General features: G+C 43.1%; 1 protein-coding gene and 1 long non-coding RNA gene across 3 annotated transcripts; one reads left to right on the forward strand and one right to left on the reverse strand.

Moving 5' to 3' along the window:
* Positions 1–15379: 15379 nt before the first annotated feature.
* WDR27 (WD repeat domain 27) lies at positions 15380–225258 on the reverse strand. Of its 2 annotated transcripts, none has more exons than XM_084832154.1 (26): positions 224415–224765; positions 217304–217451; positions 215815–216013; positions 214670–214811; positions 213831–213955; positions 212202–212315; positions 211430–211481; positions 209848–209918; positions 207420–207531; positions 204943–205075; positions 201897–202000; positions 201388–201455; positions 199911–200044; positions 197548–197615; positions 191765–191843; positions 186967–187041; positions 186598–186704; positions 184857–184946; positions 181095–181216; positions 179180–179313; positions 176857–176954; positions 175851–175972; positions 149372–149469; positions 132723–132825; positions 115104–115202; positions 15380–15740 (listed from the first exon to the last, which is right to left on the reverse strand). In XM_084832154.1, the coding sequence occupies exons 3-26, from the start codon at positions 216004–216006 to the stop codon at positions 15657–15659; spliced, it is 2526 nt and encodes an 841-aa protein (XP_084688280.1). In that variant the 5' UTR covers positions 216007–216013; positions 217304–217451; positions 224415–224765; the 3' UTR covers positions 15380–15656. The 2 variants fall into 2 exon arrangements, with proteins under 2 accessions (XP_084688280.1, XP_084688287.1); XM_084832161.1 differs by lacking the exons at positions 15380–15740; positions 224415–224765 and adding exons at positions 65292–65934; positions 225118–225258.
* On the forward strand, positions 55744–164971 carry LOC146359759 (uncharacterized). Its single transcript, XR_014787379.1, has 4 exons — positions 55744–55831; positions 84352–84544; positions 163521–163596; positions 164574–164971. It is a non-coding gene; the product is annotated as an uncharacterized LOC146359759 (long non-coding RNA).
* Positions 225259–233818: the final 8560 nt, after the last annotated feature.

Genomic DNA, 233818 nt, shown 5'->3' on the forward strand with positions numbered 1-233818 from the left:
CAGTCACGAGGGCTAACCTAGAAACTCGCTCGTTTTACCCTGATGCATACAGAGCCTTTGGGGATTCTGTGTTCACCACCAGAAAGGGCCAGTGGTGGAGTGTTAAGTGAAACTTGGTGCAGCAGCTGTGAGGAGTTGGTCTGGCTGGCTGAAAGACCTCACACGGGGCAGATTAATGGCAGGTGCTTCCAAGTCCGAGGAAACTGTACATGCAGGAGCATATGAGTCAGGACAGGGGATTGGAGGAGAGGGGCAAGGAGATAAAAAGAAAGAGGGCAAAAGGTTGACCCAAGGCATTAGGGAGGGTGTGTGTAACTGTTGGTGGGGAAAGTTAGAAGATGGAATTGCCTTCATGTTCAAGTTGGTGCCTCAAAATGACCAACCACAAAAATAGGAGTTTACCCCATTTCCATCTGGGTCTAGAATTTTACACAATCTTGATTATCAACATTTGTGTTACAACATGCAAGAGGTAATTACAACTTAAGCATTGGCATGTGGTTATCTAATACCTCCACACAACTGTGTGTGTGTGTGTGTGTGTGTGTGTGTGTATTCTTATCCATATGTGCTTTCTCTGAGGGAAAATCGTAGAGTCTGAAATAAACTGAAGACACCGTCTTCTAGAGAACAGCTGAGTCTGAGGAGGAATGATAAGGAATCCTGAATAACGGAAATGAATGGATGAGAAACCAGCTACTTGAGAAGATTTTCTTTAACTTCTCTTTATACAGAGAAACCACTTCCTCTAGCTGTAGGTGGGGAAACCATTTGATTAATTTAGAGTCTGGCTGTAAGAGCACATTGATTCTGATTACTTCATGCTGTCGGGCAATAAAATAATAAAACAAGAAAATAAATCCCTAGTAAAATATATGTTACTGTATATAGCACAGTATGCAGCTCATTAAGTTTTGGTTAATGTATACAATGTCTTAGTCTGTTATGTAGAGAGATTTTGGAGTCTGACAGACTCCAAGGGCAAGGAAACCACCATAGAGAGAGAAGTGGGTATAAAAGTACATATTCACCAGTTATGTTGAGGATGGCTGAGAGGAGGGTGGAATCCAACAGGGTGCTTACGTCTCTGCCAATTCCTTTACGCCCCGCCAATTCTCATCCACAACCGGCACCCACCACTTACGGAACAAAGAATTAGCATTTCTAGGGCAACAAGCGAAAACACTTGTTTCTGGAATGGGGCAAGTCGGCGGATCTCGCATAAGGGAGCTCTGCCAGCCTGTCCCAATTGAGAAACTAGCGTTTCCACTCGGGGCTTTGTCTGGGAAGTGCTAAATCTCTGTTGCGCAAGCGGAGGGACCCACCACTTGCACAACAGAATCAGCAGGACATAAGAGAATCGGCAGAGGCATCAGGGCCCCATTAGATTCTGCCCTCCATTTCAGATAATTGGTCTCACAAATGGCCCTGACAGGCTCACCAGATGCCCCTTATTGTAAGGCAGAATCCTTTGTTTTAAAGGTCATTCCCTGATTCTAGGTTAGCATAATATAAAGTGTTGTCTTTATTTCAGGACACTGTTGATATAATCAAAAGGCCCAAGTATGTGGGAGCTTCCTGTTCTCTTCATGAAATGAAGTGCTCTGGGTCCAGTTAAAGATTTTCTCTTGAGCACATGGTACATTTCCCCTCCCCCAACAGCTCATACAATAAAACAGGGAATCCTCTGCACATGCAGAGCTTCACCAAGCACTGGTGTCGGGGTCGACATCCTTGGGCAGACGTCAAGGCCCAAATACCTTGAAAGGTCCCACCGCCACTCAGAGCCCCTTGTGTCTGCTCATCATCATCACTGCAGCTTGCTTGTTTGCTCACCCACCCACTCACTTGGGCAAGGAGTGGCTGCCATCACTTGCTCACCTGTCCTCTCTTTCCCAGACTTCATGCAATTGCCTATTCTTTCCTCAAACCCTGAGGCATTTCTTCTGTTCAGGATATGCTCTTTGGTTCACCTCTGCTTAACTTTAGGTTGAAATTGAACCATGTTTCATACAAAATAATGTGAAGTGGTTATGTCACAGACAGAATAACTAAAAGCTATTTTAGCAACATGACCCATGTCAAAACATGATGCAGTGCCACCTAGTCAATGCCAGGGTGTACATTTGAACAGAGCTTCCCGGTAACATAAGGTAACCAAAAACAAACTTTCCTTCATTACACACATACCAAATCATTCTAATTATGGAAGGCAGCTCCTAAGAGTCGTGTTTTAAAATTAAAATGCTTTCCTACGAATATAATTTCTTTGGCCATTTGGATTCTAAACTCTTACTGCTTAGCACCCGAATGAAGTCAGAGTCTTCATTGTATGGGAATGTCCTGGAAATGAACCCTTTTTGTTTCCCTGCACCCCCTCCCAGATGTGTGCATTGAGGTATAAAAGCAGAAGGGAAGGCAGAATCCTGGCAGAGAGTGGGGAGAAGGTGAAGCCAGGAAGAATATGGCCTGGAAGGCCAGTTTGAATCCCAGGAGTGGGAGGATGGGCTGCAGTTACTCAGGGCTGAGGGATAGGCTCCAAAGCACCTTATTCATTATTATTCCTTCATATGTTCCTGGGCTAACTATTTCAGGATTGAGCCCTAGCTCTAAGGGCTAAGCAAGATGGGAGAGACATGATCAGTCCTATGAGCATGATCAGTCCTATGAGCATCTGAAGTTCATATGACACACATACACACACATGTTCAAGGAATGCATGAGGGGGTTACAGGGCCATGTAGGCTGTACCCCACCACCACCATCCACATGTTCTGTGCTTGTGAGGAGGGGTTTGACCTGCATACCAATGTATGTATTTAGAGTTCCCCCATGTGAAGGGGGATTCTGACTGGGCCAGGAATCCCATCTAGGGTGGCCGCTTATGAATCACCAGAAAAGAGGACAAAGGGGAACAGCTATTTGCATATTCTAATGTATATGTACTGATGCCAATTTAGAAATACCTATTGTAATTTAAATAGAAATACAGTACATCTCATCATAGTGTGGAAGACTATGACCCGGTGACTTGTGCCTTGATCAGTCTGCTGTCCAGATGCTGTTGATGGGCAACATTAAAGTCCAGCTCTTCCTTCTGATGTTTTTTACTTTTATACTGGAGTTTGACTGGACAGCCCTTCAGATAGAGGACACTTTCAAAATAGAGGACAGTCTTCTGTAAAAGAGGACACATGGCCAACCTATGAATTCCATCTCACATGGAGGATCTTTCTCTATGCATATATGTGTGTAGAGCCTCTTCACACACTGGCTGAATGTCTGGCCGGTGGGGTGGGAGGGTGGTCATGGCTGCCGGGTGTGACCCAACTCCCCTCGTCAACATGGGAAGTGCTCCATCTAGCTCAGCATTGTCAACTCTGGCTGGCAATCTCTCTCCAAGGTCCGAGGCAGATGTCCTCCTCCCCGTGTTGCTTTTTTAACTGGAGATGCCAGGGAGTGAGCCTTGCGCCTTCTGGATGCAAAGCACCTGCTCTTCCACTGAGCTACGGTCCCCTTCCACAGCATTTTTAAAACTGAAAAGCAGCTGCAGGGGTTTGCCAATCTCATCATGTAGCAGCAGAGAGTGCTTCACCCTCTCCCCTTCAGCCTTTCTTCCAGTCAAAATCACCTCTTCCCAAATGGCCACAGAGGAGATAATATGACCCCTTCTCCCTGCCGTGAGTGAGTGGGGAAGCAGCTGAGGGACAGGGCTGGCTCTGTCATTAGGCAAAGTGAAGCAGCCACCCCGGGCAGCTGATTTGGAGCGCCATGAAAGGGGGCCTCATTTTCAGTTCTTGAGTGTATTCTTTTTGTATTATTACTGCCAAGGAGGGGAAGAGGTGCTTGCGGAATTTTGTGCCTCAGGTACCAAAATAACTCGCTTTGCCTTTGATACTATGGCCCTCAACATGAGGGGGAGGCAGAGGGCGCAATTTGCTCCTTCACCTCAGGCACCACAATTAGGGATGTACGAATCTCTTACCTGGCTCCGCGCAGGGGCATCTGTGGTGGGGGGGAGGCGCTCTGTCCCTCCCCTCGGAATCCTGCCTGGCCAGCTCCGCAGCCAAGCCGCGGAGCCGCCGGCCAACTCCGGCTGCCCACAGCCAGACATCCAGTCACTGGGCAGCCCTGCAGGGATGCAAATGGCAGCTGTCATAGCCGCCATCATTTGCGTACGCTTGGGTTTTTTTCCCCCTGCCGTGATAGGCTACATAAATAATTACAGCAGCGGGGAAAAAAACCCAGTGTATGTAAATGGTGGCGGCTATCGCCATTTGCGTACGCTGGGGTTTTTCCCCCTGCCGTGATAGGCTACATAAAGGTTTACGTAGCCTATCACAGCCTCAGCAGGGACGCAAATGGCATCCCTGTGTTAGCCGTGATAGGCTATGTAAGTATTTACGTAGCCTATCATGGCTAGGAAGAGGAGGAAGCGAATGGTGGCCGCAGGACGGCCGCCATTCACAAAGCAGCATGGACGGGAGCAGGTAAGTGCTCTGTTTCACACGCCTTTCGTGGGGTGGGGGGGCGGGGGCTTCGTTCCGCGATGGATTTCGGGGGGCCGCATGCACTGGCATTTGGCCTCACCGAGATCCATCGCGGAATTCTCTGACATCCCTAACAACAATACCTTGAACCAGCCTCGCTGGGTGATGATTTAGATCAGGTTAAGAACCTCTTCTCACTGCCACTGCTCTGTACAGCTCCCTCCCCCACAGCTGCATTTCATTTTTTGTAATGCCATTGGGAAACTGTTATCTCTTCATGTTTCCTCCAGCTTGGCCCTGACTAAGCTCACAAATAAAAAGTTTAGAAGGATTGCAAAGAAACCCCTTTCCTGTGTGTGTGTTTTTAATATATTTGTTTGACAAAGTGGAACCCTTGCCTGGACATGAGTGGGGTAGCAGAAAAGATGCAGACAAGCCTGACTCCCTCAACACATGACACCTTTCGCCTGTGGGCTTCATTGCCCGTAGCAGTATCATGAAGTGGTGCCAGCACAGTTCTTCTGAGGAGAAAGGCAGAAGTGGCTAACTTATATATAACCTCCAGTATTGGAGGTGGTATGCCTCTCCATGCCACTTCCTGGGGAACACGAGCGGGAGGGTGCTGTTGCCCTCATGTCCTGCTTGTGGGCTTCCCTTTGAGGCATCTGATTGGCCACTGTGGGAACAGAATGCTGACTTGATAGGCCTTTGGTCTGATCCAGAATGGCTCTTCTTATGTTCTTATTGTCCCATTTACTTCAGTGGGACTTAAGCATGACTAACTTTCTTCAAGTTAGTGCTGGTATATTTAATAGTAATTGCTTTCCTTGATGTGAACCAGTGAACTGTTTTTTCATGGGTGTTCTTGAGTTCCATGGACACATAACATTTTGCCAGTCCATGCAATTCCATCTCCCCCCCCCCCCCCCCGGCCATCCCGAAAGTGTCTCTAGCTGAGTTGACTAGGGAGAACTTAAAGATTATCTACTGTGAACTCTTCACGCAAGCATTTTTCATTCTACAAAAATAGCCTCCATGCACTTAAACTTTCCAACTTGTACATCTTTACTAATGCTTCTCTTAAAAATGATAAAACATACTAAGTTAAGGATGTTAGCCAACACAAGCATGAATAAAGAAAAGAAACTATTTAAGGAGATGAATGTTGCATAAATCAAAGAGGAAAAGGAAGTGCTTGGGAATTTTTCTAACTAAATTATTTACCAAAGTCTGAGGAGACATTTTCTTTCCTCGTTTCATCGCAGTTGATCTACACGCACACCAGGTCGATATTAAGGAAAGACTATTAAAAATGTATAACCTTTCATATCGTTAATGAATGGCTTTTAAAATCTTATTACAATGCATGGAGTTTTATCTTTGAATTCTTTCACAGGCCATCAAATCATCCCCAGGCCCCCCAAGGCCAGTTTTATAACATGTACAGGGATAAAAAATCAGACACAGCTGTAGAATCTTGTAGAAATACATTATTAGATCTTTTCAATAATCTGTCATAAGAGAACAAATAAGGGCAAGGTTTGATGTAGTGAGAACTGGGAAATATACTGAAACATGAAAAAAGAACATTAATGATCTGCAAGATAAAGAAGTAGGCAGAAGGACAAATTACCCTAGAAAATTACTTTTTTACAAAATATATCAACTAGTTAAAGGAAGGTTTTGTCCCCAAAAATAAGAACATAAGAAGTGCCGTGCTGGATCAGACCAAATCAGAGCTGGCCCAAGACATTTTGCTGCCTTAGGCCCATCCAGGTCGGTCAAGCTGCACCTCCCACTCAAGTTTTGCAACTGGTATTGAGAGCCATACTGCCTCTAATACTGGAGTATTAGTCATAACCATCATGACTAGTAGCCATTGATAGCGTTATCCTCCATGAATTTGCCTAATCCCCTTTTAAAGCTGCCCAGGTTGGCAGCCATCACTATAGAAAATTCCATAGTTTAACTATGTACTGTGCGAAGAAATATTTTTGTCTGTCCTACCATTCAGCTTCATTGCCTGGCCCTGGGTTCCTGTGTTATGAGAGAGGGAGATAAACATCGCCACTTTCTCCATGCTATGTATAATTGTATACACCTCTATCATGTCCCCCCTTGCCTGCATTTTTTTCTATACTAAAAACATTGTGACTTTTCCTCATATGGAAGTTGGTTCAGCCCCATGATCATGTTGGTTGCCCCCTTAGTGATGTTCAAGAAAACCTTACTAACCAGAAATACATTCTGAGTAGAAGGGGGGAAATGCTTTGGTTAACTATTTAATTGCACCCTTATTGGTAAAAACAATGAATTTTATTGAATCTGGTATCAATAAAAGCAAACAGAAGACTGAATGGCCAGGATCCATTTTAAAGAAAAGAAAAAGTCAAAAATCCCACTGAACATGCCCAAGCAGTTCGGCACGCTCAGTGGAATTTTTTTCTTTTTTCTTTTTTTGAACAGTGGACACACATACTCTGATCCATATCGCAGATTGCTTTGATGGTCCCCTGAATTTCAAAAACAGTTTGTCATCCTGGATGGCAGGTGGCTGCTGTTTTTGATAGAGATGCCCAAATGCCCTTGGGATGTGGAACTCGTTTTATGGTTCTTAGGATTCTGGGCAACATATCCAACCACGACCCAAACAACTGACCTTTGATAAGACTGAAAACTGTAAAGCAGCTGCTTGAGAACAACAAAGCTTCAGTGATCAGACCTCATAAATAGCAGAAATAAATAACCTGATACCACAGAATAGGAAATAAAGAATAAATCCAGAATGCTCCATCAAATGGCATGTATTTGAGAAATGGGGGGGGGGGGTAGAAAAAAATCAGTGTAATAAGAACAGTGGAGGCATCCCACAGATTAAAAGATCCTGTAAAATACAATCCCAGATGGGGAAACATTACTCATGCCCAGTAAAGATGGACATACATATGGTAAAACTACAGAATGCATCATGAGCTGGCTAATGGGAAAAATACAGCTTTGTTTTGTTTTGCTAACAAGCCAAGTTTGGGGTTGAAAAGATTTTCCTGATAGCTAATTTGCTGGGAAGTAGACATGTGTCAAAATTTGTGGAAAACATTATATTGGAGTGCTTTGTACATGTACAGAAAAGGAACTACGCAGGATCCCTGGAGCTGAGATGCCATTATACACTCAAGTTCCTTGCCTAGAAATGGCAAATTTGAGACTGGTCAGAAATTATCCACCATGATGGGATCCACCTTTTTCAGTAAAAGTAAAATACACCCATCTTAAGCCAACTTCACCCTCCTTTAAGGAAGCATTCACCACTGTCCTCATCCACTTGGGCAGGCCTTCCTTGGCTGTGTTGATCCTTGCCCAGGAAAGGCAAGGATCAAGCCAAAAGCGGTCGATGCACAGTTTGTGTTAGCCATTCTTAGAAGAAATAATTCAAACTGAAACTGGTGTAAGTAAGATTATGGGAATGGAGAATTAACCTTATGAGCAGAGTTTAAAAGAATTTGGCCATTTAGCTTAGAAAAGAATGACAAGAAGGTACATGACAGCACTCTACAATTATATCATGTGGCTTTTAACAAATAGAGGATAGAAATCAGAAGTAGGTATTTGAAGCAGTGAATTTCTGGAATATTCTCTTGAGGATGGCTGTGAATACAAAGAACCTCCCTGGGTTTGAGACAGAAATGGATAAATGTATGAAGGATATCTTGTGAATGTTATTTTGTACCTTTTTAATTTGGCTTTTCGTTATGGTTTTTAAGGTTTTTTAAAAAATGTTTTACTATGTTTTTATTTCTGATGTTTGTTTTCTGAATTTTTGTAAACTGTCTTGGTTGGTTCCAGTAAGGCAATATAGAAATGCAACAAATAAAATGAATACATTTTTCTGATTCCTCAGGCATGGGCTATTCAGGGATCCTGAAGGGTTATTTGTGATCTTGGAAGTTTACTTCCCTCACCCTCTGGAACATTAAGAAAGGCCATAACTAACTATAGATAGCATAGTGCTTGGGGCACAGTTAGTCTCATAGCTCCTTTAAAGACTTCCTCCTGGAAGATTCAATAGATTAGATTTTCTCATCTTCATCATCTAGAACAGGAGTGCAGAACCTCACACCTGAGGCCCAAATCTAGCCCCCACATGGGGTCCCAATCTGGCCCTCTGAGGTTCCCCAGGGGGCCATCCCTTTTACCTTCAGTCCCACCCATGACTGGAATGTGGCTCCTGAGAGTGTCTCCAAAATGGAATTTGGCCCTTGGACTGAAAGAGGTTCTGCACCCCTGCTGTAGAATCTCAATTACTTTTGGTGTCTTCTTCTTTGGCCTCTGGAGGAACTTCATTACTAACACATCTTATGCTCCAAGAATCTTCTATTAACCATTATAGAGGTGAAAATTAAAGACCTAGTAAGTGTAGTTGCAACTAAACTTTTAACAATAGCATCTAAGCGGCAGGTGCATGGGTGGGTAGGTGGGAGCTACTCTACATACTCCACAAGTTTCCATATTGTTCTTTGGACTGAGATATGAAGTGGAGATTGGATATTGCGTCGAATCAGGAACTCCTGTCTGTATCTTAACCTTAATCTTTTGGGGCCAGCAAAAGAAAGAACAGTACATTCTCTCCAAGGGTAGGAACTGAGTCCGCAGCACTAAAGGAAAATAATGCAGATGAGGAAAAACCACAATACGCTCATGGGGTATTTTCCATCCTGCGTGGCGACTATTCAGTATTTGTTCTACATAATATATGGTTACTAGAATTACCGTGTTTTACTGTAGACAAACTTCAAGTGGACTGAGTGGATGCTGGCCCAGTCATTTGAAATAATAACACAGAAGAGTACCGACCAAGGGCACGTGTGCCCCATCATATTGCAGTGAGTATTTAGCTGAATTCCCTCTGATGGGTATGGTTAAGCTAGCTTGTTTGCTAAGGTAATAGGATAGTTTTGGTTTGAGGGTGATGGTGACATTTGAAAAGAATCTGAGATGATAAATTGCTTCGAGGAAACTGTTGTACAGAGCCAGCGCCTAGAGAAAGCACATAATTGGTCTGAAATAGTTCTCAAGTCCAACACAGAATCTGCCATTATGCTAAGTAAGCTATAGCAGGAGGCCCCCGCCAAATTGGAACTCCCATTATGGTGAAGTTATCTGAGAGATACACAATGTGGAGAGAGTGCTGATTCTGCTTCCTGTATCAACCTGCTACCATATGCCAGACAGTTCAGGCTGTTCCTTCATAACATGACAGGGAACAGTAACCAAGTTGCCAGCTTTTCAGAGAAATATAAAGTCTATTTCTAGCCTGGCTAGCATGCAGAATAGGGCAAAGAATGTTGTATTTTGATCAGAAATATGTGCCACCAAATCTGAGTTCAGCTGTGGCCTTTTCTCAGCCTCAGATGCCTATCTATGAAATGGGCAGAATAATGAGCTACTTCACAGGGCTGTTGCGGGTATGAACATGATCCACATTGTGAAGAATACTACTTGCCAAATATTCTTTAACAGGGTGCTGGCAGAGGCGACAACAAGCCTTAAATATTGACCAAATGTATATTAGGAGTCCAGGTTCTTTATTAAACTCTTGTAGGAATAAGGGTTCAGATATATATGCTACTGAAATGCATGATGGGAAATAATGGACACAACCTTGTCTTCACCATCTTCTCATGAGGCTTTGTACATTGGCTCTCTTTAGGTGATACCCACAAGCATGCTTGAGCATGTTGTAATGAATGCTTTCCCATCTAATCAGCAGGTCAGGCTATGGTTTGAAGTATAACATTATCCTTCCTCCCTGCGCAGCTCATATGGGAAGCACATGGCACGCCACATGTACTGGCCCACAGATAATAGCCCTCCTGTTATTATACTAGTGACACATCTATATGAAATCTTTAGTAGCAAGAAAACGTTTGCCACAGACATGTGAGTTCAGTCGTCTTTTCTGAAACTGCAAATTCCATGACGCATTTGTAAGATGTTGGTTGAATTTCTTTAAGATAAGCTTATCAATTACATCTTTGAATGTACTACAAATGTACCATTTTTCCATTCAGTTTTGAAAGCCTTGATATTTCAAATTATCAACTAAAGCAATTTTTTCTTCATAAGTTTCACTTATTCAGTCAAATGTATATTTCACCAATATAGCGATATGCTGGCTGGGGAATGCTGGGAGTTGTAAGACTTTTTCTGTGTAAACATGCATAGGGTTGCACCCTAAGGCTCTGCACCAGGAGCTCAACCAATTCCCTCTCAAACAAAAATGATGGGTCTTCTTTAGGAATGGTGCGGGCACCTGATTCTGCCTGGGAATCTGGCGGGACGCCCCCTGCCTGCACCCCACAGCCCCGCTCACTGAGCCCTGCCCCTGCTTGGCCCCTGCCTGTGCTCGGTAAGCAGCCTGCGCTCACCCTGGCGGCTTCATCAAGCTCTGTGGTCACCATGTTTTGAAAAATAAAAAGGTAACTGCAAAATGCAAAGGGTGCACATTTGCAAAAATGTGCATTTTTTTTGCATATGCAAAAATGTGCATTTTCATTAATGCATCCATTCACTCATATGCAAATATGCGCAATTTTGTGATCACCTTTTTTTTCAAAAAATGGCAACCATGGAGCTCAACGAGGCCACTGGGGTCAGTGTGGGCTGCTCACCGAGTGCAGGAGGGGTTCAAGCATGGTCCGGGGACCGGCAAGTGGGGCAAGGGCTGGGCGGGCTCCTGGAGAACCCAGATGGGGGTGGGTTCACACATCCCTAGTCTTCTTTAAAGTGTGAGCTTAAAAAGCCATTGCCTCCAGAGCTCTGGCTTTAATAGGCATTTGTTATATCAGGGCATGTATACAGTATTACAACAGTACTACACCTGCTTAATCCCATTGAACTGTGTCCTACAACTGTAATCCAATCTCAAACTTGTAACAGTCTCCCTACCAAGCAACTCTGGGAATTGAAGTTAAGACATTTATGTATGTATGTATGTATGTATGTATGTATGTATTTCTATACCACCCAATAGCTGAAGCTCTCTGGGTGGTTCACAAAAATTAAAACCACAAAATGCAGCATGTTGTTGTTGTTGTTCAGTCGTTCAGTCGTGTCCGACTCTTCGTGACCCCATGGACCATAGCACGCCAGGCCTTCCTGTCCTGAGCTCTCTCCCGGAGTGTGCTCAAGTTCATATTCATTGCATCGGTGATGCTATCTAGCCATCTCATCCTCTGCTGTCCCCTTCTCCTTTTGCCTTCAGTCTTTCCCAGCATCAGGGTCTTTTCCAGAGAGTTTTCTGTTCGCATTAGGTGGCCAAAATATTGGAGCTTCAGCTTCACTATCTGTCCTTCCAATGAGCACTCAGGGTTGATTTCCTTTAGGATTGACTGATTTGATCTCCTTGCAGTCCAGGGGACTCGTAAGAGTCTTCTCCACCACCACAGTTCGAAAGCATCAATTCTTCAGCGCTCAGCCTTCCTTATAGTCCAGCTCTCACAGCCATACATTACTACTGGGAAAACCACAAAACCGCTTTGATTAGACGGACCTTTGTCGGCAAGGTGATGTCTCTGCTTCTTACTATGCTGTCTAGGTTTGCCATAGCTTTCCTCCCAAGGAGCAAGCGTCTTTAATTTCATGGCTACAGTCACCGTCTGAGGTGATCTTGGAGCCCAAGAAAGTAAAATCTGTCACTGCTTCCATTTCTTCCCCTTCTATATGCCAGGAAGTGATAGGGCCAGATGCCATGATCTTAGTTTTTTTAATGTTGAGTTTCAAACCAGCTTTTGCACTCTCCTCTTTCACCCTCAACAAGAGGCTCTTTAGATCCTCTTCGCTTTCTGCCATTAGGGTGGTATCGTCTGCATATCGGAGGTTGTTGATAATTCTCCCAGCAATCTTAATTCCGACCTCTGATTCATCCAGCCTGGCATTTCTCATGAAAATGCAGCATAAAACACTATAAAATACAAAATCTTAAAACCACAATATAACAGTACAACCAGAATAAAACCTAGCAACAATACAGAGATTTAAAGTACAGGTTTAAAACACCAAAGCTAGAAGACTAGGAAGCTAAAATGCTAAAATTCTGAGAATACAAAGGTCTTCACCTGGCGCCAGAAGGCGTACAACGTAGGTGCCAGGCGAACCTCTCTAGGGAGCTCATTCTACAGCCGGGGTGCCATAGCAGAAAAGGCCCTCTTCCTGGTAGCCACCCACCCCATTTCCTTTGGCAGGGGCTCACGGAGAAGGACAGCTGAGGATGATCTTAGGGTCCAGGCAGGCATATTTAGAACTATCCATTCTAATAGTCTTAAGCGTTAAGTATTAAGACATTAGAACTATCTGATAAAAGAATTCTCACTACTTTCACTGTACTATAATTTCCAGCATTCTTTGAGAGAAAAGACAGTTTTAAAACATGAATGGCTTTAAAGGGAGGATTAGACAAATTCATGGAGGACAAGGCTATCAGTGGCTACTAGCCATGATGTCTACATATTACCTTCACTATCAGAGACATTATGTCTCTGAATACCATTTGCTATGACCACTGTAGGAATAGAATACTACATAGCCCAGCCTTCCCCAAGCTGGGGCCTTCCAGATGGTCATGCTGGCTGGGAATTATGGGAGTTCTAGTCCATCACATCTGGAATGCACCATGTTGGGGAAGGATATAAACCTTTGGTCAGATTATTTATTTTATTTATTTAATTTATAAAATGTATTAGTCACCCGATAGCTTGGGGCTGTCAGGCTGTTCTTATACTCTTATGAAGACATGGCAAACTGATTGGAATCTGGTTTTGAAGTTGTTTGAATTTGTTTTACAGACATAGATACAGAGTAATAAAACCAATTATAGCCACACTGAGTGGGTGTTTACATGGTTCCAATAGCTAAGAAAATTCCTCTAAAGTTTTACATAGTATAAAATCCAGTGGTGCCTCTCTTCCAAAGTGGTGCCTTCTTCACTTCCCCTTCTATGTGTTTTGGTATACATGTGGGACAAAAATGAGTGGGAAAGACCTGTTATGTCCTAATTTTGTGAGGATTCAAGTAATCTAAATACTTGTACATCCCCTTGATCACTTTGGGAAGGAACCTAATAAGCAAATAAATGAAATATTAAATTATCCTAAGTTTGATGCTGCACATAATTTTCATTAATATGAGGGATATTATCTTTTGAATATTCTAAACATCAAGCATGCTATCTCTCGCAGAATATTTTCAAATTAGACAAAGTTTATCTTCTTAGAAGACACATTAAACTTCTGTTTTCACTTGAACTTTTTCTAAAGTTAAAAAAAGATAGCAATTTTCCAGCACAAAATGTTCTTTTGTTTTTTGTGCCTTCTTCTTTTTGTGGCTTCTAGCTGCTGGATTTCAATCTCACTTGGAAAGGTTTTCCAATTGTATGTTCAGTTTCAGTCTTATTGCCCTTCGACATGTTTACTTGGAAGTAAGTCTTGCTTTCACATGTGGCTTAGGAGCAGGCTGTCAACATCATCTTATTATAAAACAACTGCCTTCCTGAAGCAGAAAATGTAAAAAAAAGGAAGTGAACTGTGAAAATAATGTGGAGAGGAAGAGAAGTGTGATAATATATCATATAATTTATTTGTGCTTTCCTTGAGAGAGAAAAAATCCACATAGAACAAATACTCAATTTAAAAAGCCACTTCAAAGTCTAACATAAGGATTGGACCATAGTCCAAAAACCAAGATTCCACTATTAAAACAAGAAGAATGTATTACCAATTTTATAAAAGATGGAGGAATCATTTCATCAAATGAAGATGCAAGGACAATTGAGAAATGTTGTAGGGAATGTAAATATTCTGATAAAATATGAAGCACAATATAGCTAGACCAGCCTTCCCCAACCTGGGGCCCTCTGGATGTTTTGACTACAACTCTCATCACTCCTAACTGTTGGCATTCTAGCAGTGCGTTGATGGGTGCTGTGGTGCAAAACATCTGGAGGACACCAGGTTGGGAAAGGCTGACATCGACACCTGGCTTTTACTCCAGAGCGGGTGCGAGTCGAGGTCCCTCGTGATAGATGACACAGTAGCGACTTCGCAGCCATCTGTGGTTTTTGCCCAGAAAATGCGGAGTTCCAAGGAGTCATTTTGCTGCTATGTTTTTGATTTGCTACAGGTTTCCCTGCGCTTGTGAGCTGTCTGTCCCTTCCCCAAACCAACTTTGCATTTTGCGGTGGGCATGTTGTAGGCATACATAGTGCCTGTGTCACTCTGTGATGCCCCTTTACTTCCCCCAACCCTTCGCAGCTGCGTAGTTACAGAGGGACGTGTTCATCTATTTAATCAGAGTTTCACACATTTTTGCAGCTTTGTATCTTTGCAACAGTTGCGGGGGAAGGGATCTTGGGGGAAGACCAACATTGCTCTGGCCACCATTTCGGAGTGATGGGTAGGCACAAAGTGCTCTTGCTTGTGAGTGCGAACCATCATGAGACTCTCGGGCTGGGGAGCTGACAAACGGATGGTGTGGAAATGAAGGAGCACAAAACACCCACTTTTTACCTAAAAAGGGATGGAAAGACACAGCAGAGCCCCTCAGATACAAAACTGCCACTGAAGTCTCATGCCCCCACACTCACGGGACTGCACAGCTGCACATTTCAGTATAATAGCAAAAAAAGAGGGCATGGCAAGTCTTGTTAGGGAAGCGCGCAGTATGTTGCGAGTGTATCACAGGGCTTGCTGATTTGAAGCCGCATTGCTGCGCCATTGCGATGGGGTGGGGGGTTAAAGCGGTGCCATATAGATGGGGCCCTAGACAGTAGTAAAGTACCAGGACATCACCAACAGTGATGATACCATAAAAAACAGAGAAGTATGCTGGACCTTATTCTAACTTATATTTATTTAAATACAATATTTTGTGCTATGATGAAGGTAACTTCTTTTCACTACAAGAGCCGCAGTTTAGGTCCAAGACATTCAGGAAAGAATGAGGGTTTCTGGGGGAAAAAGTAAACAGATATTTTCTGAAACATCCTCTTGCCCTGCCAGAATCAGATAGTCACATCTAGCTGTGGTGATCCCAGATTCTCCAGAGATGAATAAAACACATTGTATGGTAGAGGCGGGGAAGTCTGTTAGCCAGCCTGGTAGTTTCAGTAATTGTCTATTGGTTGCTCCTGTTGCTCTTATCTGTTTCTCCCAGAAAACCGAGGTTTATATAGCTTGTTTCTTTGTATAGCAGAAGCCACTGCAAAAACAGAACACATCAAAGAAAAAAAAGAGAGTAAAATACATTGTAGTAAAAATACAGTTAAAATAATAATCAGTTAAAATAACAATAAAATGTAGCATTCTAAAAAAATAAAAGTTTGCTCATCGAAGCAGTTCAATTCATCACAAACTTTCCCCCTAAAAATTGCTACTCTAAGCAAAGCAGGCCATGTTTTCAGAAACATGAGGGGACCTCTCCCCCAATTTTAAATTTTTTTAAAAAATTAATCAAATTCCCAACAGATCTGCCTGGTGGCAGGTCCAAATCTCTAAACGAGACTGTTTTTAGTCCTCATAAATTAGGCAAACAAGTAAATAATGAGGGAGGTTTTCAGGCACATTGGCCCCACATGGACAGGTTCTTTCTTCATAAGGAATCTGATGATAACGACCTGTGATTATAGCAGAATTCATAGACTGAAATTGTAAGGCTGAAAGGGCTTTTCTCCATTTGGAATTTGTAATATTGCCTATGTAGCTGGGTAAGGAGTTTGAATGGGTAATTTGGCATACCAAGGAGCACATTTTGAGACAGGCTGAGAGACAATCAGCTTGAAAATCCTGTTTTAACATGTAAGATTTCAGATAACATGATGCTGCTTCAAAATTTAAAGAGCTCAAGATATCCAAAGAGAGTCCATATGTCTCAATAATTTGTAACATTTTCTGATTCCAAGGTAGAAACACTCTAGTATTAAAGTTCAACATCTCCCTTAAAGCAGACAATATTAAAGTAAACCCTATCCCGTTTCAATTTCAACCAGTATCTGAGGGCAAGAATATGTACTCTAACCTTCAATGTATGAAGGCCAGCTTCCAGTCAGAGAATAGAAGACTCAGTTGCCTTAGGGAGCTCAAAAATAGGTATTTATTCTGGGGTGTTTCAAGATTCACTTTCTGAATAGACCTCCCATACTTGAGCACCATAACAAATTTGTGCTATAACTTCAGCCTCATAGATTTTGAGAGCTGGGAGAATCTGTCTACTGCCTATACCTCAATAAAATCTTGATAGAGAATTCACTGTATGAATTCATAGAATCATAAAACAGTAGGGTTGGAAGGGGCCTACAAGGTCACTGCACTCAGTGCAGGAATCCAAGTCAGAGCATCCCTGACAGATGGCTGTCCAGCCTTGTCTTGAATGCCTCCAGTGTGGGAGAGCCCACTACCTCCTTAGGTAATTGATTCCATTGTCATATTGCTCTAACACTGAAGCTTCCTGTAACTTGATCCCATTATTCTGTGTCCTGCACTCTGGGATGATTGAGAAGAGATGCTGGCCTTCCTCTCTGTGACAACCTTTCAAGTACTCAAACAGCACTATTATCTCCCCTCAGTCTTCTCTTCTCAAGGCTAAAACATGCCCAGTTCTTTCAGTCTCTCCTCATAAGGCTTTGTTTCAAGTCCCCTGATCATCTTCACTGCCCTCCTCTGAACCCTCTCCAGTTTGTCTGCATCCTTCTTAAAGTGTGGTGCCCAGAACTGGACACGGTACTCAAGATGAGGCCTAAGCACTGCTGAATAGAGGGGAACTAGTACTTCACACAATTTGGAAGCTATACTTCTATTAATGCAGCCCAAAATAGCATTTGCCTTTTTTTGCAGCCATATCACATTGTTGGCTCATATTCAGCTTGTGATCTACACAATTCCAAGATCCTTCTCACTTGTAGTATTGTTGAGCCAAGTATCGCCCATCTTGTAACAGTGCATTTGGTTCCTTTTTCCTAGGTGCAGAACCTGGCATTTATCCCTTTTAAATGTCATTCTGTTGTTTTCTGCCCAGTGCTCCAGCCTCCAGTCTATCCAGATCACTTTGAATTTTCTTTCTGTCTTCCAGGGTATGAGCTATCCCACCCAATTTTGTGTCATCTGCGTTTCTTTGCGTTATCTAGATTATTTCAGTTTCCAGTTGAAGAAAACCATAAGCCTAAATATTCTTTAAAAGATAACCTGTTCTATAGGGTATTCGTCAATTTGCCACTTATATTTTTGAATCTATTGGTGAAAACCAATACTTTTGTCTTTTCATAGTTAATTTTCAACATTTCTTGCATAGCTTATTGATTGAAAGTTCAGAAAACCGAGAGGTGGATTTCTGGTCATGGATATCTAGCCTACCTTTCTATTAAAACATAATCCCCAAAGTGATTATACACACACACACACACACACACACACACGAACAATCACCAATAAAACAAACTAAAAATAATAAAAGACGTAAGAATCACAGCATAATTAACAATTTGATTGCACTTAAAAGCCTTATAACCAAAAGGAGGTGCAGAGCTGCTACTCTTTATGGTCCTTCCCAGCTGATTCCTGATCACACTGCTTCATCTCCTGGAAGCCATCAAAACCCAGAAGTGGCCAGAACCCAGGCAGATGAGCTTGGCCCACCATACCTGGGGACAGAGGTACTGGCGGTCAGGGAGGTGGGCTAAAGAGGACGGGATAGTCTGCTGCAACTCAGATTCCTCCTTGGTCCATCTGGAAGATTGTGAAGCATCCCAAGAGAGTGGATAAGGCCACGCAGGCTGCAATTCAATACCCAGTTTCCTGGGACAAAGTCCCGTTGAACTTAGTGGGACTTATTTTTGAGTAGACATGTATAGGTTGTCAATCATTGCTACCTGAAGTGTGTGCAACTCCATCCATACAAGCAGATCTGCTGACAAAACTGAGAAAAACCAAATAAAAGCAGCCGTTTTGATGCAGACTGCAACTGTTGTGTTGTAAAAAATAAGCCAGATAATTAATACACAATCTGTTTATATGTTTTATAGTAATGCCAGGAAGTCCCATAATTTCTTAGATAAACCCTCTTGTTAGATATGATGTATATAAATGCTTCATTCTGGATTAATCAGATGTAATGAACACTCATTTTCTTACATTTAACAAGAGAAAACAGTTAATGTATTAAACACATACACACCCTGAATTCTATATTCTATTCCATAGTGGGTTTCCAAAGCATTTTTGGTCATCAAAAGCCTCCAGATCTTCACTAGGGAAGGAAGCCTCTTCGGTCTGGTTTATTACAATACAAGGCAGCATGCAGGGCTACTAAACTATCCATGGCTACTATGTTACCTCCAGTATCAGAGACAGCATGCCCATGTACATGACTTGCTGGGGAGCTTGGGCGGGAGGGTGCTGTTGCATTCATGTCCTGCTTGTAGGTTTCCTGTGGGCAGCTGGTTAGCTACTGTGTGAACAGGATGCTGCTGGACTAGATGGACCTTGGTCTGATCCAGCACGGCTCTTCTTATGTAAGCTATTTCCTGGAAGGCACTGATGTAGAGGCACCATTTGTACCAACCAGTTGGGTGTGTGTGTGTGTGTGCACGCGCACACGCGCGCACTTCTTACATGATTTGTGTGATAATGGCAGCTCTGTTTTAATCTACCACGGCTGCATCAATTGCAATAGCAGCATATGCAGCCCCCCCATGGACGTGGAAGTTCATATGAACAGTGTTTCCATGTCAATGGTAACTATGCTGTGAGCTCAGTGGTAACACACCAAGACAACTAATCCAGGGATGGGTGAGGATTTTGATTCAATTCAGTTTTGATGAGAATTTACCAAAATTCACAAAGTTTTCCATCTTCAAGAGAAAGAGCAATTGAAATTGTAAAAAAATTGAAGGTGGGAGAAACCGAAACTGACATTCCTCCATCCAGACCCAGGACTTTGAGTGCTTTGCTCTTAAAAGACTGCATTTGCATCCCTGTGTTGGTTGGTGCTGAATGAGGGTTGCCACTTTTTTCTTTTTCTTTTTGACAGGCTCCTCAGCTTTAACAGGCATATGGCAAGCAGGTATATAATGGCCTCTCCAGCTGGGAATAGCTGTGCCTATTGAATTTGGCTGGTGCAGATGGGTGAGAATTTCATTTCAATTCGTTTTTGTTAAGAATTTACCAAAATTCGGAAAGTTTCGCATATTCAGAAAAGAAAGAACTTGAGATTTAAAAAATTCAAAGGCAAGAGAAAGCGAAACTGGCAGATTCACTCCTCCCTAACTTAATCCACAATTTTGAAAGGTTGGTTAAATTGTATCTTTTATTGAACCTATTCACTTCAAATGTAAATGAGCTCAAGGGCACAACAAGAGGATGGATGGTTCAGTAGTTGTTTGAATACGTGATGCAAATTATTTTCATGGGGATCGAATAGGCTCCCATGGACCAAGAGATGAGGGAAAGGTAGTAGAGCATTTTCCTTGTAGAAAAAAACATGGGTTTCCAAACACAGGGAGGTCGGTGTTGGATCCACAGCCAGTGCAACAAGAATTACTTGTCAATGCTGGAATTTCAAGGAGTCTGGTAGTTTATGTCCACTTGGAATATAACATCCTTGTTTATGCCAGGCTGAAAGAAAATGATTGCACTCATGTCCTCTCACTGAACACCTTGCAACCAGTAGTTTTTTACTACATAAATCATGGGAGAAAGTGTGTGTGTTTTGTTTCCTTTAGCACAGTCTTTGAACAGTTGCTCCATAGTTTCTGTGAACTGTTTTATACCTGATACTAACGTTTGTTTTCATGGACTCGCAGCCAGATTTTTGAGTCCAAAACATTAAGTAAAACAACTCAACAACAATACGAGCGAGTGACCACATGTTGCTGCTAAAACTCAGTAGGCACAAGGCATGGGGGTCTTTGTAAATCAGCCTTCTCCACTCTGGTGCCCTGCTTTTCTGCTATGTAACCTCTAGGTGGTGCTGTGCTAAGGTGGAATATTGCAAATACACAAGTATTACACAAGTAGGAAAATACCCCTTTTTTGAGCTTTCTGAAATAATACCCCATTGTCCTCACTCTAACCCCCACCCCCCACCCCTGGAAAATGCTGTTTAAAAACAGAAATGAAACTGGAGGATCACGTTGTCATCTAAAGAACCCATCAACAACCATGAGTAAAGAAACACCAGCTCAAAATAAATGCCTCCTGTAGAAAAGCTCCATGAGAAAAAACTGGCTCAGAATGTTAGGGCCGAAGTAGCATTAGCTGGGTTCTACAGTTTCCTGCCACAGTGTAATATGGTGGGGGAGTACCTGCTGTGGAACATCCTCTGTCTGCATCTTTTTAGAAAAAAATAATACTATCTACAATGCAAAGCATCGTCCTCGTATCTTTGAGATTATTGGCCCTGACACTGTGGCATGGCAGGGAACTTCAGCTGTGCCTTGCACCCAGTGGTTAGTTCTGGACAAATATGGCAATTGCTTCTCCACATTCCCATGCATGGAGCCTCTGTACTGTGCCCTCCTTGTGTACCTGGTCAGGTCCTAGATCATGCCCATAGTATTTTGAGAAAAGCCATGCAAGGATTTCTATTCATTTCTTTTTAAAAATCAGAATTGTTTAAATTTTTCTTATGACCAACAACACAGCAATAACAATAGCAACATGCCACGGGATGATCTGGTCATCTGCTCTGCCCTTGACCCACCCCAGATCTCAGTCCTGGACCCATCTAGATACCAGAGTATTTGAAATCAAAATTTGGCAGCCCTGCATCATCACACACAAAGGGTTCCGGGAACCAATCAGTGGATATGGAGTGCAATAGTAAAAATAAAACAAAATGGGGCTATTGCAGGGGCACTGCAAAACCTCCCGCCACCTCAGGGAGGAGGATACCCTGCTGCCGCCACCACTGTGAGGGAGGAGGAGGGCTAGCTGCCGCCGCCGCACAGTAGAACCAGAGGCGGGGAGCATTCATCGCTGCTGCACCCCAGTGCTGAGGGGGAGTGTGTGCCGCTCTGCTCCCCGTCGCCACCACTTTCTCCTCAATTCCTTGCTCTGAGGGGTCCTTTTTCAGAGTGAGATGTTGTGGGGAAGTGGCCCTGGAGATCACCTGTGGCACGGCAGCACAGCCCATCTCTGGGTCAACTTCTCACCAACACCTTGCTCTGAGGAAGGACCCTCAAAAGCAAGGCTGTCAGGCTGGGCGCTCTCTTGCGGTGGCCTTTGCTTCAGCCAAGGAGCAGCTGGCTCAGCTCTGCAGAGCAGCTGCTCAACGATGCCTTACTCAGACCGAGGCATCGGGCAGGCGAGTGGGCGGGTGGCAGCGGTGGGGGTGGCAGCTGCTACTGTTATGAGTGCAGCTGCTGCAGCTGCTCCAGGGAACACATTGGCTGCTCACTCGCTGCAGCATTGGCCACAGCAGGAGAGCGGCCAGTGGGGCTCTCCAGAGTGCCTGCCTGGCCTGTGCCTCACTTTGAGAGGGATAGTGTCAGGGGTGCCTCTGAGCATAGGCAGTGAGTAGCTCAGATTCCGAAGAGGAACGGCAAAACGTGGGGCAGGAACTTTCCCAGACTCTTCCAGTCAGGGAGAGACAGACTCCTCAGGCTTCAAAGGCCCAGCTGGACAGAGAGGGCCTCTCTTCACACACCCCTGAGAGAGATAGCGAACAGGGAGAGGTGGGGTGTGGAGAGCCTGAATTCTTAGACACCAGGCACAGACGCAGAGCCAAGAGAGAGATGGCAGGAGCGGAGCTTAGATAGTCTGCCCGATTGGCCTGGTGGGAACAGCTGCGCTTAGAGGCCTCATGAGAGAGAGGGAGATCGCCCCCACCCCTAAAGTTAGGAAAGCGTGCCCGCCTTTTCTCAAATGGTGGGCAACTTTCAACCTTCGTAGCTTCCCTCTGAACTCCCTGAAGGCATTTCCTTTATAGACTGTGAGTGACTGACAATTTGCATCTGTATGTCCCATTGAAGTAAAAGGATTAAAGAGCCGTGGAAAAAAGCCTCTTGTCTGTGTTTTGATTTGGGTTCTGAAGTTTACAGCAGGGGCAAAAGGGAAACTTGACAGATAGGGTGGCAGTGGCAGCAGCATCAGGGCTCTCCATGGCAGGTCCGCAGGATCCACCACCCTCCCCGACCAGCTACCTGAGGCAGGGGGCTCACCCCATATCATAGGAGTGCTGGCCCTGGGCTATTGGCTATTGTGCCCTAGTGCACACTTCACCCTGTGAGCTACATCAACTCTCCCTGATCTTGCAAAGTCATCAGTGCTGCACAAGGAGGTAATTATGGTGTCAGTCTGGCAGTTGCAGTCCATTCATGAGAAAGGTCAGGGGAAGCCACGCCCTGAACAACCTCTGGCAAAAAGGAATGGGGGGGGGGTTCTGCCAAAGACAAAACAAGCACATTTCCCCCTCCCCGCCCCATTTCCTTTTCTCTTCTATATATTGTTATTACTGGAACACCAGAATGTGTGGGTGTGATTGGGAATGGTTGGGATGTGGCCCCCAAATGCCACACTGAAACACCGTGTAATGACCGCATTCTTATTCTCCTTTCTAATACAGAACAAATGGAATGATCACTGGAAGCTGTCATTCAACAGCGAGGGGGAAAGGCGTCAATGCTCTCCCGCTCCCTCTCCCGCCAAGCATCTGAATTCATTGTTCAGTGGGAGAAAAGCTAAACACATTCTCGTATCATTATGATATACAGCTGGAGCTTGGCTTGGAATTCAGCAGCTGGAAGCCTGCACTTACTAAATGTTTTCTGGAGCTTGACTCTTGTAGCCAATGTAGACTGTTATAGATTTTTTTAAAAGGAGGAGGATGTAACCAAAGAAAGGGAAAACATTCAATTAATCACCTTACTATTTCAGAAAGAAGAGGAAATATTTTTTTAAAAAGTCATGTATGATGTCTGTCTACAATAAAGTACATGAACTGATGAAATGTTACGACAGCAGGCTATATCATGGAAATATTGCACTGCCCAGCAGCACTTGAGGGCTGGGGGGGGGGCAGAGAGCCTTGGTCCCCTTATCTTTTGCGATGCCCCCCTTAACTACTGCTTTTAGAATCATACAAGTAGGGCATGATTTAGCTAAAGTCAGGGAGTAGGCCTTGTGGATTTCATTAAGGCCCTCCAACATTCACCCATAATTTAAGCACTGTTGTCCACCTCCTTCTCCTCCATTTGTGTTCTCTCTGCTTGAAATGCCTAGTTTACTCTTACATTTGCCAACTAAGAGCATTTCTACATGAGGCTTTTATGGTACACTTGCAACTAGTCACTCATGGTTCTTTGCAGGCCCTTTACACAATGTCATCAACTGCCAGGGCCCCTCCTGGTCCTTCTGACCATTATCGTGGCTTAATTCTCTATGGAGAAAATGTGGTAAGAGACTTCAAAGTGCAATAACTTACCAGTGAAATTCTGGAGTTGTACTATATTGCAGCGCCATCTACTAACTGTATAATGAAACATATAGAACTTGCCCAGAAAGAAAGAAAAAATGGATGAAACTACATGAAAAGGAGCCAGTCTTAATCCTGCAAGGAATCCAGAAGCAGGAGTCCTGGTAAGACTGTGAGATTTTAGCCTGGTGTAGAAATGCTCTAAGTCCCAAGAAACCTTGATCAGCTGTTGCACTTTGGAAATTGAATAAGGGCCTTTAGATGTCACACTATCTCTTGCAGCTCTGTAAGCATTACACCTTTTAGCTGCCATTGGCTTAGCTACTCTGATGTCACAGCCAGTGAGATCATGGACAGCTTTACAAGCACTGATCATAGAGAGCTGTACAAGCACCAACAGCTGCCTACTTAGGCCAACAGCAACTCTACAATCATCTCTGTTTGCAATATGTTCCATTTGGTGCATAAGTGAAGGGCTTCGGTTAAAGCCACCTTAGTTACTGAAAATGGGAGTACAGGATAATTTTGCTAAACCAAATGGACTATGATTTTCAAAATGTAAGAATAATTGCATCTGGGATTAAATAGACAAACCTGCATGTGAACTCAGTTGCATACAGATCAGCTTCAGTAGCAAGCAAACATTTCTACCATGATGGTAGTACTGTGTGCATGGAAATGGCTGCTAACTGATATCTGTCTACAAAATACATGAGCCTTGCATAAAGTACAAAAGGTACACACCTGTAAAATGGGTAGAAGCACCATCTTGAAAGAGATAACCCCCTTTTCACATATTCACAAGAGGAAATGCCTCTTCTGATAGTGCCTGGTGACACACACACACACACACACCTGTGCATGAGTACATTTAGGGTACAATCCTATGAATGTTTAGACAGAAAAAAATCCTACAATTCCCAGCATGCCTCAGCCAGCATGGAATCTTGAGGAATGCTGGGAGTTGTAGGACTCTTTTTCTGTCTAAACATGCATAGGATTGTGCCCTTAGTTGATTATTTCACTGATTAATCAACTAAGATTTCTTTAATTGAGGGATGGTCCTACTGATTTCTTGACATGAACCTATGCTCTTCATTAACCTTTATCCTTGGGAAATCAATAAGAATGAATCAAATAAAACCCAAGAAGAATTGTTTATAGTATTCTATATGGCCCTTAATTGGAATTAAGATTGCCGGGAGAATTATCAACAACCTCAGATACGCAGATGATACCACCCTAATGGCAGAAGCAAAGAGGATCTAAAGAGCCTCTTGTTGAGGGTGAAAGAGGAGAGTGCAAAAGCTGGTTTGAAACTCAACATTAAAAAAACAAAGATCATGGCATCTGGCCCCATCACTTCCTGGCATACGGAAGGGGAAGAAATGGAAGCAGTGACAGATTTTATTTTCTTGGGCTCCAAGATCACTGCAGACGGTGACTGTAGCCATGAAATTAAAAGACGCTTGCTCCTTGGGAGGAAAGCTATGGCAAACCTAGACAGCATAGTAAGAAGCAGACATCACCTTGCTGACAAAGGTCCGTCTAATCAAAGCTATGGTTTTCCCAGTAGTAACGTATGGCTGTAAGAGCTGGACTATGAGGAAGGCTGAGTGCCAAGAATTAATGCTTTCGAACTGTGGTGCTGGAGAAGACTCTTACGAGTCCCCTGGACTGCAAGGAGGTCAAACCAGTCCATACCAAAGGAAATCAACCCTGAGTGCTCATTGGAATGACAGATACTGAAGCTGAAGCTCAAATATTTTGGCCACCTAATGCGAAGTGAAAAGTCACTGGAAAAGACCCTGATGCTGGGAAAGACTGAAGGCAAAAGGAGAAGGGGACAGCAGAGGATGAGATGGCTAGATAGCATCACTGATGCAATGAATATGGACTTGAGCACGCTCCGGGAGAGAGCGCAGGACAGGAAGGCCTGGCGTGCTATGGTCCATGGGGTCACGAAGAGTCGGACACGACTGAACGACTGAACAACAACATATGGCCCTTAACATTTCTGTAGGACTTTTCCACAAAGGCTCATGAAACATATCCCAGGGTATTTATGTCGAAAGAAGAGCCACATGGTGTCTTTCTCCATTCACCTAGGGTCACCATACTGCTGTTAGAGGAAGAAGTCTTACTCATGGCCTTGCAGTCTGTAGTATTTGGAAAGAGCTCTCCAGCCGTCCCTCCAATGGGATCCAAGCAGGCATGACAGAGCTCCTCAACACCGTGGGATCTTGGAAGGGAGATCCCTCTTGTTCTGAACTACTGCCTGGAAAGTCTGTTCCCCTCTGCTTTTTTTTTTATGAGATTGTTTATTGGAGTTCATTGCTCCTTCGTTGTTGAAAAGGCAAGGACATTCCCCCTGACAGTTTAAATTTTTTTCATAACCTGGAAAGTATTTTGCTGGCATGGGCACTCCTTTCCTAGAATGTGCAAAAGATGCTGCTATTCTTGTTGATTGATCTACAGTCCTAAAAATATTTTGTCAATGTGATGGCGCAAATTATCTGACAGCAGCACAGCTACAGCATCATATTCCTGAAGTGCTTGGTTCAAATCCACCCTGTTTTGCCCCCTGTACGTTGCTGTCCTTCTACGGTAGGTGGCGTGGCAGGCCTACAGGTATGCATCAATGTATGTACCTGGCTCTGCAGTGAGTGAAATGAAATGCCAGTTTTACGATGGTGAGTGCTCTCAGGTTCTATCCCTATCCTGTCTGTACCACACCAGGACTCTGACATATTATATGGTGCACTGTCAGCACGATGGCCCCAGTCCATTAAGTTGGGCTGGCCCTGTGACTCAGATCCGTTTGTAACACTTTTGCAATACAGGAGGTGACAGGGGAACATGGCATGGGCACCGCAGTTGTCATGCCCCATTCTAAACACTCTAAAATAAGTGTGCTTAGGATTACAGCCCCAGATGTTTTACTGCTTAAACAATAGTATCTTCTCGCCCTTTATCTACCCTCATTGTGCACATGAAGAATGGATATGGATTAATGAATCCTCATTAATTGATCTTGAGAATGTGCCATAGCTGGGTGAGTGCAGGGGACAGAGTGACTAGATGAATGAATTTTTGAAATAATTGTGATAATACTGAATATATTGTACACCGTGGGGCTGACTAACACATATTAATTATGCTTTAACTTGTTTTGTGTGTGTGTGGTAAATTGGTTTGCCTGCTGATATAGCAGGTGTTCACCTTATTATAAACTGAGGGTGGGTCATTAACTTAATTTGTTAACTGAATGCAGAGCCTGCTAATTAGTGCAAATATGTGAATGTGTATCTCTTACCAACTGTATTTAATCAGATAATTCATCAAATCATACAGACCATTTGATAGCCAAGAACTCGATATAACCTTGGGTCATGAGTGACTAACTATTGGCTTGTGCCAGATCTGAATCAAACAAATGATGAATGAAGAATTGGCATCCCATCCTTGGAGTCAAAGATTTCCTCCCAAAGATACTCATTACCCCTTCTCAGTTAATTATATTGCACTGTGTCCCATACGCCGCTCACAGTCGCAACATGTAATCAGCGGCAGGAGCAGTGCAGGAGATTACACATTTAGGGAGAATTTTTGAAAAGGTCATTCACTCCCAAATATGTCTGACATTTGTAAATCCTTGGATCTTAATTGGGTTACTCAGAACTTTGTACTCATAAAAAAGGATCATGTGCATAGGACTGAAAAGAGAAGGGAATATTTCTGGATCCATTTAAAAACACCCAACCATGTACACAAATGTCTTTGGCATGGCTCTGTTCAATGAGACATGTGTCTTTCATGTGTAACAGAAATACAGAATGGAGAAAAACATTTTGGAAAGTTGTACAGAGAAAAAAGACTCACGGAATCCACTAGATTGCTTCACACCTAACCAATAGCTACACAAGACCCCACTAAACATAGTTCAGTGTGAGCCTTTGACAAGCCACTAGCCAGTATTGTGCTTTGCTTCTCATGATTACACCCATGTTTATTTATATGTACTAGTGCTTCCGATACTTCCAAGTCTCTGTTCTTAGAATTGCAGCCCTATTCTTATTTTATTGAAAATATTTGTTGTTGTTGTTGTTGTTGCATTTATATCCCGCCTTTTTTCCTCTTGCAAGGAACCCAAGGCGGCTTACATTATCCTCCTCCTCTCCGTTGTATCCTCACAACAACAACCCTGTGAGGTAGGTTGGGCTGAGAGTCAGTGACTGGCCCAAAGTCACCCAGTGAGCTTCCATGGCCAAGTGGGGACTAGAACCCGGATCTCCCAGCTCCCAGTCCGTCACTCTCACCATTACACTACACTATACCTTGCCTCCCAACCAAAATGACTTCCCAGGTGCCTTACATCAAAAGTGAAAAACAATAACCTCAAATCAGAAATAGTGCAGCATATCTGTATATCAAGCGGCATGCAAAATCACCCCCCCAAATGTCAGAGATGCCTCTGCTCCTGATAACCAAGCTATACACCATCAGTGAACTCATTGTTCGAGTGCTGACACTTATGCAGCCAAAATGGAACCATCCAAGCACAAGACGGAGGTGTCAACAGGCCTGGAGGGGCCCTGAGGCTTGAAGAAGTATAAAGTGTAGACCTATTGGCAAAGTGAGGTGGGATACTAGGTTGGGGAAGGTCACCTTACAGAGTTCCACATCTGCCCCCCCCCCCCAAGATGGAAGTTGTTATCCAATTGGGCCAAATTCTAATGGGCTGTTTCAATTACAAGTCATATTAAAGTTAGCATGGGCAGACTTTAAACCTGACAGCTTTCTTGCTTACTCCATTCATTGAGTATGCCAGAAATCTCAGTAGATCAGCAGCAAAGCACACGCACACACCTCATATAAAATCATATACATATATTAAAGCCCTATAATTTCAGCACCTGACTTACCTTTGTAGTTTAATTATTACATTTATATCCTGCCTTTTTACCTCTTGCAAGGAGCCCAAGGCGGCATACATGGCCCTCCACCTCTCCATTTTATCCTCACAACAACCCTGTGAGGTAGCTTAGGCTGAGAGTTGGTGACTGGCCCACTCAGTGAGCTTCTTGGCTGAGTAGGGATTAGAACCCAGATCTCCCAAATCCCAATCCAACACTTTAACCACTATATCACACTGGCTCTCTGGTTTACTTTCACTATCAAAAATGGTCAACAGGCCATGCCTTATTCATCATTGTATCATAATTTGCTTTATTTGCATGTGTGACACTGTTTTATTGTATGTGCTGTAGATTGCCTTCCTGTTTATTTTATGTATATGCTCTTATTTTTGTTGTTTTCTACATTAGCGCTATGTTACATTTGCTTTTGGGAGGGAAATATGTGAAAAATAGTTTCCAGTTCTTTACAAATACACAATTAAAATATACAAAACAAGAAGTGATCTTTGATACTCCAACAGCCTAATCTCTTTAATAACCTTCTTTGCACGGCATGGTCTGGATCCTGATCCCCCCCCCCCCCGCCATTTATTTAAAAATACAAGATATGAAATGTCAGCACACACATTTCTCATATAGTCTAGTTTGGCCCTGAGTTCAGTGAGCTTTATGCCTAATTATACATAGGGCTGGCAGCCCAACCTATGTATACTTTCACCAACAAAAGCAAGCTGTAAAAAGGATTGTTACTCTGCCTATTGTTTTGCCTGCCATGAGCTGCAAGTTACTAAGAACACACAAATATGGATGTGAGACTGTGTAGATCAATAGCTAATACTCTTCCATTCTTTCTTCTTCTTTTTAAAGCGCTTGCAAGATTAAAGGTAAAGGTAAAGGTGTCCCCAACCAGTCATGTCCGACTCTAGGGTGCAGTGCTCATCCCCATTTCTAAGCCGAAGAGCCAGTGCTGTCCGAAGACGCTTCTGTGGTCATGTGGCTGGCATGACTGAACACTCAGGTGCACGGAACGCTGTTACCTTTCCCGCCGAGGTGGTACCTATTTATCTACTTGCAATTTCTTGCTTTCGAACTGCTAGGTTGGCAGGAGCTGGGACTGAAGACGGGAGCTCACTCCGTCACGCAGCACTCGGGTCTCGAACTGCTGACCTGCCGACCTTCCAGTCTGCAGTTCAGCGTCTTAACCACTAAGCCACCGCGGCCCCCTGCTTGCAAGATTAGATTAATCTAAATCAATTAAATAAAAATATTTAAGGTTGGATCCACTTTTAGTCATACTCTGAGTAGACACATTGAAATAAATGGACCTTTAGTTAGTCATGACTAACTGAAGCCCCATTGATTTGACTGGGTCTACTCCAAGTATGACTAAATCTGGCTCCAACCTTAAATATTTAATTCCGTTGGAATGAACTTCCATAGTTCAGGCAACTTCATCACTGTAGACACTGCTGCACATGGCACTCATAGCTGACAAAATCAGCATGTGGCTTAAATCATGACAGCAGTACAATAAAAAATGTTCCCTTTAAAGCAAACATGCATGTGCAACCAAGCAGCAATGTGGCGGGAGACATTTTCAGTGAAAGACAACTCAGAACGGAAAGAAAAATTCCTGAGACAAAAGGAAGCGTTTCATGTATGCATAACTGAGAAAGCCACTAAGTACTCCCAACTGTATGCTGGTATCAAAGTTACTAGCTGCATAAAGAGAAATACAAACATGGTTGGATGGAGGGGGTCAAATCTCAAAGACCCCGGCATCAACAACACGACTGGGGCTCACTTCCAAGTAACCAATGAAAATAGAGCAAATAAATAAGTTTGCTGGACACCATATATATGGGAGAGACAGATCCTTCACTGCAAGGCTCTGCCAGAATCTGTATCAAATCAAATGACGACGGTAAGCGAAAGCCATCTTTATCAAAGGCAGACCCGGCCGGGATGCTCCAATTTGCCAATGGAATCATTCCTATCAGACGGAGAAGATGCAGGGCTGATTCACACATGCATGTTCATCAGTTGTTTATTTGCCACCTGATGAATGGAACTGAATGGGCAATCTGATTCCATGAAAAAGCCTTGCCTTGCCTTGCCTCATTCATGGGATTTTACAGGGCGCCCAGGCAATGTTGTTTTCCGTTTGTAACCCTTCTTCCATCCCACCACTTCTTCTGTCTTTTTTCTTACCAAAGAAAATCCATTAAGGAGAAAACAATGGGCTGCCCGATGCCTTCTGGCCGATAGCACTAGGAGCCCTCTGTCTGGAAGCACCCACCATCAGGCCACAGTGACCTACGCCTTAACCACCTACCATTTAGATTACTGTAATGTGCTCCAGATGGGGCTGCCTTTGAAGAGTGTTGGAAACTCCAGCTGGTGCAAATTGCGACAGCCAGATTGCTTTCTGGTGTACACTTTGTAGATCATGTTACATGGATCTTACATCAATGGCACTGGCTTCCCATTTGTTTCTGGCCTCAATTCAAAGTGCTAGTTCTTGCCTACAAAGCCCTAAATGGTTTGGGATCAGGATATCCAAAAAAACTACTTCCTTCCAGCCGAACCTGCCCAAAATTTACAATCTTCTTTAGAGGCCTTGCTATCTGTTCCACCATCAAGTGGGGTTAGGTTGGTGGTGACACAGGTCAGGGCCTTTTCTGTGGCAGCACCCTGAGTCAGGAAGTCAGATTGGCCCCATCTTAAAAATTGTTTAGTTTATGTTGGCATTTGAAAGGTTTTAGGTAGTTTTATTTTGCTTTCTGGATGTTTTAAAGATGGTTTGTGCTGTTCTTAATTTCTGATTTGTTTTTGTGTGTGATTGTTTTAATATTTGTATATCACTCTTTGAGGTAGAAAGGTGATCCATAAATATCTGTGCTGTGGTACTTAATCTATAATGGCTTATTTGCACATGCAAGTCATCACTTGATCCAGTCAGTTGGAGCTGATTACACATGCATGGTCATCACTTAATGACTGCAGCATAAAGTGATGGCTTGCATGTGTGAATGAGCTTATCACAGACCTCTCTCTCTCACACACACACATACCCGATAGACCTACACATCACCTCAAATGAAACAATATTTTTTGATAGAGTTCATAGAATCATAGAATAGTAGGGTTGGAAGGGGCCTACAAGGCCATCGAGTCCAACCCCCTGCTCAATGCAGGAATCCAAGTCAGAGCATCCCTGACAAATGGCTGTCCAGCCTCGTCTTGAAGGCCTCCAGTGTGGGAGAGCCCACCACCTCCCCAGGTAATCGGTTCCACTGCCGTATTGCTCTTTCAGTCAGGAAGTTTTTCCTGATGTTCAGCCGGAATCTGGCTTCCTGTAACTTGAGCCCATTATTCCGTGTCCTGCACTCTGGGATGATCAAGAAGAGATCCTGCCCTTCTTCTCTGTGACAACCTTTCAAATACTTGAAGAGTGCTATCATATCTCCCCTCAGTCTTCTCTTCTCAAGGCTAAACATGCCCAGTTCTTTGAGTCTCTCTTCATAGGGCTTTGTTTCCAGTCCCCTGATCATCTTTGTTGCCCTCCTCTGAACCCTCTCCAGTTTGTCTGCATCCTTCTTCAAGTGTGGTGCCCAGAACTGGACACAGTACTCCAGATGAGGCCTAACCAGTGCTGAGTAGAGGGGAACTAGTACTTCCCGGGATTTGGAAGCGATGCTTCTATGAATGCAGCCCAAAAGAGCATTTGCCTTTTTTGCAGCCATATCACATTGTTGGCTCATATTCAGCTTGTGATCGTCAACAATTCCAAGATCCTTCTCGCTTGTAGTGTGGTTGAGCCACGTATCCCCCATCTTGTAACTGTGCATTTGGTTTCTTTTTCCTAGGTGCAGAACTTGGCATTTGTCCCTATTAAATGTCATTCTGTTGTTTTCTGCCCAGCGCTCCAGTCTATCCAGATCACTTTGAATTTTATTTCTGTCTTCCAGGGTATTAGCTATCCCTCCCAATTTTGTGTCATCTGCAAATTTGATCAGCATTCCCTGCACCTCCTCCTCCAAATCAGTAATAAAAATGTTGAAGAGCACTGGGCCCTGGACTGAGCCCTGCGGTACCCTACTCGTTACCTCTCCCCAGTTTGAGACGGTCCCATTGATAAGCACTCTTTGAGTCCGATTCTGTAGCCAACTGTGGATCCACAGTTGGCTACAGAATTAATGTGAGTTAATTCACATGTTGCAAATAATCATGTTTTCCATAATCAGTTTCATTTATTTCATTTGTATTGAATAATCATGCTTATTTTATTTATTTATGAAATTTAATAGCCTACTTTTCAGACCTATTTGGTACTCTCAGGGTGGTTTAAGTTCTGGAATAGAAAGGATTTCAAGGAATAACAAAAAGGAGGAATCACCATGACACCATAATTGAAGTAAATTATGCAATAAGAAAACTAATTTGACACTCAGTTCATATAAGAGTTTATTTCAAGCATTTTTTTTTCTCAATAAAGATTCCAACAGAGAAAAGCAGGGAAGTTCTAAATAACTTATGACGTTCTTGTCTTAGGGTTGGAGTGTCAATAGATCACAGTTGGTGTATGTGCAGTTGGGGAGCCATTGCCAGAGGGCCTCAAAAATCGTTTATAACCAGCTGATGTATTTGGGGGATTATGCATGATGTGGTGGAAGGCAAGCCAAATGCTGATGGCTACTTTCCCATATGGCATGTGATTTTGAATGCTTAGTTCTCATTGCTATGATGTATGTTTAGACTAGAGTTTGTTGTGATGGATCAACTGGGTAATGTTTGCATATGATACGTCACTGAATTTATATTCCAGGGTGAGTGACAGTGAAAGTCACTGTTCTGCTGAATATACTTCTTAAAATGGGTGGGAATCTTTTCTTCGTATGTTTTATTGCCAGTATGTTTTACTGAGCCAAGATCTTAAATCACATCTGCCTAAATAAGGGTTCCTGTGAGAGGTGTTTGTCAGCAAATTATTTTCTTATGGGGTATCTTTGCCTTTTACAAAAGCACATCCTTGACCAGTTCACTTCCAGATTCCTCTCTACATTGGAGGAAGTATTAACTGTTCCCTAGAAGTAGATTTACAGAAATCTTAATAATATGTTTATAAAGTGCTTTAGAATGTTCAAAGCTCTTCATATATATTTGCAATCCTTATAAAACCCGTAGTTCAGTATTATAATCCCTATTTTATGGATCAGAGGCTGAAGAATAATAGAGTGTTTAAAACTATATACAGGTCCGAATCCGAATCCCAGGTACAGCATTTCCCAAGCCCTGCCAGGCCCCTGCCAAAGGGCAGAAAAGAGGAAGAAGCAGCATTCACCACTCCTTCCTGCTTTTTAAAAAACAATTTCCCTCCCATTGAGAGGTTTTTTAAAAACCTTTTCCCCTACCATTATGTATCCAGATAATGCTCCGCCCATGCCATGCCTGCGATCCACCTACTGTTTACCTCTCCAAACATCAGAGCTCTGACATCAGAGAGGTAAGAGCTGCAGATCTTTCTATGGGGACAGAGAGGGTGGATCCAAGATGGGATCTTTCCTTCTGAGGTCGGAGCTCTTTCTCCCACCTCAGAGGGGGAGATCCAGTCTATCCCATGGCCCTTGGAACTCTGCCCCAGAGACCATAGGACTACAGCCTTAATGAGTTCGAAAAATTTGAACCGAACGTCCTTATTCATAGTTCAGTCTTCGCCACTATGCTATATTCAAGGGAGTACAAAGAAGAAGGCCTTTTCAGTAGTGGCCCCGTACCTCTGGAATCAGCTTCCATCAGGGATTTGTCAGGCCTTTTCTTTCCAGGTTCAGGAAGGCTCTGAAGACCCACTTCTTTCTGCTGGACTCCCATAATCTATGGGCAGGGCTGGCTTTTAGGGTGGGCGAGCTGGGCAGTTGCCCAGGGAACCGAGCTGAGGGGGGCACCAAGCAGAGCTCAATGGCTGTTTTTTTTAATGTACTGTCTGCAGTGAACTACGGTGGCAAAAAAAAGTGTCTGTAACCTTTCTTTTAAGGTTCTACTGGTTGTTTGGGTACTAACTACAAAATGATCTTCCTTCAATTATCTTTAAAGTATATTCCTTTTTCAATTGCCACTTTGATGTCATTTGCACTAGGTCAAAATCAGTGGAACGCAGCTTTACGTTCAGGCAACGTAACCGAGCACTGAGCACTTCAAATACTGTAAGCATTATAGGCACTATGTAAATAATAATAAAACAAAGCCGTAAGCTGTAAGAGATCAGCTGGCTACCATTTTTATTTATAACTTTTCTTTATTATTTTTAAAGATACAAATAATGGATGTTCTAAAATAAAGAATGCTTACCAAAAGGTAAGAACTGCTACAAAACAAAAAATATTATAAGTAAAATCTGTGATAGTTCTGCTGTATTGCATAGTGCACTGCCACTGCTCAGAATGTGGCTTTTCTAACTTTGGCTTGTGCAAACTGTAGCCCAGCGGCTGAGAGATCTAGGCTTTGAGCAATGTCATTCTTGATGGGCATCACACCTGCACCAGGCCCCATAAATCCTCTGGGTGGCTGGCATCGAAGGGGTGGGGGCATCAAAGGCACTCCTCGCCCAGGGCGCCATTTATCCTAGGGCCGGCCCTGTCTATGGGCTGCAGGTTTTATTGGTGTAATCTGTCTATATAGTGTTTTATAGTATTTTATTGTATATTTATTGCCTATTTGTATACTTTTATATATACACTCAGGGCCAGAAATATTGGAACAAGGATAACTGTTGTGGCAGTTGGCCTCCATACACCACCACATTGAAGTTGAACGGAAACACATCCAGATGGGAGTGAAGTCAGGACTTCCAGCTGTAATTCAAGGGGTTTGACAAAAGTGGGGCGCTAACCATTCAGGAAGTACAGCCAGTAGCATGCACCCCCCCATCGTTGGTGGCTCATCCGTAATGGAATGACTGACAAGCAGTTGCATGGCCAGGTGTGGCCTGTTTCCTGGGTACCTCATGACCAATCAAGCAGATAAAAGGCCTGGAGGCAGTTCTGAGTGTTACATTTGCGTTTGGTAGCTGTTCACTGGAACTCCCAACATGAGGCCCAAAGAGGTGTCCATGCAAGTGAAGGAGGCCATCATTAGGATGAGGAAACAACATAAACCCATCAGAGAGATAGCAAAGACAGTGGGAGTGGCCAATGCAACAGTTTGGAACATCCTGAAAAAGAAGGAATTAACTGGCAAGCTCAGCAACAGCAAAAGGCCTGGCAGACCACGGAAGACAACTAAAGTGGATGACCGCAGAATTCTGCTCAGGGTGAAAAGGAACCCTTTCACAACATCTAGCCAGGTCAAGAACGCTCTTGCAGAGGTAGGCATGTCATTGTCAACGTCTACAGTCAAGAGACGGCTTTATGAATGTAAATACAGAGGCTTCACAAGAAGGTGCAAACCACTGGTAATGCTCAAGAACAGACAGGCCAGATTAGCCTTTGCCAGTGAACACCCAAAAAGGCCTACCCAGTTCTGGATGAAGATTCTTTGGACTGATGAAACCAAGATTAACTTGTACCAGAATGATGGGAAGAGAAAAGTATGGAGAAGGAAAGGAACAGCTCATGATCCAAAGCATACCACATCATCTGTCAAACATGGTGGAGGCAGTGTTATGGCACGGGCATGTATGGCTGCCAATGGAACTGGGTCACTGGTGTTTATTGATGACCTGACTGCTGAGAAAAGCAGCAAGATGAATTCTGAAGTGTATAGGGCTATACTTTCTGCTCAGCCAAATGCTGCCAAACTGATAGGACGCCGCTTCATATTGCAGATGGATAATGACCCAAAACATACAGCAAAAGCTACCCAAGAGTTTCTCCAGGCAAAGAAGTGGGATGTTCTTCAATGGCCAAGTCAGTCACCTGATCTCAACCCAATACAGCATGCTGTTCACTTACTGAAGACAAGACTGAAGGCAAGAAGACCCACAAACAAGCAGCAGCTGAAGGCAGCTGCAGTAAAGGCCTGGCAAAGCATCTCAAGGGAGGAAACTCAGCATTTGGTCATGTCCATGGGTTCCAGACTTCAGGCAGTCATTGACTGAAAAGGATTTTCATCCAGGTATTAAAGGCGATCCTTAAGTTTGAAATGATGTTGGTTTGTTCCATTACTTATGAGCCACCAACGATGGGTGTGTGTGTATGCCACTGGCTGTACTTCCTGAATGGTTAGTGCCCCACTTTTGTCAAAGTCCTTGAATTACAGCTGAAAGTCCTGACTTCACTCCCATCTGGGTGTGTTTCCTTTCAACTTCGATGTGGTGGTGTACAGAGGCCAACTGCCAAAACAGTTATCCTTGTTCCAATGTTTCTGGCCCTGACTGTATTTTTTTTTATCCTGTATGTCACCTGGAGAAGGTTTTACCCTTAAAGGTGGCCTAAAAATAATTTTATAACTAAATAAAAAATAAATTCACTGTCCAAATAAAAGACCCTGGTTGTTGTTGTTTTTTAATGGCTATCGCAGAGTAGTTATCACCCACAAACTGTTGTATCATATGACTGATACACCAAGTACTGGGCAGGGGTTTCATATTGCCATATTTCCCTATGAACCTTGTGGTTATCACATGACAGCTTAACAGTGTTCAGCAGCTATTCTATAGGATTCATAGACGGTACCAAAAAGCCACCTAGTTCAAAGCCTTGCTATTAGTTCAGAGCATCCATGCACCAGCCCATATATATTAACCTACAGTCTGAGGGACAAATTAGACAAGATACCAATCACACAAATAGCAACTGCATGGTTTTGTTTCTTTTTAAGTAAATTGCAGGGGTACGTTCATGATCCAAATAGGGACTGTGCTCTCACATGCTCTCAAGAATAAGCAAAAGTAAATCTCCATTATGTTGGAGGGGGTGTGGAGCCATTGGTACATATCTTCATCACTGGTGGACTTGCCCATTCACTCAAATCTTTGGGGGCGAGACTGAAAATGAAATTAACAACATTACTAATAAATCAATTAGCCTTGACCCAGGTCTTGCCCTTCTTAATCTATGTAGTGAATTTAATATTGTTTGCAAAAAGATTGAATTTCACTTTTTTTGCTGGCTGCTAGACAAGTTTTTGCTAAAAACTGGAAATGTGATAGCTTCCTAATTTGAGTGTCTGGTATGGGAGAGTGTGGAATTTGGCATTACTGGAGAAACTGACTCAGCAAGATAGGTATTCAAAAGATCAATCAGACATCGACACATGTGAACGTACATGGTCATCATTCATTAATTTCTTTGATCGAGAAGGCGATGGATTTTGGTCTGCCCCAGTGACTCTCATATGGAGTGGTCTACTCAGCTCTATAAGATCTGGACAGTAAAACTCTTTATCTTCATATGGTTCCCCTGCCTTGAGATTTTTTCTTTTTGGAAATGGATTTTTATTTTCTCAGCATATTTGGTCTACGTATTTATACTCCATGTGTTCACTTATTCACTTAATCAGTTGTATATTTGTTGTTTTAAAGATTTGGATAAATGTGTAGCATTCATATATGTGAGTGTGTGCATGTATAATATTATATTTAATTTTTAAAAAATAAAAAAACCCAATCACACAGTTTCTAATTGCGTGATCAGCATCTCATCTAATTTGACCCAAAATCACTGTCTGCCATGAGCGGAGAGCAGTTGGTTTCAGTCACTGATAAGCCATAACAGAAATATATTATCACTTCAGTGCAGTAGCCATCAAGATAAACTTCCAAGCTAGGATGCAATATGTTAAATATTTACTCATTTGTCTCTCAGTTTTTCTGGAAAGCCTTGGGACAGGCAATTACACCTCAAAGAATGTGCAAAATGCTAACTACTTACAGAATAAAGGTCCTAATGAAATTTAAAATACAGTATGCTAATGTCAACCCTTACCAATGTTTCACTCTTTCATGGAGAACAGTCTCTTAGGGAGCAATCCTATGGCCGCTAGTCGGTGCTAGATGGCCATAGGATATGTGGTGTTCCGGGAACTGACCTTGGAGCCCGTGCTCCAAGGTTGGTTCCTGGAGAACTGACCTTCCCCTCATTCCGCACTGCCTCGTAGGCAGCGTGGAATGGCCCCACGCTCGGAAGAGGAGCGCGGAGCAGCCAAAACGGGGCGTTCCAGGGTGGAGAAGGCAGAAATGCTGGTACGACACATCCTACGTGTCATCCGGCGGCCTCCTCCCCCACTCCGCCTTCCCGTGGCCAGACAGCTGAAATCGGCTGTCTAGCTGCAAATGCAGGTCAGGAGAAGCATGGAGGGAACGATCCCCTCCGTGTTTCTCCAGCCCTGCATTGGATAGGCAGTCGCCTCCGAGTTCGGAGGTGGCCGCCTATCCCCATAGGATTGTGCCCTTACTACATTTAAAAATATTCAGAGTTCTTTGGATCTCCATTTACAGGGGGATGGGATTCAGTAGTCATGGAAACACCTCTGTAAATACCTTTCGACATTCCTTGATTGTGTTGAGCTGTCATACAAATTGAACTCATAAGGATACTCTCTTGGCTGATGTCTGAGATGCATATAGGACAGGGGAGAGGAAATGGTATGTTAAATATGTCAGCCCAGTATATTTAAGGCTTTAAATGTTAAGACCAGAAGCTTGCATTTTGCCTAGAAACCTAGAAGAAGCCAGATACTTGAAGTCCAATGTAATGTGCTCTTAGCAGCGCATCCCTATCATAAGACAAATTGGGACATGGGGACAGAGATCAGTTTTATTGACATTCTGCATCAGTAAAGCTTCTGAATAGTCAACAAAGGGAAGCCCTTGTACACGGTTTAATGTATAAAAAATATATGCTGTGGATGTTCTGTCTGGTAAGCAGAACCTGGAAGACTTTCTTGCTAATCTTTGACGTGTGTGGCTGCTGTGAAAAAGGCAGATTCCATGTTAGTCATAATTAGGAAAGGAATTGAAAATAAAACTGCCAGGATCATACTCCCCTTATACAAAACTATGGTGTGACCACACTTAGAATACTGTGTACAGTTCTGGTCACCACACCTAAAAAACGATATTGTAGAGCTGGAAAAAGTAGAGAAAAGGGCAACTAAAATGATCAAGGGGCTGGAACAACTCCCCTATGAGGAAAGGTTACAGCAGCTGGGATTGTTTAGCTTAGAAAAAAGAAAACTAAGGGGAGGGGTACAAAATTATGCATGGTATGGAGAGAGTGGATAGGGAGACATTTTTCTCTCTCTCCCATAATACTAGAACCTGGGGTCATCCCATGAAGCTGATTGGTGGGAGATTCAGGACAGATAAAAGGAAGTACTTCTTTGCACTGTACATAGTTAAACTATGGAATTCACTTCCACAAGAGATAGTGATGGCCACCAATTTGGATGGCTTTAAAACTGCATTGGACAAATTCCTAGAGAAGTCGATCAGTGTCTACTAGGCCTGATGGCTATATGTTACCTCCAGTATCAGACAGAGACAGTATGCCTATATACACCAGTTACTGTGGAACATGGACAAGAGGGTGTAGTTGCATGCATATCCTACTTGTGGGTTTCCCATGGGCAGCTGGTTGGCCACTGTGTGAACAGAATGCTGGACTAAATGGATCTTTGTCTGATACAGCATGGCACTTCTTATGTGGAGACTCTCTGTAGCTATTGCGTTGGGGAGGAAATGCACTCTTCACGTGCTTGAGGGCATTTTCATAAGCTCCTACTTCATATGTTCTATAGGAAGCTGCCTTATAGTAGGTCAGGCTATTTGTCCATCTAGCCCCACATGGTCTACTCTGACTGGCAGCAGCTCTCTGTGGTTTTGGGCAGATGTCTTTCTCATCACTTGCAATCTGATCCTTCTCACTGGAGATGCCAAGCACTGAACTCTGCGTTCACATGGTGCCTCTCCAAGAGACCATAGAGTAATGTCCTGGCACTGGAAACAGATGATGAGGCTGAGCTCTTGTTAATTCAGGCACAAATTAAGCTATACCTATAGAAAACAGATGTCAGATGTGTAGGCTCAAGGTTATGGAGGCAGAATGGTCAAATCTGATTTTCTATACTGGAAGACTTTGTGGCAACCTGGACGTTGTGGACGGGGAACATATAAACATCTAGGTTTAATAAAAGTCTAAATTTTGCTGTCAACACAGCTCACTTGCTCTCTTCTAGAGACCCCCTGGTTCAGAGTAGAAAGTTTGGTGGCTTGTAATGTTCACCTCAATAATCTTCTGGTTTGAACTGAATGTGTGATGGGGTCCAATTAAACTTGAATGGGCTTGGCATAAGCCATGCTATTTCCAGATTTTTGGGGAAATTATGAAAACGACTGCCAGCTGAAAGAATGGATAAGATCCCGCCCTGGCTTTTAACGGTGAGGAACCTAAGCCTACCAGTTGCATTCTTTCAAGTTAGTTCTGCATCGTCACTAGCAGTACCCAGAATATCAGCATGAATTGGACAGAACAGCCAGTCGTGATGTGGGAATGAATTTCTGCAGTGATGGTTTCTAATAGTGTTGTCACATGCTGCCCACTTCCCCAAACAGTGAGGTATTCCAGGGGTGTTGCTACAGAATTTACATTCATTTTGGATGAGAGATCGGACTCATTGACCCCAAAACAGCTTATGGTTGGTTGACCATGCCAACAACCCACGGTGCCTGCCCACCACAGCTTGAATATTGAAAATGGCTGCTGGCACACATCACAAGCCACCATGGCTTAAGTAAGCCACAGTGGGCTGCAATGGCCATGCAAACTGGCCCAGTGCCTTGCTGGCTAAGTTGCAATGCCATAATGCTGCTCTCCCTGCACCCCCCTGTTCTCAGCCCCTCCCTAGCTGGTAGGTGTCTCCTAGCAGGTAAATATCCCTCAACCAACATCAAGGCTCATTTTAGAAACGTCAAATGACACAAGCATGCAGGTAGCAAAGATGGTCACTTGGCAACTGGTATAGCATTCTTCAGTTACTGAATATGTAGAAGTAATCCTCATTTAGAAAGTACTCTTATTTGAGTGTTATTGTTCTTATAAACAGAATGGGAAAGACAAAGCAAATTGGGCTTTGTGAAGTTTGCCTTAGGGCAGGGATGTTGAACCTCAAGCCCATGAGCCAAAGCCAGCCTGCCTGGGGTTCCAATCCAGACTTCCAGGGTTCCTCAGATGGCCACACCCCCTTTCTCCCAGCCACCTATAATATGGTGGTTTCCTGGCTTTTACGTGGTTTTTCCCAATTCTGAAAGGCTGAAATGCCTCTCCTAAGACTTAGTTACTGGTAGTAAGAGCTTTAAGTTAAAATATGCTAGTATTTTTTGCCCCACCCTGTTTGCATTTAACCCTGCCACTTTTGCTTTTAGCTACGCCTACCACTGGAACGCAGCCCCCATGAGCATCTTAAGGAGCGCCTCCAGCAGCACCAGACAGGCCGCTTAACAACATCAGCCTTGGATGGCCTTCTCTCTGTCTCATCAGCCAAGACAGCTAGATTGGTGAGGACGAGGGAGAGGACCTTCTCTGTGGTGGCCCCCACTCTGTGGAACTCCCTCCCTAGGGAACTCCGCCATGCCCCCTCTTTAATGAACTTCCGTCATGCATTAAAAACGTGGGTGTTCAGGCAGGCATTTGGGGTGGGTTAGGGTATTTTTAGAAATATGATGTTTTTAATGTAGAATTTTATCGTTTTAACTGTTGTATTGTTGTACATCACCTAGAGTGGCTGGGTGACCAGCCAGATGGGCGATTAATAAATTTAATAAATATAAATAAATAAATGAGCATCTCCAAAACTAAATTCGGCCCTTGGTCTGAAAGAGGCTCAACACCGCTGCCTTTGGGCCTAACTCCATGTGATGTTAATTGTGTCACTTGCAATCACATTGTTGTTCTTTCTTTAATTACAGGTGCACAGATGGAGATTTCTACTGGGACCACGCCGTGTAGGGAGAGAAGGTTTAATGCTTCTTTCCTTTGCTGTGACCATGACAGCCTCCACCCCCACTGTAATTCTGCTTAGGCGGGGGAAGCCTCTGTTGAAACCAGCGACCCTTGTTTTTTTCTAAGCCCAACTGCAGCAAAAGGAGGGGGGGATTTTTGTCATGATTGGAGTGGGGAAGGGAAGGATTAAACCTCCTCTCCCCATGCACTGTGGCCTGATAAAAATTGCCACCCCCTGCAATTGCAAATAAAGAAAAAACAATGACATCATTGCAACACAATTAGCATTGTGTGTCGTTAGGTCCTTATTACTTGCTGGAAAAGATTTTACACAGGGCATCTCCCAATCCATTTCCATCCTGCAAATAATTGTACACATTCAGTACAATGAAATGGGTTCAATCTCAAAAAAGTTAAGTGCACCAAAGGCCCCTTTCATATACTACTGTAGTGGCACAGGAGATGATTTTCTGTGGCTTTGTCCCATGCCACTGCAGCAAGTAACCCTTGACAGTTGGAGCCACGTGGGATGGGGTCAGCTGCACCAGCTTGGCTCCCTTCACGTCGTTCCAACTTCCAAATGTTAAACCAGATGAAAGTGGTGTGGCCCAGCATTGCAGAGAAGCAGCTCCCATTCCCCTGTGGTGATGTCTGAGGGGGCCTCGTTCCACTGGAATGAATGGGAAGGGGTTTTACTGTATAATATGGAGCGTCAGTGCTGTGCCTGAGTTCCTTTGGATTGTGTCCAATATATTTATTAATCACATGTTGGTAAAGTCTGAGCATCAGTCCATTTGTTTTTACTGTCATTTATTATATTTGAAATATTGTCCATGTTGCAGCTAGATGGGTGTGTAATGCACGATAGCGGCATATGTGCAAATGGACAAAAATGTATAGAGCTTGCAGGTTTTCATCTGGTTTATTCCCTCTTGGCTCCTTCTCATTACAGATTTTTCACTCCACAGAGCTGCCTCCACCCAAAATGTATGTTCTCATGACACATCATTGGAATGCATATAATCTTCTGTCCTGTTCCTAATTACAGTGCTCAGAGCTCTACAAGGGCTGGAGACAGTTGATAGTTTTTAAGAGAGTGGAAAATGGTTAGAGAGGAGAGGCTTCACTTCCCTTGTTGTACAGAAAGGATTGAGAAAGAATTTTGTTTCTTACAAAAAAAAATGACAGCAATTTCCAGTGGATGAGGCCTTCACAACTGGTCACCCAAGCCAAAGTCATTCATGTACAACAGACCTCCTAGGACTGTAAATGGTGTGTGTGTGTGTGTGTGTGTGTGTGTGTGGTGTGTGAAGTATGGTACAGGCCACACTGCAAGAACCACTGATTGTGTTTGGTGTCGTGGATCTCAAATACAGGCCTGGCATATCTAAAGCATATCAGAACATGTTTGCACATTTTAGCCATGTAGTTGTTCCTTTTCTTGCAAATGAATTCACAGTATTGGGAGAGGGTTAAAAATATTGAGTATTAGTCATCAAATCCAATTCCTTAAATGAAACTCCTCTCAGGAAAAATGCTGTTTGTTAAGTGGATTCTTTAGTCTTTTCTTGTTGATTTATTATCTCTTTGAAACATACCAGCTGACAGCAAGGCTCACTGGTGGGTGGAAAGAATCCTCCATAAAGAGCTTCATTCACATTTACTGCTGTTGCAACTTGCAACCAGGTCCTAGAGACTTCTTCATTTCATTTTTGCAAGACAAAAATCACATATGGTAAATTCTTGCCTCTAGTTTCTCTTGCTAAGGCTCCCTTTTATCTTCAAAAAGGAACAATGTTCAAATAGGAACATTCATCCTCCAACCCAAGTTTAGCTCCACTAGTGTCTAGGTAATTTTGCTATTACGAACCCACACTGGTAACTTCTCTTGGAACTGAGAATTTTAACTCAGTTATTATGGGGCAGATTTGACCAGGGTGTACAGACAAGAGACAAATGGTTCCTTGAGTCACATATGGAGGTGTAACAAGCAAGGCACGGATGGAATGAGATGTCCCTGGGCACGGTAGAAGGGAAAATGCATACTGAAATGAATCCTTTCATGGAAAACGTTGGGACAGGGAAAATTTTTGATCTGAACAGTTTGACATAACTTTGCATGTTCTCATGGAAGCCAGCCTTCATCTGAACTAAAATGCCCCCCCCCCTTTAGTTGTGGCTGTTAGCTGTAGGAGGGGGTTTTTAGACTTCAGAATCAAAAAGGAAAAGCTCCATCAACATATTAGCACTATACCGTGCTTTCCCCTTTCTGCATGGCACTTCATAGTTGGTGTAACAATCATACCTCCATTGGAAATTCATCCAGTTAACTAACAGTCCACATATCAACATAGTTTATTAAGCATACAACACTGTTTTTAGTGGTGGTACCTCTTCTCTTTGGACAAATGGAAGTACATATCAGTCCCTTAGTATGTCACTGCAAATGGACCTTGAATTGTCTTCATTAGTACAGAGTTGCACAAAATCCTGTTCCACTTTCTGTGGGATTTTCTGAGACAATCAAGTACTGCTGGTACACAACCAGACTGGTCACCACTGCATGTAATGGTCTGGGCTTAGAATTTGAAAGTCACAGTCTTTACTAGATGGAGAAGATCCTATGATCTGAAAAATGGCATGTCTTTAGAATATAATGATATTTCCTCAAGTCTTTAGCAGACTATAGCGTTAACACTCCATAGGACCCTTTGTTTTAAAATATTGTTCCTATAGCCTCAACCATAGCTATTTGGGTTGAATTGTCATTCAAACTGATTTTCTTTCTATAATTCATTGATGGAGCTCAACCTGCATCTGAGAATTGGGAGAATCAGAATTCTATGGACATTTTGATCAGAGGTCAAAATGCCCATAGGAGTCTACTGAAACACTGAATTATACAGAAATTTATACATCAGCCACTAAGGGTCTTGGTAAGCATTGGCATTGTTCAGAGATTTGCAAAGGCCTTTTATTGCAAGGCAGCACGTGTTTTGGCAACTGCTTCCAGAAAGAACTTACAGGCTTAAATTAATGTAGACATGTGCAGAACAGTCTGATTCTTTTTTCTGTAGGTACACAGCTACTATTTATAAGGCACCAAAATTCTCAGACCAGGGCTTGCACCCTCAGACCAGGGTTTCTATCAAGAGCGGGGGAGGGAGCTAACATGGAATATCAAATACTGTGGAGATTCAGCTTAGCATTTACTTCAGTTCTTTCGCATCATGAAACTATCTCATGAACAGGGCTTTAACTAGATTTCTAAAGTAGCCAACTCTTACTTGGCTATAGCATTACTGTTGACCTTATACAAACTTTAAAGATCAACTCAACAACTGGAAATGTGCTGTGGTCTTCCCAGCTAACAGTGAAAACATTTTGTTTCCCACCATAAATTTATGAGATCAGGCTACCAGTATTCACTGGCAAGGAAGAAAAATTAACCAGGACTGGAATTCAAATAATGTTCAGAATATGGAGGTTCGGTGCCATTTCAAAATTGAAACAAGGCTAATTCTCCTGCCCTTTTCTGTTATTGTTATTAAGTGCCTTTGAAACAACTTGAAACAATTTACCCTTCATAAATTGCTGCACACAGGAATTAAGCATTTCATTCTTTTAAAAGTCTACAGCCTTTCTTCTCCTAATTCAATTGTTCTCAAAAACATTGTGCAAGAACAACTTGCCTCGTAATTAATTTGTTTCTTTTCTTAGATTTTCCCAGAAACTTCTCAGGCAAAACTCAAGTCTTTCCAAATGTTTTCTGATAAAGTTTGGAGAAACTAGGGCTTGGGGAGTTTGTCCCAGCCTTCCCTACTAACCCCCTGCCACCCCCCACCAAACAAGCTTATCCATGCAGTGGGGGGAGGTGGCAATGGGAAAGTCTGACTGGAGGTAGAAGTCATGTAGGCTTGGATGCTCCCAAGCATACTCAAGAGCATCATTTCCTGCTGGGGTGCATAGGATTTAGAGATTCCTGTGCCTCCTGTCACAGTTCAGTGAATCACAAGGCACTGGAAACTACTACACCAATAGAGGGAACTACACCATATCCAGGACTTTAGGATGAGACCTACAAGGCAATCCTGTCTCACTGTGTTCCCTACCACCACCCTTTGCAAGGGTAGGTTTGCTTGGGAAAGGGGTGGCAAACCTAATTTCAGGGAGGGCTGGTGGATGGCAAACCTAATACAAGCCAGGCCTGAACTTCAGGGGAGGTCTCGGTTAGCCTTGTATTGAACTGGGCAAGGTCAGTTTTCAACAATCTCGGTTCTAAAATTCTTATTATTATTATTACAGTTATTATTAGAAACAGCAACCTCTGTAATGTAGCACTGCTGACTTTAAAAAAAAACCCCAAAGGACATAAATATACCGTAATGGAGAAAATGCTTTATGGGCAGGGTATAAATGCAATAAATAAATAAAAATAAATAACATTCCCCTGAGGAAGGCCCCAAACAATATTGGGCCGAAACATATCAGGATTCTTAAAGACTAATCTATTTTTTCAGCATTTTGAGTCTAGTTTTCTCTTTTAGGATCTAATCCTTTATATAGCCCTTTGAGAAGCTGCAGCCCCTTGAAAGTGCTACATGCAACACAGCACAAACTATTTTTAGAGAACCTAATTATAAAAATGTGAGATGCCCAATGAGTAATATAAGTTTTTACCAGATCAAGCATTTGACTTACACACTGTCAAAAGGCATCCCATGCAGTATTCATCCATTCTGCCCATCACCCTATCTAAGTTGCTTGTCCTTATCTTCTCAAAGCAAGGAGAAGCAGCTTGTACAATTCAGGCTGCAATGCTCAGTGAGGAAAATGGCAACACAGCACTATGTGAGTATGTGGAATGGCTCTATAGATACCAGGAGGGAATGAACCTCAATGAATTTCAGAGAGGGAGTAAGAAAGCTGAGCAATATGCTAACCTATTAGTGACAAGCTATTACTGTCTATAAGGAATTTCTACATGGTGTCTGAAGAACTGTCTCATTAAACTTACATGGGCAAATATTGCGCTTGGCAGAATGTACCTCCAAACTGGAGTTGCTATGTGTTGGTCTCTTGTATCCTGATGATGATGTTTATTGTTCATAAATGTTGTGGTGAAATTTGTGTTACATTTTGACAGAAACTAGTAGAAGTTCCTCCTGAGCTGATGTTCCTTTGCTGTGGACTGTTTGCTCCTGAAACATATCTCAGAAATGTTACTCTGTTATTTGAAAGACACACACTTTTTTTCATCACAAAGGCTTTTTAAGCAGTCAGTACACAAAGCATAGAAACCCCATTCTTTCAACAGGTTTGTCATACCACTGCTGCCTCACTTGCACAGCAAAGCTAAAAGAAAAGAGCACATGATAAATCTAAGAGAGGTGCCATATGAATCTCTGCTTGACATCCTAGAATAGGGCACTGCAGAGGAAGAACTCTGAGCACACAGGCAAGAAATGGAAGTAGTATTGGTGAGTTCCAATAGGAACTACATCCAGCTGTCCCACTACATATGAGACAATGGTCCCTACACATTTGGGCTAGGGTAGAGATTTCTGAATATAAGGCTGGAACACAAGCACCTAAGAGACAGTGGGACCCAGAGGCCATGTAATGGAACAGGCCATGGACCAAACTAGACAAGGCAGTGGCAGACCTGAATCTTTTAATGTGACACTGCCCGAAACACATATAAATGTGTGTGGGGGGGTGTAGGGGTCTGGTTTAAGAGCAAAAGAGGTGCATGAGAAGAGGGTATTAAATCCTGCCACACACTCAACACTAGGGGCATACCTCCCTTCTATCTCTTCCCTGGTGTCACTTTTTTCTCAGCTGGGCTCCAATAACAAAAGTAAACCCAGATGGAAGAAAAGTTCCTGGGGAGAGGAGCTGCAAGAAAGCAAGTGGATGATGAAGGGAGGATTGAGCTCCTCTCACACATGTACCCCTTTTGCTCTTAGAACTGAACTGCCACTCCCCATGTTATATCTAATTGAGGCAGACCCACATGTAAAGAGAAAGACCCACATATAGTTTGGTCCTAAAGCTATATGATGATTTTCAAGCAGGATTTGACCAAGAAAGGGGACCTTAGCAAAAACAAAATTCCAGAGGTAGAAGCTGTTAGTCAGATATATGAAAATCATTCAGCTAGAACCATACCACCAGTGGCACTGAATAAATTTGGAAAAGGAAAGAAACATGAAACAAATTATTAGACCAACATGCAAATCATCTCAGGCTTTTCCCTGAAAACATTTCATTACAGTACCACAGTGATTACTGCAAGCCTGCCATATTTAAGAATAAAGCATTCCCAGGAGCCATAAAAATAAACTGCTGCCAGTGAATTACTAGTTATGCAATATATGCATAGAATCATGGAATAGTAGGGTTGGAAGGGGCCTACAAGACCATCGGGTCCAACCCCCTGCTCAATGCAGGAATCCAAGTCAAAGCATCCCTGACAGATGGCTGTCCAGCTTCATCTTGAATGCCTCCAGTGTGGGAGAGCCCACCACCTCCCTAAGTAATTGGTTCCATGGTTGTATTACTCTACTGTTGACTCATGATGGCTGAACACTTTCCCTTGAGTTTCCTATTTGTTTTTATAATCAAACAGATATACAAGATTAGACCATGCACATTACTTGTCTGTTACTCTGTGTCTTTGTCTACAAGGGTCTACCAATGTGATGGTTTGTCTGGTAAACTGGGACCCTGGGATTGTGATTAGAGTTCCTTAAGAATTATGGATTACTTTGATATTATAGCCCTCAAAGTGTTGTTGTTCAGTCGTTGAGTCGTGTTCGACTCTTCGTGACCCCATGGACCATGGCACGCCAAGCCTTCCTGTCCTCCACTCTCTCCCAGAGTGTGCTCAAGTTCATATTCAGTGCACTGGTGATGCTATCTAGCCATCTCATCCTCTGCCGTCCCCTTCTCCTTTTGCCTTCAGTCTTTCCCAGCATCAGGGTCTTTTCCAGTGAGTTTTCTCTTCGCATTAGGTGGCCAAAATATTTGAGCTTCAGCTTCAGGATCTGTCCTTCCAGTGAGCAGTCAGGGCTGATTTCCTTTAGGATTGACTGATTTCACCTCCTTGCAGTCCAGGGGACTCATAAGAGTCTTCTCCAGCACCACAGTTCGAAAGCATCAATTCTTCAGTGCTCAGCCTTCCTTATAGTCCAGCTCCCACAGCCATACGTTACTACTGGGAAAACCATAGCTTTGATTATATGGACCTTTGTTGGCAAGGTGATGTCATGTCTCTGCTTCTTACTATGCTGTCTAGGTTTGCCATAGCTTTCCTCCCAAGGAGCAAGCGTCTTTTAATTTCATGGCTACAGTCACCATCTGCAGTGATCTTGGAGCCCAAGAAAATAAAATCTGTCACTGCTTCCATTTCTTCCCCTTCTATATGCCAGGAAGTGATGGGGCCAGATGCCATGATCTTAGTTTTTTTAATGTTGAGTTTCAAACCAGCTTTTGCACTCTCCTCTTTCACCCTCAACAAGAGGCTCTTTAGATCCTCTGCTTTCTGCCATTAGGGTGGTATCGTCTGCATATCGGAGGTTGTTGATAATTCTCCCGGCAATCTTAATTCCAACCTGTGATTCATCCAACCCGGCGTTTCTCATGATGTACTCTGCATATAAGTTAAATAAGCAGGGCAACAATATGCAGCCTTGTCATACTCCTTTCCCAATTTTGAACCAATCGGTTGTTCCATGTCTGGTTCTTACTGTTGCTTCTTGACCCTCGTACAGGTAAGGTGGTCTGGTACTCCCATCTCATTGGTACTCCCCAAGAATTTGCCAGACTTTGTTGTGATCCACACAAACCAAGGCTTTAGCGTAATCAATGAAGCAGAAATAGACCTTTTTCTAGAATTCTCTTGCTTTCTCCATGATCCAGTGAATGTTGGCAATTTGATCTCTAGTTCCTCTGCCTCTTTGAAACCCAGCTTTTACTTCCATTAGTTCTTGGTTCACATACTGCTGAAGCCTAGCTTGTAGGATTTTGAGCATAACCTTGCTGGCATGTGAAATGAGCGCAATTGTACGGTAGTTTGAACACTCTTTGGCACTGCCCTTCTTTGGAATTGGAATGTAAACTGACCTTTTCCAGTCTTGTGGCCACTGTTGAGTGTTCCAAATTTGTTGGCATATTGACTGCAGCACTTTAACAGCATCATCTTTTAGGATTTTAAATAGCTCAGCTGGAAGACTGTCATCTCTGCTAGCTTTGTTGTTAGTAATGCTTCCTAAGGCCCACTTGACTTCACTCTCGAGGATGTCCGGCTCAAGTTCAGTGACAGCACTATCATGGCTATCAGGGACATTAAGATCTTTCCTGTATAGTTCTTCTGTGTATTCTTTCCACCTCTTCTCAATCTCATCTGCTTCTGTTAGATCCCTGCCTGCTTTGTCTTTTATCATGCCCGTCTTTGCACAAAATGTTCCCTTGAGATCTCCGATTTTCTTGAAAAGATCTCTAGTCTTTCCCATTCTACTGTTTTCCTCGATTTCTTTGCATTGTTCATTTAAGAAGACCTTCTTGTCTCTCCTTGCTATTCTCTGGAACTCTGCATTCAGTTGGGTATATCTTCCCCTTTCTCCCTTGCTTTTCGCTTCCCTTCTTTCCTCAGCTACTTGTAAAGCCTCATCAGACAGCCACTTTGCTTTCTTGCATTTCTTTTTCTTTGGGATGGATTTCATTGCTGCCTCCTGAACAATGTTACGGACCTCCGTCCATAGTTCCTCAGGCACTCTGTCTATCAGGTCTAATCCCTTAAATCTATTCCTCACCTCCACTGTATATTCATAAGGGATGTGGTTTAGGTCATACCTGAATGGTTTGGTGGTTTTCCCTATGTTCTTCAATTTAAGCCGAAATTTTGCAACAAGAAGCTCATGATCTGAGCCACAGTCTGCTCCAGGTCTTGTTTTTACTGACTGTATAGAGCTTCTCCATCTTTGGCTGCAAACGACATAATCAATCTGATTTCGATATTGACCATCTGGTGATGTCCACATGTAGAGTCGCCTCTTGTGCTGTTGGAAAAGAGTGTTTGCTGTGATCAGTGTGTTCTCTTGGCAAAACTCTATTAGCCTTTGTCCTTCATTTTGTACACCAAGGCCATGCTTGCCTGTTATCCCGGTGATTTCTTGACTTCCTACTTGAGCATTTCAATCCCCTATGATGAAAAGGACATCTTTTTTTGGTGTTAGTTCTAGAAGGTGTTGTAGGTCTTCATAGAACCGATCAACCTCAGCTTCTTCAGCCTCAGTGGTTGGGGCATAGACTTGAATTACTGTGATGTTGAATAGTTTGCCTTGGATTCGTATTGAGATTATTCTATCGTTTTTGAGATTATACCCCAGTACTGCTTTTCCCACCCTTTTATTGACTATGAGTGCTACTCCATTTCTTCTAAGGAATTCTTGCCCACAGTAGTAGATATAATGGTCACCTGAATTAAATTCACCCATCCTTGTCCATTTTAGTTTGCTGATTCCCAAGATGTCGATGTTCAGTCTTGCCATCTCATGTTTGACCACCTCCAGCTTACCTTGATTCATTGATCTTACATTCCAGGTTCCTAAACAATATTGTTCTTTACAGCATTGGATTTTCTGTTCCTCACCAGACACATCCACAGCTGAGTGTCCTTTCGGCTTTGGCCCAGCCGCTTCACTCTTTCTGGCACTACTTGGAAATACCCTCTGCTCTTCCCCAGTAGTATATTGGAAACCTTCCGACCTGAGGGGCTCATCTTCCGGCGTCTTCCGACCTGAGGGGCTCATCTTCCGCCGCCTTGTGATACGTTCCATGGGGTTTTCTTGGCAAGAATACTGGAGTGGGTTGCCATTTCCTTCTCCAGTGGACCACATTTTGTCAGAACTCTCTGCCATGACCTGTCCGTCTTGGGTGGTCCTGCACGGCATAGCTTATGGCTTCACCGAGTTACGCAAGCCCCTTCACCACAACAAGGCAGTGATCCATGAAGGGGAGCCCTCAAAGTATACTCTGTCAAAGGCACAGAGGAGTGATGATGGGAGAAGACCTTGTTAGGTCCCCTTGAACCCTAACTTTCTGAGTACAAAAGTAGTATTAAAAAAAAGAGCTGGGAGAAGAGACTGGGGGAGATGAAGTAAGGAAGTAGATTGAGCAATACAGAATGGAATCTTAGAATTCATTTTTAAAACCTTGGTTTTGGGGGAAACGGTTGTTTTGAAAGAACAAAGAAGGTAGCATGGAACTAAGTGATGATAGTAGAGTTTCAGTTTCTTGCTATAGGTGCTTGGCACAGAAATGCACAGCACAAAGATGTTTTGTATGCATATCTTGGGTAGAAGTCTCTATAAGTGCTAATGAATGTTGATTGGAACAGTACTTTTGGGCTGTTTTCCCTCACCAGGTCGGTGGATTGGTCAATTAATGAGGTATGTGTGCATTAGAGTCAAGGTACATCTATTTCCCCCACCCTGGGAAATGTAGTGAAATAACTTGTATAGACTTGGGGAGAGTTCAGATTGTCTAAAGGGGAAGATCCCAAGCAAGAAATTCACCTTTAAGTGAACTAAAAGGCCCCTTCTCAGTAGCATACAAAAACAACCTGTGCGCAATTTGAACATAAAACTGCATAAGCCTAGTATATCAGACCAATAATATGATTGGTAACTCTTGTTTCAACAAACTTTTGAAATACAACAAATTATCTGAAGCACAGAACCAGATGTTTCACTTTGATCTGTTTACATACACAGGGTCAGATTCATTAAATAGTATGATTGGTTCAGCATGAGCCACGATTACACAGCACCTCAAATCTTCTGCTGCTACTTGTTTTATATTATCAGTAGTATCCTTTTATAAGTCTGTTGAGAGAATCAACTACGCCTGCCCTATATCTGTTTTGCTCTGTTGAGCTACTTCAGACTCTATTGATTTGGCCTAGGACAGAGAAGGCTACCTAGAGTACAGATCCTAGAGTTAATATTGTATGAAAAGAATACATTACAAACCACTGTTACAGATTCATGGATGTAATAAAGTGTGGTAACCAAATCTTTTATTTGACTATTATGGTTCAAACATGAGTACATACTAGGAATGTGCAAATTTTGTCTTTTTATTTTGGCATAATATTGTGCTTTTCTGTCCATGATCTCAGATATCCACATACACTTTGGGGAGTGAGCCTGATATTGTTCAGGAATGAGTGTAACTTAAATGCACATTTGAAAACTGGGTCAAAATGCAGATCCTATCTAGCTACTTCTATCGCTGTCAATGGGATGTGTATTTGATACAAATTTGGATGTGCATTTTATATTCTTAACCCTTTCCCCCAACTAATTTGCACAAGGTTTGTCATCCATCCAGCCATTATTCTTATCTTCTGACTAGCTTACTTAGGTATCTGTGCATGCAGGTGTTCATACCTTTTCTTATAATTAAAAGTAAATCAGACAGAACTGAACATAAGGATGGTTTGAAATATTTGGGTGCAATCAAACTTCACTTTCTCCCTCTTTCCTCTCCTCTATACCCCCTGAAAATCTGCCCCAGAATGTCCCCCAACCCTCTGGGGCAGATTTTATTAGTGTGCATGGAACTGCAGGGGAGAGAAGGAATCACCCCGCCCTATCTTGATTCCACCGATGGAAGCAGTTCTGTCAACGGAACAACTTCACTGAATTTCACCCAATGTTTGCACCAACAGGATTATATTATCTGGGTAAGGAATCAATCCTTCTGGATTACAGCAGCATCACACGTGTGTGTGCATGTGTGTGTGTACAGGACATGTATATGTATATCCATCCATCTAATTTAGGGGTGAATAGACTGCTCTGGATAAGTAGAGTTTGAAGTGTGTCCAGAGTTCGGCAAGGACTGCAGAAACTATGTATTCTTCAATAGATCCAGGGGTGTGGGAGGGCAGTCTATATGTTTGGGAAGTGCCTCCTCCTGGTTGGCAGACATGGCTCCAGCAAGAAACGACACTAAGGGGAAGGGCTTCCCCCCAGCTCCAAGAACAGCCCTGTCTGGCTAGGAGGCAGCAGACTTCTGGCATGGATCATAGCTGAACCCTTGTGATAGCATCTGTTATACTAATGCAGCTTATTAATTTGCGGGAGACAGCCACCCTTTCAGGCAGGGGCTCGGGCCATGCTTGGTTATGCTCTGACCCCCAAAGCCTGAGGAAAAGCATGCCACTAAGGAGAGAACGTTCCTGAGGAGAGATGGCCTTCCACTGCTGACACAGCTTCCTCAGCTTCGCTTCTCTTCCAGAGCAGCAAAGCAACCAATGCCAAACCAAAAGAAGTTGGTAAGCACTAGTATTTGGGCTGCATGTTTCTGTCATCTCCCCACCATCTGATGTGGTCAGGTGAGGCGTTACTCGGCCACAGTGACTCACCACCCTGCACATCATGTGCTTATGCCCCTGGTGTTCCACAGCACCTCACAGCAGGTTGACACCAATTTGAGTATTGTGGAGGAGGCAAGCAATGGTGATGGCTCTCCTCAATCATAGCTTGGGAGCCAGTACTCCACCTCTGGTTCATCAGCTTGCAGCAGCCATAAAATGGCATCCAGCAGCAGCTACAGCCCATGGATGCCAAGAAAGCAGTGAAGGTTCTGTAAATAATATCCCAAAAGGCCTCCCTGGGGCCTCTCCTGGTTTTCCCCCACCCCTTTCCCCTCAGGAATGTTATGAGGAGAGGTTGCTCTGGCCTACCCTTTTCCCCCTCAGTGAAGCAGAGCAGGCATATGGGGAAAGGATGGCTGCTCTCTTTCCTCCCCTGAGTAGTAGCACCCCACCCTCCACTTGCAAGTGTGGAAAGAACCTAACGGTGGCACTGAGGCCTAGTAAGTGTAGTAAAACAGTGCTTTGGTGAGCTGAGGAGGGTTGAGGAGGGTTACTTGGAGGAGGGGCCCTGTGCCTCCTTGTGGAGAGGAAGGAAGAAGCAGCCCCTTGTGGTGGTCTTTAAGATGGCTGTTGCAGTTAACGGTAAGGAGAGACTTGGGGTCACAGTTGTGTTTACATCTAGAATAAGCAGCTGGTTTTCTTCCTAAGAAGCTGTTGAAAGGAAAGGAAGCTACAGAACACCTCTGAAACCCCACTGCAGCATCATATGGAGGGGCATGGCAGCTCTCTCTCCATATTCTCCTGAGAGAAAGCAGCTACCTCTTCTCTCCCTCTCAAGAAGCACAGGGATGAAGTGTAACAAAAGACAAAGGATTGCATGACAGCCCAGCAGTAAGAACAGAATGGAAAGGGAGCCCTCATGAGGCTCTGGATTGGAGTATGGTAGGAGCCAACTGGCAGCACTGAGGGCTGGCCTTTGAGACAGGCCAAAATGGAAAAGGATGGTGGCTCCCTGTCCCTCTCAGCTGCCCATCCCCCCACCCCCTCTCTCTGAGAGATCAGCACTAGTAACAGCTAAAGCACATGTTGGAAATGGACTTTCCTTACAAGGGACATTTGTTTACAATTCTGCCTTCCAACAAGGTTGAGCGGTATCTTCCTTTACTGGAGATAGGCCTTTTGTGCATTAATCTATTGGGAAAGAGTGACCCATTCAGAGAATTCCTGAATTTTAGACCAAACAGATCTGACAAAAGGAAAGTTGGCAGTCTCTGATAAACTTTCTGCCAATTTCTCCTCAGAGAATGGCATACTTTAAAAGCCAGGGGTTCCCTTCCTAGGGAAACAAGTTTGATAGGATTTGGAGTAAAATTAGTAAGACCATAGAACTAGAATTGTGGGAACTAGTCATCATTCCCAACCTTCTAGCAATCCCTACCATCTCCACCACTACACACCAAAACAACAACAAAACCTGGTTGAGAAACTGAGTTTTGGCTGAGTGGCAGATCCCCACTATACTCCCCAGTGGAAAGTCTAGCCTAGCACTGCATTTGTCAGGGGTGTTTCTGAGTGCAGGGTGTGGGACAGCAGTTCAGATTCTGAAGGAGAACCAGCAGACATGGGGGAGGTGTTTTCCCAGTCCAGATATGAGTAGGCCTGCTTCTCAGGTTACAAACTTAAGAGATGGCTGAGCTTGAGGGTCCCTCCTCACTCCCCCGCCACCGGTGAGAGGCAGCAAACAAGAGGTTGACCTAATAGATGCCAGGCGCAGGTGCAGAGCAAAGAGGGAGAACTTAGACGGTCTACCCGATTGGCCTTGCGTGAGAAGCTGCATTTAGAGGCCTCACAACTAGGGGTGCACGAAAGTCACTTACCTGGTCTTGCAGCTTTTCGCGGTGGGGGGGAGGCGCTTCACTGCTCTCCCTGCGAAGTTCAGGCCAGGGGGGGGGAGGCTTCCCGCCTCGCCCGGCCGAAATTCAGGCCGGGGAGGAGGCACCTCGCCTTGCCCGGCCGCGAAATAAAAAGTTAAAAAAAAAAACGCCCCCGTGATAGGCTACGTGACGATTAACGTAGCCTATCACGGCTAGATCTGCAAAGTCAGCCGTGATAGGCTACGTAAATCGTCACGTAGCCTATCACGGGTGACTTAAAAAAAAAAAAACACGTACGGCTAATGGCGGCCCCCATAGGGAGCCGCCATTCACGTTCCTTATTTGGTCGCTGTAGTCTACGTAAATCTTTACGTAGACTACGGCGAAAATAAGGGCAACGCAAATAGCGTTGCCCTTATTTTCGCCGTAGTCTACGTAATCTTTACATAGACTACAGCGACCAAATAAGGAACGTGAATGGCGGCTCCCTATGGGGGCCGCCATTAGCCGTACGTGTTTTTTTTTTTTTAAAGTCACCCGTGATAGGCTACGTGACGATTTACATAGCCTATCACGGCTGACTTTGCAAATCTAGCCGTGATAGGCTACGTTAATCGTCATGTAGCCTATCACGGGGGCTTTTTTTTTTTTTCTTTTATTGGAATGGCGGCGGCGGCAGCTGGTCAAAAGACCGGCTGCCGTTCCCACCCCCGACGAAGACCCAACGAACCGCCGGCTGGACCCGCCGCCGGGAGGGACATTCGGGAAAGGTAAGTCCCGTCCCGGGGGGGGTGCGGGGGGCGGGGGGGTGCGGAGAATTTCTCCCCGAAACTTCTTCGGGGGGCCGAACACGTTGGCGCTCGCCCCCCCGAAGTTTTGGGGAGAAATTCTCCACCATCCCTACTCACAACAAGAGAGGGACCTCCCCACCTTAAGTTAGGCTAGCGAGACCGCCTCCCTCTTCAAACGGCGGGCAACTCTTGTAAATTCCATTTGAATCCCCTGAAGGCATTCCTTTGTAGACAGAGAGTTCTCTGAGAATTTGCATCTGTATGACCCTGTGAAGTAATGGATTGAAAGCTGGAGACTGAAGCCTCTCGTCTGTGTATGTTTGGGCACTGAAGTGAAGTGGGGGCTAAGGGAATCTTGACAGCATTCCTACAGAAAGCATGTGTAATTTGGTGGAGGGTGTGTTGCATTTTTACTGGAGAGAACTGGGCACAGATCCCTACTTGACCATGGGGCATTCTGAGTGGTTTTGAGAACATTATTTTCTCCCAGCCTAATTAACCTGTAAATTGCAAAGGACACAAATTTGCTAAATAACATAATACTCAAAATAATTATATTTTGCTCATAACATGGACATTTCAGAAGATATATTTCCTAGGGCCATATCTTCCTTGTGAGGAAAAGACTCAGAAATACTAGAAAGCTGGATATTTCCCTTAAAGGCCTTAGAGGTTTTAGCCATATCACTAATATTTTCTAGATGTCTCTTATTTTATTGTCTTTTTGCTAGGGCTATGCTAAACAAAGTTAACATCCTTCTGGAAACTAAGGAGAGAAGGTGTTTTCCTGTGCAAGAAAACTAACCATACATACTACCCACATAGCACTATATTTCTCCTCATCTGTGATAACAAAATGAGGTGATTATGAAATTACTCAAATATTCAATGTGATGATTCCTGACCTCAGAATGAGAACTGCTGCTCAGCAGCTCATATGGGAGTAACTTCAGACCATAGCTGATTAGTGGAAAGAGAAAATGGCCTCCAAGGACTATGCCTTGCAGTTGCCAAATTACAAAGGCAGTTTTGCTGCATTTTCCTAGAACTAGATTTCTGTGCCTAACACTAGCAGATCTCTGCTGGACTTATTTATTTATTTATTTATTTATTTATTCATTTCATTTCTATACCGCCCAATAGCCGAAGCTCTCTGGGCGGTTCACAAAAACTAAAACCAAACAACACACAATAAAACAATTTAAAATATATAGAACATTAAAACCACAATATAACAATACAACCACAATAAAACCTAGCAGCAGTACAGGGGTTTAAAATACAGATTTAAAACAGCAAAGATAAAAATTTAGAAAGCTAAAATGCCTGGGAAAATAAAAAGGTCTTTACCTGGCGCCGAAAGGAGTACAATGTAGGCGCCAGGCGAACCTCACTAGGGAGCTCATTCCAGAGCCGGAGTGCCACAGCAGAAAAAGCCCTCCTCCTAGTAGCCACCCGCCTCACTTCCTTTGGCAGGGGCTCACGGAGAAGGGCCTCTGATGATGACCTTAAGGTCCGGGCAGGCACATATGGGAGGAGGCGATCCTTCAGGTAACCTCGCCCCAAGCCGTTAAGGGCTTTGAATGTTAACACCAGCACTTTGAATTGGGCCCGGAAATGGACTGGCAGCCAGTGCAGCTGGAAAAGTACTGGCGTAATATGAGCTCGCAGGCCAGTCCCTGTTAACAATCTTGCTGCCCTATTTTGGACCAGCTGAAGTTTCCGGACCGTTTTCAAAGGCAAGGAAATCCCTGCAGAACTTCAAGGAAATCCCTGCAGAACTTGGCCATGCCAGCTGAGTCCCAGAGGCATGCAATGGTTGCTTAATGGGGCCCCTAAGAATGGCAGTATTCAACCCCTTCAAGCATGAGATGGTTCATCACTGCATAAGAAATTAATGATGGCCAAATTTTCATTCTGGAGTGGTCAGCTCAATGAAGATGTCAACTCAGTGTGCAGCCACTATAAAACAAGGCAAACTCAATTTTAGGCATAATTAGAAAAGGAACTGAGAATAAAACTGCCAGCATCATACTGCCCCTATACAAATCTATGGTGCGACCACACTTGGAATACTGTGTACAGTTTTGGTCACCACATCCCAAAAAAGATATTGTGGAGCTGGAAAAGGTGCAGAAAAGGGCAACTAAAATGATTAACGGGCTGGAGCATCTCCCCTATGACAGAAGGTTACAACAGCTGGGATTGTTTGGCTTGGAGAAAAGGAGGGTAAGGGGAGACATGACAGAGGTCTACAAAATTATGCAAAATTATGCATGGTGTGAAGAATGTGGATAGGGAGATATTTTTCTCCCTCTCTCAAAATACTAGAACCCGGGGTCATCCCATGAAGCTGTTTGGTGGGAGATTCAGGACAGATAAAAGGAAGTACTTATTCACACAGCACATAGTTAAACTATGGAATTTGCAACCACAGGAAGTAGGGATGGCCACCAGTTTGGATGGCTTTAAAAGGGGGTTGGAAAAATTCCTGTAGGAAAAGGCTATCAATGGCTACTAGTCTTGATGGCTATGTGCTACCTCCAGTACCAGAGGCAGTGAGCCTATGTACACCAGTTGCTGGGGAACATAGTTGGGAGGGTGCTGTTGCATTCATGCCCTGTTCGTGGGTTCCTGGTCGACAGCTGGTTGGCCACTGTGTGAACAGAATGCTGGACTAGATGGACCCTTGGTCTAATCCAGCATGGCTCTTCTTATGTTCTTATGACAGTAGTGATGCCAGGATTCAGATCTCTCTAGCATCTGTTGATCCCTCAAAAGTAGTCTCCACAAAGGTTTCCAGAACAGAAGGTTCAATTTATTTCTTTTCATCCCCAAGCAGCTTTATCTAAACATGTAGTTTATGGGGATCCTTGTGCTCCAAGACCTGACTCTTTCCCTAAACAAAAAAATATCCTCCTTTGGGCTTGTTCAGGGAAAGAGAAGGGGATATTTGGGCCTATCTTGCCTGTGAGAGTACTCCTCCACTTTTCATATAGCTGAGAGATCTCTGATACTGGCACGATAAATGGTGGATTTACAACACAATTATATTGTAGATGGCAACTTCCAGCATTAGGACATCGCTCAGGTTTTTGGGCTTATGGTGAATTTATAATGCCAAGTCAACCACTACGCATGATGGTTTTCTGACAAGAGTGATTGATCTTGATTCCACATGCTTCTTTTTGGACGTTCGGCTTGAAATTTCAAAGCAAGCAAGCAAGCAAATTATTTCAATAGACTGGCTTATCACATATGCCTTCAATGAGTCAGAGTAGATTCTCAGGGTAGTATCCAATAGGGACCTGCCCCTTCCAGAAACTGGAGTTTTCGCTCATGTTGGGGCTTCCCCCTGGAAGCGCTATATTGTGGCCGTGTGTGGATCTGGACTGGAGCGGCTGGCTGCGCCCAAACAGTACCTATTGGATACTAACCTCCGTTCCCTTCTATTAAAATAGGTAGTGTTGAGCCTGAGCTGGCCAAAGACACACACACACACACTTCCCTTGGTGCATGCATGCATATATCCTACTTGCAAAGCCACCTGGTTCAGTGATTCCGCTTAGAATCCACAATATATATATCCATTCAGTGGTGACTGATGTTATGGGTAAAATGTGTATCCAAGAACTCAGTCAGTACTGAGTTAATAAATATTTAAACTATATATAAAAATACAAGACAATGTTCAACAGTATAAGTTGGGGTCCCCCAACAGGGCTCCTGAGAGCACAGGTGCACCCGTGAGGCCTTTAATGGTGCCCTCTAGGTGATTTATATGTATACATGGCATGTCTACAAATTTCCTGGTTGGTATATATTTTTAAATCTATGGACCTCTACTTGCAGTTTTGACACATCCCCTTGCTCTCTGATTGGCCAAAATAATAGGTTACGACATCCTTACTCCCATTTTGTGCCTGCTGGGTGGGTGCCTGTGTCAGAAGGGAAAGGTGTTACCCTTGAATGGAAACCAACAGTACGGGGATGGGACGGACTGGGTGGCGTCTTTTCCATTTGAGAGGGGAGTACAGGCAAAGAGAGGGCATTTCCCACCTACTTGTTTCATATCTGCATTTTTTGGTGTGAGGGGGATGGTGCTTGGTCTCCAACCCTTTATTTTTGTGTGTTAGGAGGTGTGGTGCTTGTCTTCTGTGCCCTTATGTTTGTTTGTTGGGGATGCCTGTGCTGTTTTTGTTCATTTTGCAAGCTAGATTTCTCGGCTTGCTGGCTGCTCCACCCGGCCTTGTTTGTTTGTTTGTTGTGTGGTGTGTGACAGCCGAGCCGAGGCCTTTTATGAGGGAGGGGGGAAGCCAGAGCCTTTCTCTGCTTGCTTGCCCACCTGACTCCTTTCTGTTGGTCACAGCTGCCAGGATTGGCACTTCATGACGTGGGGTGGTGACGTGGGGCGTTTCCCCACTCTCGTCCCTCAATTTTGTTTCTATTCACCCTAATTTTCCTGGCCCTCCTCTGCCCCTTCTTAAGTCTTTCCCAGTGGCAGAGAGGCATCCCTGCTTCAGCTCTATCCTTCCACCATCACTTTTTTGGAGACTCCTCAGCGGCACATTTCTGTGTGTGTGCGCACACGTGTGTACACGCGTGTGCACTTATGTAGTATGGAGTGTGTGTGCGACTGAAGTTGGTTATAGCCCATAAAAGCTTAGGCCAGTTAGTATTGACATGCTAGTAATTTTTTATGGTGCCACACAAGTCTCATTGTTGTTTTTAAAGTTGAGTTTCCCAGTAAGATTAAAAATGCCCACTCTCTTACTCTTCATTTCTACATGGGATCTCCCCCCAAACACCTTAAAATCCACAGATCTGCAATGTGATCTGCAATTTCAGGTTGGTTTCAGGGAGATCCCGTAAAAAAAAAAAAATCATGATGATCCATGCCTCTGATCCTTCTATGCATGCTATGGTTGTGCTGGCAAGTTTAGGTGTTTATATTTCTGTGGCAGGAATGTTTGGAAGTTTATATTTCTGTTATAATTATCTATTGATAATGTTTGGATGTCTGTGTTTGTTTTATTTGTTAGTAAATGATGTCATATTTGAACTATTTTGCAGTCTTGTTATCTTTCTGATCTGACCCCCTCCCCAGTGGCCATTTTGTAAGTAGCCATGCCCCCTCCATGGCAGCCATTTTGTGAGTAGCCATGCCTACATGGTGGCAATTGTGTCACAGGTGCCTATGGTACTTTGTCAGGATTTCAAATACTCTCACAGGCCAAAAAAGGTTGGGGACCCCTGGTATAAGTGCTCTAAAGGAAACATTAAGAGATACCACTGGACTCAGAATATCGTAGTTGAATTCAGACTTCCAAAAAGAACAAACAAGAGGCCACTGGCTCAAGCTTCCAGCTCTAATTGTCAGGTTCTCTCTTCTTTTTCTTTTTAATATGGGTGGGATTGCTCCATCCCGGAACCCCTGAGAATGGAAATTTGCAGTACGTTCAAATTTTCCTTTCTCCAGTGAGTACAGGGTGCGGCAGTCTATACTTCTGGGAAGTAGAAAAGCAGTTCAACCTTAGGGTGGATAACAGTCTCTCATATGTTAAATGAAACCTTTTGAGAACACAACGACCAAAGGCTGAATCAGAGGAGGCAAATGAATCAGTGGAATAGTGCCTAGTAAATGAATGAACAGGTCTTCAAATCACTGTCCTACATGGTAACTCAATCAAAAGGCAAGGTCTAGAAGCTGTGGAAACTGCAGAATTTCTCAAGGAATGAACTGTAATGCCTTTTAGCCAGAAATGACCCTGGGACTGATAAGTCAGACTAATGCAATCTTCTATCCAACTAGCTACTATGAAAGTGGAAACCCTATTTTTTTTTATTTATTGCATTTATATCCCGCCTTTTTCCTCTTGCAAAGGAACCCAAGGTGGCTTACATTATCCTCCTCCTCTCATTTTATCCTGTGAGGTAGGTTGGGCTGAGAGTCTGTGACTCGCCCAAAGTCACCCAGTGAGCTTCTATGACTGAGTGGGGACTAGAACCCGGAGCTCCCAGCTCCCAGGCCAACACTCTAGCCATTACACCAGCAGATATGAGCAGGATTCAGACTTTTTTGAACTCTGGAACCTGGCAAAAAGGAAAGCTGATGGATCTTCTAACATCCACATAATGCCATACTTTTGAAAGGGAATGATTTAGGCAGAAAGAAGGCAGGACAATCTTCTCAGATCTATAGAACAAGTTAAGCTTGGAATTAAATGTTGGGGATGTACAAAATGCATACAAATAGCTTTTTCCATATTGAGTACCATGATGGCAGCGAATCTTTTTCCTCCCTCTCTCATAATACTACAACCCAAGGTCATCCCCAAGAGCTGATTGGTGGGAGATTCAGAACAAATAAAAGGAAGTACTTTTTCACACAGCGCATAGTTAAACTATGGAATTCTTTACCAGAAGATGTAATGATGGCCACCAATTTGGGTGGCTTTAAAGGTGGTTAGTCAAACTCCTAGATAAGTCTGTCAATGGCTACTAGGCTTGATGGCTATGTTCTGGCTCCAGTACCAGAGGTTGCTGGGGAACATGGGCAGGAGGGTGCTGTTTTACTCATGTCCCGCTTGTGGTTTCCTGGTTGACAGCTGGTTGGTCACTGTGTGAACAGAATACTGGATTAGATGGACCCTTGATCTGATCCAGCATGGCTCTTCTTATGTTCTTAATCTGACAGCTAGAAATTTGAAGTATTTGCGCTGAGCTTGTCTTTATTTTTAAACTCAGTACTGACTGGACTAATTCAGTTCTTGTATTCACACTTTAACTGTCACAGCAGTCCCCAGTGAATGGATAATCTCTTTTGGCACCTGAGTGGGAACAGCTAAACCAGGAGGCTTTAGCAAGAAGATTGTATGCGTTTGCGTGCCAAGGGAGCTATGTGGATGCCTCTTGTGCTTCAGCACTTCTTTCCCACTCTGTGTGGAAGAGGGAGAAGCCAAGATCAGGCAACTGCACCAGGAGAAAAGGCCCTCTTCCTTGGGAATGCTCTTCTCTCTTCAGCAGCACTCTTTTCCTCAGGCTCAGGGGTCAGGACACAACCAAGCACAGCCCAAGTCCCTGCCTGAAAGCATGGATCTCTCCCACAAAATTAATAAGCTGCTGAAATCCAATTCAAAAGGTTTGCAATGGCTCGGGTATGAGCCATGCCAGAAACCTGCTGCCTGCTAGCCAGACAGGGCTGGTCTGGGAGCTGAGGGGATTTGTGGCATTCTTCCTGGAGGCCCTGTCTACTAATCAGGATAGTATAGATTACCTCACTCGAACCACTGCATAACATTCAGTAAATCTTGAAGGACTGTTTATACCATATCCACTGATATAAGAAATATGGTAATGCTTTGTTAGCACATCATAATAAAGGGAAATGCTCAGCATCTCAGACTTTTCCTAAAGTTGAATCAGTGAGCAAGACAATGACTAGAACATTGCTTTATTATTGAGGATTAGGTGTTAGTCAAAAATGTTACAAAGATGGCCTATAGCTTATTTGTGTGCCAATTCATTGGGTGCTCAAATATTTTATTTTTAAACGGTCTGGTTGTGGAGACAAGCATCTAAAATTACCCACAAAATATAGCAAAATTGTAAACAGACTGCTATATATAACCTTCTTAAATCTCACTTGATGTTTTCTAACAAATTACAAATGGCACTAGGGCTAGGCTAGGGTTACAGATAATGGGATCCAGTCCAACAAAAGGATAAACATCTACCTACTTAGCAGCACTTGTGAAGTTGCACTGCAAGTTAACTAGTATGTTATCGTGCCCTGCTACAGAAGAGACAGAAGGACTCTGTACCCTCATACTAAATGACTTCCTGCAAGCTAGTAGTAAGTCTTTAGACAAATCCCAATGAGTTTTATGGAGTTTATAGAACGTAGAACTAATCCGGAAGACTATATTTAACAGAAATATGCTGTAGCTTGCCCAGTTACCAATCTTCTCCTTTCTTTCACAAAGCTTTATTGTGAAAGTAGCATGGCCAATGGTGTCAAGGCTGATTGTCATCAGGGTAAGAATAACTGCAGCTTGCCATCCAAGGTGGCTGTGGTGAGCTGTAATTCAAAACAGAAAGACTATAGTTGGCATATAATTATTTGCATTGAATGCTACTTGATGAAAGGCATTACTAGCTTGCTGAATCTAATTAAAAAATTAAAAGGTGTCTTGAATTTATTTGTATTAAGTTAAATTTATTAATTCAAGTGTGTGTGTATTCAGATGGTTCCTTTGGAGTTAACCTCAATTATTAGTACCAAGACAAATGGCCACAGTGGATTAGAAAATGTAATTGGTACCATACTTTCGGTCTTCTGAGAAATGTGGTCTTCTGAGAAATAAAATAGATTTTGAATGGATGATATCTGGAAACTTCCCAAGGGGTTCTTGAGAACCTCTTTCTTGTCAAGCATACATAAGTATTATGGCTTTAGATATAAAACCTAGCACCTAGCAAGGAAAAGGGGAAAGGGATTTGGAAACAGCTATCTCAAATGAAATGGATGGCATTTCTGGGTCGGTTTGCACTATCACCCTACAGCAGATCATAGGTTATTTGATATTTGTTTAATGCTCAAACAACCCCTGCTGCCCGGGTTTGGATGACATGACAAACCATGGCAACCCCCATCAGGAGTTGAATATTCAAAATGGCCACTGCCATGTGCTGCAACCCACCAAGGCTTAAATAAGACATGGGTGCTGCAGTGATCGTGAAAACCTGGTCACTGAGTGGTGAGTTGCAAGCTTGAATGCCCTGTATAATAAATTCCCTACATGTACAAAACTAGAATGTCAAGGGAACTAGCCTAGCATTCTCTATGACGTTCTAGTTTTACATATGCAGGAAGTTTGTTATGTTGGCCCACATTTAAACATGCACCCCCCCCCAGAGATACACTGACAATCTGAAGTGGTATAGCCCAGCAGCAAATCACACAGGCCTGCTGATTGTGTAGCTTGCTAAAAGGACTAGTGATCCAATAGACTTGCTGCACAAGTACTAAGAAAACGAACACATCAGCTATAACATTAGAAGCCATGGCATTGCACAAGCATGGACATCACATTCATGAATCATAGGCAGTGGAACAAATATAAAAGAGCAAGCTATAAAATCCCTGAATTAAAAAGATAGCAGTTTAAAAAAATGGTCAAAATTGACTGAAACAAAGAGCACACACAAATAATTTGATGATATTTTAAGGCTACAATGATATACACATATACCTGGCAGTAAGTCTCATTCAGAACACTCAACAGTGGTGGCCACAAGACTGGAAAAGGTCAGTTTACATTCCAATTCCAAAGAAGGGCAATGCCAAAGAGCGTTCGAACTACTGTACAATTGTGCTCATTTCACATGCCAGCAAGGTAATCCTCGAAATCCTACAAGCTAGGCTTCAGCAGTATGTGAACCAAGAACTACCGGAAGTACAAGCTGGGTTTCAAAGAGGCAGAGGAACTAGAGATCAAATCGCCAACTTTCGCTGGATCATGGAGAAAGCAAGAGAATTCCAGAAAAACGTCCATTTCTGCTTCATTGACTACGCCAAAGCCTTTGATTGTGTGGATCACAACAAACTCCGGCAAATTCTGAAAGGGATGGGAGTACCAGACCACCTTACCTGTCTCCTGAGAAACCTGTACAAGGGTCAAGAAGCAACAGTAAGAACCGGACATGGAACAACCGATTGGTTCAAAATTGGGAAAGGAGTACGACAAGGCTGTATATTGTTGTCCTGCTTATTTAACTTATATACAGAGTACATCATGAGAAACGCTGGGTTGGATGAATCACAGATCGGAATTAAGATTGCCGGGAGAATTATCAACAACCTCATATACGCAGACGATACCACCCTAATGGCAGAAAGCGAAGAGGATCTCAAGAGCCTCTTGTTGAGGGTGAAAGTGGAGAGTGCAAAAACTGGTCTGAAACTCAACATTAAAAAAAACTAAGATCATGGCATCTGGCCCTGTCACTTCCTGGCATATAGAAGGGGAAGAAATGGAAGCTGTGACAGATTTTACTTTCTTGGGCTCCAAGATCACCGCAGACGGTGACTGTAGCCATGAAATTAAAAGACGCTTGCTCCTTGGGAGGAAAGCTATGGCAAACCTAGACAGCATAGTAAGAAGCAGAGACATCACCTTGCCAACAAAGGTTCGTATAATCAAAGCTATGGTTTTCCCAGTAGTAACATATGGCTGTGAGAGCTGGACTATAAGGAAGGCTGAGCGCCGAAGAATTGATGCTTTCGAATTGTGGTGCTGGAGAAGACTCTTATGAGTGCCCTGGACTGCAAGGAGGTGAAATCAGTCAATCCTAAAGGAAATCAACCCTGACTGCTCACTGGAAGGACAGATACAGAAACTGAAGCTGAAATATTTTGGCCACCTAATGCAAAGAGAAAACTCCCTGGAAAAGACCCTGATGCTGGGAATGATTGAAGGCAAAAGGATGAGATGGCTAGATAGCGTCACCGATGCAATGAATATGAACTTGAGCACACTCCAGGAGAGAGCGCAGGACAGGAAGGCCTGGCGTGCTATGGTCCATGGGGTCACGAAGAGTCAGACACGACTTAACGACTGAACAACAAAGTCTCATTCATCTCAACATGAGTTACTTCTGAGTAGACAGGTACAGGATTGCATTGTAAGCCACTTTCCTGAATGTACTTTATGAATCAACTGCTACTTCAAAAAAAAAAAAGAAAAAAAAGAGTCACACTCCAAACTTTTTTTTTTTTTTAACCCATCAGGCTAAAACAATTTTTGGATTGAATCCAATTATGTGACCTCTAATCATGGAAGTCTCTTGATCCAGCAGAGGCTTCTGTGAACAGAAGGAATGGAAGGCAACATTTGCTGATTCCCTCTTCCCTCTGCAGCCTCTTGTGCATCTGCTCCAGAAAGTTGGGGGAGCAGTGTGGAAGATGATAGAGGGAGCTGCAGGAGAAAGGGGAAATTTGCAAAAAATTGCTTCTCTCCTTCATTAATGGAAGCCATCCCTGAAGCAAAGAGCCTTTCGTGAAGGGAAGGACATAATTGGCTACAGCCTATTGTACTATAAGATTGGTGACTGAAGGCAGCTGTGGAGTTAATTTATGCTGCAAAATGCTTCACTTCACTTGTAAAATAAGTACATGGGGGGAAATCCCTTAGTTTGCATCCTTCTTCCAAATGGAGTTGTTTCCCAGCTATACATTTGTCAATGCATATGACAAGTCAGTGGGTGAGAATTTAGTCCCAGCTTGTGATAGATTTTAAAAGAATGAGACCAGTTTTCAAAATGCTCTAGTAAAACTAAATTATGGCACACCCACATGAAAACATAATACTTTTGCATCCATTTACACACAGCATCATCAACAACAAAAGTACTCTTCCATCTGCATATGTCACCCACTTCTTGTGGTACATAAAAGATCATAAACTGTGGCCAAAATACAAAGTTGTTTACTGATTTATTTATTTTTGCTAGCAGCTGCAGGCTTGTTGTAGAGGTTTCACAAGACAGCAGAAGTTTCCTTTCATAACTGGGATCAGATCTGACTGGGATCTTATTGTTCCGTTTAAAGTATGAACTGATTATGATACAATGTGGACACCATGTTATTTCTGTTCTTGATACTACATGTGAATGCAATTGTACTGTGAGATCTTTTTGTAAGCCATTTGAGAGCCTCTTGGAGCTATAAAGGGGGATATATAGCCTTCCAAATGAATGAATGGATAACTAAACAATTTGTATCTTGCCCTTTCCCTATGAAGCAATATAGATGGTCTCTTGCTTCCCTGTAATCTTCAGAACAACACTGTGAAGTAGGTTTTGTCAAGAAATCATGATTGTCCACAGTCATCCACAACACTTCATGGCTGAGCTGGGATTTGAATGCTGGTCCAATCCCGACACTATCACATCTTAATGAGGGCTGCACATCAGATTTGGACAAATTCCATACTGAATCAAGCTGATCTGGACAAATTTGGGATTTGTCAGAAGTGAAGCAAGGGTCCTCAAAATTAAACTTATCTAGGTTCTCCTTCACATGTAATTTGGAGATTCAGGGGCAAAGGGAGAGGCAGATGGGGGGTCTACAAATATTGCAACATTTCTCCCCAAGCTCTCTATAGAGCGAAAATGCCAGCGTGGAGGGAGAGCTGGGGCATGTAGTTTTGTGACTGACAGTTCTAGCTTGTAATCACAGGGAATGATTTTACCAGGGGCCTCCAAGCACATTGCTTTGTGCCTTGGGGGCGGGGTTTTGAAGTAATATATCAACTTGCTTCTATCTATTCTGTGCCCTTTCCCTCACTTCTGAGCAGGAACATTTAAGAGTTGTGGTTACCTTCAGGAAGTGTTTGGCTTGTGTTTCTTACCAGTTCCAATTGTATCTATTCCTCTACAATGTGTGCAAATAGCCCACAAAACTGGGGTGGGCGGTGGAGTGAATCCCATTTTAATTTCTTCCCCAAAAATCTGAATTTATCCTTCTGAAGGATAGTACAAACCCCCCTGAACCTATATTTCTGAATTTTTGCATGTTTCTTCTGTAGGGACACCTTTATGATCTATGTCACATATTCTGTGTCATTTCCATGCAAATCCAATCCATTTTTTGGGTAAAAAACCTCAAACTGTAATGGCTGCTTTTGCGCACGCACACACCCCTGCACCTTTCTTATGGATGTGCATACGAGCAAAGCGTGAGCTCAAAGCCCTTCAAATTCCACCTTGAGCTTATGTCCCTATCAGATTATGATGTTTGTTTTTATTTTTGCATGCATTCTTCTTCTGTTGATTAAAACGTGTTTGTGTGCATTTTTCAAAAGGAAGCATTTTTTCATGCACATTTTTCAAATATACCCATGCTGTTGTACACATTTTTGGTCCACAATTCACATTACAATCTCATTGCATTAGAGTCCATGTTTGGACCAGAAGATGTGAACTGGCAAGTCCCAATAAAAAATGAACTGAAACAAATTTCTTATACATTCCTAACCTATCTGTCTGAAATTTGAAAGACTTCATCCCTTCAGAAGAGTCAACTATGCCTGCAACTTTCATCCAATTCTGCTACAAAATAATAAAAAATTATCAGCAGTACACTTGTTTTTAAAAAATAAAAATTAAAGGCTACTTGCATTGAACCCTTTCACCTATTTGTCTGAAAATTGTCAGACTACATCCCTTCAGAAGGGACTACTATGCCTACAGATTTCACCCAATTATGTCAAAAAGCAAAAATGTTATAGCAATTTCTTGATTTCCCAATAATAATCAATGGAGATGGGGAGTATGAAGCTCTGGATTTCTCAAAGTGATGCTCTGATTTGGACCTAAATCAAACTGGGAGGCCTCCAAAGTAGTCCAAGACAAATTGGGGTTCTTTCTGAATCTGCAATGTGGGTTATGAAACAAATCTTGTGATTGGTGCATACCACTACACCAGATACATTAAAGTCCTGGAGAAAATGACATTGATATAACATGTACCACAAGAAAAAGATACTAAGAACTCAAGTCTTCAGATTTAAAGATCATTAGTCTCCATTGTCATGAACCATAAAAGACTGTTACTAGTATTATGTAGTCTTGACTGCTTCATTCAATTCATATTAGATATGCACATGCTTCTGCTTGTAGGGAATGGCATGTCATATCTTCAGAGCAGGCCAATTCTCAGTCTTTAAAAATAATGAAGACTTCTGAAGCCAGATGGCTATGATCTGAACTTGCATTGAGGCACTCAAAAACTGGAACATACTTGCAGATTTGACAGTTTGGGTGGGGGGAAACCACTTTTGCTGGAAAATAGTGTTTCAAAAATCCATGTCATAAATGGTAACAGAGCAAATGAGCCAGAAGGCTGAACTTCTATTTGGATAGGGCAAGATTTCAAGCACTATCTTGGAATAGATAGCGAACTTGGAATAGACAGAGGAATGAGAAATGTTCTTAAGGGAGTTCCTTATACTGAGCAATTTTAAATGGGGGGGTTCTGGTGGGCAATGAGAGAATGAGGCAAGACAGGAAAAGGTGGACAAGGTGGACAAGGGGCACTGCGGAAGGGGTGGCAGTACGGTCGCCAGGTCTTCAGTCTCTCAACTCCTGAAATTTAGGCCTGGGAATGCTGCATAAGATCATAAGAGGAGCCCAGCTTTCTGTTCCCACAGTGCAAGCAGATGCCTATGGGAAGCCTATAAGCAGGACAGGCATTATGAGGCGTATTGTGTCTGATACTGTATAGCTGTCATGACTAGTAGCTACCATCAGCCTTTTCTCCATTAATTTGATGAATCCCCCTTTAAAGCCATTCAAGCTGGTGGCCATCACTTTATCTTGTGGTAGCGAATTCCATGGTGGTTGGTTGCCAACATCTGAAAGACAAAAAATATGCTACTACTGGCCTGAAATAAGGGAGTGAGCCACTCCTGCTAGTGCTGCTGCTGTCAGCTTGAACCAAAATGTCAGGTGGGTGGGTGAATGAACACACTGCTGCTGCCACTGCCATGTGTGTTTGTTTTTTTCTTTGCTACCACTGCACGGCTCCAGCTTCTCTCCTTCCAGGTTAATTGGAGGGAAGAAAAGTGTGTTCCCCTTTTGCCTGCCTTCCCCTTCCTGTTCAAAGCCTCTGGCAGTGGGTGGCCCAGAGACTGAGCCACTAACTTGGAGGGCCAGCAAAACCTGAGGCATTGGGCCATTCCTGAACCAAGCTCTTAGTAATTATTAATGGGAGAAGATAAAAGTACAGTCTCAACTGCTGGTACATTCGAGGGCTAGATAGTACTTCTCATTTAGCAGCATCCATTGCTTGGAATGTTCCATGCATGAGCCTACAGTGGCTGGCATAATAGCCTTAACTGTTTATAGAATGCTTAACAAAGGGTCCTCCTTTTGACAACCATGGAAAAAATGGACATGTGAATATAAGATAGATAAGCAATACCTTAGTGGAGATTCAGATAATTAATATTTCCTTGGGAAAGTCTTTACCTTTAAGCTATTTGTCAGCCTTTACTTTGGGTATCTAATTAAATAATGCTTTGGATGACTGACTATAGATAACTCTATTTCTTTCATTAGTTTGTGGCTGCAGTACAGAGTTAAGAGTTCCATGGTGACTAATGAGTGGAGTTACCCACATGGCGCTTACTTATTATTTGACATTTCAACTTACTTAGCCTTTTACTGTGACTCTTTATATGAGAAGACTGAAATACGTGTGTGTGTGTGTGTGTGTGTGTACTTATACGCTGAGAACTTATGGAATAAGTTAATATGGAAATAACAGAAAATCAGTTATAAAGCTAGTATTATCAGGAAGCAGCATAATTAAAAAGTTACCAAATTAATTTTTGATGGAAGTAATTTGTATATATTTGCATGAGTCACAGATGCTACTAACCAGCTGTTTCTGATCCCTTGATATTTTTTCACTCCAGACATTACCAATGATCTCACTTAGGAATGAGAAAATTAGTTCAAGTACATTTCGAATTCATTTTCATTTCAAAATTCTGGTCAAAAATTATAAAACTTCTTATGTCTGTGACTGTTTTACAAATGCAGAAATATTGGCAATAACAATTAGCAAAAAAAAATAGTAAATAGAATTTTCAAAAGGTATTTATTGTCTCATAGGGCTAATGAAAAGCAGAATACAAGGGGTAATGGAAATATCCACAACTAAACAAAATAACAAGATAGAGGGGGATGGTGTTAAATGGACATTATGATGCAATCTACTTGTTTTAAGGTGTTCCTTTCATGCTACTTTAGGCAGACATGCCCTGGCAAACCCCAGGATTTGCTGGTGTTCCTCATGGCACTGTATTATGCAATATCTGCGAAGGCTAATGCTACTGGTCAGAGTAATTCGAGAAGCTCCTAGCCAGTAACTGCAAGTTCATTTTTCCAACTACTGAACACAGGCCTGTCCAGGAACTGCAAGCTTGTAACACTCTGTTCCTTCTGGAACTGAGCACAGTCCCAGGAGCTGCTGGGACTGCTCCAACTAGTCACATCAGCCTTAGCAGATGGTGCACAGCTGGGTTATTTCTGATCTTAGCTGCCTATACTTGGGGGGGGGGGTGCACGCACAAGATCCTATTAATGAAGTGGAGCTTGTGGATCACACTGGTAAAAGCTGCAGTTAGACCTGCAGTGGCCGGATGTGCTAGCAGGGTCAGCCCTGGTTAGTACTGTAGCATTCTATACCTGTCAATGATGGCAAAATCCTTACATGGGGTCTCTTACTTTTAGCTGAGGCCGGTGCAAAGTTGGACCAAGTTCACACCTCTGATGAGCCCCAAAATTCAAGATATAGCTCAAGAGAACTACTTTGTATCATGAAGATTGTTTGTCCTTCCCCTTATCTATGATAATTGCCATGTAAATTTTATTTATTTCCCTTAATATCCATATCACTAGTAGCCACAAAATAGGTCTTGTATCAGTATTCTATATTAGAAAGGGGAAACAAAAAAATATAAAGCAGATTAAACACACACACACGAACACATTGAGTCAGAAGCAGAAACTCTTCTAAAGACCAGTGGAGCAACACTAAAGTTACATGTTGATCTGCCTCTTTTAGTCTGCCTGTCTTGAAACATACGTAATATCTATTACCAAGATATCTAAGCAATTTTATGATAAATCAGCAGGAAGGGTAGCAGGCCTGACTCCAAGTTTTAGGGGGCCCTAGGCAGGCTGCCCTCAGTGGCCCACCCAGCACTTGCCACCACAGGGGTTCCCCAATGGCGAGGCTCCTGCAGCTGCTAGCTTTGCTCTTGCCCTCATGCTCATGAGTGAGTTTACCCTGCAGCGCTGTAATGGGCTGGGAGCTGAGCAGCTGCTTGCCTCTGTTTGGCCCATGATGGCCACCACACTTTATCTCCCACAATACCATGGGAGATCGAATAAGGCAGATGCCCAGTGTTAAATGGAACTAATCATCCATGGACACTGGCTCCTGTGCTTCTTTTGGAGCCTGTGGTCTCTTGTGGGGTTGCCTATGCTTATCAGGGACGGGTGACCTGCTTCCCCTGGCACACACACTGCTCCTAGCATTTGGCTGACTCTGGAGGTGAAAGGTCTTTTATTACTTTGGCCACCGTGTGTCTCATCCATCACAGAAACTCAAGCTTAGTGCAGAGGAGCCAGGTGGTACTCTTTCCAGTGCCAGGTGAAGATCTTTTCATTTTCCCAGGCATTTTTAGCATTTCAGCTTTTTCAGCTCTGCTGTCTTCAATCTGCTATTGTGTTTCAAATATCTGCACTGCTGCTAGGTTTTACTCTAGTTGTATTTTTATTCTGTAATTTTAATCTATTATATTTTATATTGTATTTTCTGTTGTATTTTTGTGGTTTTAATTTTGTGAACCGCCCAGAGAGCTTCGGCTATTGGGTAGTATAAAAACAAAACAAACAGATAAATAAATATTTAGTGTAAACTGCTTAGAGATCTTATTATATTAAGTGGTATATATTTTATATAAATAAATAATATCCCTCATATTTTGCCTTATTCTGCTTGTGGAACCAGGCTTTCCTGTGATCTCTGCCCCATTGCAGTCTCCCAGCGCCTCTCAAAAACTTGATCCTAAGAGTCAAGGGACCCACAGCAATGATGTAGGATATGGCATAGTGGTGTGCAGATGCAAGGGGAAATAAGCAGTAATCGCAGCTCCCAACTTGCTTGAGTGGAAACATATTTCTACTCACACTTGACACACTTGCTATAGATGTAAGCCGAACAGGGAACATTTCCTGGACAAGGATGAACAGAATGACCTTACCAAAGGCTTGCCAGATATTAGATTGCCATCAAAATGACTAGAACAGGAATCTGCATTACTGGAAACATAATATTCAACATGAATTCTATTTTTTCGTTTGGGTAAATTTGATGGTATATGTGCTTGAATTAGCCATGTTGCCTACAATTTGTATTTTAAAGAAATCTTCAGAATTTTTATTTAACCCAAACAATAAGTCAATGCTAATAAACACAGAATATTTATTAGTAATAAAAAGGATAAGATGTGTATTTATGTTTTATTTATATTTGTTAATTGTATAATTTCAAATGTGAACAATTATTTTTTTAAAAAAACTCTTCTTTCGCAGGGTTAGAGAATTAAGAATGTATTGCTTTTATTTTCTATCTGCTGAATGAGGACATGCCCATTATTACTCTACATGATTTTCATTATGGTATAGTGCCCTCTGCTGAAAATCCAAACAGATTAGATGTATAAATGAAATGTACACAGAGACACACTTGGAAAAGCCAAAGAGGGAATGGGTGGCAGATTGGGACGCAAAAGTTTCTTTTTAACTCACACTTCTGTCTCTCTTTCACCCTCTCCCCCCACTGCACAACCACTGAACAACAGAAATGTCTTTGTGCAGTTCTCTGCCCAAAGAAGAAGCCTGAGAGGGAGTTGGGTAGATGGGGAGAGATGTATTTTTTCTTTATTTTCCTTTATAAACCTTTTGGCATGTTTTGTCTCTTGCTTCTCTTTTTTGTGTTTCACATTTATTAGATTGTAATGCTGCAGGCACAGCTATGTCTCTTTTATGGTGCTTAGTATAGTGCTAGATATAATATAGAGGGCCCAAAAGTAGGTATAAAGTATAGTTTATTTGCATTTTATTACATTGTTTATTACTAGGGATGTACGAATCCCTTAACTTGTTCCGGTGGCGGCGTCCGCTGGAGGGGGAGAGGTGCTCCGTCCCTCCCCCCGGAATCCTTGATGGGGGGGGAGGCGATCCAGTCCTCCTCCCTGGAATCCTTGGCGGCCGGCTCTGCTCCGTGGCGCTCCGCGGAGCAGCTGGCCAGGCCAGGGCCATCCACAGCCGGATTTCCGGCCGCAGTGGCTGCTGGGTAAAAAAACAACGGTGTACGCAAATGGCGGCGGCTACAGACGCCACCATTTGCGTTCCTTATTTTTCGCCATCTTAGTCTATGTAAATATTTACGTAGACTATTACGGCGAAAATAAAGGGGAACGCAAATAGCGTAGTGGGCGCTATTTGCATCCCTTTTTGATCGTGATCCATGGCGGAATTCTCTGACATCCCTACCCTCAGGTAGTTAACACTAGCAGCAGCAGCATTGCCTTTTTTCTATTCATATTCATATTACTGCCACCTAATATACAGCTTGATGCATGTAAATTACTTCAGATATTTTACTCACTCTAATTTTTATCATCACAGATATTTACCTTTCTCTGGATTACACAATGGTTCTCCCATTCTGGCTTTATGTGGCACACTAAGTTTCAAAAGATGTAATGGAAACTATGAAAATGTGTAACTTCTACTAAGCTAGCCCTAAAATATATAATGGTTTCCCAGTCACATTTGTAATAGCCATTTGTAAGTCTATAACATATATTTAAAATTCACATGGCTGAAAGAGTGAGTATGGATTCAAATTAGTTTTTAAAAAAATGAGTTTAAAAGAACTCAAAGACATCTTGTCCTCCTTTGGTAAGACAGCATTGATTTCTCATGCTATTACTATGACATCATTCTCATCATGATATTGTCTCCTTAGTAATGAGAAAAACTGGGGTAAATTATTTTTAAGAATGGGGGAGATTACATAGATGATATATAACTTCAGACTTGCACAAATTCTGTCCCTTAATATCTTATGCCTGGATGGTATATAAAACTAAATCCCAGATAAATGGTGAACTCCTTGAGATCTGACTTTTATGAAATACTAAAATTGTTATGACTTGTTTGAACAGTAAAGATTATGATTATTAAGAGGGGTCCTGAAACAAGATCCCTGTGGGACCATATTGTTTATATTCCCCCATTGAGAGAATTGACCATTTATTCCTACTTTCTACTCTATTCTTTAACCATTTACTGATCCATAACAGGACCTCTCCTCTTATTTCATGACTGCTAGGTTTGCTCAGGAGTCTTTGGTGAGGGACTTTATCAAAGGTCTTTTGAAAGTCCAAGTAAAAAATGTCTACTGGATCGCCCTTTGTCCATATGTTTATTGACACTACTGAAGAATTCGAAAAGATTAGTGGGACAGGACTTACTTTGTGGAAACCATGTTCTTTTTCAACTTCTATATGCCTACTAATTGTATATTTTATAATGCTTTCAACCAATTTACCCAGAACCGGCATTAAGCTAACTGGCCTGTAATTTCCCAGACCCACCCTGGATTCCTTTTAAAAAATTGGCATTACATTGGCCATTCTTCAGTCCTCTGGTACGAAGCCTGATCTTAGAGACATCTTACATATTTTTGTTAGAAGATCTGCAATTTCATATTTGATTTCTTTAAGAACTCTAGGATAGATACCATCTGGGCCTGCTGATTAATTTTCAGTTTGTCAATAAAGGTTAAGAACTTTATCTTTTGTTAGTACTATTTGCCTCAGTTCCTTAGAAACCCTTCCTGAAGTGAAAACATCAGTTCAGGTATAGGTATCTGTCCTACACCTTCTGCAGTGAAGACAGATGAAAAGAATTCAATCAGCTTCTCCACAATCTCCTTATCATCCTTTATTACGCCTTTAACTCCATTGCTATCAAACGAAAATCCCTAGCTGGTTTCCTGTTTCTGATATATTTAAATAATTCTTTATTGTTGGCCTTGATGTTCTTAGTGATATGCTCTTCGAAATAGGTTTGGGGTTTTTTTACTCTCTTATTGTTGGCTTGCATCTCCTTTGTGCAAATTTGTGCTCCCAATTGTTCTCTTAATTTGAGCAAGAAGACATCCATTATCTAAATAAGCTTTCTTCTCTCCAATAGCTTCCTTGACACTGCTCATTAACCATGCTGGTGACTTCTTGGACTTGGTGCTACCTTTCCTAACCTGTGGTATATGTTCTAACTGAGCTTCTATTATTGCAGTTTTGAGTAACCACCAAGCATTTTGAAGGGATTTAACTAGGGATGGCGGAGAATTCCGCCACGGACTCCAGGGGGGCCAGGTTCTTAGAATCCGCCCCCCCTGGAGTCCATGGAAGAACGGACCACCCCACCCCACCACCCCGCGAAGTCCGACCCGGCTGGATCCTACCTGGCACCGCCGGGTCTGGGTGGGTCCATCCGTGGCCGGTCTTCGGACGCGAATGGTGTCCTGCCTAGCGGATGCCATTTGCATCCCTTCCCCTTCCTGTGATAGGCTACGTACATCTTTACGTAGCCTATCACGGTAAAGACCAGGGACGCAAATGGCGTGCGCTACACCATTTGCATCCCTTCCCCTTACCATGATAGGCTACATAAAGATTTTCATAGCCTATCACAGGAAGGGGAAGGGACGCAAATGGGGTCCGCTAGGCCGGACACCATTTGCGTCCGAAGACCGGCCACGGCCGGAAGTCCAGCTGCGGCCGACCCTGGCCGGCAGCTCCGCGGAGGTGCCGCAGAGCGGAGCCGGCTGGGGAGGATTCCGGGGGGGAGGACCGGATCGCCTCCTCACCACAGAACCCCCAGCGGACTCCAGGTAAGGGGGTTTCGTACACCCCTAGATTTAACCTTATTGGCACCGCTTTCAACTTCCTTTTTAGCAATACCTTCATTTTAGAAGTTTCCTTTTTTGAAGTCATATGTGACCATGTTGGACGTCCTTGGCAATTACCCACTTATGTATTAAATCTGATAGCACTGTGGTTTTGTTGTTGTTGTTCAGTCGTGTCCGACTCTTCGTGACCCCATGTACCATAGCACGCCAGGCCTTCCTGTCCTGCGCTCTCTCCCGGAGTGTGCTCAAGTCCATATTCATTGCATCAGTGATGCTATCTAGCCATCTCGTCCTCTGCCGTCCCCTTCTCCTTTTGCCTTCAGTCTTTCCCAGCATCAGGGTCTTTTCCAGAGAGTTTTCTCTTCGCATTAGGTGGCCAAAATATAATAAGGATGTACGAAAGTCACTTACCTTTTAGCGAAATTGATTCGAGGTGGGGGGGAGGTGCTCCGTCCCTCCCCTCGAAATTCTGGCTGGGGGGGAGGTGCTCCGTCCTTCCCCCCCACAAATTCTGGCCGGCCGGCTCCACTCCGCATAGGGATGGACGAAAGGGACTTACCTGGTCCCGCAGCTTGCTTTGCGGTGGGGGGGAGGCACTTCGGTTCTCCCCCCGAAGTTCAGGCGAGGGGGGGGAGGCGCCCTGCCTCGCCCGGCCAAAATTCAGGCCGGGGGGGAGGCGCCCCATCCCTCGCCGCCGAAATTCAGGCCGGGGAGGACTGCCCCGTCTACCCGGCCGCAAAAAAAAAAAGTAAAGTAAAAAAAAAACACCACACACCCGTGATAGGCTACGTAACGATTTACGTAGCCTATCACGGCTAGATTTCCAAAGTCAGCCGTAATAGACTACGTAAATCATCACGTAGCCTATCACGGGTGACTTTGGGGGAAAAAAATGCGCGTACGCAAATGGCGGTGCCCATCGGGCGCCGCCATTTGCGTTCCTTAGTTTGGCACGTCTATGTACGTAAAGATTTACGTAGACTACGGTGAAAATAAGGGAACGCTATTTGCGTTGCCCTTATTTTCACCGTAGTCTACGTAAATCTTAACGTAGACTAGACGTGCCAAACTAAGGAACGCAAATGGCAGCGCCCCATGGGCACCGCCATTTGCATACGCGCTTTTTTTTTCCAAAGTCACCCGTGATAGGCTACGTGACGATTTACGTAGCCTATTACGGCTGACTTTGGAAATCTAGCCGTGATAAGCTACGTAAATCGTTACGTAGCCTATCATGGGTGTGGTTTATTTTTTTTTTACTTTCCTTTTTTATTTTGCAATGGCGGCGGCGGCGGAAGCCGGTCAGAAGACCGGACGCCACCGCCACCCCCGTCGAAACGTCACCAAACCGCCGCCGGGACCTGCCGCCAAGAGGGACATTCGCACAAGGTAAGTCCCATCCCGGGGGGGGGGGGGGGCGGCGCAGAATTTCACCACCAAATTTGGGGGGCCGAATGCGTTGGCATTCGGCCTCCCGGAGATTCATGGAGAAATTCTCTGCCATCCCTAGCTCCGCAGGGATTCTGTGGATCCGCCAGCCGGCTCCACCAGCGGCCGGACATCCGGCCGCTGGCTAGCAGGGACGCAAATGGCGGCGGCTGTAGCCGCCGCCATTTGCGTCCCTGCAGTCAGCTGTGAAAGGCTACATAAATGTTTACGTAGCCTATAACGGCTAATTTAAAAGAAAAAAAAACACGCGTGTACACAAATGGCGGCGCCCACAGGCGCCGCCATTTGCGTTCCTTATTTTGGCACGTCTTAGTCTACCTAAACGTTTACGTAGACTAAGACGGCGAAAATAAGGGGAACGCAAATAGCGTAGACGCTACACTATTTGCGTTCCCCTTATTTTCGCCGTCTTAGTCTACGTAAACTTTTAGATAGACTAAGACGTGCCAAAATAAGGAACACAAATGGCGGCGCCTGTGGGTGCTGCCATTTGCGTACGCACATTTTTTTTTTATTTTAAATCAGCCGTGATAGGCTACGTAAACATTTATGTAGCCTATCATGGTGTTTTTTAAAAATCTAGCCATGATAGGCTACGTAAATCTTTACGTAGCCTATCACGTTTTTTTGTTTTGTTTTGTTTTTAACTGGAAATGGCGGCGGCAGCTGGTCGGAAGACCGGCCGCCACCGGAGCCACCGCCACCACCAGGAAGATCCGCCCAAGGTAAGACCCGTCACGGGGGGGGGGCGGGGGGGCAGACCGTTCCGCCACCGATTTTGGGGGGCCGAATGTGCTGGCATTCAGCCTCCCTGAGATTCGTGGCAAAATTCTCTGACATCCCTAAAAATATTTGAGCTTCAGATTCAGTATCTGTCCTTCCAATGAGCACTCAGAGTTAATTTCCTTTAGGATTGACTGATTTGACCTCCTTGCAGTCCAGGGGACTCGTAAGAGTCTTCTCCAGCACCACAGTTCGAAAGCATCAATTCTTCGGCGCTCAGCCTTCCTTATAGTCCAGCTCCCACAGCCATACGTTACTACTGGGAAAACCATAGCTTTGATTATATGGACCTTTGTCGGCAAGGTGATGTCTCTGCTTCTTACTATGTTGTTGAGGTTTGCCATAGCTTTCCTCCCAAGGAGCAAGCGTCTTTTAATTTCATGGCTACAGTCACCGTCTGCGGTGATCTTGGAGCCCAAGAAAATAAAATCTGTCACAGCTTCCATTTCTTCCCTTTCCATATGCCAGGAAGTGATGGGGCCAGAATCCATGATCTTCGTTTTTTTAATGTTGAGTTTCAAATCAGCTTTTGCACTCTCCTCTTTCACCCTCAACAAGAGGCTCTTTAGATCCTCTTTGTTTTCTGCCATTAGGGTGGTATCATCTGTGTATCTGAGGTTGTTGATAATTCTCCCGGCAATCTTCATTCTGACCTGTGATTCATCCAACCCGGCGTTTCACATGATGTACTCTGCATATAAGTTAAATAAGCAGGGCGACAATATGCAGCCTTGTCGTACTCCTTTCCCAATTTTGAACCAATCGGTTGTTCCATGTCTGGTTCTTACTGTTGCTTCTTGACCCTCGTACAGGTTTCTCAGGAGACAGGTAAGGTGGTCTGGTACCCCCATCTCTTTCAGAATTTGCCACAGTTTGTTGTGATCCACACAATCAAAGGCTTTAGCGTAGTCAATGAAGCAGAAATAGACATTTTTCTGGAATTCTCTTGCTTTCTCCATGATCCAGCGAATGTTGGCGATTTGATCTCTAGTTCCTCTGCCTCTTCGAAACCCAGCTTGTACTTCTGGTACTTCTCGGTTCGCATACTGCTGAAGCCTAGCTTGTAGGATTTTGAGCATCACCTTGCTGGCATGTGAAATGAGCGCAATGGTACAGTAGTTTGAACACTCTTTTGAGTTGTCCTTCTTTGGAACTGGAATGTAAACTGACCTTTTCCAGTCTTGTGGCCACTGTTGAGTGTTCCAAATTTGTTGGCATATTGAGTGCAGCATCTTAACAGCATCATCTTTTAGGATTTTAATTAGCTGAGCTGGAAGACTGTCATCTCCGCTAGCTTTGTTGTTACTAATGCTTCCTAAGGCCCACTTGACTTCACTCTCGAGGATGTCCGGCTCAAGTTCAGTGACTGCACTATCATGGCTATGAGGGACATTAAGATCTTTCCTGTATAGTTCTTCTGTGTATTCTTTCCACCTCTTCTTAATCTCATCTGCTTCTGTTAGGTCCCTACCTTCTTTGTCCTTTATCATGCCCATCTTGGCACAAAACGTTCCCTTGAGATCTCCGATTTTCTTGAAGAGATCTCTAGTCTTTCCCATTCTGTTGTTTTCTTCGATTTCTTTGCATTGTTCATTTAAGAAGGCCTTCTTGTCTCTCCTTGCTATTCTCTGGAACTCTGCATTCAGTTTGATATATCTTCCCCTTTCTCCCTTGCTTTTCGCTTCCCTTCTTTCCTCAGCTACTTGTAAAGCCTCCTCAGACAGCCACTTGGCTTTCTTGCACTTCTTTTTCTTTGGGATGGATTAAGTTGCTGCCTCCTGAACAATGTTACGGACCTCCGTCCATAGTTCCTCAGGCACTCTGTCTATCAGGTCTAATCCCTGAAATCTATTCCTCACCTCCACTGTATATTCATCAGGGATATGATTTAGGTCATACCTGAATGGTTTAGTGGTTTTCCCTACATTCTTCAATTTAAGCCGAAATTTTGCAACAAGAAGCTCATGATCTGAGCCACAGTCAGCTCCAGGTCTTGTTTTGACTGACTCTATAGAGCTTCTCCATCTTTGGCTGCAAAGGACATAATCAATCTGATGTCGATATTGACCATCTGGTGATGTCCATGTGTAGAGTCCCCTCTTGTGCTGTTGGAAAAGAGTGTTTGCTATGATCAGCATGTTCTCTTGGCAAAATTCTATTAGCCTTTGTCCTGCTTCATTGTGTACACCAAGGCCATGCTTGCCTGTTATCCTGGTGATTTCTTGACTTCCTACTTTAGCATTCCAATCCCCTATGATGAAGAGGACATCTTTTTGTGGTGTTAGTTCTAGAAGGTGTTGTAGGTCTTCACAGAACCGATCAACCTCAGCTTCTTCACCATCAGTGGTTGGGGCATAGACTTGAATTACTGTGATGTTGAATGGTTTGCCTTGGATTTTACTGAGATCATTCTATCATTTTTAAGATTGTACCCCAATACTGCTTTTCCCACCCTTTTGTTGACTATGAGTGCTACTCCATTTCTTCTAAGGGATTCTTGCCCACAGTAGTAGATATGATGGTCACCTGAATTAAATTCACCCATGCTTGTCCATTTGAGTTCACTGATTCCCAAGATGTTGATGTTCAGCCTTGCCATCTCATGTTTGACCACCTCCAGCTTACCTTGATTCATTGATCTTACATTCCAGGTTCCTAAACAATATTGTTCTTTACAGCATTGGATTTTCTTTTCACCACCAGATACATCCACAGCTGAGTATCCTTTCGGCTTTGGCCCAGCCACTTCACTCTTTCTGGCGCTACTTGGAAATTCCCTCTGCTCTTCTTCCCCAGTAGTATATTGGACACCTTCCAAACTGAAGGGCTCATCTTCCGGCGTCATCTCTTTTAGCCTTGTGATACGTTCCATGGGGTTTTCTTGGCAAGAATACTGGTGAGTAATTAGAGCACTGAACTTGGACCAATTCAATCATGGACCTAATAGATTTTCTTATAGACATATCAAACTTTCTCAGACTTAATTCCTCATTGGTAAAATGGGGATGCCATGATAAATGATACTGCAACTATCGTGTGGTTTGATATTTACTGTGAAAGAAGTACAGCGTCTAAATAATTTATTTATTTATTTATTTATTTATTTCATTTATATACCGCCCAATAGCCGAAGCTCTCTGGGCGGTTCACAAAAACTAAAACCAAACAACACACAATAAAACAATTTAAAATATATAGAACATTAAAACCACAATATAACAATACAACCACAATAAAACCTAGCAGCAGTACAGGAGTTTAAAATACAGATTTAAAACAGCAAAGATAAAAATTTAGAAAGCTAAAATGCCTGGGAAAATAAAAAGGTCTTCACCTGGCGCCGAAAGGAGTACAATGTAGGCGCCAGGCGAACCTCACTAGGGAGCTCATTCCAGAGCCGGAGTGCCACAACAGAAAAAGCCCTCCTCCTAGTAGCCACCCGCCTCAATTCCTTTGGCAGGGGCTCACGGAGAAGGGCCGCTGATGATGATCTTAAGGTCCGGGCAGGCACATATGGGAGGAGGCGATCCTTCAGGTAACCTGGCCCCAAGCCGTTAAGGGCTTTGAATGTTAACACCAGCACTTTGAATCGGGCCCGGAAATGGACTGGCAGCCAGTGCAGCTGGAAAAGTACTGGCGTAATATGAGCTCGCAGGCCAGTCCCTGTTAACAATCTTGCTGCCCTATTTTGGACCAGCTGAAGTTTCCGGACTGTTTTCAAAGGCAGCCCCACGTATAACACATTGCAGTAATCCAGATGAGAAGTTATCAGAGCATGGATAACTGTAGCTAGGCTATCTCTGTCCAGATAAGGGCGTAGTTGGTATACCAGCCTAAGCTGATAAAAAGTGCTCCGTGCCACTGAGTTCACCTGTGCCTCAAGTGACAGTTCTGGATCCAAGAGCACCCCCAAACTACGAACCTGATCCTTTAGGGGGAGTGCAACCCCCTCCAGAACAGGTTGAATATCACCTAGCCGGGCAGACGAACCACCCACTAACAGTACCTCCGTCTTGTCTGGATTGAGTTTCAGTTTATTGGCCCTCATCCAGTCCATTACCGTGCCCAGGCACTGGTTCAGAACAGCCACTGCCTCACCTGGTTTTGATGAGAAAGAGAGGTAGAGCTGGGTGTCATCCGCATATTGATGGCACCTCAGCCCACACCTCCGGATAACCTCCCCCAGCGGTTTCATGGGGATAAAATAGATCCCTGTGGAACCCCATGGCACAATTGCCATGGCACAGAGCAATAATCCCCCAGCACCACCTTCTGGAATCGGCCATCCAAGTAGGAGCGGAACCACTGTAGTGCAGTGCCTCCAACTCCCAACCCAGACAACCTATCCAGAAGGATACCATGGTCGATGGTATCGAAAGCTGCTGAGAGGTCCAGGAGAATCAACAGGGTCGCACTCCCCCTGTCCCTCTCCCGGCAGAGGTCATCCCACAGGGCGACCAAGGCAGTTTCCGTTCCAAAACCAGGCCTGAAGCCCGATTGAAATGGATCTAGATAATCCGTTTCATTCAACAGTGCCTGGAGCTGTCCTACAACCACCCGCTCAAGCACCTTGCCCAGGAAGGGGATGTTGGCCACTGGCCTATAATTATTAACATCCTCTGGGTCCAGGTTAGGCTTTTTCAGGAGTGGTCTAATTACTGCCTCTTTTAAAGCGGCAGGCACCACTCCCTCTCTCAAGGAGGAATTTACAACCTCCTGGACCCAGCCGGACAACCCCTCCTTGTTTGATTTAATAAGCCATGAAGGGCAAGGGTCAAGCACACAAGTGGTCGATCGGACTTGGCCAAGCACCTTGTCCGCATCCTCAGGCCTCAGTAACTGAAACTCATCCAATAAAACTGGACCAGACGGTGCTCTGAACGCCTCTACTAATGGAACTGCATTAATCGTGGTGTCCAATTCATGACGAATCTGAGCGACTTTATCCTCAAAGTGCCGCGCAAACTCGTCACAGCGTGCTACCGAGGGTTCCACCGTCTCTCTCCCTGGCCCAGAATGTAACAGGCCGCGAACCACTCGGAAAAGCTCCGCCGGGCGACACTGAGAAGATGCAATGCTGGTGGAAAAGAACTGCCTCTTTGCCACCCTCACCGCCACAGAGTAGGCTCGATAGTGGGCTCTTACCTGTGTTCGGTCAGACTCAGCACAAGTTTTCCTCCACCTGCGTTCTAGCCGTCTCCCCTCTTGCTTCATTGCCCTCAGCTCAGGTGTATACCAAGGAGCTGGCCGGGCTCTGCTCAGAGGGAGAGGGCGCTTGGGTGCGATCATGTCAACCGCCCGAGTCATCTCTGCATTCCACAGAGCGACCTGGGCTTCGACAGGAGCACCAGCCATACCAGCAGGAAAATCCCCCAGAGCCCTCTGGAATCCATCGGAATCCATTAATCTCCGGGGGCAGACCATTTTAATAGGTGATTTAATAATCATTGTTATAATATTTAAAACATGTTGAACTAAATACACCAAGCTGACATTTTGAAAATATTAGAGCTGCAAGATTTAATTGTTGCAATCCATCAAGTAACACTTTAACTGCAAATGACAATTTGCATCCTAGGACTCTAGAAAGACTCATCACTGTGCTGGACACAGAGATACACATGCTTCCTCTCAGCACCAAATTTAATGACACTGAATTTTAAATGACAGCCTTTCCTTTGAGCTTGTATTAAACACAGGCAAAGACACAAGCATGTCACAGTGCAACTACTCTGGCTTTCCCATGAAAAATAAAAGATGATAACTGAATCCTAACTTTCCACAACATTGATGGGTCATGTAGTTGCTTACTGTTTGGAAGCTAGTTTGGTTCTACTGGGTTATTGTAGTATTGAATATTCCATACTGGAAAATGTAATGACAATGGTGGTCTTTTCTTCTAATCATGAGTAGTAACTTCTTTAATTAAATTGCAACATTTCACACTGTTTTCTTTCCTGAACCTTCAAAAAGGCAGTCATTTAAGTTTCACTTTATGCAAATGTATTTAAATAACCTATCAGTTAAAAGCTGAACAATTAGGTTGCAATCCTATACTTACTTTTAATCAATTTTGAAAGCTTTAACCAATTGAGAATCCTAGAAAACTTCTATGCTGTATGACTGGCACCACCATGGGTAATAGTTTGATATAGATCATGCTGTTTCCACAGAGAAAGCCTGAACATTACTAGTCATCATTACTAGCTACTGTAAAGCATCTTTCACATATTGGGACACCAGGATGGAATTGAATCGTTAATTATTTTTCCTAGCCAGTTCTGGAAAACAGCCATGCCAGTACTCATATTGTAATTTCAACTGACTGGACTTTCAAGGTTATTTTCCTATATTTGGCAGCATCCCCATGACCCTTCCCCTTCCAAAACTTTGGGACAGTTCCATCTGAAAGAGATATTCTTGCTGAATAGAAAAATTTTATTATCAGACATCAAACCACTTCTCGGAACACTTTTGGAAATGCTACTGATATTTAGTGGTTGCCTTTCAGCATCATCTATTAAAAGTGAAACTTTCCTCAAAGTACGATGTCAGACATTTAGAGTTTGAAACTGCTAGCTGGTGAAAGCAAAAACTGAAAACTGCATATAGAGACAGAGGTAGATTGGTAGACTAAACCTCAACAATCTGCAGTAACATGCAAAAGAAAATGTACGCTTTTCTCAAGACTTACATAATCTTAAGAAAATGTTACCCTTTCTTGGAAAGCGTCTCTGCTAAACAGCAGAATGATGAGATGGTGGTTAGAGAAAAGGACCTGAGATTTTGACTTCTGAAGTCTGATTTGACCTGGATTCTCAAATGATGTTGAGTAAATTCACTGATTTATGCTCTTATTTGTGTATCTGTAAAATGTATCCTGAAAGGATGGGAACAAGCATAGTGTAAGTGTCATGCACATTGTTTGAAACAGATGTGTTAGGTTTTCAACCCCTAGCACGTGGGCCAGTATATAGATTAAAAACTAAAGACTGCTTCCTTCTCAAGAATCTAGCTCAGCTTTTTGCTTATGATATTATGGAACTAAAAAGAATATTAAAGATGGCATTTCCTTCTAACCATGAGTAGTAGATATTATATAATAAACTATTCTTCTTTCAACATGAAAAATTACATGTATATTGCAGTTTGAGTAATATGCAAATGCAGTTTGATTAATAATTTTAAAAGAAGATTGTTAATCTACTAAGGATGCAACCCTGGCTGGGGCATGCTGGTAGTTGTAGGACTTTTCCCATCTAAACATACATAGGATTCTGTCCTAAAGCCCTTTAAGCATTCTAAGGCTGCAATCCTGTACCCACTTACCTCCGAGTAAGCCCCATTGAAATTAATAGGACACTTCTGAGCAGATATGTGTAGGATGAAAAATAAATGAATGCTGTCAATGAAAGCAGTGTCATCTTCAGCAGTCAAACAACAAAAAAAGAATTTTGCTGTACTGCTAAGGTGATGAAATTGATACAGTCCCATGCTAAGCAAATAACTAAGAATTCATAGTCTCTTTAACATTGCTTAGGGCACATGTTTTCAGACCTCGACAACTTGAAGAACCTTGTGGTTTGGTTTTAGCTGGGGCAAATCTATATGGTGTTCTAAAGCTCAGCTCTGTAATTCATTTAAAAATATGTGTATATCCTATCTACAGTTAAGTTCCCTAGGGAACTCCGCCATGCCCCCTCTTTAATGAGCTTCCGCCGTGCATTGAAAACATGGTTGTTCAGGCAGGCATTTGGGGTGGGTTAGGGTATTTTAGAAAATGTTTTTATTGTAGAATGTTATTGTTTTAAACTGTTTTATTATATGCTTGTACATCGCCCAGAGTGGCTGGGTGACCAGCCAGATGGGCGATTAATAAATTTAATAAAAATAAATAAATAAATAAATAAAGGAATTTCCCTTCCCAGAAAGAGATCTGTCTGGTGATTAGCTTGTCCTATTTCTCATCAGAACCTCACATTCTGCTGGCACTGTGTCAAAGTACTGAGGTCAATAAGGCTGCATCATGCTTGCTAGAAACAAGGAATTCCCTTGAAAACAACTGAATTGGTGGAGGTTGGGATCAAAGCATGTTAGTAAACTGTTTCTGCTTTTTCAAGAAGCTCAATACAGACAAGATGGAGATGCTGATGGTAGGTGGTGCAACTTCCCTAGGTCACAGTGGTTTCCCTGTTCTGAATGCTATGCCATTACATTGTTTTAGAGTTTAACTGTTCTTTTGTTTAATTGTATTTTTGCTTATGGGATTTGTTACTCACATATGGGAGAAAATGGGTTAGAAATGGGATGTATAAATAAAGAAATAACTATGTAACATGTGTTTCTGCAGCTGATATTTGAAATGTCTAAGTTCACATAGATGTTATTGTTGCTCAAGGACATATCATATTCTTAGATATTTTCTGTCTGCCTCATTATCCCACATCATAAAAATCATATTATTACTGATCCATCTACCTTCCTTAAAGGAAAATATTTTGCAAATCATGGCAGAGCCAGCAGCCAAATCATTATCACATACAGTCCACAAAAATATTGGATTTATGAGGAATGGATGCTGTTCCAAGAAGAAAAAACAAACTTTGTTTAACATTACTGAGCTATAATTATCCCAAACTGCCTTTTGTACAATAGGCGCCTTTAGAGGCACAATTTAGTGCAACTGTCTACAGTATCCTTTTTTAGATGAGTTTTAGTGCATTTCTGTAATAGTTTTAAATTCTGTAAGCTGCTCAGTTCATAGCAAGAAGTGAGATTGAAATCTAATAGCTAAATAAATAATGGAAATATGTTTATAGAATGGTCTGATCAATGTCAGTGTCAGCATCCTTTGAAGAACTGTGCATTACTATCAAGAAGACACCAAAAAAAGCTACTGAAACTTACATAAGTCTTGGTAAGTGAATGTGGAAAAATGAAGTGTGCCTGCCAGATTATTAGCAGTTATTCAATGCAGTATAAACAACAGATTTTGAAGTTGTGTCATTTATGCACAGACATTTGCCTTCCCAGACCATGTCTTCATATATAAAATTAATCTAGATCCAAGAATTGCTGAGAGTTACAATTAAACAGAAATTTATTTATTTATAAACAAAATAAATAGAAGAAAAACCACTGGATATTTGCAATACACTAGCATGAATAACATAAGTTAGTGATCGGAGAAATTCATTATAGAGAAAATAGCACCAACACACATGCTGTTGAGAATGCATTGACAAAATGCGGAGTCACATTTATTTCTCTACTCCCACCAATGGAACTTTGCCATAAAGGATAAAAAGTATACTCCTAACGATAGTTGTAGTGATTGGTATGGATATATTTGTGCAGCTCACAATAGCAAGAGACAAACCATTCTACTTGTAAAAGCAAGAACCGGGCAACTGCAATCATGATTTTCTGGCACCCCCAAAGATCTCCACTCCTTGCCCCTTTCAAAAATTGATTTTTAATTTTAAAAAACCTTGAAGAATGTTAGGGCACCAGGTTCTCTTTCCTGTTCCTGAACTTGCTGCTGATCAGCTGTTCAGCAGGCAGGAAGAGGAGAGTGTTGTTCCTGGCCTCACCCAATCTTCCTCTGTCCACAGAGCCCTTTCCCGTTTGTTCTCTCTCCTCTCCCAGCCTCTAGCCTTGCTATTTCTCTCCGCACAACCCCTTTTCTTCACTATTTCTTTTCCTTCCCAGTTTCTAGTCTTCCTCTTTCTCTCACTTCCTAGCCCCTAGCCGTGCTCTTTCTCTCCCACTCACCCCTTTGTCATGCTGTTTCTCCCCACTCCCAGCTTCTAGTCTCACTATTTCCCGCTCACACACACCTCTTTACCTGTTTCTCCCTTTCCTAGCCTCTAGCTTCACTCTTTGTCTCAACTCTATCCCTTTGGCTTGCTATTTGCCCCTCCCTCCCCACCTCGAGCCTTGCTCTTTCCACCACCACCACCAACTCTTTTGACTAACCAGGCCCCCCATGGCAGCCATTATGTGACTAGACACATCCTCCATGGGAGCCATTTTGCAGCAACACCCACAGCGGTTTCTCAAATTCCCAAATGTACCCATGGGTCCATAAAAGGCTGGGAGCCCTGGCTTAGCTACTTAAACGGCAATTCAAGAGTATTGCAATCATTGCGGGTGAACCAAAAGTAATTAACTAGTTGTTGTTTTTTAAAGGGATGAGGAAGGTACTAATAAAAAGGAAAAATCACCCTAAAAAGTTTCAGTAGTATGTTGCTAGTCCACACTAGGAAGTCTGGTGCTGCAACTGCATTTTAAGACAAAAATAGCCCTAAATCAGATTTGGGCGGGAAATTAGGTTAATTTCATATACACAATATTCTTTATAATAACATACACAATCCAAATTAACAGTGCAATCCTGTACATTGAGCCCCACAGAGGTCAATGGGACTTACTCCCAGGTAAATGTAAATAGGATTGAAGCCTCAGAATTTAGGGATGTTGGAGAATTCCACCATGGACTCCAGTGAGGCCAGATTCTTTAGAATCCAGCCCCCCGGAGTCCGTGGCAGAATGGCCTCCCCCCCCCGAAATCCCCCCTGGAACGGACCTACCTGGCGGTGGATGCGGCGGTGGGGGCAGATGCGGTGGGGGCGGATGCGGCGGCAGTGGATGCGGCGGCAGTGGATACGGCGGCTCCAGCTCATCTTCCGGCCGCTGCCGGGCTGCTGTGGCCACCATTTGCGTGCCTGCATTAGGCTGTGATAGGCTACGTAAATACTTAGGTAGCCTATCACGGCAAAGAGCAGGGGCGCAAATGGCAGCCGCTATGCCATTTGCGCCCCTGCTCTTTGACATATTAGGCTATGTAAGTATTTACTTACTTACTACTTACGTAGCCTATCACGGCTTAATGCAGGGACTAGGGATGTTGGCGAATTCTGCCACGGATCTCAGTGAGGCTGAATGCCAGTGCATTCGGCCCCCCGAAATCCGTGGCGGAACGAAGTGCCCTGCCCCATCACCCCGCAAAAGGCATGCAAAACGGAGCACTTACCTGGTGCCGTTCGTGCTGCTTTGCGAATGGCAGCCGCGTCTGCTACAACCATTCACTTCTTCATTATTGGCGTGATAGGCTATGTAAATACTTATGTAGCCTATCACGGCTAACGCTGGGACACCATTTGCGTCCCTGCGGAGGCCGTGATAGGCTACGTAAGTATTTACGTAGCCTATCACGGCAAAAAAGGAACGCAAATGGCGGCCGCTACAGCGGCCGCCATTTGCGTTCCTGTTTTTTGCCGTGATAGGCTACGTAAATATTTACGTAGCCTATCACGGCAAAAGACAGGGCCGCAAATGGTGGCCGCTATGCCATTTCCACCCCTGTCTTTCGCTGTGATAGGCTACGTAAATATTTACGTAGCCGATCACAGCAAAAAAAAGCAAATGGTGGCCGCCGTAGCCGTTGCCATTTGCGTTCCCCTTTTTTGCCGTGATAGGCTACATAAATATATACGTAGCCTATCACGGCAAAAGACAGGGGCACAAATGGCAGCCGATATGGCACCTGCCATTGGCGTCCCTGCGCAGCCCAGTGGCCAGATGTCTGGCTGCGGGCGGCCCTGGCCGGCAGCTCTGCGGAGTTGCCGCGGAGCGGAGCCGGCCAGGAAAAATTTGGGGGGGAGGGACGGAGCGCCTCCCCACCACCGTGGATGTCCCTGGACGAAACCAGGTAAGTGTTTCGTACATCCCTAGCAAGGATGCAAATGGCGGCCGCAGCAGCCTGGCTATGGCCAGAAGTCCGGCCTCGGCCAGCCCTGGCCGGCAGTTCCGTGGCCTTGCTGCGGAGAGGAGCCAGCTGGGGAGGATTCTGGGGGGAGGGACAGATCGCCTCCCCTGCACCGCCGAAGCCCTGGACCGGAACGAGGTAAAGGATTTGTACATCCCTATCAGAATTTCATCCATTAGATCAGCAGCTTTGTAACCTTCTACTATCCACATCCAGATGGCTATGTAGTCCATATATCTCTCTTCCAGGCATCTAGCTAGCTTTAATATACAGAAATTTGTTTCTTCACAATTTAGTTTAGCTCTTCAGTGAGAATATATTCCATTGTCTACCTGGCATTTTGCATGACTACAGAAAAAGTGAGAGCCTAATCCTATAAGGATGGTTAGGAAAATATTGAGCAGAAAAGTATATAGAAGCAGGCATTGTTTAGGAAGCTTTTTATGAGATGTTGAAATTGTTTTCAAATTGGTTTTGATATCTAGAATAGTCAGCAAAATCCAAATACATTTATAGTTTTTCAGTGACATTTCTTTTTATATAGTTGTAGGGCTGTATATGCTAGAAAGTTTAGGCAACTATGTTTACAATCAGGGCCAAACTCTAAATGTGAAGGATCCACAGAAAAAGGCAGCTGTGTATGTCGCTCCCACCTTTGTAATGTGTCCTGATGTAACAACATTCCACATTTGTCTGTTCTGCTCCACACCATCATCTAAAGATGTGGAGAGTGGTATAAGATGAAGCTCCACCAAGGACAGATTTGGAGTGTTGCAAAGAAACTGAACTAGGGAAAATGTCCATGCTGCCTCTATTGGGCAATGCATTATGTTATAAGTGTCCTGCTCTACACTGAGTCCTCGCTCTTTGCAAGCAAATTCAGGGAGCTATGCAATAGAATTGTCAATTTGGCAAGCAAATGGTCAAGCACACGGGTTTCAGTCCAAGGAGGCTTAGGCTAAGGCAGGAGTGGTCAAAATCCAGGCAGAAATCAGAACACAGGCAGGCAGGCAGGCAGGCAGTGAGGATCAGGCAACAGCAGGAGTAGTCAAATTAAGAAGCAAGAGGTCCAACAGAGTAAATCAGTCAGGTACGTTACTCAGTACAGAAGCAGGATCGAGAAACAGTCCAAGGGTCAGTAGCACAGAGCATCCATCGCAAGGCATGGGAGGCAAGGTAGCAAATACTGGAGCTAGCATTTTATACTGGAACAGTCTTTAATATATACTGTTCCAGTATAAAATGCTGTACTGGAACAGTCTTTAATATCTCCAGCAAAGGAGATTGTTAGCTGTCGTGGTGCTGGAGCTTGAGCACGTCAATGACACCATGAGCTAAACCGTGAAGGGACACCCAAGATGGGAAGGTCATGGCAGAGAGGTCAGACTAAATATGATCCTTGGAGAAGGTAACGGCAACCCACGCCAGTATTCTTGCCGTGAAAACTAAATGAATCAGTACAACCAGAGAAATGTCAGTATACCATCAGAAGATGGGACTCCCAGGTCGGAAGATGGTCAAAATGCTACTGGGGAGGAACAGAGGATAAGTTCAACTAGCCCCAGATGTGATGATGCAGCTAGCTCAAAGCCGAAAGGGCAGCTAGAGGCCAGTGGTGCTGGTTGTGAATGACAAATCCGATGTTCTAAAGATCAACACACCATAGGAACCTGGAATGTAAGATCTATGAGCCAGGGCAAATTGGATGTGGTTACTGGGGAGATGTCAAGATTAAATATAGACATTTTGGGTGTCAGTGGACTGGAATGGGCCACTTCACATCAGATGACCACTAGATCTACTACTATGGAAGAGGACCACAGAAGAAATGGAGTAGCCTTCATAATTAATAATAAAGTGGCTAAAGCAGTGCTTGGATACAATCCAAAAAACGATAGAATGATCTCAATTCGAATTCAGGGTAAGCCATTTAACATCACAGTGATCCAAATATACACCCCAACCAAAGATGCTGAAGAAGCAGAAGTAGATCAGTTCTATGAGGATCTGCAGCATCTAGTGGATAATACGCCAAAAGGAGATGTTATTTTCATTACAGGAGACTGGAATGCTAAGGTGGGTAGTCAAACCACACCTGGAATTACAGGCAAGCACAGTCTGGGAGAACAAAATGAAGTGGGACATAGGCTGATAGAATTTTGCCAAGACAACTCACTGTGCATAACAAATACTCTCTTCCAACAACCTAAGGAACGACTTTATACATGGACTTCACCAGACGGTCAACACCGAAATCAGACTGACTATATCCTTTGTAGCCAAAGGTGGCGGACATCTATACAGTTGGTAAAAACAAGACCTGGAGCTGACTGTAGTTCAGATCACAAACTTCTTATTGCACAATTTAGAACCAGACTAAAGAGAATAGGGAAGACCCACACATCAGTTAGAAAGGAGCTCACTAATATTCCTAATGAATATGCAGTGGAGGTGAGGAATAGATTTAAGGGACTAGATTTAGTAGATAGGGTCCTGGAAGAACTACGGACAGAAGTTCACAACATTGTTCAGGAGGCGGCAACAAAAAACGTCCCAAAGAAAAAGAAAACCAAGAAGGCAAGATGGCTGTCGGCTGAGACACTGGAAGCAGCCCAAGAAAGAAGGAAAGCAAAAGGCAACAGTGATAGGGGGAGATATGCCCAATTAAATGCAAAATTCCAGAGGTTAGCCAGAAGAGATAAGGAATTATTTTTAAACAAGCAATGTGTGGAAGCAGAAGAAGATAATAGAATAGGAAGGACAAGAGACCTCTTCCAGAAAATTAGAAACATTGGAGGTAAATTCCAGGCAAAAATGGGTATGATCAAAAACAAAGATGGCAAGGACCTAACAGAAGCAGAAGAGAGCAAGAAAAGGTGGCAAGCATATATGGAAGATCTGTATAGGAAGGATAATAATATCGGAGATAGATTTGACGGTGTGGTCAGCGAGTTAGAGCCAGACATCCTGAAGAGTGAGGTTGAATGGGCCTTACAAAGCATTGCTAATAACAAGGCAGCAGGAGATGATGGTATCCCAGCTGAACTGTTTAAAATCTTGCAAGATGATGCTTGTCAAGGTGATGCGTGCCATATGCCAGTGAATTTGGAAAACACAAGAATGGCCAACAGATTGGAAAAAATCAACTTATATCCCCATACCAAAAAAGGGAAACACTAAAGAATGTTCAAACTATCGAACAGTGGCACTTATTTCACATGCCAGTAAGGTAATGCTCAAGATCTTGCAAGGTAGACTCCAGCAATTCATGGAACGAGAATTGCCAGATGTACAAGCTGGGTTTAGAAAAGGCAGAGGAACTAGAGACCAAATTGCCAATATCCGCTGGATAATGGAGAAAGCCAGGGAGTTTCAGAAAGATATCTATTTCAGTTTTATTGACTATTCTAAAGCCTTTGACTGTGTGGATCATAACAAATTGTGGCAAGTTCTTGGTGGTATGGGGATACCAAGTCATCTTGTCTGCCTCCTGAGGAATCTGTATAACGACCAAGTAGCAACGGTAAGAACAGACCACAGAACAATGGACTGGTTTAAGATTGGGAAAGGAGTATGGCAGGGTTGTATACTCTCATCCTACCTATTCAATCTGTACGCAGAACACATCATGCAACGTGCTGGGCTTGATGAAGCCAAGGCTGGAGTTAAAATCGCTGGAAGAAACATTAACAGTCTCAGATATGCAGATGATACCACTTTGATGGCTGAAAGTGAGGAGGAGCTGAGGAACCTTATGACAAAGGTGAAAGAAGAAAGTGCAAAAGCTGGGTTACAGTTAAACCTCAAAAAACCCAAGATTATGGCAACCAGCTTGATGGATAACTGGAAAATAGAAGGAGAAAACGTGGAGGCAGTGACAGACTTTGCATTTCTAGGCGCAAAGGTTACTGCAGATGCTGACTGCAGCCAGGAAATCAGAAGACGTTTACTTCTTGGGAGGACAGCAGTGACAAATCTTGATAAAATAGTTAAGTCCGCATAGTTAAAGCAACGGTATTCCCCGTAGTAATCTATGGCTCCGAGAGCTGGACCATAAGGAAGGCTGAGCGAAGGAAGATAGATGCTTTTGAACTGTGGTGTTGGAGGAAAATTCTGAGAGTGCCTTAGACTGCAAGAAGATCAAACCAGTCCATACTCCAGGAAATCAAGCCAGACTGCTCACTTGAGGGAATGATATTTAAGGCAAAACTGAAGTACTTTGGCCACATAATGAGAAGATAGGATACCCTGGAGAAGATGCTGATGCTAGGGAAAGTGGAAGGCAAAAGGAAGAGGGGCCGACCAAGAACAGGATGGATGGATGATATTCTGGAGGTGACGGACTCGACCTTGGGGGAACTGGGGATGGCGACGGCTGACAAGAAGCTCTGGCGTGGGCTGGTCCATGAAGTCACGAAGAGTCGGAAGCGACTGAACGAATAAACAACAAGTCTTTAATATTCACTGATGTACATGCTCTTTTTAATTATTTACCTGCTTCATGGAAATTAACAAATGGTCAGTGTAAATGGATTTTCTGTGCTCTTTTGACAGGTAAAAGCCTGATATTATAACACTGGAAGGATAAACACTCACCTCTAATGCAATGGATTGAGGATCTTACAACACTTACAAGTATTTGAACGGGTGGCCTATAGACACCACTTCAAATGGATATTTATTTGGATATTTGGTTAACTTTTGTTCTAGCCGATGTATAATTGCTAGAAAGTTATATGCATTTCATACAAATCCATGTATGTATATTTAAAAAAACAGGAATAAATAAATAAATATTTTCGGGTGCCCATGGACACCATGTTGGGAACCCATTTGCAGGCACCATTGGAGGTGCCTGTGATAAAGGAACAGTCACCATATTCTGAGCTGTGGAATTCTAAGGAATTTTTTGGATTCCAGGATTATCACCCCAGAGCTTTACCAACGCAAAAAGCTGTACTGAGACTCCTATTTTATAGGAGAAAACAGGGCTGACATGTCCCATAACAATATATGCTTTAAGAAATATCAACAACTTCTGAGGGATGATTTAAGACAGGTTAACGATATTTGAGAACACCCGAGGACCTGTAAGATCTGTTTGAGAGAAACATGTCTGCGCCGAGGAGAAGAAAGGAGGTGGCATCGACTCCCCCCCGCATCCTCTGTGTCAAAAGTGTTGAAAACAGAAGATATAGGGGAATTATTTACACTGATAAAGACTTTATCTTTGCAATTTATGGAGCAAGTCAAAAGGTTGGATTTAATCCAAAATTCCATCACTGCCCTGTAAGGAGCTGTAGATTTAATTAATGCATCACGGCAAAAAATGGAGACGAAAATTAACGAGCTGGAAGACCGAGTGGCAGGAAATGAAATTACGACACAAATTTGTTTTAAAAATACCTCTGATAGAATTTCTCAGCTGGAGGCCTTCATGAAAAGATCCAATGTATGTATTATTGGGTTTAAAAATTTGCCTAATGATGTAAAATTGCCTATTTTTGTGGATAAACTTTTGCATGAGATACTCCCTATCCCATCTGATTATTTACTTCATATTGAGCAGGCATTTCATGTGCCAAATGCTAAAGGGACTGATTACACGATCATAGCTCAATTTGCACAAGTCTCTACAAAGAATTATATCCTGCGTTTGGCAAGGGAGGCTGCAAGCCTTTTCTGGAAACAAGATAAAGTTATGTTATTTCCAGACTACATCAAAGAGGTGGCGAATAAAAGAAGGCAATTATCAAAGCAAAGAATATGGCAAAACAAATGAACTTACAATATTACTTAAAATATCCTGCTACACTTTGTATTGTGTCTGAAGGTCAGATGAAGAAGTTTCTAAATCATGAAATGGCGGAGGAATGGCTGAACGTAAAATTGCGTGAGAATTCTGTTACAACCTCATGAACTGGAATCTTTAAACAAGCTTTGTTAACTGTTTGTGTTTAGTCTACATGATCCAGGCTAATTCAGAAGATAAATGATTATATATATATTGGTTTACTCTCTCTCATCTTTTATTCTTTCTTGCTTTTCTTTATATTTTTTATTTCAAAATAGATAATATATTTAGTATAAAATATATTACTGATGGTTGAAGGTTTATATTAAGTTTTATTATATAATTCTCTCTCTCTCTCTCTCTCTCTCATTATTACTAATAATAATATAGGCTTTTGGGAATGAACTGTAGACCTGTTTCTTTGATATAAGATGGATGATATGATATAGAAATGTAAGGTTGTTTATTAAACTGTAAGATTGTTAAGGTTATAGATATAGTTTTTAAAATAGAATGGCATCGAAGGGGGTGTTGGAGTTTAAACTCAATTCTTTAAGGGAGAGGGGAGGGGGAGGGGAGGGGAGGGAATTTTCTTATTTCTTCTTCCCTTCCTCCTCCCTTTTCCCTTTTTCTTTTCTTTTTTTCTTCTCTCTTTGTTATTGTGGTGTCCTCATCAAAATATTGTACTGTTGGGAAATTGAAGTATTGATTAGGTTGTTGGTAATTTTGGTATTGTTTATTTCACTTATAAAGATAAAATAAATAAAAATATATTCCAAAAAAAAAGTTAAGAGAGACATGGGGACAGATATGACGAGGGACAGGTAAGAGAGACAAAATACTGTACAGGATAGTAAAATGCGAATATTTTCAGTCTTCTCAGTCATTGGTGTTTACAAGTTTAAATAAGCAACATTTGAAGTGGGCTCATGCTGATATGTAAATGAAGAAACATATTTGTAGTGCCAGCGTGAGTATAGTGTGGTGGCGCGCGGGGGTGGTGGTGGTATTTGACCTTTTCCTTTCATGCTACCTCCTGTTTCCCTTATCTCACTGCAACTCATGGGTTAAGGGAAGGTTATTTAACCCTCGAATTACCCAGGATGATTGGGTTTGATGACACAGAGCAATCACTGATCAGCCCAATAGGGGGTTGAACAATCAAAATGGCAGCTGCACACACCACAGCTCATCCTGGGTAATTAAGTTTGTGATGAAATTCTGCTGAAACAACACAATTACTATTTGGGACTTAAAGTGATGTTCCCTTTGCACTGGCTGTTCTTTGATGGAGCATCAATGATGTGCCTGAAGTTTATCTTAAAATATGGATGAGTATTATGGCTTTTGTCCATTGTCAATTAAAAGGTCTAGGTGAAACTTTTTAACAACAAAATGCAATCTTTGATGTATTTCCCCCTCATTTGCTATTATGTTAAGCTGACATAAAAGGTTAGAACATCTGACAGAAAAGAAAACACAACATTTCACTAGAATTATGAGCCCATTCTCTTCAATCAACATACCATCTATCTTGAGAGAAAAACATCCATCCAAATTGTTTTTGGAAAGACACCGCAGGGTTTGGCACCAATTCTTTCAAACTGAATGATTTCATTTTCATAAGATTTGCACAGAAAACTGCTTCCTGATGTTTGTTTTCAAGGTAGCATATTGCATACAAAACTTGTGTGTCTGTATGTGTGAGTATACTGCCTCATAAGATACACACCCATAACATATTGCTGAGGTGGGAATTTGCTTTAACCCCCCTCTATTTTCCTATCTGAGACACTATATCGTCATTTTGAACAGTTGTTCCACCTGAAAGTAAGTTCGCACTATGTGATGACTAGAAAAGCTAGTGAAGTTCTTCCAAGAATGGTTCAGATATGAATTTGGGGGGCTCAAAGAAGCCTGCCTCAAATGAGAGGCAAGCTTTGAAAGCCCCCAAGTTCTTCCCCAGCTCACATCAAAATCCAAACAAATTTCAAGCTCTCCTCCAACACTATCCCTTTCCTCAAAAGTCCTTCCTGCCAGTCCCAAACATCTCCCCTCCTTCTCCTTACTCACCTGTCAAGTGGATGTGATGGGAGCAGGAACAGTGGCATATAGAGAGGAGAAGAAGGAGGGGAGAAGTGTTGTAATAACATTGACATCAATTGCCCCACACAAACTGGGTAAATGCATACTTGAAGCAAAATTTCTACATACTCCAAATTAGAACACTTGATCATGGAACAGGCCAGAAGGGTAGTGACTTTGGACTCAGAAGCATCACTAGGGCTGGACCACCAAGCATATGTCCAGGACCCCACACACTGGAAGGCTGCTAAATGCAGTCACCACGCACCTTAGACTTTAATAATTCAAAAAACCACTTTCAGGCAAGATCCTGCCCCCACTGCTGGTGCGCACTGTCCTTCTCTCTCCACTCTTTTGCTTTCTCTTTCTCCTCCCAGTGCTTGCTTCTCCGCCGCCCTTACTAGACAGTGGCACGTGTCCCCCCCCCCCCAAATTCATTTATTTTAAGTTTAGAAGAGGTTAGGCTCACTGTAGAGGAAGATGCAGTCATATCCAACATCTTCATTTCTCCAGTGAAGCCTCTAGGTGGACCCTAGGGAAATCAAGATGCCTGGCATAGCTGCACCTTCCTCCACAGTGCACCCAACCTTTTCTAAAACATAAAGTCAGAGAAAGAAGTGCCACTTTCTGCTGGTAAGGGGAGGAGAGTGAGCACTGGGCAGGGAAGAAAAGAGAGACGAGAAAGAGCACACACGGGTGGGGGCAGGGAAGACAGAGAAAAAGAGTGCTGGGTGGGAGAAAAAGGGAACTGATGGAGTGGGGAGAGAAGGAGTGCCAGTGGAATGGGGGAATTTGGTGGAATTCTCAGGAGTTGTGGGTGAACCTCCCCCAGAAGGCATCAAGCTCACGGCCCCCTCAACCTCGACAGCGCTACTACCTGGACTTAATCTTAAGTGCTCAGGACCAGATGTAAGTGTTGGTGATCACACAATGCTATTGAAGTATTTTTAAAGTACAAAAAACAGCATTGAGGAATAATAAAGCAGAATGCAATCTCTGCATTCTCCTTCATTTGCAACACACACAGAAATTAGAGTATTCCAAAACTGTTTGTTAATAAAAGTGAGAGGGATACTATGAAATCTGCTGTGTTTCACTATAGTTAGTGCTAATGAATCAATACATTCACGATGTACCCAGATTTTCTCCGTACGAATATGGTTGAAAGACTCCAAATGGCACAAACTATTGATGTCATATTGCCCTTGGTTTTGTCTCAATTAAAATATGTCTGGTCAAGAAAGGTTGCAACCACATTGTCAAAGGGAAAGATTTTGTGTCAACAGTAATACTGTCATGTTAGTAGGCAGTTATTTCTGAAAGAAGCTTTATTCAATTAGTACACCGTTTACCCCTTAGATCGTATTTCCTCCAATAAAGTAGATGATTTAAATTATTCCATGACAGATGCTGTCTAGTCAAAATATAAATGTTTATTATACTTTAGTTATTGCTTCTAACTTCTTGGCAAGCTGAAAGCCTCTGAGTCAAAATGCCAAGTGTATAAAACCTAAATACTAAAGATAACATTGTTCATGGGCATCTGCAACCAAATGTCTTCTGTTGTTTTAACACAATGGACTGAAACATACATACATACATACATATATATATATACACACACACACACACACACACGTACTTGCATACATATGAGACAATTTGGGTTAATCTCTATGCCCCCAAATCAAATATGTTTGGGGTGATTTCTCTTATACTGAGAGGACTTCTCAAAGCATTTGACTTTTGCCATCTCCCCAGTTTTTTCTATCGTAAATATTGATACTTCCTTTAACTTCCATCCCTTTCCCTGCCACACTTGTGGTACCAGTCATAAGAACATAAGAAGAGCCATGTTGGATCAGACCAAGTGAATTCCATAGTTTAACTATGTGCTGTATGAAGAAGCAATTCCTTTTATCTGTCCTGAATCTCCCACCAATCAGCTTCATGGGATGATCCCAGATTCTAGTATTATGAAAGAGGGAGAAAAATGTCTCTTATGCTCCCTATGGATAGGGAGCATAATTATGCAAAAAGCATAATTTTGTACACCTATCATGTCTCCCCTTACTCACCTTTTCCCCCAGATGTTATAACCTTTCCCCAGTTGCTCCAGCCCCTTGATCATTTCAGTTACCTTTTCTGCACTTTTTCCAGCTCCACAATATCTTTTTTTAGGTGTGGTAACTAGAACTGTACACATCATTTTAAGTATGGTTGCATGATAGATTTGTATAAGGGCAATTTGATATTGGCAATTCCTTTCCTAATTATACCTAACATGGAGTTTGCCTTTTTCACAGCAGCTGCAAACTGGGTTGACACCTTCATTGAGCTGTCCACCACAACCCCAAAGTCTCTTTCTTCGTCAGTCACTGATAGCTCAGATCCCATCAGTTTATACTTGGATTTCCCCCCCCCATGACTTTACACACGTTTACATTGCACTGCTTTAGCCATTGTGATGCCCACTCTCCCAGGGGATATCTCCACAACAATGGAAGGAGAAGCGGATGGAGGATTACTTGGATTTTTCAAGGAATCAGCTTTGGTCCATGCAGGGCTCCACGAATAAGTGCACCATACCATTATAAGTCACTTCACAGGAACATACTTCCAGGTGGGGTAGTGGGATTGGAGTGAACATTATCAGATTGGCAGGGGCTGCTCAACCAATAAGAGAGGCTCCCCCCTCCCTGTCCAGGCTCTTCCCCCCACTTCCTCCTTCCCCCTGAAGTTCCCGTTGTGAAAGATCAAAGCAGCGCATTAATTACTTCCAAAAAGTAAACCAAACATCAAAGACATGCAGCCATTTTGGGGAAGTTACTGCAGTCTGCCTGTAACCCAACACTTGAAGTAACATGGCTACAACCAGCTCCCTCCCCCCCACAAACTCCCATTATGCAATGCTGTGAAGTACTGAAGTTGCACATTTTTGTTGTTCAGTCGTTCAGTCGTGTCCGACTCTTCGTGACCCCATGGACCATAACACGCCAGGCCTTCCTGTCCTGCGCTCTCTCCCAGAGCGTGCTCAAGTTCATATTCATTGCATCGGTGATGCTATCTAGCCATCTCATCCTCTGCCGTCCCCTTCTCCTTTTGCCTTCAGTCTTTCCCAGCATCAGGGTCTTTTCCAGACAGTTTTCTCTTTGCATTAGGTGGCCAAAATATTTGAGCTTCAGCTTCAGGATCTGTCCTTCCAATGAGCAGTCAGGGTTGATTTCCTTTAGGATGGACTGATTTGACCTCCTTGCAGTCCAGGGGACTCGTAAGAGTCTTCTCCAGCACCACAGTTCGAAAGCATCAATTCTTCGGCGCTCAGCCTTCCTTATAGTCCAGCTTTCACAGCCATACATTACTACTGGGAAAACCATAGCTTTGATTATACGAACCTTTGTCGGCAAGGTGATGTCTCTGCTTCTTACTATGCTGTCTAGGTTTGCCATAGCTTTCCTCCCAAGGAGCAAGCGTCTTTTAATTTCATGGCTACAGTCACCGTCTGCAGTGATCTTGGAGCCCAAGAAAGTAAAATCTGTCACAGCTTCCATTTCTTCCCCTTCTATATGCCAGGAAGTGATAGGGACAGATGCCATGATCTTCGTTTTTTTTAATGTTGAGTTTCAAACCAGCTTTTGCACTCTCCTCTTTCACCCTCAACAACCGGCTCTTTAGATCCTCTTTGCTTTCTGCCATTAGGGTGGTATCGTCTGCATATCGGAGGTTGTTGATAATTCTCCCGGCAATCTTAATTCCGACCTGTGATTCATCCAACCCAGCGTTTCTCATGATGTACTCTGTATATAAGTTAAATAAGCAGGGTGACAATATGCAGCCTTGTCGTACTCCTTTCCCAATTTTGAACCAATCTGTTGTTCCATGTCTGGCTCTTACTGTTGCTTCTTGACCCTCAAACAGGTTTCTCAGGAGACAGGTAAGGTGGTCTGGTACTCCCAAAACTTTAAGAATTTGCCACAGTTTCACACAATCAAAGGCTTTAGCATAGTCAATGAAGCAGAAATAGACGTTTTTCTGGAATTCTCTTGCTTTCTCCATGATGCAGCGAATGTTGGCGATTTGATCTCTAGTTCCTCTGCCTCTTTGAAACCAAGCTTGTACTTCCAGTAGTTCTCGGTTCACATACTGCTGAAGCCTAGCTTGTAGGATTTTGAGCATCACCTTGCTGGCATGTGAAATGAGTGCAATTGTGCAGTACTTTGAACACTCTTTGGCGTTGCCCTTCTTTGGAAATGGAATGTAAACTGACCTTTTCCAGTCTTGTGGCCACTGTTGAGTATTCCAAATTTGTTGGCATATTGAGTGCAGCACTTAAACAGCATCATCTTTTAGGATTTTAAATAGCTGAGCTGGAAGACTGTCATCTCTGCTAGCTTTGTTGTTACTAATGCTTCCTAAGGCCCACTTGACTTCACTCTCAAGAATGTCCTGCTCAAGTTCAGTGACCGCACTATCATGGTTATCAGGGACATTCAGATCTTTCCTGTCTAGTTCTTCTGTGTACTCTTTCCACCTCTTCTTAATCTCATCTGCTTCTGTTAGGTCCCTGCCTTCTTTGTCCTTTATCATGCCCGTCTTGGCACAAAACGTTCCCTTGAGATCTCCGATTTTCTTGAAGAGATCTCTAGTCTTTCCCATTCTGTTGTTTTCCTCGATTTCAAAAGGCCTTCTTGTCTCTCCTTGCTATTCTCTGGAACTCTGCATTCAGTTGGATATATCATCCCCTTTCTCCCTTGCTTTTCACTTCCCTTCTTTCCTCAGCTACTTGTAAAGCCTCATCAGACAGCCACTTGGCTTTCTTGCATTTCTTTTTCTTTGGGATGGATTCCGTTGCTGCCTCCTGAACAATGTTACGGACCTCCGTCCATAGTTCCTCAGGCACTCTGTCTAGCAGGTCTAATCCCTGAAATCTATTCCTCACCTCCACTGTATATTCATAAGGGATATGATTTAGGTCATACCTGAATGGTTTAGTGGTTTTCCCTACATTCTTCAATTTAAGCCGAAATTTTGCAACAAGAAGCTCATGATCTGAGCCACAGTCAGCTCCAGGTCTTGTTTTGACTGACTGTATGGAGCTTCTCCATCTTTGGCTGCAAAGGACATAATCAATCTGATGTCGGTATTGACCATCTGGTGATGTCCATGCGTAGAGTCGTCTCTTGTGCTGTTGGAAAAGAGTGTTTGCTATGATCAGCGTGTTCTCTTGGCAAAACTCTATTAGCCTTTGTCCTGCTTCATTTTGTACACCAAGGCCATGCTTGCCTGTTATCCCGGTGATTTCTTGACTTCCTACTTTAGCATTCCAATCCCCTATGATGAAGAGGACATCTTTTTTTGGTGTTAGTTCTAGAAGGTGTTGTAGGTCTTCATAGAACCTATCAACCTCAGCTTCTTCGGCCTCAGTGGTTGGGGCATAGACTTGAATTACTGTGATGTTGAATGGTTTGCCTTGGATTCGTACTGAGATCATTCTATCGTTTTTGAGATTGTACCCCAGTACTGCTTTTCCCACCCTTTTGTTGACTATGAGTGCTACTCCATTTCTTCTAAGGGATTCTTGCCCACAGTAGTAGATATGATGGTCACCTGAATTAAATTCGCCCATGCCTGTCCATTTGAGTTCACTGATTCCCAAGATGTCAATGTTCAGTCTTGCCATCTCATGTTTGACTACCTCCAGCTTACCTTGATTCATTGATCTTACATTCCAGGTTCCTAGACAATATTGTTCTTTACAGCATCGGATTTTCTGTTCACCACCAGACACATCCACAGCTGAGTGTCCTTTCGGCTTTGGCCCAGCCGCTTCACTCTTTCTGGCGCTATTTGGAAATACCCTCTGCTCTGCCCCAGTAGTATATTGGACACCTTCCGACCTGAGGGGCTAATCTTCTGGCGTCATCTCTTTTACCCTTGTGATACGTTCCATGGGGTTTTCTTGGCAAGAATACTGGAGTGGGTTGCCATTTCCTTCTCCAGTGGACCACATTTTGTCAGAACTCTCTGCCATGACCTGTCCGTCTTGGGTGGCACTGCACGGCATAGCTTATGGCTTCACTGAGTTACGCAAGCCCCTTCGCCACAACAAGGCAGTGATCCATGAAGTTGCACATTAATAACTTACAAAAAGCAATAAATCAAACATCAAAGACACGCAGCTTTGAGATAGCGCTTCATAGCCTTTAGGGGACTTCAGTCAGCCTTCCACCCTATCAACACTCCAACCAGCCACCCTAAATAATTTAGTATCATCAGCAAATGTGCCAGTTCACTGCTCACTCCTAATTCTAGATAATTTATGAATAAGTTGAAAAGCATTGGCCCAAATACAGTGGGACCCCGCTGTTTCCACCCCTCCACTGGGAGAATGTACCATTTATTCCTACTCTCTGCTTTCTGTTCTTTAACCATTTACTCATCCAGAAGAGGACCTCTACTCTTAATCCATGACTGCTAAGTTTGCTCAGGAGTCTGGTGAGGGACTTTGTCAAAAGCCTTTTGGAAGTCTTATCAGATCACCCCTGTCCACATATTTACTGACACTCTCAAAGGCTTCTAAAAGGTTAGTGAGACAGGACTTACCTTTGCAGAAGCCATGTCCTTCTGTATGCTTACTAATTTTATCTTTAATAATGCTTTCAACCAATTTACCCAGAACAGGCGCTAAGCTAACCAACCTGTAATTTCCCGGATTCCCCCCTGGATGCCTTTTTAAAAATTGGTGTTACGTTGGCCATGTTCCATTCCTCTGGTACAGGGGCTGATCTTAGAGACATGTTGCATATTTCTGTGAGAAGACCAGCAATTTATTTAAGAACTCTAGGATGGATACCATCTGGGCCTGGTGATTTATTAACTTTGTTTATCAATAACATTGAGAGCGTCATCTCCACCACTTGCCTCAGTTCCTCAGATTCCCTTCCTGAAAACATCAGTTCAGACACAGGTATCTGTCCTATATCTTCTGCAGTGACAGATGAAAAGAAGTCATTCAGCTTCTCGACACTCTCCTTGTCCTCTTTTAGTCCTCCTTTAACTCCATTGTCGTTCAATGAAAATTCCCTAGCTGGTTTCCTGATTCTGATATATTTAAAGAATTCTTTATTGTTGGCCTTAATGTTGTTAGCCATATGCTCCTCAAAATGCATTTCTTGCCTGCATATCCTTTGTACAAGGTTGTGCTCCCCTTTGTTTTCCCCATTTGGGCAAGGCTTCCATTTCTTGAAGGAAGCCCACTTTTCTCTAATAGCTTCCTTGACACCAGTCATTAACCATGCTGGTGACCTCTTGGAGTTGGACCTTCTTTTCCTAGCCTGTGGCATATATTCTAGCTGAGCTTCTATTATTGTGGTTTTGAGTAACCTTCAAGCATTTTGGAGGGATTTAACCCTCTTGACTCCCCCTTTCAACTTCCTTTTTACCCTCATTTTAGGGAAGTGAGCAACCTTGGCTTCAAGGGAACAAACTTGTTCCCTGAAAGCCTGGAGCATATTGCACCAAGCACAAACCCATAACTTCTGTCCAGCTGGCGGACAGTCATATATGTGGCACTCAGTGCAATATACTGGATAGCCCCACACCCCTGCTGGCTAGGAATGGAGATTTTCTATTTAGGGGGGAAGACAATAGTCAGTGTATGACTGCAGGGGACAAGAGAAAAAGGGTAGGTGATTTGGGAAGGGATGTGGTTCAGGCTGCCCTGGAGATGCAAGGGGTTGATGCTAGGTATCTGATTTAGAAAGGGTTGTGGTTTGCGAGGCCTGAGTCCTTTTTGTGTGTTTTTAAAAATTAAATGATAAGCTGAACTCTCAAATTTAGGATGAGTCTATCCCTGAGCTTTAGTTTATGAGCTGCTCTATAAGGGCTAAAATCTGAACCTACCCTGAAGCTAGCCTACACTATTTTTAAGCACTATTCCATTAGCTAGGCCTGCACAGTGGCTCTGTATTGCTTTTATGTACTGCCTTTATTTCCCCTTTCTTAGCTTAGTTTTAGCTTAAATATTTGGTTGAGGTTCTCTTCAACCACTCACGAATCTCTGTTAGAGCAAACCTGGAAGAACTGTAAGCTCCTGCTGGATTTTCCCGCTGGGATTTAGGTCCCAACTGTAAGTTTATAAAAGGTTACTCTTCTGGGATGTAGTGCCCTCTATAGTGCCCTTGTTTTTGTTTCAGCTGATAATTTATGAGTTTTCAATGATTACCTGAGGACATTTTACTAAATAAGTAAATAGCTCTTACCTTCTCCTCGCACAGGTGCTTAACTCACTTGTGTGCTGATGCTTCATTCCTGGGTAGGGATGTCAGAGAATTCCATGACGGATCTCGGTGAGGCTGAATGCCAGTGCATTCAGCCCCCCGAAATCCATCACAGAATGAAGTCCCTGCCTCCCCAACCCACATAAGGTGCGCGGGATGAAATCCCCGCCACCCCCACCCCATGAAAGGCGTGCGAAACGGAGCACTTACCTGCTCCCGTCCACGCTGCTTTGCAAATGGCGGCCATCCTGCATCCGCCATTCGCTTCCTCCCCTTCATAGCCGTGATAGGCTACGTAAATACTTACGTAGCCTATCATAGCTAACGCAGGGACGCCATTTGCGTCCCTGCGGAGGCCGTGATAGGCTACATAAGTATTTACGTAGCCTATCATGGCAGGGGGGAAAAAACCCAGCATACGCAAATGGCGGCAGCTACCGCCATTTGCGTATGCTGGGGTTTTCCCCCCTGCCGTCATAGGCTACGTAAATATTTATGTAGCCTATCACGGCTCAATACCGGGACGCAAATGGTGGCGGCTACGACTGCTGCCATTTGCATCCCTGCAGGGCTGCCCAGTGGCTGGATGTCCGGCTGCGGGCGGCCGGAGCTGGCTGGCGGCTCCGCAGCTTGGCCGCAGAGCGGAGCCAGCCAGGCAGGATTCTGGGGGGAGGGACGGAGCACCTCCCCCCCCACCACGGATTGCCCGGCGCGGAGCCAGGTAGGTGTTTCATACATCCTTATCCCTGGGGCTGAGACTTTGGGCCGATCTACACTTACAGGTTTTTTCACTCCCAAGGAGGTTTCACCGCCTGTCTTTCACACTACGCAGTACCCGCCTCAAATTGGAACCGGAATTTCCCGTTTCTGTGCTCCTGCTTTCAGTACCCAGATATCCCGGTATTTCCCCTTAATGTGCTCTGATTTTCCGCCTTCGCTACCGTATCTGGTCGTAGTTCCCTCTCCTGCCTGTCCATATATGGTGGTGTTTGTATTTCCCTCCCGTCCAAACGCAACTCTCGACGGCTCCATGTCATCTTCCGGCTACTGGTCGCATAGCTTCCTCAGCACTCAATGTTTCCTCAGCAACAAGCAAAGGGCTGGATGTGTGCGCACTTGTCTGATCTCGGAAGCTAAGCAGGGTCGGCCCTGGTCAGTAGTTGGATGGGTGACTGCCTGAGAATCAGGCTTCCTGCATTGAGCACAGGGTTGTCCTATCCCTTCAAATGAGGCTAGGTTTCACCCCCTTCTATCCCCCGCTTTGGCTTAAAAAAAAAAATTAAGGCGTTATCTTCGAAGAATTGTGGCTTCTCTGCAATTTTTTTTTCTAATTCAGGCATGATCTTTGAAGATTCGAAGATTCGAAGATGTGAAGCTTCACATCTTCAAATCTTCAAAGATCATGCCTGAATTAGAAAAAAAAAATCACAGAGAAGCCACGATTCTTCGAAGATAACGCCTTAATTAAAAAAAAAAAGCTGAAGCAGGAAATAGAAGCGGGTAAAACTTAGTCTCATTTGAAGGGATAGAGCAACCCCCTCCTCAATGCAGGAAGCCTGATTCCCAGGTGTTCACCCATCCAACTACTGACTGGACCAACGTGAAGCTTCGAATCTTCAAAGATGCCAGCAGCCCCCCCAAACGCAAGCGCTGGGTGCTGCTGCCACTGCCCCTCTTCCTCGCGCTGGTTGTCAAGGGCTGGTGTGGGGAAAAGAGCATTGGCAGACAACCCCCAGCCGCTCGCCCTGGCCTCCAGCAGGTGGGGTGGGAGAAGAGGATAGGTGCCTCTTTCTTCCCTCCACCCCCAACTGCTACAGCGGCGGTGGCAAGGGACAAGCTGGTGATTTTCCCCAAGGCCAGGAAAACATGCGGAAAACGACAAGCCTCTCCCGTGCCACTGCCATGAGGTGGGTGTGGAATCAGCAGAAACAGGAAGAGTTTCTGATCCTCCAATGAGAGCCGCCATCTTTAAGAGCAGGAAAACAGCATAGTGCTCAAGTGTGAACCGAGCTCGCGCGTTCGATGCAGCACCGCAACGGGGAAAATGCGTGAGTGTGGACAATCACATTTTAATGCGAGAGTGTTTAACCCGACAGGACACCGAATTCGTTGCGATGGCGGGCGCAATGTAGATTGGCCCTTTGTCACAGGGGCTCCTTGTGTTCAGAAGGCTGGCTCCCTTTCAAGCCTGCCTCCTTATATAGCTCTAGCTAGCTTGGCCCAACTACTGCTACAGCCAATCTGATTAGAGTGTCTCATTTGAAAAGGAAGGGAACCTGCGGCTGAACTACTGGTCTGCACTAGCTTCCACTGAGTGCAAACATATGCCAGTTGGGAATGTAGTCCTCCATTTTTACTGTACTGACTTCCTGAAAATAATCTAATCATAAACAAACCTTAATAGCGACTTTCAACCCATATTTAAAATGTACAGAATTTGAGGCTGCTATTAACAGACCACATGTAGGCCTCTGTCCTTAAAAGTTTTCTATTTTGCAAGTTCTACCGATGAATTATTGCAAACACAACATAATCTTGAGGAGCAAGTTGCCTGTCTTTTAAGAAAGAAATTTGTATTCTTTCACATAATGGAAAATATGCAGCAGACACAGGAGGGATAACCTAAGAGTGATTTAATGCCAATGCCAAATACAAGCCAAAGCTTGGTAAATGGTTTTTTAAAAAGCAAAGATTTTCCCTATCACTTCAAAGCACAGCTTACTTGTGGAAAATTATATGCACTGATGATTAAGTGAACAGGTGGCAGTGAACCAGTATCAGAGAAGAACAGTGTTTTCATATATGTCTTTCTTCATAATTGAGTTTTCCAGATGTTGTCACCAGGGAAAACAGAGTTTTCCTAGTAGCTAGTAAAAATTCAATAACGCATATTTTTAGACCCATCCCAAGCTACTTACAGCCAATTCTAAATAACTTCGGATGATTTCAGTGCTAAAAATTTCACTGTCTAGGAGACTTGTATGTAAATTTCTCTATTGGCCAGTGGGCAGGTACCTTCATGTAGCAGGTCATTAAAAATCAATATAAAACATCTTCTGGCTGCAGTATAAATCTAACTGAAAAAATGGATTTCCAAAGTCACACTGGCCAACCCCCCTCCCTCCTCTAATTGTTAAATTCAAATGGCTTTTTCTTTGTGACAAATATTTAAACTGCCTACGTAGTTATCTTCTAATCTGTCAGGATATAAATAAATAAACAAACAAACAAACTGATGGAGGTAATTGGGACTGCATATGGTCATTCTCACATGCGAACTTGCAACTATGCACAAGTACTCCACTGACAAAGAGTTATTGAGATCTTTTGCAGAGGTTTGGTGTGCACATGGGAGATTATGCACTGTACTTAGACAAAGTGGGGAAAAACTGGTGAAGGTTAAGCTTGAAACATATAGGTTTTAATGTAGTTTACAGACAGGAATGCACTGATTAGTATACCACCCCATAGCACTGGACCAGCCGACTGCTCCCTTATGATTTCTAACAACAGTGATAGAACAAGAGCAAACAGGGGTGGCAAGTTATGGTTTGCCAAATAAGGAGTGGGAGGGTGCAAGGGAAATGGTTAGGCAGTAATTGTAGGCCTAGGTGCCATCTTCAGTTTCAGTATGAAGGGGGTTGGCCATGAAAGGGATAAAACATATAGTTTTAAAGTGATATCAAGAGAAATAAAGACAAAAAAGTTAGAGTGGATATATTTACTTGTTTCAGAGGAAAATGAATAGAGGGCTTCACTTTCTCTGTTAGTCACAGTCACTTGGAAACTCACAGTGAGCAATAGCTATTCAGGCTCTGGATACCAATTCACCATGCACATGCAATGGCCTTTGTTTCCATTCAGACAAGGGCTGATATAGGTGATGATGGGGGACTCATGGCTAGCCACGTGTGGAATGCAGTTATAAAAACAGAACTTAGAATAGAGAGCTATAAAGCAATGCATCTCCTTGGTCCCTGTCTAAGATAAATAGCGAACACGGAGCAAGACAAGGGGATTGAGGAAAGGACGCAAAGGAGGGAAGCTAGCCAAGTGTTGGCACAGGGCCCCATGAAAATCCTAGCACAACACCCTCAGCTCTTAGCTTGGCTACAGGAAGGATAAACCACCGATCATGAAGTCAAACCTAAGCTGCCCTTAACAGTCATCTGTTGCTTACACTCACTGCCAAACCTGGGCTTCCTGGGTACCAGCTGATACACAAAGCATCTGTGGTCCCAATATCACAGTCATGTACGCCGTCTGGAGGTCTCTTGGATGGGCCAGGCAGTTATCTATGTTCCCAATGTGATTGGCAGCACCACTGGAATGGACATTGCCTGAATGCAGCAATGGGTGCTTCATGGGGTGTGAAGCTCAGTCTACGTATACAAGGTAGCACAAACAAAGAAGAAAAAACTCTGGGCCTGCAAACATAAGTTCAGCTCTAGATGAAGGGGAAATAGTACTATGAGGAATCACAGGGAATGGGCAGTGTGCTAGGTGAACTCCAGGAGGATCTTAAAAGTCAACAAAGCAGAGTCTGAGTGCATTGAGTTCCTTGGAAGATCTCCTCTAAGAATTATCCCAAATGGGGACTAGACTCAAGGGCATTTTATTTTAATCATTCATTCCACTTATGAAACACCCTACAGCTGAAGCTCCCAGGACAATATACATAATTATGAAACAAAATACAGTAAAATCAAGACATACAGTTAAATACAGTCAAAAATAAAAGGAGCAGCATAAACACAATTTATGAAGACTAAACTTTTTAAGGAAACAAACACAAAAAACCTTTTAAAAACCATGCTTTAAAATGCAACTGTGCCATAAAATAAACAGCAAGTTAAAAAGCCGGAGAGAATAAAAAGGTATGTGGCTGGCACTGAAAAACCAATAAAGGGAGGGCAGTCCACAATTGGAGGGGCTACCACTGAGAAGGCCCACTCATGAGTAGCACTCACTGCACCTCAGTATGCAAGGGTACTGTAATGATTGTCTCAGGGCACAGGTTGGAATATATGGGAACACCAGAACATTGTGAACTGGGTGATCCTATGGAAAGGGGGAGGGCAATTTTTGCCTATTCCTCCATCTATTCAAAGGAGGAAAGCGAGATTAGTAGAACATATACTACTAATACTAGTATTCACACTAGTATGCTAGTAAATCTATTAGCGTATACTAGTGAATTTTCCAATGCCACTGAATAAGATTTTGGATTTTTCAAAGCATGGTTTGTATGTGTGTGTGAGCACGCGCACACACTCCCCACCCCCCAAATCGCAAGCAGTATACATATGACTTCTAGCATTTCAACTTGTTCAGCCCTGATCAAGTAATTTAAATTTGGTTCAAGAGAGTTAATGTACATAACTAAGGCAAACATAATTGACCCTGATTAATATTAATAGAAAATGAGATGGCATAGGGGAAGGAAATGGGGAAACTACATTATCTAATTAATATTGCAAACCATCAGAAATCAGAGTTTATACATGAGAAACAAAGAGAACAATACCTGGGGAGATGAAGGGTTAAAAGCCACGTTAATTACAGATTCTGTGTGTCCTGTCAACTTATGGGAATAGGTGCTTGAATGCTTCTCATATATGTAAGCCTGAAAGACAATACATATTGAAAGATGTCAAAAGCACATGATGAAACTAGAACACTGGGGGGGGGGAACAATCCAGGTACTGAGATACTTTGGTTAAAGTGTTTATTAAAAAGCACAACCCTTTATTATATAAACGGGAAGAGCAATCCTATGCAAGGAGGAGGGGACAATCCACAGTGTAACTACTGCTGGTCCTAGCCCACAATATCCTATGGCCCCCGGGACACCCTTCTGGAGACCATAAGACTGCACCCTTAATAAGAAATCTTATTTAACTTAAGTCAGAATGGAAAAAAATAGACACTTTTTCATCACATTTTAGTTACAATATTTTTACAGAATATAAATATGACTCACTATAATGTTGGTAATATTTCAGCTCCAGAAAGAATGATCTGCTTTTTCATATTCGACATTTACAACTGATATTCAGAAAATATATTAACAATCAAATGGTACTCTCTTTTTTTTTACAGCTGCACATGCATGGTACTCAGCTCGCCCTCTCCTCCTAATTGTGGTGGGCAAATGGCAGCAGACCGTAATATTCTATAATCATGATCACAACACTTCTGAATAAGATAATTATGAGACAATGGTGTGACTGCTTTGTGGAAGAGGGGGTGGGAAAGCATAGAGGGCTTGGTTATTGTCATGAAAGACAAATATATTCAGGGAATTGGTCAGCAAGGAACCTGTGACAAATACATAAATGTTTCATTTATTATACCTCTGTCCCTTCCATTTCAAAGATGTCAAAATCCCTTCAAGAACAAAAAACCTAACATATCTAGTAATGTAGCCCAAATATAATAAAATGATAAACTTTTTTAAAACCCTAAAACCCTTATGATCTGATATGAGAAAAGTAGCCACAAATACATGCATTTCATCTACAGGTAAACTGATAGCGCTGAAGCACTGGTCTTATATATTCTTTCTGATATAGCATCATCATAATGGTGGACTTCCAAACACTCGTTCAGGCAGCCCTACATAAAGCATGTTACAAATGTAATTTATTTAGGCCACAAAGGCAAGGATGATGATGTTAGGTTCTTTTCAGATAGAATAAACTGCAGACCTCAATATGTGTAGTTGGTGGAAGGTATTGTTCATTATTGCTACTACCATTATTGCTGCACAATATTAGAAGAGGCCATTTATCATTATTATTTATGTAAAATATTTATTTATCTTTTAACAAGGCAGCTTATCTATTTGTGCCACTTTGAGAAACCTCTTCAAAGGCCTTCTGAGGCCCAGTGCATTGGGAAGAATACACCTGCATGGTGTTGTGCAAGCCACGCTCTGCCTTAGCTGCCTCCAGCAGATGTCCACTGGTAAGGATATGGGGCTCCTCTTCCTCTTGGTTGCCCTTCAGTGGTGGTAGCCATTTCCTTGCTTTCTGTCCCACCTCGCTAGCTTCCAGCTTCCCTTAATTAGTTTTATTAGATTTCTGTTCCCATTTAAACTTCTTTAGGGCACAATCCTATGTGTTGCGCCCTGGGTACTTCTAATCCCCCGAACTCAGAGGCTCACAAGTATCCTATGCAGAAAGGGGGGTGCCTCATACCTCACACTCTGCATTTAAGCTAGATGGGCAATTTTGCCTGTCTTGTGGCGGCTTCGAGAAGGGGGAAGGAAGGAGGCTGGGGCAGCCGCAGGATTTCTCATATGGCTGCTGCCCCGGTCTCCTCCTCTCCCCACTCCTAGGAACACCCCCTTTTCCCCATTTCAGCACTCTGTTTTCCAAGCATGGTATGGTTCTCTCCGCACTGGCTATGAAGGGGAAAGAGCAGTTTCCTGGCTCTGAGGTCAGAGACCTGTTTCTGACCTTGTAGACAGGAAACCGAACAATCCTATGTCCCCCCAGACACTGTCTAGGGGACATAAGATCGCTCCCTTAATGTTGTTCCAAAATTATTACTAATAAGACATTGTCAAATATTATTTTTTCTTACATAAAAGAAAAGAATAACAGTAACTGTGAAAAAACATCAGGTATGCAAATTTAGCTATAGATGTTACACATTTCCTGCAATGTAAAGTTATAAAGGGATGAAAGGAGCCATGAAGGTAATGGACATATAGTGAAAATGCACATGTGCATAAAAGTGTGATTCACTAGAGCCAAAATAAATTCTTCTTTTCTTATATAAACCTATTCCTAATAAAAATTACTGATTTGGGAGCGATTGATATTTCCTTTTCCTTTTTTCCCTCAGTTCAGCTAAACATAAAAGAAATTTACCTGTACTATTCACATCCACATTGCCTTCCTGTGTTCATAACCACACACCTACTTCTGTTTCTTTTTATTGGAAATGTAGAGATTGCTTTCAGCACATTCAAAGGGTGCTTTGCTAATGTAATTATATTAGAGCTACAAAAAAGAAGCAATGACAAATGTTCTTTCTATAGAACACTTGTTTTTAAAGAACAAGAAATGCACAATCTCTGTGGGATGGGGAGGAGAGCTATAATGTTACATGTGTTCAAGATGTCTCTGGTTATACTTCCTGTTTTAGTTTGACTTTCTATAAAAAGGACCGGAAGATAGAGGTGTACAAAGATATATATAGAACCACTGTGTGTGTGGATCTCTGAATACTGAAAGTAGGGATATACGAAACACCAACCTGGCTCCGCGCCGGGCAATCCACAGTGGGGGAGAGGTGCTCCGTCCCTCCCCCTGGAATCCTCGACGGGGGGGGAGGCGCTCCATCCCTCTCCCCGGAATCCTGCCCGGCCGGCTCTGCTCCGCGGCCAAGCCGCGGAGCTGCCAGCCAGCTCCGGCCGCCTGCAGCCGGACATCCAGCCACTGGGCAGCCCTGCAGGGACGCAAATGGCAGCTGTCGTAGCCACCGCCATTTGTGTCCCTGTATTGTGCCGTGATAGGCTATGTAAATATTTACAGAGCCTATCACGGCAGGGGGAAAAACCCCAGCATACGCAAATGGCGGTAGCCGCCACCATTTGCGTTGTTGTTGTTCAGTCGTGTCCGACTCTTCGTGACCCCATGGACCATAGCACGCCAGGCCTTCCTGTCCTGCGCTCTCTCCCGGAGTGTGCTCAAGTTCATATTCATTGCATCGGTGATGCTATCTAGCCATCTCATCCTCTGCCGTCCCCTTCTCCTTTTGCCTTCAGTCTTTCCCAGCATCAGGGTCTTTTCCAGAGAGTTTTCTCTTCGCATTAGGTGGCCAAAATATTGGAGCTTCAGCTTCAGTATCTGTCCTTCCAATGAGCAGTCAGGGTTCATTTCCTTTAGGATTGACTGATTTGACCTCCTTGCAGTCCAGGGGACTTGTAAGAGTCTTCTCCAGCACCACAGTTTGAAAGCATCAATTCTTCGGCGCTCAGCCTTCCTTATAGTCCAGCTCTCACAGCCATACATTACTACTGGGAAAACCATAGCTTTGATTAGATGGACCTTTGTCAGCAAGGTGATGTCTCTGCTTCTTACTATGCTGTCGACGTTTGCCATAGCTTTCCTCCCAAGGAGCAAGCATCTTTTAATTTCATGGCTACAGTCACTGTCTGCGGTGATCTTGGAGCCCAAGAAAATAAAATCTGTCACTGCTTCCATTTCTTCCCCTTCTATATGCCAAGAAGTGATGGGGCCAGATGCCATGATCTTCGTTTTTTTAATGTTGAGTTTCAAACCAGCTTTTGCACTCTCCTCTTTCACCCTCAACAACCGGCTCTTTAGATCCTCTTTGCTTTCTGCCATTAGGGTGGTATCGTCTGCATATCGGAGGTTGTTGATAATTCTCCCGGCAATCTTAATTCCAACCTGTGATCCATCCAACCTGGTGTTTCTCATGATATACTCTGCATATAAGTTAAATAAGCAGGGTGACAATATGCAGCCTTGTCGTACTCCTTTCCCAATTTTGAACCAATCCGTTGTTCCATGTCTGGCTCTTACTGTTGCTTCTTGACCCTCGTACAGGTTTCTCAGGAGACAGGTAAGGTGGTCTGGTACTCCCAAAACTTTAAGAATTTGCCACAGTTTGTTGTGATCCACACAATCAAAGGCTTTAGCGTAGTCAATGAAGCAGAAATAGACATTTTTCTGGAATTCTCTTGCTTTCTCCATGATCCAGCGAATGTTGGCGATTTGATCTCTAGTTCCTCTGCCTCTTCGAAACCCAGCTTGTGCTTTGGGTACTTCTCGGTTCACATACTGCTGAAGCCTAGCTTGTAGGATTTTGAGCATCACCTTGCTGGCATGTGAAATGAGCACAATTGTGCAGTACTTTGAACACTCTTTGGCGTTGCCCTTCTTTGGAATTGGAATGTAAACTGACCTTTTCCAGTCTTGCGGCCACTGTTGAGTGTTCCAAATTTGTTGGCATATTGAGTGGAGCACTTTAACAGCCTCATGTTTTAGGATTTTAAATAGCTCAGCTGGAATACTGTCATCTCCGCTAGCTTTGTTGTTACTAATGCTTCCTAAGGCCCACTTGACTTCACTCTCGAGGATGTCTGGCTCAAGTTCAGTGACCACACTATCATGGCTATCAGGGACATTAAGATATTTCCTGTATAGTTCTTCTGTGTATTCTTTCACCTCTTCTTAATCTCATCTGCTTCTGTTAGGTCCCTGCCTTCTTTGTCCTTTATCATGCCCGTCTTGGCACAAAACGTTCCCTTGAGATCTCCGATTTTCTTGAAGAGATCTCTAGTCTTTCCCATTCTGTTGTTTTCCTCAATTTCTTTGCATTGTTCATTTAAGAAGGCCTTCTTGTCTCTCCTTGCTATTCTCTGGAACTCTGCATTCAGTTGGATATATCATCCCCTTTCTCCCTTGCTTTTCACTTCCCTTCTTTCCTCAGCTACTTGTAAAGCCTCATCAGACAGCCACTTGGCTTTCTTGCATTTCTTTTTCTTTGGGATGGATTCCGTTGCTGCCTCCTGAACAATGATACGGACCTCCGTCCATAGTTCCTCAGGCACTCTGTCTAGCAGGTCTAATCCCTGAAATCTATTCCTCACCTCCACTGTATATTCATAAGGGATATGATTTAGGTCATACCTGAATGGTTTAGTGGTTTTCCCTACATTCTTCAATTTAAGCCGAAATTTTGCAACAAGAAGCTCATGATCTGAGCCACAGTCAGCTCCAGGTCTTGTTTTGACTGACTGTATAGAGCTTCTCCATCTTTGGCTGCAAAGGACATAATCAATCTGATTTCGATATTGACCATCTGGTGATGTCCATGTGTAGAGTTGTCTCTTGTGCTGTTGGAAAAGAGTGTTTGCTATGATCAGCGTGTTCTCTTGGCAAAACTCTATTAGCTTTTGTCCTGCTTCATTTTGTACACCAAGGCCATGCCTGCCTGTTATCCCGGTGATTTCTTGACTTCCTACTTTAGCATTCCAATCCCCTATGATGAAGAGGACATCTTTTTTTGGTGTTAGTTCTAGAAGGTGTTGTAGGTCTTCATAGAACCGATCAACCTCAGCTTCTTTGGCATCAGTGGTTGGGGCATAGACTTGAATTACTGTGATGTTGAATGGTTTGCCTTGGATTCGTACTGAGATCATTCTATCATTTTTAAGATTGTACCCCAGTACTGCTTTTCCCACCCTTTTGTTGACTATGAGTGCTACTCCATTTCTTCTAAGGGATTCTTGCCCACAGGAGTAGATATGATGGTCACCTGAATTAAATTCACCCATGCCTGTCCATTTGAGTTCGCTGATTCCCAAGATGTCGATGTTTAGTCTTGCCATCTCATGTTTGACCACCTCCAGCTTACCTTGATTCATTGATCTTACATTCCAGGTTCCTAAACAATATCGTTCTTTACAGCATCGGATTTTCTTTTCACCACCAGACACATCCACAGCTGAGTGTCCTTTCGGCTTTGGCCCAGCCGCTTCACTCTTTCTGGCGCTACTTGGAAATACCCTCTGCTCTGCCCCAGTAGTATATTGGACACCTTCCAACCTGAGGGGCTCATCTTCTGGCATCATCTCTTTTAGCCTTGTGATATGTTCCATGGGGTTTTCTTGGCAAGATTACTGGAGTGGGTTGCCATTTCCTTCTCCAGTGGACCACATTTTGTCAGAACTCTCTGCCATGACCTGTCCGTCTTGGGTGGCCCTGCATGGCATAGTTTATGGCTTCACTGAGTTACGCAAGCCCCTTCGCCACAACAAGGCAGTGATCCATGAAAGGGTCCATTTGCGTACATTGAGGTTTTTTCCCCCCTGCCATGATAGGCTACGTAAGTATTTATGTAGCCTATCACGGCTTGAAGAGGAGGAAGCGAATGGCGGCTGCAGGACGGCCGCCATTTGCAAAGCATTGAGGACGGGAGCAGGTAAGTGCCCCCTTTTGCACGCCTTTAGTGGGGTGGGGGCGGTGGGGACTTCGTCCCGTGCACCTTTCGTGGGGTGGGGGTGGGGGCTTCGTTCCGTGACGGATTTTGGGGGGCCGAATGCACTGGCATTCGGCCTCACCGAGATCCGTCGCGGAATTCTCTGACATCCCTAACTGAAAGTAGGCTTTTGCCTTGCAGTACCTTTCTGCACGTGCAGGGGAAAATGCAGGCTGCTTACCTGTAACTGTAGTTCTTCCAGTGGTCATCTGTGCATTCACACATATGGGATCTGTGCCTATGCGGAGCCTCGTTTGGGAACATTCTCTAACTGAGGAAAACATTTTTAGCGGGAACCCTCCCCCACTGTCCACTGCACATATCCCAGTGGGTTCCTGCCTGTTCCCTCAGTTCCTTGTTACCGACTGATGGCCTAATTACCGAAGAAAACTGCCTCACCTCGACATCGACAACAATAGTGACATCGACGCCAAAGTGGGGACGGTGGGTGGGTTGTGTGAATGCACAGATGACCACTCGAAGAACTACAGTTACAGGTAAACAACCTGCATTTCTTCTTCGTTGTCTCTGTGCATCATACATACGGGCAATTGATGCTGCAATCCTAAATACGATTTGAAACAAGTCCTGTGAGTTTCAGAGTAGAGTAAATCCAAGTAAGGAAACTTAATGCTGCAGTTCTAACATTTAAATACAAGGTGTCTTGGGACTGTTTAGTTAGGGGGGTTGGTCATGGAGGGAGCAATCCTACCAGGATAGGCAGCCGCCTCCAAACTCGGAGGTGACCGCCTATCCAATGCAGGGCAGGAGAAGCATGGAGGGGATCATCCCCTCCACACTTCAGCCACCCTGCATGCCATTTGCGGCTAGATAGCCAATTTTGGCTGTCTAGCTGCAGGAAGTCAGAGCGGGGGAAGTGGCGGCCAGACAACACATTAAGTGTGTCATACTGGCATTTCTCAGTTCCCTGCCCCGGCATGCCCCCAGGAATGCCCTATTTTTGCCACTCCACTCTCTTCTTCTGAGCATGGGGCCGTTCTGTGCTGCTTGAAGGGCAGCGTGGGAGGGGTTGAAGGTCGGTCCTCAGGGAATTGACCTATCCTATGGCCATCTAGCCACTGACTAGCGGCCATAGGATTGCGCCCTTAAGCGATTAAGGCTGCAATCCTATACCTGTTTACTTGAGAGTAAGGAGCTCAGAAGTAAGTGGGACTTCTGGGTAGGTATGTATGGGATTGCACCGTAAGGCTTTCTGAAAGTGCAACAGAAATTGGACATCTTGTGGGGTGGAAGAGCTTTTGTGATCTCCATAGCCCTTTGGTAAGCAAAAGTGGACTAGATCAAGCTTTTCCCAGGATGGAAATAACTGAAATAAAAGCTTCAGCTATTAAAATATAGGAACTCTGCCAGAAGAAATTCTACGTGCCATGTTTGTTTTGATGAACACACCAATTACTCCATTTACATAGGTCAAATGTAACTACAAAGACTACAAGTAAGATAGTAAGTAGGGAAGACAATGGAGAAAGGGAAGGATATGGGTATATGCATTTAAAGCTTTGCTCTATTTGGGACTGTAGATCATGCATTTAAACTTAAATATGTATGCAAACTTCAGAGTGCTCATAAAGAAAGCTTGTTGGTATGCTTTAGGAGCTAGGACAAATGAAGAAATAACGAACAAGAGACAAGGCAAGAGCTGCAAAGAAATATTGTTATTGTTTTAGATTTAACTAGTTTTATCTTGTTTAATAGTTTAATATGTTTTAGGTGTTTAAATTATTTTTTGTTTATACTATTTAAATTGATTTTATCTGTATGCTATCCTGAGATCTTAATGATATAGGGCGGGATAGAAATGTTTTAAATAAATAAATAAAATAAATTAACATGCAAACTTAGCAGAGGCGGGTAGGAGCGTTGTCACATGCTATTGGAAGATTAATGACAGGATTGCACAGCCAAAATTGCAATCCGCCCTCGCCCTGACATCCAGTGTGTAGTGTGAGATGAAAGTGGATGGCCTCAACCACGATGCAGCTCGGCATAAGTCCAGTATCAACACTCTCCTGTTGTAGGCTATCGAAGTGGACATGGTTCTAGTGGAGCATGCCTTAATGAGCTTCAATCTTGCAAGTTCATAGGCTAACTGTATAGCCTGTCCAATCCAAGGGGCGAGCCTCTGCGAAGAGACCTGACACCCCTTCTTAGACCCTCCATAGCAAATGAAAAGTCTTTGGGATTTATAGAACGATTCTGTCCTAGCCTTGTAGAAAGCCAGCGCATGACATACATCCAAAGTATAGAGTGTTGTTTCCAGCTGCAAAGACGATACTGGAAAAAAGGTGGGGAGAACGATGTCTCGATTTATATGGAAATCAGACACCACCTTAAGCAGGAAGGCTGGGTCGGGTCTTAACACCACCTTGTATCTATGAAAAATAAGGTATGGTGCGTCTATACAAAGGGCACATAATTCACTTGCCCTTCGAACAGTAGTTATGGCTATTAGGAATGCCACCTTCCAAGACAGAAATCGGAGATCTACCTTAGCCAGAGGCTCAAATGGCTTTGACATCAAGATCTTCAGAACAATGGACAAACTCTATTCCGGGACGAAAACCCAAGTTGGAGGAGCTAAATTTCTTAGACCTTGCAGAAATTGGTGTGCTGTTGGGTGTGCAAACACTGTAAAACCATTCATAGGAAGATGAAAGGCTGAGATCGTGGCTAAGTAGACCTTAATCAAGGTAAATCTTAATTCCTTTTAAAGAAGACTATGAAGAAAAGCAAGTACAGTCTGTATTGATGCAGAGTAGGGATCAATGCTCTGAGAAGCTGCAAAAAAGGAAAAAGCCTTCCACTTACTCTCATATGTCTGTCTAGTAGATGGTTTGAGTGTTGCATCCAGTACTGCTTGTACCTCCAAGGGGAGGCAGGCTAACTCGAATGAATTTTCCATGCCGTGAGGCAGAGGACATCAAGATCTGGATGGCAAACACAACTGTGATCCCTGATGAGAAGTGTCGGTATCAATGGTATGTATGTATGTATGTATATATGTATTTCACTTCTATACTGCCCAATAGCCGAAGCTGTCTGGTAGGAGCATATACCTCTTGTTGGCTAGATTGAGCAGGGGAGAAAACCATGGTTGCCTTGGCCACCAAGGAGTTATCAGAATACAGTCTGTGTTGTCCCTCTAAATCTTTTGCAGTACCTTGGAAATTAGAGGAAATGGAGGGAAAATGTAGAAGAGACCTTCTGACCAACAAATCTGAAAGGCATCCCCTAGCAATCCAGTGCCAAGACCTCCCCTGGAGCAAAACCTGTCACATACCATGTTGTGACTGGTAGCAAAGAGACCCATATGTAGTCTGCCCCATTTCTGGAATAGCATCCTGACAAGGGGAGGAGCCAGCTGCCACTTGTGTGACAATCGATAAGTCCTGCTTAGAGAATCCGCCAAATGATTGTCCTTCCCCAGGATGTGAGGGGCTGTCATACCCCTTTTGATTGCCCAGTCAAGAAGTCTGATAGTCATATTCACTAAGCCTGGGGAATGAGTTCTTTCTTGCTTGTTGAGGTACCACAACACCGTAGTGTCATCCATCAGTACTTGGACATGCCTGTGAGCAAGATGGGACTCTCAAGATTGGAGTGCTTTCCTCACTACCAAGAATTCTAGTGCGTTGATATGTAACACTCTGTTGCGTGGTTGCCAGAGACCTTGAATCTACAGTGCACCACAATGGGCTTCCCATCCCAGTTGAGATGTATTGGTCACCAAAGTTTGTGACGGCGGTATCGGTGTAAACAGGATCCCTGCTGTAAGACTGCATGGCTGCGTCCACTAAATTAAACTGATCACTACATGGACTGGCACTACCAAGCACACTCTGCAAGCGTTGGCATTGGGATCAAATGATTTCAGGAACCATTCTGCAGACACTTCATGTGGAGCCTTGCCCAGGCAACGACGTAAACTGCGGATGCCATTAGTCCCAATAACCATTGAATTTGAAAAACTATTGTCCTGTGGGAATGAGAAATTTTGTGAACTAACTCCATCAGTGGTCTGCGTCTGTCCAAAGGTAAGTAAGCTCTCACAGTAATTTAATCCAACACTGCACCTATGAAGGGAATCACTTGGATGGGTTCCAGGTTGGACTGTTCTTCATTTACTATTAGTCCTAATGACTGCAGCAGGCTTCTGATGAATAAAACTGCTTGAGTAAGAAGATGTTTGGATGACACCACTATTAACCAGTCATCCAGGTATGGATAGACTTCGATACCTTGAGTGCGAATGAAAGCACACACCACTGCCATGCATTTTGTGAAGACCCTCGGCACGGTTGCCAAATGAAAAGGGAGAACCATGAATTGGCACATCTGATCTCTGATCATGAAACAAAGATACTTCTTATTATCTTCCCTGATGGCAATGTGGAAGTAGGCATCTTTGAGGTCCACTGAAGCAAACCATACACCTTGGTGAAGAAGATGGATGACTGAAGCCAAAGTAGTCATTTGAAACTTTTGTGCCCTGATGAATTCACTGAAGCCCAAGATCCAGAATGGGGATGAAGTCCTCCATCCCTTTTTGGTACCATGAAGTAACAGGAGAAAAACCCATCTCTGGTCTGGTAAGGTATAATTCTTCTGATAGCTCCCTTCTCGAGCAGCGTAGATATCTCCATCTGGAGAGGCTCCGAGGATGGCATAACTTGAACGGTACCAAGAGGAGGCAGGACTTCGAACTCTATTTGGTATCCAATTTGGATGATGTTGAGGACCCATTTGTCTGCAGTTATGATCGTCCAATTCGGTAGAAAATGACACAGGCATGATCGAAACATGGGAGGCATGTGGTGTAGGGCTAAGTTAAAGCTGTTGTTTAGAGGAGTTGTCCTCCTTGGAGTGCTGCTGTCGAAAGCAGTTGGGAGGAAGTTGCTTTCTTTGAGGCTGCTGCTGATAAAACTTAGAAGTTCTATCTTGGTATTGATGAGGTTGATGGAATTGTTGCTGTGTGAACCATATCCTCTGCCTATAAGGGTGCTGTTGCAGTGTTCTTTGCCTTTTGAATGGCATCCATTAGTTAAAGAGGCCTTCACCATCAAAGGGAAGAGCTTTTATCTGTGAACGTGCCTCTGGTGTCAAGCCAGCGGACCGGAGCCAAGCATGCCTGCGAAGGGCTCCCGCCATTGCCTTTGCATCACAGTCAGCTTGGTGACAAGTTGGTGTTAATTTGTTGTCGTGACAATTTCTCTGCCTCAGTCTGAAAAGGACGTGCAAGTTCCCTGGTCTTCTGGAAGATAATCACACAAGAATCCCATCTTTTTCCACAAGAAAAGCTGATATCTTGACATTGTTGCTTGATAATTAGCCACACAGAGGCGAAGTGCGGATGAAGAATAAATCCATCTGGCCAGTAAGTCCAGCCTGCAACCTTACTTGTCTGCTGGTGAGGCATGAATCTTTTGTGATTTGCCGTGGGATGATTCCACTATAATCGACTCTGGATGTGGGTGTGTAAACAGAAAACTAGCATCCTTCTCTCCCACCTTATAAAGGGATTCTAATTGTTTTGATGTGGGGGCCATTGAAGAAGGGGCTTTCCAAGACTCTTTCAACAGTCTGTAGCAGTATAAGCAGGAATGGACACAGGAGCTGAAGCCTCCATGTAAACCACATCGAAGACCAGATCTTGTCATTTCTCTGTCGGTTGTTGGGTCTCAATTCCTAATGATTGTGCCATTCTCAGTATTTGTTCTGTAACATGATAAAGATCCTCGGAAGGCGAGACTCCTTCACACAGTCCTACAATCTTGTTTGGAGAGGAGACAGAAGGTTGTGCTGATGATACTGACGTTGAGCCTGAAAGATAGTCCTCAATGGATTGCAGGGATGAAGCTGCTCATTGATCCTGATCTTCTTCCTTCTCCCTAGATGTTGGGCTAGGGAGGGATGGGAGCAGGCAAGACTGAATCAATCCCACAGCATCAGAAGGTTGTGGCACCAACATTCTTTTTGTAGATTGTGCTTTTAATGAAATAGAGAGTGGTGGGACCAGCGGTGGCAGTAAGAAGGGATCTTTTTGTGGTGGTTTAGAAACAGTTGCTGAAGGTGCTGAACAGTACTGAGGAGAAGTTGCTCCTAAATACCTAGTACGATTGTGAAAAACATCATGATGATGATGCCAGTCCTCATATTGGTAATGCATCCTGGGCAGAGCAGACCAGTCACCATACCTGTCCTAGTCATGTATCGGTGAACGGGATCTGTAGCCCACATCTCTCTCATAATGGTCAAGTTAGGGAAGACATGATGTGTCAGAACGGAATGAATCCGGGGAGGTATCCCTATAAAAATGCTCCCTCGGTACCATGGGAAGGAACGGCTGAATTTGCGGTGGCAAGATGTGAGGCGCTATCAGTGGCGACACCTCTCTGATTTTGCCCTCCAAGTTCAATGCCGTATGTGGTTGCTCAGTTAATGATACCAAAGCAGCCCTCGGTACCAACACCGAAACTGCTGGCACTCTCGTATTGGAGAATCCAAAAGTGGTCGTGGCAGTGGGATCATAATCTGGTGTTGCTCCACGGTCTGAGAAGAAGAAAGGCCTGTATGATGATCTTTCTTTTTTCTTCTTTTTAGGAACCTCACTCATCGATTTAGGTGCTTTAGGTGCCTTAGCCTTTTTAGAAAGCTTTTTAGCTGTAGAAATAGTTAAGGATCTGCCTGGAGTGGGCGGATCAGTTCAACCCATGGTTAGAGTCGAAGACTTGGCCCGCTGCACAGAGGAAGACTGACTTGTCATAGCTTGAGGCTGAGAAACAGAAGTCATTGGGTGTGTTGAGTCAATGGCTTCTAAAGCCTTCTTCCAAAGGATTGCTTTTAAGCGGTCTGCCTGGTGACATTTAGTTTTTTTGGTGAAATTCATACAATGTCAGCAGGTCTCCACCACATGAGATTCCAGGCAAAACAGACAAAGAGAATGTCTGTCAGTGGGGGGGGGGGGTAGCTTGATGCCGCACTGAGTGCACTTTCAAAAAGAGGCCTTAGCAGTCATACGTCACCAAACGGCGATCAGCAATTGCAAAAAACAGATAGAAAAATAACTACTTTTTCCCCCCGAATAAGATAAAGGCAGAAAAAAAGACAAGAAGAGAAAGGGGAGAAGAAAGCTCCTAACTACCCTCAGCAAAAGTGGGAAAACCAGAAAGTCCCAATGAGCTGTACTTTCAGCAAGGCAGTCGAAAGAGAGCTGACGGAATGGGTGGGAACCTGCTGGGCTATGCGCAGTGGACGGTGGGGGAGGGTTCCCACCAAAAATGTTTTCCTCATCTAGAGAATGTTCCCAAACGAGGCTCTGCACAGGCGTAGAGCTCATATGTGTGATGCACAGAGACCACGAAGAACTGTGAATTTTTGACACACACACAAGAAATTGTGCTCTGGTTTCTACTGAAATTCCTTAAACGTTTCACTTGTGCATTAACATCTAGATAAATATTGCACTTTATAAGAAATTCAGTGGCAACCCATTCTGCTGAATCTGTGACACAACAAACATGGAATTTGGTTTAATAGCTCCATGGGCTTACAGACATAAAGCTGCATACAGAACACTCCGGAACTCTTCACCACGGTCAATATATCAGGAGTAGCCATGGGATTATATGCCTCCACCCCCACACCCCTCTGTGGCAACTATTCCCATCACCACCTTCAACAATGGCTAAGATTTAGTATCTCCTATCCTAAATACATGACAGTGACTGACCTGTGCCTTCAAGCACTTCTTGCTGCCAAACTCCTGCTAAGCTATATTAAGCTATAAGCTATAAGTATATGTGATTTCAGGTGGAAAAGTAGAGGGTGGGAAGAGCAGCTCATGGAAAAGGCTGCCAGGGAGAAAGTAGCAGGCAAAGAAAAGGTCTAGTACTCTCACGCTACCCACGCTCTTCCACTTGAAATCATCCCCAAGCCCCTATTTTATAGGTGTTTGGTTGTAATTAGTATTTGAAGGCATGGGTCTGCTATCACATATAGTTCTGCCCATCTAAAAAGGAGGGTTAATTTTCTTCCACAGAGCTAACAGAAGCAGACCTTCATATCCCAATTCTCAAAGTTTATGTCAAACAGTTGCACTCCATGCTGGGTTATTACCATCCCTTGGTGATTCTTCTTGGCATTTCCTAATCACAAAGTGTATTCTCCATGATGTTAAAGATCCCCATTACTCTAGGCAACAAATATGATATTAATAGCCTGTATGTCATAGATAACCTCTTCATCCGGACTCAGTGTAAGTTGGAGGTCATCCAAAATGTTATTAATTTATTGAAGCATTTGTAAATTATGTAAACAGCCACTACACCTTAACAGTTCCTAATGTTATTAAAAACAAATGAGAGAAAAGACTGGTAGGTACCATGTTAATTTGTTGGAATCAGGTCCACCGCATGTTAAAAAATCATGGAATAGTAGTTTGAACTAATGAGGACCTACGCCAAGCTATTTTTAGTGAGCAGTAGGTCCCTAACCTTTTTTTACAAGTAAGGAACCGGAGGATAGCCAACTGCAACTCTTGTTTACAATAACATAACACAGTGATCTGTTTCTGTACCAAGAAAAGGAATATGGTTTCAATTTTGTTTTTAAGCAATGCTGCCAACACATAGTCTTCCCTGTCAAACACTTGTGAATTGTGGAAGGCAGTTTAAGATTAATGTCACTAATTTTATTGTCTCTTTTGGCTTCTCATTCATTACACATTTCTTTAAAAGAAGAGGTGAAAGCACTATGCCTTATAAATGGAACTACAGATGTCTCAAATATTAATCATCATTACAGACTTATTGGGAAGAGGAAGCTTATATAACAGATTTGTTACTAGGTTCCAGTATTTAAAGTCAAGAATAATATCACTGATGGCCAGCAGAGTTGGTGGAGAGATCAGAGAGAGACCCTCTCCACAGCATCACATACACTTTTTCCATTTCCTGAGGGTAGCCATGTTAATCTATTGCAGCACAAGCAACAAAGAGTTTTGTGGCACTTTAAATACGAACAAATTTGGACTATAGTACACGAAAGCTTCTGCCAAATTAAATTTGTTACTTTTTAAGGTGCCACAAGACTCTCTGTTACTTTTCCTATTGTCCACAATAACATCCATGTTGGGTGAGCAGGGGGCTATCTCTTGTTATTCTGGATTGGCAAACAGTAGCAAAGCTCAGAGGGATAGATGCAAATTAGCAGCAAGCACAGGGACCTTCTCTTCTGGCAAGCTACTGAGGGTCACAGAGAGCAGGCTGGAACCCCTCATGTTCCAGTATAGCTCCACCCACCCAGGCAGCCCACTGGGTTCTCTTGGTCTGGCTTTAAGTGCTTTGCCTGGAGAATAGCCAGAGTCTGGTCTTGTCAATATAGCTCTCTAGGTACCTGAACTTCCATGATTTTCTGCCTATTCCTCAGTCTCTCTCTGTCAGTATGTTGTTTTTCCAGCCCTGCAAGATCTGCCAAACAATTTCCCTTCAATGCCTCATGCACATTCTACTTCTAGCTTTCCATATCTCAGCACACCGATACAACCTTTGTTTAGGACACAGAAGAGACAGATTTGCAAATCCCCTTGAGGTTAAACTACAATCCTAAAATGCCGTTCAAGGCTGGATGCCAATCACTGGTGCAGCCAGGGCTGGACCTTGGGGCCAAAGTCCAGGCCCCTGCAACATGGGGAGGGGTGATGGCACTCAAAGAGCAGCAGGTGATGGGAGAAACAGCATCAGCATCTGGGCATGGGTATGCTGGGGCCCACTTTCTCACTTTAAAAACATTTTATAGTTGGGGGCAGGCACAGGGCAATCAGGCATGTACAAGGTTCCAGATGCTCACTGTATTATTTTCTTTTAAAAAAGAAAACGGGGTGGGGAGGGATACGATAGCACTTTTCAATTACCTAAAGGGTTGTCACACAGAAGAGGGCTCAAACCTGTTCTCTATCATCCAAGACTGTAAGCCACGAAATAACGTGCTTAAGTTATGGGAAGCAGATTTTGTATGAAATCAGAAAAACTTCCTAATGGTCAGAGCAGTCAGACAATGGGACCTACTGCCTAGGAAGGTGGTGGGCTCTCCGTCCCTGGAGGTATTCAAGCAGACAGGCCAGCCATCTGTCAGGGATGCTTTAAACTGGATTCCTGCACTGAGCAGGGGGGTTGGACTCGATGGCCTAAATGATAACTTCCAATTCTATGATTCTAAAATATGTTATCCTTTTCTACAACAAAATGGTGCCTATTCTGAAGTCAATGTGTGCAGCATCAGCGCAGCAGAAACAACTCCTAAAATCATTATGGTGCTATGATTCAAATGAGTTTAAAATGTTAATTGCACATCCTCAAAGTATTTCTTTTTTATCAGGGTTGGCAAATAGTTTGTTTTGTTTTGCTCACGTATCAGGAATGTAGAAGTAGTAGTAAAGCATAGAGTGGTGGGGGGAGAAGAGAAATATTAATGGTGTGCTTCACAACTGAAGTAATATACATGGGCCATCCAAAGCACCCCCATCCTTGTAAAGCCATTAAGTCCAGAGTCTAAAATTACCTCACTGCACCACTGATGCCAATAATTGGCTGTTACCATAGAGTGGAAAGGAAAATTTGGCCAAATAAACTATCAACAATGCACATTCCTTTAAAAGTGAACTGTGTTCCCTCATATGCAAGTAGATAAGAGTAAAGTCCAATTCATGTTACTGTTGATGTGTGGTAGCTGTTAAGAAATCCCTCTGTGGTCAAGCTCCACATCAGCTCAGTAATATCTGGGAAGTCAGGGTCCACGGTGACCCTAATCACATTGTTAATTTCTATGCCAGTATCCATAGTTAACAGGGGGAGGAGTGCTGGTGTGAGAAATGACATGACCAGGGCAATCCCACATGATCTAACCTTCCATAGGTTGCCAAGCCAATGTGGAGCCAGGGTACAGAGGAGTGGTTTGAGGTTCTGTTTTCTGGCATCTACCACACCATTGCAATAATATGGGTTGGGTCTCTGTTTTTCGTTTAATTTATTGTCAGAAATGTGAATGACATAATACTGTTTGTATTTATAGTAGTGTATTTTGCAAGAAATAACCTACTATTACATACACATTTATCTTCAGATCCACAGGCAATGAATTGTCCACAAGGAGAAACAGCAATTCCACAAGGGTGACAGCGGCTACTATGGCCTTCAAAACGACGCTCACACCTTCAGAAAAAGATTAAATAAATATAAGTACTATATTTTTTAATGAACAAATTACTTCTAGGTTTAATAATTAATTTTGAGGAGTCTCACAATCACTTTGTATCCACCTTTTCCCATGAACCCAACCTAAATACAAAATAAATGATACACCACAGCATGCATACGTTGATTTCTAGTTGTTGAGAACATAGACAGTTCTGGTCAGGTGTGCATTTACACTGAAGATAATAGGTTAAATGCATATTAAATATCTTAAAGGAACAGTGACTGCTTCCAAACAGATACCTCCTAATGCTAATAATCACTGATCTTTTGCTGTAAGATACAAGTGGAATTACAACTGACGTTCCAATCTATTGGGAATATTACATTGTTTTCTGTATGTTGATCCTGCTATGTTCTCCCAATGGCATGACATAGCTGCTGTGGAAGGGGAAGACCAATTCAACTCAGCAACCATTTTAAGTTTAGAACACATTCACTATAACCTTTTCAATATGAGCCATTTTATCACCTGATGTTTTTTTAAATCAATCTTTTGATTATGGCTAAAGTGTTTCTTCAGCTATAATTTTAATTTTAAATGAAAGAATGTTATCATGCTATAACACCATAATGCTCTCTTTTTAATGATTACAAAAATATGGTCACCATCATTAACCACATTGCCAAAATATCAGTGAGCACAAAGGTTATAGTAAAGGTGAGATGAGCTGTGATAGATTCGCCTGTCCAATACAACACTGCCCACATTAAAACCTTGACTCTCTGCAGGATAGAAGGGTAGTGCCAAGGACATCTCTACCTGAGGAGATATCACTACTCTTTCATTCTTCCAAAAAAGAGTATGACTTTCTAGAGTATGAGAAGATATGGAAGAACTACTGTGAAAATACAAAATAAAACTAAATGCATGGTGGTGTTGTGTGAATGCCCTGTAAAAGTTAGTGAGCAAAACATAGGAATTCCACGCTAAAGTCTAGTGTGGAAGGACCCACTAATTCACAGACTACAACTAGTGCAGAAGAACTCTTTATTACAACCTCATGAGAAATATCTTAATGGACACAATTCTACATTTCTTCCTGTAAAACTGCAAGAGTTGTGAGATGTACATACAAATAATTTCTAGACTGCCTAACTTTCAAAAGACAGTTTACAAGTGTTCAGTGGAGCAAAAGGGACCCATCTCTCTTACAACCCTTTGCATGTATGTAATCTGAGCAAGTAAAACCATGGACTACCATGTCAATTTTCCATTTCCACCAAAACAGGAGCATTTTCCCTTATTCTAAATTGTATTCTTTCACTGAATATTCCTTCAGTATATTTTCCAGTGCTGTATTCAGTTTCTTATTCAATTGTGACTAATGGTTTGTTGAAATAGTGCCACCAACGAAATTAATTAAACACATATATTTACTTCAGCAAGGCTTTGACACAGTTCCACATGATATCCTCATCAGGTAAATTTGAGATACATTAATTAAACGGTGCTAGCATTGATGATGATGATTAATATACCTTCCTTCCTCCTAAGGGGGTTCAGGAAGGCATACAAAATAAAAATACATCATTGATAAATAATTAAAAACATCAACCATAGAACTAAAAGCAGCAAGGTCAAGGGCCAAGTTAAATCTCAAAAGCCCAGGTTAACAAGTATGTTTTTAGTTGTTCTCCAAAATTCAACAACTGGGGGCCACCTTCATTGCCTTACAGAGGGAGTTCCATAGTTGGGAGTGCTTTCCTTCTCTACACAACGGGTCAAGCCCACTGGTGGGATCATGAGCAGGGCCCCTCCAGTCAGTCTTAAAGCACAGACTGGTTGGTACTGGGGGAGATGCTCTTTTAAGTTGTGGCTATTCAGTCGTTCAGTCGTGTCCGACTCTTCATGACCCCATGGACCATAGCACACCAGGCCTTCCTGTCCTGTGCTCTCTCCCGGAGTGTGCTCAAGTCCATATTCATTGCATCGGTGATGCTATCTAGCCATCTCATCCTCTGCTGTCCCCTTCTCCTTTTGCCTTCAATCTTTCCCAGCATCAGGGTCTTTTCCAGTGACTTTTCTCTTCGCATTAGGTGGCCAAAATATTTGAGCTTCAGTTTCAGTATCTGTCCTTCCAATGAGCAGTCAGGGTTCATTTCCTTTAGGATTGACTGATTTGACCTCCTTGCAGTCCAGGGGACTCGTAAGAGTCTTCTCCAGCACCACAGTTTGAAAGCATCAATTCTTCAGTGCTCAGCCTTCCTTATAGTCCAGCTCTCACAGCCATACGTTGCTACTGGGAAAACCATAGCTTTGATTAGACGAACCTTTGTCAGCAAGGTGATGTCTCTGCTTCTTACTATGCTGTCTAGGTTTGCCAAAGCTTTCCTCCCAAGGAGCAAGCGTCTTTTAATTTCATGGCTACAGTCACCACCTGCGGTGATCTTGGAGCCCAAGAAAATAAAATCTGTCACAGCTTCCATTTCTTCCCCTTCTATATGCCAGGAAGTGATGGGGACAGATGCCATGATCTTTGTTTTTTTAATGTTGAGTTTCAAACCAGCTTTTGCACTCTCCTCTTTCACCCTCAACAACCGGCTCTTTAGATCCTCTTCGCTTTCTGCCATTAGGGTGGTATCATCTGCGTATCGGAGGTTGTTGATAATTCTCCCAGCAATCTTAATTCCGACCTGTGATTCATCCAACCCGGCGTTTCTCATGATGTACTCTGCATATAAGTTAAATAAGCAGGGTGACAATATGCAGCCTTGTCGTACTCCTTTCCCAATTTTGAACCAATCGGTTGTTCCATGTCCGGTTCTTACTGCTGCTTCTTGACCCCTGTACAGGTTTCTCAGGAGACAGGTAAGGTGGTCTGGTACTCCCATCCCTTTAAGAATTTGCCACAGTTTGTTGTGATCCACACAATCAAAGGCTTTAGCGTAGTCAATGAAGCAGAAATAGACCTTTTTCTGGAATTCTCTTGTTTTCTCCATGATCCAGTGAAAGTTGGCGATTTGATCTCTAGTTCCTCTGCCTCTTCAAAACCCAGTGTGCTTTGGGTACTTCTCGGTTCACATACTGCTGAAGGCTAGCTTGTAGGATTTTGAGCATCACCTTGCTGGCATGTGAAATGAGCGCAATTGTGCTGTAGTTTGAACACTCTTTGGCATTGCCCTTCTTTGGAATTGGAATGTAAACTGACCTTTTCCAGTCTTGTGGCCATTGTTGAGTGTTCCAAATTTGTTGGCATATTGAGTGCAGCACTTTAACAGCATCATCTTTTAGGATTTTAAATAGCTCAGCTGGAATACTGTCATCTCCGCTAGCTTTGTTATTACCAATGCTTCCTAAGGCCCACTTGACTTCACTCTCTGGGATGTCCAGCTCAGGTTCAGTGACCACATTATCATGGCTATCAGGGACATTAAGATCTTTCCTGTATAGTTCTTCTGTGCATTCTTTCCACCTTAATCTCATCTGCTTCTGTTAGGTCCCTGCCTTCTTTGTCCTTTATCATGCCCGTCTTGGCACAAAACGTTCCCTTGAGATCTCCGATTTTCTTGAAGAGATCTCTAGTCTTTCCCATTCTATTATTTTCCTCGATTTCTTTGCATTGTTCATCTAAGAAGGCCTTCTTGTCTGTCCTTGCTATTCTTCTGGAACTCTGCATTCAGTTGGGTATATCTTTCCATTTCTCCCTTGCTTTTTGCTTCCCTTCTTTCCTCAGCTACTTGTAAAGCCTCCTCAGACAGCCACTTGGCTTTCTTGCATTTCTTTTTCTTTGGGATGGATTCCGTTGCTGCCTCCTGAACAATGTTACGGACCTCTGTCCATAGTTCCTCAGGCACTCTGTCTATCCGGTCTAATCCCTTAAATCTATTCCTCACCTCCACTGTATATTCATAAGGGATATGATTTAGGTCATACCTGAATGGTTTGGTGGTTTTCCCTACATTCTTCAATTTAAGCCAAAATTTTGCAACAAGAAGCCATGATCTGAGCCACAGTCAGCTCCAGGTCTTGTTTTGACTGACTGTATAGAGCTTCTCCATCTTTGGCTGCAAAGGACATAATCAATCTGATGTCGATATTGACCATCTGGTGATGTCCATGTGTAGAGTCGTCTCTTGTGCTGTTGGAAAAGAGTGTTTGCTATGATCAGCGTGTTCTCTTGGCAAAACTCTATTAGCCTTTGTCCTGCTTCATTTTGTACACCAAGGCCATGCTTACCTGTTATCCTGGTGATTTCTTGACTTCCTACTTTAGCATTCCAATCCCCTATGATGAAATGGACATCTTTTTTTGGTGTTAGTTCTAGAAGGTGTTGTAGGTCTTCATAGAACCAATCAACCTCAGCTTCTTCGGCCCCAGTGGTTGGGTCATAGACTTGAGTTACTGTGATGTTGAATGGTTTGCCTTGGATTCGTACTGAGATCATTCTATTGTTTTTGAGATTGTACCCCAGTACTGCTTTTCCCACCCTTTTATTGACTATGAGTGCTACTCCATTTCTTCTAAGGGATTCTTGCCCACAGTAGTAGATATGATGGTCACCTGAATTAAATTCACCCATGCTTGTCCATTTGAGTTCGCTGATTCCCAAGATGTCGATGTTTAGTCTTGCCATCTCATGTTTGACCACCTCCAGCTTACCTTGATTCATTGATCTTACATTCCAGGTTCCTAAACAATATTGTTCTTTACATCATCGGACTTTTTTTTCACCACCAGACACATCCACTGCTGAGTGTCCTTTCGGCTTTGGCCCAGCCGCTTCACTCTTTCTGGCGCTACTTGGAAATACCCTCTGCTCTGCCCCAGTAGTATATAGGACACCTTCCAACCTGAGGGGCTCATCTTCCAACATCATTTCTTTTAGCCTTGTGATACGTTCCATGGGGTTTTCTTGGCAAGAATACTGGAGTGGGTTGCCATTTCCTTCTCCAGTGGACCACATTTTGTCAGAACTCTCTGCCATGACCTGTCCGTCTTGGGTGGCCCTGCACGGCATAGCTTATGGCTTCACTGAGTTATGCAAGCCCCTTCGCCACAACAAGGCAGTGATCCACGAAGGGGGATTTTAAGTACTCTTTTAAGTACTTGGGTCCTAAATCATTTAGGGATTTGTACACATGTATCAACACCTTGGATGGGTAAACAGTTGATTGGAAAACTGCCCTTAGTAACAAGCAATTATTAGATTATATTTAATCTGGAAGGGAATAATAAGTGGTTTTCCATTGGACATTGCTCTCAGTCCACTATTGTATAACATATCCATTAAATGCTCTGGATCAAGCAATCAAACATTCCTACTGCTAAACAGGAGGGATTCCATAAATAGGAGGAATTCCATAAATATCCAAGGAAGTGCCCCATCCTTCAGTTTGGTGTCTAATAAAGTAGATATTCAGAGCTGGGTGTCACACAATTACATTAGTACTGAATCATCTTCAGAGAAACAACAACAAAAAAAGCTTTTATTGTCCTAGCTGTGAACTTTATACTAAACATCCTCTTGTGCATCAAAATGCATATGGCTAGAATATGGAATGTAGGATTCAGCAGCTTTAACTGCTCAGAAAGAGAACAGTCAGCTAATACCTACTGCTTGATAAAGAATTGAGACACCAGCTTGCTATCTTGGAATAATTATGAACATATACTATTAAGCAGGGAGGAAATATAGCTGTTCCTTAAGGCATACAGAAGCCAGACCTTCTAGGGCTTTAAAAATTAAATCCTGCAACTCAAATTGTGTCTGGAAACTAGCTAGGAAACCAGTTAAGTTCTTTCACTATCAGGGTGCTATTTTCCTAATAACTAAACCAGAGTCAGTAATTGGGCCACCACATTCTGGGGAGCTGAAGCTTGGAAACTGTTTTTAAAGGCATCCTTGCATAGGATTAATTTTTACCCCCTTGAAAAAGAGATCAAAATGTTACATTGCAGTAAAGTCTAAGTGGTTAGCACTTGGAATTCTCATGTTTACTATGTTTTAGAGTGATGATGGTCCATGGTTTATGGTGGAAATATACCTGATCCACTCAATTAGCCCTTTTAGGAGCCAAGAAAACTTTCTTTTTGCCAGGCTTGTGGACCATATTTGCTGGTAAATTGTTTAAGTATTGGTTTTTTATTATCTGAAGTTTTATTTTTCAATTCTAAATTTAATGTTTTCTATTTTGCATTATTGTTGTAAGCTGCTTTGAAAATCCTGTTGGGAAATAAATAGGTCTGTCCAATAACCAATATATTTACAACAAAAGCATAATTTTATCATAATATCAGAATATGGAATCTGGACTGCCTTAAGGCACAATCCTATGCATGTTTCAACAGAAAAAGTCGTACAACTCCTAGCATTCCCTAGCCAGCATGGAACTGTATTTTTAAATGACACAAGTTTTGCCATCTTAGCTATGGTTAAAAATGGTTCCTCAAAAACCAGTGGGGTAGCATTTGAATCTCTATAGATGTTTTGAAGCATGTTCGAAAGTTGTCATACTTCAACAAAAAGTTCTGAAAGGGAGACTCCTGCATGAAGCTGCTGAGTTGAAATCCATATGCGGATTTGTCAAGCTGGAGCTGAATAGAGACTGGGGTCTATTTGCTAGATACAGATGCTATTATCCTCCTTTAGGTGTTTATGAACATTATTCATGTTGCCTTGCCAATTCATTAACCATTAGGAATGGCTCACATCCACTCTGATTGGATTTTACACTCTTTGGACTGAATCTTGTTTTCATTTGTACTCTGCTGAGCCTTCTGGCCTTCTGGTGTAAAAGCATTTCCACAACCACCAGCCTTTTCATGTGTGTGTGTGTGTGTGTGTGTGTGTGTGTGCGCGATAACAGTTCATGGGTCACTATGAACAAAATTACGCTTATTTTTTTTTCTAGATTTAGTGTAAAGCTAGGAGGGGCCTTATATATTACTCAAAGAGCTTCAAATATTTCAGAGAAATCCTTTCTCATTAAACAACTAGGAGCTGACAGTATTCTATGTAATTAAAGGTAAAAGGTGTCCCCAACCAGTCATGTCTGACTCTAGGGTGTGGTGCTCATCTCCATTTCTAAGCCGAAGAGCCAGCGCTGTCCGAAGACGCTTCCGTGGTCATGTGGCTGGCATGACTGAACACCGAGGTGCACGGAACGCTGTTACCTTTCCCGCCGAAGTGGTACCTATTTATCTACTTGCAATTTCTTGCTTTCGAACTGCTAGGTTGGCAGAAGCTGGGACTGAAGACGGGAACTCACTCCGTCACGCAGCACTCGGGTCTTGAACTGCTGTCCTGCCGACCTTCCGGTCTGCAGTTCAGCATCTTAACCACTAATCCACCGCGGCCCCTTTTATTCTATGTAATTAAGTCCCCATTATGCTACCTTTGGGTGCTATAGACATGGCTGAGGCAGCTGACACATAGACTAACATTCCTCGCATGTGCTCCTTAAGCAGAAAGTAGGCAGGAAGTGTCATGACTAACATCTGGTAACTGTATAGTAAACCTGCCAATTTCTCCCTGGATGAGTTTGCACATCACACTAAGCTACCTTGAGAGTAAGCCACCGTTACTCCTGACAATCAGGTGTGCGGCAATTTCACATGGCTTCTTTCCCCCTCAGTCCGCCCACCCACCCCTGGCATGTATCCCAGCTACTTTGCAGCAAAACCCCTCTCAGATCCTCATATTCCTGACGGCCAAGAGCTCCCCTGACCCCCACCACCCGATCACTGCATAGCTGTCAAATCTACAAATTGCAAAGCACAAAATCTCAGAGCTTTGTACTCTCTACGGAGGGAAACTAATCTCTACCCCTTTTCTGAGCCATTTTAATGTTGGAAATCCTGAGGTTTTTTGGTCCTTCAAATTTGCACAAATGGGATCAGGGGGTTGTGGGGGGTTTTGGCCCTTCAAATTTGCACAGAAGTGTTCAGGGTTTTTTTTTAAAAAAAATTCTCTTCAGTCCTTCACAAGTGCTCATATTCGAAGGACACAGTTTACATTCTTAAGTTGTATCAGTGTGACAGCAGCTAGTACAGTACCCAAGCACATCAATATACCCTCTGCACATCTAGAAATGCCACTTGTCAAATTCCCCCTCTCATAACATGTTGAAATGCCAGTTGTCAAATTCGTCCTCCACTTCAGTGCTTCCCTTGACAGTGAACTCCGAAAGGGGCAATTGAAGAACACAGGAGCTTTTGCTGTGGGTGTAATAACTGAAGGAGTATGTGGAGTTTATTTCTGCATTTCCAATTTAACAATTTATTTATTTATTTATTATTAAATTTATTAATTGCCCATCTGGCTGGTCACCCAGCCACTCTGGGCGATGTACAACATACAATAAAAACAGTTTAAAACAATACAATTCTACAATAAAAACATTTTCTAAAATACCCTAACCCACCCCAAATGCCTGCCTGAACAGCCACGTTTTTAATGCATGATGGAAGCTCATTAAAGAGGGGGCATGACAGAGTTCCCTAGGGAGGGAGTTCCACAGAGTGGGGGCCACCACAGAAAAGGCCCTCTCCCTCGTCCCCACCAGTCTAGCTGTCCTGGCTGATGGGACAGAGAGAAGGCCATCCGAGGCTGATCTTGTTAAGCGGCCTGTCTGGTGCTGCTGGAGGCGCTCCTTAAGATAGGCTGGGCCGGAACCATATAGGGTTTTAAAGGTCAAAACCAACACCTTGAATTTGGCCCGGAAAACAACTGGTAACCAGTGCAACTCCTTCAGCACTGGAGTGAGGTGATCTCGCCGGCGGCTGCCTTTAATCAGGCGAGCCGCCGCGTTCTGTACCAGCTGCAGTTTCCGAACCATCTTCAAGGGTAACCCCATGTAGAGCGCATTACAGTAGTCTAAACGAGAGGAGACCAGGGCATGTACTACCGATGGGAGCAGATGGTCGGGAAGGAAGGGGCACAGCCGCCGTATCAGATGGAGTTGATACAGCGCTGTCCGGCTCACAGCTGACACCTGAGCCTCCATGGACAGCTGGGAGTCCAAAATTACCCCAGGCTGCGGACCTGGTCTTTCAAGGGTAGCCGTAGCCCATTCAACACCAGGTCAACATCCCCCAGCCTCCTCTTGTCTCCCACCAAAAGTACCTCGGTCTTGTCAGGGTTCAGCTTCAGCCTATTCCTCCCCATCCAGCCACTCACCGTCTCCAGACATTTGGACAGGGATTCTACGGCCAACCTTGGTGAAGATTTAAACGAGAGGTAGAGCTGCGTGTCATCCGCATATTGATGACACTGCACCCCAAACCTCCTGATGATAGCCCCCAGCGGCTTCACATAGATGTTAAATAGCATCGGGGAGAGGATGGAACCCTGTGGCACCCCACAAGTAAGTGGCCACAGGTCCGAAACCTCCTCTCCCAGTGCTACCCTCTGGTACCTGCCGGAGAGGAAGGACCAGAACCACCGCAATACGGTGTCCCCAATGGCCAACCCCTCCAGGCGGTCCAGGAGGATACCATGGTCAACGGTATCGAAAGCCACTGAGAGGTCGAGGAGAACAAGGAAGGAGTATTCACCCCTATCCAGAGCCCTCCTCATATCATCTACCAAGGCGACCAAGGCCGTTTCTGTCCCATGCCCAGGCCTGAAGCCCGACTGAAATGGGTCTAGATAATCAGTTTCTTCCAAGTGTGCCTTCAACTGCACCACCACCACCCGCTCAATCACCTTGCCCCAAAATGGCAGATTTGAGACTGGGCGAAAGTTGATCAAAACTTGAGGATCCAAGGAGGGCTTCTTTAAGAGCGGTCTTATCACTGTCTCCTTGAGGGCTGATGGCATCACTCCCTCCTCAAGGGAGGCGTTCACCACCGCCTTGATCCCCTCACCCAGTCTCTCTCTGCAGCTCATAATGAGCCAAGATGGGCAAGGATCAAGTAAGCAGGTGGTCGGCCGTACCGATGAAAGCACCTTGTCCACTTCATCAGGAGGAAGAAGCTGGAACCGATCCCACAAAACCGGTTTGCCACAATCAATGAAGCATGTGAATAAAATAGGAAAATATGCCCTGTTACTGTCCTGGGAATGTGCGCACTTGTGCAGGATCAAAGAAAAAGCATAATAAAACAAACAAAGCTGAACACATTTATGCAGTTTTAAGGACCGAACAAATAAAAAGGCTGGTAAAACAATATGGATATTGCCAAGTGTCAATGCAGTGTAATTGAAGGGGTGAACACTGATAGCACTGACAGCAGAGAATGAGGGTGGATGGCGGCAGCACTAGCAAGATCACAAGGAGCAGCCGGTGGGGTTTTTTTGCCCCTCTTGCCAGGCTGCTCTCTCGTCATTTTAAACAACCCAGACTGAAGCAACTCTGCTGGATTCAGATGTCACGACAAGCCACCCTGAGAACAAGCCACACTAAAGAACCCTACTATAAGCCATGGGTTCTCAGCATGGCTTGTTTGTGAAAAATTAGCCATCACGGAAAAGCTGCACCAAGTTTGGATGTCACAACAAGCCACCCTGCCACACATGGTGACAATCCACCATGGTGTAGTGAGATGTGCGAACCAGGTCTCCCTATTATCCACTGTACAATCTGTAGCAATGAACACACAATATGTGTGACATATTTTATTTCACTAATCATTTGTTGAAGCCATTTACTTATCCACGCAGCTTTTCTCTTCAAAAATGCTGCTGGAAAAATGTGTATGTTTTCATTAATTACAAAATAATCACACCACTCACTCTACCAAGTTTATTCCACTGTAATCACTGCTATTCCTACACTGGAGTCCAATAAATATTTAGTGTTATCTATTACAGTACCTCCTTACACAATACATACACTATAAAGAGTAATCACTAAGGAGATCGTAATTCTTTTAAACCTACTCAATTATTTTAAAATGTAATATGACTAAAACAGTGATAGAGCAATCCTATGGCCCTTCAAGGACATCCCAGGGGTGTAAGATGGTACCGATCCCCCACCCCCTGCCCCCCAAAAGCTGTAGACAGTTACAACCATGGAGAGGGGTAAACTGAGTGGGGAGTCAGATTCTAAATTCTCTAGTAAACCCACTGTGACATCACATCAGGTGAGCCAATGGCAAGCAAGAGGATATGGCAAGGCAAGCAAGAGGATATAGAAATACAGGAGGGAAAAACAAAGAGGAGGAAGAAGGAAGGACTGATAACACTCATGGTACATCATACCGCCCCCTTCATGGATCACTGCCTTGTTGTGGTGAAGGGGCTTGCGTAACTCAGTGAAGCCATACGCTATGCCGTGCAGAGCCACCCAAGACGGACAGGTCATGGCAGAGAGTTCTGACAAAATGTGGTCCACTGGAGAAGGAAATGGCAACCCACTCCAGTATTCTTGCAAGAAAACCCCATGGAACGTATCACAAGGCTAAAAGAGATGACGCCGGAAGATGAGCCCCTCAGGTCGGAAGGTGTCCAATATGCTACTGGGGAAGAGCAGAGGGTATTTCCAAGTAGCGCCAGAAAGAGTGAAGCGGCTGGGCCAAACCCGAAAGGACACTCAGCAGTGGATGTGTCTGGTGGGGAAAAGAAAATCCAATGCTGTAAAGAACAATATTGTTTAGGAACCTGGAATGTCAGATCAATGAATCAAGGTCAGCTGGAGGTGGTCAAACATGAGATGGCAAGACTGAACATCAACATCTTGGGAATCAGTGAACTAAAATGGACAGGCATGGGTGAATTTAATTCAGGTGACCATCATATCTACTATTGTGGGCAAGAATCCCTTAGAAGAAATGGAGTAGCACTCATAGTCAACAAAAGGGTGGGAAAAGCAGTACTGGGGTACAATCTTAAAAACGATAGAATGATCTCAGTACGAATCCAAGGCAAACCATTCAACATCACAGTAATTCAAGTCTATGACCCAACCACTGAGGCCGAAGAAGCTGAGGTTCTGTGAAGACCTACAACACCTTCTAGAACTAACACCACAAAAAGATGTCCTCTTCATCATAGGGGATTGGAATGCTAAAGTAGGAAGTCAAGAAATCACTGGGATAACAGGCAGGCATGGCCTTGGTGTACAAAATGAAGCAGGACAAAGGCTAATAGAGTTTTGCCAAGAGAACACGCTGATCATAGCAAACACTCTTTTCCAACAGCACAAGAGACGACTCTACGCATGGACATCACCAGATGGTCAATATCGAAATCAGATTGATTATGTCCTTTGCAGCCAAAGATGGAGAAGCTCTATACAGTCAGTCAAAACAAGTCCTGGAGCTGACTGTGGCTCAGATCATGAGCTGCTTCTTGCAAAATTTCGGCTTAAATAGAAGAACGTAGGGAAAACCACTAAACCATTCAGGTATGACCTCAATCATATCCCTTATGAATGTACAGTGGAGGTGAGGAATAGATTTAAGGGATTAGACCGGATAGACAGAGTGCCTGAGGAACTATGGACGGAGGTCCGTAACATGGTTCAGGAGGCAGCAACGGAATCCATCCCAAAGAAAAAGAAATGCAAGAAAGCCAAGTGGCTGTCTGATGAGGCTTTACAAATAGCTGAGGAAAGAAGGGAAGTGAAAAGCAAGGGAGAAAGGGGAAGATATATCCAACTGAATGCAGAGTTCCAGAGAATAGCAAGGAGAGACAAGAAGGCCTTCTTAAATGAACAATGCAAAGAAATCGAGAAAAACAACAGAATGGGAAAGACTAGAGATCTCTTCAAGAAAATCGGAGATCTCAAGGGAACGTTTTGTGCAAAGACGGGCATGATGAAGGACAAAGAAGGCAGGGACCTAACAGATGCAGATGAGATTAAGAAGAGGTGGAAAGAATACACAGAAGAACTATACAGGAAAGATCTGAATGTCCCTGATAGCCATGAGAGTGCGGTCACTGAACGTGAGCCGGACATCCTCGAGAGTGAAGTCAAGTGGGCCTTAGGAAGCATTACTAACAACAAAGCTAGCGGAGATGACAGTCTTCCAGCTGAGCTATTTAAAATCCTAAAAGATGATGCTGTTAAAGTGCTGCATTCAATATGCCAACAAATTTGGAACACTCAACAATGGCCGCAAGACTGGAAAAGGTCAGTTTACATTCCAATTCCAAAGAAGGGCAATGCCAAAGAGTGTTCAAACTACCGCACAATTGCGCTCATTTCACATGCCAGCAAGGTGATGCTCAAAATCCTACAAGCTAGGCTTCAGCAGCATGTGAACCAAGAACTACCGGAAGTACAAGCTGGGTTTCGAAGAGGCAGAGGAACTAGAGATCAAATCACCAACATTCGCTGCATCATGGAGAAAGCAAGAGAATTCCAGAAAAACGTCTATTTCTGCTTCATTGACTACGCTAAAGCCTTTGATTGTGTGGATCACAACAAACTGTAGCAAATTCTTTAAGTGATGGGAGTACCAGACCACCTTACCTGTCTCCTGAGAAACCTGTACGAGGGTCAAGAAGCAACAGTAAGAACCAGACATGGAACAACCGAGTGGTTCAAAATTGGGAAAGGAGTACGACAAGGCTGCATATTGTCACCCTGCTTATTTAACTTATATGCAGAGTACATCATGAGAAACGCCGGGTTGGATGAATCACAGGTTGGAATTAAGATTGCTGGGAGAATTATGAACAACCTCCGATATGCAGACGATACCACCCTAATGGCAGAAAGCGAAGGGGATCTAAAGAGCCTCTTGTTGAGGGTGAAAGAGGAGAGTGCAAAAGCTGGTTTGAAACTCAACATTAAAAAAACGAAGATCATGGCATCTGTCCCCATCACTTCCTGGCATATAGAAGGGGAAGAAATGGAAGCAGTGACAGATTTTACTTTCTTGGGCTCCAAGATCACTGCAGACGGTGACTGTAGCCATGAAATTAAAAGACACTTGCTCCTTGGGAGGAAAGCTATGGCAAACCTAGACAGCATAGTAAGAAGCAGAGACATCACCTTGCCGACAAAGGTCCGTCTAATCAAAGCTATGGTTTTCCCAGTAGTAATGTATGGCTGTGAGAGCTGGACTATAAGGAAGGCTGAGCGCCGAAGAATTGATGCTTTCGAACTGTGGTGCTGGAGAAGACTCTTACGAGTCCCCTGGACTGCAAGGAGGTCAAATCAGTCCATCCTAAAGGAAATCAACCCTGAGTGCTCATTGGAAGGACAGATACTGAAGCTGAAGCTCAAATATTTTGGCCACCTAATGCGAAGAGAAAACTCCCTGGAAAAGACCCTGATGCTGGGAAAGACTGAAGGCAAAAGGAGAAGGGGACGGCAGAGGATGAGATGGCTAGATAGCATCACCAATGCAATGAATATGAACTTGAGCACACTCCGGGAGAGAGCGCAGGAGAGGAAGGCCTGGCGTGCTATGGTCCATGGGGTCACGAACAGTCGGACACGACTGAATGACTCAACAACAAAAACAACATCATACCGCATGGCCCTTATTTACAATACAGCTAAATTACTTACCCAGATTTTACTTTTAACTTTTTTACCATTCAACTCCTTTGCTTAAATTCATGTCTTAAAAGGATACAGCAGATAAGTGACCTGTGAAAAACTTCCAACCTCTTCAGTATTCATGAATTGTAGTTAGGCCAATTGATTGCAAAAACATAAGGATACAATGTCTCTCATTTTATTACATTTTGACATTTGGTTGGGGTAATAAACCTTTACAGTTTGGCAAGATCTTACAAGCTCCCCTCAAAAAAGACACGATTAAATTATAAAACAATAACAAAAAATCAATTGATATTAAGCTCACTGCTACATTCTTTCAAAGCAGGGTTTTTTCCCCACAAAACACTTCACTTAGACATTTTCTACATTTTAATGATTTACAGTGATCTCTCCATACATGCTTTTTCCTATACTACTATATATGAAATCTTTTTCAAGTCAGACAAGTCAGAATAGGTTTCAAGGTTAAAAGGGTGCATTTCATTAGCTATTTCCAATTTCAGATTGATTTCAAATTGGATTCAGCTCCATATGCCCTTTAAAAATATACCTTGCGACTTAGGGCCATCTCACTCATTCCACAACAGGGTATACAGCAGAGCCAGTTACAGCTCTTTGTTGTGTGCATCTGTATGATATACATTGCTGCATTTTTATGCAAAAACAACAGTCTTCTGGCATCTTTAAAGACTAACACATTTATCATCGCACAAGCTTTTGTAGACCAGAGTCCACGTTACCAAATGCAACATGAAAGCTTATGTCATAATAAATGTGTTAATTTTGAAGCAAAGGTAGTAATGGAATTCATCTAAGCTGTATTTGGCCCCAGATTTATTTTGCAGTTCTTTACTTCCAGAATGGTTTTTACAGTTCTGTACATACTGTTTTGTAACATGTCTAACAGAAACACATTAAGTGATAAGCAAACACATCGAAGGATTTATGTCTTTATATGTGTGAATTATTTCTTTCTTTTAAAGCATTTATACCACGCATTATCACTAAGCAGTTCCGAGCAGTTGGTCTACTCTAGATGAGAAATTAATCCTTGAAGGGTGCAATCCAATGGGGATAGGCGGCCACCTCCAAACTCAGAGGCGACCGCCTATCCAATGCAGGGCAGGAGAAGCACGGAGAGGATCATCCCCTCCGCACTTCAGCTGCCCTGCATTTGTGGCTAGACAGCCAATTTTGGCTGTCTAGCAGCAGGAAGGTGGAGCGGGGGAAGCGGCTGCCAGATGACACCTAGGATGTGTCGTGCTGGCGTTTCCGCCTTCCCCGCCCTAGAACGCCCCCCAGAATGCCCCGTTTTCACCGCTCCGCACTCCTCTTCCAAGCGTGGAGCATGGGGCTGTTCTGAGCTGCCTGCGAGTGGCCATGGAATTGCTCCCTAAGAACAGGACTGTGCAGGAGCTTCATAACACTGCAAACATAAGGTATTTCAGAGAAGTGAATGTGAAAACCTTGTCAGATAAAAAGACTGACAAGGTAATTGTCTGTCAATGGTAATTCAGTGAAGGATATCAATGAATTACCATTAAATCACGATAAACAGTTTCAGTGGCCACACAATAATCAAGAAAATAAGTGTCAGTGAAGTTGCAAATCAGTTTGGAAGGAATTTAGTCAAAACAAAGAACATACTATTATAGAGGCCTGTAAGCATTTACACAGACTACAGACATATCCCATTCAAAACATGTTATAGCTATTCCATTCTGGACAGTCACACTATCCAGTGTTTTTGTTGTTGTCTAGAGTGACAGTAGAATCTGTAGTAGATTGGATCAGTATCGTTGAGAAATATGAAGAACCATTGGTATATACCTACAAGTGTGCACACATGCAAGTGTTAACAAAATCCACATAATCAGATGACAAGAAATGTAAATTGGTTCCGGTGGGGTGAAAAATGGGCTTTGCTGTTCACAAAAAAGAGATGACCCTAGTTTCCTCTATTTTCTAGTAACAACCCAACTACTTTTATCATAGTTAGCATTTACACACAATCCCAAAATAACCAAGAATTTGTGTAACATGTGTGAACAAGCCATTTGCACAACATGTGTGAACAGTCTGAAGCAACACCCTTTACCTCAGCGTTCTCAAATCCCAGAGCTTGATGCCGTCACCAACAGCTGTTGTTAAGAAAAGATTGTAAGCTTCATACTGCTGACAGCTAAAAGCTGATCCCTGCAAGACAAAACATTTATTTACAATTCCTGAATCCTATATGGCAAGGTATAATTTCCATTTATGAAGGTGCATTAAAAGTTACATGTGGGCCTTAGCAATTGTTGAAGAGTTTACAAGTTGAAGAGTTGCCATAGTTTTCACATACTTCTTGATTATCAACTTTTCTAAATTTGCCACTTGTCTTTTGAGAGAAGGCAAGCTACTGAATGATTAAAGTTTTGGTAATATATACTGTTGATCTCACTTACAGTACAATTCTATGCATGTCAACTCAGAAGTACGAATCACTGTGTTCAATGGGGCTTGCTCCTAGGTAAGTGCTCACGGGATTGCAGCCGTAGAAAGTAATATTCACTGCATGAAATCCGATAGAAGAGTGCAATACAGGACTCAATCTAAGTTTCTGAGATACGGATTTTCAGCAGAAAAAAACCCATTGATTATCTCCTGGCATTTCTTCTCCCATAGGAACCATTCCCTCAGGGCTTTAAGATAAGCTAATGAGGCCCACTTTCATCTCTTTGAAGACTGAGATGGGTTTCCACCAGGAGGAGGGCCTTTTTCGTTGTGACTCTGGAAATGTAGAATACTCTCTTAGAAATTCATTTACAGTATGTGCCTCTTAGGTCTCTTTTTGGAGACATACAGAATGCTTTTATTCTGCCCCACACCTTGAGAAATTAACTAGAATCACTGGATGTATGTATTTGTTCCTTGTTGTTCTTCTGAGTGTTTTAAATAGTTTTAAAATTGTTTTATATTGTTTTATTCTTTTATTTTTAAAAAATAAATTGTTTCATTACCTGTGAACTGCATTTGGTACTTATTTTGTTAAAATGCAGCATATAAATATTTGAAATAAACCAACTAAATAAAAATATACACACAGAGAATGGTAGAAAAAGAACTAAATACTGCGCAGCTGTAATATTTCAGAACACCTGCAACAAGCGATGGGTAAATTCACCTCTAGACTTATATCTTTGTTTTTCTCTCTCTTACTAAGCCCAAACAAGGGTTTGCATCTTCAAAAACCAAAACAAAGCACAAGCTACCACTGATCTGGTAACATCAAAACCAAATAGCTAAACAACCCCTGTACAAACATTTGGTTTGGTTGAACATAACTGTTATGCTTGAGGTCATTTCCCACAATAGGAATTAAATTGCCAGGAATCTTCCCCTTTTCACAATTGTTCATGTATAACTGGGAAATGTTCCAATTTTAAGTCAGTAGATACTCAACATTCCCTTTAAAATGACTGCAGAAAGGGTCATAACTCTAACCTAATAAATCTAATAACATAATAAATAGCTAGATGTATATATTTTCAAATTTAAAAAAATAACCAGTGGCACCCAAAGTGTTATGCAACATAGTAAAACAGTATAAATCACAATAAAACAACTTTTAAACCAACAGTTGAATATAAAACCCAGTCCCGTAAGGCGACTTACATTAAGACAGCCACAAAGATATCCATAAAAATTCCAATAGTAGAAGGAAATAACACCAATTACATCAAACCAGCATGGAATGTGTTCCTATAAAGCCATGTTTGAACTAGCTGCTGAAATGCCAGTAAAGAGGTGGCCAAACAAGCTTCTGTACTGCCATCATGGAGAAGGCACATTTCTTTTATCAGCACTCGGCATTATTTAATTTACCTTTATATATTTTGCATTTTCTCTTAAATTCATTTTTTAGTATGAAATAAATAAATAAAAGTAATTTAAAACATGCATGACAAATAAGAAGGAAAGTTAAAGTACCATTTACCAGTTCAGAGGGCATCATTTACCTTCCTTTGTACTTGCAAAGTTATTTATGTCTTTTCCACTAATGAAGTCAGTCAAAATAGTACTCTTATTCCTTAACAGACTTTCCAAAAGGCTGTTGTCAAATGTAATTGCCCTTGAATTAGCCATAGATTTGCAAGGCTCCCAGCTCAATGCCATTATAATTTTAGCTCTCCATGAACCTGTTCTGTGATTTAAAAAATTGTAAGACCAGAGATTCTTGCTAAGCAACCTCCAGGATTCTCTTCATAACTATGTCTAGCTAATAAGTAGAGATGGGTATATGACTTTCTGACAGCATGTTTTCACCACAAGAGATACGTGTGAGCACAGTCCAGATGGTCACCCCTGTGATAATGGTGAATAATCATCATTCACCAGGCACTGTTGCTCTATTAACTAAATATTTGCAATGTCTAATCAGCACAGTGGCAGCAGGAAGTTTCTAGGTGTAAAGTAAGTTCTCCTGTTTTGGAATCAGTGTATTTCTCAGAAAATATCAGGCTCTTTACTAAATAATGTTCAGCTTCAGCAACAGGCTAAGTAAATTATCTCTGCATGAATAACATCATGCACTCTTATATATCAGGAGAAGAATGGATAAGAAGATAGTATATCTCTGGGCATAATTATTCTAAGATGGCAGGCTAGCATCTCAATTCTTTGGCAAGCAATAGATATTTGTTGACTATTCTGTTGCTATGCAGTTAAAGCTACTGCTGAATCCTATATTCCATAGTGCAACCACATTCATTTTTGTACACATGATAATGTTTAGTGTGAAGGTCATAACTAGGTCAATAAAAGCTTTTGTTTCTTTGTTTGTTTCCTCAGTGCTCAATATTGTTAAGAGCCAAATGTCTTATAAGTATGTCCCTATCAATTACATTTCGTGCTGCTGAATGCTGCTTATCCTTAGCTTTAACAATATAACTGACAGATATAAATATACCACCATTTTCCATTAAAGGTATGTGTACAAGCTTAGTATTATATCAAAATCAAAAGTGCATCAACAAGTACAAGTGCAGCTAGGGAACCTCAGATAAAGTTATGTGGCAATTGCTAAAACTGACTTACATTTAAAAGGAATTTGAGCATCTTGAGTTTCAGAAATGATCTAAGAGGACATCCCAGGAAGCATTTTTTCAGCAACTATATTTATGATAAAAGTTATTTTATTTCAGAAACAGTGTGAACCTGTGGCTAATATTGGACTTGGAAATGGGAAACATGGATTTATATCCCTGCTGAGATTTACTGGATGGTACTGGAAAAGTCATTGATCCAGTGCTCTGATCCAAAGTTCTATGTGTACCCTGGTGTCCATATGGGCCTTTCCACTAACTTCAGTAACCCACAAGCCAAGCAAGAACATGAAGTAACTGCCAGCACAGGAGCATCTGTGGCTGTTCTTGCTCTAGTTTTGGAATCCTAGCACCCAATCCTTTCAGCTGCCTCAGCACATAGGTTCATAAGACTAGCTGTTCAATCACCTCTAGCCATAGCAAAGTTTGTGGTGGAGTCTAGATAGGTCAATCCAAGCATATGACATACCTCCTATTTTGACTAATTAGCAACATTTTTACTCTCTGACTGGACTATAGTAGAAGAACAGTATTCCACTAACAATGTAATACCACACACTGAACAAGCATACTGTGCCTCTTCAACCCTAAAAAGCTCTACATGACAGGTTGGATGATAGTAATATAGTAATAAATAAACCAATCTTCCAATTAGCACTGCCAATAAATATGTGCCTTTTATGCTCAAAGCCACAATCCAACACAGAGTGAGGCATGGCTAATCTTCTCAATGCTGATTCCGAGAAGCAGCACTGATTTCAGCATTGTCCTCACAAGCAACATTGCTTGATATTACACAGAATGTGGCCTTTTTGCCTAAAAACAAAGTAATTATGGATTGTATATGCAAATATATCATAATTATATCATAATGCAATTATATCATGCTATTATATCATAATCATATAACAGGAAAACAGAAACATCATGTTGCATTCAAAATGAACAAGTTATTAAAAACAGACTGCTTCATAATTTTATGTAAGAGTTTGTCTTATACTAATCAGATTTCAACGTCAGTATCTTTTATCTATCTCGTCAGCATGTCATTGTTACAGGCTGTGATCCAGAGAAGTGTAACTTGTGCATGTAGTGGGATTCTATCTTTTTTTTATTTCTCTAACAGCAGTTTCCCAAAATCTTTTCATCTAAAGGGACTTGCTGGATTGTGGCCATAGTGTTTTACCACTACTCATTTTAGTTTAAAGTTTTAATGTATGTTACAAAACTGCAAAGGTTGATTTAGGATTGTAATCCTCAATTTTCCATAAAAACAAGCTCCAATTTCTCTCCTCATGTGAATGTACGTCCATAACTTCAAAATGTGCTCTGCTTAAGTAACTTGAAGTCACTTTGCTGACAGAGCAAAAAGAAAAGCCAGAAAAAGTAAAAGCATTGACATATTACAAATAATACTGCAGGAGTTTAGTAAAGTTAAGTGTTATACCAGACCAGTCTCTCTGAAAACCACAAAAACCTATGCTAAAGTCATTCTAAGAAACTGTTTTAAAACCACAAAAGAAAAGACATTCAGAACTGAGGATGGATTGCTGTCTGTAGCCTAACCAATGAGCTTAAGCACAGCAGGAAGACAAAGCTGGGCACAAGGCTTGATTACAATATCCCAACGTGTCTGTAATCCTTAAAATGCTGGTATATATCGCTGAAATAACTTTGAGAATTAGAAGGTTGTGAATTCTGTGTCTTCTGCCCAAGACTGAAGTTGAGAAGCAACCTGATTCTGTTTAGAAAAACGGACCACTACGACTAAAAAATTACTTCAGGTCGGTAGGGGTGGACGAAAGTCACTTACCTGTCCTCGAAGGACGTTCGTGGTGGGGGGGAGGCGCTTCGCTGGTCCCCCCGCGAAGTTCAGGCCGGGGGGGAGAGGCTTCCCGCCTCGGCCCGGCTGAAATTCAGGCCGGGGGGAGGCTTCCCGCCTCGCCCGGCCGAAATTCAGGCCGGGGAGGAGGCTTCCCGCCTCGCCCGGCCGCGAAAGTTTAAAAAAAAAAGCGAAAGTTTAAAAAAAAAACAAAAAACGCCCCGATAGGCTACGTGACGATTCACGTAGCCTATCACAGCTAGATCTGCAAAGTCAGCCGTGATAGGCTACGTCAATCGTCACGTAGCCTATCACGGGTGACTTTAAAAAAAAAAAAAAAAGCGCGTACGCTAATGGCGGCCCCCATAGGGCCTTATTTAGTCGCGTTCCTTATTTAGTCGCTGTAGTCTACGTAAAAACAGCGACCAAATAAGAACGGGAATGGCGTCTCCCTATGGGGGCCGCCATTATCCGTACACACTTTTTTTTTTAAAGTCACCCGTGATAGGCTACGTGACGATTGACGTAGCCTATCACGGCTGACTTTGCAAATCTAGCTGTGATAGGCTACGTGAATCGTCACGTAGCCTATCAGGGGGCGTTTTTTTTTTTCTCTTTCATTGCAATGGCGGCGGCGGCAGCCGGTCAAAAGACCGGCTGCCGCTCCCGCCCCGCTCGAACACCCGCCGAACCGCCGGCCGGACCCGCCGCCGGGAGGGACATTCGGCGAAGGTAAGTCCTGTCCCGGGGGGGGGTGCGGGGGGGTGCGGAGGATTTCTCCCCGAAACTTGTTCGGGGGACCGAACACGTTGGCGCTCGGCCCCCCGAAGTTTCGGGGAGAAATTCTCTGCCAACCCTACAGGTCGGTCACTTGGGGCCTATTGACAGAGGAAATCAATGTACTTATCATGGCAGGTTTAATGAGATATTTTCGTTTGTTTGTTTGTGAATAAGTGTTAATGAAGCAGTCTACTTTTGACTTCTTCGAGGTGTTTTTTAAACACTATCAGAGTCTCAGACATCACACAGCTTACACCAGACCTGTATAGCTAATGCATACAATTTTCTTCCCTATTCTGTTTCTTTTCTGTAAGGGATAGATTGTAATATGAGGCAGCACCACATTTGTTTGTTTGTTTGTTTATTTACTTACCCACCCACCCATAGCTCAGTAGTTCAGAGTACCAAACATACTGGTTAGAGAGAAACTAGCGCTCCAGTTTGAGACGTTTACTTGTCTCAAGTTGCCTGTCTGCAAAAAGGAGACCACAGTAGTGTTTCTATAAGGATAATCATATTGAACAGTATGAAATATTGTAATAAACTATCCAGAACAATCATTTTTATATATTTCTAGTCTGTCCAGATAATCACACTAAAACCCACATTCCAATAAAATCAATCAATAAAATACTCACTAAAACACTACACACAGAAAATATACACATTCAACAGCTGTGGAGTAGCCACTGACAATGTGCCTTTGTTGTCCAGATCTGGGGCAAAGACAGTATAAGCAAGAGGTATGGTCAGCTAATTTTAAAGACTGTGGAAAAGGCACTCTCTGTGGTTGTAAGGTCCATGCGGTTTAGGGCTTAATCAAAATTATCACCTTCAATTATGTCTGAAACACAACAGGAAAACAATGCAGATGCTGGAGCACTGATGTAATGTGCACCCATTGATTCATCACTGTTGGGAAGCAGGCCAACATGTTCTGTAATGAAGCTCTCAAGCAGTCCCCTAGTGCAACCCAACTAGAGTGCACCAGAGTAATCTACACAAAGTTATGAAGTTGTATAGGATGTTTGCTGTGCCTGAATCAGACAAGTAGTTGGGAAAAGGTACTCATGGTCACCACTGCAACCAGGGTTCTCAGGTCAGTGACTATCACAGAAACATGCTTAAGGCCTAATTCAGACATCACACCAAACCATAGTTTGTGCTAACTGTTGTTAAGATCCCACATTATGGTCTGTAATAGTTTATTACTGTCACAAGACCAGCAAAGCGAGGTAGCACTACAAATGCAATAATATAAAAGGAATAGGAAGTAGTTAAAATGCAAATAAATAAGAATTACACCTAACCCACTCATGATAGTAAAATATTTAACAAATTAAAATATTATCAAACAATTGACGTCATCCCATGCCAGCAAACGATTGCAGCAGCACAGAATCTAGCCACCTTAGAGGTTACCTGAGTATTCTGGTCAGCCAGCAGATAATCTGTATAGAACACATTGGATTCCCAGGTATTCCTTGTAAAATAGGAGTAATAAAAATATGCCGAAAATCATAATAGAAGGAATAATGCATGGCCCACAGTCTCCACCATGCCAGCTTCACAGGGGCTTAAGCGCTCAGAGTATAAGGTACCATTATATCTACCCTCCAAAAGGGCAGAAGGTAACACATTGAACTTGGCCAGCGTGAACGCTCTCCTGTATGTTAGAATGGTTAGGGTAGTTAAAGGTTGTGGGTAAGAAAACCCACCCCTATCTCTGAATTCGGAATATAGAGTAGCTACACTTATATGATCTTGTAACTCATTATCCCTAATATGCTTGCATATGTCCCCTTTCACTTCTATATGGCCCAGGGCGAGGATGGCATTTTGCGAGAAACCCAAATTATGAAGTTTCGCATCCACAGCCCTTTTCCATTTTGACTGAAATGCATCGGTCAAAGTCAGAGGGGCGAAACCTTGAGGGGCAAATATCAGTTTTAACCAAAAATTTAACTTATACATCCAACTGAGATTTGGCCTGTCTCTAGACGCAGGAGCACATTGGGAACACAACTCAGAAGGCCAAGGATATTTCTCAGAAATTTTGTTTGGGTTTTCCATAGTGGCAATGTTACTGTAAACACACAGCTGCTCACCATATAACATTTGTGTTAACATCTTGGCAGAAGAAACTTTTAGGGCTGATGGTATGTGCTGACCTCCTTTGGTGTAAAAAAAGAGATGAGCGATTTAACACTCCTCTGAGCATTTGCAATGGCATTAGAGATTTGAGTTTTCCAAGAGCCAGACGACTGGAAAATTACTCCCAAATATTTGTAGGATTTAACCTGTTCAATTGGGTGCCCATTTATCTGCCAGCGATGTTTAGTCTGTTTTTGAGTAAAGACCATAACTTTAGATTTGGCACAGTTAATCACCAATTTCTCAGTTTTACAATAAATGTGCAAGGTTCTTAATTACTGCCTCAAGCCAATGCATGTCAGAGAGAGCTGTACTGCATCATCTGCATGCAATAAGACAGACAAAGGTCTATTTGCCAATTTAGGAGGGTGGGAGTTTGTCTCAGAAAGCCTATTGACCAGGGAGTTGATGTAAATGTTGAACAAAAACACAGCCCTGTTTGACACCAATATAAGTTGGAATTGTTCTGGTCAGATGGCTTACACGGTTGCATCTCACCTGCAGCTAAGTTTTATCATAAAGACTATGAAAAAGAATCCACAATTGCCTATTGATGTTAGCGGCCTCAAGTTTTTGCCATAACCTGTCCCTTGGAATTAGATCAAAAGCAGACTTAAAGTCAATAAAGGCTGTGTAAAGTGCCCCCCACCCCTCAGGAACAGAAGAATATTTTTCGACCAGGTGTTGTAACACAAGCCCCTGGTCAGCTGTGGAGCACAGCTGGTCTGAAACCGGCCCGCTCATCTTCCAAAAGGTTTTCCTCCTCCATCCAGCTTGAAAGTTTCTCGAGGAGTTGACTGGCATACAGCTTACTAACAATATTCAGTAGACTGTTTGGCCTGTAATTAGCGGGGTTCGATCTTTTCCCCTTTTTATATATCGGAATGATGGTAGGGAGGCCCCAATCCACTGGTATACACACTGACCAATTGATACAGGTAAATAAGACTGCTAGGACCGGGGCCCACCACTCCATGTTGGCCTTAAGTAACTTGGGTGGAATGTTGTCATTCCAGGGAGCTTTGCCCAATTTAAGCTTAGAAATAGGCCTACTAAGTTCAGAAGTGGAGACAGGAGGCCAGTCAGGTAGATTATTCATTTCAGTTTATAATAGCGGGGCTCCAGATTATCTTTTAGCGTACAAATCACTAAAATATACTTCCCAGGTCTTAACTGGAATGTGGAAATCTATTCCACCTGGTTTACTATGCTAACCTCTGGAGACAATTCTCCAGAACGTGGATTCTCGTTCATGACCTCTCGAAGTGGCAATTAGATTCTGCCAACTTGCTCTCCATGCCTGGCTCTTTCCCCCACTAATTAAGTTTTTGAATCTCTTCTTTAGAGTTAACCATTCAGGGGGTATAACTGGCAAATCCGATTTCCTGTATAGTCTGTTAAGGAACCTATCTGTTAAGGATTTCTTCATGTTCACACATTCTTGGACAAACTAAGATTTGGACGTGCAAGGAACATGCTGCCTCACAAGGGTTTTATAGGTCAAGTGATTTTGCAAGGATAAGACCAATACTTGATACAAGTCCAAAACATTTTGCGGGGATCTCACAGTTAACAAAGTATCCCACAATGTGAGACAGCTTTCAGAGAGTAACAATGAAGATAATTTTTCCTCTGACTTGGTTGACCATCTTATATGTGAGGCTCTAATTTCAGCTTCTGAATAGAACAGGGGTTCAAGAACTGCATGGACATCCTGGTTCTCAGGGTATAAGAGTACAGTTAAAGGGAGGTGGTCACTCTCAGTGTGTGTTCCCACCCTGCCTGCAACTGATCAGCAAATTTAACAAATTATAAGAAATGATAAAATAGTCAATTGTTGATGCTCCAGAACCTGATAAAAATGTGAACTCACCTTTTCTATCCCCTTCGAAGTCCCCATTCAGCAGTACTAAATCTAAGTCATTTATCATGTGTAGGAGGCAAAACCCAGGGTAGTTGCAGCTCTTATCTTTGGACTGCCTTTCAGGTATTAAATGGGTCACCTCTGTTTCAGGAGTATATTCACCAAAGTGACAGTACAGAGCATCATTGTTCTGGCCAATTCTGGCATTGAAGTCTCCTGGCAGTATCACAAATGCTTCTGGATACAAGGTTATCCTTCTGTCAATAAACTCTTGTAGTCTTAACCATCTATCCTTATTCGGCTGTTTTTGGTGCAATGGGGATAAATAAATGTTTATTAACAGTAGGGAGAAAGAGCAGAAGTTAATAACTAGGGAGACTGCGATATTGGGCAAAGAATCTACACTGATAGGGGTGGCTCAGAGTTTAGTAGAAACCAACACCCCAAGACCTCCTTTGGGATGACCTCCCCTAATGCTAGGCTCTGCTTTTAATGAATAAACTGAAAAGCCATTTAATTCTAACTCCTCCCTTGCCCAAGTCTTTTGCAGCAGTAAAATATCATGACCACTGATGAAATTCCGAAAAGAGGGGTTAGCAGCCTTACTCTGCCAGCCCACAACATTCCAAGAAAGGAATGTTAATTGAGGATTCTGGTGGCATACCGAAGGTCAATCCAAGGTACTGTATATAGTGTCCTTCTGGCAGTGGAGCTCAGGGGGTTGTGCATTACTATGATTCATCCCCATCAGGCACAAGCCCTCAAGGGTTGAGGAAATATTCCTCTGGGCTGCTTTATAAAGACATGGTTCATCAGCTTTTTCGGTAGAAGTAGCCCTACTTCTCCCTTGGATCTGCTCCTTTCCCCTGGTTAATCCTGCAGCCTCCATTACATCCTCAGCATATTCGATGCCCTTCAATGATGGACTCATTTTACTCACATTTGAGACGATTGGATGAACAGTATTAGAAGAATGTCCTCCTGTCTCAGCTGCCCTCTCAGAGGAACCCATTTCCCCCACATCCAACTCTCTCATCTCAAGCCAGGTCAACGATGTGGTAGTTTCTGTTTTTATAGTAATTGATGGGGGAACAAGATCTTTGACGGTACACTTTCGGACAAGTTTGCATAAGAGTGGATTTATTTCTGCAGTGACCTGATGGTATGGAAGGCATATCTTCTCGCCCAAAGATCCTGCCTCAGCGCACTCCCATCTTCCAGCGTAGTTTACTTGATGGGCTATTGCAGAACTCTCAGGAGTCCATTGGACCTCCCTTTGTCCACATGGATCTCTTTGCCTGGCCTTCATACTCATCAAGTGCAATTTTAAGAGATCAAGTCTATTAACAATTTCATTTTGTGCGCAGTGTGGTAGAGCGCAGAAGGACTTATATGCCGTTTGCTGTTCCCCAAGGGCAACATGATGTTGAGGCTCCATTAATTCTGGGTCATCTAAATCTTTGCAAATGGAAAGTTTGTCACCCAGGACTATCAAGATCAATTAATTTTTTTTTATGACTAAGCACTTCCTCAGTTCAAGTGCTTTTTGTGTGTACTACCAGATGGGGGCCCAGAGAGAGAGGAGATGCCCAGTTCTCAAATAATCTAGAGACTGATATACCACTCTTGTGTAATAGATCCCTACATTCATACACCGCCTTGGCAGAACTCCAGTTGCAGAATGTAACTGCACGAGCACGAGAACCACTGAAGTATAAGTACTCTATCCCTGTTAAGTCCTCTGTTGACAAGAAATCTGGGAGAGCCATTCCAGGAGTTTTAGCAGATGTAATTTGCTCTTTTTGTGATACGAGCCCCCCTGGTTTGGCATAGTTTGATAAAACTAATTTATGCCGATTTAATACTAATCTCCAGGTACAATCTCTTACAGTTGTCTCCTGAGGTGTTTTAGTTTCTGACAAGACTATAGGCCCATGGTTCCTGCATAGCAGGACCCTGTATAGCAGGACCCTGTATTTGCACTGATGTATGTGCAGGGGTCTGAGTTAAAATCCCCGTATCAGAGTAGGATTTGATGTTATCCTGGTTTACATCCCTTCTTGTAGAAGACTTCTCAGTATTCTGGTTGGATTTAAATTTTGGGCTATTATCAAGTAATTTGAAAAGTTTCTTATAATCTATTTTTTTTTTTTTGTAGCAAGTTGGCTTTAGATTTATTACATTTTTGCTCTTCTTTGTAATTATGGTCCACCTTTTACTACCATAGTTGCTGCACACCTTCTTTTTTGGCATATTTATGCCACTTACAGGGGGTCTGTTATCATTAGTCACCAAACCACAGGCCTGTTCATCAGATCTTAGCCAAGTGTTTTTACAAATCTCCGCCAAAACAGTTAGTTTATTGCACTGATCCAGGTAAGCTTTTATGTGTTCAGTGTTCTCCGTTAGTGTAACAAGACATCCTACAACTGGAATACAATTGGTATTCTTCATTTATCATGCACGGCTGAACTGGGGACACTTTCTTCTTTACTTTTCTCCTGCTTGAGGCCAATTCTGAGATTTGCCTTAGCATTACTTCCTCTAACTGGTTAAACTTGTCAAAGGACTTGTCAGGAGACTGGTTAAACTTCTCAGGGGACTGATTTAGCCCATGTAATACTAAACTCTCAGCAAGAGTCAACTCAGCTGCGAGTAGGGTTGTACGGATTCCCCACCATCCGTTCCGGTGGGGAATCCGCGGGGGGGGGAGGCGATCCGTTCCTTCCCCCGGAATCTGCATGGAGCAGTTCCACTTCGTGAGGATTCTGCAGAGCCAAGGGCCATCCCGTTCCGCCGTCCGCATGCCCTGGATTCCCCCATTTTTTTTTCCGGCTCCCAGAACTTACATAAATAATTCCATAAGTACTGCTGAAAAATCCTTTCCGTGCGCCCGCCGTCGGTCTCCGTAAGCTTCAGGTCATAGTGAAAATGCATATTTATTTTTGTAAAAAGGGTAAAGCCCTTGGCGGGGATTCCCCACGTAACTTCCAGTCACCTGACCTCACCGGACCTGTCTTGACCTGACCGGACCTGACCTCACCGGACCTGTCTTGACCTCACCTCACCTCACCAGACCTGACCTGACCTCCACAGACAATAAATAGAAAAGATGGAGGATTTCCGTGGAGTTCAAGACTCGGCCCCAGCGAAAGAAAGCCTCAGGTCACAGGGAAAATGCCTCGTAAAAAGCGTAAAGCCATTTGCATTCTTCTTCCTCCATTTCCGATTTATGGATTTCTTTTCGTAATTATTTTCGTAAAATCCGCCGTTCAGCGGACAAAAAAAAAGGGTCTGTGTGAGCTCCGGTCTGGGTCGACTGGGTGACTCTGTTCCAAGGAGGATTCCACGGACCGGATTTGTCAGAATTTGATCCCATTTAAAATTTGTGCGGAATTCTCTGACATCCCTAGCTGCGAGGCTGACAGGGTTGAAGTCCTCACTATAATCCTGAAGGTTCCCTTTAAGATCCACGGTCCAGTCCAATTTAGAATCTGGGGGCTCAGGAAAGTGTGACTTCACATCTTCCATCATCACCTCCCTCTCCCTATCTATAAAGAACAGAGTAATTTTTGTTTGAACTTTTCATTCCTTTGAGAGAGAATCTGCAGCAGAGGGAGCTAGTGTCAGGATTCCTTTTGCCCCCACTGAAACTTCAAATGCCAAATCAAACACAGACAAGAGGCTTCAATCTATTGCTTTTGATCCATTTCTTCAAAGGGTCTTACAGGTGCAAATTCTCAGTGACTGTCAGTCTACAAGGAAAAGCCTTCAGGGGGTTCAAAAGATACCTACAAAAGTTGCCCGCTGTTTGAAAGGAAAGCAGTCTCACTAGCCTAACTTAAGGGGTAGGGGGAAGTCTCTCTCTCTCTCATGAGGTCTCTAGGCGCAGCTGTTCACACAAGGCCAATCGGGTAGACCGTCTAAGTTCCGCCCCAACCTTCTCCCTCTTTGCTCTGCGTCTGGCATCTATTAATTCAAATTCCCCAAAGCCCGCCTCTCCCTGTTCGCTATCTCTCACGGGTGTGTGTGAAGAGGGACACTCCTCCTGCAGCTGGACCTTTGAAACCTGAGGAGCCTGCCTAGCCATGTCTGGACTAGCCTGGAAACATGTACCCCTCCCCATGTCCAGCAGTTCTTCTTCAGAATCTGAACTACTCTCCCACTCCCTGCGCTCAGAAACACTCCTGACAGCTAGTCCAAGGGTTTTGTAAACCCTTTCTAGTTAGCACCATTTCCTTAATAGTTCTAAAAGCTGCCTCCCCAATTATGCTTGTACTTTCAATTCAAATAACCAGCGTCTATCTTTGCATCTTATCTCCTAGTTGCAAACCTCCTTCGCAGCTCCTTCACAGTTCAGCGATTATTCAGTCACCATTATAAGTCTCTTGTTACGTTGTGTCAGTAAATAAATCCTTACTCTGCAAGGGAAAGCTCTTCAAGGCTCTTCAATGTTGGTAAACGCCCACAAAGGACACTCGTCCAGAAATGAGCATTTCTGCTTGTTTTCCAGTAACTTTGGAACGCCTTTGTCTTTCAGCTGCTCCAGAACCTGAAGAATCTAAGGAGCCCCTGTTGGGTTACCTTTGAATCTCCACTTGAACTCTCTGATCAAGGTAAATGCTTCGTTGGTTGGGCCAAGGGCTGATTTGCAGTTTGTGTGCCACCACAGGCATTGGTTGCAGTCACATTATGGTCTGAATTTCCATGTTTACAACAGGCAAATCATAGTTTAGAGGTGCTTATTTTCTCTCATTTCCCATTTATTCAGCACACAGCTTCAAATGTTCATAATTTAACTCCCATCTCCATCTGCAACAGCTTCTTGAGGAGGAGCAATGTGGTTTGTCAATGGTTTGTGAATTTGGACATAACAGCCACTCTTGCAAGCACCAGTGGAAGTGGATGTGAAGGGAAGGAACTTGGATGATGCTTGCAGAAGCTCCTGCGAGTGCTAGCTGAGTGTGCAGCATTCAGCATACCACTCCCCCAGAGGAATCCCCTCACTATCTCCAATCTGTGATTGGAAATAACAAGGGAATATCTCTCTCTACCTCTTCCCCAAGTCCCTGGTAGCCTCTAGGCCAGGGGGTCAGAGCTTGGGGGAGTGGGTAGGGCCTATGGAGGGAGCCCAAGTCCCCACAGCCTGGATGGGGCATCTCCATAAACCAGATTAAGCCCATGGGTTCCCCATTCCTGATTTAAACAGTGGTCATGGCTACATTGGTGTTACTCCAGTATTTCACTGAAGTAAACATGTAGAGTGTTAGGGCAAGCACATAAACGTCCAGGTAACACGCACCAAAACCAAGGAATAAGTGTCTATTTCATACTTTACTTGTTTATTGCAGGAAATCTGTTGTAGCTACAGTAAACAGTAAAGTGCAAAGCATCCTTCAGGGCCAATACATACATTACACTTACCCTCAGTACACTATGTACTGTATGGATGCCTTACAAATATCAGTTCTACCACTCCCTGCCATACAAATGGCTACTTCCCATCTTGCTGAGCAGCTTGTATGTGCATATCATGAAAGGACGCATACCTCCAAATAACTTTCAAACATTAGACCTGCTTGTGTTTCCTTAGCTGTAGAGAAAACATAACCACTGAAGCAGTCATATAAGGAAAAGTTAGAAGGCTAACCAGCTCAAATCAACAAGGATGGATGTTTCCTACTAACATTTCACCACAGGTAAACCAGGATGTGGTTCTGCAATGTGCTCACGCCAAGCCATACATTATCTACCATGTCAAACTGTTCTAAACTTGCAAATTCACATGCATACCACTAATGTGGAAGGGGTTAGAGGCATGGGGAGGGGGTTGTGGAAAGCTGATATTTGGAGTTACTTCCCTCCATGTGACAGATTATGTAAGTTTTAAATGGAGTTTGTTCTGCTGGAATTCTCTCTGTAGCTAATATCTAAGAGAATGATCTAGTTTCATGTCATTAAAATAAAAAATAAAGTCTAAATTATAGAGCAATTAACTTTCAAAAATGCATTTCAATCTTTGATTTATGGATTAACAAGAAATATCGGAAACCACAAGAACTGTTTTGCACTACTGAAACTTAGAAACTGGAATTTATTTAGACTAAATTTGGGAACTTCTCACCCACCCGCCCCACTCCTGACTACTGCATGGCAAGCTTTAGCCAAGAGTGATTTTTTATAGTAGTTTTATAAATAATAGAAGAAAATCAGGATTAAAATGGAACTGCTGACAGCTTGTTTTTTATAATAGCAATGTTGCTTTAGCTCTAATGATGCCAATCCAACTTCAGAAAAATATTTTAACCAAGATTGTGATCTAAGCATGAGTACTTGGAAATAGGCTTAATTGAAACCAACAGGACTTACTTCCAAATAAATGTGCTGAAGATCAGGGTGCCAGTCAGTGTTCTCCAGCTAGTTGTAAAAAACATTTTGAAAAAATGCATATACCAGCTGGGCATGGTGTGCAATATGTGACATGTCAAAGAACTAACTATAGTGACCTGGTTCACATGTTCACCGCAGCTGACCGTAACTTATTTAAGTCACAGTGGGTTGTGGTGCATGCCGGAGCATACTGGGTGACTTATGAATATTCAAGCCATGACCATGGCTTGTCATGTCGTGTGAACTCAGTGAAGGTGTGGTTGTTGGTGTGATTAACAAAACATCCAGAACTTTTGGGCTGTTTTAGGGTTGTGAGTGGTTCATTAACCATGCCAACAACCCATCCTCACCAAGTTTGCATGACATGACAAGCTAAGGTTGCAGCTTGAATATTTAAACATCGCCCAGCATAAGCTACAACCCACTGTGACTTAAATAAGCCACAATGGGCTGCAGTGATCGTGCAAACAGACCCATTAGCTGGAATCCAGACAAGCATGTGTGTGCCAGACATATATGTGCAACAGAACCTTTTTGGTCCTTCTGCTGCCAACACAATAGCCCCACAGTGGATTTTACAATTCAGGGGGATTTCAAAAGTAGCTTATGCGGCTACTAAGAAAGAAAGAAAAAACTCCCACTGCACATTAGGGATGGACAAATCAGTCTTTATCTGGTCAAATTTGTCAATTTTGCATGTATTCAATCACAAGTCCATTCTGACCAATTTCTGCATCATTCAATGGACTTTTCTAAAAAAAAATGCACAAAAACTCGCATTTGTCATATGCAACTGTATCCTAACATACACATTTTGTATACATCTTCCCCATATATATGCATTTTTATATGCAGTCTTTGAGCCAAGAACTGGATCACAAAATTAGGAGAAGTATGCAATCTGAAGGATAACTGTGTTGTAATCCATATGTTAGTCCAGGAAGTGCGAACTAAGTCAACTTGTTTAAAAATGCAGGCCAAATTAAATTCTCCTCCATCCCTACTGCACACACACATTTACTTGAGTATGCATAAATGGAATCTCTGGATCTCAGCAAACATATATTCAAACAATCCTGATTTAATTCATAACATTCCAGAAACATATGTGTAAAACATTATACCACAACACTGCATATGCCTCTTGTTTCTGGGTATCCATGAGGGCTAAACATTTGATAAACTAGATGTCAAATCAGTCAACTCAACAACATTGAGTCTCTCAATGAATCCGATAGGATTTCTACTAAGATAACTGTGCTATATTGCATCCCATATCCTATATTCTAATAGCAAACTCACTCTTCAAGTGCCTATCCTTATATAGCCAAAATGACAGGATCCACACACAAGAGAAAGTATCACCCTAAGGTTTTCAGGAGTACAAAAACATCTGCTTACAAAAAACCCTAAGACTGGGGGGCAGGGGGGCAAAAACAACAATGAAGATTGAGCATGCTCAGTGACAACAGAATGCAGACTGATTGTTGGGGGAAAGGGAAATATTCAAGGAACTGCATGAATATGCAAGTTAGCACCCGCTCTCCAGCTCATACACTTCCTATGTGATCCTTCTTGCTGAACAATGGTGCTGCTTTGCATCATAGTACAGATCAACTGAACTGCTCTAGCAATAGATCAGAGTGGGTTGGGGGTAGTGTTTCATGACAATGGAATGAGAAGTGCATTGGAGTATTACCCAGATTTCATGGAATCGGTCTTGGTCCGTCAGGGACACACGAAGCAAAATAAGCCAAGTGTTTTCAGGGGGTCACACAGCACTTGAAAGGTACATACTTTTGGGTGAGGTGCAGGGAGTAGAACTGAACATCATCAAACTGGCAGGGGCTGCTCAACCAATAAGAAAGATTTGTTTCCTGCCCCTGTCCAGGCTCCCCCCTGCTACGACATCATTATGAATGGAGAGCAACTAATTTTCCCTATGTGTGCAAATTTCCCTGAAGAAGACAAAATCCCTGGTTCTCCAGTGCAGCATCTGAAGGCCCCCACTGAGAGTAGCTCAGCCTCTCAATTTTGCCCCATTTCAGCACTCTGCCCCAGAGTTCTTGCTTCCAATAACCACCATCCTTTCTCCCTTTCTCCTTCTCCCTGCTCGCAATGACAAGCTCCGGTAAACCCAAAAGATCCTTACTGAGATAAAGCAGAGAAGGGATTTTACAAAACTATGGAGAAACGACTTTACATCAGAGAAACTACAGGACATCAAAGAAGCACAACATCGCAATAGCAATTTAAGAGAGCAACGACGAAGCGAAAGAGCACTTTAGGCCAAGTTACTAAAGCTAGCCTTTAGCCCTTTCACTACAGAGGAGGGAGAGTCATTTCTTACTTCTGAGTAAGCATGCACAGAAAGGGGGAGGATGTTAAAAGACTGAAAGCAGGCTATCTAAAGTAATTGAGTATCCCCATGTTTGCCCCAGCTGTGGGCTTCCAGAATTTAGAGGTGCCAAGAAAGTGAAAAGTCAGGTCCAGGTTTGCTTACAAGGAGACTTCTGAGTACTTACAGCACACAGGCGTACCCAGTCATTGGATCAGACAACAGCTCTGAACAAAGAACTCTGTCACAAGATTACTTTTATATCATACATGTTATTCAGGCATAGCACTGAGGTAGTATGACAGGTGCAAGCATTAATTAGAGTTCATCTACAATTTTCCCAGCATAGCCTAACAGTGCTTAGTAACATATTCGGCAGAAGCAAGACTGTCATAACTTTCCCAGCACATACACCTGGTCCTGTTTAAGATAAACAGAGCTTCACTTCTCAGGCTCATCCTAGGCCCTGATAAATTGTGCCAGGCTCGTTAGCATGGAATGTGCTGAGGGGGGACTATATCGGCCTTTGATTCATCTTACAAGCCCAGAGGCCCACTTGCAAGGGACTGCAGCTAATAACAAACCAAAGCAGAGAGCATTATGGATCTCTAAGCATCTGTAAAGCTACTGTTAGCTTGCTTACAGGCCCAGGGCCCTACACCCCACTAACGCAGTAATGTGAGGGGTCACTGCTGAGCTCCTGGGGATTTTCTCAGTGGGAAAAACTATTTCCACTGGGGAAACAAAAGGGAATGGGGTGTCCCACCCACTTGACCACATCACTGCCAGGTCAGAGAAGCACGCCCAAGATTTAATGCAAGGGGGGGGGGGCGGCATTGCACACTGTGGTAAACCCGCCAGGGAGCCACTTTCAGTAAAAAAAAAAAAAAAGTCACGAGTAAGAAGAGTTTCAGAAAATGCGGCTTTTCAAGAGGGAAGGCGCTGGTTGGCAGCAGATTGGTGACAACATCATCTGTCTATGGCATATGCCCTCGTTCAGAGATTCTCTCAAACTATATTGTCATTATGTTGGCAACCACTGATCACCTGTGTATTATGTATACAAACAGATTTCTCTTACAACCAGATACTATCTAGAGCCAGTTCAATACTTTACTCTGGTATAGGTAATACAGAATTCTAGTTCTTAAGAAACACCCTCTCAGACAAGATTTTGTCTTTATGTCTTTTACTACAAAGTATTAGCACAACAGTACTAAATAAAAGAGCTTATGCATGCATAAATTCAAACACATGAAAACATATAACATCATTCTTAAACAAGGCATTTAAGCAGAGTTAAGTACATTTGCTAGTTCTCAACAATCATCAATATCAAGCTTAACAGGTTGATTCTACAGGCAACACATTGGGGAAAGCTGATCCTAAAGGATAGCTTCCACTGTTGTGTGTTCCGAGTCTCCTCTGTATACTTTTAGCATCCTATAAAATATGTCTAAACTATTTTTACTATGACTTATGTTTCTTATCCAAGAATTCAAAAGATAACCTTTCTACTCTAAATTTTCATATGTCTAAACAACAGTATTGAATTTTGAAGTTCTTATTAAGAGTAATGAGCATACCAACATACTTACCTAAACATCTTAACGTTCTTTGACATGTTACAGGTATGTTTTTGACACAAATTCATTCACTTGATATCCCATCTTGTGAGCTTGTTTTTCTTACATATTTACGGTCTCCAGTGAGGTCTCTTGGTCACTTATTTGATGGCCCATCTGACCTGATGGCTTTACGAGACTCTACTAATTGAAAGTCATAAACCTAAATTTAACATTGATACCTCCTTATCTGGATTCCTTTCTAGACAATAAAAGGATCTATTTCTAATTGCCTGGTACACTTGTCTCTCATCTGGTAAACCTCAGAGCTAAGACACTGAATTACTCTTGAGTCAGAAGCCCATACTGGGTGATATTAGGCATTGGGATCTCCTTTGCAATTCCAGAATTCTCTTGGAGGCATTTAATTAAAGAATTTCCTAATCGAGCAGCAGGGGTAAGATCATGCAAATATGAAAGATTTGCTTGATCTACCACATGTCACAAAGGAAGTCAGACTACTCTAACTTCACACTAAATTGCTCATGAAGACAGGCCCTGGGAAATGATGCAAGCAGAGAAGTAGAGCTTGATGCGTCCCCATACATTTGCCCCATCCAATGTATCAGGCATATAAAACTTCTAATTTTCCCAACAAAGGTAGAACCATTTTATATACGAGTCTTGTTCTCCCTTGCAGAAGTTTGAACTATAGCAATTTTAATAATAAAGTTGTCTTACGTGTGTCTTTTATGCTGACTTACATTTAGAATAAAACTATTCTTCTCTTCTTAAGGTGCCATCTCCTACTGGAGGTTAGCTATCATTACAGCTATTTTCGTTTGTGATGCCGCTGCTCTGAATAGCTGTACAGAAGTACAGCGGAACCATTCCCTCAGATTCTTTAACCATCATGTTCGTCTTCTTCCTACTGATCTTTTTCCTTCCATTTTCCCTTACATAATGAGTTGGAGTATGGCGTATTTTTCGCCTCAGATAATATGACCGACCAAGGTATTGTAACTTTCTTCTCTTGAAAGTCTTTACCAATTCTGTTTGTTTGCTTACTCTGCATAGTACGTTCTCATTTGTTACTCGATCAGTCCATGGTATTTTCAGCATGCATCGCTATATCCACATTTTGAAGGATTTGTTTTTCCTCAGATTGTTCTTCTTAAGCGTCCAAACCTCCACTCCGTAAAATAATATTGAGAACATGTAGCATCTTACCATCTGAATCCTTTGTCAGGAGTGCCCTGGCGGCCTCTTTTAGTGTGCTCCAATAGCTAGCTCAAGACACAGACAAAAGGATTCTTTTCAAGGCTTTAATCCTTTTACAACTTAATGACTCTTTCAGATGCTAATCAACAGCGACTAAGCAAGGAACAGCAGAGTAGCCTATGCTCCAGGTTAGGAAGTTGGTCCCCGTTTGAAGGAGAATCACGGGAAGACCCTGAACTTATGGGCTAGGGAGAGTTCCTCCCTCTTTCCCTTGGGTCCTCAAGATGTGACCATTGCTTGCATGCCAAACGAGCGCTACGCCGCCTTTCCGCGCCCTCCAGCTGTCGTCGCGCCCGGCGTTGGCGTCGAGCATCCAGCAAACCCCCCTCCAGCACTCTCTCGCTGCCAGGGTCACTATCTATCTCAGGAATGCTGGCAGAAGGAATCTCTGCCAGCTGCTATGCCTGTGAGAGAGGAGCACGCTCCTCTCCCACAGATTGCTGTTCCTTCTCAGAATCAGAACTGCTCTGGGGTTCTATCGGCTCAGTTTCCACCCTGACATCATCCCCGCTCCGATGAGGCCCCCCCTCGTGCTCCTCCCCTGGGGCCCTGGGTTTGTGGGGGTACAACTGGTGGAAGTGCCTCAGCAGCAATGGAGCATGCACATTTTCCACGGGTTCCCAGGACTGCTCATCTGGCCCGTACCCCTTCTAGTCCACTAGACATTGCAGGCAGCCACGAGAAAGGCAGGAGTCCAGAATCTCCGTGACCTCAAACTCCTCCTCCCCCTCCACCAGCACTGGCAGCGGGGGGGAACTGACCGAGCAATGAGGGTTGCCAGAAACCAGGGGGGACAGCAAGGACCGATGAAAAACAGGATGGATCTTCATGGAGGGGGGGAGAGCCAGGTGAAAACCAACAGGGTTAATCTGGGCCGTAACCTGGAAAGGCCCCGTGCGGCGAGACGTGAGCTTCCTTGCGGGCGAGTGAGAGGGGAGGTATTGGGTGGACAACCAAACCCAGTCCTCCAGTTGCAGAGACGGACCTGGCTGGTGTCGTCGGTCCGCAGAGGCCTTGTAGGCTGACTTGGCTTGCTCAAGGGAGTCCCGTAAGAAGTGGTGTACCGCTCGCAACACCTCTAAAAAGTCATGGGCTGCTGGCACCGAAGAGGAAGCTAGGGTGGATGGGAAAGCCTTGGGGTGGTAACCAAAATTGGCAAAAAATGGAGTTTGGCGGGTGGAAGCATGGCAGGCATTGTTATAAGCAAATTCTGTGAGAGGCAGCAAGGAACACTAGTCATCTTGATGGTAATTGACATAACAGCGCAAATATTGCTCCAGGGTCGCATTGGTGCGCTCGGTCTGACCGTCCATCTGTGGGTGGTGGGCGGAGGAAAGACAGAGCGTCACATGGAGAAGCCCAAGTAGCTCCCTCCAGAAATGGGCAATGAATTGGGGCCCCCTATCCGAAATGAGACCCTCGGGCCATCCGTGGAGCCGGAAAACATGTGCCAAAACAGCTCCGCTGTCTCCCTGGCTGTGGGCAACCCAGAGCAGGGGATGAAATGGGCCATCTTAGAAAACAAATCCACCACCAACAGAATAGTGGTCTTACTGTGAGTGAGGCAAGTCAGTGATGAAGTCAAGGGAGAGCAGTTTCCAAGGTCCTGAGGGGGTAGGCAGGGGGTGAAGCAAGACTGTGGGCTTGCCTGAGGGGGCCTTCGCCCGCTGGCAGGTTGGGCAGGAGGCGACATAGGTCTTGACGTCCCGACACACACGAGGCCACCAAAAATCCCACGTCACTCCGTGCAGGGTCTTGGAGAAGCCAAAATGCCCAGCAGTGGGGGAGTCGTGGCACTGATGGAGGACCTTCTCGCGGAGAGGTCTAGAAGGCACATAGACCCGACTGGAATGGTAAAGCAGGCCACCTCGCAAAGAGAAGGGGGTAGAGTGGGGGGGCAGAGGCTAGCCCCAATTCCTCCACTTTTGTGCGAACAAAAGCATCCTGAGCCTGTGCAGAGTGAAGGAGCTCCTACCAAGAGCGAGGTACCGCAGCTGCCGCCAGGCTCTGGGGTAGAAGAATCAGAGTGGGGGGATTCCCCTCACCCCCTGGTTGGAGGTCCAGCTTACGAGAAAGAGCATCTGCTTGTAGGTTGTCGGAGGCCTTCACATGGCAAATCTTAAGGTGGAACCGGGGGGAAAAAAGCGACCACCTAATCTGCCGCTGGTTTAAGGCACAGGCTGTCTGAAGATGTTTCAGGTTTCGATGGTCGGTTCTAACTTCAGCTGGGTGCTGTGACCCCTCCAGCAGATGACGCCAGGTCTCCAAAGCGGACTTGATGGCCAACAGTTCCTTCTCCCAGATGGTATAATTCCTCTCAGACATGTTCAGCTTCCTGGAGTGGTAGGCACAGGGTTGCAACCCACTGCCCACCTGATCTGGCTGAAAAAGCACCGCCCCCACCGCAAAGTCAGAGGCATCAGTTTGCACTACAAAAGGCTTCCTCAGGTCAGGATGTAACAGGATCGGCTCAGAACTAAAAAGCTTCTTAAGTTCCTCGAAAGCCTGTTGGGCAGATGCCGTCCAATGAAAAGGAGATTTCCTGCCCTTAAGGAGGAGATGTCAGCCGAGCACAGCTGGGCAGGAACTTTCTGTAAAAATTAGCAAACCCCAGAAAACGTTGCAAGTCCTTCTTGGTGGATGGAGCCTGCCAGGAGAGGACAGCCTGGACCTTTGCAGGATCCATCCTGATACCGTCAGCTGAGATAATGTAGCCAAGATGGTCCAAAGAGTTTAGGTCAGATGCACATTTCTCCACCTTGGCATACAGACGGTTCTCGCAGAGGCGCTGGAGGACGGCGGAGACATGGTGCTGATGGGCGTGGGGGTCCTCAGAAAATATAAGTAAATCATCGAGATACACAATGAGGAAAGTGTCCAAATAGTCCCGGAAGATGGTATTCATAGAACGCGAAAACGTGGGGCGGCACAGGCGAGCCCAAATGGCATCACTAGGTATTCATACGCTCCGTACTGGGTGCCGAAACAGGTCTTCCACCCATCCCCCTCCCGGATGCGAATCAGATTGTAGGCGCCACGCAGGTCCAACTTTGTGAAAATCTTGGCTCGCCCCAGGCGCTCCAGCATCTCAGGTATGAGGGGGAGGGGGTACTTGTCGGGGATCGAGACCAAATTCAACGCTCTGTAATCGTGCACCGGGCGGAGTTCTCCCGATTTTTTGGACACAAAGATGGTAGGGGCACAGGCAGGGCGAATGAAGCCACGGCTGAGGTTTGTGTCCAAAAACTCCCGTAGAGCTCGAAGTTCCGGCTCCGACATCGAATACAGCCAGCCAGCGGGGATGGTCGCCCCAGGAATGAGGTTAATGGCACAGTCAAAAGGGCGGTGAGGGGGGAGCTGGTCAGCCTCCTTCTTGTCGAAAACATCCCCAAAAGCTGCATACTTCTCTGGGAGGATCACGGTAGCTGAAGAACTGCCAGAAGCAGACGAGGAGGGGGAGGAAAGGGTTAAGGGCTGGCAGGAGGAAAAGCTGCATACTTCTCTGGGAGGATCACGGTAGCTGAAGAACTGCCAGAAGCAGACAAGGAGGGGGAGGGAAGGGTTAAGGGCTGGCAGGAGGAAAAGCTGCATACTTCTCTGGGAGGATCACGGTAGCTGAAGAACTGCCAGAAGCAGACGAGGAGGGGGAGGAAAGGGTTAAGGGCTGGCATCCAGCAAACCCCCCTCCAGCACTCTCTCGCTGCCAAGGTCACTATCTATCCCAGGAATGCTGGCAGGAGGAATCTCTGCCAGCTGCTGTGCCTGTCAGAGATGAGCACACTCCTCTCCCACGGATTGCAGTTTCTCCTCAGAATCAGAACTGCTCTGGGGTTCTATTGGCTCAGTTTCCACCCTGACATCCTTACTGAAAGATCAAGGTCCCAATTACGTAGTAACTGTTTCCTTTTAACAAATGCTGTTCTTGCCATCTTCACTCTTGCGTTTATCTCTTGTGTTTGTTCATTTCTTTCACTGAGCCAAATTCCTAGGTATTTATATTTTGTGACTCGCTCAATTGGCATATTATTGATCATACTATTAAATGCAGTAAAAGGCTTTTTGCTTATCACCATATATTTTGTTTTCTTGATATTCATTTTAGGGCCATACTCATTATTTACTTTATTATTCTGATCTAGTAATTTTTGTAACTCAGATATATTGTCTGTCATTACTATGGTGTCGGTGACAGAAGAAAGTGCAAAAGCTGGGTTGCAGTTAAACCTCAAAAAAACCAAGATTATGGCAAACAGTTTGATTGATAGCTGACAAACAGAGGGAGAAAACGTGGGGGCAGTGACAGACTTTGTCTTTCTAGGCGCAAAAATTACTGCAGACGCTGGCTGTAGCCAGGAAATCAGAAGACGTTTACTTCTTGGGAGGACAGCAATGACAAATCTTGATACAATAATGAAGAGCAGAGACATCACACTGACAACAAAGGTCCACATAGTTAAAGCAATGGTATTCCCCATAGTAACCTATGGCTGCGAGAGCTGGACCATAAGGAAGGCTGAGCGAAGGAAGATAGATGCTTTTGAACTGTGGTGTTGGAGGAAAATTCTGAGAGTGCCTTGGACTGCAAGAAGATCAAACCAGTCCATCCTCCAGGAAATCAAGCCAGACTGCTCACTTGAGGGAATGATATTAAAGGCAAAACTGAAGTCCTTTGGCCACATAATGAGAAGATAGGATACCCTGGAGAAGATGCTGATGCTAGGGAAAGTGGAAGGCAAACGGAAGAGGGGCCGACCAAGGGCAAGATGGATGGATGATATTCTGGAGGTGACGGACTCGACCTTGGGGGAGCTGGGGGTGGTGACAACCAACAGGAAGCTCTGGCGTGGGCTGGTCCATGAAGTCACGAAGAGTCGGAAGCGACTGACCGAATAAGCAACAAACTATGGTGTCATCAGCATATCGAACTGTGTTAATTATTTTTGCATTGGTGTTTATGCCAGCTGTTTGCTCAGCAAGTGTTTCATTAAATATAGCTTCAGAATATAAATTGAACAGCATAGGTGATAGGACACAGCCTTGTCTTATTCTTCTTTGGATTTGAATTTCTACCCATAACTCTCCATCTATACAAACTGAGGCTGTTTGATTCAAATACAAATTTTCTATAATCTGGATCTCCTGACTATCGATATCAGTTTTTCTCAGTATATCAATCAATTGCTCGTGATGAACTTATGATTATGTCTTTATTCATATCAAGACATCTTTGAATTAAGATGTTACCTCCAAATTAATAAAACTGTTAATTAATATTAATAAAAGATCTGAAGCCTACCTTATTTTGGCAAATCTGGTGAACTGATCTAGAATGAACATCTGTTATCACTGCTGCACTACAGCCCACATTGAGGTCAAATACTTCAAGTGCTCGGTTGCTACCAGCTGCCAGTACGATATCTGTTATCTCTGTAAGTTAAAGTTCTGTTAAATCAATTGTGCATTACGAAAACAACAGTAAACATTTTCAGACTTGTTTGTATGTACATCTCCTTTAATTTTTATGGGGAAATGTACACTGCATTTAAATAACCTGAACTAGTGGCATCAAAATGCTCTGAAATACATTATTCATTGGTTTCAATAGGCATATTCTAAACCAGGAGGAGACAAAATGGAGAACAAGATTAATATTCAGTACTTGTGCAGGCAGTGAATCAAGTTTTTAGGCAAATGTACTGGGCACCATGGCAGGGTGATAGAGCAGGGAGTGGCATTTCTGCTCTTACGTTTAGGCACCAGAAAGCAGAGGTGATGGCATGGGGTGTTACAGGTAGCACTGTGCAAGCACACAGTTGCTGAGTAGATGGTCACCCTGATGACTGAGCAGCCTGTTCTTGCACCAGGGTGACCATCCACTCAACAACCATGTGCTTGCATGGTGCTGGCTGAAGTACCCTGTATCTTCATTACTGCTTCCTTGTACCTAAAGGTAATGGCAGGAAGACCCCTCTCCTCTTTATTGTCACTGGCCAGTGGTTTTGCCTATCAAACTGACTCACTGGCCAACACTATTCAATCCAGTGGTAGAAATAACAGCTATAACTACGTTGTATTATTGTAATGCATATGCCCACATTTAGGTCAATAATGATTTTGCAACATGACAAAAAAATAACAGCATATTAAAACTGGTGTTATCACTTTTTATAATAAGGTTATTATTTTTACTCCTATCATTATAGTTAAAAATCATAGGTAGCTAAGGAACAAATGCCAATTGTTTTAAATCAAATGCTTCTAACTAAAATGTTGACCTCAGGTAATAATTGGCAGGAGGATACAAGAATAGAATTCATTTACTGCTGAAAGGCTGGTAATTTCCACTGTCGATGCCATGGGAAATTTCTGTATTGATTTGCAAATGCTCTTCGTTCTGTACCTGCAAAATAATATGAATGACACCAAATAATCAAAAACAAAGAAATAAATAATCAAAAAGCTTTAGCAAGTTTCTTACAAGTTCTTGAAATCAAAGTAAAAGTAACATATGCAAATATTATTCTACATAAATATGTCAATAGAAAATTCAGCATCAATTACATTTGTATTTCTATTATTATTCATTAAATGTATATGTAGCTTTTTATGCGAAAAGAAGTCTCAAAGTGGCTTATACATAAACAGATTTCCATAATATAACAATCGAACACCAAAATCAATACCAACTATAATCAATAAAGTAAATAACAAATAAAAATAAATACCATAAAACATAATCTAAAACAATACAATATGAAAAGTTAGGAACATGCACACTGAGACGCTGGGGGAGGGTTCCACCAAAAGTTTCTCAGCTATAGAAGTTTCCTGAATGGGGCACCAAGCAGGCGCAAAGGCCATATGTGCAGGAGGAAGACCATATGTGTGATGCTGATGCACACAGACCATAATGAAGAACAATACAATATGAAAAGTCTTCATCCACAATATACAAATCTCTCACTTCCCCACCCACCCTGCCCCCAGCCTAGAATGAACACAGCCAAAACAACCCACAACAACTGGGTCATAACCAAAGTTCAAATGTCTGGGAAAAGGAGCTCCCTAGAGAGGTTTGCCTGGCGCCTACGCTGTGCTCTTTCTGGTGCCAGGTGAAGACCTTTTTATTTTCCCAGCATTTTAGCAATCTAGCGTCCTAGTCTTTTAGTTTTGCTGTTTTAAATCTGTTACTGTATTTTAAATCTCTGCATTGCTGCTAGGTTTTATTCTGGTTGTATTTTTATACCGTAGTTTTATGTTTTTATATTTTATACTGCTTTTATGCTGTACTTTGTGGTTTTAATTTTTATGAACTGCCCAGAGAGCTTCAGCTATTGGGCAGTATAGAAATGTAATAAATAAATGAATGAATGAATAAACGAATGAATGACTAAATAAATAAATAAATAAAACAAGTATATATTTGCATGGTGTCAGAAAGATGACAGTTTCCGTGCCAGGCAAGCTTCCTTGGGGAGAACGTTCCATAAAGGTCCATTCCTTTACTGCTACCCCTCATCCCCACCCACCCAGCTTTCTAAGAAGGGATAGAGAAGGGCCTCTGAAGCTGACCTGAGGGATAAGGTAAATTCATATGCGGAAAGATGGTCTTTGAGGTACTGAGGTCCCGAGCCACGTAGGGCTTTATAGGTTAAAACCAGCACTTTGAATTTGGCCCAGAAACAAACTGAAAACAAATTGGACTGATATGTTCACTTCGTCTAGTCCCCGTCCCAGTCAACAGGACACTGAATTCTGCCCTAGCTGTAGTTTCCAGACTGTTTTCAATGGCGGCCCAAAGTACAATACACTGAAGTAATCTAACCTAGAAGTTATAGATCACTGATGCCAGACTAACCCCATCCAGATAGTGTTGCAGATGGGCTACCAGTCAAAGCTGGTAGAAGACACATCACAACACAGAGGCCACATGAAGCCTCCAATTACAATGATGGATCCAGGAGTACTCCCAAGCTGTGTATCTGTTTTCGGGCAAGAATTACCCTATCCAGACCTGGCTAGGGTCTGGCTAGGGTCACTTCCCCTATCCAGACAACCACCAGCAGAGCCACCAATCCAGAGTTTTGTCGGGATTGAGCTTCCGTTTACTGGCTCTCATCCAGTCCATTACCAATGCCAGACACCAGTTAAGCACATCCACTACTACACCTGCCTGAAATGAAGTAGAGTTGTGTGTCTGGTGACAGTACACCAAACTCCAAATGATCCCACTCAGTGGTTTCATGTAGATGTTAAACAGTGTGGGGGATAGGATCGACCCCTGCTGAACCCCAAACTGAGGTTTCATGGGGCCGAGCAATACTCCCCAAGCAGTACCATCTGGAAAAAAACCATCCAGGTAAGAGTGGGCCCAATTCCCAGTGCCCCCAACTTCCAACTTGAACAGTGACTCCAGAAGAATACCATGATAGATGCCAAGAGATCAAGGAGTATCAACAGAGACACACTCTCCCTGTCTCTCTCCCTGGTTATTCCACTAGTACTTGCACAATCACGGGCAGAACATGCGACCACTAGCAGAAAAATGCCACCTACTTTTTCTGCTAGTATTACATTGTATATACATTACATAGTATTACATTACTACCATACGTTTTTACCTACCGTTTCACCTCATCTTTGCTGGTGTCAAGATAATATCTTAACAAGTAAAACTCTGCGCCACAAGACAATAAAATAAATGTATCTATATAATAAAACTGGGCTGATCGGATAGACTTATGAAACATTTCCTTTCCCTGAAATTAAAAATACACAATTAACATTATATACTATATAACTTCCAGTTAGAAAATACAGGTGGTTTCTTTACAGAATACTGTCATCTTAACAGGTTACCTGCTGTGTTAATTTTCTAGCTAAAGTCAGTTAGTCTTAATTACAAATCTTGATTCACCTTACATTGCCTATTGCTGTTTAATGTAATTGCTACCTAAATTAGATTAAGAAAAGGCTACGCCATTTTGAAAATTGAGTTTCTTACAAAGAATCTACAGTCTGAGAAGCTCTTTGTCCCCCTGGAGCTGCTCTCACTAAAACTACCAGCAGACCCCTGTTTTCCAGAACTAAAGGCTTCTCCTCTATCATCATCCTCTTCAGTCATTCTGCTACCTTTGATACAGGTGACCATCTTCAATAATTAGTAGCGGGTGAACGTTACCCCACAGCTCAATTCTGATTAAATTCTGATGAAGAGATCTCAGGGACCATAGGATTCTTCAGATTCCCCTCTCCAAGGCTGTAGACACTTGCAACATTGGAAGGAGGACTTTGGTATCTGATCCCTCCTGCGCACCCCCTCCCTGCTGCCATGGAAAAAACCATGCTGGCTGCATTCCAAGTTCATAAAAGCAGCCTCGGGGAGGTCTGTAAGGGGTGCTCCGGTGGGCAGAGAGAGGAGGGGAGAAGCCAGGATATGACGGATCTTATGACCTCTCCAGTCCCAGTCCTGCCCCCACCAGCACACCCTGTCTAGATGGGAATGGAGATGTGAGGGAGCCCCATTCCATGAGCAGAACTACACTCATGGAAGTTAGTATACAAGCCACTGGTATCTACATTTTCCAAGCTTCCTGGCATCAGTTGAGAGTATGCCCAATGCAAACTGGAAGTATGGGAAATGTAGTTATCAGTGCTTCACCACTCGACAGTATGAGCCAAGAAGCACTGAGAACTATCTTTCCACACTTCCCAGAGTCAACAGAGAAGTATCCAGGTCTTACAGATAAGGCCTCTACTGCTGAGAGACCTCCACTGTTGCCAGTCTCCTGGCTCTGAACAAAGTAAGTTTGGAAAAGGAAAATGGCCAGTGGGAGGGCTGGCTGGGATGTGCGTAATGGCTCCAAATTCCTAGCAGGATCATTAGGAAGCCTGGTGGACCTGTATCATGCATGCCAGTCTAGTAACCATTCTGAGGTGCTGGAGAACTTCAGGGGGTCAGCACTTGGCTCATAAATTGCTCATGAATTGCAGGCTGCAAAAATGTATTATGAGCCTGGTAATTTCAGTGGCTGGGATCGCATTATCAGTGGGGGAAACTATGCAATATGGGTTGTTTCCCCCATCCTGCACATGCTGCTCACACGTCCGGCATTTCCTTAATTACTTGCACCGCGTTGCGAGTTGCCATGTTGTCTGAATCCAGTGCACAGTGCAGTGAGGGTGGCTTCTAACCCACTCCACAACCCCTACTACAAGCCATGGGTTGTAGGATGGGTTAGAAGCCACCCCCACTGTGTGCTACATTCGCACGACACCGCAACCCACAACATGGTGTGGGTAATTAAGCAAATGGAGGGTGGGAGAAACAACCCATACTGCATAGTTTCACCCACTGATCATGCAAAACTGGCCAGTACCTTCACTATTGGTAACTAAAACTGTTGAGCTATCACTGACATTTTGTCAGATGCTAATGGACATTATATTCCAAATGCATATAATCAGTATGATTTTAGGGTGTAGGTGGCATACAGAACAGTACCCAAAATCTACTCAGCTTGCATGAGCTTTTTATTACCAGACATAAAGTAGGCTCTGCACTGCTGACTGACCAGATCCTTAATGTTCTGTCTTCAGAAGATGAAACAAGCCAATTGTTGTCATGGCTCCAACCAACTGAATTAATAGCACCATCGTGGCCTAATAAAAATAAAGAAAATACATTTCTGAAAAGCAGGTTTATCATACAGTCCCAATAAATCATAAGGTATTTTTATCCAGTAATGTCACCGTCATGGTATTTTTATCCAGAAATATCACTGCCGGCCCTGTAGCAGCACTGAGCAATGCTCTGGGATTGCACACCTGAACTCCCCAGCACCACCATCTTAATTATGCCATCCCGAACACACCCACATCAGAAGCGGGGCTGATGGAATTAAGATGGCAGCAGTAGTGAGTTACGGCTCTAGTGAGCTAAGCCATGCCACATGGGTCCGGAACTCCACTCAGTCTTGCTGCCAGCTCTGGCCATCCCCCCAAACCCCACCACCACTCAGGTGAGCTACACTAGTAATGGTGCCAGCCTTGCAGCAACCCAGCAACAATAGCACTGGCTCAGCACTTCTGGGGCCTGATCCTACTAATCAGCTGTTAAGAGAGGAGAAGACAGGAGGCTGGATTAAGTCACCCCCACCCACCAAACACTTGGGCAGGAGGGTCACCTTTTTGAAAATCTGCCCTACTCATGTGTGCTCCGTTGAATTGCAGCCAGAGTGTTATTGCATGATTTCAACTCTCACATCGAATTCTTTTCACTTACCCATCAATTATAGCATAATTCAAATAGGCAATAACTAAAAAGCATTAAAAATAATCCTTTTAGTTAAGAAACATCCCTTATAAAGAAATTCTAACCTAGACAATATTCGGTCAATGACAAGAAATATGGATAGACATACATGGAATTTAATGGAAACGTTCCTTAAAATTTCATTGTATGGACAGTATCTGTACAAGTAAGACAGTGGCTTAATATAAAGTTTCAAAAAATACTTAGCAAGCAGTTAACAGTGCTAAGACAATATCATCCTTAAATGATATCATTTTTATTGTGTTTGATTACAATGAATATAGAAGAAATTAAATAAGAAACTCTCATAAAGAAAGATACAATTTGATGTTGTATGAATTGGAGTTCTCATCAAAAAACATTTACAGAAAAAATAAAGTTCTGTTGGTTCAAATAGGAGACAGGCCTTATAAAACAGTTAATATAACAACTGTAAGTTAACAATGTAGCTAGTTAATTTTTCAGTCCTACAAATTGTAAACAAATTCAAAATGAAAAAATCTGATATAACATCCCATTTTCATGTTGTTTCCCAAAGTGAAAACTGTTTATGTTAAGAGATTTAAAGGTCCTAGGCTGTCCCCTAGTGCACACACCGAAATTTTACTTTGCAATTTATTTCATTTGTAGGTTTCCCCATTTTAGTCACAACCAATTTCCATTAGTGAAGAACAAATGGTATGAGCCTCCCAAGCATAATATTCCTTCCCCCATTTCTATGAGTTTTCAGTGGGGTGAACTTTGGGGATTGGGGCAAACTTATCTCCAGCAGTGGCACATAGCTGGGTGTACAGAAGGGGATTCCCTTAGGGCTCTTTAGCATCCCCACCATCCCTAACTAAGACGCATGTAATGCCATGTGCATCACAGTGCATCCAATCTTTATCTAGGATTGGAGGTCCACATATACCTCCCACAGGGCAATCCTGCCATCTTACCTCACGCACCCAGGCTATGTATGGCTTATGTATGGAAATCCCCCCCCTTCACAGAAAAGACAGATCATGCTCTTTTTCCTTTTGTTAAAGTCTGACAATATTCTAATTGACTGACCAGCTATCCTGCTGTAAAAAACAAGTTCTCAGTCCTTCATCGATAAAAAATTGGACTGTACCAATCTGGTATTAGGATCAAATGTGCCCCAAGAAAACCAAACAAATAAAATGCTTGGTGGAAGTTATTAAAAATGACACCATTTGCAAGTTAAAAAAAACAACCCACATGTCTTAGACATAAGGGTCAATAGTACCTCATAATGTAAAGTACAAAAACCTACACAAACAATAGGTGGGGTCTAAGTGACCGTACAGTTTTTTTAAACATAAATAACCATATTGTGCCATTAACATACATATCACATGATTCTAACAGTTGCACAAATATAACAGTGCAATAATTATGAGCTGCAAATGACCAGAAACAACAGCAGTAGCAGCAACAACAAACCTCACAAACTTTGCATAGCACACATTACCTGAGCAGCCTATGCACAACCATCACATTTCACAACTGCATGGGTAGGAGAGACAAAATGGTTACAAGAACCATATTGCTGCTCTGATTTTCTGTCATTGTGTCGACTGCACAAACGACACCTGCCCGTTTCTTGGTGTCAGCAGTGGCAGGCCCTACCCACAGAAGTGCAACGCTGGGCTCCACGCTCACTCGCAGCAGTGCAAGAGCCAGCGCAACCCAGCCAGGTTTGCCAGTCATCAGCATCAGAGTGGGCTGCACTTGCAGGAAATGCAGCCCACTCGGATGCTGCATGGTTGTAGACTCAGGGCGCTTGTTCTGCTGCAAGTGACGCAGGAGGAGCCAAGCACGCCCTGTGGGAGTTGCACGTGGACTGAACAGCAACACTGCTCACTTTACAAATTGGCAAGGGAGCGCCTGATGGGGCCACAAACCTTTGGTCCCAGCCTATATACTGCCCTGCATAACTAGTAAGGGAGGGAGCAATCCTATGGCGCTAGACAGTGGCTAGACGGCCATAGGGTATGTTGTTTTCCAGGAACTGACCTTGGAGCCTGCGCTGTGAGGTCGGTTCCCAGAGAACCTCCCCCCACTTCTGCAGAACAGCCCCGACCTCCAAGCTCACAAGAGCAGTGGCCGGAAAGGGGCATGGCTGGGGCGTTCCAGGGTGGGGAGAGCGTAACTGCCTGTACGACACATCCTATGTGTCGTCCAGCAGCATCCTTCCCTGCTCTGTGCTCCCGCGGCTAGACAGCCGCAATCGGCTGTCTAGCTGTGAAAGCAGGGCAGGAGAAGTGTGGAGGGAATGATCCCCTCCGTGCTTCTCCTGCTCTGCTTTGGATAGGCGGTCGCCTCCGAGTTCGGAGGCAGCCGCCTATCTACGTAGATAGGATTGCTCCCCAATACATTTAAAAAGCATTTCACAAGGTCACTTTAACCCCAAGTACCTTATGTGCATGGTTTTTCAATTGTCCCAGTCATTTCAGTAGGGGAATAATTGATCCCCAAAGCCATAACAGTAAACACATTGATTTTTCACTCAATTAAGAAGTGGGCGGGGCTGAAACACCACATAGCAATTCAAACCTTGTCATTGTTAAGGACTACCTGAAACTTGGAGTTGCGGAAGAATGCCATGAACATTTATACATTTTTTTCAGTGCTGTTGGGGTGAAGTTGATCCCACCTGTTGATGTTTAAATCTAGTTATGCTTGCTTGATATCACCTTGTGGTATTATAAGTAACTCGACAGAGTATTGCATCTCAGATCCTATTAGGGTGCAATCCTATGCATGTTTAGAAAGAAGAACGTCCTAGAACTCTCAGCATTCCCTAGATAGCCATGCTGGAAGTTCTAGGACTTTTTCTGTCTAAACTTGCAAAGGAGTACACCCTTAGAAATCCAACGTAGAAAAAATATCTGGGAATCAACAGCTTAAAAAGCACCCTCTTGTATCATCCATGGTCCAGAGGAAGGACAGAAGCTAAGAATGAAAAGGCTAGAATTAATTTACCTGAATAAACAGTTGGTGTTCCTGTAAGGCTGGAATTAAATGCCAGCAAAGTGTTGTCAGCTAAGCCACAAGCCAACAATTCTCCATCTCCTATAAGAATAATGAGTAAAGGAAGTTAATCCAATAATCCTAAATCAAAAATATACCAAAGAGAGAGAAATAAATAAATAAATACTGCAGTTATATATAAGTATATTATACGTCTTTATATAACAGCCTTAAATGTAGCAATAGTGTCTCACAAAGAAAAGCAACAGAGTGAAGAATTGTGGCTAATTCTTTAGCCATGGAGAGGAGTTAACAGTTTAAAGTGAAAAAGCTCACCATGTCAGATAATTTATGTATTATTAAATACAAAAGGTGAAAATTCGTTAAATGGGAAGGAAAAAAAATTATTTGCAGCTCCACACAGATGCAATCCTCATTGCTCAGTAAGGTCATAACTAAAAGTTAATTCAGGTAACAAGTTTTGTTTTGTTTCAGTAAAATTAATTTCCTTGCCAGAATATGCTCAAGGGGACTAGATCTGAAAGTGTAAATGATTTTTGCTGTAACCATGTTAATAATCTGCAATTTGTTATCATTGTCATATATATTCTACTTGTGATCTCTGAAATATAGTAATCTAAATCAGAGCAATTAACTGTGTATGTTCAAAGAGCAATCTCGGTTTTCACATAAGGACAATCAAGAACACTATTTGGTGGAACAAACCTCGCTAGGAAGGAGTTGGTTATAGTTGGTTGAGGGATGTGGATGATCTGTCTGACTTCATGTTGAAGGACAATAGCCAAAGAATCAACGAGGGGAGTTGCTGAGCTGAGCGAGTTTGAACTGGCAATACCTGTAGGGTCTTTCCAAGTGTCATCTCCATGGACCATTTTGCTGGGGAACATAGGTGGGAGGGTGCTTTTGCACTCATGTCCCACTTCTGGGTTTTCCATTGGCAGCTGGTAGGCCACTGTGTGAACAGAATGCTGGACTAGATGGACCCTTGGTTTGATCTAGCATGGTTCTTCTTATGTTCTTAGAGGAACCTACCATTAGGTCACCAAGAAACCACTCTGCTCCAATGTGAGTTGTCTCAACTGAGATGGCTCACAAAGGGACCTACCTACAGTAATGGAGAAGGAGAAAGCAAAGGAAGATGTAGTATGTCCTTCTTCTCCCTCTGTCCCACCTCCTATCTCCCTTTTACCTATAACTCAGGCTTGATTTGAATGCGAAACTGCATGTGTAAGAAAAATATATCCAGGTGACGTTCCATAAAGTTGATTTCTCAATTAAGCTGGGCTATCAGCTGTAACATGTGCAATATTAGCAAATTGGTGTGGCATTTATCCACCCCAGAGATGGTGTGCTCAAGATATATGTTTAGTTGAGGTGATGCAGTTTAAACAAGATGCTAGCCACACAGCTAAGGGTTTTGTTTTTTTACAAGCCTGGCTTCAGGTGTAAACTCAACTTCACAAAAAGTGTGAAAGTGCTTCATTAGATTAGTATAATTGGCTCTTTGTTCACAAGGCTACATTCCTATGTCCATTTACCTGGGAGTAAGCCATGGAAATCAATGGAACTTCCAAGTAGACATGCATAGGATTGCATAGTCAATGTACCAAATCAAGGCAAGCTTGCTGTCTGAATTAACCCTATTAAGCCCTATGTGAATTAAAATACTTTTTCACATTTGTATGTTAAGGCATCTAATTCACAATCCATGGAAATGTAGGTTTTTCTGTACCTGAATACTGAATACAACATACTGAAGTTGATTTACCAGCTACAGTAATCAGTCTCTCAGATTTCATTGGAGGAGTTTTTGCAACTGGATATTCTTCTTTATTTCTTCTTCAAGAATAAAGAAACAATATGGGAAAAGTTAAAAGGATAAAAAAAAACAAGTTGTGATACATACTAAAAATTATTAGAAATAAAGAGAAATTAATATTCCCTTGTATTCATATACAGATTTACTAAAAGTTATATACTGCTAAAGTAGTTTTAAACCCCCCTTTTTGTTTTTCCCCTTACACCATAATTTCAGGATAATGCTAATATTGCTTAGTTATCATAAATACTTTTGGTTCCACAGATCCATTGTATTACTTACCGTTTGCAACTTCTCTTGCACCTCAATGTCAAACTGTTTTGCTTTCCATTAGTTTTTGGAGAAAACATGGTTATTCTGCAAGGGAAAACAAAAGGCACTACTATAGATGATAGCACTTAGGATCAAACTAGACCAGACATTAAATAGTGACAAGGGGAGATTTTCCGCCAAAGCAAATACCAGTTTCAGAGATAGGATTTTGCTCAGGAGTACAGTAGGGTAGGAAAGAGTTAATTTCCCTCTCCATGGCTGCTGTGCTCCTGTTGATTATCAACCCCCCCCCTGCAATTAACACAATTTTCATTTAAAAAAACCTCTGCAGGTTAGATGCAAAAGTATATCTAGCATCACATCTAGTTTGGCCCTTAAAAATGACCATTGAAATTGCTTGATTCAATTTAAATCTAGATGGTGAATGCTATTTTTGTACATCCCTCTAGCCCATTAGAGACAAGTGAAAATCATGTAAACATGAGAACAGACCATTAAATCCACAGTAACTTCATTTTGTATGGATTATGCCATGATTGTGAAACATCTTTGTTTTAATACAACAGTGGATTGCATCCAAAGGTTCTCTTCCTCCAGAGAGGAAACTTCATCCAACAGAGGAAGAGAATCTTTAGATGCATCCCCCTGGGTTTAAGCAGCCTTGAGTGCTTGTAATAAGCAATACGGAGTAAATCCCTCAGTATAGGAACTTCATAAAATCTAAGTGACACAGAAAAGAAAGCTGTGATTCTGATGGAATACAGAAAACAGCGGGAAAAGTGCAGAATGTAGTATTGGGCACAGAATCTCAACTTTCATTGTTAAAAACGTTTCTAGCCTTTATGGTTGCAAAGGTATGCTTCAAAGTGTATAGGCAATGCCTGCTGACATCTCAGAAACCAGAAAGATGGCTGGAAAAGATTTTCAAAGCTTAAGGGCAGGGATTCAGTGAGCTACATATTTCCTGGCCTCACCTCATCACTAACAAAACCAAATAAATTATGCAAAACAGAAAAATTGCAGATTTTGCTCAATCTGCATAATTTATACAGGTCAGGTAACTAAGACAATTCAATTGTCTTAGTACAGAATTTGAATGGACTGGGCTCAGAATTTTAATTTTGCACTGTGTACCTGTATACAGTGGTGAGAAAGTTTGTGAAGCCCTTAGGATTGTCACATATTTCCAACCTAAAATGTTATTAGATCTTAATCTAACCCCATAATCCCAGATAAAGAACAATAGATAACTTGAGTAAACAAATGACACACAAACATGATGCTTTTTCAACATTTATTTATCCACAACTGATTCAACATTCAATATCCATGTGTGAAAATGTATGCGAACCTTTAGATTCAGTACCTGGTGGCACCCCCTTGAGCAGCAATGACTTCAGGTAAGCGTTTCCTGTAACTGTTGGTCAGTCGCTCAAATCAGTTTTGAGGAATTTTGGCCTGTTTCTCCTCACAGAACTGCTTCAACTCAGTGACATTTGAGGGCTTTCTTGCATGAACAGCTTCAGGTCCTGCCACAACATTTCAATCAGGTTTAGGTTCAGACGTTGACTAGGCCATTCTAAAACATGGGATTTCTTCTTCCGCAGCCCCTCTTTTGTAGATCTGCTTGTATGTTTAGGATCACTGTCTTGTTGCATGACCCACTTTTGGTTCAGCATCAGCTCATGGACGGATGGCCTGACATTATCCTCTAGAATCTTCTGATGCAATGCAGAATTCATGGTTGTGTCAATGATGGTGAGCCATCCAGGTCCTGAGACAGCAAAGCAGGCCCAAACCATCACATTCCCATCACCATGCTTGACGACTGGGATGAGGTTCTTCTGTTTGAACTCAGTGTTTGTTTTTTCCCAAACATAACATTTCTCACTGAGGCCAAAAAGTTCTACCTTTGACTCGTCTGTCCAGAGAACATTGTTCCAGAAGTCTTGGGGATCATCCATGTGATCTTTAGCAAATTTCAGATGGGCAGCAATGTTCTTTTTAGAGAGCAGTGGTTTCCTCCTGGCTGTCCTCCCATGAACACCATTCTTGTTCAGTCTTTTCTGATCATCGAGTCAGGTACGCTCACATTAGCCAAGTCGAAAGTGGCCTGCAGATCCTTGGATGTTACTCTGAGGTTCTTTTTGCCTTCTAGATGATGTTCCGGTTTGTTCTTGGAGAGATTTTGGTGGGATGACCGCTCCTGGGTAGAGGGACTGGTTTTGAACCTTCTCCATTTGTAGACTATCTGTCTGACAGTGGATTGGAGCCCCAAATCCTCAAAAATGGTTTTGTAGCCCTTTCTAGACTAATGAACAGCAATAACTGCTTCTCTGAGGTCCTCAGAGATGTCTTTTGATCATGGCATGATGTATTTCCACACAACCATATGGTGAAGACCAAACTCACAAAGTTTATGATCCTTTTATAGGATAAAAAGGTAAAGGTGTCCCCAACCAGTCGTGTCCGACTCTAGGGTGCGGTGCTCATCCCCGCTTCTAAGCCGAAGAGCCAGCGCTGTCCGAAGACGCTTCCGTGGTCATGTGGCCGGCATGACTGAACATCGAGGTGCACGGAACGCTGTTACCTTTCCCGCCGAGGCGGTACCTATTTATCTACTTGCAATTTCTTGCTTTCGAACTGCTAGGTTGGCAGAAGCTGGGACTGAAGACGGAAGCTCACTCCGTCACGCAACACTCGGGTCTCGAACTGCTGACCTGCCGACCTTCCAGTCTGCAGTTCAGCGTCTTAACCACTAAGCCACCGCGGCCTTTTTATAGGATAGGGCCTTCCAAACTCACCCCTGAAGATCCACCTAATTACTTAAACACCTGATTCTAATTATTCCCTTTAACTGAGCTGATGCAACCTGGGGTTCACTTTCTTTTGCACATACCCTGACTCTTTGAGTACTCATTATTTGCCTACATCATTTTATTTTACATGGGGCATAGCCACAAGGCATGGAATTGGTTCATATAAACTCTACTGGATATTTAGAAAAGGACTGGTTTTGATTCACAAAGGCTATCATGGTAAAACTATGGAATTTCCATCATTATCATTAGGTTTCACAAACTTTTTCTCATCACTACATATCTACTTAAAATTTTGACAGACAGCAAATTATTACAGAAAAGGGAAACTGATCTTATTGTAAATTTCCATTCTCAGGGTTTCAGGGAAGAGGTAGCTGTTTTCTCTCAGGAGGACATGGAGAGAGAGAGCTGCCAGGCCACTCCATATGATGCTGCAATGGGGTTTCAGAGGTGTTCTGTGGCTTCTATCCACAAAAGGAGAGGCACCACCTTCTTAGGAAAAAAAAAACAGCTGCTTATTCTAGATCTAAACACAACTGAGGCCCCCAGTCTCTCCTTACAGTTAACTGCAACAGCCATCTTATGCATGACCACAAGGGGCTGCTGCTTCTTCCTCCCCTCTCCACAAGGAGGCACAGGGCCCCTCCTCCAAATATTAAGCCCCCTCAACTCACCAAAGCACAGTTTTACCACACTTACTAGGCCTCAGTGCTGCCATTAGGTTCTTTCCACATTTGCAAGTGGAAGGTGGGGTGCTACTACTCAGGGGAGGAAGGACTTAGAGCAGCCATCCTTTCCCCATATGCCTGCTCTGCGTCACTGAGTGGGAAAAGGGCAGGCCAGAGCAACCTCTCCTCATAACATTCCTGAAGGGAAAGGGGTGGGAAAAACCAGGAGAGGTCCCGGGGAGGCCTTTTGGGATATTATTCACAGAATCTTCACTGCTTTCTTAGCATCCATGGGCTATAGCTGCTGCTGGATGCCATTTTATGGCTGCTGCAGGCAGATGAACTAGAGGTGGAGTACTGGCTCCCAAGCTGTGATCGAGGAGAGCCATCACCATTGCTTGCCTCCTCCACAATATTCAAATTGGTGTCAACCTGCTGTGAGGTGCTGTGGAACGCCATGGGGCATAGGCACATGGCGCGCAGGGTGGTGAGTCACTGGCCGAGCAATCACCTTGCCTCGCTCCCGACCAGATCAGGTGGTGGGGAGATAACAGAAATATGCAGCCCAAATAGCAATACACACCATCCCCTTTTGGTTAAGCACTGGTTGCTTTCCTGCTCTGGAAGAGAAGCGAAGCTGAGGAAGCTGTGTCAGGAGTGGAAGGCCATCTCTCCTCAGAAACGTTATCTTCTCCACAGTGGCACTCTTTTCCCCAGGCTTTGAGGGTTCGAGCACAACCAAGCATGGCCTGAGCCCCTACCTGAAAGAGTGGATGCCTCCCGCAAATTAATAAGCTGCTTTAGTACAATTCAAACAGTATTGCAAGAGCTCAGCCACGAGCCATGCCAGAAACCTGCTGCCTCCTAGCCAGACAGGGCTGCTCTCAGAGCTGGGGGGAAGCCCTTCCCCTTGGTGTCGCTTCTTGTTGGAGCCATGTCTGCCAACCAGGAGGAGGCATTTCCCAGATGTGTAGACTGCCCTACCCTGGAACCCCTGAGAATGGAAAGTTACAGTAAGTTCAAATTTTTCTTTTTCTGTAATAATTTCCTGTCTGTCACAACATATAGACTGCCTAACTCAACACCACTGAAGAACGTGCCAATTTTCCAAACAAGCATTTCTTTTCACCTTAGCTTATCATGGTCCCAAACTAGCATTTTTAACTCTTTATGCTTTACTCTTCAGCCTATTTTAGACTACATTTTTCATATGTCATATATTCTGTAACAGTCATGCAGCTCCTCTTTCTGGCATAAAATAACAGGAGAATGATATTAAAACACTTGAAATATGTTACCACCATAATGTGTACTTACTGTGGTTCTGATGTGTAACCAGATGATTTAATTTTGTTATGGAAAACTAGTGGCTGGTCTTTTACTGGGCTCCTTATGCCTGAGTTTATGAAAAATCAGTAGTTAAAATGAGAAATGAACATAACAACCAACAAACAGTAAATAAATGTATTTAGCAAACACGGTGTTACAAATATGTTTTGGACACCCTGTAAGTTTATTTAGGGAGCAATTCTATGGCCCTAGACAGTGTTTGGGGGGCCATAGGATAGTTCCGATACCCTGCATATGGTGATGTACATGTAGAGTTCCTGCATATTCATCCTTCCCCATTTATTTCAATGGAGGAGATAGTTCCTAACACATTCTTTTGCATAGACAGAGCTTTTGTCTTCACTAAAGATAGTAGGAAACCTCTGTGTAGGCAGCAGAGTTCCATGAGCACATCTGTAATGCCACAGCCACAAGGGATAGCTGGATATGGTGTAAGGCCCTGATCCTACACTTACTTACTTGGACCTATGCGTCATTAAAACATTTATTCATAACACTGATATTTTATTAATTATAAAATTATTACTTTTATAATTGTATAATTATATAATGATAATTTTATAATTATTACATTATTAAATATATTTTATTAATTCATAAAATTAATATTTTAGCCCAGTCTTTTAGTCCAGAGACCTGAAGATGGCTAACAATATCAGCAATAAAACAATAAAATAGAAATAACACAACAAACAAACCCTAAAACGAAAAATGCCGATGCAGCAAAAAAAACCTCAAAGCTTATTTTCCACGAGCCCAAATGCCTGCTGAAAAAGCCAACTCTTCGCTGCTCATCCAAAGGCAAACAACAAAGAAGCTAGTTAGGCCTCTCTCAGGAGGACAATCCACAGTGTAGATGCCATAACAGAAAAAGCTCTGTCTCATGTTCCCATCTGCTGCACTTCAGACAGTGGCTTCAGAAGCTGATCTGAGTGTGCAGGAAGATCCATATGGAAGGAGTGTCAGCCACCAGAGCATCAACTGAGCATCAACTGAGGGAACCATCACTAAGCCCATAAATCTGAGGGGCAGAATAGAGCTTCTTGGACAGGTTATTATTGGGCTCTCTGGGTTTGGACTGGTCTTTCCACTCATTATGGAGGATAGCTGAGAAAAATGGGAGTAACAGGAACATGGGCTCAGATTGAACACTTCATGGAAACACCTCTAAGGATCTGTGTGGCTTTCCCCTTGGAAATAGTCGTGAAAGTGTGGTCTGAGGGGACCCAAAGCTGGAGGACCCAAGTGGCCTTAGCAGTCAGTGGTAAGGAAGAGGGAAGCAGTCAGATTTTAAAAGTCTGTGCTGGGGAAAAGCAGGAAGGGGGACATAATATTTTATAATACATAATACTTCCTAATACTTTGGAAGACAGAAACAAAATTCAAAGTGATCTTGATAGACTGGAGTGCTGACCAAAAAACAACAGAATGAAATTTAACAGGGATAAATGCCAAGTTCTGCACCTAGGAAAAAGAAACCAAATGCACAGTTACAAGATGGGGGATACGTGGCTCAACAACACTACAAGCAAGAAGGATCTTGGAATTGTTGTAGATCACAAGCTGAATATGAGCCAACAATGTGATGTGGCTGCAAAAAAGACAAATACTATTTGGGGCTGCATTAATAGAAGCATAGCTTCCAAATCCCAGGAAGTACTAGTTTATTTATTTTATTTATTAAATTTATTAATCGCCCATCTGACTGGTCACCCAGCCACTCTGGGCGATGTACAACCCCCATAAAACAATTTAAAACAATAAAATTTTACCATAAAAATTTTTTTTTTTAAAATACCCTAACCCACCCCAAATGCCTGCCTGAACAACCACGTTTTTAATGCACAACGGAAGCTCATTAAAGAGGGGGCATGACGGAGTTCCCTAGGGAGGGAGTTCCATAGAGTGGGGGCCACCACAGAGAAGGCCCTCTCCCTCGTCCCCACCAGTCTAGCTGTCCTGGCTGATGGGACAGAGAGAAGGCCATCTGAGGCTGATCTTGTTAAGCGGCCTGTCTGGTGTTGCTGGAGGCGCTCCTTAAGATAGGCTGGGCCGGAACCATATAGGGTTTTAAAGGTCAAAACCAACACCTTGAATTTGGCCCGGAAAACAACTGGCAACTCCTTCAGCACTGGAGTGATGTGATCTCGCCGGCGGCTGCCTTTAATCAGGCGAGCCGCCGTGTTCTGTACCAGCTGCAGCTTCCGAACCGTCTTCAAGGGTAACCCCATGTAGAGCGCATTACAGAAACGAGAGGAGACCAGGGCATGTACTACCGATGGGAGCAGATGGTCAGGAAGGAAGGGGCGCAGCCGCCGTATCAGATGGAGTTGATACAGCGCTGTCCGGCTCACAGCTGACACCTGAGCCTCCATGGACAGCTGGGAGTCCAAAATGACCCCCAGGCTGCGGACCTGGTCTTTCAAGGGTAGCCGTACCCCATTCAACACCAGGTCAACATCCCCCAACCTCCTCTTGTCTCCCACCAAAAGTACCTCGGTCTTGTCAGGGTTCAGCTTCAGCTTATTCCTCCCCATCCAGCCACTCACCGTCTCCAGACATTTGGACAGGGATTCTACGGCCAACCTTGGTGAAGATTTGAATGAGAGGTAGAGCTGCGTGTCATCCGCATATTGATGACACTGCACCCCAAACCTCCTGATGATAGCCCCCAGTGGCTTCACATAGATGTTAAATAGCATCGGGGAGAGGATGGAACCCTGTGACACCCCACAAGTAAGTGGCCACGGGTCCGAAACCTCCTCTCCCAGTGCTACCCTCTGGTACCTGCCGGAAAGGAAGGACCGGAACCACCGCAATACAGTGTCTCCAATGCCCAACCCCTCCAGGCGATCCAGGAGGATACCGTGGTCAACGGTATCAAAAGCCACTGAGAGGTCGAGGAGAACAAGGAAGGAGCATTCACCCCTATCCAGAGCCCTCCTCATATCATCCACCAAGGCGACCAAGGCCGTTTCTGTCCCATGCCCAGGCCTGAAGCCCGACTGAAATGGGTCTAGATAATCAGTTTCTTCCAAGTGTGCCTTCAACTGCACCACCACCACCCGCTCAATCACCTTGCCCAAAAATGGCAGATTTGAGACTGGGCGAAAGTTGTTCAGAACTTGAGGATCCAAGGAGGGCTTCTTTAAGAGCGGTCTTATCACTGCCTCCTTGAGGGCTGATGGCATCACTCCCTCCTCAAGGGAGGCGTTCACCACCGCCTTGATCCCCTCACCCAGTCTCTCTCTGCAGCTCATAATGAGCCAAGATGGGCAAGGATCAAGTAAGCAGGTGGTCGGCCTTACAGATGAAAGCACCTTGTCCACTTCATCAGGAGGAAGAAGCTGGAACCGATCCCACAAAACCGGTTTGCCACAGGCCGCCTCTTGCTCACTAACTGTATCCACAGTGTGCAGAGTAACACACCTAATCTGATCAATTTTATCTGCAAAGTGCCTTGCCAAAGCCTCACAGGAGGCCTTAGAATGCTCCAGTGGTTCCGGAGCCACAGGACCGACCAGGCTCCGGACCACTTGGAACAGCCTCCTGGGGCAGCACTCTGCAGACGCAATGGAGGCAGCATAATATTCCTTTTTTGCTGCCTTCACCGCCACGTGATAGGCTGAAGATACAGCTCTAGCCCGTGTCTGATCGTCTTTGGAGTGAGACTTCCGCCACTAGTTCCCCTCTACTCAGCACTGGTTAGGCCTCATCTGGAGTACTGTGTCCAGTTCTGGGCACCACATTTTAAGAAGGATGCAGACAAACTGGAGAGGGTTCAGAGGAGGGCAACAAAGATGATCAGGGGACTGGAAACAAAGCCCTATGAAGAGGGACTGAAAGACCTGGGCATGTTTAGCCTTGAGAAGAGAAGACTGAGGGGAGATATGATAGTGCTCTTCAAGTACGTGAAAGGTTGTCACAGACAGGAAGGCCAGGATCTCTTCTCCATCATCCCAGAGTGCAGGACACGGAATAATGGGCTCAAGTGACAGGAAGCCAGATTCTGGCTGAACATCTGGAAAAACTTCCTGACTGATAGAGCAACACGACAATGGAACCAATTCCCTAGGGAGGTAGTGGGCTCTCCCACACTGGAGGTGTTCTAGATGAGGCTGGACAGCCATCTGTCAGAGATGCTCTGACTTGGATTCCTGCATTGAGCAGGGGATTGGACTCGATGGCCTTGTAGGCCCCTTCCAACCCTACTATTCTATTACCATGATATGATCCCCATCAGAAAGTTCCTCCTCTCACCCAGAATCTAAGGCACTCATTCTCCTATGAGGAAGTGAAACATGCCAGAGACCTCATCATCCCTGCCCATACCATTTGGTGGGAGTGGGCTTAGAGAGGAGAGGAATCCCCCCAACCCCAGACCCAGGTCAGCATCTTCCTATATAGGTGATGTTCAGGCCTTGAGATAACTTCTCCCTTTATCAGGCTTTGGCTTCAAGTGCAGAGAGTGTAGCATTGCCCCTGGAGTGTCAGTTTCCCTTTCCTAGGCCAAGGGCCAATGTGCAGGGGCCAACCCTATCATTTGGCAGAGGGAGGCAGTCACCTCAGGCAGCAGATGCTGAGGGAGTTGAAGCAGTGGAAAGGTGTTAGAGGACAGAGCTGTGTATGCAACACAGTCTGTCCTGCACCCCCTAGGTTGGCCTGATGCCCTCAGATGTGGTGGAGGACGCTGCCCCATCAATAATGAGGTAAAATTCAACTGCCAGTTTGGTTGGTTTTTGTACATGGAATGGGGAGAGGCACCATCTTGTCCTTTGCCACAGGCAGCAAAACATCTTGGGCCAGCCTGCCAATGAGTGCGGGGAAGTACAGTTGCATCACAGTGGCTTCCAGTAGGTTGTACTTTATTTATTGCATTTATATCCCACCATTTTTCCCCTTGCAAGGAACCCAAGGTGGCTTATATTATCCTCCTCCTCTCCGTTTTATGCTCACAACAACAACCCTGTGAGGTAGGTTGGGCTGAGAGTCTGTAACTGGCCCAAAGTCACCCAGTGGGCTTCCATGTCCGAGTGGGGACTAGAACCCGGATCTCCCAGCTCTCAGTCCAACACTCTCACTACTACACCACACTGGCTCTGTACTTGATTCCTTCCTACGAGTGAGGTGAGGAAGCAGGTCGCCTGATCAAGCAGCTAGTGACATCCAGCAGCAAACTGCCCTGCTCACACTCTCTGTCTTCCAAGAGTAAAAGCGGAAGGGGAGTAAGCTGGATGGAGTGGCTGTGACGTGACTCAAAAGGAGCATAAGGGGCATCCTGTGAAGTGGTTGATGTGATGGCGTCTACTTTTCTTTTTCCCCTGACCAGGTGCACTGGGAAAGAGAAGATAAAGGAAAGCCTAAAATAAATGGACTAAAGGGCAGTCCCAAGCAAGGAAGAGCAGCAGAAAAACGCTGCTCTTCAATAGTAAGCCCTCCTTTCCAGGAAAGACAAACCATTTCTTTTTAGGACTGCCTTTTAATTGAAACAGGAGTTAAAGCTTTGCTGCCTGCTCTCCTGCCCTGCTGGCCAAGAAACACACAGAGAGACAAACCCAAATGTAAAGAAGTGTAAACTGAAGCATCACATGGCCATACATTTTAAGACTTTAAAAATTAAAAATTCAGTGTAGACTACGAAGAGAGTGAAAGTTTAATGTGTGGACTAGAAACAGGAAAGGGCATTCTAGCAAAGAACGAAGTAAGTTTATAGATAAGTGCCAAATTGAGTTAAAGTTTACCACATTTACCTTTCTTCTTTCCAAGTTTGCTTTTTTCCTTCTTTGGGCACAAGGGAGAGTTTGGCAGAAGAGAGCACCTAAAATCAATAAATTATTAGTAAGAAATTTCCCCGTAATTCATGAACTATTTACAGAACAGCAGTACTAGTGACTTCAATAGCACTTCCTCAGAATACTTGGGGCATTATGGACTTACATTAGATCTCTGATATCATATTCATTTATATTATACCACTTTCCTTTACATATACATTTAAAAATGTATCAACAAAAAGATAAGCTTGCCCAGTCCAATATAAAACCACACTCTGTGTTATTTACGTTTGCTAAGCTCGAGAACTAACGCAGTGTAGTAGCTGAGTGACTGAGCTGTGACCCAGGAAGTTCCTGGTTCAAATATCTTCTCTGCCATGAACTCACAGTTGCCAAACTAGGAGTGGCTTCAGCCGTCTTGAGGGAGAAGGGGAACTGTGTGTCAGGCACCGTGAAAAATGGTTCCTGGGGACTAGATATCTTCAAGTGCCATCCTGTAATGTTGGCCAAGTGCAACATACAGGGCTCCAGGCAGGGTAACCTGGTATTCTTTGTTAACCTGCTGTTGTGGAAATGCACAATAGCGGTAAGCCAAATTTTTACATTTTTTTAAATGGGGGGACATTAGCGCACATTTCCTGGGGACGGGGAAGTGTGAAAAAAGTTCCTGCCCCCATTTTTGTGCAAAAACGGGGCAAGGAAAATACAAAAGAAAAGGGCTCCGATTGCAATTGAAGCCACGATAGGGGACTTGGCAGCAGACAAGATGGGTTCTGCCACCAAGTCCCCTGGGATGCCGGGTGGAGCTGGAGGACAGACTGAGCAGGGAGGAAGGAGGAAACAACCCACAATCAACCCAATTGTCTGTCAGATGCGCAAACCACACACTGTGGGTTGTTTAGCTAACAGCACCTGGCTTTTCACCCACAATGGGTTGGGGTGTCATGCGAACGTGCTCAATGTAATTAAATATTAAAGTAAATCAGTTACCTAAAAACCAAACCCATCTATATCCTAAATCAAAACAGTAAGGGAGAAAAAACAACCCCAAACTTTGTCAAAAAAGAAGGGTGTTAACAAAATGCCAAAAATCATTACAGAGGGCAGGGGAATGACTGGATTTCCAGATCTACAATCTGGGTGCCACAATCAAAAAGGCCCTGTCCTGCATCACAGCTGGCAAGGGACTTTTTGACTGTCTTATGGTGGTGGTGGTGTGTGTGTGCGCGGGGTGGGGGTGGGGGTGTGACTGTTATGGTCCACTATCAGTGATGAATCACTGACTATTATGGTCCACTATCTACTGTCATCTGTATGCCCAAGTTAGTAACAGCTAGGGCATGAAGCAACATTTTTGGTGGCTTCCCACAACTTCAAACTTCTTTTCCTTGGACATTTTCCAAAAGTCTGAGCCTCTTTTGGAAGCAGTGTAAATTAAAAAATGATAAGGTTTGTTTGCTTGTTTTGCATTACTAAGAGAGTAAATTGATGTGTGGAACCTCTTCACACTGCCACCCCCTACCCCCGACACACACACACACACACAAAGTCCACAGCGCAGTCTGGCCAAGTAACCAAGTCATCAGCTTATACTGATGCTGCAATCCTCAACTTGAGCATAGTTAAACCAATCTCTCTTCCATTTCCCAACATCACTGCTCCCATGGTGACAGCAGCACAGATGTAGCATGAAGGGATGGTGCATTCTAGAATGGCAAGTTGATGAGTGATGCTCTGTTAAAAAAATCCATTAATGCATCCATGATTGTGCCACCCATAGAACGGCTGTGGTACATTTTGGAATTCTGCCTTGATGAAATTCAGAGGTAGGATATCAAGGGTTCTCTTTAATGTTTTGTGCCATCATCTACCTTTGCATTCTCTCTAAATTCTATTTGAAATGCCAAGCTTTAGCTATTTAATCAGATTTTTTATCAGTTTATTTTTTTATTTCTTTCATTTAATTTCATTTCTTTACTGCCCAATAGCTGAAACTCTCTGGGCGGTTCACAAAAATTAAAACCCAAAAGCACACAGAAAAACAATATAAAATATAAAAACAATATAAAATATAAAAACATCAAAATATAAAAACATTAAAACCACAATATAACAATACAACCAGAATAAAACCAGAATAAAACATAGCAGCAATGCAGAGATTTAAAATACAGATTTAAAACAGCAAAGCTAAAAGTCTAGAAAGCTAAAATGCCTGGGAAAATAAAAAAGTCTTCACCTGGTGCCAGAAGGAATACAATGTAGGTGCCAGGTGAACCCCACTAGGTAATTTTAGCTTATTACTGATGCTCTGTGATAAAAGTGAAAGGATTCTTTACCTGGCAACAACTGAAAGGCCTTTCTCTCTTCCACTTAGAAGGAATTCACTCTGCTGGGACCTCAACAGGGCAGCAACATTAATCTCCAGTAAGGCAATTCTGTTCTCAAACATTGAAGTTAACAAACAGAAAACCTGCAGAGACATGTCTGTTCAGTATTTCTTCTTTCAAACCAAAATAGTGCCATCAGAGTTAACAAAACGTCAATGGCTTGTATCCTGTCAGCAGAGATCTGCTCATGAAACAGGGCCTTCTCATCTCCCCCTTCCTTCTGCAACCCCATAATACCACCACCACCACTAAAACCCAAGACTGGGGGTCTCTCTGGAACAACATGGGATACGGATTGCAGAGCTGCAGCAGAAAGGGGAAATTGGTGAAAATCAGTGACTCTCACATGGGGTGCCTTTGCTCTTGCAATGTCATGCATGTGTCTTTTTGGAATGCCAGCTGCAACCATACCATCCTCAAGCTGACTTAGAAGTAAACTTCATTCTGCAAGATCTGCATAGCGCTAGTTTTCACGTCATTGCATCTCTGAACTTAGGATAAGTAAATAATAACTATGACTTGCTTTATCTTCATAATTCAAAGGCAGCCAGTCACCTACACCCCACACCTGGAGTTGCTAAGCATACTTCTCACTCTTTCCCTGCTGCTGCCCTGTTTTCTGACCAAGGGTGCTTTGAGATGGAGGGCTCCTAATGCTAGCAAACAGAAGACATTGTGCAGCTATCCCATCTTTTTCTCATTCATTCATTAATTCATTCATTTTTGCATTAAGGGAAAAAGACAGAAGAAACTGTAAGAAAAGTCAAGACAGTCATGAGGGGAAGGCAATGCCGACTGGACCCCATTAAATCTCCATGAATGACGCTGGGCAATGGAAGCCTCATCTGGAAGCACCCCAGAGGCATTGCTAGGCCTGAGCCCATAGCCCATATTTCCCAAGGCCCCAGATTCCACAGAGTTCGGAGAGTCCACTGGTGCCTAGCAATGTCCGTGAAGTACCGTGTCACAGCATCAGAAAAGTGAAGAGAAGGGGACACAGCTCAGCATTAGAGAATATATTTGTTGTGCCTGAAGCTGTGCATTCAGTCATCTGCATCTTGAGATAAAGGATCTTGGACAGCACAGTTTGGAAAGATATCTGTCTTAGACTCAAAAGATCTGTAACTAAATAGAGTTGACAATAATGGAATCGTGCTGTAAATGGTCTAAACCAGCAACATAAACCTTTCCATTATTATCATTTCAGTGGTGTGAAATTTTGCATCACTACCAATACATTCTCCAAACATTACTGGGGGAAAGCATCATAGCCTTATCCAAAACTGTTGGTACCATATGGTACCATGTATGTGAATTATCTGGCAAAATAAAAGGTTCCTCTGAATTTTCAGTTTCCAAGCAAGAACAAATTGTGTTATGAACATGCAAAAAGTATTGAATATTTTAAAGTCAATACTGTACTCACCTTACCATTGACTGCCCTCCTCATTAAAGCACATGATCCAGCAAACTGAATGCTGAGGGAACTGAAATCTTTACACACAAAAAACCCCAACATGATAAAACATTTTTCCACCTTTCTAAAATAGAACAACATCATATTATATTAAATACTGGGTCCATTTCTTTCCTCATATGTGTTTTAAATCAATATAATTCCACTGATTTCTGCAAAATTATAGTTAATTTCAAAATAAGCGAGAAAAAACAAATCCATAAACTTCCAGTGCAATAATCACACACAAATTAGAAGGCAAGTCATAAGAGAGTGTGTAATTCTAACCAGTCAGCAGAAACAGGAACAAGAAAGTCATAAATGCATGAAAAGAATGTTTAAACTAAAGCACTGTTTTTACACGCACACACGCACATGCATGCATGCACACACATATACACACACATATGCGCACGCACACACAGATACAGTAGTGTGGCTGTAAATCACATCAAACTGTAATAAACATATAATTGTACCTCTATAATGTAAAACAGCTTCCAACTCAAAATTGGCCATATTAATTATGAATAAACCGGTAGAGCTTCCTATCCACAAGCATCGGGCTTTCACAGTAAAAAAGCTAAGTTAAAACAAAGAGGGAAAGAAAATATATATTTATAACCCTCCTTCAATCAGGTGAGATGACAAACTTACCCTGTGTACTTTACATTGTAGAATTTACACAGAGTCTACCTACAATGCAGTCCTCCCATGACATTGTGCAGGTGACAGTATCCAACAATGTCCCCAAATTTCAGCCTCTTACCACTTACCTTTTCTTTCTGTAAACAAAAACAAACCTGGGACATAAAATATCCCCAGGATCTATTGAGTTTGCCATTGGGGTGGCTTTAAGCCCTAAACACAAGCAACATCCTGGTGTGTAAAAATGTACAAATGGTTTTCCAAAGAAAACTGGTCTAGGGAAGCAGGCTTAAGTACTCTGGGTGCCTGTAGGTTGGCACAAGCCATGGGATTTCATGGGGGAAGGGGGGACATTTACCTGACCAGAGACAGATTTATTATGTGGTTAGAAAAATGCTCCATGCATCCAAAAAACATTAGTTTTTACTAATCATAAAGTTTTGCCTAAAGTTTTACCTTGACAGTTTATTATAGTTTTCTAATATTTTGAGTTGAAAAGACACTTATTACATGACAGACACATCCGAGGGTGTGGCCCATTTTACCACTCCAGGATACACTGGAAAATGGCTTGGGGTAGTTTGACCCCAAAACACATTTATTTATATTTTTAGGGCTGTTGGATGAGGGGGAAAAGAAAGAAAAAAATATCAAGCACTCTCTTCATTACAGATATAATGTGGTAGTTTGGGGTTTCATAGCTTTTGATGCAGGGAACCCCTACCATGTGAACTGGAAATTGTACATGCAGAAACCGGTATTTTTCCTTACATTTGGGCTAATCAGCCCCCATTTAACAAACAGATAAACCTCATTTTAAATTACTTTAAACCTCATCTTAAACGTTAAACATCTTTAAAGAGAAAAGTGCAGGCTCAACAGTGATGCGAGGGGAAGGGGAAGCAGAGTGGCTGTATCTGGCTCACTGGCTGCCTAAGTACAGACATACAGTACCTACAGTGCCAGAAATATTGGAACAAGGATAACTGTTTTGGCAGTAGGCCTCTGTACACCACCACACTGAAGTTGAAAGGAAACACAGCCAGATGGGAGTGAAGTCAGGACTTTCAGCTGTAATTCAAGGGGCTTGACAAAAGTGGGGCACTAACCATTCAGGAAGTACAGCCAGTGGCACGCACACTCCCCCCTTGTTGGTGGCTCATAAGTAATGGAACAAACCAACATCATTTCAAACTTAAGGATCGCCTTTAATACCTGGATAAAAATCTTTCGCAGTCAATGACTGCCTGAAGACTGGAACCCATGGGCATGACCAAATGCTGAGTTTCCTCCCTTGAGATGTTTTGCCAGGCCTTTACTGCAGCTGCCTTCAGCTGCTGCTTGTTTGTGGGTCTTTCTGCCTTCAGTCTTGCCTTCAGTAAGTGAAAAGCATGCTCTATGGGGCTGAGATCAGGTGATTGACTTGACCATTGAAGAACATCCCACTTCTTTGCCTTGAGAAACTCTTGGGTAGCTTTTGCTGTATGTTTTGGGTCATTATCCATCTGCAATATGAAGCGGCGTCCTATCGGTTTGGCAGCATTTGGCTGAATCTGAGCAGAAAGTATAGCCCTATACACTTCAGAATTCATCCCGCTGCTTTTATCAGCAGTTAGGTCATCAATAAACACCAGTGACCCAGCTCCATTGACAGCCATACATGCCCATGCCATAACACTGCCTCCACCATGTCTGACAGATGATGTGATAGGCTTTGGATCATGAGCTGTTCCTTTCCTTCTCCATACTTTTCTCTTCCCATCATTCTGGTACAAGTTAATCTTGGTTTCATCAGTCCAAAGAATCTTCTTCCACAACTGGGCAGGCTTTTTTAGGTGTTTGCTGACAAAGGCTAATCTGGCCTGTCTGTTCTTGAGCGTTACCAGTGGTTTGCACCTTGTTGTGAAACCTCTGTATTTACATTCATAAAGCCGTCTCTTGACTGTAGATGTTGACAATGACATGCCTACCTCCTCAAGAGCGTTCTTGACCTGGCTAGATGTTGTGAAAGGGTTCCTCTTCACCATGAGCAGAATTCTGTGGTCATCCATTTTAGTTGTCTTCTATGGTCTTCCAGGCCTTTTGCTGTTGCTGAGCTTGCCACTTAATTCCTTCTTTTCAGGATGTTCCAAACTGTTGTACTGGCCACTCCCAATGTTTTTGCTATCTCTCTGATGGGTTTATTTTGTTTCCTCAGCCTCATGATGGCCTCCTTCACTCGCATGGACACCTCTTTGGGCCTCATGTTGGGAGTTCCAGTGAACAGCTACCAAATGCAAATGTAACACTCAGAACCACCACCAGTCCTTTTATCTGCTTGATTGGTCATTGGGTACCCAGGAAATGGGCCACACCTGGCCATGCAGCTGCTTGTCAGCCATTCCTTCCATTACTTATGAGCCACCAACAACAGTTGTGTGTGTATGCCAGTGGCTGTCCTTCCTGAATGGTTAGTGCCCCACTTTCGTCAAGCCCCTTGAATTACAGCTGAAAGTCCTGACTTCACTCCCATCTGGCTGTGTTTCCTTTCAACTTCAATGTGGTGGTGTACAGAGGCCAACTACCAAAATAGTTATCCTTGTTCCAATATTTCTGGCCCTGACTGTAAATCAAACCAGTGAAATGAAGCCAGGAAATCAAAATTAGGAGTGATGCTGTTCTAAGTGCTCGACTTGATTTGTAGTTTGCTTATTTTATATTAAGGGGGTTGATATTATATATTATTAAAATATAATGAATGCCCTCCATAAGTATGTCCTCAGGTTACTACAACATAAAAAAAATCATCATCTACTACAGAATAATACATATATCTATATAATTCTCTTTTATGTAAAATAAAATACCAAGCAGTCAATCCAAAATTATTGCACTTACTTGTGTTCTTCATCACCTAAATTTGTAGACTTGTCACAGTGTTCAATTCTGAGAACAGGAAAGGTGGTTTCAACCGTTTCTTCTTCTCTTAAATCATTTGGATTATACATTTTAGGAGTATTCTGAACTTCATCTGGGGAAAACAGACAATAGTTATCATATCAGAAACAAGTTGACCAATACATTCATTTTAAAATTTAAATAAATGGAATTAGTTAATAATATGATTTAATTCAGGACACAGTTGTATGAAAATTTATGTGAAGGTGGTTTCAATTACTTCACAATGAGATACACTCATGTTTTCTGTTTGATGTCCTGCACCAGCATAAGGGTAAGCTCCAGTCCTGGAATAATACACATGATACCAACTCAAGTGTCCACTCCTCTGTCCCTATCATGTCATGCTCTCTTCACTAAACTTGTGCACTTACCCTAGATAACTGGGCTGGCATAGCTGCCTGGCATGAGCAGCTGCACTGGGAAAACACAGCTTCCAGTTAGTTGTACAGGTGCAACGAGCATAGAATCATAGAATCACAGAATAGTAGGGTTGGAAGGGGCCTACAAGGCCATCGAGTCCAACCCCCTGCTCAATGCAGGAATCCAAGTCAGAGCATCCCTGACAGATGGCTGTCCAGCTTCATCTTGAATGCCTCCAGTGTGGGAGAGCCCACCACCTCCCTAGGTAATTGGTTCCATTGTCGTATTGCTCTAACAGTCAGGAAGTTTTTCCTGATGTTCAGCCGGAATCTGGCTTCCTGTAACTTGAGCCCATTATTCAAATAATAATAATAATTATTATTATTATTATAATTATAATATAATTATAATAATTATAATTATAATATAATTATAATAAGCAAATAATACAAGTTGACTTCTCTGCAGTTCTGTCCCACTGATGCAGCACGCAGCAGATGTGATCATGCTGTTGGCTGATTGTGACTCCTTTCAAGCTGACATGCAAAGACATTTTACTCTCACATCTTCACATTATAAGTAATAGAAAATACATCCTCAGCACTTTCTCGCATAGCAAAATCCAGAATATTGGAAATGTTTATGCTGAAATTTTTAAAATGTGAACTGCACTATTGATTTACAGCTTCAGAGCCCACTTCCATTATTGCTGAAGTCCGTGGTGAATCTCACTTAGGAAGTAAAACACCATACCCTTATAGGACATGTTTGTGGTACTGCCTTATTTATTATTTATATAATTTATAACCTGACAATTCTACATTAACTCAAAGCTGCTTACAAGTATTGTTTAAGAAACAGCAAACAATAAAAGAAAAAACAAAGCCCCATAAATGACAATTTAAAAACAGTATTTACAATGCAATCCTATGCATGTCTACTCAGAAGTAAGTCTCATTGAGTTCAATGGGACTTATCCCCACATAAGTGCGTATAAGGTTTATATTGATGGAGGTGATTCCTGAAAAACCCTGGTCCCATGTCTTTTAGGACTTTAAACATTAAAATCATCATCTTCAATTCAGCATGAAAATTAGCTGGCAATCAGTGAAGTGAACTGAAGATTGACATAGAATGATCTGATCTGCTGCCCCGGACAAAACCCTGGTGCCCAGATTCTAGACCAACTGAAGTTTTCAGATTGTCTTTAAAAGCAGCCCCACATAATGTTAGGTTATGACTGCGTCTAGGGGTGCAATCCTATGTGAATTGCCAGCAGCCTCTGAACTCGGAGGCTGCCGAGTATCCAGTGCAGGGCAGGAGGACAGCAGAGGCAACCTTCATCTCCACGCTCCAGCCTGCATTTCTGCTAGACAGGTGATTTTGCCCATCTACTGGCAGTGCCTCAGAGAGGAGGGGAGGAGGCTGGGGCAACTATAGGATACGTCATGTCACAGCTGCCCTGGTCTCCTTCCCTCACTTGACCCTGGGAACGCCCTCTTTTCCCTGAGCGTACCAGCTATAAGGGGGAGGGGAGCATGGTTTCCTGACTCTGAGTTTGGAGCCCTATGTCCAACCTCAGACAGGAAACTGAACTACCCTATGCCTCCGCCCGCTCAAGACACTATCTGGAAGGCATATGATCAGTCCCTAAGTCTGATTTCTCCAGCAAAGGGCATAGCTGATGTACCAGATGGTTAGTAAAAATGAGGGATAGCAAATCAGATCATATTATGCCAATCCACAATCAACTTCACTGATTGCCAATTTGTTCCTGGGATCAATTCAAAGAGCTGGTTTTAACCTTTAAAGCCTTAAATGTTATGGTGCCATGGAATAACAGGAATTGCCTCTTTCCATATCAATCTGCCCAAGAACTTCATTCTGCTTCAGAGAACTTCTTTATTTGAATTCATGTGTTATGAATGCATATGAGATTTGAACATACAATTAATCCAGACTGATCAAAAACTTATATTTGAAAAGCATATTTTTAACCATATCATCAATTAACAGGTAATAATTTAAAATGCTTCCTGGAAGCATCATGTTACCCAAATGTCCAGATTTCCTAATTTTGTTGCAAAACTTCTCTCTTTCTTTCTTTACATTGATATGTATCACACAGCGATACTGATGCCCAGTAATCAAGCTGAAGATCCACAGCTGAAAGAGAAAGGAACATTCACAATAACCTGCTTTTCCACATTTATCTTTTAATAAGCATGTTTCTGATGTTATCATCTAAGTTAAATAGTAAAGTTGTGGCAAGATACCAAATATTATCAATACCAGAAAGCTTGCATCAGACGTTAATGCTCACTTTCTCCAATTTGCCCAAATGGTGCTTTGGCAAAAAAACTTTTTCACAATGTCAGCTGAAACTGACAATCTTTAATCTGGGCTAGATTTACAGCAATTTGATTTGGGCTAGATTTATTACAGACAGTATAGGTAAAGGAAACATAACTCTCTATTTTGGCTTGCTAATAAAGTGCAAATGAAGTAAAACTTGAATTCCATTTACATTTAACAGTGTTGCAGCTTTTCAGTCTATATACTAATACATTACAAAATGTGTGACTATAAAATAGAAACGTGTTCTTTAGTTGCCACAAAGAAGAAACCCAACAATCCAGAAGCTATAGCTTGGTGGTAAAACCTATTTTGTATGTGTATGGTTGTAGATTCAGTCCTCTGTATCTCTACTTAGAAAGATTCTCAGAGAGTACGATACTTGGCTATATGGCTAACATAAAGCATATCCTATATTATGTTGATTATTACAATTTTTGCAAATATTCAAAACTGCCTAATACTGAGTCAGACCATTGGTCTATCCAGCTCAGTATTGTCTACACAGACTGGCAGTAACTTGCCTGGATTTCAGACAGGAGTTTTCGCAGCTATACCTGGAGATCTCAGGGACTGAACCTTGGATGGGACTAGTAAATCAAAAGGCCTGCTTTTGCTGTCTAATTTTATAATGCGCAAGGTGCTTGAGCGTGTGGTGCTGGGCAGCTTCAGACGTTCTTGGAGGAAACTGATTAATTGGACCCATTTCAGTCTGATTTCAGGCCAGGGTACGGCACTGAAACAGCCTTGGTTGCTCTGACTGCTGACCTACTCCAGGTGAAAGACAGGGGGAGTGCTATCCTGTTGATCTTCCTAGATCTCTTAATGGCTTTTGACACCACTGATCATGGTGTCTTACTGGATCGGCTCTGCGGAATGGGAGTTGGGGGCACTGTGCTACAGTGGTTCCACTCCTACCTGCAGTGCCGATTCCAGAGAGTGGTACTGGAGGATTCAGGTTCTACACCATGGCTATTAAGCTGCAGGGTGCCAGAGGGTTCTATTCTATCCCCCATGCTGCTCAACATCTATATGAAGCCGTTGGGTGAGGTCATTAGGAGTTTTGGGGTGGGGTGTCACTAGTATGCTGATGATACTCAGTCGGCTGAGGTGGTGAAGGTGCTGAACCAGTGCCTGGGGGCTATAATGGGCTGGATGAGGGCCAATAAACTGAAGCTAAATCCTGACAAGATGGAAACTCTGTGGATTTGTGGTTCCCGAGTCCGGGAATTGGGTAAGCGACCTGTCCTGGACGGGGTTGCACTCCCTCTGAAGGAGCAGGTGTGTAGCTTGGGCATACTCCTAGATCCATCCCTGTCACTGGAGCCCAAGGTGGACTCAGAGTACTTGGGGCCAGCTTTGGCTGATCCGCCAGCTACAGCCTTTCCTGGACAGGGATAACCTAGCCACAGTAGTACATGCACTGGTAACTTCCCGATTAGACTACTGCAATGCGCTTTATGTGGGGCTGCCCTTGAAGACGACTCGGAAGTTGCAGCTAGTGCAAAATGCAGCAGCTAGACTGCTGACCAGAATACCTCATAAAAACCATATCACACCAGTTTTTAAGGAATTGCACTGGCTGCCAATATGCTTCCGGTCAGAATTCAGGGGTTTGGTGATGACATTTAAAGCCCTAAGCGGCTTGGGACCTTGATACTTGAGGGAGCACCTCTCCCTATGCATGCCTTCCTGAGGACTGAGATCTGTTGAAGGGCCCTCCTCTGCATCCCACCAATGCGAGACATACACTATGGTGGGACATGGGAGAGGGCCTTCTCTGCTGTGGCACCCTTGTTGTGGAATGCCCTCCTCTTGAAGGCCTGATTGGCACAGACATTGGTCTCATTTTGGTGCCAAGTAAAAACATGGCTTTTTACCAAAGCCTTTGATGGCTAATGCGTTCCCTAAAGTACCACACTGTTTTAACTGTTTTATTGTTTTAGATTTTAATTGGTATTAGCTTGTTTAATGGTTTAATATGTTTTTAGGTGTTTAAATTATTTATTGTTTTATACTGTTTAAATTGATTTTATCTGATCTTAATGATATAGGGTGGGATACAAATGTTTTAAATAAATAAATAAAATAATACTGAAATTGTCAAACTCCATGTATACTTCCTACCTGTCCATCTGCACATCCAGTGATAATCTGTTTGTTTTCTTCATCAATGTAGAGACTTAAAAGAGGAAATGCTGTAAAAACAAATTCCACTGTATTATTAGTATATTATAAATAAACTAAATCTATAGTACTAGTAAGTTGCTTGTAGCAAGAAGGTGCAGTAGTAGTAAGCCTTTGCTCATTTAAAAGCATTGTCTGAATGCAAAGACTAAAATATATGGATGTTGTCCCATTGCCCTTAGTTCAGCTGGGCTGGCAAAAATGACTGCTGAACCTACCAGTAAGACTGTGATCTTAAAACTAGCCATTGATGGCTACACATTTAATAAATGTGAACAATGTAATGGTATAAATGTGTGCATGATCTGAAATTATTTCTCTGAGCAACTATTTTGAATAGAGTATTGACTATTTCACTGCCGATAGAAGGTGCAAAGGGTGAAAATTAAGGTCAACAGACACAGAACTGAGGGGCTGACAGCATATACTGCATGCAATAGAGCTTTTTTAAAAAAGAAAAGAAAACAGTTCCTCAAGACCAGAGGACGGAATTTTGAGCGGAGAATTTGTGGAGAGGGGGCTACTTAACTCTTTTCCTGCTCACATATTTTCTGCTCCAAATAGCCCTCCATGAGGTATTTCCCCCTACATATAGGGGCAAACGCATGTGTTTAACTCCATGGGGGAGACCATCTGTTGGACAGCAATTTGCAGCAGAGAAGCTGCAGGCAGGGGATTAAGCAGACTCCCCCACCCCCAGCTCCTGTGCTTTTTCTCCAAATTGTACCTCCAGAAGCTGCTTTTCTAAAACGTTTGTGGGTCCCTCTTAGGGGAATTCACATGTAATGCGTAGCAAGCCCATGAGAACAGTTTCTAAGTAGTAATGCCAGGAAATGAATAAGGAAACTGAGTTGGTGAAAAAGAGGCAAATAATGTACAAAATATGGGGAAGAAAATGAAGGGAGAAGTAGGCCTAAACAGAAAATCCTCATTACCAAATCAATACAGTAGTAAACACATAAACCAATAATAATTAGCATTCAGTACAATGCCTCAACCCAATACAATATTTATGGATATAGGAGTGACATTGTACTCATGGCTACAACGTCTGTCCCATCTGAATAGGGTACTCAATTGCAGATCTGCTGCCTCCACAGAAACTAACAGGGCAGCACTTTGAATGGGAAACCTGCATATATGCAATTGAACATATGTGAGGACTTTGGATCAGGGCAACCAAATATACAACTGTTGTTGTCACTGGGAGTAACATGTAGAATGAGTGTAATGGTGTGGAACTAAATTTATGTCCCAGTCCATAATTCTAACAATGTATTGATTTTGCCCTTTCCCTCCAAATAATAATACCGGCATTAATGAACATCGTTGTTGTTCAGTCGTTAAGTCGTGTCCAACTCTTCGTGACCCCATGGACCATAGCACACCAGGCCTTCCTGTCCTCCACTCTCGCGGAGTGTGCTCAAGTTCATATTAATGAACATGCTCATCTCTTATTTCAAATATTGCTTTATAAAAGGAGACATTAGTTGGCAATAATTCATTTATTTTAAAAGCATACCTGTTATTACTGCTGATTGATATATTAACAGTCCAGTACAATAGTCCCATACCTTTGAAAAACATTGTAACACGTAAATGTCAATTTAGATCATAATGAAAGCAAGCATGGAATACTGTGTAAACTAATATGCTACATAGTTCAAAGTCAAGATTTCAAAAATGTATTCACTGTTGTTCTAAGGTACACAGCATATGGAACTCTGGGTGGTTGTCCCTTCTTTCAGAAAATGATTGGCAACCAGATCTTAACACACATATTCTTGCAAATTACTCACACTGAATTCAGTATAGTTTACTTTCATAAGCATGTTTATGGTGGTAGCTTGAATCAGAAACCCTTTTATTTGAATGGCCATTAAATAAGATTGTGAGTGCAAAATATTATTGTCCTACCATCAACAGCTACAAAATTAAAACGGGCAATCGTGAGCTACGTTTGCTTTAAAAATAACAAAGGATAAAATATAAACTTATAAAAACCAATTAGAGGTTTTCTGTTGATTTCACAGGATGGGCACTGAACCCCACAGACCAAGTAATACAGAAAATGAAATTATGATTGAATGCTAATGTTCACTGTTGATATCTGATCCAGAAAAACAATGCTATATAGTTTACCCAGTCTTCAGTTTTATACCACTAATGAGAATCATGGTTTTTGTTTTACTATTAACTCCATTTTATAACATTTCAGTACTCCTCCTTTTGACATCATATCCTGAGCCAAATAGAAAATTAAACACACACACATGCACAAGTGGTTTCCTTGCCTTAAAACTTCTATCTTCAGAAACTGATACAAGTATATTTTTCTCCCAAGTACAAAACTCAGCAGCAGTCACTGGAGCCAGGTGGCCCTCCAATTCAGCAAGTATAGCCTCATCCTGCAATTAATCCAGGAAGAAAAGTACATGAAATTTCAAAATTAAAATGGTACTGTTTGACTATGTTCAATAATTTATGTAAAGCTACTAGAGCTTTATGACAAATTCTAGTACATAATTGTTACTATATCACTTATACACGCTATCTCACCCAGGGGCTTCTGGCACAAACCACCATGAATGCTTCCTATTCAAGACCTATTGAAGTGAATCAGAGCTATGTAAAAGCGCAACACTGTTTTTGTGCCATTTCCATTCATATCAGAGGAGCTCCCACAAGTCATTTCTGGAGAATTGTGCCCTATGTCTGTGGCATTATCTTTGTCCTCCATATTTAATACTACGTACAGTTTCATGAACACTTGTCATCCAATTAATTTCATGAACTCTTAGCATTCACTAATTTTCAAGATAAAACAGTAGAGTCTTATGTTACCTTAACATCAGTGACAGAGTGTCTTGGCAGGCTGATATTTTCCCCACTGGTGTCCACAAATCAGACATCAAAAATGGCAATACTCAGAAACCAGTAGGAGAATATTTCAGCCTGCCATGACACTCTGTAGCTGAAAGTGGCCATTGAGAAACAAAGAAACTTCACAGGGAAATTAGAACAAGAGACTACTGAGTTAGAATTCATCAACAGGTTCAGTTCTATCACCAGAGGCTTGAACTGGGATAAAAGGTTTTTATCCCGCTACATATCTTAATTGGCTTACCTAGTATCAGAATGTTTGTGTTTCAGCAGCTACTACACTGTGAATGACCACTATTAATAATGTGATTGTCATTACAGTAATTTCTACATTTAATTTCCTTCTGACTTCACAGTCTACAATTCCCTACCACCACCACATGTATTGTATATAACCCTGAAACTCTCTCTAACACTTCATGCATTTGATGAAGAGGGCTATAGTCCACGAAAGTTTATGCCAGAATAAATTTTTTAGCCTTTAAGGTACCACAAGACTGTTGTTTTTCCTGCAATAGACTAATATGGCTACCTTCTGGAAAAAAAATTAAGATGTTTACCTATCCTATAGGTTACCTTTCCACACATAAATTCAATTCAAACCAAATCAGTAGTGTTGTTTACACAGATGCAATTGGGAAAACAATCTCTTAAAGTACAAAGTAATAAGCCTGCACCTTATGGACTCCCAACAATTCTTCCTAAATTACAGTTCCATGCTATATATTTTGGTCCATTTCCGTTCATCCCTCCCATTTTCAGCATTATCTTTTTTCTAGGCTGTTTTGTCTCCAATGCCCCCTTTACTATATTGTTAAAGCGATAAAGAAAGTTGTAGCTCAAATGTAACTCAAATGTAACTCAAATTCAAATAATGTACTTGCCCATCACTTATGAAAAATACTGCTTGATGCATCAGAGTCAGACTAAAAATTGCTTTCAACTTAGTTCTACTTCTTTTATGGCACAATTAGATGTACACAAATATCACGTTTAATTTTTAAAGTGAATATAATATCTTCAATATCATATGCTCTCACCTTTGCATTTAGCATGTATATCCGATTGCCGGCACATACTGCCACGGTCTGATCATCTGGACTAAATCGGACATAAAGCACCATTCCCAAAAGTGTTCCTATAACAATGCCTTGTGGCATTAACCCTGCAGTAATTGAAACAAAACACTAAATTATTAAGACTATTTCATAAAACTAAAATTTAAAGAGTTATGTGCAAGCTAATAGTTATTTAATAGACCTGATATATTTTGTAATTAGCCTACTTGTCTAAAGTAACTTACAGCACAATCCTATATATGTCTATTCAGAAATAAGGCCCACTGAATTCAATGGGGTTTACTCTCAGGTAAGTGGATGTATGTTTGCAGCCTAAAGTATCCAAAACTCTATTATTTATTTTGCCCTTCTATAATACAGCAAGAGGCAAAGCTAATGGAAATTAGAAGTTTAAAATTTAGTAATACCTCCAGTCTGCATGTACCATGAAACATACAAGCAAATCTCCCCACCCCCAGAAACTGTAGGGATTATTCGAAAGACATTTTTACATGGAAATAATATTTATTATTATTATTATTATTACATGGCTTGGAGGATCAGAAATGAACAACGTGCATGTGCGCAAACTGTGGTTTGAGAGATTCCTTGGACCCACAGTTCAGATGTCATAGAAAATAGTAGTTTGAAAACTAGAAAGCATTGTATTAAGCAAGGGAGCAAGGGGAAGAGGGAATCTGAAAGACATACACATGCACACATATGGCTTGTTCATATGTCATCTTTTCTGTAGACTACATGTATGGAGCAGGCTTTGTTAAAGTCATAATGAAATATTGAATATATGACATAACGTTCACCTTGTAGCACCTTCTTCATACATTCATCCAGATTCCACACTATCACATAGTCACGTGAAGCAGAACAAATGAGGAGTGGATTGAGTTGGCTCCCAAATGCCAGTGCAGTAATTGAATGGTGATGACCTATTAAGTGTAATGGCTGACAAAAGATGCTTTGGGTTATTTGAAATGCATATATAATACACAGCTAGAGAAACTCAGTTTCTTCCAGATATTCATTTTAGTTAAACAAACTATCTCTTTTTTCTCAGAGTGATTTAGGGCGCAATCCTATGCATGTTTAGACAGAAAAAATGGGGAATGTTGGAAGTTATACAACCTTTTTTTCCTGTCTAAACAGTCATAGGATTGCACTCTTATAATATTCAGATACAAACATTTTAGACATACTGTAAAATATAAACCTCTAAGGTTGTATCCAGTGGTGGCTGCTCGGCTGATGGAAGACATCTGCCAGCAGTTGGGGGACCCTCCGGAGAAGATTTGGGGTGTGCGGTGGACGGTACGGAGGAGGGGAATTGCTGAAAATTGCTCCCTCCTGCTCCAATGGTGGACATCTTCCATCAGTGGAGTCACCACCATTGGATACACCTCATAGACAAAATAACACTAATCTAATCCCTGGCTACCAAATATCTGTCAATATTTAAGTAACTTAAAGTGCCTCAGAAAAATGTTCTAGTTTGGGCTTTGTCAAGTATCTTAAAGGAGTTCCAAAATAAAGTACTAGCCTATGGGAATAAATATATTTATACCTACACTATTTGAAAATAATGCACAGAAGGCATTATACAAAAGACACTCTTCATGGACAGCAGAAATTGATTCCAAACAGGATATAAGGAAAGAAACATAGTCTATGATGCATTTGTCATTAAGCACTAAGAAACTTGACACCAAGCACTAAACTATACACTGTACTTGCCACAGTAAACAATTGCTATATTGCCCTTCAAATGTGAAAACGGAACTTTAGATCATTGTCATCAGAATTGTATTTGCTGTTACTGGGTATAAGTCTTCCAACTACTGCTTTTATTCATTATAGAACAATTTCACTTGGGCAATGCACATAGACTGTATTCCTTTGAGCACTGATTTTCAGCATGAACTGAGCGCCAACAAAGAAACATGTTTCTAACCTGATGGTTAGGATCATCAGTAGTATTCCAAATGCAAAGCTCATTCCCATTCAAAGGAAAAGCACAATAATGCAGGCTACAAGCAAGCTGAACATGTGATTCTGGCACTTTGGATCTAAAAACTTGTTTTTCAAGAACTATGCTGCTGCTACATCCTTCTTCAGTAAAACAGAGGTCCTCAGGGCTCTCCATAACACAGCTGAAAAAGATACCAAATTAGTATATAATTAGAAATATTCATTAGGATTAATTTTAGAGATACTTTGTTTCCATATTAATCACTCAGCATATTTTGTGCTTCACCCTCCCTGAAAATTGCCAAAGGTTCTGCATGCCCATTCTTCCAAGCTTGTAAAGGGGAACTAACGTGGTATAGTGGTTAGAGTATTGGACTGGGAAAGGCCTCAGGTTGCAGCACCATAAATTAAGGCTGAATTTTAGGGGAGAGAAAAGAACAAAAATAACACGGTTGGGCTAGATGTGCATTCCAACTGTATTTCTGGTGTTCAGTTAAAATTCTTCTAATAGTTTAGGGAGCAATCCTATGTCCCCTAGACAGCATCTGGGGGAACGTTGGATTGTTCGGTTTCCTGGGTCTGAGCTCATAGACAAGGCTCCAAGCTGGGAGCCAGGAAACTGTGCTCCTCGCCCCTTCCCCTCTCCCTTGTAGCAGGCATAGAGAGAACCATGCCAGATACCTCTCTGCACTCACAAAATGGAGCATGGAGATGGGGAAAAGGAGGTGTTCGTGGGGAGGGAAGGAGACTGGGGACATGAGGCTCAAAGGTATCCCCAGCTGTCCCCAACTTCCTTCCCTCACTCTCCCTGAAGCCTCTGCTACATGGGCAGAATCACCCATCTAGAAAAAATGCAGGCTTATGAGTAGCCAGGGCACATCCCATAAGCTTGTGCCCTTAGAAGTTTTGTGCTTAATGAAGATCTATAGAAAGTAACAGCACCAGAAACCCCATAATTACTAAAAATTGTTTTGGATTTCAACCCCCACAAACCCCAGCCAGCAAAGCCAATGGTCAGGCCTGATGGAAGTTGCAGTCCAAATCAACTGGACGGCACCAGGTTGGGGAAGGCTGCTCCAGAGTATGTGTACATACTAGAAATTCACTGACAAGAAATGCATTGCCTCTTCTCAGTTCGGAATCATGACAGGGCTACCAACAGGTCTCCATCTGCAGCTGCCTTGCCTCCTGGATAGCACAATGGTGCCTCTTTCACCTGGAGTAACCTGGCCTCCTCGATGCGTGCATGTACTCTCGCAGGAAAGAGAGGGAAGTGCATCCCCTGATAGCAAAATCCACCCCACCAAACTAATGGGCACTTCCACTGGTGCATACCGCATTAAACGCTGAACACCACAATTCTTGCCATATTAATTCACAAGCAAGTTCAATGAATTTTACTTGGACATAGTTATGAGTAAAAATGGTTAGGATCAGGCTGTAAATCTTTACGTCAGACACATGCTTCTTACCAGTTCTGGTTAAAGTACTGAGATGCCTCAAAGAGAGTCAAACTTTATCCATTTTTGAAGGTGGGATGTTTAGGATTGCCACATCATCATCATCGACTGCTTTTTTTTCTTCTTTGTGGAAAGACCATTGTCATCCAATTATAGAGAACTGGATTAACATAAAAGTTGAAATTTCAGTTGTGCATTCTGATTCTGCCAACTTTTTATTTCAAAACAAAGCATGGACTAGCTGAGCTTTGTTGTCAAAGCTGATTAACTGTGAAGAGAACTGCTGATGATTAAACTTCTAAGAAGCAAACAGGATTGGACAGTTTCAAGCCCCCTATATATCTGTACATTCCCTCATCTGCAACAACAAAACCTGACAAGAAAGGATTTGTATCAGCATTGCCAGACGTGTGACAATCCCCATACACATACAAGAATTCAGGGCCCGTTTTAAATTTATTTACAATGCTTTGCTGTGGTAGATACTTAACAAATAATAATAATAATATCCTGCATTCTCGCACACAAATACAAAGAATGCAAGCTTGCTCATGGCAGTACTAACTTGGGTACCAATTGCTTTTAGGAGGCCAGAGCAACATTAGTTCTTGGAGTAACTGGTGAGCCTGAAGCAAAAGCATGAATGGGAACAGAAGAGCCTGTGGGAGACGGTGGCTTGTGAGGGGGTAGGATTTTTTGCACCTACAGCAGCAGCAGAATGTGGGAGGGCTGCCTTCTCTCTTCAGCTAGTAGTTGTTTTTTCCCAACCAAGGTTCCATGAGAATCCCCAAGGGCAGGGAGATGGAACCCCCAGCCCACAGATCTAATCCAGACCACAGAGGTTCTGCATCTGGCCCGCAGAACCTTCTTGGGTTCCTTCAGGGGGCAGGCCTTGGCCTCCATGCCCTAACCCCAGCAGTGGTCTCCAAACTTTTTTGAGCACGCACCCCCCCGATATATGTTTATTTATTTATAAATAATAGACATGTACTATTGTACTAATAGATTGTGTACATTATAAAACATATACAAAAATAAAAATTAAAAAAGGATGAGATAAAGATGAAATAAACAATATTTTAAAAATAACTTATTTTACTTATTAATCATATAAAAACCTTTTTGTTCTCATTAAAAATATTATTATTAATAATATTTTTTAGTGATAGCAGTGTGATTGAATATGCTTCATTACTTTTGAAAATCTTCTTTTAACACTTTGTGATACAGCGATTTGAAGGTCTGGTTCTAAGTTCAGTTTATTTTAGGGATGTACGAAAGTCACTTACCTGTAACGAAATTTGATTCGCGGTGGGGGGGAGGCGCTCCGTCCTTCCCCCCCGAAATTCTGGCCGGGGGGGGAGGCGCTCCGTCCCTCCACCCCCAAATCCTGGCCGGCTGGGCCGCAAATGGCAGCGGCCGTAGCCGCCGCCATTTGCGTCCCTGCAGTCAGCCGTGATAGGCTACGTAAATGTTTACGTAGCCTATCACGGGTGACTTTAAAAAAAAAACCCGCGCGTATGCAAATGGCGGCGCCCATGGGCGCTGCCATTTGCGTTTCTTATTTCGGCACGTCTAGTCTATGTAAACATTTATGTAGACTACAGCGAAAATAAGGGGAACGCAAATAGCGTAGATGTAAATGTTTACGTAGACTAGACGTGCCAAAATAAAGAACGCTAATGGCAGTGCCCATGGGCGCCGCCATTTGCGTACGCACGGGTTTTTGTTTTTTGTTTTTACTCAGCCGTGATAGGCTACGTAAACATTTACGTAGCCTATCACGGTATTTTTTACAAATGTAGTCGAGATAGGCTATGTAAATCTTTACGTAGCCTATCACTTTTGTTGTTGTTGTTGTTGTTTTACTGGAAATGGCGGCGGCGGCAGCCCGTCAGAAGACCGGCTGCCGCAGCCACCGCCACCAAACCGCCGCCGGAGCCACCACCGCCAGGAGGATTCACCCAAGGTAAGTCCTGTCCCGGGATGGGGGCACACCGTTTCGCCTGCAATTTCGGGGGGCCGAATGTGCTGGCATTCAGCCTTCCCGAGATTCGTGGCAAAATTCTCTGACATCCCTAGTTTATTTCGATACTTGGTTTTAAAGGCTGTCATAGCTGAAAAAGACACCTCACAAAGATACGTAGATCCAAATGGAAGAAGTGCATCTTTGGCTGCGCTTACTTAATTATGATACTCATTTTTGCAATCCTATCCACCAATTATGCAAAGGTTTTTGTTGAAATTCAGCTAGTAAACTTCCATCTTCCTTAATGTCAATCAGAAGTTCTTGCAAACAATTTGGAACGTGCTGCATTTTTATATTTGTAACAAGCGTGTTCAAAACTGAGTGAAACTCCATTTGGAAGATTTTTAAACAGGTTAGAAAATTCCTTCTCCAAGTTTTTTAAGTGTGCAGATCTAAGAGTTTATATAGGTGACACACTTTCAGCAACAAAGTCACATACCGACGGAAACATTTCCGAACATCCATTTTCAAAATGCTCTCTCCATAGCACAAGTTTCTTTCGAAAAGCAGTTACTTTCTCACTCATTGTTAAAACATCACCTATCTTGAAGGGGCAGATTAAGTGTGTTTATTTTTTCAAAAATATCTGCTAGGTAGCACACTACTGACAGCCACTTGTCATCACTAGGGGTGGACGAAAGTCACTTACCTTTTCTCGCAGCTTGTTCGCGGTGGGGGGGAGCGCTTCGCTGCTCCCCCCGTGAAGTTTAGGCCGGGGGGGGAGGCTTCCCGCCTCGCCCGGCCGAAATTCAGGCCGGGGGGGAGGCTTCCCGCCTCGCCCGGCCGAAATTCAGGCTGGGGAGGAGGCTTGCCGCCTCGCCCGGCCGCGAACGCGAAAGTTAAAAAAAAAAAAAAAACGCCCCCTGATAGGCTACGTGACGATTCACGTAGCCTATCATGGCTAGATCTGCAAAGTCAGCCGTGATAGGCTACGTCAATCGTCACGTAGCCTATCACAGGTGACTTAAAAAAAAAACAAAACCGCGTACGCGAATGGCGGCCCCCATAGGGAGCCGCCATTCGCGTTCCTTATTTAGGTTGCTGTAGTCTACGTAAATGTTTACGTAGACTACGGCGAAAATAAGGGCAACGCAAATAGCAAATAGTTGGGGGCCGCCATTATCCGTACACACTTTTTTTTTTTTTTTTAAGTCACCCGTGATAGGCTACGTGACGATTGACGTAGCCTATCACGGCTGACTTTGCAAATCTAGCCGTGATAGGCTACGTGAATCATCACGTAGCCTATCAGGGGACTTTTTTTTTCTTTTTCTTTTATTGCAATGGCGGGGGCAGCAGCCGGTCGAAAGACCGGCTGCCGCTCCCGCCCCGCTCGAACACCCGACGAACTGCCAGCCGGACCTGCCACCGGGAGGGACATTCAGGGAAGGTAAGTCCCGTCCCGGGGGGGGGGGTGCGGGGGGGTGCGGAGGATTTCTCCCCGAAACTTGTTCGGGAGGCCGAACACGTTGGCGCTCGGCCCCCCGAAGTTTCGGGGAGAAATTCTCCGCCATCCCTAGCCTAGAAATGCTACCTTTTCCACGTGCAGGGCCAGCTAGACAGGCGAAGCTGAGGAGTCTCAATGTGTGGATGAGACAGTGGTGCCGGGAGGAGGAGTTCAGATGTTCACTGGGGAACATTTTGGGGCAAGCTGGGCCTGTACAAGAGGGACGGGCTCCACTTGAACCAAAATGGAACAAGTCTGCTGGCACTAAACATAAAAAGAGTGGCAGAGCAGCTTTTAAACTAAACCCTGGGGGAAAGCCAACAGGATCTGGGAAGCATCCAGTTCAGGTTAAATCATCCCAAAGGGATGAAGATGAAAATGTTTCTGATTGCCCAAATGTAGAAGGGGAGGAAATTGGCCAAGAGTACATGGAAAATATAATTGCCAATCAAAGGGGCCAATGTTCCAAAGATGCACACACCAGAGGCATCGGGGGGGGGGGGACCGTGTATAGGTGTTTCTGTGCAAATGCTAGAAGCCGTCGGGCCAAAATGGGAGAGGTGGAGTGCTTGGTTTAAAAGGAAAATCTGGGTATAGTGGGCATTACAGAAACCTGGTGGAATGGAGAGAACCAGTGGAATTCGGTCATCTCTGGATATAAACTCTACAGAAAGGACAGGGAAGGGCGTACTGGGGGAGGTGTTGCCCTGTACGTCAAAGAGGACATAGTGTTGAGTGGACTAGAACACTTAAAAGGGGTAGGCTCTTCCACAGAAGCGCTGTGGGTGACAATACCAGGCTTCAAAACTAATTTAGTGCTAGGAACGTACTATTGCCCCCCAGACCAGAATGCTCAGAGTGACCTTGAGATGGAAAACAAAATCAGGGAGGCCTCCAAACAATTAAGTGTTGCAATAATGGGCAACTTCAATTACCCCCAGATTGACTGGACAAATGCATGTTACAGTCATGACAAAGAGGTTAAATTTTTCAATGCCCTAAATGACTGTGACTTAGAATAGTTGATCACAGAACCGACCAGAGGGAAGGCGACCTTGGACTTAATCCTAAATGATGTCACCCAGGACCTAGTACAAGATGTAAATGTTGTTGAACCAATTGGAAACTGTGATCACAGTGCTATCAGATTTAATATATATTTAAGTGGAAAATTGCCCAGGTCCAACACAGTCACATTTGACTTCAAAAGAGAAACTTCTCTAAAATGAGGGAACTGGTGAAAAGGAAGTTAAAATGGGGAGTCAAGAGGATTAAATCCCTTGAAAATGCTTGGAGATTACTCAAAACCACAATAATAGAAGCCCAGCTAAAATGTATACCACAGGTTAGGAAAGGTAGCACCAAGTCCAAGAGGTCGTCGGCATGGTAAACAAGCAGTGTTAAGGGAGCTACTAGAGAAAAGAGAGCTTCCTTCAGAAAATGGAAGTCTTGCCCAAGTGAGGAAAACAAAACTCAGCACAAGCTTTCACAAAGACGATGCAAGCAGACAATAAGAGATGCAAAAAAGCATTGAAGAGCATATCGCCAACAATATCAAGGCCAACAATAAAGAATTCTTTAAATATATCAGAAGCAGGAAACCAGCTAGGGAGGCAGTTGGACCATTGGATGACAATGGAGTTAAAGGAGTACTGAAGGAGGACAAGGAGGTTGCAGAGAAGCTGAATGAATTCTTTTCATCTGTCTTCACTGCAGAAGATATAGGACAGATACCTGTGCTGGAACGGATGTTTTCAGGAAGGGAGTCTGAGGAACTGAGGCAAATAGTGGTGACAAAAGATGAAGTTCTCAACCTTATTGATAAATTGAAACCAAATAAATCACGAAGCCCAGATGGTATCCATCCTAGAGTTCTCAAAGAACTCAAATATGAAATTGCTAATCTTCTAACCAAAATATGCAGCACGTCCCTAAGATCAGCCTCTATACCAGAGGATTGGAAGATGGCCAACATAACACCAATTTTCAAAAAGGGATCCAGGGAGGATCTGGGAAATTACAGGCTAGCTAGCTTAATGTCTGTTCCGGGTAAACTGGTTGAAGGCATTATTAAAGACAAAATTAGTAAGCACATAGAAGGACAAGCCCTGCTGAAAAAGTATCAACATGGCTTCCGCAAAGGTAAGTCCTGTCTCACTAACCTTTTAGAATTCTTTGAGAGTGTCAATAAACATGTAGACAGGGGTGATCCGGTAGACAAAGTTTACTTGGACTTCAAAAAGGCTTTTGACAAAGTCCTTCACCAAAGACTTCTGAGCAAACTTAACAGTCATGGAATCGGAGGACAGGGCCTCTTATGGAACAAGTAACTCGTTAAAGAACAGAATGCAGAGAGTAGGAATGGTAAATTCTCCCAATGGAGGGAAGTAAATAGTGGGGTCCCACAGGGATCTGTATTAGGATCAATGCTTTTCAACCTGTTCATAAATGATCTGGAATTAGGAGTGAGCAGTGAAGTGGCCAAGTTTGCCGATGACACCACATTATTTAGGGTGGTTAAAACAAAAACGTATTGTGAAGAGCTCCAAAAGGATCTCTCCAAACTGGGAGAATGGGCATCTAAATAGCAAATGCGGTTCAATGTAAGCAAGTGTAAAGTGATGCATGTTGGGGTAAACAATCCCAACTTCAAGTATAGCCTGATAGGATCTGAGCTAGCGGTGACTGACCAGGAAAGAGATCTTGGAGTTTGTGGTTGATGAAGATGTTGACCCAGTGTGTGGCTGCTGTAAAAAAGGCAAACTCCATGTTAGGCATAATTAGAAAAAGAATTGAGAATAAAACTGCCAATATCATACTGCCTCTATATGGTGCAGCCACACTTGGAATACTGTATCGAGTTCTGGTCAACACACCTAAAAAAAGATATTGTAAAGCTGGAAAAAGTGCAGAAGAGGCAACTAAAAATATCAAGGTGCTGGAGCATATCCCCTATGAGAGGAGGTTACAACAGCTGGGGGTTGTTTGGCTTGGAAAAAAGGAGGGTAAGGGGAAACATGATAGAAATCTACAGAATTATTCATGGTGCGAATGTGAATGTGGAGAGGGGGACATTTTTCTCCCTCTCTCAAAATACTAGAACCCAGGGTCATCCTATGATGCTGATTGGTGGGAGATTTAGGTCAGATAAAAGGAAGTTCTTCACACAGCTCATAGCTAAACTATGGAATTCGCTTCCACGGCATGTGGTGAAGGCCACCAATTTGGATGGCTTTAAAAGGGGGCTGGACAAATTCCTGGAGGAAAAGGTTATCAATGGCTGCTAGTTTTGATGGCTATGTGCCACGTCCAGTACCAGAGGCAATGAGCCTATGTACACCAGTTGCTGGGGAATATGGGTAGGAGGGCGCTGTTGCACTCATTTCTTGCCTGTGGTTTCCTGGTCAACAGCTGGTTGGCCACGGTGTAAACACAATGTTGCACTAGATGGGCCCTTGCTCTGATCCAGCATAGCTCTTATGTTCTTAAGCGGCTTCACATAGCAAGCACTGCTCCCATGACCATTCTGTGATTCAGGGTGCAATTGTCCATGGGGTCATGAAGATTTTTTTTGTCTGAACTTGCATAGGATCGCACCTTCGTCTACTTTGCCTTTACATTTTGGAACTGTTAAATTATCCATTTACCACTTTTCATTTGCGGGGGTGGGGGCCCTCTAGCTGGCGGGCAGAGAGAGGAGGCTGAGTTTCCGCATGATATATTCGCGAGATGTTACAACGGTTCCTCGTCAACCCCCCAAAAGGGGCTGAATGGCCGTGGCCTGAGTGAATTACAGAGCTACTTCCTTCTGAAATATTGCGGGCAACGGGAACCGAAAAGGCTAAAGCAAAGAACTGGGAACCCTGCCTTTTCAAACTAGGTTCGGGGATGCTCAGCGGCTCACTGCTGCCCTGGGTGAGAAAGAGACATGACTGAAGGACGCGGCTGTTGGCGGTCCCTTCTCCGCAGCCCCTTCTTCGAAGTGAACAACGGGGGCTGAAGGGACCGCTGCGAGTGCCTGAGAGAAAGAGAAACACTGAGCATTCGGAGCCTCTGACACGAGGATCCCCGATTGACCAATCAGGCGACGCCGCATTATTCTACAAAAGACGGCGATAAAAGGAGGGGCGCGGCCTTCAGCAGGGCTCCTGACGTCAGCCGCCGTACAGCGCGAGGGAACGCTTTTTCAAGCTGATTGGCGGGTAAGGAGGCGGGACTTGCTTCGTTCTGTCTCAGAGGAGCAGGCGTTCAATGGAGAAGCGGCCAGTCCACGCAGGATGTAGGCCGAGCCTGCCCTCCCCCCACCCCGGTAAACAACGGGCGAGCCGTCGTTTGTCTGTCCGTCCTTACCATTCGCGGCTGCTGTAGGCTGGTGACAGGCCGACTTCCCGCAAAAATGAGGGGGGCGAAGAAGGAGATGGTTCCAATTCTTCCCCGCTGAGTAGTCGAATACAAAGGCTACCCGGTTTCCTAGGCAGCAACGACGCCTACGGCAAGTCTAGGAGGCCAATTCCAGCCCTCTCTCTCGCTTCGTTCTGACCTGCTTCCAGGGGTGTCTCTGAAGCGCCGGAACGAGCTACACGCTTCCACGTGAAACGGGGATTAGGTCGCTGTCTCCCCACCCCCGCCAGGCTTCTGTAGCTTCAGCACCTGCGTGTCAGGCAGAAATCCAGTGAGTGGGCTCGAGTCCGACATCTCATCTCTGTCTGTGCGGGAGAGCTGTGCTCTGTCTGTTGAATTTCTGGCTGCCGTGTAGGTGCTGCGGACACCGATTTGTGCCTTTATCAAGAAAAGGGTGGCAACGTTCGTGAGAACAATTGAATGAGCTCGGACTGGGTTGTATATACAAAGAGCAACTGATATTTAAACGGTAGCCTCCACAATACGACAACTCTCCTGGAGACTCATTGTTTTTAATTGTTCCTTCAAGTGGGATGGTAGTTTGAAAGGTTGCTGCTTATTTCTCAAGGGGGTCTTTGAGGAAAGATTTATTTAGAAGGAACTATGGGTTAAAAGAAGTGTGTTTGGCAACGGAGGGGGCCTTGGGAGGGTTGGTTCAGAATGGGCTAAGTCTTGCAATGTGAAATAACAGTGTCTCTGAGCGTGTGTAAAGTGTATTTTACTCAGTGTTACACAATAAGAGCTAGGGGCTCCTTCACACTGAGCTTTTATCCTGCGATTGAGATTGCTCTTTCACGGAAGTTTGCGGGCTCTTTACATGACGCAGTGATCAGTCAAGGCGTCTCCTGCACTAAATGCCTGTTCCGTTTTTAAATAGATCGCAGATAATGAGCTATCAAATTATCCCATTGTGTTCTGCTTCAGTTTCCTCTGTGAGAAGAATAAAAGCAGCAAGTAGAGGAGCGAGATCAATGAAAGATAATGGAAGACTCATCAGATACGGGGAGGAGGAAGGGGGTGGGAGAAAAGGAAGCACGTGAAAAAGGGAGTCTGTCATTTCTACGCCAGTCTAAAATCCTGCATTTAAAACGGGGCTTTCTGCTTCCATTTTAAATGCAGGATCACAACTGACTGCCTTTACACATGCTCCCTTTACCCCCTCCTTCTCCCCATATCTGAGTTTTCCATTATCTTTCATTGATCTCCCTCCTCTTCTTGCCACCTTTCTCTTTTCATGGAGGGAACTCAAGCAGAACACAATGGGGTAATTTGATAGCTCAGTATCTGCCATCTATTTAAAAATGGAACAAAAGGCATTTAGTGCAGGAGATGCCTTGGACATCACCGAGTCATGTAAAGAGCCTGCAAACTTCCATGAAGGAGTAACCTCAATGGCAGGCATTTACACCAGGATAAAAGCCTGGTGTAAAGGAGCCCATTGTGATCCTGTATTTGAAATGGAAGCAGAAAGCCCCATTTTAAATGCAGGACTTAGGCTGGTGTAGGACTCACACCTCTGGTTATCAGGCAGCATGGCTTTTAGTTCCAGTGGTGAAAACTCCACGTAGAGATCAACTCTATGACCTCACTTTCTAGAAAGTATCTACTGCAAAATGGGATGGGGAGGTGCAGTCATGTTGCTCTGAGCCAGTTTAGGATGCATTGTTTGAATGGAAAGCAGGATTTAAAAAAAAAAACAATTTTCCAGGGGTGCCCCTTTTCACCACTTCTGTTTACAATGGTAATTGAGTTTCTGGCTGACAGAATTAGGGGTAACAAGGATATTAAAGAGATACTCATAGGCAAGAGCAAATTTAAACTGAACCTATATGCAGATGACATTTTATTTATGTTAAGTAATTCAGAAAATCAACCCCTGACTGCTCATTGGAAGGACAGATACTGAAGCTGAAGCTCAAATATTTTGGCCACCTAATGCAAAGAGAAGACTCACTGGAAAAGACCCTGATGCTGGGAAAGATTGAAAGCAAAAGGAGAAGGGGACGGCAGAGGATGAGATGGCTAGATAGCATCACCGATGTAATGAACATGAACTTGAGCATACTCCGGGAGAGAGCGGAGGACAGGAAGGCCTGGCGTGCTATGGTCCATGGGATCACGAAGAGTCGGACACGACGTAACGACTGAACAACAACAATTCAGAAAAGGGAATAAAGGAACTGATAAGAGAATTAACAGAATTTCAACAGGTAGCGGGACTAAAGGTCAATCATCTGATTTGATGTGTCTGAATATAAGACCACAAGAACAAATAGAAATTCCAAAAATGACAGGTATTCTCTTAGTAACAAAAGCATTTAGATATTTAGGAGTTCAAGTCCGTAAAAGACACAATGTGTTGAAACAATTTTGGGAAGCTATGGAAGGAAATAAAGAATGACATAGCCAGATGGGAAAAGATAAATTTAACACTTTCTGATCAGATTAGGACTACAAAAATGATGGTACTATCAAAATTTACCTATCTTTTTAATGTGCTTCCACAAGAAATCTCATTTAAAAGGTTTAAAACATGGCAAAACAGCATAAAAAAGGTTTTCAGATATAGATCCATGCAAGAAGGACGATGGGGCATACCACATTTAAAAACTTATGATCATCAACTAAGACATATGTTAACAGTAATGAAGGAAGGGGTGAGGGTAAATTGGATAGAAATAGAAAGGGAATTGATGGGATTAGAGGAAGAGGAATTACAAAATATTTCATATTAAAAACTATATAAAACAACAAATAAATAATGGAAGTACAATAAAAGGATTATTAAAAGCATGGAACTTCAGGAAAGAGAAACTAATGCCTGGGGTTTCTCCATTAATACCAGTTTGGGCGCACCCAGGCTTTGATATAAAAGGGAAAGCAGTGGGGAAAAATAAATTGAAAGAAATAAGATTGACCCAAATGAGAAATTTTTATGAACAGCAGAATCCTATAACACAAGAAATATGGAATAATTGTGTACAAAGTATGGGAATATCATGGTTAGTATGGATGCATATCAGTAAATGTATAAGAATTAGAAAGAGAAGAAGGCAGAGTACAAGACATTTAACAAAATGGGGAAAATTTGTAGATAATTATCAGTTAGGAGATAAAAGTACAATAACCCAAATATATAAAATTCTGATAAAGCAGGAGATAAGGTGGAATGTAACAATAAAGCAGATATGGGAAAGAGATACTGAGAGGAAGAAGATTGGAAACAACTTTTAGATAGATTTCCCTTTCAAGCAATTTCCACCAAAATAAAAGGTGGATTAAAGTTGGTTCAGAAGTGGTATTTGACACCAGTGAAGTTAGCAAAAATAAATAAGAATCTATCACCTTTGTGTTGGAGAGGATGTGGAATTAATGGGACTCAAATACATATGTGGTGGGAATGTAGGAGGGTTAGAAAATTCTGGGACAAAATATTTCAAGGAATAGAAAGAATCATTGATCAAGAGATTTGTAAAACACCAGAATTAGCTTTATTGAATATGTTTGTAAAAGAAAATAGAGAGATTAAAGAAAAAAGTTAATTGGTTTCTTGTTGACAGCTGAGAAGCAATTAATTGCAAGTAACTGGAAGGCAGCCCAGAGGTTGACAATATCTTTGTGGAAAAAGAAAATCTGGGATAAAGCAATAAATGAAAAGTTGACACAGAAGCTAAGAATGCACAGAGGAATAAAGAAAAGAGATACCTTCAAGAAGGATTGGGAAAAAATATATATACATATATTTTTATGAGCCCAGCAGTTCCTTCATTTGCACTTTCAGTGTTAGTAGTTTGAGTCCTGTGGGCGCTGCCTGGCCTTTTAAAAATAATAATAATAAAAAAATTCCATGAAAACATGATGTTGCTGTTAATTACTTCTTCCTAAGGGGAATTTAGGGCAGTCCTCCTTGAACAGTCTTCCCCAACCACATGCCCTCCAGCTGTTTTGGAGTCCAACTCCCATCATCCCCAACCAACTTGGCAAATGGTGAGGAGCCGTAGTCCCAAACATCCCAGGTTAGAAAGGCTGTCCTAGAACGCAATTGCAGGTGTGCCTAAAGTGGCATAGCAGTATATCTGGACAAAAAAGGAGGACTTGGGGGCTTGGTAATACTATAGATACGGGCTAACACTCTTGCTGCCTGCTCCTCAGCTAAATAGAGAGGTAGGCAAAAGTTCTAGACTGCTACAGGCAACCCAAGGCATGAGGAGCTGTACATGTAGTGTAGTGTGCACCAGGGTAGCATTTTCTCATACTTTTAAGTTTGACTTTCCAGAAATATTGGCCACAACTGTCTTACAGTTTTCTCAAAATATTCTCAAAGCAATTATTTTGCAAGTTGCACAAAAAGCAGGTCATAATCCTTCAAATCCATGAAGTTCATCAACTTTTATTCTCAAAGCATTTTTGTTTTTTTTACCATATATGTGTAAATTTATGGTATGTTGGAGCTCATATGTTATTACATTAGTCAAACATGGTCCTATGATATTGGAAACACATTGCTAGAATTATTTCCCAACCCATATTTCTTATTCCAGTATTGTATAAATTCAGTTTTCCATTAAATAGTGATGACTTTGTACTTGCGTGGTGCTTGGAAGAACCCCTTGGCTAAGTCCACCATGGTGTTTCTGATGGATCTGTTCCATAATCCTTGCCAGTATTCATGAACAAGTGAAACATATATTTGCTTGAACCAGCTAATGTTGAAAATGTAGGTGGCAAACTTATGAGTCATGTATGCTTATCCAGGCTGGATGTTTAGCATAAAATACTGAAAATAAAGAGATCTAACTGGTAAATTTGCCCAGGTTTTGTGCCAAAGACATAGAAATATGTGTGGCTATTGTGTACTGTGATTGGATACATTAAAGGCTTTTGTTGTCTTTAATATCGTTACACTTGTCCCGACTTTCCCAAGTGGGGAGAAGCGCAGTTGCAACTTGGAATTGCACAGTTGCAATCTAGAAAACAAATGTACTTTTAGATTCATGGACCAAGCGAAAGACAAGTACTGCTCCTGTCTATTTCTTTTCTCTATCTTCATCCTCCACCTCCAGAAAGGCAATGTGGAAATCATACAAAACAACTGGGTAGGGGGGCAGCTGGGGCTACCTTGTTTCTCACCTAAGATAAATAAAGGTAAACACTTCTGTTCCAGGTTGCAACATGGCAATGCTAGGTAAGTATTAGGGTCTCTAATTGATTCAATTAGGCCATATGAATCAAGTCCCACTGAACTCTGTACTTTTATGCAATGACCCTGAGCCAGAGAACCATAGGAGGCAGGAGAAAGCTATGCATAAACTTCCAAGTTAATAATGGATAAATAGTGCCAAGTTTCATACAGGCTGCCGTCTGGGGACCTGAACCACTATGTAATAACCCATTAGATTACCTGTGTATAATTAGATTGCTGGAGATGCCGGCTGTCGCATATAAGCAGTTGGTTTTACTATTTGTAGCAGATTCATACATGCAAAACCTGTTTCTGCATATAGATTGCATTGGCTGGCTCAGGACAGCTATGTTTAGGACTTGTGCACAAGTGCTATTGATTTCAGTTTGACTTAGATGCCTATAGTAATTGAGTACACAGGGTTGGACGAAGTCATGTGAATCTAATATGAAACAGCCAGATGTTATGTTTTCCATGTCTAAATTAATTTTCCAAATCTGATTATCTACAAAAACTGGAGTAAGAAAGGAAAAATCCTTTTCTAACAGAAAACATACATGCCAGAGAAAGAGCATCCAAGTCTAATATTGTGACCATTTTATATATCATCAAATAGGAACAACATGCGGATTACAGTCTTCCAAGAATACATATTTTTTTAGACGTGGAAAGACCTCATTTTTAATCCGGTAATGTCTAGCAGTGCTAACGTATTTGCAGTTGCCTCTGCTAAGACATTAAAATGTTGTGCCCTACAACTAGGGATGTCAGAGAATTCCGCCACGGATCTTGGTGAGGCTGAATGCCAGTGCATTCGGCCCCCTGAAATCTGTGGTGGAACAAAACCCCCCGCCCCCCCACCCTGCGAAAGGCACGCGAAACAGGACACTTGGTGCCATTTGCGCTGCTTTGTGAATGGCGGCTGCGTCTGTGGCCACCATTCGCTTCTTCATTATGGCCGTGATAGGCTACGTAAATATGTAGCCTATCACGGTTAACGCAGGGACACCATTTGCATCCCTGCGGAGGCCATGATAGGCTACGTAAATATTTATGTAGCCTATCACGGCAAAAAAAGGGAACGCAAATGGAGGCCACCGTAGCCGCCACCATTTGCATTCCCTTTTTTTTTTTGCCATGATGGGCTACGTAAATATTTACGTAGCCTATCACGGCAAAAAAAAAAGGGAACGCAAATGGCGGCCGCCATAGCCATTGCCATTTATGTACCCTTTTTTTTTGCCATGATAGGCTACGTAAATATATACATAGCCTATCACGGCAAAATACAGGGATGCAAATGGCGGCGGCTACGGCGGCCGCCATTTGTGTCCCTGTGCAGCCCAGCGGCTGGCTGCAGGCGGCCCCGGCCAGTGGCTCCGTGGAGTCGCTGCGGAGCAGAGCCAGCCGGGGAGAATTTCAGGGGGAGGGACAGAGTGCCTCCCTGCCACCGCGAAGGTCACCCTTGGAAAAGATAAGTGACTTTCGTACATCCCTACCTACAACCCTAAGCAGATCTACTTGGGAATAATACTAGCATTCAAAGTCCTACTTCTTGCCTACAAAACCCTGAATGGTTTGGGATCAATGTATCTGCAGGACCACCTCCTGGCATATATTACATATTTATCCCATTTATATCCCACCCAATAACAATGTTCTCTGGGCAGCTTACAATGTGATCCTGCCCTCCAGCTACATTCAGTATTGGATTCCCTGCTATCCCACCGCATTCAGAAGTACTGTTTGAGTGTTTCCAGATGAGGGTTTGACTGTGCAACCACCCTGCCTCAAACATGGAATTTTACAACAGGTCCAGATGATGGTGTCTTCCATTATATTCCTCTCATGTTTTCCCACCTCTGCTTCTGGGTTTTGGTTTTGTTTCTTCTGTATCACCGAATCCAAAATTCTATAACCAGCCCATAGCTTTGTAGTCGAGACATCTGAAGCCACAGGGAGTTAGAGCGACAAGAGTTATACAGTTGCCCACTCCCTCCTGCTATGGGGCAGCCCCTCTCAGGAGAATGAAATGAAATGAAATATCCTCTCAGGAGGATATAGTGGTGCACTGTGGCAGGAGCCGTGCATAGGGGCGCCAGCGAGTGTGGCTTCGCTCAGATGGGATGGGTGCAATGTGTCCAACTCTGACAGCTGCATAAGTGTGCTTGAAGGCTCTGCTGTATCAACCTAAGATAGGGATGGGGACCCTCAGGCCCGGGGCCCAACCTAGCCCTCCAGGGTTCCCCAGATTGGCCATGCCTCCTTCCCTGCCCTCACCCCTTTTCCCCCAATCACTAATAGTTCGGTAGTACCCTGGCTTTCGTGCAGTCTTCCCCTGTTCTAAAGGCCTGAAATGCCTCTCCTAAGGCTTAATTACGGAAAATAAGAGCATAAACTACAATATGCTGATATTGTTTGTAACTTTGGCCTCACACCTTTTCCCTTCAGCCCTGCACACCACTGAAATGCACCCGCCAAGAGCTTGTCCTAAACTGAATTGGGCCCTTGGGCTAAAAGTTCCTCATTCCTGAACTGTTCCAACCCATGCAAAATCATTCTCTAGTATATAAATAAAAAAGCAGCTTGAATATCTAGTATGCATACTCAAGAAGGAAGCCTGGCAAATCTTTAGGCAGCCGTTTGGTTCTCATAGCATTCTGTTTGCAATATCCCAATTCACTGAAAGTGAAGAAGCACTTCTATAGTATATTTGCTCAGCTGTGATAGCACCAGTGATATTGGTTTTCCAGAAAATTTTCCAATGCAAATTAGGTTCATCTGCACAGGAAAATTTTCAGTTTGTATCTCCAGAAGTTCTGGCTTACAACTGCCATCATCCCTTACCACTGGTTTTGCTGGCTAGAGCTGATGGGAGCTGCAGGCCAAAACATCTGGATGGCCACAAGTAACCCAGCCCTGCCCTAGAGAGATCTAATTCAGCATGTTTGTTTTACTTGCATTTAGTAAACAAAGCTAAAAAAAAGAAAAGTACCCAATATTATTTTTTTTTTACCCAATGCACCACCAGTATTTGACTTTAAATATTTGAGTTAAAGCACACTTAACATGATTTAATTGTTATCTTATGTAGAATTTTTTATTAGAATATCTGTAAACTTTTAAAGACAATAGCATGTACTTCCCTTACATTGTTTAAATTATTTTAAAGAAACCCACAAAGGTACCGAAAACTGTTGACATGGTACTTAATTTTATCAATACGAAGAACTGTGCATGATATGCTGACAATCTACTCCTCTATTTTAACAGAATTCTGCTGTCTTCCACTAAGATTGTTAGGGCACCTTCAGTTTTGCTGTCATTTGTTAGTTCCATTTCATTCTGAGACGTACAGGTATACACAGACATGCATTCTCTCACATACTTGCTAAGGATAATCCCTTGAAAAACTTTGAAACTGCCAAGCTTGCCTAATATTGTATTTGCAATTTGCATTCATTCATT

This window comes from Heloderma suspectum, chromosome 1, assembly GCF_057233095.1.
Source record: "Heloderma suspectum isolate Gila_16-S chromosome 1, 16-S_ref, whole genome shotgun sequence".
Lineage (NCBI taxonomy): Eukaryota > Metazoa > Chordata > Lepidosauria > Squamata > Helodermatidae > Heloderma > Heloderma suspectum.

What these genes read in the sequence shown, in the direction of transcription:
- WDR27 (XM_084832154.1), bottom strand. Translation starts at nt 216,006, where the DNA reads ATGGAGAGCCCTGAGGACCTCTGTTTTACTGAAGAAGGATGTAGCAGC. An exon ending in TATACATGCTAAATGCAAAG is followed by an intron (nt 212,316 to 213,830) that starts GTGAGAGCATAT and finishes GATTAATTGCAG; the next exon opens with GATGAGGCTATACTTGCTGA. An exon ending in ATGTTGTATTCAGTATTCAG is followed by an intron (nt 184,947 to 186,597) that starts GTACAGAAAAAC and finishes TTATTCTTATAG; the next exon opens with GAGATGGAGAATTGTTGGCT.